The sequence below is a fragment of the Furipterus horrens genome, unplaced genomic scaffold, assembly GCF_987537825.1.
Source record: "Furipterus horrens unplaced genomic scaffold, mFurHor1.1.pri manual_scaffold_4, whole genome shotgun sequence".
NCBI lineage: Eukaryota > Metazoa > Chordata > Mammalia > Chiroptera > Furipteridae > Furipterus > Furipterus horrens.
This window is the reverse complement of record NW_028327174.1, coordinates 113,959,175-114,247,532: the sequence shown is the minus strand read 5'-3', so window position 1 is coordinate 114,247,532 and position 288,358 is coordinate 113,959,175. Positions and strand designations below refer to the sequence as shown.

Below are 288,358 nucleotides of genomic sequence, written 5' to 3'. Positions count from 1 at the left end.
CCAGATGCTGATGCTCAGTGGTCATTAGCACTAAGATGTCTCCCATTCTCGGCGTGGGTCCACCCCCATTCTCAGGGTGTGTCCATCCACATGAAGGCTCGTGGCCTGGTGCGTTTTCTGTGACTTCACAGAGTTACAGGTGTTGTGTTTGAACGGGTCCCTTTGAAATCAGAGCGTCCATGCTCATCAAAGTGCACTTACAGGAAATTCACATCCCCAAGGGGCGACGTGCGAGCCGACGTCACAATATTGAGGGTTCGCATCCAAGGAGTCTACGAATGGACGGTACACGTTTAGAGGGTCCAGACGAAGAAGTTTGCAAACAGGTACGTCGGTACTCAGCAGGTTCTTGGTCGGGTGCCACAGGGCGAGGCGGTAAACGCGATCGACTGGGTAGATAAAGGGGAGCCATCTCACGTAGTTTAACACCTCACCGGTACCGTTGCAGGAAGGGGTCACAGCTTGGGAGTTCCAGGCTCTGGAAGATGCATAAACGGGGCTTACCTCTTACAGAGGTGGCACATAGGCCACAGGGGCACTGATTAGGGAGGATATTATAGGGCCATCCATGGTCAGGACATTCCAGGCTTCTTGAATGGATCTTCAAAGTCTTGAGGCCCTGAGAGTCCATGTTCAGAGGGAGCTATGCTAAGGAGGTCTGAGGACACTGAAATGCCATGGCAGCAGGTTTCTTCACCCAAACCATTTCTTGGTCAGAATACTTTTGTATTCTGTAAGATCCATGACTAAGGGCTTCTCTGTCGCGAGCGGGGTCTATGATTCAGTGATCATAGCCCCCTAGGCCGCACTCAGGGCCTGTGTGCTCAGAAGTGTACACATACGGTTTCTTACATCATCTGTGCAACACAGGTCCAAGAGGGCCATAGTCAGGGTCACTTCTTTATTTTTTTTTAATTGGGCCTCGATTGCTTTGGGGGGGGTGGTCGATTAAATGGGAGCTGTTCAACTTTAAAAGTTTGCACTGAGGCTTCCTGGCTCAGCACTGAACTTTCGCAGGGATTACACAAGATCTCAGGGTCAGATACTCAAAACGGGCCAGGGAAAAGGGACATGAGGTTGGGAGCATTTGAAGATTCAAAATTTCGATGCTTATTAGATTCACATTTACTAGCGATGACCCAGAGAGGTCAGGTTCGGGAGGCTCACAGGCACGACTTTTGCTCGGAATGGGCCACATCCAGATGTTGATGCTCAGTGGCATTAGCACTAAGATGTGTCCCATTCTCGGCGTGGGTCTACCCCCATTCTCAGGGTGGGTCCATCCACATGAAGGCTCGTGGCCTGGCGCGTCTTCTGTGACTTCACAGAGTTACAGGGGTTGTGTTTGAACGGGTCCCTTTGAAATCAGAGCGTCCATGCTCATCAAAGTGCACTTACAGGAAATTCACATCGCCAAGGGGCGACGTGCGAGCCGACGTCACAATATTGAGGGTTCGCATCCAAGGAGTCTACGAATGGACGGTACACGTTTAGAGGGCCCAGAAGAAGAAGTCTGCAAATAGGTACGTCGGTACTCAGCAGGTTCTTGGTCGGGTGCCACAGGGCGAGGCGGTAAACGCGATCGACTGGGTAGATAAAGGGGAGCCATCTCACGTAGTTTAACACCTCACCGGTACCGTTGCAGGAAGGGGTCACAGCTTGGGAGTTCCAGGCTCTGGAAGATGCATAAACGGGGCTTACCTCTTACAGAGGTGGCACATAGGCCACAGGGGCACTGATTAGGGAGGATATTATAGGGCCATCCATGGTCAGGACATTCCAGGCTTCTTGAATGGATCTTCAAAGTCTTGAGGCCCTGAGAGTCCATGTTCAGAGGGAGCTATGCTAAGGAGGTCTGAGGACACTGAAATTCCATGCCAGCATGTTTCTTCACCCAAACCATTTCTTGGTCAGAATACTTTTGTATTCTGTAAGATCCATGGCTAAGGGCTTCTCTGTCGCGAGCGGGGTCTATGATTCAGCGATCATAGCCCCCTAGGCCGCACTCAGGGCCTGTGTGCTCAGAAGTGTACACATACGGTTTCTTACATCATCTGTGCAACACAGGTCCAAGAGGGGCATAGTCAGGGTCACTTCTTTATTTTTGTTTAATTGGGCCTCGATTGCTTTGGGGGGGGGTGGTCGTTTAAATGGGAGCTGTTCAACTTTAAAAGTTTGCACTGAGGCTTCCTGGCTCAGCACTGAACTTTCGCAGGGATTACACAAGATCTCAGTGTCAGATACTCAAAACGGGCCAGGGAAAAGGGACATTAGGTTGGGAGCACTTGAAGATTCAAAATTTCGACGCTTATTAGATTCACATTTACTAGCGATGACCCAGAGAGGTCAGTTTCGGGAGGCTCACAGGCACGACTTTTGCTCGGAATGGGCCACATCCAGATGCTGATGCTCAGTGGTCATTAGCACTAAGATGTCTCCCATTCTCGGCGTGGGTCCACCCCCATTCTCAGGGTGGGTCCATCCACATGAAGGCTCGTGGCCTGGCGCGTTTTCTGTGACTTCACAGAGTTACAGGGGTTGTGTTTGAACGGGTCCCTTTGAAATCAGAGCGTCCATGCTCATCAAAGTGCACTTACAGGAAATTCACATCGCCAAGGGGCGACGTGCGAGCCGACGTCACAATATTGAGGGTTCGCATCCAAGGAGTCTACGAATGGACGGTACACGTTTAGAGGGTCCAGACGAAGAAGTTTGCAAACAGGTACGTCGGTACTCAGCAGGTTCTTGGTCGGGTGCCACAGGGCGAGGCGGTAAACGCGATCGACTGGGTAGATAAAGGGGAGCCATCTCACGTAGTTTAACACCTCACCGGTACCGTTGCAGGAAGGGGTCACAGCTTGGGAGTTCCAGGCTCTGGAAGATGCATAAACGGGGCTTACCTCTTACAGAGGTGGCACATAGGCCACAGGGGCACTGATTAGGGAGGATATTATAGGGCCATCCATGGTCAGGACATTCCAGGCTTCTTGAATGGATCTTCAAAGTCTTGAGGCCCTGAGAGTCCATGTTCAGAGGGAGCTATGCTAAGGAGGTCTGAGGACACTGAAATGCCATGCCAGCAGGTTTCTTCACCCAAACCATTTCTTGGTCAGAATACTTTTGTATTCTGTAAGATCCATGGCTAAGGGCTTCTCGGTCGCGAGCGGGGTCTACGATTCAGCGATCATAGCCCCCTAGGCCGCACTCAGGGCCTGTGTGCTCAGAAGTGTACACATACGGTTTCTTACATCATCTGTGCAACATAGGTCCAAGAGGGGCATATTCAGGGTCATTTATTTATTTTTTTAAATTGGGCCTTGATTCCTTTTCGGGGTCGTTTAAATGAGAGCTGTTCAAATTTAAAGTTTACTCTGAGTGTTCCTTGCTCAGCATTGAACTTTCGCAGGAATTACACAAGATCTCAGGGTTAGATACTCAAAATGGTCTAGGAGAAGAGAAATGATGTTTCGGGCATTTTACAACACAAAATTTCATGTTTATTAGATCAACGGCTACGAGTTATTACCCAAAAATTTCAGGTCAGGAGTCTCTCGTCCATTTGATTTTAGCGCACAATGCTACACATACACAGGATTGATCCCCAGCGGCATTAGTACAAGCTTTTCCATTCTCAGCCTAGGTACATGCAGATAAAATCAGCGTTCTGGCGCATTTCTTTGTTTGACATAGGATTCAGCGTATTTGTACAGATTCGTTTGTTATCAGAGTATATATGCTCATACAAATACACTTACGGGGTATTTATATCATCCTGGGGGTATAAGAATGTCTAGGGTACTTCCAGCGAAGATAGAGACATGGACAGACTTTGTTTGTATTCCTCCACAACCAAGAAGGAATACAACTACCTTAAAACTATATAATCAGAAGTTCCAGGAAATCAAACTGCATCGAAGTTTAGCAAACAAAGATATCAAGAAGAAATACTCTCCAGACAGGCAGGAGGGGCGATATGGTGGTTGGCAGCATCAGCGGCAGTGGCAAGCTGTCAGAAAGCGCAGTCACGTATTTTAAAACATCAGGAAGGACGCTTGCGGAGCATTCCAGCTCCTCACCTGACCTAGCAGCTCACGGTCCAAGCACCATGGAAAATCAAGGCTCATTGCTTCTGACTGTGCAGACCGGTGGGGGTTGGTGTCCAGGAACAAACTGCTGGCCTCTCAGCAGAATCCCCTTGTTTAAACATCCTACACAGTCCTAGAACGTCCGCAGACCAACATACTCTGCGAATGACAGCCAGAACAGCAGCTTGAAGGGCCCCGGTATGGTGCACAAGTGGCAGAGGTGCCTAGAAAAGGGGCGAGAGCTCTGCAGGCGGCATTGTTCCCTCTCGGACCCCTCCCCTACATACAGCACCAGAACGTGGTGAAACAGGTCGCCCTTAACTGATGAATTCCTAAGGCTCGGCCATTTACAACGTAACAGTAGCAAAAGCTCTTCCTGGGATGTGAAGGCAAACAAACACAAGCGCCTTTCAGAATGAGGAGTCAGAAAAGTATGGCCCAAAAGGGGGAATGGATCAAGGTTCCAGCGGGAGAATTAAGTGACAAGGAGATAGCCAACCTAACAAATGAGGAGATAAGACACCCTAACAGACGCAGAATTCAAAACACTGGTTATAAAGATGTTCACAGGCTTGACAGATACGCTTGAGTATGGCAGACGCATAGGAGAAGAAGTGAAGGCAATGCTAAGTGAAACGAAGGATAAACTACACAAAACCAACGGTGAAGGGCAGGAAACCGGGGCTCCAATCAACGCTTTGGAACATAAGGAAAAAAAAAACAGTCAACTAGTGCAGACTGAGAAAGCAAGAATTGATAAAAATGAGGAAAACTTCCCAAATTCTGTGAAGGGATGGACATACAAGTCTGGGAAGCATGGAGGGTCCTGGCCGAGATGGACCCAGAGGGGAACACACCAGGATGCATCATGATTGAGATGCCAAAGGTGAAAGATAAAGACAGAGTCCTGGGGGCAGCAAGAGAGAGGCAGAGAGCCTGCCTACAGGGGGGGTGCCTATAGCCCTATCAGCTGAGTTCTCAGAGGACACTTTGCACACTGGAAGGGACTGGCAAGCCGTATTCAATGTGATGAAAAGCAAGTACTTACAACCGAGATTACTCTATCCAGCAAAGCTATCCTTTGGAATTGAAGGGCAGATGAAGTGCTTCCCAGAGAAGGTAAAGCTAAAGGAGCTCATCATCACCAAGCCATTATTATATGAAATGTCAAAGCGACTTACTTAAGAAAAAGAAGATCAAAATTATGAACACTAAAATGACAACAAACTCACAACTATCAAGAACTGAATCTAAAAAAAAAAAAAAAAAAAATCCAACTAAGCAAACCAGAATAGGAACAGAATCATAGGTATGGGGATCATTTGGAGGGTTATCAGCTGGGAGGGAGGAGGGGGAGAAATGGGGAAGTCGTGCAGGGACTAAGAAGCACAATTGTTTGGTACAAGATAGGGAGAAGTTAATAATAATAATATAGGAATGGGTGAAGCCAAAGAACTTATATGTACGACACATGGACATGAATTAGGGGGTGCGATTGCTAGAGGTAAGGGGGTACTGGACAGAGGGGAGCAAAGGGGAGAAAAATTGGAACTACTGTAACAACATAATCAATAAAATATACTTAAAAAAAAGTCTAGGCTACCTCGAAGGCAAACTTACCAAGAATGTTCCATTTTGGAATTCTAGGGAAATTTTTAAAATATCAACATCAAGCTCACATTGTTCCAAGAAAATTTTTGTCACTGAATTAGATCTGGGACAGGAGTGGCCATGTGGTACTGTTAGTTTATGTCCTAGTATGTCCACAACTGTCCCTGCCCATGAGGCCCCTCGTGGGGATACGGAGGTCCACAGGGGTCCTTACCAAGCCCGGCAGCCCATTTACATGGAGCTCACCGCCCCTGCCAGGCTCTGCCCCCCCAAAGCACCCCTCAGAGCCCACCTGACCTACCTTCCTTCCAGCGCCGAGGCCCCGTCTCAGGACAGCAGCTTCACCCTCCGACCAGGGCGCAGACCTGCCACTGCAGGCGTGGAAGACACTGCTCTGCCCTCTCCCAGCTGTCGGCCAGTGGCCTCGGTCAGCTGACAGCGCCCCTCACAGTTTACACAAACCGCCCGTCCCCTTAGCGCCCTCCCCTTCCCTGTGTTTGCCAGGCCTCCCCCAGCTCACCGTCGCTGTCAGTCTCTGTGTCTCTGTGTCTGTCTCTCCCTGTCTCTGTGTGCCTCTGTGTGCCTCTCTCTGTCAGTGTTGCTGTGTGTCTTTCTCTGTGTGTGTCTTTCTCTGTGTGTGTCTCTCTCTGTGTCTCTGTCTCTCTGTGTGTCTCTTCATGTGCCTTTCTCTGTGTATCTGTATCACTCTGGCTTTGTGTGTGTGTGTGTCTCTGTGGGTCACTTTCTCTCTCTCTCTGTGTCTCTGTCTCTGAGTCTCTGTGTCTCTGTGTGTCTGTGTCTTTCTTTGTGTCTGTCTACCTCTCTGTGTGTCTGTCTTTGTGTGTTTGTGTGTCTGCTTCTCTCTGTGTGTTTCTGTCTCTCTGTGTCTCTCTGTCTGTTTCTCCCTGTGTGTCTCTCTGAGTCTCTATCTGAGTGTCTGTGTCTCTATGTGTCTGTCTCTTTTTAAGTGTCTCTGTGTCTGTGTGTATGTGTCTGTCTCTATGTATCTCTGTCTCTCTCTGTGTGTCTGTCTACCTCTCTGTGTCTCTGTGCATGTCTCTGTGTTTGTGTGTCTGCTTCTCTCTGTGTCTCTATCTGTATGTCTGCCTCTCTGTGTGTCTCTATCTCTCTCTGTGACTGTCTCCCTCTGTGTCTGTGTGTCTGTCTCTCTCTGTGCCTCTGTGTCTCTATCTGTGTGTCTCTCTGTGTGTCTGTCTCTCTGTATCTGTCTCTGTGTGTGTGCGCTGCTGTCTTCCTCTCTGTTTCTGTCTGTCCAGGGCTCCATCCACAGAAGAGCTCTGTCACCCCTGCTAGGAGGTCTTCTCTGGACGCTGCCCAGGCCTGACCGCAGGTCTGAGCGAGCACCAAGGACCCTGGAAGCTTAACTGAGGTCCACACCTGGTGCTCTATCGTCCCTTTCCCCTAACACCACTGACCTACCTGGCCATGTGCAGGTCATGCCGATGGCTCGCCTCACTGTGAGCCGAGGAAAGAGTCAGATGTGGTTTGGTTGACGTGTCATGCTGTCTTGGACATTCTGAGCATGGGTCCCTGTCTCCTCAGGTGGCGCCTGGTCCTGATCACGCTGACGCTGGGGTCGTGTCCCGGGTCTGCTCTGCCGTCGTGGCTCCTCGCGTGTGAGAGACGATTCGTGCTGATGGGGGGAGCAAACTTCCTGTGGAGACACAGAATGGACATGGAAGTTGGCAGGAAAAGGAAAATCATTCCGGTGGGGCTCTGGGGCAGCGTGGCCGCTCCACACGGCGTCCGGCACAGATGCCGCTGGGCCACTAGCAAAGGCTCGTCCAGGCCCCAGTCACAGAATTGACACTGTCCAAGTGACACGGTGACAGGACGGAGAGAAAGAGACAAATGTCGGATGCTGCTTCCCCACTCCCCTCCCTTTCTCCTTGTGTGGTTACTACGATCGTGAATGAACTCCCAAGCTCCAGGTGAACACATCTCCCGAACTCAAAGTATATTTAAGGTTTACACCCCTCACTCCTTGCCATTTAGCCACATTTAGACAAAGCAATGAAGACAACTCCAAAGATAAGGATGTCTCAAAAGGCCTACATTTGACCTGTGCTGCTGGGAAAGCATCTCAGTGACACATGGGAGGAGGCAGCAGGCACTGAGGGGGAGGTGGGTGGCAGGTGGCCCCTCCCGGCAGAGAGGAAGCTAGGTGTACAGGACAAGAGCCCTCCTTACCTTGATAGGGACCGTGGCTGGGGCCACCTCAGCTCTCGGCTACAGCAGCAGCTCCTCCTCTGAGGCCTCAGATGACACCTGATGTGGTGGGACTAAGGACGATGCCCTGGTGACATCATAAAGCAAAGGTTGTGATGCAATGGCACTGTGGCCCATGATGCCTCCCAGCAATGGGTCAGGGGGTCCATCAAGAGAGATGGCAGCTTAATTTTTCCCTAAAATTTCTGTCCTGAAGGCCCCACAGCCCTCCTTACTAGATGCAAATGTATCCACCTCATCAGCGTTCTTGACAGGGACTCACCCACACACACAGCTCTGAATCCCCTCAGTCCCCAAGGGAGGACCTGACCCACACCCCAACAGGGGTGCTTGGCAGGCAGCTTTCGAACACGGGGTCCCGGGCCAACCGAGGTCAGTGGGGGAAGGTGCAAAGGTCGTGACTGAAGGGAGAGAGCACTGTGCTTCTTTTCTGAACGTATTTGACCTGGTTCAATTTTGCTTTTGGCAACATAACAATATATTGGTTTTATTCCCTCGCTGCCCCCCACCCCACAAAAAAAAGAGTTAAATTTCCTTACATCTTTACACAGAACTCTTGGTACAAAATTGGTAGAGAATGCAGGGTTTTGGCTTCTGAGACCAGTTGTGAACCCAAGAAATTGCATGGAGTTTCTGAGAGAGTATATTCTTGATATACTGATAAGTAGTAAATCTAAGGAAAACAAGTTCAAACATTTTATCATAAGAGGGATTATACTGAAGTTTTGAAAACACATTTCTTCCTAAAATTTACATTTTAATCCTATTTTTACTTCCTTTTCACAATAGAGAGAGCCTGATAAAGTAATGACAGAAGTCCAGGAAATGTGGCATTGCACCTCAAGCTGCCACTGATTGTAGAATAACAGGGTGGCCCGATCCTGGGGGCTGAGCCCCAGCCCCCTTCTTCTTCTACTTCTTGGGGCAGAAGTATGGACTCAGAGAGGTGCCCAGTATGCCCTAAAATGCATGCAGGTTCAAGGAGAAACCCAGATCTTTCACCTGGTCATCTCACGGCGACTGACAGCATAAACAGCACACAGTCCCGATGTGCAGTGAGGCCGCCTCAGGTTCCTCAATGGCTTCCCAGGGGGTACCACTCACAGCTGCCATGGCCACTGTCCCACCTGTGCTTTCCCACAGAGCGTTGCCCCACGGGGTCACAGACAGTCCTACACCAGTAGGATCTTCCTGTGTAGTCATGTCACCAAAGGTCACCGCTTTCTTGTTAGACTCATGTGCCTTACAAAGGCCCCATGAATGGCTACAATGCTCTCGTTAACAACTTCTGGTGGCATGTTCCCAAAACCATGCCACACCGCATGGCAGCTGTGGCGCTGCAATACGTTTGGGCTACAGTGGGTCTGTCGCGCTTGAAACGCATCCGATCCCATGACACCGGGTTGCAGGTTGCTGACAGCTCTGTTTGCAGAACTCACAGCAGTTTCATTTGATCTGATATCTGACAGTACACAACTCTAATTCCTCAAAGGAGGAGCCCCAATACTGAAAGGCCTCCCCTGGAAAGAAAGCCAAGTGTTTATATACTTACGCTGCGTCATAGACTAAAATAACCTAGTCACTAACTAAACCAGGACCCTGGACACATGCTCTGCCTTCACCACCTCGGCCGCCAACAGCCAGGCCTGGGAAACTGCCCGATTCCTGACAGGCCGGCAGCTGCTGCTGGTGCCCGGGACGCCGTGGGGCTCCCAACAATCATCTTAAGCCATAAAACCCCAAATAAAACTCATGTTCCAAACATGACTCCCTGTTTCATTAATGCACAGTGCAAATGATGTCACAGCCCCGTCTCATCACCTACCTTGCTCTGCTCCGCAGGCCAGCTGGGAATTTGTGAATTTCATCCTGATCAGCCTCTTCCAAAGTACAGCCCAGATGAGTCCATCTGTGGGAAATAATGTGAACGGAGTGAACCACACTCTGTATCACCTGTGGGGAACAACTAAAATCCATGCCCAGTCATCATTCCCAGCAGTATTTGTGGTCATCAGCATCACAGTGCACTAGACATGGGATCGGAGCTTCACAGTGGCCCAGAGACTGGGACACGGTGGGGTGACGATGGGGACACTGAATCACAAGGACCCAGACAGCAGAGTCCAAGGCCTGAAAAGACCCCAAACAGAGCTCCATACGAAGAGCAAAGAGCCTTTCCCGTCTCCTGCGCAGTTGCAGACTGGGAAGCAGCCCCCCCTCCCTCCCTACCTCCTGGCCCTGCTCAGGCAGGAAGGCCCCAGGCCCAGTGCTGGCCAGGGCACAGCCCATAGTGCCACCTTCTGTCTGGGCTGCGGAGATGCACAAAGTGTCTGATAGGAAGCCAAGGCCTCCAGGTGAAGTTGGAAGTTTTTGTCCCCACTCGTTGTCATCGGTCCATCAGTCCTGCAGTCAGCGTCCTGCGTGCTGCTGAGGCAGGCTGGGCAGGGGCACACACCCAGTCACTGCCTGCCATCTAGGAGCCCTTCTGCTTGTCCCCTGCAACTGTGAGTGTGTCCCCCTTCTGCAGGTCCCCACACAGAGTTGCTCTGACCATCAGCTCCCCTCTCCTGCCCTTCACCTCCTCGCCTGGCTCTCCATTCAAAGTCGCCATTAAAACTGCATCATCCTCCTGTGGAGAAGAGCCCTTCCAAAAATTGATGACGTCACCCCCACCAGTCATTACCACACAGGCTTCATTAAGAATGAAAGATAGAAAGTATTTCCCAAAGCTTGTTTCCCAGATGCTCTCCAAATTCTTGACTAAAACTGCAGCCACACCCCGAGTATTACTGTGTTTTGGTTTGCAATGTGAGCATGACCGAGTGCAGCTGCTAGGGTCAGAAACTGTGGCCCCCCATGGAAAATGGGGAAGAAAGGGCCAGGCACCGTGTGGAGCTTATTCTGTGCGGACACCTGTGAGCCTCGAGACAAAAGCCATAGTTTGAGCCAAAGGCAGACAAATTCCTCTCAAGCAACACAAAAATAAGGGCAGAATTGGGCTTTGTCGAAACTGGAGGCCCTACAGTTTGGGGGTGAGGGGGCTATGCAAGGAGAAGAGCCCGTGTCTACATTTAGAAAAGGAAAGGAAATCACAGCAAATTACATACTTTAAAAACCTGACCAAAAGAACACACATCACAATATCCAAAAACAATGCTTTAGAAGAACTGCCAGACACTCCTCAAACATCCCTTTTCCCACAGTTTCTCAGCCTGGTGTCTTTGCCTCTTCATGTGACAATTTGTGCACCATTTTTTGTGATGAAACCGGAAAGTATCATAATTCAGCCTTTCCTTCGTCTGCTCTTATAGATTTGTTTTCACTACGAACAATCCTAAATGGGTTCTGGTAGCTTCATATCCAGTTACTGGTCTAAACTCTTAACTATTCCTAGAAGGCATCCGTACCCCAAGAGCGGTACCGTCACCACACACAAGGGCAGCACCCTTGTCTGTGCCCCAACCAGGCCCTTTGCTCTGCCCCTGATTTCACAAGTGCCTGCCGCCTGCTGAGGCCGCCCACCGGGCAGGGGAGTGATGGATGGAAGGTGCTGGCGGCGGAAGCGGTCCCGCCAGGGCTTTGCTGTTCACCCACAGATGTGAGCACTGACATCAGAGCCATGGGCTTCTCGGTGAAGCTGAGCAAGACCTAGGAGGTGGGGGCAGCAGAGAAAGGTGGGGAGTGGCAGCAGGAGCCCAGGAAGCTCGTACGTGGGAGCTTATGAAGGAGAAGCTGGGACGTGCACCTTGTCTATGAAGTGCACAGAGGCACAGGGGAGAAGTTGGGGGGAGGCCCCGGTGCATCAGCAGGGCAGGGCCAGTCGGTGCGGTGAGGAGTGAGGAGGAAGAGAGCAGGTGGAAGGCCCAGCCAGAAGCAGAGGCACCTGGGAGGAGCAGGCACACGGAAGGGGCCTATCAGTTGACCTTTGGCTTCACGGAGAGTGGAGACTACGGCTGTGAATGAGGAAGAAAGAGGAGATGATAGAGGGGGCAATGTGGACTCCAGCAGAGACCCAGCAACAAGGACGAGCAAGAGGACATGAGGATGATGGTGGAGAAAGAAGGAAGTGAGGAGCTCACCGCCCGGGCTCCCCCTCAAGAGAGAGGTGGCTTCGGGCACACGTGCCAGCAGATCAGGCACTTCAGAGGCAGAGCCCTGACAGTGCCCCTTTTAATCACATGCAGCGAACTAGAGGCATGGACGCCACAGCAGATCCTGTCGCCTCTCACACTGACGGCAGGGCGCTGCCGGTCCACGTATGCCGCTGCGCGTTCACCCTCATCACCCCTGTAGAGCAGGCACTGAGGGGTCCACATTGCAGAGAAGGGGTTTGTGCCCTGTGGGCCGTGGTGTCAACACTCTCCCCACTCCTCCTCAAGAGGATACTGGGAACCGGCACTTGGGCCCCAAGGCAAACTTCCCCTCCTTCCTGCCACTGCACCCTTCACGGAGCCTGTTGTCTGCACAGCAGGGTCAGTCCACAGCCAGGAAAAAGGTGGTCTGGCTCTGATGTGGTCCCCCTCCAGGTGCTGATGGGTGAAGCTCTTTGATTCCGCCTCTGACCGTACTCATAGAACCGAGCTCCTCCCAGGGGACAAAGGTAGATTCTGCCCCTTTGACCCTGGGCCTTTCCATGATCCAGTGAGTAAATCATAGCAGGACCTGCAGTCCCAGGATTAGCTCCCAGCAGGAAATGCTCCTCATCCCCTCCTGGCCCAGGCCTGTCCCTGAGCGAACAGCTCCACCAGAGTTGGGATCCCATGGATCGTGGCCAGTGTGCCCTGAAGGGAAGGTCAAAATGAGAGGGTGAGATGGTCGGCCAGGTTCACAACTGACTCGTGGGACCAGGAAAGCAGAGAATGAACCTTGTGTCAACCGTGTTCCAGACCCCAGCCTGGGTGTGACGGTGGTCGCCACTCAGCATCTGACACAAACTCCTGCTGCGGGCACAGGTGACAGCTGCTCAGACGACAAACATCTGCTCCTGCTGCCAGAGTCCTGCAGCCATCGCTCACTGACTAATAAACCTCCAGACCGCGAATACCCAGCCCATGGTCAGTTAACGTCCTTGTCTGCCTTAAAGAAAGCTCTTCCGCTTGGGCCTCCGTGATTTGGCCTCAGAACTGGGGCTGAGAGCAGTCACTGAAAGATGCTGTTCGGCCCGCTTGCTCCCAGGCCCTCCCTCTCCCCGTAGTCCCGGCTGCTGGGGCAGGATGGGCTCAGCCGTGGCAGCTCCGTGCCCTGGCTCCCCGCCGGCCACACTCCGGGCAACGCCCCCACCGTGTCTCATTTGCTATGGGTCTAAGTTCAGATCTTCAGGCTGCAGGCTCCACTGGTCCCATTCATGCCTCCAGGTCCATCCACAGAACGACCCGTCTGCCACTGGGTCCTGCCCATGGTGACTTCTTGGAGTAGCCCGTTTGGGACACAGGTGGGCAGGGCTTGCAGGTCTGAGGGCACGGTACTCCAGGAGAGGGTGCAGGTGGGCGGCACCCATGAGGAGCAGAGTGACAGAGCACGCGATAAGCTACAGCTAAGCCCCAAAGACGACAAGTGAAAACCTGCAAATAATAAATCTTTAGTATGGTATTAGGGCATGAAGTTAATATAGAAAAAAAACATAGTTTTAGAAGTTATAATGGAAGAAACTAGCCCTCTTTAATTTGCCTAAAACAATGATGAGGTAATACCTAGGAAGAAACTGAACATCTGTAGAAGAAACATTTATAAATATCCTCAAAAGCTCATATCAGAAAAATAATATCAGGGCAAAAACTTACAATAAAATTCATTAGGAAGGGTCAACATCTGGAATGTCAATTTCCCCAACTTATTGTATAATTTAATGCAACTTCAATAAAAATAAAAATCCATATCCATGTTTTTCTGGATCTTTGTGTTTTAATTCTTTTATTGTGGGGCAAGGACTAGACAATCTGACTCTAAAGTTCAAATAGAAAAAGAAACAAACAAGAATAGACAACGTCCTCTAAAGAAAGAGTTCAGAGAGGGAGGCAGCCCCACTGGTTCCTAAATGACATCATGGTCCTAGTACAAACTGTGCTGTGCTGGCTCATGAATAGACATGAGGAACAACAGACAAACACAGAAAGAACAGGAAACAAAATATGGGGGAAATTAATATATAATAAAGGTGACACATCAAATAAGTAGTAAAAAAATGACTGTGATAAATGACATTTAGGACAACTGAGTCAGTATCTAGCAAAATAAATTTTAAAAAGTTGCACCCATATCTCACTCTGTTCATCAAAATAAATTCCAAATAAGTCATTTTTAAGTGTTAAAAGTAAAATCATCAAAGTACTGAGAGTAACCACGAGCACATTCCTTTACGGCATTGTAGTCAATGAAAGACTTTTAATTAAAACTGAAAACCCAAATGCAGTAAAAGAATTCATAGATTAAACTGCATAACAATAAAACTTCTACATGAAAAACCTGCCACCAGCATATTTATAAATCAAGATAGACAACAAAGAAATATATATACTTCTACAGACAGACAACAGTCTGGTGATTAACAGAGAGAAATGGGGTGGGAGTGAAGGGGGATAAATGCTCAGGGAGGGAGACCCAGCTTGTCTTGATGAACACAGAATGCTGTATTCAGATGACGCATTATAGCATGATATCCCTGAAACATGTATAATTTTATTAACAAACGTCACTCCAAGAAATTCAATAAAATTATATTTTATCACCTATTACGACCTGTACCCTTAATATGTACAGAGCTCCTAGAAATCAATAAAAACGACAAACCTCAGCAGCCCAACAGATAACTGGGCTACCCCTTTCACGAGCTAGTCCATTGAAGAGAAAATACATAACGATGCTCAGCCTTGACACGCGGGTCTCGGGCCCAGCACTGGCAGGAGAGAGACCAACTCCTGAGCACAGCGCGGCAGGCCTGAGGCGAGCCCCCCGGCCACCTTGGGAAACTCCCGAGCGCTGCGCGACAGGCCTGAGGCGGGCTCTCGGGCCACCTTACCCGCTCACAGGCGTGCCTGCAAAGACACCCTGGCTGGCTCCGACAGGCACCGAAGGAACGCGCCGTGCGGGGGCCCGCTGCTGCAGGGAACGGGAGCCTCTGCCCCACCCCATTAGACCAGCTGTGGATACGGAAAAACAAGACAACACACAGAGGCTGAACTGACATCTCCACAAAAGAATTCAAGATAAAGTGGGTAGAGTGACTCTCAATCAACTAGCCAGAAGGAAGATCCTAACAAAAAGCATCTGAAATAGAACCAGACAGCATAAACGAACGATATAAAAGGTACCCCAAGGACATCAGGCTCAGGAGATCAAAGAGACTGCACCACTGAAAGCCCCAGATCTCCCATAAAGAATCTCATACCACAAAGGTGGGAAGGCAAAGCAGACAAATCCAAACAACAAAAACAAACAAGAAGAATCCAACATGGTAAGACGCAGAAACAACCTCTCGATGAAAAGAAAAGAGGAATCCCCAGAAAGAGAGGGAGATGGAATAGACATAGCCCAAATGTCAGACACGGAATTCAAAACTATGGTGGTGAAGAAGCTCAATAGGCTCGAAAACCGCAAAAACAACTATGACAGCCTCCCAAGGACGTTACCAACAGCTCCAAGAAAATTACAGGCAACTTGCAGAGAACGACACCAGCATAAAAAAGGACAGAGAAACTATCAACAAGAACCAGGAAGAAATGAAGAATGCAATCTCTGAACTGAAAAGCACAGCAGAATCAGTCAAAAACAGACTAAACGAAGCAGAGGATCGTATTAGTGAGTTAGAGGATAACGTAGGAAATAATTCTCAAATGATACAGCAAAATGAAAAAAGATTGAGAAAAATATGAACAAGATATAAGGGAATTACAGGATAGCATGATAAGAAATAATATCAGGATCATCGGAATAAGAGAGGGAGAAGAAAAGGAGCATGGAATTGAAAAACTGATAGGAGAAATAGTGACAGAAAATTTTCCAAACCTGATGAGAGAAAAAGTTATGCAAGTCCAAGAAGCACTGAGAGTTCCAATAAAGTGGAACCCCCCAAAACCCACTCCAAGGTCGTCGGCAGCCATCCGTCTCGAGAGACGATGGTGTAGCTTCTCAAGAGTCCATCTGCACCGCCGAGAATGGCCGTGCAGTCCGACTTGGGAGTGGCACGGTATCTGTCTCCTCCCGTGTCGAATCGACATCTTGCGATGACGCTGGAGCGTCCTCTCCAGTGAAGCCGAAGCTACAGAGCCTGGGCAGGGTGATATGGAGGGTCTGCTGTTGCCCATGCAGCAGACCCCCCCTCTCTTCGCAGCTGAAGGATCCAAGGGAAAGACGGAGTCAATACAGCTTGGCTTCAGGTGCGCCGCAGGAGTTGCCGGTGTTGACCGCAACGTCAAACCGCCTTAGGGACTCCGGCTCCGGATTTTCTGTCGGGGTTTACTCCCTTAGCCTTTCCCCTGAAGAGGTATGCCGCAAGGCAGCGGAGGTTTTTTGGAGTCAGAGTTTTCCTTCTCTGACACTCCAAGGTACATCATAGTTAAAATGGCAACATTCCAAGACAAAGAGAGAACCCTAAAAGCAGCAAGAGAAAAACAGCAAATAACTTACAAGGGAGCTCCAATAAGGCTATCGACCGATTTCTCAACAGAAACATTACAAGCCAGAAGGGAATGGTCAAAACTATTTCAAGCAATGAAAACCAAAGGCCTACAGCCAAGAATACTCTACCCAGCAAGGCTCTCATTCAAAAGAGAAGGTGAAATAAGGAGTTTCTCAGACAAAGGAAGACTGAAAGAATACATCTCCACCAAACCAGCATTGCAAGAGATGCTAAAGGGAATGTTCTAAGAAAAAGGAAGAGAAAAAACAAAAAAAGAGTAGAAGAACAGAGATACAAAGGGAAATGAATAAATACATGTCAATAATAACCTTAAATGTAAATGGATTAAATGCTCCCATTAAAAGACATAGGGTAATGGAATGGATAGGAAAACAGGACCCACATATTTGCTGTCTACAAGAAACACACCTCAAAACAAAAGATTTACATAGACTGAAAGTAAAGGGATATAAAAAAATATTCCAAGCAAACAGACCTGAAAAAGAAAGCTGGGGTAGCAGTCCTCATATCAGACAGAACGGATTTCAAAGCAAGGGCAATAAAAAGAGACAAAGAAGGACATTTCATAATACTTAAAGGAACAATCCATCAAGAAGATATAACACTGATAAACATATATGCACCCAACACAGGAGCACCCAAATACATAAAGCAAATACTAGAAGACCACAAGAAGGATATTAACAACAACACACTCATAGTAGGTGACTTCAACACTCCAGTATCAACAATAGACAGATCATCCAAGCAAAGAAACACCAAAGATATACAGGCGTTGAACAACACACTAAACCCCATGGACTTGACTGATACATATATAGAACTTTTCACCCCAAAGAAGCAAAATATACATTCTTTTCAAAGGCACATGGGACATTTTCAAAGATAGACCACATAATAGGACACAAAACAAGCCTCAACAAATTCAAGAAAATTGAAATCATATCAAGCATCTTTTCAGACCACAATGCCTTGAAACTAAAAATCAACCTCAGGGAAAAAAAATCAAAGACGCCCAAACTCATGGAGAATGAATAACACGCTCTTAAATAATGAATGGGTTAACAATGACATCAAAGGGGATATCAAGAAATTTCTAGAAACTAATGACAATGAACACACAACAGCCCAAAACCTATGGGACACAGCAAAAGCAGTCCTAAGAGGGAAGTTCATAGCAATACAGGCATATCTGAAAAGACTAGAAGAATCTCAAATAAAAAATCTAACCCTAAAGCTACAAGAACTAGAACAACAACAACAAACAAAGCCTAGGACAAAAAGAAGAAAGGAAATCATCAAGATCAAAGCAGAATTAAATGACATAGAAACTAAACGAACAATCCAAAAAATCAACAAAAAACTAGGAGCTGGTTCTTTGAAAAAATAAACAAAATCGACAAGCCTCTAGCCAGGCTCATCAAGAACAAAAGAGAGAAGACCCAAATAAACAAAACCAGAAATGAAAGAGGAGAAATCACGACTGATACCTCAGAAATACAAACAATTATAAGAAATTACTACAAACAGCTATATGGCAACAAATTTGACAACCTAGTAGTAATGGACAGATTTCTAGAAACATATAACCTTCCAAAACTGAATCAAGAAGAAGTAGAAAGTCTCAACAGACCGATAACAAAGAAGGAAATTGAAACAGTAATCAAAAATCTCCCTGCACACAAAAGCCCTGGACCGGATGGCTTCACAGGTGAATTTTACAAAACATTTAGGGAAGGACTAACTCCCTCCCTGCTCAAACTGTTCCAAAAAATCCAAGAAGAGGGAAAAATCCCAAACTCTTTCAATGAAGCCAGGATTACCCTAATCCCAAAACCAGGTCAAGACACAGCAAAGAAAGAAAACTACAGGCCAATATCACTGATGAACATAGGTGCTAAAATCCTCAATAAAATTTTGGCAAACCGGATCCAGCAATACATTAAAAAGATCATACACCATGATCAAGTGGGATTCATCCCAGGGATGCAAGGATGGTTTAATATTCGCAAATCAATAAATATAATACATCACCTAAACAAAATGAAGGACAAAAATCATATGATCATATCTATAGATGCAGGAAAAGCATTTGATAAAGTACAACACCCATTTATGATGAAAACACTCAGCAAAATGGGAATAGAGGGAGCATACCTTAACATAATTAAGGCTATATATGAGAAGCCTAAAGCCAACATCATACTCAATGGACAAAAACTGAAAGCATTCCCCCTGAAATCAGGAACTAGACAAGGCTGTCCACTCTCCCCACTTCTATTCAACATAGTGCTGGAAGTCCTAGCCACAGCAATCAGACAAGACAAAGAAATAAAAGGCATCCAAATTGGGAAAGAAGAAGTAAAACTATCACTATTTGCAGACGACATGATAGTATACCTAGAAAACCCTATGAACTCCACTAAAAGACTACTCAATATAATAAGTGAATTTGGCAAAATAGCAGGGTACAGAATAAATATACAGAAATCTAAGGCATTTCTGTACACCAACAATAAAATATCAGAGACAGAGGCAAAAAAGAAAATACCATTTACTATAGCAACAAGAAAAATAAAGTACCTAGCAATAAACTTAACCAAAGAGATAAAAGACCTGTACACTGAAAATTATGCAACATTGAAGAAAGAAATTAAGGAAGATACAAATAAATGGAAGCAAATACCATGTTCTCGGATGGGAAGAATCAACATCATCAAAATGGCCATCAGGGAGATGCAAATAAAAACCACAATGAGATACCACCTCACACCAGTCAGAATGGCCATCATCAACAAATCAACAAACAAGTGCTGGCGAGGATGCGGAGAAACGGGAACCCTACTGCACTGTTGGTGGGAATGCAGACTGGTGCAGCCACTGTGGAAAACAGTGTGGAATTACCTCACAAAACTAAAAATGGAACTGACTTTTGAACCAGCAATTCCACTGCTAGGATTATACCCGAAAAACCCTAAAACCCTAATTAAAAAAAAACCTATGCACCCCTAAGTTCATAGCAGCCCTGTTTACAATAGCCAAGTGCTGGGAACAGCCTAAGTGCCCATCTGTAGATGAGGGGATCAAAACACTGTGGTACATTTACACAATGGAGTACTATGCAGCAGACAGAAAAAAGGAACTCCTGCCATTTGCGACAACATGGATGGAACTAGAGAGAATTGTGCTTAGTGAAATAAGCCAGGCAAAGAAAGCAAAATACCATATGATATCACCTAATACAGGAAACTAAAGAGCAACACAAACAAACGAACTAAATAGGCAAAGACTAGAATACTAGTCAGTAGGGGGGAGGGGGAGGGAAAGAAGAAGGATAAGTAAGGGAAGGTCTAGTCAAGGAACGTGTATGAAGGACTCATGGACATGGACAACGGGGAGGGATATGATTGTGGGAGAAGGGATGGGCTGGGTGGGGGGAGCAATGGGGGAAAATGGGACAACTGTAATTGAATAACCAAAAAATAAAAATAAATGATACTCAGCCTTATTAATAACAGAAAAACTTTTAGATTGGCAAAAGTCAAACATTTTTATAACAGTTAATGAGACTGGAGATAGAGACATTTTTACATTAATACATTAGATGAGTAAATTTTGTAATGCATTTGGAGACTAATTTGAAAAAAGCTATAAAATTACAAGGGCACATATCTTTGAACAATTTTACTCCTAGGAATTGATACTAAATATATGTGCTAAATGACACAGATCAAGGCTTTTAGTGCAGCATCATTTGTTATAACCAAGGATTTGAAACGCTAAGTGTTCGTCAGTAGAAAACATTCATACAATGAAATGCTATGTACCTCTGAAAAATGGAAAAGTATTCCACGTACTACTATGGAGGACTTTCCTATATATACACCATTAAACAAAAGAGCCAGGTAGAGTACAGTACATACAATATCCTATTACTAGTGTAAAAACAGAGAGGGTGCAAGAGAGCCCCCCCAGTTCTATTTCTTTATATATACACACATTGGGAAACTCAGAGTACACAAGAAACTAATCACATTCCTATCCTTAACACATAAAGAGCTCCAAGAAATCAACCAGATAGAATTTCTTACACAGAGGAATATAGACAAACTGAGCAGAGGAGGAGAGATGGAAGGCAGACTTTATAACGAATGCATTTTCAGGTTTTTATTTCTGAGTCATGTGAATTATTGCACATTCAACAATTTGACGCGTTAAGCACTCAGCCTGTTTTGTCTCCCTTTCCGTTTAGCCCCCACATCCGATTTCACCGATAGCTGGCGGCCGGAGATCTGTGTAAGTTTGCCGTAAGACTGCATGTATAACTTCAGATATATTTCTTGTATGTATTTATTTCAATCTGTACTCTGTATTCTTTCAGAAATGCTTTCTAAATACTTTAGAAAAGTATACCGTCAGTCACCAGTGACTGATGCGGTCTGATCGGAAAGCACAGTGCCAGTCACCGGTGACAGACACGGCGCTTAATGTCTTAAACTTAATTTTTTAGAAGGTAAATTTGTATTTTTAATTTAAATGACATTTTCTTTTACCTTTGGGTCTCCAAAAAATATTACTATTTTCCAACTACACAGATTGCCATTCATCTCCGGTTATTTTAGAATTATAGATAAAAAGGTAATACAAATATGTGGTTTTGTATTTACTAAGAGGTCAAGCCAACCGAGAACAGCCTTTTCAAACACTACAGAGTAGATTTCCCTACAATGTGATTTCGTTTTCTCTTTTTCTCTCTACCTCACTCATTATGGACTCAGCCAAAGCACTTTACCAGCTAGTGCCTTGGGACCCAGCGTTTGATCACATCCTGCAGAGCCTAGACAACTTCATCCATCATCGCTGTAAGACCCAAGGCCCGTTCAGCAGGCGAAAGGAGCTGGGCATCTCCGGTCACTACTTCCAGCTCCCAGCCCAGGCGCGGTTCACTGAGAACGCACAGGGACGCACAGACTCAGTGCGTGGACTCTGACAAACCGACCCTCTGCCGTGGACAAGGTGGGGGACAGCAGGCAGACGTCTGCCCGGTGGGAGAGTTTACGCCCTCTGCCTGCTGTCCCTTTGGCCTCAGCAGAGTTGCTCTGACCCAGACATTAGCAGCCCACCCGGTCCTTTCTGGGGGCCAGTGAGTGGCCAGCCAGTAAAAGATCAGAGCTACTCAGGAAACAGCAGGTGTGGGAACTCTGTGCTCATCTCAGCAATCTGACACTCCAACCCTGCAGGGCTGAGCAAAGCTACTCACCGGCCTGCCACACTCTGCCTGTGTCCCTGTCGCTCAGACTTCTCCATCCTCACGTTCACCTTCAGGCCTCAGCACCCAGGTCAGGAGCCTTGCCGACCATACAGCCAACGTGACCACCTGGTCTCTCGGACCAGAGGCAAGTCCCTGCTGAAAATCCTACCTGCCCAGCTCGAGCTCTGACCTGTGCTGAGTCCTGATGGCCGTGAAGGACAGCCACATGTGAAGTTGGAGGGAGGAACAGTTGTGATAAGTCAAGTCACTTACATAAGGCATCGGTGCACACAGGAACCCCCTGCTCTGGTCACGACGGCCACGCTGCTTCTTTCGCTCCCTAGGCCTGTTTCCGTGTCTTGGCTTCAGTCTGCGTGGGTTCTGCTGGAACCTGCAGGGTCTGCTGCCTTGTTCTTTAATGTAGGGACACCCCTGGCTTTGGAAGCCAGCCTGGCCCTGGGCTGCCCGCTAACCTCTCCAGGTACTCTGCTCCTAAACCCATTGATGCCCCCCAGCTCGGCCTCCTGTTCCCTGGGCCCCTCTGAAAAATCTTGTGGTCCCATCACCCCCCCCAACACACAGACACAGGGAATAACTCCCAACTGTCCCTCTCCCCTCTTTCAGCAACACCTGGACAACCCACACGGACCTGGGCCTGGAGACGCTGCTGTCCTGGGTTCATGATGAGAACAACAGCGGACTCCAAGGCGCTCTCCGACGGCCCCCACTCAGCACAAGAAACACCGGACGGCACACACGCGTCCGTGACGGCAACCACCGCGCACGGAGCCTGAGGCCCGAACGCCCGCGCACCCAGCCGAGACCGTGCGCCCGAGCCAGCACGCGAGGGACTCACCCGAGCCGGCACGCGAGGACACGCACCCGGGCCGGCACGCGAGGGACTCACCCGAGCCGGCACGCGAGGGACTCACCCGAGCCGGCACGCGAGGACACGCACCCGGGCCGGCACGCGAGGGACTCACCCGAGCCGGCACGCGAGGACACGCACCCGAGCCGGCACACCAGGACACGGCACTGAGCCCGCACCGCCCTGGGGCCCCATGAAGACCGGTCTGCACCTGCGTCCCACGGCCGCGCCCCGCCCCCGTGTGGCCCTCACGGGAGCCCTCACACCGGGACCCCACGAAGACAGGGCAGGACACGCCCGGGACAGACCGGGGCTGCGGTTCCGGGCCCAGGGCCGCCGCCCACACTCACTGCGCTGGCCGACGAGGGGCGGGCGCGGCCTGTCTTCCTCCACCGCCGCGGCTCCAGGGGGCGGGGTCCGGCCCCGGCGACGGGGGGTGGGGGCGCAGGGAACTGTGTCGCGCGACCAGCAGAGGCTGCTGCGCCGGAACACGCGCCGCGCGGCAGGTGAGCGCACGAGCGCCCGACGGCCCCATTTTCAAAGATAGACCACATAATAGGACACAAAACAAGCCTCAACAAATTCAAGAAAATTGAAATCATATCAAGCATCTTTTCAGACCACAATGCCTTGAAACTAAAAATCAACCTCAGGGAAAAAAAATCAAAGACGCCCAAACTCATGGAGAATGAATAACACGCTCTTAAATAATGAATGGGTTAACAATGACATCAAAGAGGAAATCAAGAAATTTCTAGAAACTAATGACAATGAACACACAACAGCCCAAAACCTATGGGACACAGCAAAAGCAGTCCAGCAGTCCTAAGAGGGAAGTTCATAGCAATACAGGCATATCTGAAAAGACTAGAAGAATCTCAAATAAAAAATCTAACCCTAAAGCTACAAGAACTAGAACAACAACAATAAACAAAGCCTAGGACAAAAAGAAGAAAGGAAATCATCAAGATCAAAGCAGAATTAAATGACATAGAAACTAAATGAACAATCCAAAAAATCAACAAAAAACTAGGAGCTGGTTCTTTGAAAAAATAAACAAAATCGACAAGCCTCTAGCCAGGCTCATCAAGAACAAAAGAGAGAAGACCCAAATAAACAAAATCAGAAATGAAAGAGGAGAAATCACGACTGATACCTCAGAAATACAAACAATTATAAGAAATTACTACAAACAACTGTATGGCAACAAATTTGACAACCTAGTAGTAATGGACAAGGACAACGGGGAGGGATATGATTGTGGGAGAAGGGATGGGCTGGGTGGGGGGAGCAATGGGGGAAAATGGGACAACTGTAATTGAATAACCAAAAAATAAAAATAAATGATACTCAGCCTTATTAATAACAGAAAAACTTTTAGATTGGCAAAAGTCAAACATTTTTATAACAGTTAATGAGACTGGAGATAGAGACATTTTTACATTAATACATTAGATGAGTAAATTTTGTAATGCATTTGGAGACTAATTTGAAAAAAGCTATAAAATTACAAGGGCACATATCTTTGAACAATTTTACTCCTAGGAATTGATACTAAATATATGTGCTAAATGACACAGATCAAGGCTTTTAGTGCAGCATCATTTGTTATAACCAAGGATTTGAAACGCTAAGTGTTCGTCAGTAGAAAACATTCATACAATGAAATGCTATGTACCTCTGAAAAATGGAAAAGTATTCCACGTACTACTATGGAGGACTTTCCTATATATACACCATTAAACAAAAGAGCCAGGTAGAGTACAGTACATACAATATCCTATTACTAGTGTAAAAACAGAGAGGGTGCAAGAGAGCCCCCCCAGTTCTATTTCTTTATATATACACACATTGGGAAACTCAGAGTACACAAGAAACTAATCACATTCCTATCCTTAACACATAAAGAGCTCCAAGAAATCAACCAGATAGAATTTCTTACACAGAGGAATATAGACAAACTGAGCAGAGGAGGAGAGATGGAAGGCAGACTTTATAACGAATGCATTTTCAGGTTTTTATTTCTGAGTCATGTGAATTATTGCACATTCAACAATTTGACGCGTTAAGCACTCAGCCTGTTTTGTCTCCCTTTCCGTTTAGCCCCCACATCCGATTTCACCGATAGCTGGCGGCCGGAGATCTGTGTAAGTTTGCCGTAAGACTGCATGTATAACTTCAGATATATTTCTTGTATGTATTTATTTCAATCTGTACTCTGTATTCTTTCAGAAATGCTTTCTAAATACTTTAGAAAAGTATACCGTCAGTCACCAGTGACTGATGCGGTCTGATCGGAAAGCACAGTGCCAGTCACCGGTGACAGACACGGCGCTTAATGTCTTAAACTTAATTTTTTAGAAGGTAAATTTGTATTTTTAATTTAAATGACATTTTCTTTTACCTTTGGGTCTCCAAAAAATATTACTATTTTCCAACTACACAGATTGCCATTCATCTCCGGTTATTTTAGAATTATAGATAAAAAGGTAATACAAATATGTGGTTTTGTATTTACTAAGAGGTCAAGCCAACCGAGAACAGCCTTTTCAAACACTACAGAGTAGATTTCCCTACAATGTGATTTCGTTTTCTCTTTTTCTCTCTACCTCACTCATTATGGACTCAGCCAAAGCACTTTACCAGCTAGTGCCTTGGGACCCAGCGTTTGATCACATCCTGCAGAGCCTAGACAACTTCATCCATCATCGCTGTAAGACCCAAGGCCCGTTCAGCAGGCGAAAGGAGCTGGGCATCTCCGGTCACTACTTCCAGCTCCCAGCCCAGGCGCGGTTCACTGAGAACGCACAGGGACGCACAGACTCAGTGCGTGGACTCTGACAAACCGACCCTCTGCCGTGGACAAGGTGGGGGACAGCAGGCAGACGTCTGCCCGGTGGGAGAGTTTACGCCCTCTGCCTGCTGTCCCTTTGGCCTCAGCAGAGTTGCTCTGACCCAGACATTAGCAGCCCACCCGGTCCTTTCTGGGGGCCAGTGAGTGGCCAGCCAGTAAAAGATCAGAGCTACTCAGGAAACAGCAGGTGTGGGAACTCTGTGCTCATCTCAGCAATCTGACACTCCAACCCTGCAGGGCTGAGCAAAGCTACTCACCGGCCTGCCACACTCTGCCTGTGTCCCTGTCGCTCAGACTTCTCCATCCTCACGTTCACCTTCAGGCCTCAGCACCCAGGTCAGGAGCCTTGCCGACCATACAGCCAACGTGACCACCTGGTCTCTCGGACCAGAGGCAAGTCCCTGCTGAAAATCCTACCTGCCCAGCTCGAGCTCTGACCTGTGCTGAGTCCTGATGGCCGTGAAGGACAGCCACATGTGAAGTTGGAGGGAGGAACAGTTGTGATAAGTCAAGTCACTTACATAAGGCATCGGTGCACACAGGAACCCCCTGCTCTGGTCACGACGGCCACGCTGCTTCTTTCGCTCCCTAGGCCTGTTTCCGTGTCTTGGCTTCAGTCTGCGTGGGTTCTGCTGGAACCTGCAGGGTCTGCTGCCTTGTTCTTTAATGTAGGGACACCCCTGGCTTTGGAAGCCAGCCTGGCCCTGGGCTGCCCGCTAACCTCTCCAGGTACTCTGCTCCTAAACCCATTGATGCCCCCCAGCTCGGCCTCCTGTTCCCTGGGCCCCTCTGAAAAATCTTGTGGTCCCATCACCCCCCCCAACACACAGACACAGGGAATAACTCCCAACTGTCCCTCTCCCCTCTTTCAGCAACACCTGGACAACCCACACGGACCTGGGCCTGGAGACGCTGCTGTCCTGGGTTCATGATGAGAACAACAGCGGACTCCAAGGCGCTCTCCGACGGCCCCCACTCAGCACAAGAAACACCGGACGGCACACACGCGTCCGTGACGGCAACCACCGCGCACGGAGCCTGAGGCCCGAACGCCCGCGCACCCAGCCGAGACCGTGCGCCCGAGCCAGCACGCGAGGGACTCACCCGAGCCGGCACGCGAGGACACGCACCCGGGCCGGCACGCGAGGGACTCACCCGAGCCGGCACGCGAGGGACTCACCCGAGCCGGCACGCGAGGACACGCACCCGGGCCGGCACGCGAGGGACTCACCCGAGCCGGCACGCGAGGACACGCACCCGAGCCGGCACACCAGGACACGGCACTGAGCCCGCACCGCCCTGGGGCCCCATGAAGACCGGTCTGCACCTGCGTCCCACGGCCGCGCCCCGCCCCCGTGTGGCCCTCACGGGAGCCCTCACACCGGGACCCCACGAAGACAGGGCAGGACACGCCCGGGACAGACCGGGGCTGCGGTTCCGGGCCCAGGGCCGCCGCCCACACTCACTGCGCTGGCCGACGAGGGGCGGGCGCGGCCTGTCTTCCTCCACCGCCGCGGCTCCAGGGGGCGGGGTCCGGCCCCGGCGACGGGGGGTGGGGGCGCAGGGAACTGTGTCGCGCGACCAGCAGAGGCTGCTGCGCCGGAACACGCGCCGCGCGGCAGGTGAGCGCACGAGCGCCCGACGGCCCCATTTTCAAAGATAGACCACATAATAGGACACAAAACAAGCCTCAACAAATTCAAGAAAATTGAAATCATATCAAGCATCTTTTCAGACCACAATGCCTTGAAACTAAAAATCAACCTCAGGGAAAAAAAATCAAAGACGCCCAAACTCATGGAGAATGAATAACACGCTCTTAAATAATGAATGGGTTAACAATGACATCAAAGAGGAAATCAAGAAATTTCTAGAAACTAATGACAATGAACACACAACAGCCCAAAACCTATGGGACACAGCAAAAGCAGTCCAGCAGTCCTAAGAGGGAAGTTCATAGCAATACAGGCATATCTGAAAAGACTAGAAGAATCTCAAATAAAAAATCTAACCCTAAAGCTACAAGAACTAGAACAACAACAATAAACAAAGCCTAGGACAAAAAGAAGAAAGGAAATCATCAAGATCAAAGCAGAATTAAATGACATAGAAACTAAATGAACAATCCAAAAAATCAACAAAAAACTAGGAGCTGGTTCTTTGAAAAAATAAACAAAATCGACAAGCCTCTAGCCAGGCTCATCAAGAACAAAAGAGAGAAGACCCAAATAAACAAAATCAGAAATGAAAGAGGAGAAATCACGACTGATACCTCAGAAATACAAACAATTATAAGAAATTACTACAAACAACTGTATGGCAACAAATTTGACAACCTAGTAGTAATGGACAAGGACAACGGGGAGGGATATGATTGTGGGAGAAGGGATGGGCTGGGTGGGGGGAGCAATGGGGGAAAATGGGACAACTGTAATTGAATAACCAAAAAATAAAAATAAATGATACTCAGCCTTATTAATAACAGAAAAACTTTTAGATTGGCAAAAGTCAAACATTTTTATAACAGTTAATGAGACTGGAGATAGAGACATTTTTACATTAATACATTAGATGAGTAAATTTTGTAATGCATTTGGAGACTAATTTGAAAAAAGCTATAAAATTACAAGGGCACATATCTTTGAACAATTTTACTCCTAGGAATTGATACTAAATATATGTGCTAAATGACACAGATCAAGGCTTTTAGTGCAGCATCATTTGTTATAACCAAGGATTTGAAACGCTAAGTGTTCGTCAGTAGAAAACATTCATACAATGAAATGCTATGTACCTCTGAAAAATGGAAAAGTATTCCACGTACTACTATGGAGGACTTTCCTATATATACACCATTAAACAAAAGAGCCAGGTAGAGTACAGTACATACAATATCCTATTACTAGTGTAAAAACAGAGAGGGTGCAAGAGAGCCCCCCCAGTTCTATTTCTTTATATATACACACATTGGGAAACTCAGAGTACACAAGAAACTAATCACATTCCTATCCTTAACACATAAAGAGCTCCAAGAAATCAACCAGATAGAATTTCTTACACAGAGGAATATAGACAAACTGAGCAGAGGAGGAGAGATGGAAGGCAGACTTTATAACGAATGCATTTTCAGGTTTTTATTTCTGAGTCATGTGAATTATTGCACATTCAACAATTTGACGCGTTAAGCACTCAGCCTGTTTTGTCTCCCTTTCCGTTTAGCCCCCACATCCGATTTCACCGATAGCTGGCGGCCGGAGATCTGTGTAAGTTTGCCGTAAGACTGCATGTATAACTTCAGATATATTTCTTGTATGTATTTATTTCAATCTGTACTCTGTATTCTTTCAGAAATGCTTTCTAAATACTTTAGAAAAGTATACCGTCAGTCACCAGTGACTGATGCGGTCTGATCGGAAAGCACAGTGCCAGTCACCGGTGACAGACACGGCGCTTAATGTCTTAAACTTAATTTTTTAGAAGGTAAATTTGTATTTTTAATTTAAATGACATTTTCTTTTACCTTTGGGTCTCCAAAAAATATTACTATTTTCCAACTACACAGATTGCCATTCATCTCCGGTTATTTTAGAATTATAGATAAAAAGGTAATACAAATATGTGGTTTTGTATTTACTAAGAGGTCAAGCCAACCGAGAACAGCCTTTTCAAACACTACAGAGTAGATTTCCCTACAATGTGATTTCGTTTTCTCTTTTTCTCTCTACCTCACTCATTATGGACTCAGCCAAAGCACTTTACCAGCTAGTGCCTTGGGACCCAGCGTTTGATCACATCCTGCAGAGCCTAGACAACTTCATCCATCATCGCTGTAAGACCCAAGGCCCGTTCAGCAGGCGAAAGGAGCTGGGCATCTCCGGTCACTACTTCCAGCTCCCAGCCCAGGCGCGGTTCACTGAGAACGCACAGGGACGCACAGACTCAGTGCGTGGACTCTGACAAACCGACCCTCTGCCGTGGACAAGGTGGGGGACAGCAGGCAGACGTCTGCCCGGTGGGAGAGTTTACGCCCTCTGCCTGCTGTCCCTTTGGCCTCAGCAGAGTTGCTCTGACCCAGACATTAGCAGCCCACCCGGTCCTTTCTGGGGGCCAGTGAGTGGCCAGCCAGTAAAAGATCAGAGCTACTCAGGAAACAGCAGGTGTGGGAACTCTGTGCTCATCTCAGCAATCTGACACTCCAACCCTGCAGGGCTGAGCAAAGCTACTCACCGGCCTGCCACACTCTGCCTGTGTCCCTGTCGCTCAGACTTCTCCATCCTCACGTTCACCTTCAGGCCTCAGCACCCAGGTCAGGAGCCTTGCCGACCATACAGCCAACGTGACCACCTGGTCTCTCGGACCAGAGGCAAGTCCCTGCTGAAAATCCTACCTGCCCAGCTCGAGCTCTGACCTGTGCTGAGTCCTGATGGCCGTGAAGGACAGCCACATGTGAAGTTGGAGGGAGGAACAGTTGTGATAAGTCAAGTCACTTACATAAGGCATCGGTGCACACAGGAACCCCCTGCTCTGGTCACGACGGCCACGCTGCTTCTTTCGCTCCCTAGGCCTGTTTCCGTGTCTTGGCTTCAGTCTGCGTGGGTTCTGCTGGAACCTGCAGGGTCTGCTGCCTTGTCCTTAAATGTAGGGACACCCCTGGCTTTGGAAGCCAGCCTGAGGGACACCCCTGGCTTTGGAAGCCAGCCTGGCCCTGGGCTGCCAGCTAACCTCTCCAGGTACTCTGCTCCTACCCCATTGATGCCCCCCAGCTCGGCCTCCTGTTCCCTGGGCCCCTCTGAAAAATCTTGCGGTCCCATCACCCCCCCCCCAACACACAGACACAGGGAATAACTCCCAACTGTCCCTCTCCCCTCTTTCAAGCAACACCTGGACAACCCACACGGACCTGGGCCTGGAGACGCTGCTGTCCTGGGTTCATGATGAGAACAACAGCGGACTCCAAGGCGCTCTCCGACGGCCCCCACTCAGCACAAGAAACACCGGACGGCACACACGCGTCCGTGACGGCAACCGCCGCGCACGGAGCCTGAGGCCCGAACGCCCGCGCACCCAGCCGAGACCGTGCGCCCGAGCCAGCACGCGAGGGACTCACCCGAGCCGGCACGCGAGGACACGCACCCGGGCCGGCACGCGAGGGACTCACCCGAGCCGGCACGCGAGGGACTCACCCGAGCCGGCACGCGAGGACACGCACCCGGGCCGGCACGCGAGGGACTCACCCGAGCCGGCACGCGACGATACGCACCCGAGCCGGCACACCAGGACAGGGCACTGAGCCCGCACCGCCCTGGGGCCCCATGAAGACTGGTCTGCACCTGCGTCCCACGGCCGTGCCCCGCCCCCGTGTGGCCCTCACGGGAGCCCTCACACCGGGACCCCACGAAGACAGGGCAGGACACGCCCGGGACAGACCGGGGCTGCGGTTCCGGGCCCAGGGCCGCCGCCCACACTCACTGCGCTGGCCCACGAGGGGCGGGCGCGGCCAGTCTTCCTCCACCGCTGCGGCTCCAGGGGGCGGGGTCTGGCCCCGGCGACGGGGGAGCAGGGAACTGCGTCGCGCGACCCGAACAGGCTGCTGCGCCGGAACAGGCACCGCGCGGCAGGTGAGCGCACGAGCGCCCGACGGCCCCGGCGCGTCACTGCCGGTCCCGGCCCCGGCCACATGGGCGCAGGCAACTGCGTAGCGCAACCCGAAGAGGCTGCTGCGCCGGAACACGCGCCGCGCGGCAGGTGAGCGCAGGAGCGCCCGACGGCCCCGGCGCTTCATTGCCTGTCCCGGCCCCGAGGGCCGCGACGGGGCGCCCCGCCCCCCGCCCCCCGCCCCCCGCCGGCGCCCCCCCGGACGCTGAGAGAGGCTTCCGCGGGCGCTCGCTGGGCGTCCTGGGGCCGCGCTGACGGGCGTCTCTGAGGCGCAGGCAACGATGGGCCGCCTGTGCGTGAGCGCGGGAAAGTGGGGACGCGCCATTTAATCAGTATGGGCGTCTTTCCTTTTGTGCTCGCTACAGTGTTTTACAAAGTTGTACCTCAGCCTCACCTGCACCATGAACTGATCCCCACAGGAGAGCCTTCTGGTGGGACTCGGTCACTCTCCTGAACGTCGTTGTCAAGACGCTGCCGACACTGGGTCAGTCTGATGAGCCGCTCCCGGAACAGCTCAGGACAGTGGGAGCGACCAGTTCCTAGTGAGGAGGGCGTGCGTCAGTGCCCCTTGGGTCTCTGCTCCTTCAGCTTTCTCCTCAAGTATGTGGCATTTCTTCTGCGTGTTAAGTACAATTTGCTTCACAAGAAACCAATCCCTGTGGCTTGCAACCAAATATCCCAAATCTTAGATTACCAAAAATTCTAAATGTGATGAATCACACTTGTGTACATATATTTGAAAATCTTAAAAACTATAAACAGCATTAACTGATACATTCAGATGAAGGCATCTCACGACTAAACTTGGTCCCAGGATTATAATAAGGCTCCGGGTAAGAAAATGGCATGTTAGTAGGTAAATAATTAAACTTAGGTTGTTTTAGTGGAGGCAAAATGTTGATTATAATTAAGAACTATTTCTAACATTTAGAAGTAAGTACAAAGATTACTCCTTTGATCATATTGTATATAAGAAGGAAATAGTAGAAATGTGAGAGTTTTGCATATTAGAATCTCTTAAAGGCCATTTTTAAACCATACCATCCTGCCCTATTGGAAGGGAATCATTACAATCAGAAACCCCTGTTAATGATAATGTAATTGTATCTCTAAAGTATACTGTGGTGCAAAAGGAGGTAACTGCCCTAGAGGGAAGCATTCTAATAATAATAATAATAATAATAATAATAACTAGTCTTGTTTTAAAATGTAAACATAAAGCACTCTGACAGATGATGAATGCAGCAGGTTTATTTCTGATGAAGAACTTCTACTAGCAGCCAACATGGAATAACCAACTCCTACAAAAAAGCTACTGAAAGTCAAACAAAATGGATGAAGCAATTGCTTCCATTGGTTGGATGCAGACAAGACAGGCTAGTTATAACTGAGGGAGGAGAAACAGGGAAGGTGAGCCCCAAGGTTCCCCCTGACCGACTGAAGGATTCCAGCCCGCATCTTATGCTGAGGTCGCCCTTAGTTGAGCCATAGTTGAGATCCAGGGCAGGCCAAGGTGACGTGGGTACGCAGGGCACAATCTGAGAGAGGAGAGAGCTGTCCAAATGGCTGCAGATACCTGCAGAGGATTTTCCTCAAGTCTCCAGTATAGTGCATGAGTGAGTATGGAAAGGAAACTACCTGTGGCCCAAAGAAAGAACCCCCTAAAAGGAGTATAAAATTTTTTGACTCATAGACACTCACGTGTGTTCCCACCAGAAAGAGTGGAAGACCACGTAAGTCATAGGGCTGAGTGCTAAGGTGTGCACTCAGTAGCAGGGATAAAAATATAGCCCTAGAGTTAAGGTTTCTGTAGTCTGGCTCATCAAAGCTTAAAAGCAAGCCTCAGGAAGGTGAAACTGTTTCCAAGTTACCGCATCCTTGAGGAACAATCAAGAATACTCACAGGAATACAAAAACAGATGGCAAATAAGAAGGTGAAATTCAGTGTCTCATGTCTAACTAAATATTAGCAGACCTACAAAAAAGCAAGAAAATGCAACCCAAAATGGGGACAAGATTCGATCAGTATATGCATCTCGAAATGATACAAAGATAGAATTCCTATCAATGGACATTGAAGCAGTTATTATAAAACAACTGTTGTATACATTAGTTCTTATTAAATTAAAGCATCTATATAATGATAAAACATTAAGACAACCTTTATGTTCAAGCATGTAGGGAAAAGACTGAGAATGTTAAATTAAAATCAAACTGCTGCAGATGAAAAATATGATGCTAGAGCTGTAAAATAATCAAATGGAATTAACAGATTTGACGCTGCAGAACAAAGAATTAGTGACTTTTGAAACATCAACTGTAAGAAAACCAGAAAAATATTAGGAGACATCAATGAGCTATTGAAAATTTTTATTCTTATTTTTTGAGTGCCCAAGTGAAGAGAGGAGAAGAGGACTTCTAATTTGAAGAATTAATAGGTGAGAAATTTCCAAATGTGATGAAAACTATAAACTGGCATATCCAAGAAGCTCAATGAAATTCAAGCAAAAGAAACAAATTTATGCTGAGACATATATTAGTGAAAATGTCTGAAATCAGTGATTTAAAACTTTAAAAGCAACAAGTAAAAAACCTTAAGTACAGAACACAAATGAAATGACAACAGACTTCTCATCAGAAAAAATATATGCAAGCCAGAAGACAGTAAGGCGTCATCTTTATTTTTGAAAGATACTTTAAAGTATATTTAAAGGTAGAAGAGCCACTAACCTAGAAATCTATACCAAGTGAAAATATTTTTCAAAAACAAAGGCAAAATAATGAGTTTGGCAGATATATGAAAGATAAAAGAATTCATCATCAACAGGCCTATACTATCAGAAATGTTGAAGGAGGTCCTTCATACAAAGGGAAATGATACAAGATGTAAATATGGACAAAGAAATAGAAAGCACTGGGAGTGGTGCGTATGTTGATAAATTATAAGTTTTTCTTATCTTTAAGTTTATTTCTATATAAATGACTGCATCCACCAAAGTAATGATATATTGTTGATTTTATAGCACAAAGGCCAGAGATGTGGGAGGAGGAGGAGGGAGTACATTGTTGTAGCTCTCTTATGGTTTATGTGAGGTGGTATAATATGACTTGAAGGTAGACTGTGATAAGCTATAGATAGGCACTATATATTCAAAACCCTCCACGGGAAAAGAATAAAGCCAATGGATAACAAATGACATAAATGGAATCATTAAGAATAGTTAATTGAAAAGAAAGCATAAAAATATACAAGGATCAAAGAACAGATGAGATGAATAGGAAACAAAAAATATGAATCTAAACAAATCGTGTTAACCGCATTAAACGTTACAAACAACTGAATTAAAATTTAGAAATCGTTGGATTGGTGACAAAAGCAAGATGGAAAAATATACTGTCTTCAAGGAACAGGTTAAAATGAAAAGGATGGGAAAGGTATGCCAGGGGAACACTAATCAAAAGAAAAATGAAGTGACTATAGTAATATTAGAAACAGCACATTTCTCAATAAAGAATATTATGAGAGAAAAAGGGGGTGATTTCCTGATGTTAGGACGTCAGTTCATCAGAAAGACAAAACAACCCTAAATGTTGATGCACCTAAAATCAGAGCTTTGAAATACAGAAAGCAAAAGTTCTTATATTCCTTGCTTAAACAGACATCCGTAACTAAAGCTGTAAAGTTCAACACACATCTCTTATCTCAATAATTAACAGAACAAGCAGACAAATAAAAACTAGTAAAAATTTAAAAGACAAACAATACTATACTTCAACTTGAACTACTGGATATGTATAGAATACTCCCTGCAGCTGCAGTCAAATAAATGTTTTTTAGAAGTGCACATCAAACATTACTACGATACAGCATGTTGGGACATAAAACAAGTTCACACGAATTTAAATAGATTCACATTATACAACATATATTCTTTTGTCACAATGGAATAAATTAGAAGTCAATATAAGAAAAATATATGGAACGTTGCAAATTGCCTGAAAATGGCACACTTCCAAATAACCTGTGGTTAAGAGAAGAAAACCAAAAGAATATTTAAACTGAACAAAAATGAAAATACTTTTCAAATTGCAGGATGTAACTAAAGCAATATATAGGAAAATTTACACTCTGAGTACCTATGTTAGAAAAATTTTAAATCAATATTTCAACCTTCAGCTGAAATTAGGAAAAAAAGAAAATTTGAACAGTGACCCCAATAAAGGCTGACAATGTTTCTTTTCTTTTATTCATGTGCTTGTAAAGCTAGGAACTTTTAGCTGGCAGATACTGAGTTTGAGTATGGTCCTTCCCAATGTGGAAAAGTACAAGAATTGAAAGTGAGTTGTGGCAAAAAATAAATCAAATTAAACTCAAAGTAAGCAAAAGAAGGGGGGTATTGAAAGCAAGAGTGGAAATTAGGGAAATAGTAAACTGAAAAAGATTAGAGAAAATTAATGAAACCAAAGATGATATTTTGGAAGGAATAATATTGATAATCGTCCAGCCCAGAGGTTGGCAAACACATCCTGTGGGTCATATCTGGCTCATACTCTGATTTTGTACAGCTTGTGAGCTAAGAATAGTGTGTGTCATTTTTAAGGGTTATTTTAAAAGGATGGTTGGAGATAAATGAAGAGAAAGAAAGGGGCGAGGAAGAGGAGGAGAGATGACAAAGACCGCATTGAGCCAAAATGCTTAAAATATTCAAAAATTAGAAAAAGTTTGCCACCCTTTGCTCAAGCCAGGCTAATCATGAAGAAAGGACAAATTATTACTATCAATATTAATACCAGGAATGAAAAGCGGGTATCATTACAGGTCCAATAAATTCTAAAAGAATCAGAAGAAAATACTAGAAACAATGATAATCATATATTCATCAACTTGGATAAAATGCACAAATGTCTTGAAAGTCACTTATGGGCTGAATTGTGGGCCCCTAGAATTTGTGTGTTAAAACCCTAACCCTCAGCACCTCGGATTGTGAGTGTAATGTGGGTGGAGACAACGAGGTAGTCTGTCAGGGTGTGCCCTAATCCAATCTGCCTTAAGTCCTAACAAGAAGAGAGGATTAGGACACAGATACACAAGGGTCAAACCTGCACAACAGGATTCTTTTCCTCAACTTCTATGCAAAGAGGCAGCAGTAGGGTGGCCAACTGCAAGAGAGGGGCCTCCAAAGAAACCAACCCTGTTAGCATCTTTATCTTAGACTTCCAGTCTCCAGAATCAGAGAAAATTTTCTGTTGTTGAAGGCAAATGGTCTGTGGTATTTTGTTAGGGTTGCTCTAGCAAACTAATATACAGACAGAAACTATCCTAGGAATAATAAATACTTTGAATGGTCCCTATACTTATTAAAGAAAATGAATCTATAAGTTAAATCCATCCCAGAGAGAAAACTCCAGGCTGAGATGGCTTTTCTGCTGAGTTTCTAACAAAGGTGTTCTGGGAAATTGAAAAGGAGGGAATTCTTCCATATTCATCTTATGAAGCCAGCATTACCTTCATATTAAACCCAAGGTAATAGTCCAATAAAAACCAGTAGTTTTTATGAACACAGATGCAAATTTTTTAACAAAATTATAGCGAGTTAAATCCTGCCATATATAAGAATAAAATATAGGTGCACCTCAGCATAGGGGCATCTAAATATACATAACCAAAGATTAACAGACCTAAAGGGAAGAATAGTCAGCAACACAATAATAGTAGGGGATTTTAATACCGGTACTTACAACAATGGATAGATCATCCAAGCACAAAATCAATCAGGAAACATCAGCCTCAAATGACACAGTACAGTATTGGGGTTTAAGAGCTATGTACAACCCCATCCCCCAAAGAGCAGGATACACAATTCCTCTCAAATGCACCTGGAACATTCACTAGGATAGGTCATATGTTAAGCCCCAAAACAAGTCTTAAAAATTTAAGAAAATTGAAATCATATAAAGCATCATTCATAATACAATGTTATGAAACTAGAAATCAATGACAAAAAGACAAATATTCATAAATATGTTGAGATTAAGGAACATTGTACTGTACAGCCAATGTGTGAACAAAGAAATCAAAGGAGAAATAAAAAAGTTCTTGACACAAAGGAAGATAGAAATACAACACACGAAAACTTATGGGATGCAGACAGAACAGTCTGAGAGGGAACTGCCTAGCGATAAATGCCTGCCTCAAGAAACAGGAAAAATCTCAACCTAACTTTGTAAGGAACTAGAAAAAAAGAAAAACAAGTGAAGCTCAACAGAAGGAAGAAAATAATGAAGATCTGAGCAGAAAAAATGAAATAGATACAAAAAAAGAAAAAAAAAAACAATAGAAAGGATCAATGAATCTAAGAGTTGGTTCTTGGAAAAGATAACCAAAATTGATTAATTTTTCACTAGATTCACCAAGAAAAGAGAGAGGTTTCAAATAAAATTAGAAATGAAAGATGAGACATTACAACTGATACTACAGAAATATAAAGGATCATATGAACAATTAATACACCAACATTTTGGACAACCTAGAAGAAGTGAGTAAATTCTTACAAGCTTACAGCTTTCTAAGACTGAATCATGGAGATATAGAAAATCTGAAAAGACCAACTATTAGTAAGAAAATTGAACAGTTATCAAAAACCCTCCAACAAAGTAAAGTTTGGAGCAAGAGAGCTTCACAGGTGAATTCCACCAAACATTTAAAGAATTCATACCTATCCTTGTCAAACTCTTCCGAGAAAATACAAGAGAAAGGAAGACTTCCAAACTCATTTTCCGAGGCAACATTACCCTGATACCAAAACCGGACAAGGACACCACAAGAAAAGAAAATGACAGGCCAATATCCCCAATGAATACAAAAGTGCTCAAAAAATATTAGCAGACTCGATTCAACAGTACATGAAAGGATCACACATCATGATGGGGTGGGGTTTATGCCATAACAGACAGACATGCTTGCAGATACTGAATATGACCTTGGCGTGTAAAATAGGGAAGAACTGTAGGCGTGGAGGAGATGTCACTGAGTCTTGCAGCCAGAATAATGATATGGAAAGGGAGCACATGAGAAGTTTACAGTCTCCAAATCCGATGACTGGCAAAGAAGAGGAAGGGGTCGGTAAGGGGCCAGTTAGGGCAGAACAGTTAGCCACAGGGGCAGCCGTGGGCCGTCAACAAGAAATGAAGCACCAGGAGGAGAATTGGAGCTTGGGTTAAAGGGGACCATTTACGGAGAGGCAAGGTTTGCAGTTCTAAATGATGAAAAGTCCAGAGACAACCAGCTGGCAGGTGGACTGGAGTTTGAAACAGAGGTTGGAGCTAGAGAGGGATTCTGCAGTCCTCTGGATTTTGGTGATGGTGGAGGATGCTGAATGATTCAGGCAACGTATGTAAAGGAAAGAAATCTTTCTAGAAAATAGTGAGAAGGGCCAGAGAGGTTGTTGCAAAAAGGAGGAACGACTCATTGGGTAAAGAACCCACGGGCTATTCAGTTTTTAGGGGTCCAATTGCCCGCCGCCAGAGGCATAACTCTCAATACCAGAGTTTAGCGAAAAGAAAAAGAATTGTTTATATAATAGTTATATAGATTTAGATTATTTGCGGATTTCTGCTGTTAAGTCTTGTTTTCTTTAAACACCCACAATTCTTTAAAACACCCACAAACACGTAGTTCTGCCTCCCCTTTCCAAACCAGGCTAGTTTTAGAAAAGTCACAGATACAGTCTTTCTACTTTCCAGACACGGTTCAGCTTTACCGGCAGCTCCCAATCATTCGATCCCGATTGGAGAGCTTTTTCCTGTCTTGTGGTGCCCTCCAGCTTTTAATGCAGAACCACATGGGGTTCCCAGTCTCCTTGTAAACCGCATGAAGTTCTCCCTTTCCTTTCAAAGCCGCATAGAGATCTCTCTTTCCTAAAATGTCTGCCACTTTTTAAAAAATCCCTGACTGCGTCCTGTGATGCAGTGGGCATCATAACCAGTTATGACCATTCACAGACTCTTACGCAAGCTCTGTGTGCTCTTTCTGGACCATCCCATGGTCCAAAACCCCTCCCATCTTTTTGGGGCCTTGGAAGAACGAAAGTCATTTGCGTAACAAAGACACTAGCCACTAGCCACAGGCATGTGAAGGCAACTTAAAAGCTGTTTCCTTTCCCGCAGGCTCTGGGGATTTTTGGAGACCCGAATTCTGTAGCAGAATGACCCAGAGAGGAGGAAGCAGGGGAAGACCACATCCCACTGTCTCAATCACCTTCCCTGATCCATAGCGATCCTATCTGAGCATTACTCCATTCCCTGGAGCCATGAACATGGTTTCCCTCCTAACTGGAAGTGGATGCTCATGAGTTTTATTAAAGGAAGCAGCCCTGTTGAGTTCTGTTTTCCTACAAAATCCCAAGGGGGTCATTATGATGTCAAAAGTTCAGGCAAGTTCCACAGCACATGGTCAATTGTTACCATTCCTCTCTGTTCTTCTCTACAGTGTAAAGAAACAGCACAATCATACAAACTATATATAAAAGCCCCCCAGTTGTAACACTATAGGATAGGGACCTAATATTCAATTTCACCATTATCTGATCTCTGACACACTGATTAATTTTGGTGTCCCCAGAGGCCATCTTGTCTCTTGCCACTCCCTACAGTGGCCGCTGGCTCTGAGTCAGGGATGGAGTTTTCCTCCTGGTGCTAGTCCAGTCCAGCTCTGTCTGTTTACTGGCAGAAACCGCCCACTCCCCCCAGCACACATCTGCAGATACCGCCCAAATGGACAGCTGACAAAGACCTAGGGGGTATGGATGTTTTCAACCAGGGTATCAAAAGTCAGAACACATTCTAATGTAGTCTCTCCAAAATGTTTTAACTTAGTCTATTAAGCAATGTTACCCATGAAAAATAAATATCTAATTTTACTCCAAAAGTCTGTAGAAGATATATCATTTATTTTAAAAAGAGTCTTCTACAAGAAGGTTTGATCATGTGAGTTACAGTGACTCATGATTAAAAGCTCTACGTAAAAACTAGAAAAATCTCTTTTATTGTTTAGTAAGTACTGAATTTTTCAGTAAGTCTCGTCTTTTCTCCTGGAACAGGTAGTTATTTATACAGGTGCAGACATGATTCAATCAATACATTGAATAATAATTGTTCCTCAGATCTCTTTACGGCCCAAACTCAACATCGCCAGTTTCAGGAATTGAAGAAACCTGTTAGAATCGCTTGCATTGGACTCTTTGCTCTCTGAACACTAGATGGCACTATACGACTGTTAGTTCAAAGACAAGTAAACAACAGCAGTGGGTTGTTTGAAGAAATGCAGCCAAAGGCATACCCTTAGAAGAAAAAGGGAAAAGAATAGATGTGGTTTGGGAAGGTATTGAAAATACGAAGGGAGTAAATGAAAGCATTTTCCGTGACAGTTACACAGAAACAAGAAGATGATCTTTATAAAATCATCTTTTTCATCCATTTCTTCCAAATCAGGGCACAAGGAAGGAGTGTTATAGATGCTTGATAGGTCCAATCCCCAAATGTCTATAGCAACCTGACCACAATTGAATCAAAATATCTCAAGCAGTAAGGGTCCCACCATCATCATTAGATACTTTCTGGAAATAGTATTCTCCTTTTCTACTCAACAACCCATTTAAAAATGTATGCTTAAGAAATGTACCCTACTATTCTCTTAATAAATATAAATAGACCACATTCTGTGTTCTATACTGATTCTGTGGGAGCACACAACACTTACACACTTACACACATAACATTCACAAGAGAAAACACATCCACATTTACACCTAAAACAAAGGGTAGGTACAGGAGGGATGCCCTAGACTTGCCTGGATAGATCTCTGGTCACCGTCTTATCCTTATACACTCTGGAAAAGACCATTATAAAACATTTTTCTTATTAACAGAGAAGTGGCAAAGATAAAGACTCCATGAATACGTTTTATAGTTTAAAGACTCTAATTTCTTCTATGCATCATAACAATATATAGGAGATCACTGTAGAAATCTCTGTCAATTTGCTTCTGTCACATCCCTGTGTTTACAATTCCCTGGTGGATTTAATTACTGAAAATTAGCCTGAAAGGCTCTGCGAGTGTGTGCTCCCTTTCTCTCTGTAGGTTATGACAAGGCCTATTAAACTTGGTGCCCAAGGATGCGTCTGAATTGGTGCCACCGCTGTGTTTTATGCCAACACCCCGTGTCCTGTTGATGTCACTCTAACAGTGTGTCAGTTTTTTTGAGGACATCACATGTCCTGCAGAATTTCACCACTATTAAAAGTAAAGCAGAGCAATATATTATGTCTTCTAAGGTAAGGAGAAGTATTGGCTGTACAGCTGTGACGTTAACTACATCTTGGGAAATCCCTCTCCTGTGAGGGATATAACATATTAAAGATCTCTGACCAGAAAGACATTTTATCCACACTGCTCCACATTATTAACAACCCCTAGAAAGAAGATACTTACCAAGAGGGGATCCTGGTGGTTAACTGGCCTCAATTTAAAACCAGGGCCTAGAAGCTCTTTCTAAGCAGGGGCCTCTCACACAAACCATGCTTCGGGAAGAAGACGGCACTAAGCTGTCTGCCTCCTGCTCTGCACTCAGTGCCTCCCACCCTGAACCAACTGCCTGCCTGCACCGCGTCTCTGTCTGTTGAGCCAACCCTTATAAAGGAGTTCCTAGAATTGTATTTCAGCCAATAGGACGGAGACTTTCCCCGCCCAATGAGAGCTGTGCAGCTACGTCCCCTCCCAATTAGCATCTTCACTGACCAATCAGGGTGGCTCCACTCCAACCAATCAGGACACTGCTTTTTGGACCAATCAAACTGTGAGGATTTGCAGTCCTCATTTGCTTGAGGATGGATCAATCAGGGATTAGGGGCAGGGGCATCTCCCTATATAAGTCAGCTCCCCGCTGGCTTGGGAATGCGCTTCTGCTTTGCATCCCAGATGGAAGACTGAGGATATCTCACCTGAGCAGAGCAGGCAGAGCAGACTGCAGCCTGTTTTGTCCGTGCTCAGAAGTGATTGTGGACAGGTCTCGTTTGTGTCTTGAGCCATCATGTTACAAGAAGGGCCTTGTCTGATGTTGATGTTCCAGGAAGTTGTCCATGTTTAACTGAGACAGAGTGGAGAGTGTGGGCCAGCTCCTCACGTCAGGTGATGCTTTTCTCATTCTTACCATAGGAAAGTGATGTGAAAATTTTTCTCTAAGCCGTGCAGACCCTTCAAGGCTCCATCGGAATACACCTCAAACCATGCTGAACTGTTGTTGCGTGCTCTCTAGACTGTCATGTGCACTGCGCAGACTCCTGACTGCTGCTTCTAACAGTGGCTTCTGCATCCCCGGTGCCCCTCAAATTGCATGGTAGTGATCAATAGCTTTCTTTTATAAATACACACGGTGGCAAATTCATTCTTGGCCTGGCTTTTGTCTATATCGTAACTTCTGATGGTCTTTGAAGACCAAAATCTATGTAATTTAGTTTCTCAGTCCCTTGAGGGGAAATACTATTTTCTGGGATGTAATTTACATTCTCATTACGGAACGTATCTTTGGTAGTTAATGCAGTAAGTAATATCCTGCTAAATAACTAAATGCCTACAGAGAAGCCTAATGACAACCAGAACATTATTCTCTGAGTGCTTTGATTTTGACTAGTTGTTAGCATTCTCATTCTTTAGATGAAGTGTTTGAAATCTGCCCACTGTCATTTATGGGATCATGTTCTTTCCACATTTTTCTTCATGAAGAATCCAGGGTCTTTAACATTCTCTTCACTTCCTTTGGAAAGAAAACATTTTTTTGGTAATTGGAAATATGTTTTAGAAATTACAATTATGTGAGGTTAAAGATGTGCCGAGTAATCTCACTATGGTAAACATTTTACAATATATATGTGTATCAGATCATCACATTGTACAGCTTAACCTCACTCAATGATGTTAGTTAGCTCTCACTAAAGGTGGAAAGAAAAGAAGGATAAATAATTCATAAATAATATGAGTTCAGTTAAATTTTATTCCCATAACCTGCTCTAAAGGGTATGAGTTGGTACAGCCTTCCTCACAATCAAGTTTAAAGCATACATCAAAAATAATATAAGTGTTTATATTCATTAATAATTCCATTTATAATCATCTGTCCAATGTATATATCTGGAGAAATGAATAAAAAAGTAAATATACACACAAAACAAAAAATAAATCTAACTATAAGACTTATAATGGTAAAACTCTTAGAAGAAATATTACAACCTCCGTGATCTTGGGTTTGTCAATGTTTCCTTAGAAAAGCACAAGAATTGCTCTTTCTTCTTGCCTGAATTTCCATCTTGATGACTCAGGAATTAAGACAAGAGATTGTGAATAAACAGTCAACCATGAGAGCCAGGAGCAACATGTGTACAAGTGGGCTCCCCAGGAATCCTGTTTTATAACATACAAGCGTCAAAAGTAACACCACCACGAAACCAAGGAAATCGGGGGGGGGGGGGAGCAGAGCTGTTCACGAGTTCCCCTCTGTAGATACTTGTTTTTCTTCTTTTGGTCAGCCCTTTCTTGTTTAGAGCAAGTATCTTCATGTAAAAACCCATTTTATAGCCCTCAGTGGCATCCTTTGCAAACATGCTTCTCTTTATTTAGAGTGCACCCCTAGGAAACCAAACCCGTGAGGATTGAAATCTTGCCCTCACCCTGCATACATCTGTCTCCCCTTTCATCTCTTTTTGTTTTAATCTTTAACGGCTCTGGTGCTTTTTTTTTTTTTTTTTTTTTTTTTTTAACATAATGTGAGTATAATCTGTGTCTTGTGTCTCAGATCCTGACACAAGCAGTCACTTGCTTGTTCATTGATCCTGATGACAGACGCCAACTCTGTGTGTGTTTTCTGGTTTTGTTTTTAATAGTGTGTGTGCTCCACAGAGTGATATGAAAATACCTGTATAGCTTCCATCTCTTACTTTTTCCCATTCACTCTTAATATATTACTTTTTAAAATATTTTTTGTAGAATATAAGAATAGCTTATGAACTACTCTTACTTGTCCTCCAAAGGTTTTTTTCTAAAAGTAATTCCAATCTATAGGTCCATTTGTTATTGAGCATGTTGCTGATCATTTTGAAATAATCCTTTTTGTTAGTTAGTAATTGGGTTGAGTAGCCCAGAAAATTTTTAGCACTGATAACTTTTTGGCTGTTTACTCTCTGACTCCAATGTCTTTTAACCAGTTTGTTGGCCCCTCTTCTCAGTATCATCACAATCTCTGGTAGGAAGTTGAATTATGTTCATCGTAGGAGTAAAAAGTAAAAACAAATATTTTCCAGTTCTCTGTTAGCATCTTCCACTTTTTCTCAATGTTTTCTCCGAGTTTCTCACTGTCAGCTTTTATATTTGTTGCTTGGTCCTCTTTTGACTCATTTTCCCAGGTTCCAGAACTCTAGCTTTAGAATCCACCGGAACAGTCCCCTGAACCTTACTCTCCCCCTTCCTACCTGACAAAAGCCCTGCCCCCATCCAGGTGAGTCTGCTCCTGCGGCTTTGGAGGCTGACCTCAGGCCGACACCATGAACGCCAGTCTTGTGGCTCAGCCCTTGAGTTTGGAAGTCAGTGCGATGGAGGGACACTCAATGGTAGGTGACATGTTCCTGGAGGTGCTGCTGTATCAGGGTGAAGTTTTAGCACCCAAGAGAAATAGCGCAGCCCTTTAGCTGCAGAACTGGGCATGACCCAGGAAACCCAGGAAGGCCATGGCAGGTTTAAAGGTCCCCTCACAGAAAGGACAGTAAAACTGTCCTCTTTCAGTCATTAGCTCCCATTCATGCAGAGGCACAGACTTGTGACCCAGGGGAGACCCATCAGCCCAGTCACAGCTGACAGTCAGAAAGTGTGGTTCAAGGCCCAGTGATGGCCAGTCACAAATACCTCCTGTTTATAACTTTGACTGGGAAGTGTGCAAATGTAGGTGGTGCACAGTGCCTGCAGTAGGAAACCCAGAAGCTAGATTTAGCTCAGTCTGTAGTTATAGACGTTTGTCAGAATGACAGTAGTACTTAATATATTATACTGTGTACATAAATCAGTCCCTCTCCTCCCCATTCACTCCCAACACACACACACACACACACACACACATGCATGCACACATGCACACGCGCACACACGGTTACTGATTTGTTTATTAGTGGCCGCAGGCTGCTATGACAATCAGGGCACCAGATTCCCTTCACGGTTTTATCCTGACCCCATGAGTGGTTACAGATCTAAGCACAACTTAGACCCAGGAAAGTTTGGCTCCTGCCCAGGTCTTGGGCTGTAGGACCCCTCCGCCCCCAACACAGTGCTGTGCCTTCCTGGACAGTCCCTCTCTGGGCCTGGGCCTGGCCAGGGCATCCTGGCAGCACGCTCGCTCCTGTGCAGGTCCAGGCCACTGGAAGTACTTTCTTTGAAATTGACTAAGAACCCTCCAGTGCCTGGGACCCGTGTGTGCCCCTGTCCCTGTTCTCCTTTTTTGGGGTGCTCTCCAGTCCTGTACACCACCCTGCCCCTCCACTCCCCAAGCACTTTTGTGGGAGTGTGTGGGACTAGATGGAAAGAAGAGAGCTGATCTGGGGTAAGTCACTGAAACTGTCACAGGGGGGCGCAGGTTACCAAACACACAGAGAGTTTATAGCAAGCAGGAAGAGCAAGAGCAGATTTATTAAGCAATAGTACATGCCACAGAACAGCGGAGTGGGTCAACTCTGAGCAGAGATTGATCCTCTGTGGCCGCAGGGAGTCCATCCTTACAGGACAGATACTTCCTGACTAGTTTTGGCAGGCCTTTATTTTGCAAATACAGGTACTTATATTACTTTGAAGCTACTGCACATGTGGTCTTCCATGATTTTCCTTGATTGCCCACTGGGGGAGACACGGACAACAATGCTAATTTATGATAATGCTATTATGATGAACCAGGGGTCATGTAGCCTCTTCTGTGCAGGTGCAGTCATGACTCACCAGGATTCAGCACTTTTCCAGAAAGGAGGACAACCAGTCTTAGAACAGCGTCTCTGTTCCTTATCGATGTCCATTGTCCACGCTCTGGGGCACTCCCAGAGTTCCCTCGCTCCTGACTGTCTCCTGCCTCAGAACCGTGAGCGGGTGGGTCAGGGCTTGGGGATCCCAACAATCCACTGCCTACCTTTGGATTGAGACATATGTCTGGGCCCATAACTCTTGCCTGTCGGTTTGTCTTGACCACAGGGCCCTTCTCTTCCACAGCACCAAGTGCAACAGGGGTGCCAGTAGGTATCCTTTGCCCTAACCCCTCCCCCATAACTCCTGTTGGCACCTGGGACAGTCACCCCATGAGCTCTGCAGGCTCCACACCATGTCTTCTGGGGATGACTTTATTTATCTCCTGTGAAGGCTTTCAACACTGTTACCCTATAAGCCTGCAGTGCCCGACCACTGATGTCCTCTCTTGTCTCTGATTGGTATGGTGACAGCACCTTGTCCCTGGCCTGTCATAAGCCATTCCCACCTCCCACTTCTTTCTTCACAGGCACACGTCTCCTAACTCTAAGGCAGTGGGCATCTGGCGGCTTGTCCCAGGCTGTTCCCCTGAACCTGTCCCCAAAACCCCTTTTTTTCTGACTTCCCAGTGAGCTAAGGCAGCCCAGCCTAGGCTCTCCTGTTGCTTCTTCTATGTTAAGCCCTTCCTTGTTTTGCTTTAATAACTGTATTCTCACGGTCACCGGGACTCCTGTTGTAAAATCTTTCCTACATGAAGTCAAGAACTCTTGATATGAATCCTCAATATATGACCTATTTCCATCTCTTGAGAAATGACTTGGCACAATGAGAGCTGAAACCCCTGTCTGGGCCGGGGCTGCCTCTGACCGAGCTTCCTGGGTAGAGCAGGGTGCTGGGGATCGTTGGGGAAGAGCTCAAGTCTCCTGGGCTTGGCCTGGGAGACCTGGAGATGTGATTCCAGGGAATTCCAGAAGGCTGAGAGCAGCCCCGATATGTAACTCAACGCCTGGTCATCTTCTCGTATTATTTATTAAAAGCTCATCATTTATATAAAGCGAAGGCATCACACCCACCTCCAGAGCCTCCAGGTCATGAGAACCAGGGGGACTGGGCTTGGCATGGCCTGGGGCCCAGACAAAAGAGCTATAGAGGCCACATGCACCCTTGTACCCAGCTCTGGGTGGGATGCCCAGTTTTTCTCCCAAATAGGTGGAATCGGGTCTCCTGATGACCCCAGTGTCCAGAGAAGTGATCTGGCCACGTTGTTTTAAAGGAACTTCTCAGACTTAAACTTGCTGCAGGAGAGTAAATAAAGAAAAGCCCCAGAGAAGCCAAGGCCGTGTGAGTAACAGCACACGCACTCCATCTGCAGCATCTGTTTCCTTTGCTCACCTCCCCTTGCTGGCTCCCCCGTAAGGGCCGGGGCGAGCTCTCCCTACAGTTCCAGATGTTGCTGTGAGCTGCAGGCCATGCGGCCACCACCCCTGAGGGGTGTGGAGGGTGCAAACAGCTCAGTGACCTGAAGCAAGGCCACACTAATCGAATGAGGCCATCCAGGCAGGAGCAGCGTGCCCATCACAGGCGTGGGAGGTAACGCTGCATCTGGTCAGAGGTGCATTGTCCTGCCCGGGCCATATGCACCTGTGACTGCAGCCTCTTAGAGAAGTGGGGGAGGGCACGCAGCATGCAAAGCAGCGGTGGCTTAGCCCAGACACCTGCTGGGAAACCTCATGACTCTAGGGCCTCTGACAGATGGGCGGCAGTCCAAAAGGCTCTGGCCGTGAGCACAGGGAGCCCGCGGACAGAGCTGGCCCTGATCGGCAGCCCAGATGCCTGTCCTGCTCTTACCTGGGTCTGGAGCTCGTGGCTGGAGGCCTGGGGCCAGCTGTGCCCCCTGAACCAGCGTCATTCAGATGAGAGAGATGCGTCCCACCCAGACCAGCAACTCCTGAGCGCAGAGGGCGCGCACGCTTGCAGAGCTCCGGTCTTTCTTCACGTCAGCTACGTGGACAGTGGTGCTGAGATGTTAACACAGTGGCCTGGTGCTCGCTCCACACAGCAGGTAGCAGCCCCGCTCCTGCCCACACTCCCTCCCACCTTTGGGACCTACAGCCACACTCCCCTTTGCTGTGTCACAGCTGAAGTCCATCATAGTCTGCGTCTCACTTCCCCCTCCCTGCTCAGGTCCCCATGTCACCAGACTCACCTTCCTGCACTCCTGTGTGCATCACATGTCCTGATCTGCCCTGTAAACACAACACAGACAAGAGCCTTTCCTTTGATCACTTTGCCTTCTTCTTTCTTCCCCTTCACAGGAAACAACACACAAACATGTTGGGGGGTCTGTGCTTCCCCATCTCTCTGGTTCTCTCCACACTCACAGCATCCCCTAAAATATCCAACACCTTCTCCTTCTCGACCCACACGCTCCTATTCAGTGGTAAGAACATGAGGGCTCTCAACACCTTCTTTCAAATACTCTCTTCCCTTGTGTAACCACCAGGAACCATAAATCACATTGGATAGTTAAGGAAAATGCTTCATGGAGGGAATTACTTAGAGTCTTAGGAACCAGTGAAGAAGACCGTGTGGCCTGGAGGTGACTGATGGAGCCCTACTGCCCTTGGGGATCCAGAAGCTCATCCACAGGGGCCACCTCCAGGGACTTATTCCCAGGAAACCAAACCCAGGACCCACCCCCCCGTGCCCACCCTTAAGGGCTCCACCTCAGGAGTCCACCCCTGGTCAGCTCCTCACACATGCCCCTCTATCTTTTCAGTCACTGGGAGGCCAATTTGTCCTGTGGAGATGGACGGTTACAGGAGAAGAAACCTGGGCTTCTGAGACAGACCACCTGTGACGTAAATAACCTTGTGTCACAAGTAACTAAACACTTGGGACTGAGAGGCAACAACTACCAGACTAGGCTGTTGGGAGGATTCCAGAAGATTCCGGGGTCAGGTCTGACCCTTGAAGATCACAAGCTCCTTCATGTTGGCGCAGACCCTCACGCCTGCATCTATCAGACATGAAGTTATAACAAGCACTTAGACAGGCATCATGGACTCAGATGAAAATCCTCGCCTCTGTCCTGAGCAGAGCAGCCAACCACAGTGACAGCCACGTGCCACAGTGATAGGCCTGTATCATGAGCCTTCAGAGTCCGTGGGGGTCACACTCCACATGGAATTCATGAGGGGGTCACGTGCACTCAGATATCTGAAGACGAAGTGGAGTTAGCCCGAGAAATGTTGCGGGCCGGAGAAGGTTCTAGACAGATGGTGTGTGCGCGTGAAGACCGGGCGGACAAGAGGGAAACTGCATGGCAGTCAATAAAGGAGTGTGTGCACGTGTGTCCACATGCACATATATCTCTGTAGTCTATATGTAAGGGCTATTTTCACTTTCCTTCTGTGGCGTGCTGAGCGCATCAGGGCTGTTGAGCTTGTGTTCCTACATCCGTATAACGTGCATGTTTGGTGGCAACCTGGGGTCCTCTCTCAGTGGGATGCTTCTGAAAATAAAATTATTTTTCTCAACACGTGTTGTCTCATGGACTCTGCCTCTGAAAGGGTCAGGGACAGCGGCCAGCTGAGGGTGGCACCTCTGGCCCAGGACCACGTGGCTGCTTCCCTGTGGCTGTCACAGCTCGGCCAGGGAAGTTATTTGAACTCCTTCTCTCCTCCTTTTAAACTCCAGGCTTGTCATGTCAGGCCTGTCCTCCTCACCCTCTTCTTCCCACAGCAGCGGTGCCCAGACAGCACAGCAAACTCACTGTGTCGTTTTGAACAGAATTGCACCACTTCTTGGCTTAAGGAGAGAATGAACTTGGTATTTAAAAAGAATAAGTTTGGCTTGGGCAAGTAAGCATGCATGCATGTGTGCACGTTAGAGCAGGTGCATGTGTGTGCACTGCGGGGCAGTGTGCGCTGAGGGGCAGTGTACACTAAACAGAGAGACGGAGGGAGGCATGGTTGCAGATCGGGGCCAGCTGAGAAAGATTGTCCCCAAAAGGAAACTGCAGCTGCTGAGCTGGCTTATCTCCCCGCTGGGTACAGGATCATTCCCCATCTCAGGCCACAAGCATTTTATAGTGGATGGATTTCTAATAGATGCTCAGTTAAGTCCTGGATGCGGACTCCATCTTCCCTTCCTTCTCCACACCCTGTCCCCACCTTATCCTCACGCTCAGTTGATGAAAGGTGACGAAAGAGAGTTCAAGTAACACGCAGAGCGAGGCCGTGCCCTGCAGTGTCACCGCATCCCTGAGCAGACCTGCTGGGTCAGTGAGGAGCCCTGGCTCTCTGCCACCAGTGTTCCCGCCTGGCCTGAGCATGCCTGGCCCTCAGTGCCAAGGTTTCCCTGGAGCTTCAGCTTCTTCAGGCTCTCTCAGCATGAGAAGGAATTTACCTCTATTGGGAGAGCCATGCTCAGGCTGCTGGGAACCACCCACTTTGCACGGGTCACAAGCCCAGACTAGGCCGAGTCATTAATGGGAAGCAGGTCACGTCATTAAAGAATGAAACACAATTGGCAGCAATGCCTGGGGGGCTGTGTGTGAAGGTGCCTTTCAGGAAATAAGGGGCTTTCAGGCCCCGGGGTGTTCAGGTGACCCCATTATACCTTAGTCTAATAAAATCCAGGTAAAACTATGGGTCACTACCTGTCGCTTCCAGGCGGAGAGACTGTTGGGCTCTGTTCATGGGCTGCGAGCACTCTGATGAACAGAAATATGAGTGTAGTACTTGACAGTGGCAGGTACACAAACTTGGAAACACCCCCAACAGGTCTACTGTCACTGGTGATGGGAGGTGCTGTCACAGTAGGTGAACAGCTGCTCTGATTGTCTGGGATTGTCCAGGAAAGTTGGGATGGTGGTTTGCCCAGAAAGACACAGCCATTCTAGAGCACAGTGCCCTGACTGGAAGTCTATATTATGTATAAGTGACACTATAACCTTTTTTGGGGGGGTAATTTATTAAGGATGCTGTGTTTGTTACTGATCAATCTTTATAGTTGCAAACAGAAGGGAAATTATTCTTAAAATAATCAATGGGATTGAAAATGGTACAATTTCTCTGGAAAGCTAGTTTGTCAGCTTCACTAAAAGTCAAACAGAATTACCATTTGACCCATCGATTCTACTTGTATCTACTTGAGAGAACTGAAAACATGTGGCCACACAAAAATGTGTGTACAAATTTTCATGGCAGTATTACACATAAGACCCCAAATGTGGAAGCAGTCCAAACATCTATCAATGGACAACTGCATAAATACAGTAGGCTGTATCCATGCCATGGAATAGTATTCACCATAAAAAGAAGTAATACTGATCCATGCTGTGGCATAGATGAACTCTGAAAACATGATGCTCAGTGTGGGAAGCAAGACACAAAAGTCCGGTGTGTTTCCATTCACAGAAATGTCCAGAGCAGGCAAGTCTACACAGATAGAGAGCAGGTTAGTGGCCACTGGGGACTGGTGGGAGGAAGGTATGGGGAGCTAAGGAGTTAAGGGTTTCTTCGTGGGCGAATAAAAACATTCTAAAACTAAAGAGTTGTTGTGGTTGTACAACCTTGTGAATATACTAAATGCCATTGAACTATACACCTTAAATAGTGACTTTATGGTATGTGAATATCTCAATTTAAAAATCAGGAGTGTTTCCCATAAATGAGGTTTATGAGTTTCCAGATTAAAAAGATATATTGAGTTCCCCCCAAAATGAAGTTCAAATGAGTTTCATACTAAATGACATTATTGTGAAATTTAAGGACACTGGGGACAAATATTTGAAACTGTCCCCGTGAGGCAGAAGGAGAAGGTCTCTTACAAGGAATGGAGGCACCGATGTGGCAGAATATCCATGTTTACCAGCCGTGGCGAGCGTGACTCATTCTGCTGCCGAACACATCTGCCCTCACTTTGTCTCAGTCCCCTTAGTCCTTAGACGCTTTCGCCTGCAGAAAGGAATCACAAGGACACCTGTCATCTGAGCTCTGAAGAGTTAAAGGTGTTTTCCTAGAAAGGGGAGGAGAGAATGAACGTAGAGCAGCTTTGCCTGAGGTCATGACTCTCAGGAGACTCTCATTGCCGGATGTAGCAGGAGATAGTGGGCAGACATGGAAGGAATCCCTGCTGTAAGTACCCTTCTTTCCTGATCAGTTACATAAGGGCATCTGCATAGATCTTCAGACGTGAATGAAAAACATGACACCTTAGTGCCCCAGGAATACAAGCAAGTTAGAGTTTGCCCCTCAGCACTCACTTCCTGAGAGCCATGACCTGAAATACACACCTGAAAAGCTCACCAGGCTTCCGGACCTAATATACTGCATTTGTACAAGGAGACCTTTCCCCGCTTTGCCATTTCCATTCGCTCCAACAAACACACACACAGCGCGGCAAGTCGGGAAAGACTGCCCTGTGAGATCGCAGAGGTAGCCTTCCCTTGGTTTAGCCGCCCTGGGATGGCACAGTGACCTGAGGCTACACACTGCTGCGGACTGCAGGCATTAGAGGGAGACCCAGAGCCACCGTGTGTGAGGAGCGAAGCAGATTTATCGTGGGCCTTCCACAAGTCACAGCTTACAAAGGATGGGGACAGCTGCAGAACACCTTGCTCTTTCAGCTCTCTGAAGTCACGAGAGCTAGATAAGAGGCCATCTCTAGAAAGTGCGTGACTGGCTTCTAGAGTCCTTACCTTTTGTTGTTGTTGTTGTTGTTTGTTCTTTCACAAAAGTCTGAGGTCATTTTTTCAAGGTTCCATTATCTGGGCCTTTCCTTTCATCAGACTCACCTCTATAACCCACACAGCCGTTAACTGCTCACCATGACAGCTCCATGAATACAGTGCAATATCCAACACAGGCCACTCCACAACTCTGTGGTAATATAAGTAGGGTTTTTGCATTTAGGAGAGAAAGCTGTGTGCATGCCTCTGTTTTTCTGACCAGTTTAGTGTCCCGGAAATGCCTCTGTGTCTCACTGGGCAACAACAGTGACTGTACCTACTTGGCGTAGATGACAGAAAAAGACTACTTTCTAGAGACATCATCAGGTTTGGTATAACTTGAAATGTAGAAAACCGGTAAGCTGGTGGTGCAGAAAATCAGAGATCTCAAAATTACAAGAAGGTATGGAATTAAGTCGATATAACACTTAAAAGAAGCCTGGGTTTCAGCAATGTGAACTTAAGAAATTCATCTTATTCTGGCCCCACATTTGTAGACCTATAATTTAAAGCTTATAAATTAAACAAATTAAGATATCATCTATGGCACAGAATATTCTATGGTGTCCTGTTATACTAAGAAATACACCTTGTGGCTCATACGGGCCTATGTGTGAAGAAGCCTCCCAATGTCTCAGTGGAACTTGCCTGTTGATAGGTACATTGTTCTCTCACCACTAAGTGACACAAAACCAAAATAGAGCCAATGTAATGCGAAGTCACATAAAATTTTACTAACTGATTTACTTAAAAAAATTTAGATCCTAGCGTTTTCTCCCTTTTTCTCTACCTGTGTTTCACCTTTCTCTTATTCTCTTTCATTCTCTCTTTTCATTTCATATCTCTTTGTGTGGTAGAGTTCCTGCAGGCGTCTATTGTATAGGTGCCGATGTGCTGCCAAATGTCCTATGATGCCAAAAGAAGCCAACTCCCCCAAATTATTTGGCCTAAAGTGTCAATAATTTACACACAACTCTGTGATTATTGTGTGTTAGCCTTCAGAAATATTTATAGGCAGTGTGGGGTTTGAGGAACTGTAGGGTGTGGATGTGACCTCTGTTATGTATCAAAGGTGTGTTCTTAATGAAGAATTCAGTGAAACTTCTTTGATTTGCTACACTTTGTCATTTTGTATAAATGTTGAATAGGAGACGTGAGGAACAGACAATTAGGAATGTTCAGCAGAAGGTCTTGAGGCCTATAAACTGAGTAACAGTGGCTATTCCAGGTGGAATGGTGAATAGAGCTGAAGTTAAAAACTAGATCCACATATTGGCTTGAAACTAGAAATAAGCCTTAAGGAAAAAACTCAAAAACATTCAAATATATGGAGACCGAATAACATGCTAGTACATAATGAATGGGTTACCTATGAGATCAAGGGACAAATCAGAAAGTTTCTGGAAACAAATAAAAATGAACACACAAAAGCCCTCAAATCAATGGGACACAGCAATGACAGTCTGGAGAGGGAATTTCATAGCAACACAGGTCTACCTTAAAAGAAAAAGAAAGGAGAAAGAAAGAAAAAGAGAAAGAAAGAAAGAAAGAAAGAGAGAGAGAGAGAAAGAAAGAAAGAAAGAGAGAGAGAGAGAGAAAGAGAGAGAGAAAGAAAGAAAAAAAGAAAGAAAGAAAGAAAGAAAGAAAGAAAGAAAGAAAGAAAGAAAGAAAGAGAGAAGGGAAGAAAGAAAAGAAGAAAGGAAGAAAAAAGATCTCAAATGAGCTACAAGAGCTAAACGAACAACAACAAACAAAGCCCAAAACTAGTAGAAGGAAGGAAATAAAACAGGGCAGGGCAGAACTAAATGACATAGAGACTAAAAGAACAATTCAAATGATCAATAAGTCCAGAAGTTGGGTCTTTGAAAAGATTAACAAAATCAATAAGCCTTTAACCAGACTCATCAAGAAAAAAAGTGAAAAAGACCAAATCAATAAAGTCAGAAACAAAAGAGGAAACATTAAACTGGATAACAGAGAAACAAAGAATAAAAAAATTATGAGAAACAACCATATGCCAAGAAACTGGAAACCTGGGCAAATAGAAAATTTTCTAGAAACATATAATCTTCCAAAATGAATCAAGAAGAAGCAGAAAGCTTAAATAGAACAATAATTACTAGTAAAATTAAATCAGTAATCAAAAAACTTCCAAATAGCAAAAGCCCTTCACTGGATGGCTTTAGAGGCTAATTTTACCAAACATTTAGGGAAAAGCTAACTCCTATCCTCCTTAAACTATTCCAAAAAATTCAAGAAGAATGAAGACTGCCAAACTATTTTTATGAGGTCAGTATTCCCTCAGTATTTATATGACTCTCCTTTTTTAGCTTTAGATAATGGCTCAAATTCTACTCCCTCAGGAAAGGCTTTCTCCCAAAACCCACTACGGAACAACTTCAGTTATTTACATTGAATAAGCTAATGTGTTGAATAGAAAGAGCCTGTCATTTTAGTAACAGCTTTGCAGCTAACTCCCATGTTGGTAGGATTAATGGTCTCTCTGCAGCTCAGGGATGAAGATGTCATGGAGTCAGGACACCTGTCTGTCCTGTCTACTGCAGGGCCCTGGTGTTTGAGGCGGGAATTGTCACACTGCTGTTGTAGGGTAAATATTGTCAAATTGCATCTGACAGAGAACGAAGGACCATGTTTCTGAGCCGAGAAAGACTAGGAAGAAGGACAGTTTCCCATGGAAACTTCATTTCTTTATCATTCATTTCTACATTGATTTACAAGCTTCTGGAGGGAAGGAAATGGGTTCCGTTCCCTTCTGGTTCTGTGCTCTTGAAAAGGAGATGGATAACCACCAGCTGGACAAACGGAAGGGCAGAATTATGTCAGATGCTGCTGGGTGCAGTAAGCTGACGAGGAGGAGGCCGGGACTTCGGGGATGTGGGTGGGGAGGGAAGGTCCCACGGGGGAAGTGACACTGAACTGAGACATGACAAAACATGAGTGAATGAAAGAAGTCAACCATAAAAGACTGCAATTATTTTATTCTTCTTCTATGAACTACTCAGAATACACAAATTCATAGCAGCAGAAAGCAAGTCCATGGTTACATGGAGTGAGTAGAAGGGGGCGGTGATTGCTTAATGCAGCTCAGGATTGATTTGGGGTGAAACGTTCTTGCAGCATCTAGAAGTGGTGGTTGCACAGCCTTGTGAATGCCTGACATGCACCAAACTATTTGCTTTGGAAGGTTAATCATATTTCATGTGAATTTCACATCATTAAAGAATTTCAGTGAGCCTGCTGCACACAGAGGACAGGTGGGCACCTGAGAGACATAAGGGAAGAGAGAGAATAGGCCTGGGTGCAGGGTGCCCAGGGGATGAAAAATGAGAGGGCCCCTGTCAGGTCACGGCCTAGACGCATAGCTCTCAGGGGTTGGGGTGAAGAAACCCCGACCAGCTTGGCTTTGTGGGTGTGAGTGGGGACCTGGGGATCAAGTGTCCGGGCCTGCCTTTGTGGGGTTGCCACAAGTGCAAACACATACTCTTGTCCACATGTGCAGGTGTGATGCCACACATGGACATATATGTGGTAGGTATTTGAGTGAGGACATAATGCATGCACACACACATGTGAGTATGCTAGGGATTGGGTTTGCAGGGGGTACCCTTCATGCCTTTCCATATGAGGCGCCCTGACCCTTTCCTGGGGGCTGGAAAGAGGATGGCAGCGTCCCTCACCACAAGCCCGCAGGGTGGAGCTGAGGTCCGAGCCTGTGTCCGCGTCGCCCTCTCTCTTTGCTGCTGTGCAGGCCGTAGGGGCAGCCCAGCCCCTGTCCTCATCATGTGGCCTATTGTGGAAAATCTGTCTGTGGCTCGGTCAGGCTTCTTACTGCCCATGTGGGGAAACTCACTTAGAGGTGCACTATGGTTCCAGCAGCAAAGGTGTCTGGGAAATGCTGGACTCTCAGTTTAACCCTCTGTGGTTGTTTAACTCCCCGTAGCCCAGGCTTGGATGACTACGGAGAGCCAGAATGCCCCCCAGAGATAAACACCATGCCCCCAGGAAGGAGGTTAATGTATGTACAGGGTATGATGCCTGATGTTATCTGTTACCTTAGGGAGGCATCGTTCTTTCCGGTGGTCCAAGTGACGCCCCACCCTGTGGTTTTACTAGGAAGCCCCTTTAAAAAGGGGCTGCCTTAAAACTAGGAAGCCCCTTTAAAAAGGGGCTGCCTTGCCCGGGTATGTAAGTTTCTCCTATTAAAACTCTTAGAGTTTGAATAAGGCTACATGTCAGTTCCTTGAATTGAGCTTGAGTTTAGACTTCTGGGGCTTTCCCCCAACAGCCTTTCACCAGGGGTGTCCTGGCCACTGTCTTCCTGTCTGGGGTGTGTGTGGAGTCCAGGACTCGCCCACTTCCAGACGCATCAACAGAACGAGAAAGAAGAGTCTGCATTGCTTATGCGGCCTTTGCACTGCCTCTGTGGGCCTCAGTCTCCCCTCTGCAGTACAGAGGTAATAATCCTTCCTGTGGCAGGGCAGTTAGGTCAGCACCTGGCAGGTAGGAAGGGCTCGGTCCCTGCTTGGGCCAGAGGGCAGTGCCCTGGGGCTAGCAGTCACCTTGGGGCACCAGGAGAGGTGCCCAAAGTTTCAAAGGTTCCATTCTGCTCAGATTCCTGCCCTGGATCTTGCCTGGAGAAAAAAGAGACACACAAACACCCTTGTTCTGTGCAGTGCACACGCACGTGTGTGTTTGTATGTGGGTAGGCGTGTGTTTCTGTGCTGGAGTTCCAGCGTGTGGGCAGCCCCACACTGGTGCGACCCTACCTCTCTCTTTGCTGGTTTGCTTCGGCCCTTTTCCTCTCTGAGGATACAAGGAGAATGGGTGCCTTCAGGGTAGTATGGCCATCGATGCTGGAGGCAGTGCCTGTGATCCCAAGAGCCCAGGCCTGGTCTCCACGAGCTCCAGGCCACCTCAGCTGCCAGCCCAGTCCCCTTTGTCCCAATCTACGTGCTGGGCCCTCCACCCTCCCCACCCCCAGCCTCCTCAGGCCTGAAGGTGGGGGCAAGGTACTTCTATGCAACATAGGATTCTTTTCATAGCCTCGGGGGCCCTTCCTCAATGAAGGGTTGCAGAGGCCCTTTCCAGATTGCAGGGTTCCCTCCATAGCTCAAGTGACCCCTCCCTGGTGTGGGGGCATGGGCTCCTCCTCCAGGCTTTCCTGAACTAACATGAGGAGCTCTTTCCCTAGTTGGGGGTCTCTTAAGTGCTGGGTTTCTTCATAGCACGGGGGGGGGGGGGGGGGCTTCTCGCCACTGTGAGGGTACAGGCCTTATTGCAGGATGCTTAGTACACGGGAAAGCACGGGTGGGTTCTTCCACTGTGTGGGGAGAGGGTGCTGCTCTTCTGATAGCGTGATGCCTTCTGCAGTGTGGGGGTCCCCCTCCCCAGCATGAACTGGAGGCCCATGACCAACATGAAAAGGGGGTGTGGGTAAAGTCCCTCCTTCGCAGCTCTGGGTCCACAAAGTTGCCCAGGAGTTCTTTCCCCATTGTGAGGAGGTGAAGGACACCCAACTAGATCACAAGTTCCTTCCATATCCAGCGGGGTCCACCCCAGTTTGGTGGGTGGGGAGGCCCCATTCTGGAGCACTGGTCTCAAAGGAGCACGGAGAACTCCTTGCTCAGGGTGGAGGTTTGGGGCCATGCCTTCCAGGCCCAAGGTTCCCAAAGGAGCGTGGTGGTTCCCCTCCCTAGATCCTGGGAGCTGGGCCCAACCTGAAGGGCTTGAGATTTCCAAAGCAGAAGCCGGGAGGTGTGAGAGGGCTCCCTGCCTAGCAGGTGGGGGCAGGGAAGCCCCCTGACACAAGGCATTCCTTCTGTATTGTGGGAACTCCTTCAGCATACAGGTTGGGGGCCCATTCTTTGGGAAGGATTCTCTAAGTAGAGCAATGGTTACCCTCCACAGTGTGGGGGCGTGCGGCCCAGCCCTCCAATCCTGGGGTCTCCTCCAGAGTGCAAGCGTCCCCCGTAAGGAGCATGGGGGGTCCTAGGCAGTAGCGTTACAGAAACAGGGGTGTTCCAAAAAAAACCCCAGAGTTTGCGGCTGGGGGATGGGGAGAAGGAAGCAGCTTTTAGAATGCCTCCACATGCCTGAGGCTGGTGGCTAGTGTCTTTTTTTATGCAAAACGGCTTTAATGCATCCAAAGCCTCAGGTAGAGGGGAGGGGGCTTGAACCAGGGGACGGTATGGAGAAAGCACACAGAGCCTGCGTGAGGTTCTGTGAATGGTCAGAACTGGTTACCACACCCACTGCATCAGAGGACGTAGTCAGGGATTTAAAAACAAGCGGCAGACATTTTAGCCAGGCGGGCTGTGTGGATTTGACTGAGGCTGAGGCTGACCGTGCGGATTTGACTGAGACTGAGGCTGACCGCGCGGATTTGACTGAGGCTGAGGCTGACTATGTGCATTTAACTGGGACTGACGATGCAGTGTTAAGGAAGGGACATACTTGCTGCTTTGAAAAGGAACAGACTGACCATGTGGATTACAAAAGGACTAACTATGCAGTTTACAAGGAGGCTGAGAATCCACGAGGTTCTGGATTAAAAGCTGGTGGACCCCATAACACAGACAAGATCTCCCCAATCAGGATTTAATGACTGGCAGCTACTGGTAAAGCTGAACTGTGTTTGGAAAGTAGGGAAAGGGTTTCTCTAACTTTCCTAAAACTAGCCTGGTTTGGTAGCGGGGAGGCAAGAATATGTGTTTATGGGTGTTTTAAAGAACATAAGACTTAACAACAGAAATCCGCAAATAACTAAATCTATATAACTGTAAAATAAACAACTCTTTTTCTTTTCCCTAAACTCTGGTATTGAGAGTTATAATTCTGGCGGCGGGCAATCGGGCCCCTGAGTAAAGAGCCCGTGCGTTTGTTTGCAATTGGAGCCGCCCAGGGGTTCTGTAACAGTAGCACCTGCAGGTTTTCCATGGTAGTGCGGGCAGCCCTTTCCCCAGTGCAGGAGAGTGGGGCACCCCTAGGGGCTCAGTGTTTCCGAAACTGCACAGGGGGCTTTGTGTCCAGTGGAGGGAAGGGGGTGGGGGCCCTGGAAGGCCCAGGTGGCCAGAGCATGGAGCAGAGGGTGAGGAGCCTGGTGAGACTGGGGACCGCTGCATCACAGGGACAGAGGAACCCCCGTGCAGCAGTGCAGGGGACTGGCAGCACTGAGCAGACGTGAGAGATGACAGACACCCAAGAGCCAGGCAGACCCAGGGTGACCACGACCGACGACAGTAACGAGGGCCGGAAAATGGTCACAGGTGGACAGAAAGGACGGTGAGGGGGCGCGACGAGGCCTGGGCCTCACTGGAGACGGGACGAGCTGGAGGCAAATGAAGGGCTGGGGTGGCGACAGCGAGTGGACAGCTGGTGGCTGAGCAAAGCGGGGTGAAGACCCCCGGAAGCGGGCCTCTGTCTCCTGGCCTGAAGGAGTGACGGGAAGGAGGCGGCGGGAGGGGGGGGGGCCGGGCAGGAGGACAGGCGCTCAGCCTTGCGAGGGCACGGGCTGCAAAGAGCAAAACTCGGGCCCCGGGGGACGAAGGCGGCCGTGGACTGAGGACACAGAAGACGGCGGGACAGGGGATGCAGACAGAGACATGGGGTCCGGGCGCTGAGCTGCTGCCGCCCGTGGTGCTGGCTGCGCGTGGCCTGTGGGCTGGGATGTCGCTGCTCTCCTGGGCCCCCCGCGCCTGCCCCGGGCACCCAGAGCCTCAGTGCGCCCACGGGCGAGCTCTCTGAGCCGGAGTGCCGCCCCGGCCCGGCCCGGACAAGAAACCGTCTTCCGGGGCGAAGCCGATGGGTGCCGCCCCGCGCCTTCTGACGGCCCCCTGACCGCAGCAGCGCAGAGCCGCGGCCGCCCCCCCTGCAAGGGCTGCCCCTGGAGCGGAGTTCCCAGGGCCGTCCACCCCGGGCCTGGGCGAGGGGTCCCCAGCACAGCCTGCCTCCCCACTCTCCCCGGAGCCCCGTCTGGCTGGTGCAGGCCTGTCTGCAGTCTTTTCGTGCCCGGACTCCGCACTCGGACCTGCACTGCTTTTGGTCTAGTCCTCTGGGGCTGCCTTGCTCACGAGGACAATAAATGTCTGTTTTTCACCCCACTGTCCCCCGAGGTGGCGACTTCTAACATGCTGTTAGATCAAACACTGCGACTGGGGGCTGTAAGAAGCCAGTCGGGGAGGCTGGCATGCGGCACGCATCGGTAGGAGCCAGGTGTCACCTCCAGGACTCCAGGTGCCGGTGGGCAGCTTCCAGGGCACAGACGACCGCCCCTGGGCCCCACCCGGCGTCTGACACCGTCTTCATCGGCTCGGAAGCCCTTAGGGATTTTCCGAACTCCCACTCTGGTGTTATTCCAAACACGCACACTAGATGGCAGCAGAAGAGCGTTTTCCTGCTTTCAGTCCGCTGGGCATTAAAATGAGAATCCAGTCCCAGGATACCAAGCTCACTTGGAGGTAAGTCCTGTTTTAGGCCTTTCACATGTCTTATCTCCCCTACTGCTCCCATTTGCCATATGGAGCAGGAATAATCATATCAACTCTACAGGTATTTATACCGAAGACAGATTCTAATGAAGTTCAAAGTCCAGAACTGAAGTCTAAACGAGCCATCACGAGCCAAAGAGCACGCGCGCACAGTATCTGGACAAACAGAATCACACAAGTCATCCTCGCAGGTTTGGGCTCAATCGTGGTTATTCCGTTTGAAGAAAATGTGCACATAACCCAATGCCCCGGCTCGCCACGCACTCAGCCAAGCTGGTTTTGCAGTGGGACTGGGACAGGCTGTTGGGGACGGGGGACAGGTGGGGAGGGAGGAGGTGGCCTGGCCCTTCACCGGAGCACATCCAGTGCCAGGTACTTGTAACAGTGACTCCCCCTCTCCCATATCCTGCTGACCATCTGGCGCTTTATTTAAAGTCTGTTCCTCAGTCAGGAGCACTGGTCTGCTTCTGCCTCTATGTCCTTTTCCTGAGGTCTCATCTGAAAAGAGATTCCTGCCTGCTCTCAAGGCAGTATACGGTGACAAGTTCCTTACTGGGGAGTGCCTGAGCCCCAGGCCGGTGCCGAGCTGACTTCTGGCCCCACCGCCTAGTGGCTGCATGATTCAGGCAAATACATGGGAACTCAGTCTCCTCTGTCGGACCGGGATAGCCTCTCCCTCTCAGGGGGGCTGTGAGGATCCGTGAGGTGGCGCATGTTAACTCCTGCCCAGCGTGTGACTGGCACCCACGCTCCCTTTCTCTTCCCTCCTTAGTCCACTCTTTACCTTCCATGGGTTGGGTAAATGGAACCTTAAACCACACAGCAGGTGTAAACCAGTGTGAGGAAGGGTTAGCTACCCACACAGGCTCCTGAACCTCAGATCAGAACCTGTTCTGTACCATTTGGACTGCCACTGCCCACACCTCTCCACATGCACAGGCGGGAGCTGCCCGAGAGGCGGTGCACACAGCCAGGGGCCTGGTACGATGTTTGCTTTCCTTTGGTGGCCTGTTGCTGACATTGTGAAGTGCTGGAGGGGATCACCTTTCACCATGGCTCCCTGTTTTAAATAAACAAGTCACGTCATAGCCTGTCAAAGACTTTTCAATGCGAGTTCAGCACGTAGTCTCCTCCTAGCAGATTGAGCTCTCCTATGGGTGTCCAAATAGCCGCGTTCCTCCGAAGCAGTGACTCCTGCACCTGCACTGGCCTCGCTCTTGGGTTAGTATCAACTGCAGCCTCTCTGGTCCTCATAGCCCTGCTCCCCGGCAAACACACGGTCCCTGCCTTGGCTCAGGCCAGCCCCGCCTCCTGTGTGCCGACCTTCCCAGCTGGAAGGTGGGAGAGGCCTTTAGCAGGGGGAGGCGCCAGCACGGAGACTGAGCCTGAAGGCAGGAGCCCGCATAAAATAGTTAATAATAATGTGGCAATATTTGTTCAATTGCAACAATTCTGCAAAAAAACTAGAAAGACAGGAAAAATTAAAAGTGAACTAAGAGAAACCTAGTGCACCAAACTGGAAACCTAGAGGAAATAGGTGATTTCCTGGTAAAAATAAACATAAATACAACGGGCCTGCAAAAAAGGAAAATCAGAACAGATAAATTAGCCACTCAGGGACCTCTTCCCCCACTGGTTCTCTCATTGTCCCGGGGTCTCCCTCTCCGGAGACAGGGAAGGCGCAGGGACAGTGCTGTTCCGCAGCTTCCCTGAGATCTGGCCCCGTGTCTCCATCCCCCCACGCCCCCCGCCGGCCGATCATGGCCCACCCAATGAGGGCGCAGTGCAGAGGAAGTTTCGGGGGTCATTGATTCTCATGTGTCAGCCAGGACAATTTTGTTTTTAGGAACTGAACACACTTATTGAAATATTAATTAATAACTGTTACAATAGAAATAAATTAGTACTTGCAAATGGCAAGTTAAGAGTGGGCTTGGACCTGGCAGGTCCACATTCCCACTCTCTCGCAGTGGGACCTGGTCCCTCTCACCCTCGTCCTGCTCAGCGCCCTCGGGGGGCCCCATTCACAGGCACCGACTCTCTCCTGCATCAGGGTCTCCAGAAGCTCCAGGCTGATACCCCATCATTATCCGTTGTACGGGGGAGCATTTCTCCTCCCCTTGTGTTCCAAGAAGTCACGGATTTAAATGCCTTCAGCCCGGCTTGAATCACACTCTCCTCCTTGAGCCCATTGGAGCACCCAGAAGACAGAACGGATGGTTGGTTACACGTGGGGTCAGCTCTCGGGAACTGCTTGGATGGGGACAGGTGGGAGGAGTCCCCAGGGAAAGCTGAGAGGCTGGACTCGGGCTCGAACAGACGCTGCTGGGAAACCGGAAGATTCCACGCGGCTGACGGCCCACGGCACGTCCGTGGCATCTGAAGCCACGGAAGGGAGGGTTCACAGGGTCGGGGCTGCAGCCATCGCCGAGTGCCCTTGCCGTCCCCGCACAGTGGCCAGTAGCTCGTCCACTTGCTGGAAAAGCAGCGCTGCTGTGGGTGGGAAACTCAAGTCTCCCGCCTCGGGCGTCAGGTCCTCGCATCTCAGAGCCCGGCCCAGAGCAGCCTCGGCGCTGGGGGGCACCCCGACCTCCTCCAGCAGGTCCCCGGGAGGCGGGGCCCAGCAGCGGTACCTGTCCCCGGACGCATGGATCCGCCGCCCCCAGATAACACATGGGCCCGTTTCCCAGTTTCTTTGCGCCCCTCTACAAAGAGCAGAGGCAAGGTCAGGGTGCGGGTGGTCTTGCTCCGTGCAGCGTGGGAGGCTCGGGGACTATTCCGCGGCGCGGAACCCACGGCTGGGTGGCTTTCCCGAGGCTGCAGGGGCTGACCCAGCGGCGCGCCGGGCCCACGGGCCTCAGTGTGCAGCTGCCCCTTGGGAGACGGAGCCGCTCCTGTCTCCGCGATTCCCACCGGGCGCGAAGGCCGCAGGTTTGTTGCAGCGGCGAGAACTGAGGGTCGCAGGGCCCCAGTCCCCTGTGCGGCGGGTGTGCCCAGGGCCGCATTCCACGGGCGGGGGTCATGGCCCCTCTGGCAGGCCCGGGCTGTGAGGGAGGAGGTGCTGGCCTGAACCCCGCGATCGTTGGGAACCGAATCATCCCAAGGCGCCGTCCGCGCTGCTCGGGGATCTGTTCATCCTCCCGCCTGCTCAGTCCGCTCAGGGGTCGGCCGCGGGGCGTGGCGGGGCCCGGCCGGCCTGGGCTGTGGACCGCAGACGCCTGCCTGCGTGGTCAGAGGCCGGGGGCTGTCCTGCCTGGGGCCTGGCTCTCCCCGGCTGCTCCCTCGGGTGGGAAGGAAGATCCAAGCAGCCTCAGACGCGCCCACCAGCCCTCGGAGGAGCGGCACCCGGGGCTGGCAGGTCACTGCCCCAAGTCCTGCCTTGCTCCTCACAGGTCTCCCGAGTGCCCGCGTGTGTGGGAGCCGTGCTGGTACCTGGGGATGCCCAGGCACTGTGGGGCCGGTCCCCCCATGCGGGAGGGGGGAGAACACCCCTCGTGACCTGTGAGGCCCTCCACCCCCTAGACTGAGGTCCAGTTGATTTTGAAACAGTGACCAAAGCAGACATTTCATTCTATAGTCAGAATCCAAGATCGAGGGACAGAAAAGCAATGGTCCAGCTCAACCCCTGACTGGTGTGTGTCCCTGGGCAACTGCTACTTAACCCTAACCCTAAGCATAACCTTAACCCCATCCCTAACCACTAACCTCAAACCCTAAACCCTAACAACCCTAACCGAGGATTTCAAAACGGTAGCCCCAACCCTTAAACTCTCAACTCCGACCCTGACCCATGAGGAATACTACCATGATAGTATTCCTCACACCCTGACCCTGACATGAACCCTAACCTGACCTTCACCCTGATCCTATTCATCTCCTCTGACCCTTGACCCCTCACTCCTGCCCCTGAGAGGTAATGCTCCTGCCCCCCATGACTCACCTTTGGAGTTGCATTTTTTCCTGTTCTTCTTTGCACTCCACTCTTACACCTTTGCCAGTGGTTTCTTTATCAATAATTTTCCATCCGCACTTTGGAACTCACTGTTAGCACAATTTCTTAACTTGACAAATACTAAAGCTGAGGTAAGAAAACTTGAAGGAACTCCAGAGAGCTCACCGGCGGGTGTGTGCCCAGAGCCAAGCACCCCACCTGTCTCGCGCGGCACTGCTGTGCTGACTCTGACACCTGCCCGTGGGGGTGCTACACACTGGAACACGCCCTGAGCCCACGGATGCTGGTAAGCAATCCTCAACACTCACAGGACAGAGCTCTCGGGGGGCTGGTGCGGCACTGAGGGTGTGGCGGTCATTAGCGCTGTCCTGCTGATACTGCCAGGGCCTCGTCTGGGGCTGCTTGCCCACGGCCTCACCATTAGGCACAGCCACACGACTTTCTGTGGCCACTGCAGCTGAGGAGAAATGCATGGGGCCCCGTGACCCTTCCGGCAGTCTCCAAATGCCAACGTGGGACCCATCATCCACTGCAGAGCCATCAGTGGGACACGGCGGTCCCCTCCTCTGCCGAGGGCTCTCAGTCTGGGTGGCACAGGATGGGGCTTCTCCTACTTCCCCCCGCAGGACCACATATGCATGTGAAGGGTTTGGGGCTGTTTGTTCACACGGTGTCATCGCTGTGACCTGACTGGTCTGGGCTGGAGGTGGGCGGAGACTGGATCTGGAGGACAGATGGGAGGTGCATCCAGGTGGAGTGAACATATGAGTCTGCTTTATGAGGTAACAGTGAGTGAGCCTGGTCTGCTGGGTGGGGGGCAGCTGGGGCTGTGGAACCAATAAGGAATGTTTTGTTTGAATCACGAGACCCTAGATTTGACGACCACTTTGGATCATGGGGTTGACTCACACACTGGGCTGAGCAGTTGGGGCTGTGATAGCTGAACTAAGACACGAAAAGGTCCTACCCACATGTGAGGGTATCGACAGGCCAGGTTTTAATTCAAGGACAGTGGAGCCCTGGACCTAGGGGACCCCGTTCTAGGACTTCGGGAGGAAAACCCAGTCATTTCCTGCAACACCTGGAAATGAGTCTCCTGACAGTTGTGACCGTGGGGCAACGCTGCCCTACTTTCATTCTCCCCTCCATGTTTTAGGAAAATACGTTTAAGTCTATAGATTTCCATTTACAAGTGCCCTCGTGATTCCCTTCTGCAGTTGAAAGCGTCTAAGCACCAAGGGCGCTGAGACAGAGTGCGGACAGATGTGCTCAGCAGCAGAATGAGTCACGCTCACCACAGCTGGGGAACACAGACATTCAGCCACATCGGTGTCTCCGCTCCTTGGAAGAGACCTTCTCCTTCTGCCTCACGGGGACAGTTTCAAATTCTTGTCCTCGGTGTCCTTAGAGTTAACAGTAATGTAATTTAGTATGAAACTCCTTTGAACTTCATTTTGAGGGGCACCCAATAGATGTTTTTAATCTGGAAACTCATAAACCTCATTTATGGGAAATGCTCCTAATTTTTAAATTGAGAAATAATCACTCATTTAAGGTGTACAATTTAGTGGCATTTAGCACATTCACAAGGTTGTCTAACCATAACAACTCTTGAATTCTAGAAAGTCTTTATTAACCCATAGAGAAACCGCTAACTCCTTAGCAGTCACCCCTTCTTTCCACCAGTCCTCGGTGGTCACCAACCTGCTTTCTGTCTGTGTAGACTTGCCTGCTCCGGACATTTCTATGAATGGAAACACACTGGCCTTTTGAGTCTGGCTACTTGCGCTGTGCATGATGTTTTCAGAGTTCATCTGTGTTATGTGGGGTCAGTAGTACTTGATTTTTTTTATGGTGAATACTATTCCATGACATGGATACAGCATATTGCACTTATCCATTCATCTATTGATAGACATTTCGACCATTTCTATGTTTTGGCTCTTATGAGTAATAATGCCATGAGCATTTGTGCACATGTTTTTGTGGGGACATGTGTTTTTAGTTCTCTCAAGTAGATACTTACAAGTAGGACTGATGTGTCAAATAGTAGTTCTATGTTCGACTTTTAGAGAATCTGACAGACTAGTTTCCAGAGAAATTGTACCATTTTCTATTCCATTGATAATTTTAAGAATCATTTTACTTCTGTTTATAACTATGAAGATGGATCAGCAACCAACACAGCATCTTTAATAAATTACCCCAAAAAGGAGACATAGTGTAACTTATAAATTACATAGACTTCAAGTCAGGGCACTGTGCTCTAGAATGGCTGTGTCCTTATAGGCAAACCACCACCCCAAATTTCCTGGACAATCCTGGACAAACCAGAGAAGTTGTCCACCTACTGTGACAGCACCTCCCATCAGCAGTGAGAACTGACCGGTTCCAAGTGTTTTCCCAGTTTGGTGCCCGGCACCGTGAAGTACTACACTCGTATTTCTGTTTATCACAGTGCTCATGGCCCACACAGCAGAGCCTAACAAAGCCTCCACCTGGAAGCGGGAGGCTGTGACCCATAGTTTTACCTGGATTTTACTAGACTAAGGTATAATGGGGTCACCTGAACCCCCCGGGGCCTAAAGCCCCTTATTTCCTGAATGCACCTTCACACACAGCCCCCCAGGCATTGCTGCCAATTGTGTTTCATTCTTTAATGACGTGACCTGCTTCCCATTAATGACTCAGCCTACTCTGAGCTTGTGACCCGTGCAAAGTGGGTGGTTCCCAGCAGCCTGAGCATGGCTCTCCCAATAGAGGTAAATTCCTTCTCATGCTGAGAGAGCCTGAAGAAGCTGAAGCTCCAGGAAAACCTTGGCACTGAGGGCCAGGCATGCTCAGGCCGGGCGGGAACACTGGTGGCAGAGAGCCAGGGCTCCTCACTGACCCAGCAGGTCTGCTCAGGGATGCGGTGACACTGCAGGGCACGGCCTCGCTCTGCGTGTTACTTGAACTCTCTTTCGTCACCTTTCATCAACTGAGCGTGAGGATAAGGTGGGGACAGGGTGTGTAGAGAAGAAGGGAAGATGGAGTCTGAATTCAGTACTAACTGAGCATCCACCAGAAAGGATCCATCATAAAATGTTTACGGCCCACGACAGTGAAACATCTTGCTAGTGCCCAGTGGGAGAAATTAAGCCAGCTCAGCCCCTGGAGTCACCTGTTGGGGACAATCTTCCTCAACTGGCCCTGATCTGCACCCATGCCACCCTCTGTCTCTCTTTTCAATGCACAGAGACATGCCTTCTCACATGTGCACATATGCACACCTGCTGCATTACCCAAGCCAAACTTACACTTTTTAAATCCCAAGTTCATTCTCTTTTTAAACCAGGAAGTGGTGCAATTCTGTTCAAAACGACACAGTGAGTTTGAGGGTAAGGAGGACAGGCCTGACATGACAAGCCTGGAGTTTAAAAGGAGGAGAGAAGGAGTTCAAATAACTGCCCTGGCTGAGCTGTGACAGCACAAGGAAGCAGCCACGTGGTCCTGAGCCAGAGGTGTCACCCTCAGCTGGCCGCTGTCCCCGAGCCTTTCAGAGGCAGAGTCCATGAGACAACATGTGTTGAGAAAAATAATTTTATTTAGAAGCATACGACTTAGAGAGGACCCTGTGTTGCCTCTGAACATACACAGTGTGCACGGGTACAAACACACACTCAACAGCCATGATGTGCTCAGCACGCCACAGAAGAAATGTACAAATAGCCCTGCTAGACTATAGAGGTACATGTGTATGTGGACACATGCACACGTGCCTTTATAGAATGCCATGCGCTGTCCTCTTATGCTCCCGGTCTTCACGCGCACACACCGTTTGTCTAGAACCTTCTCCGGCCCTCAACATTTCTCTGGCTGTGAAGGCTCATGATGCAGGCCTATCACTGTGATATTTGGCTGTCACTGTGGTTGGCTGCTCTGTCCAGGACGGAGGTGAGATTTTTCATCTGAGTCCATGATGCCTGTCTTAGTGCTTGTTATAATTTAATGTCCAATATATACAGGTGTGAGAGTCTGCGCCAACATGAAGGGGCTTGTGATCTTCAAGGGTCAGACCTGACCACGGAATCTTCTGGAATCCTCCCAACAGCCCGGAATGGTAGCTGTCGCCTCTCAGTCCCGAGAGTTAGTTACCTGTGACGTGAGGTGACTTACAGCACAGGTGGTTCCTTCAGAAGCGCAGGTGACTGCCCGTAACCACCCGTCTCCACTCGGCCTCACAGAGACTGAAAAGATAAAGGGGACACGTGTGAGCAGCTGCCCAGAGGTGGGGTCCTGGGGATAGGTCCCTAATGGTGAGTCCCAATGGGGGAGCCCTTCCAGATGGGCTCCTTGGGGTGGGTCCTGGGTTTGGGCTCTGGCGGGTGAGTCCCTGGGGTGGCCCCCTGGGGGTGAGCATTCTGGATCCCCATTGACAATCCCCATTGTCACTCACCTCTGGGCCACACGTTCTTCTGCACTGGCTCCTAAGACTAAGTAGTTCCCTACATGAGGAATTCTCCTTAAATATCCAACGGAATTTTAGTTTCCCTGGTGGTGACAGAAAGGAAGAGAGTATTTAAAAGAAGGTGTTGACAGGAATCATGTTCTCACCACTGAATAGGATCCAGTGGATTGAGTGGGAGAAGGTGCTGATTATTTTAGGGGGGCCGTGGGGGTGGAGAGAACCAGAGAGATGGGGAAGCACAGGAACCCCCAGCACATTTGTGTGTTGTTCCCTGTGAAGGGGAGAAAAGAGGAAGGCAAAGTGGTCAAAGGAAAGGCTCTTGTTTGTGTTGTTTACAGGGCAGATCGCAGCCTGTGGAAGCACAAGGTGGGGGAGGGCTGTGAAGGTGAGTCTGGTGACATGAGGACCTGAGCAGGGAGGGGGAAGCACAACGCAGACCGTGACGGACTTCCACCGTTTCCCAGCAAAGGGGTGTGGGGCGGCAGGTGCCCAAAGGCGGGGGTGACTGTGGAAGGGAGCGGGGCTGCTACCTGCTGTGTGGAGCGAGCACCAGGCCACCGTGTTAACATCTCAGCACCACTGTCCACATGGCTGACGTGCAGAAAGACCGGAGCTCTGCAAGCGTGCGCCCTCTGCACTCAGGAGTTGCCGGTCTGGGTGGGACGCATCTCTCTCGTCTGAATGACACTGGTTCAGGGGAAGAGCTCGCCCCAGGCCTCCAGCCACGAGCTCCAGACCCAGGTCAGAGCAGGACAGGCATCTGGGCTGCCGATCAGGGCCAGCTCTGTCTGTGAGGTTCCTGTGCTCATGGCTGGAGCCTTTTGGACTGCCGCCCATCTGTCAGGGCCCCCAAAGTCTTGGGGCTCCCTGGCAGGTGACTGGGCTAAGTCACCGCTGCTCTGCAAGCTGCATCTCCCTCACCAGCTTCTCTAAGAGGCTCCTGACACAGCTGCAAATGGCCCAGGCAGGACAGGACATCCCTGATGGGACTCAGTGTCATTTCCCAGGCCAGGGACGGACAAGATGCTCATGCCTGGCTGGCCTCGCTGGACTAGTGTGGCCTTGCTCCAGGTCGCTGAACTGTTTGCACCCTCCACACCCCTCAGGGGTGGTGGCCGCATGGCCTGCAGCTCACAGCAACATCTGGAACTGTGGGGAGGGCTGGCCCCAGCCCCCAGGGGGGAGCCAGCAAGGGGAGGGGGAGCAAAGGAAACAGATGATGCAGATGGAGTGTGTGTGCTTTTACTCACACGGACTGGGCTTCTCCAGGGCTTTTCTTTATCTATTTACTCACCTGCAGCAAGTTCAAGTCTGAGAAGTCCCTTTAAAACAAGGTGCCTGGGTCGCCTGTGTTGACACTGAGGTCGTCAGGAGACCCGCTTCCATCTATTTGGGAGAAAAACTGGGCATCCTGCCCGGAGCTGGGTACAAGGGTGCATGTGGCCTCTATGGCTCTTTTGTCTGGGCCCCAGGCCGTGCCAAGCCCAGTCCCCCTGGTTCTCATGACCTGGGAGTCTCTGGGGGTGGGTGTGATGCCTTCGCTTTATATAAATGATGAGCTTTTAATAAATAATACGAAAAGATGACCGGGCTGAGAGTTGCATATCGGGGCTGCTCTCAGCCTTCTGGAATTCCCTGGAATCACATCTCCAAGTCTCCCGGGCCAAGCCGGAGACTTGAGCTCTTCCCCAATGATCCCCAGCACCCTGCTCTACCCAGGAAACTAGGTCAGAGGCACCCCCGGCCCAGAAAGGGGTTTCAGCTCTCATTGTGCCAAGTCATTTCTCAAGCAACGGGAAGTAGGTCACGACACAGTTCTACCTCTAGTCTCAGCTTAATTCCTTGGGGTCACAGGAAGTGAGCCTGATTCCCTGTCTATATGAGCTGTCGTCAACTGACAAATACCTATGACTTTTTTTGGATGGTTAGCGTATGCCCAGGGATCCATGATCAGTAGGGTCCACGTTCATGTTGTTTATGCTCTGGATGACCCACACTCAGGGCCACCACATGCCATGGGGTCCATTCTCAGAGTGGGTCCATACTCACAAAGGCCCATCTTCTGGAGGGTTTATCCTCAAGAGAGGCCTATGATTCAGGAGTACAGAGTCCAGACAATACACATTCAGGGTGTCTAGGCTGCAGAAGGTATATTTTCATGGTTTATACATTATCAATGGGGAACGTACTCAGAAATAATTGTGACCATGGTAGTTTATAACCAAGGAGGTCCATAATTAGGAGAATTCACACACAGAAGGTCAAGGCAAAAAGAGTTATTGTACAGGGTCTCCATATTCAGAAGAAGCCATGTTCAGGCAGGTACATATTCAGGTGTTATACATGATCAACAGGATACATGCTTAGGTGGGGCTATGATCAGGGAAGTCGATAATCAAAGCAGTACAGGATCAGGAGGGTCCATGTAAGGGGTTCCATGCTCAGAAACATACATGTACTGGGGTTATAAATAATCAAGGCGGTACATGCTCAAGAAAATTGTGATCAGGGAAGTTGATTATTCTGGCGGTCAAAGATCAGACTGTTCCACACTGATGGGGTCCATGCTCACAAGTGATCACTTCCCAGGATTCCACATTCAGGAGGGTCCACAGTGAGGGAGTCGATGCTAAAGGGGATTAGTCCTGAGAATGGTTTTATTCTCACAATGAGTCCATATTCAGAATGATCTATGCTCAGGAGCTCCAAGCTCATAGAGATTCAGCTCAAAATGTTCCACAAGCAGACAGCTCATGCACATGGTGGCTCCTCTCACAGACAGAAATCATCAGAAGGGTCTTTTCTCAGGAGTGACCATGCTCAGGATGAAGGGCAATTTATGGTCTGAGGATGTAGTCAGCTAGGTTCATACTCAGTCCTTCTACCCTCAGAAAAGTACACAGTCAGGGGTTATACATATTCAGTAGGGTAAATGCTCAGATATGGCTAACACTAAAGCAATTTCTAATCGAAGCAGTCCATGATCAAGAAGGTCCACAATGCTCAGGGAGTAAATGTTCAGGAAGCTAGTTCCATGTACAGGGGTTTAAAAAAACCAACGGGTTACATAATCAACATGAGCTATAATCACACAAATTGATTACTAGGGTATTCAAAGATAAGGATTCATGCATATTAGGTCTATACTAAGAGGGGATTATCACCAAAAATGCCACACTCAGGAGAGTGCATGCATAGATCAATATTATTCAAAACTTCCACCGTTTAGGCTTACTGGGGAATGACTCAGAAAGACTTCATTCCCAGGTGTGTCCTACTGAAAATGGTCTGTGCTAAAGAGTGCCTATCGTCATTGGGCTCTAACACACAAGGTGGGTTATGTAGTCAGGTCGGTCCATGCATAGGAATCCATGACTGATGAAATCCATGTTCAGGGTATATGTCATTAAGGGGGTACCTTGCAAAGAAAGGCCTGATTGTGGGAATAAAAACATAATAAAGTCCAATTCCTGGAAGGTGTACGATTAAAGAGTCAATGAGAGAAGTGTTTAAAACAAGACAGGTCCTTACTGAGAATATAACAAAGTGAGTTTTGTGTCGATGTGCTGTATATGAGCAAGAGCATACATTCTCAGCAGGGTTAAAAATATATACAATAATCAGATCTTCAATGATTGGAATTCCATGAGGAGCAAGTTACATGCACAAGGTCACACATAATTGAAGGTATACACACTCCATAGGGACAAAGGTTAGGAAAGGTGTTAAAAGAACAATCTCTTATTTGAAATATACACAATTATCAGGAAGATCCTTATAAGAGCTAAGGGTCAGAGATCCCATGATCAGCCGAATCCATTCTCATGTATTATATGATGGATATCTGAAAAAAGAATTTCCACGCCAAGCAGATTTCTTCTGCCAATGGAGTTCTTTCTTAGAATAGTTCTGTGTACTTTAAGGTCCACAAATAGAGGTTTACCTAAAGGTAGCGTAGTCTATAATTCAGGGATCATTGCCATCAAGAAACACACTCAGACCCTGTGTGCACAGAAAACTAGGTTATCAAATTTTTAAATAATCTTTTTTGGTACATGTCCAAGTGGGACAAACTCAGGGTGCTTTATATAAAGGCAGTTCATAATAAAAAATTTACATTTAGGGTTATCTGTCAAGAACTGTACTTCTGAAAAAATTAAACATGGGTTCAGGGTTAGATACCCAAAATGTGCCAGAAAAACAGAAATGAGGGTGGGGGAGCTTTATTTTTTAAAATTTCCATGCTTATTAGATCCATGTTAACAAGGGATTACCCAGACAGGTCAGGAACAAAGGCTGATATTCCAGAGTTTTGCTCAGGATGGTCGAAATCCAGATGCATATTCTAGTGGAATTAATCCTAAGATGTTTAAAATTTTCAGTTTGGGTCCACGAAGATAATATTCATGGTCTGGACCACTTTCACTGATATCACAATTACAGTGGTCATATTTGAATGAGTTCATTTGAATACAGAGCACCTATGTTCGTAAAAGTGAACTTACAAGAAATTCATATCCCCAAGAGGCGACGTACGAGCCAACGTTCCAATAGTGAGAGTTCAAATCTAAAGAGTTTACGAAAGGACGGTACACGTTTAGAGGGCCCAGACGAAGAAGTCTGCAAACAGGTATGTCGGTACTCAGAAGATTCTTTGTCGGGTGCCACAGGGCAAGGCGGTAAACGAGATCGACTGGGTAGATAAAGGGGAGCCATCTCACGTAGTTTAACACCTCACCGGTACCGTTGCAGGAAGGGGTCACAGCTTGGGAGTTCCAAGCTCTGGAAGATGCATAAACGGGGCTTACCTCTAACAGAGGTGGCACATAGGCCACAGGGGCACTGATTAGAGAGGATATTATAGGGCGATCCACGGTCAGGACATTCCAGGCTTCTTGAATGGATCTTCAAAGTCTTGAGGCCCTGAGAGTCCATGTTCGGAGGGAGCTATGCTAAGGAGGTCTGAGGACACTGAAATTCCATGCCAGCAGGTTTCTTCACCCAAACCATTTCTTGGTCAGAATACTTTTGTATTCTGTAAGATCCATGGCTAAGGGCTGCTCTGTCGCGAGCGGGGTCTATGATTCAGCGATCATAGCCCCCTAGGCCGCACTCGGGGCCTGTGTGCTCAGAAGTGTACACATACGGTTTCTAACATCATCTGTGCAACACAGGTCCAAGAGGGGCATAGTCAGGGTCACTTCTTTATTTTTGTTTAATTGGGCCTCGATTGATTTTGGGGGGGGTGGTCGTTTAAATGGGAGCTGTTCAACTTTAAAAGTTTGCGCTGAGGCTTCCTGGCTCAGCACTGAACTTTTGCAGGGATGACACAAGATCTCAGGGTCAGACACTCAAAACGGGCCAGGGAAAAGGGACATGAGGTTGGGAGCATTTGAAGATTCAAAATTTCGACGCTTATTAGATTCACATTTACTAGCGATGACCCAGAGAGGTCAGGTTCGGGAGGCTCACAGGCACGAGTTTTGCTCGGAATGGGCCACATCCAGATGCTGATGCTCAGTGGCATTAGCACTAAGATGTCTCCCATTCTCGGCGTGGGTCCACCCCCATTCTCAGGGTGGGTCCATCCACATGAAGGCTCGTGGCCTGGCGCGTCTTCTGTGACTTCACAGAGTTACAGGGGTTGTGTTTGAACGGGTCCCTTTGAAATCAGAGCGTCCATGCTCATCAAAGTGCACTTACGGGAAATTCACATCGCCAAGGGGCGACGTGCGAGCCGACGTCACAATACTGAGGGTTCGCATCCAAAGAGTCTACGAATGGACGGTACACGTTTAGAGGGCCCAGACGAAGAAGTCTGCAAACAGGTACGTCGGTACTCAGCAGATTCTCGGTCGGGTGCCACAGGGCGAGGCGGTAAACGCGATCGACTGGGTAGATAAAGGGGAGCCATCTCACGTAGTTTAACACCTCACCGGTACCGTTGCAGGAAGGGGTCACAGCTTGGGAGTTCCAGGCTCTGGAAGATTCATAAACAAGGCTTACCTCTTACAGAGGTGGCACATAGGCCACAGGGGCACTGATTAGGGAGGATATTATAGGGCCATCCATGGTCAGGACATTCCAGGCTTCTTGAATGGATTTTCAAAGTCTTGAGGCCCTGAGAGTCCATGTTCGGAGGGAGCTATGCTAAGGAGGTCTGAGGACACTGAAATTCCATGCCAGCAGGTTTCTTCACCCAAACCATTTCTTGGTCAGAATACTTTTGTATTCTGTAAGATCCATGGCTAAGGGCTTCTCTGTCGCGAGCGGGGTCTATGATTCAGCGATCATAGCCCCCTAGGCCGCACTCGGGGCCTGTGTGCTCAGAAGTGTACACATACGGTTTCTTACATCATCTGTGCAACACAGGTCCAAGAGGGGCATAGTCAGGGTCACTTCTTTATTTTTGTTTAATTGGGCCTCGATTGCTTTTGGGGGGGATGGTCGTTTAAATGGGAGCTGTTCAACTTTAAAAGTGCGCTGAGGCTTCCTGGCTCAGCACTGAACTTTTGCAGGGATGACACTAGATCTCCGGGTTAGATACTCAAAACGGGCCAGGGAAAAGGGACATGAGGTTGGGAGCATTTGAAGATTCAAAATTTCGACGCTTATTAGATTCACATTTACTAGCGATGACCCAGAGAGGTCAGGTTCGGGAGGCTCACAGGCACGAGTTTTGCTCGGAATGGGCCACATCCAGATGCTGATGCTCAGTGGCATTAGCACTAAGATGTCTCCCATTCTCGGCGTGGGTCCACCCCCATTCTCAGGGTGGGTCCATCCACATGAAGGCTCGTGGCCTGGCGCATTTTCTGTGACTTCACAGAGTTACAGGAGTTTTGTTTGAAAGGGTCGCTTTGAAATCAGAGCGTCCATGCTCATCAAAGTGCACTTACAGGAAATTCACATCGCCAAGGGGCGACGTGCAAGCCGACGTCACAATATTGAGTGTTCGCATCCAAGGAGTCTACGAATGGACGGTACACGTTTAGAAGGCCCAGACGAAGAAGTCTGCAAACAGGTACGTCGGTACTCAGCAGGTTCTCGGTCGGGTGCCACAGGGCGAGGCGGTAAACGCGATCGACTGGGTAGATAAAGGGGAGCCATCTCACGTAGTTTAACACCTCACCGGTACCGTTGCAGGAAGGGGTCACAGCTTGGGAGTTCCAGGCTCTGGAAGATGCATAAACGGGGCTTACCTCTTACAGAGGTGGCACATAGGCCACAGGGGCACTGATTAGGGAGGATATTATAGGGCCATTCATGGTCAGGATATTCCAGGCTTCTTGAATGGATCTTCAAAGTCTTGAGGCACTGAGAGTCCATGTTCAGAGGGAGCTATGCTAAGGAGGTCTGAGGACACTGAAATTCCATGCCAGCAGGTTTCTTCACCCAAACCATTTCTTGGTCAGAATACTTTTGTATTCTGTAAGATCCATGGCTAAGGGCTTCTCTGTCGCGAGCGGGGTCTATGATTCAGCGATCATAGCCCCCTAGGCCGCACTCGGGGCCTATGTGCTCAGAAGTGTACACATACGGTTTCTTACATCATCTGTGCAACACAGGTCCAAGAGGGGCATAGTCAGGGTCACTTCTTTATTTTTGTTTAATTGGGCCTCGATTGCTTTTGGGGGGGGTTGGTCGTTTAAATGGGAGCTGTTCAAATTTAAAAGTTTGCGCTGAGGCTTCCTGGCTCAGCACTGAACTTTCGCAGGGATGACACAAGATCTCAGGGTCAGATACTCAAAACGGGCCAGGGAAAAGGGACATGAGGTTGGGAGCATTTGAAGATTCAAAATTTCGACGCTTATTAGATTCACATTTACTAGCGATGACCCAGAGAGGTCAGGTTCGGGAGGCTCACAGGCATGACTTTTGCTCGGAATGGGCCACATCCAGATGCTGATGCTCAGTGGCATTAGCACTAAGATGTCTCCCATTCTCGGCGTGGGTCCACCCCCATTCTCAGGGTGGGTCCATCCACATCAAGGCTCGTGGCCTGGCGCGTTTTCTGTGACTTCACAGAGTTACAGGGGTTGTGTTTGAACGGGTCCCTTTGAAATCAGAGCGTCCATGCTCATCAAAGTGCACTTACAGGAAATTCACATCGCCAAGGGGCGACGTGCGAGCCGACGTCACAATATTGAGGGTTCGCATCCAAGGAGTCTACGAATGGACGGTACACGTTTAGAGGGCCCAGACGAAGAAGTCTGCAAACAGGTACGTTGGTACTCAGCAGGTTTTCGGTCGGGTGCCACAGGGCGAGGCGGTAAACGCGATCGACTGGGTAGATAAAGGGGAGCCATCTCACGTAGTTTAACACCTCACCGGTACCGTTGCAGGAAGGGGTCACAGCTTGGGAGTTCCAGGCTCTGGAAGATGCATAAACGGGGCTTACCTCTTACAGAGGTGGCACATAGGCCACAGGGGCACTGATTAGGGAGGATATTATAGGGCCATCCATGGTCAGGACATTCCAGGCTTCTTGAATGGATCTTCAAAGTCTTGAGGCCCTGAGAGTCCATGTTCAGAGGGAGCTATGCTAAGGAGGTCTGAGGACACTGAAATTCCATGCCAGCAGGTTTCTTCAACCAAACCATTTCTTGGTCAGAATACTTTTGTATTCTGTAAGATCCATGGCTAAGGGCTTCTCTGTCGCGAGCGTGGTCTATGATTCAGCGATCATAGCCCGCTAGGCCGCACTCAGGGCCTGTGTGCTCAGAAGTGTACACATACGGTTTCTTACATCATCTGTGCAACACAGGTCCAAGAGGGGCATAGTCAGGGTCACTACTTTATTTTTGTTTAATTGGGCCTCGATTGCTTTCGGGGAGGGGGGGTGGTCGTTTAAATGGGAGCTGTTCAACATTAACAGTTTGCACTGAGGCTTCCTGGCTCAGCACTGAACTTTCGCAGGGAGGATTACACAAGATCTCAGGGTCAGATACTCAAAACGGGCCAGGCAAAAGGGACATGAGGTTGGGAGCACTTGAAGATTCAAAATTTCGACGCTTATTAGATTCACATTTACTAGCGCTGACCCAGAGAGGTCAGGTTCGGGAGGCTCACAGGCACGACTTTTGCTCGGAATGGGCCACATCCAGATGCTGATGCTCAGTGGCATTAGCACTAAGATGTCTCCCATTCTCGGCGTGGGTCCACCCCCATTCTCAGGGTGGGTCCATCCACATGAAGGCTCGTGGCCTGGCGCCTTTACTGTGACTTCACAGAGTTACAGGGGTTGTATTTGAACGGGTACCTTGAAATCAGAGCGTCCATGCTCATCAAAGTGCACTTACAGGAAATTCACATCGCCAAGGGGCGACGTGCGAGCCGACGTCACAATATTGAGGGTTCGCATCCAAGGAGTCTACGAATGGACGGTACACGTTTAGAGGGCCCAGACGAAGAAGTCTGCAAACAGGTACGTCGGTACTCAGCAGGTTCTCGGTCGGATGCCTCAGGGCGAGGCGATAAACGCGATCGACTGGGTAGATAAAGGGGAGCCATCTCACGTAGTTTAACACCTCACCGGTACCGTTGCAGGAAGGGGTCACAGCTTGGGAGTTCCAGGCTCTGGAAGATGCATAAACGGGGCTTACCTCTTACAGAGGTGGCACATAGGCCACAGGGGCACTGATTAGGGAGGATATTATAGGGCCATCCATGGTCAGGACATTCCAGGCTTCTTGAATGGATCTTCAAAGTCTTGAGGCCCTGAGAGTCCATGTTCAGAGGGAGCTATGCTAAGGAGGTCTGAGGACACTGAAATTCCATGCCAGCAGGTTTCTTCACCCAAACCATTTCTTGGTCAGAATACTTTTGTATTCTGTAAGATCCATGGCTAAGGGCTTCTCTGTCGCGAGCGGGGTCTATGATTCAGCGATCATAGCCCCCTAGGCCGCACTCAGGGCCTGTGTGCTCAGAAGTGTACACATATGGTTTCTTACATCATCTGTGCAACACAGGTCCAAGAGGGGCATAGTCAGGGTCACTTCTTTATTTTTGTTTAATTGGGCCTCGATTGCTTTGGGGGGGGGGGTGGTCGTTTAAATGGGAGCTGTTCAACTTTAAAAGTTTGCACTGAGGCTTCCTGGCTCAGCACTGAACTTTCGCAGGGAGGATTACACAAGATCTCAGGGTCAGATACTCAAAACGGGCCAGGGAAAAGGGACATGATATTGGGAGCATTTGAAGATTCAAAATTTCGACGCTTATTAGATTCACATTTACTAGCGATGACCCAGAGAGGTCAGGTTCGGGAGGCTCACAGGCATTACTTTTGCTCGGAATGGGCCACATCCAGATGCTGATGCTCAGTGGCATTAGCACTAAGATGTCTCCCATTCTCGGCGTGGGTCCACCCCCATTCTCAGGGTGGGTCCATCCACATCAAGGCTCGTGGCCTGGCGCGTTTTCTGTGACTTCACAGAGTTACAGGGGTTGTGTTTGAACGGGTCCCTTTGAAATCAGAGCGTCCATGCTCATCAAAGTGCACTTACAGGAAATTCACATCGCCAAGGGGCGACGTGCGAGCCGACGTCACAATATTGAGGGTTCGCATCCAAGGAGTCTACGAATGGACGGTACACGTTTAGAGGGCCCAGACGAAGAAGTCTGCAAACAGGTACGTTGGTACTCAGCAGGTTTTCGGTCGGGTGCCACAGGGCGAGGCGGTAAACGCGATCGACTGGGTAGATAAAGGGGAGCCATCTCACGTAGTTTAACACCTCACCGGTACCGTTGCAGGAAGGGGTCACAGCTTGGGAGTTCCAGGCTCTGGAAGATGCATAAACGGGGCTTACCTCTTACAGAGGTGGCACAGAGGCCACAGGGGCACTGATTAGGGAGGATATTATAGGGCCATCCATGGTCAGGACATTCCAGGCTTCTTGAATGGATCTTCAAAGTCTTGAGGCCCTGAGAGTCCATGTTCAGAGGGAGCTATGCTAAGGAGGTCTGAGGACACTGAAATTCCATGCCAGCAGGTTTCTTCAACCAAACCATTTCTTGGTCAGAATACTTTTGTATTCTGTAAGATCCATGGCTAAGGGCTTCTCTGTCGCGAGCGTGGTCTATGATTCAGCGATCATAGCCCCCTAGGCCGCACTCAGGGCCTGTGTGCTCAGAAGTGTACACATACGGTTTCTTACATCATCTGTGCAACACAGGTCCAAGAGGGGCATAGTCAGGGTCACTACTTTATTTTTGTTTAATTGGGCCTCGATTGCTTTCGGGGAGGGGGGGTGGTCGTTTAAATGGGAGCTGTTCAACATTAACAGTTTGCACTGAGGCTTCCTGGCTCAGCACTGAACTTTCGCAGGGAGGATTACACAAGATCTCAGGGTCAGATACTCAAAACGGGCCAGGCAAAAGGGACATGAGGTTGGGAGCACTTGAAGATTCAAAATTTCGACGCTTATTAGATTCACATTTACTAGCGCTGACCCAGAGAGGTCAGGTTCGGGAGGCTCACAGGCACGACTTTTGCTCGGAATGGGCCACATCCAGATGCTGATGCTCAGTGGCATTAGCACTAAGATGTCTCCCATTCTCGGCGTGGGTCCACCCCCATTCTCAGGGTGGGTCCATCCACATGAAGGCTCGTGGCCTGGCGCCTTTACTGTGACTTCACAGAGTTACAGGGGTTGTATTTGAACGGGTACCTTGAAATCAGAGCGTCCATGCTCATCAAAGTGCACTTACAGGAAATTCACATCGCCAAGGGGCGACGTGCGAGCCGACGTCACAATATTGAGGGTTCGCATCCAAGGAGTCTACGAATGGACGGTACACGTTTAGAGGGCCCAGACGAAGAAGTCTGCAAACAGGTACGTCGGTACTCAGCAGGTTCTCGGTCGGATGCCTCAGGGCGAGGCGATAAACGCGATCGACTGGGTAGATAAAGGGGAGCCATCTCACGTAGTTTAACACCTCACCGGTACCGTTGCAGGAAGGGGTCACAGCTTGGGAGTTCCAGGCTCTGGAAGATGCATAAACGGGGCTTACCTCTTACAGAGGTGGCACATAGGCCATAGGGGCACTGATTAGGGAGGATATTATAGGGCCATCCATGGTCAGGACATTCCAGGCTTCTTGAATGGATCTTCAAAGTCTTGAGGCCCTGAGAGTCCATGTTCAGAGGGAGCTATGCTAAGGAGGTCTGAGGACACTGAAATTCCATGCCAGCAGGTTTCTTCACCCAAACCATTTCTTGGTCAGAATACTTTTGTATTCTGTAAGATCCATGGCTAAGGGCTTCTCTGTCGCGAGCGGGGTCTATGATTCAGCGATCATAGCCCCCTAGGCCGCACTCAGGGCCTGTGTGCTCAGAAGTGTACACATATGGTTTCTTACATCATCTGTGCAACACAGGTCCAAGAGGGGCATAGTCAGGGTCACTTCTTTATTTTTGTTTAATTGGGCCTCGATTGCTTTGGGGGGGGGTGGTCGTTTAAATGGGAGCTGTTCAACTTTAAAAGTTTGCACTGAGGCTTCCTGGCTCAGCACTGAACTTTCGCAGGGATTACACAAGATCTCAGGGTCAGATACTCAAAACGGGCCAGGGAAAAGGGACATGATGTTGGGAGCATTTGAAGATTCAAAATTTCGACGCTTATTAGATTCACATTTACTAGCGATGACCCAGAGAGGTCAGGTTCGGGAGGCTCACAGGCACGACTTTTGCTCGGAATGGGCCACATCCAGATGCTGATGCTCAGTGGCATTAGCACTAAGATGTCTCCCATTCTCGGCGTGGGTCCACCCCCATTCTCAGGGTGGGTCCATCCACATGAAGGCTCGTGGCCTGGCGCGTTTTCTGTGACTTCACAGAGTTACAGGTGTTGTGTTTGAACGGGTCCCTTTGAAATCAGAGCGTCCATGCTCATCAAAGTGCACTTAGAGTAAATTCACATCGCCAAGGGGCGACGTGCGAGCCGACGTCACAATATTGAGGGTTCGCATCCAAGGAGTCTACGAATGGACGGTACACGTTTAGAGGGCCCAGACGAAGAAGTCTGCAAACAGGTACGTCGGTACTCAGCAGGTTCTCGGTCGGGTGCCACAGGGCGAGGCGGTAAACGCGATCGACTGGGTAGATAAAGGGGAGCCATCTCACGTAGTTTAACACCTCACCGGTACCGTTGCAGGAAGGGGTCACAGCTTGGGAGTTCCAGGCTCTGGAAGATGCATAAACGGGGCTTACCTCTTACAGAGGTGGCACATAGGCCACAGGGGCACTGATTAGGGAGGATATTATAGGGCCATCCATAGTCAGGACATTCCAGGCTTCTTGAATGGATCTTCAAAGTCTTGAGGCCCTGAGAGTCCATGTTCAGAGGGAGCTATGCTAAGGAGGTCTGAGGACACTGAAATTCCATGCCACCAGGTTTCTTCACCCAAACCATTTCTTGGTCAGAATACTTTTGTGTTCTGTAAGATCCATGGCTAAGGGCTTCTCTGTCGCGAGCGGGGTCTATGATTCAGCGATCATAGCCCCCTAGGCCGCACTCAGGGCCTGTGTGCTCAGAAGTGTACACATACGGTTTCTTACATCATCTGTGCAACACAGGTCCAAGAGGGGCATAGTCAGGGTCACTTCTTTATTTTTGTTTAATTGGGCCTCGATTGCTTTGGGGGGGGGGTGGTCGTTTAAATGGGAGCTGTTCAACTTTAAAAGTTTGCACTGAGGCTTCCTGGCTCAGCACTGAACTTTCGCAGGGAGGATTACACAAGATCTCAGGGTCAGATACTCAAAACGGGCCAGGGAAAAGGGACATGATGTTGGGAGCATTTGAAGATTCAAAATTTCGACGCTTATTAGATTCACATTTACTAGCGATGACCCAGAGAGGTCAGGTTCGGGAGGCTCACAGGCACGACTTTTGCTCGGAATGGGCCACATCCAGATGCTGATGCTCAGTGGCATTAGCACTAAGATGTCTCCCATTCTCGGCGTGGGTCCACCCCCATTCTCAGGGTGGGTCCATCCACATCAAGGCTCGTGGCCTGGCGCGTTTTCTGTGACTTCACAGAGTTACAGGGGTTGTGTTTGAACGGGTCCCTTTGAAATCAGAGCGTCCATGCTCATCAAAGTGCACTTACAGGAAATTCACATCGCCAAGGGGCGACGTGCGAGCCGACGTCACAATATTGAGGGTTCGCATCCAAGGAGTCTACGAATGGACGGTACACGTTTAGAGGGCCCAGACGAAGAAGTCTGCAAACAGGTACGTCGGTACTCAGCAGGTTCTCGGTCGGGTGCCACAGGGCGAGGCGGTAAACGCGATCGACTGGGTAGATAAAGGGGAGCCATCTCACGTAGTTTAACACCTCACCGGTACCGTTGCAGGAAGGGGTCACAGCTTGGGAGTTCCAGGCTCTGGAAGATGCATAAACGGGGCTTACCTCTTACAGAGGTGGCACATAGGCCACAGGGGCACTGATTAGGGAGGATATTATAGGGCCATCCATAGTCAGGACATTCCAGGCTTCTTGAATGGATCTTCAAAGTCTTGAGGCCCTGAGAGTCCATGTTCAGAGGGAGCTATGCTAAGGAGGTCTGAGGACACTGAAATTCCATGCCACCAGGTTTCTTCACCCAAACCATTTCTTGGTCAGAATACTTTTGTGTTCTGTAAGATCCATGGCTAAGGGCTTCTCTGTCGCGAGCGGGGTCTATGATTCAGCGATCATAGCCCCCTAGGCCGCACTCAGGGCCTGTGTGCTCAGAAGTGTACACATACGGTTTCTTACATCATCTGTGCAACACAGGTCCAAGAGGGGCATAGTCAGGGTCACTTCTTTATTTTTGTTTAATTGGGCCTCGATTGCTTTGGGGGGGGGGTGGTCGTTTAAATGGGAGCTGTTCAACTTTAAAAGTTTGCACTGAGGCTTCCTGGCTCAGCACTGAACTTTCGCAGGGAGGATTACACAAGATCTCAGGGTCAGATACTCAAAACGGGCCAGGGAAAAGGGACATGATGTTGGGAGCATTTGAAGATTCAAAATTTCGACGCTTATTAGATTCACATTTACTAGCGATGACCCAGAGAGGTCAGGTTCGGGAGGCTCACAGGCACGACTTTTGCTCGGAATGGGCCACATCCAGATGCTGATGCTCAGTGGCATTAGCACTAAGATGTCTCCCATTCTCGGCGTGGGTCCACCCCCATTCTCAGGGTGGGTCCATCCACATCAAGGCTCGTGGCCTGGCGCGTTTTCTGTGACTTCACAGAGTTACAGGGGTTGTGTTTGAACGGGTCCCTTTGAAATCAGAGCGTCCATGCTCATCAAAGTGCACTTACAGGAAATTCACATCGCCAAGGGGCGACGTGCGAGCCGACGTCACAATATTGAGGGTTCGCATCCAAGGAGTCTACGAATGGACGGTACACGTTTAGAGGGCCCAGACGAAGAAGTCTGCAAACAGGTACGTTGGTACTCAGCAGGTTCTCGGTCGGGTGCCACAGGGCGAGGCGGTAAACGCGATCGACTGGGTAGATAAAGGGGAGCCATCTCACGTAGTTTAACACCTCACCGGTACCGTTGCAGGAAGGGGTCACAGCTTGGGAGTTCCAGGCTCTGGAAGATGCATAAACGGGGCTTACCTCTTACAGAGGTGGCACAGAGGCCACAGGGGCACTGATTAGGGAGGATATTATAGGGCCATCCATGGTCAGGACATTCCAGGCTTCTTGAATGGATCTTCAAAGTCTTGAGGCCCTGAGAGTCCATGTTCAGAGGGAGCTATGCTAAGGAGGTCTGAGGACACTGAAATTCCATGCCAGCAGGTTTCTTCAACCAAACCATTTCTTGGTCAGAATACTTTTGTATTCTGTAAGATCCATGGCTAAGGGCTTCTCTGTCGCGAGCGTGGTCTATGATTCAGCGATCATAGCCCCCTAGGCCGCACTCAGGGCCTGTGTGCTCAGAAGTGTACACATACGGTTTCTTACATCATCTGTGCAACACAGGTCCAAGAGGGGCATAGTCAGGGTCACTACTTTATTTTTGTTTAATTGGGCCTCGATTGCTTTCGGGGAGGGGGGGTGGTCGTTTAAATGGGAGCTGTTCAACTTTAAAAGTTTGCACTGAGGCTTCCTGGCTCAGCACTGAACTTTCGCAGGGAGGATTACACAAGATCTCAGGGTCAGATACTCAAAACGGGCCAGGCAAAAGGGACATGAGGTTGGGAGCACTTGAAGATTCAAAATTTCGACGCTTATTAGATTCACATTTACTAGCGCTGACCCAGAGAGGTCAGGTTGGGGAGGCTCACAGGCACGACTTTTGCTCGGAATGGGCCACATCCAGATGCTGATGCTCAGTGGCATTAGCACTAAGATGTCTCCCATTCTCGGCGTGGGTCCACCCCCATTCTCAGGGTGGGTCCATCCACATGAAGGCTCGTGGCCTGGCGCCTTTACTGTGACTTCACAGAATTACAGGGGTTGTATTTGAACGGGTACCTTGAAATCAGAGCGTCCATGCTCATCAAAGTGCACTTACAGGAAATTCACATCGCCAAGGGGCGACGTGCGAGACGACGTCACAATATTGAGGGTTCGCATCCAAGGAGTCTACGAATGGACGGTACACGTTTAGAGGGCCCAGACGAAGAAGTCTGCAAACAGGTACGTCGGTACTCAGCAGGTTCTCGGTCGGGTGCCTCAGGGCGAGGCGGTAAACGCGATCGACTGGGTAGATAAAGGGGAGCCATCTCACGTAGTTTAACACCTCACCGGTACCGTTGCAGGAAGGGGTCACAGCTTGGGAGTTCCAGGCTCTGGAAGATGCATAAACGGGGCTTACCTCTTACAGAGGTGGCACATAGGCCATAGGGGCACTGATTAGGGAGGATATTATAGGGCCATCCATGGTCAGGACATTCCAGGCTTCTTGAATGGATCTTCAAAGTCTTGAGGCCCTGAGAGTCCATGTTCAGAGGGAGCTATGCTAAGGAGGTCTGAGGACACTGAAATTCCATGCCAGCAGGTTTCTTCACCCAAACCATTTCTTGGTCAGAATACTTTTGTATTCTGTAAGATCCATGGCTAAGGGCTTCTCTGTCGCGAGCGGGGTCTCTGATTCAGCGATCATAGCCCCCTAGGCCGCACTCAGGGCCTGTGTGCTCAGAAGTGTACACATATGGTTTCTTACATCATCTGTGCAACACAGGTCCAAGAGGGGCATAGTCAGGGTCACTTCTTTATTTTTGTTTAATTGGGCCTCGATTGCTTTGGAGGGGGGTGGTCGTTTAAATGGGAGCTGTTCAACTTTAAAAGTTTGCACTGAGGCTTCCTGGCTCAGCACTGAACTTTCGCAGGGATTACACAAGATCTCAGGGTCAGATACTCAAAACGGGCCAGAGAAAAGGGACATTAGGTTGGGAGCATTTGAAGATTCAAAATTTCGACGCTTATTAGATTCACATTTACTAGCGATGACCCAGAGAGGTCAGGTTCGGGAGGCTCACAGGCACGACTTTTGCTCGGAATGGGCCACATCCAGATGCTGATGCTCAGTGGCATTAGCACTAAGATGTCTCCCATTCTCCGCATGGGTCCACCCCCATTCTCAGGGTGGGTCCATCCACATGAAGGCTCGTGGCCTGGCGCGTTTTCTGTGACTTCACAGAGTTACAGGGGTTGTGTTTGAACGGGTCCCTTTGAAATCAGAGCGTCCATGCTCATCAAAGTGCACTTAGAGGAAATTCACATCGCCAAGGGGCGACGTGCGAGCCGACGTCACAATATTGAGGGTTCGCATCCAAGGAGTCTACGAATGGACGGTACACGTTTAGAGGGCCCAGACGAAGAAGTCTGCAAACAGGTACGTCGGTACTCAGCAGGTTCTCGGTCGGGTGCCACAGGGCGAGGCGGTAAACGCGATCGACTGGGTAGATAAAGGGGAGCCATCTCACGTAGTTTAACACCTCACCGGTACCGTTGCAGGAAGGGGTCACAGCTTGGGAGTTCCAGGCTCTGGAAGATGCATAAACGGGGCTTACCTCTTACAGAGGTGGCACATAGGCCACAGGGGCACTGATTAGGGAGGATATTATAGGGCCATCCATAGTCAGGACATTCCAGGCTTCTTGAATGGATCTTCAAAGTCTTGAGGCCCTGAGAGTCCATGTTCAGAGGGAGCTATGCTAAGGAGGTCTGAGGACACTGAAATTCCATGCCAGCAGGTTTCTTCACCCAAACCATTTCTTGGTCAGAATACTTTTGTGTTCTGTAAGATCCATGGCTAAGGGCTTCTCTGTCGCGAGCGGGGTCTATGATTCAGCGATCATAGCCCCCTAGGCCGCACTCAGGGCCTGTGTGCTCAGAAGTGTACACATACGGTTTCTTACATCATCTGTGCAACACAGGTCCAAGAGGGGCATAGTCAGGGTCACTTCTTTATTTTTGTTTAATTGGGCCTCGATTGCTTTGGGGGGGGGGTGGTCGTTTAAATGGGAGCTGTTCAACTTTAAAAGTTTGCACTGAGGCTTCCTGGCTCAGCACTGAACTTTCGCAGGGAGGATTACACAAGATCTCAGGGTCAGATACTCAAAACGGGCCAGGGAAAAGGGACATGATGTTGGGAGCATTTGAAGATTCAAAATTTCGACGCTTATTAGATTCACATTTACTAGCGATGACCCAGAGAGGTCAGGTTCGGGAGGCTCACAGGCACGACTTTTGCTCGGAATGGGCCACATCCAGATGCTGATGCTCAGTGGCATTAGCACTAAGATGTCTCCCATTCTCGGCGTGGGTCCACCCCCATTCTCAGGGTGGGTCCATCCACATCAAGGCTCGTGGCCTGGCGCGTTTTCTGTGACTTCACAGAGTTACAGGGGTTGTGTTTGAACGGGTCCCTTTGAAATCAGAGCGTCCATGCTCATCAAAGTGCACTTACAGGAAATTCACATCGCCAAGGGGCGACGTGCGAGCCGACGTCACAATATTGAGGGTTCGCATCCAAGGAGTCTACGAATGGACGGTACACGTTTAGAGGGCCCAGACGAAGAAGTCTGCAAACAGGTACGTTGGTACTCAGCAGGTTCTCGGTCGGGTGCCACAGGGCGAGGCGGTAAACGCGATCGACTGGGTAGATAAAGGGGAGCCATCTCACGTAGTTTAACACCTCACCGGTACCGTTGCAGGAAGGGGTCACAGCTTGGGAGTTCCAGGCTCTGGAAGATGCATAAACGGGGCTTACCTCTTACAGAGGTGGCACATAGGCCACAGGGGCACTGATTAGGGAGGATATTATAGGGCCATCCATGGTCAGGACATTCCAGGCTTCTTGAATGGATCTTCAAAGTCTTGAGGCCCTGAGAGTCCATGTTCAGAGGGAGCTATGCTAAGGAGGTCTGAGGACACTGAAATTCCATGCCAGCAGGTTTCTTCAACCAAACCATTTCTTGGTCAGAATACTTTTGTATTCTGTAAGATCCATGGCTAAGGGCTTCTCTGTCGCGAGCGTGGTCTATGATTCAGCGATCATAGCCCCCTAGGCCGCACTCAGGGCCTGTGTGCTCAGAAGTGTACACATACGGTTTCTTACATCATCTGTGCAACACAGGTCCAAGAGGGGCATAGTCAGGGTCACTACTTTATTTTTGCTTAATTGGGCCTCGATTGCTTTCGGGGAGGGGGGGTGGTCGTTTAAATGGGAGCTGTTCAACATTAACAGTTTGCACTGAGGCTTCCTGGCTCAGCACTGAACTTTCGCAGGGAGGATTACACAAGATCTCAGGGTCAGATACTCAAAACGGGCCAGGCAAAAGGGACATGAGGTTGGGAGCACTTGAAGATTCAAAATTTCGACGCTTATTAGATTCACATTTACTAGCGATGACCCAGAGAGGTCAGGTTCGGGAGGCTCACAGGCACGACTTTTGCTCGGAATGGGCCACATCCAGATGCTGATGTTCAGTGGCATTAGCACTAAGATGTCTCCCATTCTCGGCGTGGGTCCACCCCCATTCTCAGGGTGGGTCCATCCACATGAAGGCTCGTGGCCTGGCGCCTTTACTGTGACTTCACAGAGTTACAGGGGTTGTATTTGAACGGGTACCTTGAAATCAGAGCGTCCATGCTCATCAAAGTGCACTTACAGGAAATTCACATCGCCAAGGGGCGACGTGCGAGCCGACGTCACAATATTGAGGGTTCGCATCCAAGGAGTCTACGAATGGACGGTACACGTTTAGAGGGCCCAGACGAAGAAGTCTGCAAACAGGTACGTCGGTACTCAGCAGGTTCTCGGTCGGGTGCCTCAGGGCGAGTCGATAAACGCGATCGACTGGGTAGATAAAGGGGAGCCATCTCACGTAGTTTAACACCTCACCGGTACCGTTGCAGGAAGGGGTCACAGCTTGGGAGTTCCAGGCTCTGGAAGATGCATAAACGGGGCTTACCTCTTACAGAGGTGGCACATAGGCCATAGGGGCACTGATTAGGGAGGATATTATAGGGCCATCCATGGTCAGGACATTCCAGGCTTCTTGAATGGATCTTCAAAGTCTTGAGGCCCTGAGAGTCCATGTTCAGAGGGAGCTATGCTAAGGAGGTCTGAGGACACTGAAATTCCATGCCACCAGGTTTCTTCACCCAAACCATTTCTTGGTCAGAATACTTTTGTATTCTGTAAGATCCATGGCTAAGGGCTTCTCTGTCGCGAGCGGGGTCTCTGATTCAGCGATCATAGCCCCCTAGGCCGCACTCAGGGCCTGTGTGCTCAGAAGTGTACACATATGGTTTCTTACATCATCTGTGCAACACAGGTCCAAGAGGGGCATAGTCAGGGTCACTTCTTTATTTTTGTTTAATTGGGCCTCGATTGCTTTGGGGGGGGTGGTCGTTTAAATGGGAGCTGTTCAACTTTAAAAGTTTGCACTGAGGCTTCCTGGCTCAGCACTGAACTTTCGCAGGGATTACACAAGATCTCAGGGTCAGATACTCAAAACGGGCCAGGGAAAAGGGACATGATGTTGGGAGCATTTGAAGATTCAAAATTTCGACGCTTATTAGATTCACATTTACTAGCGATGACCCAGAGAGGTCAGGTTCAGGAGGCTCACAGGCACGACTTTTGCTCGGAATGGGCCACATCCAGATGCTGATGCTCAGTGGCATTAGCACTAAGATGTCTCCCATTCTCGGCGTGGGTCCACCCCCATTCTCAGGGTGGGTCCATCCACATGAAGGCTCGTGGCCTGGCGCGTTTTCTGTGACTTCACAGAGTTACAGGGGTTGTGTTTGAACGGGTCCCTTTGAAATCAGAGCGTCCACGCTCATCAAAGTGCACTTACAGGAAATTCACATCGCCAAGGGGCGACGTGCGAGCCGACGTCACAAAATTGAGGGTTCGCATCCAAGGAGTCTACGAATGGACGGTACACGTTTAGAGGGCCCAGACGAAGAAGTCTGCAAACAGGTACGTCGGTACTCAGCAGGTTCTCGGTCGGGTGCCACAGGGCGAGGCGGTAAACGCGATCGACTGGGTAGATAAAGGGGAGCCATCTCACGTAGTTTAACACCTCACCGGTACCGTTGCAGGAAGGGGTCACAGCTTGGGAGTTCCAGGCTCTGGAAGATGCATAAACGGGGCTTACCTCTTACAGAGGTGGCACATAGGCCACAGGGGCACTGATTAGGGAGGATATTATAGGGCCATCCATGGTCAGGACATTCCAGGCTTCTTGAATGGATCTTCAAAGTCTTGAGGCCCTGAGAGTCCATGTTCAGAGGGAGCTATGCTAAGGAGGTCTGAGGACACTGAAATTCCATGGCAGCAGGTTTCTTCACCCAAACCATTTCTTGGTCAGAATACTTTTGTATTCTGTAAGATCCATGGCTAAGGGCTTCTCTGTCGCGAGCGGGGTCTCTGATTCAGCGATCATAGCCCCCTAGGCCGCACTCAGGGCCTGTGTGCTCAGAAGTGTACACATACGGTTTCTTACATCATCTGTGCAACACAGGTCCAAGAGGGGCATAGTCAGGGTCACTTCTTTATTTTTGTTTAATTGGGCCTCGATTGCTTTGGGAGGGGGGGGTGGTCGTTTAAATGGGAGCTGTTCAACTTTAAAAGTTTGCACTGAGGCTTCCTGGCTCAGCACTGAACTTTCGCAGGGAGGATTACACAAGATCTCAGGGTCAGATACTCAAAACGGGCCAGGGAAAAGGGACATGATGTTGGGAGCATTTGAAGATTCAAAATTTCGACGCTTATTAGATTCACATTTACTAGCGATGACCCAGAGAGGTCAGGTTCGGGAGGCTCACAGGCACGACTTTTGCTCGGAATGGGCCACATCCAGATGCTGATGCTCAGTGGCATTAGCACTAAGATGTCTCCCATTCTCGGCGTGGGTCCACCCCCATTCTCAGGGTGGGTCCATCCACATGAAGGCTCGTGGCCTGGCGCGTCTTCTGTGACTTCACAGAGTTACGGCTGTTGTGTCGGAACGGGTCCCTCTGAAATGAGAGCGTCCACGCTCATCAAAGTGCACTTACAGGAAATTCACATCGCCAAGGGGCGACGTGCGAGCCGACGTCACAATATTGAGGGTTCGCATCCAAGGAGTCTACGAATGGACGGTACACGTTTAGAGGGCCCAGACGAAGAAGTCTGCAAACAGGTACGTCGGTACTCAGCAGGTTCTCGGTCGGGTGCCACAGGGCGAGGCGGTAAACGCGATCGACTGGGTAGATAAAGGGGAGCCATCTCACGTAGTTTAACACCTCACCGGTACCGTTGCAGGAAGGGGTCACAGCTTGGGAGTTCCAGGCTCTGGAAGATGCATAAACGGGGCTTACCTCTTACAGAGGTGGCACATAGGCCACAGGGGCACTGATTAGGGAGGATATTATAGGGCCATCCATGGTCAGGACATTCCAGGCTTCTTGAATGGATCTTCAAAGTCTTGAGGCCCTGAGAGTCCATGTTCAGAGGGAGCTATGCTAAGGAGGTCTGAGGACACTGAAATTCCATGCCAGCAGGTTTCTTCACCCAAACCATTTCTTGGTCAGAATACTTTTGTATTCTGTAAGATCCATGGCTAAAGGCTTCTCTGTCGCGAGCGGGGTCTCTGATTCAGCGATCATAGCCCCCTAGGCCGCACTCAGGGCCTGTGTGCTCAGAAGTGTACACATACGGTTTCTTACATCATCTGTACAACACAGGTCCAAGAGGGGCATAGTCAGGGTCACTTCTTTATTTTTGTTTAATTGGGCCTCGATTGCTTTGGGGGGGGGGTGGTCGTTTAAATGGGAGCTGTTCAACTTTAAAAGTTTACACTGAGGCTTCCTGGCTCAGCACTGAACTTTCGCAGGGATTACACAAGATCTCAGGGTCAGATACTCAAAACGGGCCAGGGAAAAGGGACATGAGGTTGGGAGCATTTGAAGATTCAAAATTTCGACGCTTATTAGATTCACATTTGCTAGCGATGACCCAGAAAGGTCAGGTTCGGGAGGCTCACAGGCACGACTTTTGCTCGGAATGGGCCACATCCAGATGCTGATGCTCAGTGGCATTAGCACTAAGATGTCTCCCATTCTCGGCGTGGGTCCACCCCCATTCTCAGGGTGGGTCCATCCACATGAAGGCTCGTGGCCTGGCGCGTCTTCTGTGACTTCACAGAGTTACGGCTGTTGTGTCGGAACGGGTCCCTCTGAAATGAGAGCGTCCACGCTCATCAAAGTGCACTTACAGGAAATTCACATCGCCAAGGGGCGACGTGCGAGCCGACGTCACAATATTGAGGGTTCGCATCCAAGGAGTCTACGAATGGACGGTACACGTTTAGAGGGCCCAGACGAAGAAGTCTGCAAACAGGTACGTCGGTACTCAGCAGGTTCTCGGTCGGGTGCCACAGGGCGAGGCGGTAAACGCGATCGACTGGGTAGATAAAGGGGAGCCATCTCACGTAGTTTAACACCTCACCGGTACCGTTGCAGGAAGGGGTCACAGCTTGGGAGTTCCAGGCTCTGGAAGATGCATAAACGGGGCTTACCTCTTACAGAGGTGGCACATAGGCCACAGGGGCACTGATTAGGGAGGATATTATAGGGCCATCCATGGTCAGGACATTCCAGGCTTCTTGAATGGATCTTCAAAGTCTTGAGGCCCTGAGAGTCCATGTTCAGAGGGAGCTATGCTAAGGAGGTCTGAGGACACTGAAATTCCATGCCAGCAGGTTTCTTCACCCAAACCATTTCTTGGTCAGAATACTTTTGTATTCTGTAAGATCCATGGCTAAAGGCTTCTCTGTCGCGAGCGGGGTCTCTGATTCAGCGATCATAGCCCCCTAGGCCGCACTCAGGGCCTGTGTGCTCAGAAGTGTACACATACGGTTTCTTACATCATCTGTACAACACAGGTCCAAGAGGGGCATAGTCAGGGTCACTTCTTTATTTTTGTTTAATTGGGCCTCGATTGCTTTGGGGGGGGGGGTGGTCGTTTAAATGGGAGCTGTTCAACTTTAAAAGTTTACACTGAGGCTTCCTGGCTCAGCACTGAACTTTCGCAGGGATTACACAAGATCTCAGGGTCAGATACTCAAAACGGGCCAGGGAAAAGGGACATGAGGTTGGGAGCATTTGAAGATTCAAAATTTCGACGCTTATTAGATTCACATTTGCTAGCGATGACCCAGAGAGGTCAGGTTCGGGAGGCTCACAGGCACGACTTTTGCTCGGAATGGGCCACATCCAGATGCTGATGCTCAGTGGCATTAGCACTAAGATGTCTCCCATTCTCGGCGTGGGTCCACCCCCATTCTCAGGGTGGGTCCATCCACATCAAGGCTCGTGGCCTGGCGCGTTTTCTGTGACTTCACAGAGTTATACGTGTTGTGTTTGAACGGGTCCCTTTGAAATCAGAGCGTCCATGCTCATCAAAGTGCACTTACAGGAAATTCACATCGCCAAGGGGCGACGTGCGAGCCGACGTCACAATATTGAGGGTTCGCATCCAAGGAGTCTACGAATGGACGGTACACGTTTAGAGGGCCCAGACGAAGAAGTCTGCAAACAGGTACGTCGGTACTCAGCAGGTTCTCGGTCGGGTGCCACAGGGCGAGGCGGTAAACGCGATCGACTGGGTAGATAAAGGGGAGCCATCTCACGTAGTTTAACACCTCACCGGTACCGTTGCAGGAAGGGGTCACAGCTTGGGAGTTCCAGGCTCTGGAAGATGCATAAACGGGGCTTACCTCTTACAGAGGTGGCACATAGGCCACAGGGGCACTGATTAGGGAGGATATTATAGGGCCATCCATGGTCAGGACATTCCAGGCTTCTTGAATGGATCTTCAAAGTCTTGAGGCCCTGAGAGTCCATGTTCAGAGGGAGCTATGCTAAGGAGGTCTGAGGACACTGAAATTCCATGCCAGCAGTTTTCTTCACCCAAACCATTTCTTGGTCAGAATACTTTTGTATTCTGTAAGATCCATGGCTAAAGGCTTCTCTGTCGCGAGCGGGGTCTCTGATTCAGCGATCATAGCCCCCTAGGCCGCACTCAGGGCCTGTGTGCTCAGAAGTGTACACATACGGTTTCTTACATCATCTGTACAACACAGGTCCAAGAGGGGCATAGTCAGGGTCACTTCTTTATTTTTGTTTAATTGGGCCTCGATTGCTTTGGGGGGGGGTGGTCGTTTAAATGGGAGCTGTTCAACTTTAAAAGTTTACACTGAGGCTTCCTGGCTCAGCACTGAAATTTCGCAGGGATTACACATGATCTCAGGGTCAGATACTCAAAATGGGCCAGGGAAAAGGGACATGAGGTTGGGAGCACTTGAAGATTCAAAATTTCGACGCTTATTAGATTCACATTTACTAGCGATGACCCAGAGAGGTCAGGTTCGGGAGGCTCACAGGCACGACTTTTGCTCGGAATGGGCCACATCCAGATGCTGATGCTCAGTGGCATTAGCACTAAGATGTCTCCCATTCTCGGCGTGGGTCCACCCCCATTCTCAGGGTGGGTCCATCCACATGAAGGCTCGTGGCCTGGCGCGTTTTCTGTGACTTCACAGAGTTACAGGGGTTGTGTTTGAACGGGTCCCTTTGAAATCAGAGCGTCCATGCTCATCAAAGTGCACTTACAGGAAATTCACATCGCCAAGGGGCGACGTGCGAGCCGACGTCACAAAATTGAGGGTTCGCATCCAAGGAGTCTACGAATGGACGGTACACGTTTAGAGGGCCCAGACGAAGAAGTCTGCAAACAGGTACGTCGGTACTCAGCAGGTTCTCGGTCGGGTGCCACAGGGCGAGGCGGTAAACGCGATCGACTGGGTAGATAAAGGGGAGCCATCTCACGTAGTTTAACACCTCACCGGTACCGTTGCAGGAAGGGGTCACAGCTTGGGAGTTCCAGGCTCTGGAAGATGCATAAACGGGGCTTACCTCTTACAGAGGTGGCACATAGGCCACAGGGGCACTGATTAGGGAGGATATTATAGGGCCATCCATGGTCAGGACATTCCAGGCTTCTTGAATGGATCTTCAAAGTCTTGAGGCCCTGAGAGTCCATGTTCAGAGGGAGTTATGCTAAGGAGGTCTGAGGACACTGAAATTCCATGCCAGCAGGTTTCTTCAACCAAACCATTTCTTGGTCAGAATACTTTTGTATTCTGTAAGATCCATGGCTAAGGGCTTCTCTGTCGCGAGCGGGGTCTATGATTCAGCGATCATAGCCCCCTAGGCCGCACTCAGGGCCTGTGTGCTCAGAAGTGTACACATACGGTTTCTTACATCATCTGTGCAACACAGGTCCAAGAGGGGCATAGTCAGGGTCACTTCTTTATTTTTGTTTAATTGGGCCTCGATTGCTTTCGGGGGTGGTGGTCATTTAAATGGGAGCTGTTCAACTTTAAAAGTTTGCACTGAGGCTTCCTGTCTCAGCACTGAACTTTCGCAGGGAGGATTACACAAGATCTCAGGGTCAGATACTCAAAACGGGCCAGGCAAAAGGGACATGAGGTTGGGAGCACTTGAAGATTCAAAATTTCGACGCTTATTAGATTCACATTTACTAGCGATGACCCAGAGAGGTCAGGTTCGGGAGGCTCACAGGCACGAGTTTTGCTCGGAATGGGCCACATCCAGATGCTGATGTTCAGTGGCATTAGCACTAAGATGTCTCCCATTCTCGGCGTGGGTCCACCCCCATTCTCAGGGTGGGTCCATCCACATCAAGGCTCGTGGCCTGGCGCGTTTTCTGTCACTTCACAGAGTTACAGGGGTTGTGTTTGAACGGGTCCCTTTGAAATCAGAGCGTCCATGCTCATCAAAGTGCACTTAGAGGAAATTCACATCGCCAAGGGGCGACGTGCGAGCCGACGTCACAATATTGAGGGTTCGCATCCAAGGAGTCTACGAATGGACGGTACACGTTTAGAGGGCCCAGACGAAGAAGTCTGCAAACAGGTACGTCGGTACTCAGCAGGTTCTCGGTCGGGTGCCACAGGGCGAGGCGGTAAACGCGATCGACTGGGTAGATAAAGGGGAGCCATCTCACGTAGTTTAACACCTCACCGGTACCGTTGCAGGAAGGGGTCACAGCTTGGGAGTTCCAGGCTCTGGAAGATGCAAAAACGGGGCTTACCTCTTACAGAGGTGGCACATAGGCCACAGGGGCACTGATTAGGGAGGATATTATAGGGCCATCCATGGTCAGGACATTCCAGGCTTCTTGAATGGATCTTCAAAGTCTTGAGGCCCTGAGAGTCCATGTTCAGAGGGAGTTATGCTAAGGAGGTCTGAGGACACTGAAATTCCATGCCAGCAGGTTTCTTCAACCAAACCATTTCTTGGTCAGAATACTTTTGTATTCTGTAAGATCCATGGCTAAGGGCTTCTCTGTCGCGAGCGGGGTCTATGATTCAGCGATCATAGCCCCCTAGGCCGCACTCAGGGCCTGTGTGCTCAGAAGTGTACACATACGGTTTCTTACATCATCTGTGCAACACAGGTCCAAAAGGGGCATAGTCAGGGTCACTACTTTATTTTTGTTTAATTGGGCCTCGATTGCTTTCGGGGGGGGGGGGGTGGTCGTTTAAATGGGAGCTGTTCAACTTTAAAAGTTTGCACTGAGGCTTCCTGTCTCAGCACTGAACTTTCGCAGGGAGGATTACACAAGATCTCAGGGTCAGATACTCAAAACGGGCCAGGCAAAAGGGACATGAGGTTGGGAGCACTTGAAGATTCAAAATTTCGACGCTTATTAGATTCACATTTACTAGCGATGACCCAGAGAGGTCAGGTTCGGGAGGCTCACAGGCACGACTTTTGCTCGGAATGGGCCACATCCAGATGCTGATGCTCAGTGGCATTAGCACTAAGATGTCTCCCATTCTCGGCGTGGGTCCACCCCCATTCTCAGGGTGGGTCCATCCACATGAAGGCTCGTGGCCTTGCGCGTTTTCTGTGACTTCACAGAGTTACAGGGGTTGTATTTGAACGGGTACCTTGAAATCAGAGCGTCCATGCTCATCAAAGTGCACTTACAGGAAATTCACATCGCCAAGGGGCGACGTGCAAGCCGACGTCACAATATTGAGGGTTCGCATCCAAGGAGTCTACGAATGGACGGTACACGTTTAGAGAGCCCAGACGAAGAAGTCTGCAAACAGGTACGTCGGTACTCAGCTGGTTCTCGGTCGGGTGCCTCAGGGCGAGGAGGTAAACGCGATCGACTGGGTAGATAAAGGGGAGCCATCTCACGTAGTTTAACACCTCACCGGTACCGTTGCAGGAAGGGGTCACAGCTTGGGAGTTCCAGGCTCTGGAAGATGCATAAACGGGGCTTACCTCTTACAGAGGTGGCACATAGGCCACAGGGGCACTGATTAGGGAGGATATTATAGGGCCATCCATGGTCAGGACATTCCAGGCTTCTTGAATGGATCTTCAAAGTCTTGAGGCCCTGAGAGTCCATGTTCAGAGGGAGCTATGCTAAGGAGGTCTGAGGACACTGAAATTCCATGCCAGCAGGTTTCTTCACCCAAACCATTTCTTGGTCAGAATACTTTTGTATTCTGTAAGATCCATGGCTAAGGGCTTCTCTGTCGCGAGCGGGGTCTCTGATTCAGCGATCATAGCCCCCTAGGCCGCACTCAGGGCCTGTGTGCTCAGAAGTGTACACATACGGTTTCTTACATCATCTGTGCAACACAGGTCCAAGAGGGGCATAGTCAGGGTCACTTCTTTATTTTTGTTTAATTGGGCCTCGATTGCTTTCGGGGGTGGTGGTCATTTAAATGGGAGCTGTTCAACTTTAAAAGTTTGCACTGAGGCTTCCTGTCTCAGCACTGAACTTTCGCAGGGAGGATTACACAAGATCTCAGGGTCAGATACTCAAAACGGGCCAGGCAAAAGGGACATGAGGTTGGGAGCACTTGAAGATTCAAAATTTCGACGCTTATTAGATTCACATTTACTAGCGATGACCCAGAGAGGTCAGGTTCGGGAGGCTCACAGGCACGAGTTTTGCTCGGAATGGGCCACATCCAGATGCTGATGTTCAGTGGCATTAGCACTAAGATGTCTCCCATTCTCGGCGTGGGTCCACCCCCATTCTCAGGGTGGGTCCATCCACATGAAGGCTCGTGGCCTGGCGCGTTTTCTGTCACTTCACAGAGTTACAGGGGTTGTGTTTGAACGGGTCCCTTTGAAATCAGAGCGTCCATGCTCATCAAAGTGCACTTACAGGAAATTCACATCGCCAAGGGGCGACGTGCGAGCCGACGTCACAATATTGAGGGTTCGCATCCAAGGAGTCTACGAATGGACGGTACACGTTTAGAGGGCCCAGACGAAGAAGTCTGCAAACAGGTACGTCGGTACTCAGCAGGTTCTCGGTCGGGTGCCACAGGGCGAGGCGGTAAACGCGATCGACTGGGTAGATAAAGGGGAGCCATCTCACGTAGTTTAACACCTCACCGGTACCGTTGCAGGAAGGGGTCACAGCTTGGGAGTTCCAGGCTCTGGAAGATGCATAAACGGGGCTTACCTCTTACAGAGGTGGCACATAGGCCACAGGGGCACTGATTAGGGAGGATATTATAGGGCCATCCATGGTCAGGACATTCCAGGCTTCTTGAATGGATCTTCAAAGTCTTGAGGCCCTGAGAGTCCATGTTCAGAGGGAGCTATGCTAAGGAGGTCTGAGGACACTGAAATTCCATGGCAGCAGGTTTCTTCACCCCAACCATTTCTTGGTCAGAATACTTTTGTATTCTGTAAGATCCATGGCTAAGGGCTTCTCTGTCGCGAGCGGGGTCTCTGATTCAGCGATCATAGCCCCCTAGGCCGCACTCAGGGCCTGTGTGCTCAGAAGTGTACACATACGGTTTCTTACATCATCTGTGCAACACAGGTCCAAGAGGGGCATAGTCAGGGTCACTTCTTTATTTTTGTTTAATTGGGCCTCGATTGCTTTCGGGGGTGGTGGTCATTTAAATGGGAGCTGTTCAACTTTAAAAGTTTGCACTGAGGCTTCCTGGCTCAGCACTGAACTTTCGCAGGGAGGATTACACAAGATCTCAGGGTCAGATACTCAAAACGGGCCAGGGAAAAGGGACATGAGTTTGGGAGCACTTGAAGATTCAAAATTTCGACGCTTATTAGATTCACATTTACTAGCGATGACCCAGAGAGGTCAGGTTCGGGAGGCTCACAGGCACGAGTTTTGCTCGGAATGGGCCACATCCAGATGCTGATGCTCAGTGGCATTAGCACTAAGATGTCTCCCATTCTCGGCGTGGGTCCACCCCCATTCTCAGGGTGGGTCCATCCACATGAAGGCTCGTGGCCTGGCGCGTTTTCTGTGACTTCACAGAGTTACAGGGGTTGTGTTTGAACGGGTCCCTTTGAAATCAGAGCGTCCATGCTCATCAAAGTGCACTTACAGGAAATTCACATCGCCAAGGGGCGACGTGCGAGCCGACGTCACAATACTGAGGGTTCGCATCCAAGGAGTCTACGAATGGACGGTACACGTTTAGAGGGCCCAGACGAAGAAGTCTGCAAACAGGTACGTCGGTACTCAGCAGGTTACCGGTCGGGTGCCACAGGGCGAGGCGGTAAACGCGATCGACTGGGTAGATAAAGGGGAGCCATCTCACGTAGTTTAACACCTCACCGGTACCGTTGCAGGAAGGGGTCACAGCTTGGGAGTTCCAGGCTCTGGAAGATGCAAAAACGGGGCTTACCTCTTACAGAGGTGGCACATAGGCCACAGGGGCACTGATTAGGGAGGATATTATAGGGCCATCCATGGTCAGGACATTCCAGGCTTCTTGAATGGATCTTCAAAGTCTTGAGGCCCTGAGAGTCCATGTTCAGAGGGAGCTATGCTAAGGAGGTCTGAGGACACTGAAATTCCATGCCAGCAGGTTTCTTCACCCAAACCATTTCTTGGTCAGAATACTTTTGTATTCTGTAAGATCCATGGCTAAGGGCTTCTCTGTCGCGAGCGGGGTCTCTGATTCAGCGATCATAGCCCCCTAGGCCGCACTCAGGGCCTGTGTGCTCAGAAGTGTACACATACGGTTTCTTACATCATCTGTGCAACACAGGTCCAAGAGGGGCATAGTCAGGGTCACTTCTTTATTTTTGTTTAATTGGGCCTCGATTGCTTTCGGGGGGGGTGGTCGTTTAAATGGGAGCTGTTCAACTTTAAAAGTTTGCACTGAGGCTTCCTGGCTCAGCACTGAACTTTCGCAGGGAGGATTACACAAGATCTCAGGGTCAGATACTCAAAACGGGCCAGGGAAAAGGGACATGAGGTTGGGAGCACTTGAAGATTCAAAATTTCGACGCTTATTAGATTCACATTTACTAGCGATGACCCAGAGAGGTCAGGTTCGGGAGGCTCACAGGCACGACTTTTGCTCGGAATGGGCCACATCCAGATGCTGATGCTCAGTGGCATTAGCACTAAGATGTCTCCCATTCTCGGCGTGGATCCACCCCCATTCTCAGGGTGGGTCCATCCACATCAAGGCTCGTGGCCTGGCGCGTTTTCTGTGACTTCACAGAGTTACAGGTGTTGTGTTTGAACGGGTCCCTTTGAAATCAGAGCGTCCATGCTCATCAAAGTGCACTTACAGGAAATTCACATCGCCAAGGGGCGACGTGCGAGCCGACGTCACAATACTGAGGGTTCGCATCCAAAGAGTCTACGAATGGACGGTACACGTTTAGAGGGCCCAGACGAAGAAGTCTGCAAACAGGTACGTCGGTACTCAGCAGGTTCTCGGTCGGGTGCCACAGGGCGAGGCGGTAAACGCGATCGACTGGGTAGATAAAGGGGAGCCATCTCACGTAGTTTAACACCTCACCGGTACCGTTGCAGGAAGGGGTCACAGCTTGGGAGTTCCAGGCTCTGGAAGATGCATAAACGGGGCTTACCTCTTACAGAGGTGGCACATAGGCCACAGGGGCACTGATTAGGGAGGATATTATAGGGCCATCCATGGTCAGGACATTCCAGGCTTCTTGAATGGATCTTCAAAGTCTTGAGGCCCTGAGAGTCCATGTTCAGAGGGAGTTATGCTAAGGAGGTCTGAGGACACTGAAATTCCATGCCAGCAGGTTTCTTCAACCAAACCATTTCTTGGTCAGAATACTTTTGTATTCTGTAAGATCCATGGCTAAGGGCTTCTCTGTCGCGAGCGGGGTCTATGATTCAGCGATCATAGCCCCCTAGGCCGCACTCGGGGCCTGTGTGCTCAGAAGTGTACACATACGGTTTCTTACATCATCTGTGCAACACAGGTCCAAGAGGGGCATAGTCAGGGCCACTTCTTTATTTTTGTTTAATTGGGCCTCGATTGCTTTGGGGGGGGTGTGGTCGTTTAAATGGGAGCTGTTCAACTTTAAAAGTTTGCACTGAGGCTTCCTGGCTCAGCACTGAACTTTCGCAGGGAGGATTACACAAGATCTCAGGGTCAGATACTCAAAACGGGCCAGGCAAAAGGGACATGAGGTTGGGAGCACTTGAAGATTCAAAATTTCGACGCTTATTAGATTCACATTTACTAGCGATGACCCAGAGAGGTCAGGTTCGGGAGGCTCACAGGCACGACTTTTGCTCGGAATGGGCCACATCCAGATGCTGATGCTCAGTGGCATTAGCACTAAGATGTCTCCCATTCTCAGCGTGGGTCCACCCCCATTTTCAGGGTGGGTCCATCCACATGAAGGCTCGTGGCCTGGCGCATTTACTGTGACTTCACAGAGTTATACGTGTTGTGTTCGAACGGGTCCCTTTGAAATCAGAGCGTCCATGCTCATCAAAGTGCACTTACAGGAAATTCACATCGCCAAGGGGCGACGTGCGAGCCGACGTCACAATATTGAGGGTTCGCATCCAGGGAGTCTACGAATGGACAGTACACGTTTAGAGGGCCCAGACGAAGAAGTCTGCAAACAGGTACGTCGGTACTCAGCAGGTTCTCGGTCGGGTGCCACAGGGCGAGGCGGTAAACGCGATCGACTGGGTAGATAAAGGGGAGCCATCTCACGTAGTTTAACACCTCACCGGTACCGTTGCAGGAAGGGGTCACAGCTTGGGAGTTCCAGGCTCTGGAAGATGCATAAACGGGGCTTACCTCTTACAGAGGTGGCACATAGGCCACAGGGGCACTGATTAGGGAGGATATTATAGGGCCATCCATGGTCAGGACATTCCAGGCTTCTTGAATGGATCTTCAAAGTCTTGAGGCCCTGAGAGTCCATGTTCAGAGGGAGTTATGCTAAGGAGGTCTGAGGACACTGAAATTCCATGCCAGCAGGTTTCTTCACCCAAACCATTTCTTGGTCAGAATACTTTTGTATTCTGTAAGATCCATGGCTAAGGGCTTCTCTGTCGCGAGCGGGGTCTATGATTCAGCGATCATAGCCCCCTAGGCCGCACTCAGGGCCTGTGTGCTCAGAAGTGTACACATACGGTTTCTTACATCATCTGTGCAACACAGGTCCAAGAGGGGCATAGTCAGGGTCACTACTTTATTTTTGTTTAATTGGGCCTCAATTGCTTTCGGGGAGGGAGGGTGGTCGTTTAAATGGGAGCTGTTCAACTTTAAAAGTTTGCACTGAGGCTTCCTGTCTCAGCACTGAACTTTCGCAGGGAGGATTACACAAGATCTCAGGGTCAGATACTCAAAACGGGCCAGGCAAAAGGGACATGAGGTTGGGAGCACTTGAAGATTCAAAATTTCGACGCTTATTAGATTCACATTTACTAGCGATGACCCAGAGAGGTCAGGTTCGGGAGGCTCGCAGGCACGACTTTTGCTCGGAATGGGCCACATCCAGATGCTGATGCTCAGTGGCATTAGCACTAAGATGTCTCCCATTCTCGGCGTGGGTCTACCCCCATTCTCAGGGTGGGTCCATCCACATCAAGGCTCGTGGCCTGGCGCGTTTTCTGTGACTTCACAGAGTTACAGGTGTTGTGTTTGAACGGGTCCCTTTGAAATCAGAGCGTCCATGCTCATCAAAGTGCACTTACAGGAAATTCACATCGCCAAGGGGCGACGTGCGAGCCGACGTCACAATATTGAGGGTTCGCATCCAAGGAGTCTACGAATGGACGGTACACGTTTAGAGGGCCCAGACGAAGAAGTCTGCAAACAGGTACGTCGGTACTCAGCAGGTTCTCGGTCGGGTGCCACAGGGCGAGGCGGTAAACGCGATCGACTGGGTAGATAAAGGGGAGCCATCTCACGTAGTTTAACACCTCACCGGTACCGTTGCAGGAAGGGGTCACAGCTTGGGAGTTCCAGGCTCTGGAAGATGCATAAACGGGGCTTACCTCTTACAGAGGTGGCACATAGGCCACAGGGGCACTGATTAGGGAGGATATTATAGGGCCATCCATGGTCAGGACATTCCAGGCTTCTTGAATGGATCTTCAAAGTCTTGAGGCCCTGAGAGTCCATGTTCAGAGGGAGCTATGCTAAGGAGGTCTGAGGACACTGAAATTCCATGCCAGCAGGTTTCTTCAACCAAACCATTTCTTGGTCAGAATACTTTTGTATTCTGTAAGATCCATGGCTAAGGGCTTCTCTGTCGCGAGCGGGGTCTCTGATTCAGCGATCATAGCCCCCTAGGCCGCACTCAGGGCCTGTGTGCTCAGAAGTGTACACATACGGTTTCTTACATCATCTGTGCAACACAGGTCCAAGAGGGGCATAGTCAGGGTCACTTCTTTATTTTTGTTTAATTGGGCCTCGATTGCTTTCGGGGGTGGTGGTCATTTAAATGGGAGCTGTTCAACTTTAAAAGTTTGCACTGAGGCTTCCTGGCTCAGCACTGAACTTTCGCAGGGAGGATTACACAAGATCTCAGGGTCAGATACTCAAAACGGGCCAGGGAAAAGGGACATGAGGTTGGGAGCACTTGAAGATTCAAAATTTCGACGCTTATTAGGTTCACATTTACTAGCGATGACCCAGAGAGGTCAGGTTCGGGAGGCTCACAGGCACGAGTTTTGCTCGGAATGGGCCACATCCAGATGCTGATGCTCAGTGGCATTAGCACTAAGATGTCTCCCATTCTCGGCGTGGGTCCACCCCCATTCTCAGGGTGGGTCCATCCACATGAAGGCTCGTGGCCTGGCGCGTTTTCTGTGACTTCACAGAGTTACAGGTGTTGTGTTTGAACGGGTCCCTTTGAAATCAGAGCGTCCATGCTCATCAAAGTGCACTTACAGGAAATTCACATCGCCAAGGGGCGACGTGCGAGCCGACGTCACAATATTGAGGGTTCGCATCCAAGGAGTCTACGAATGGACGGTACACGTTTAGAGGGCCCAGACGAAGAAGTCTGCAAACAAGTACGTCGGTACTCAGCAGGTTCTCGGTCGGGTGCCACAGGGCGAGGCGGTAAACGCGATCGACTGGGTAGATAAAGGGGAGCCATCTCATGTAGTTTAACACCTCACCGGTACCGTTGCAGGAAGGGGTCACAGCTTGGGAGTTCCAGGCTCTGGAAGATGCAAAAACGGGGCTTACCTCTTACAGAGGTGGCACATAGGCCACAGGGGCACTGATTAGGGAGGATATTATAGGGCCATCCATGGTCAGGACATTCCAGGCTTCTTGAATGGATCTTCAAAGTCTTGAGGCCCTGAGAGTCCATGTTCAGAGGGAGCTATGCTAAGGAGGTCTGAGGACACTGAAATTCCATGCCAGCAGGTTTCTTCACCCAAACCATTTCCTGGTCAGAATACTTTTGTATTCTGTAAGATCCATGGCTAAGGGCTTCTCTGTCGCGAGCGGGGTCTCTGATTCAGCGATCATAGCCCCCTAGGCCGCACTCAGGGCCTGTGTGCTCAGAAGTGTACACATACGGTTTCTTACATCATCTGTGCAACACAGGTCCAAGAGGGGCATAGTCAGGGTCACTACTTTATTTTTGTTTAATTGGGCCTCGATTGCTTTCGGGGAGGGCGGGTGGTCGTTTAAATGGGAGCTGTTCAACTTTAAAAGTTTGCACTGAGGCTTCCTGGCTCAGCACTGAACTTTCGCAGGGAGGATTACACAAGATCTCAGGGTCAGATACTCAAAACGGGCCAGGGAAAAGGGACATGAGGTTGGGAGCACTTGAAGATTCAAAATTTCGACGTTTATTAGATTCACATTTACTAGCGCTGACCCAGAGAGGTCAGGTTCAGGAGGCTCACAGGCACGACTTTTGCTCGGAATGGGCCACATCCAGATGCTGATGCTCAGTGGCATTAGCACTAAGATGTCTCCCATTCTCGGCGTGGGTCCACCCCCATTCTCAGGGTGGGTCCATCCACATGAAGGCTCGTGGCCTGGCGCATTTACTGTGACTTCACAGAGTTATACGTGTTGTGTTCGAACGGGTCCCTTTGAAATAAGAGCGTCCATGCTCATCAAAGTGCACTTACAGGAAATTCACATCGCCAAGGGGCGACGTGCGAGCCGACGTCACAATATTGAGGGTTCGCATCCAGGGAGTCTACGAATGGACGGTACACGTTTAGAGGGCCCAGACGAAGAAGTCTGCAAACAGGTACGTCGGTACTCAGCAGGTTCTTGGTCGGGTGCCACAGGGCGAGGCGGTAAACGCGATCGACTGGGTAGATAAAGGGGAGCCATCTCACGTAGTTTAACACCTCACCGGTACCGTTGCAGGAAGGGGTCACAGCTTGGGAGTTCCAGGCTCTGGAAGATGCATAAACGGGGCTTACCTCTTACAGAGGTGGCACATAGGCCACAGGGGCACTGATTAGGGAGGATATTATAGGGCCATCCATGGTCAGGACATTCCAGGCTTCTTGAATGGATCTTCAAAGTCTTGAGGCCCTGAGAGTCCATGTTCAGAGGGAGTTATGCTAAGGAGGTCTGAGGACACTGAAATTCCATGGCAGCAGGTTTCTTCACCCAAACCATTTCTTGGTCAGAATACTTTTGTATTCTGTAAGATCCATGGCTAAGGGCTTCTCTGTCGCGAGCGGGGTCTCTGATTCAGCGATCATAGCCCCCTAGGCCGCACTCAGGGCCTGTGTGCTCAGAAGTGTACACATACGGTTTCTTACATCATCTGTGCAACACAGGTCCAAGAGGGGCATAGTCAGGGTCACTTCTTTATTTTTGTTTAATTGGGCCTCGATTGCTTTCGGGGGTGGTGGTCATTTAAATGGGAGCTGTTCAACTTTAAAAGTTTGCACTGAGGCTTCCTGGCTCAGCACTGAACTTTCGCAGGGAGGATTACACAAGATCTCAGGGTCAGATACTCAAAACGGGCCAGGCAAAAGGGACATGAGGTTGGGAGCACTTGAAGATTCAAAATTTCGACGCTTATTAGATTCACATTTACTAGCGATGACCCAGAGAGGTCAGGTTCGGGAGGCTCACAGGCACGACTTTTGCTCGGAATGGGCCACATCCAGATGCTGATGCTCAGTGGCATTAGCACTAAGATGTCTCCCATTCTCGGCGTGGGTCCACCCCCATTCTCAGGGTGGGTCCATCCACATCAAGGCTCGTGGCCTGGCGCGTTTTCTGTGACTTCACAGAGTTACAGGTGTTGTGTTTGAACGGGTCCCTTTGAAATCAGAGCGTCCATGCTCATCAAAGTGCACTTACAGGAAATTCACATCGCCAAGGGGCGACGTGCGAGCCGACGTCACAATATTGAGGGTTCGCATCCAAGGAGTCTACGAATGGACGGTACACGTTTAGAGGGCCCAGACGAAGAAGTCTGCAAACAGGTACGTCGGTACTCAGCAGGTTCTCGGTCGGGTGCCACAGGGCGAGGCGGTAAACGCGATCGACTGGGTAGATAAAGGGGAGCCATCTCACGTAGTTTAACACCTCACCGGTACCGTTGCAGGAAGGGGTCACAGCTTGGGAGTTCCAGGCTCTGGAAGATGCATAAACGGGGCTTACCTCTTACAGAGGTGGCACATAGGCCACAGGGGCACTGATTAGGGAGGATATTATAGGGCCATCCATGGTCAGGACATTCCAGGCTTCTTGAATGGATCTTCAAAGTCTTGAGGCCCGGAGAGTCCATGTTCAGAGGGAGCTATGCTAAGGAGGTCTGAGGACACTGAAATTCCATGGCAGCAGGTTTCTTCACCCAAACCATTTCTTGGTCAGAATACTTTTGTATTCTGTAAGATCCATGGCTAAGGGCTTCTCTGTCGCGAGCGGGGTCTCTGATTCAGCGATCATAGCCCCCTAGGCCGCACTCAGGGCCTGTGTGCTCAGAAGTGTACACATACGGTTTCTTACATCATCTGTGCAACACAGGTCCAAGAGGAGCATAGTCAGGGTCACTTCTTTATTTTTGTTTAATTGGGCCTCGATTGCTTTCGGGGGTGGTGGTCATTTAAATGGGAGCTGTTCAACTTTAAAAGTTTGCACTGAGGCTTCCTGGCTCAGCACTGAACTTTCGCAGGGAGGATTACACAAGATCTCAGGGTCAGATACTCAAAACGGGACAGGGAAAAGGGACATGAGGTTGGGAGCACTTGAAGATTCAAAATTTCGACGCTTATTAGGTTCACATTTACTAGCGCTGACCCAGAGAGGTCAGGTTCGGGAGGCTCACAGGCACGAGTTTTGCTCGGAATGGGCCACATCCAGATGCTGATGCTCAGTGGCATTAGCACTAAGATGTCTCCCATTCTCGGCGTGGGTCCACCCCCATTCTCAGGGTGGGTCCATCCACATGAAGGCTCGTGGCCTGGCGCGTTTTCTGTGACTTCACAGAGTTACAGGGGTTGTGTTTGAACGGGTCCCTTTGAAATCAGAGCGTCCATGCTCATCAAAGTGCACTTACAGGAAATTCACATCGCCAAGGGGCGACGTGCGAGCCGACGTCACAATATTGAGGGTTCGCATCCAAGGAGTCTACGAATGGACGGTACACGTTTAGAGGGCCCAGACGAAGAAGTCTGCAAACAGGTACGTCGGTACTCAGCAGGTTCTCGGTCGGGTGCCACAGGGCGAGGCGGTAAACGCGATCGACTGGGTAGATAAAGGGGAGCCATCTCATGTAGTTTAACACCTCACCGGTACCGTTGCAGGAAGGGGTCACAGCTTGGGAGTTCCAGGCTCTGGAAGATGCAAAAACGGGGCTTACCTCTTACAGAGGTGGCACATAGGCCACAGGGGCACTGATTAGGGAGGATATTATAGGGCCATCCATGGTCAGGACATTCCAGGCTTCTTGAATGGATCTTCAAAGTCTTGAGGCCCTGAGAGTCCATGTTCAGAGGGAGCTATGCTAAGGAGGTCTGAGGACACTGAAATTCCATGCCAGCAGGTTTCTTCACCCAAACCATTTCCTGGTCAGAATACTTTTGTATACTGTAAGATCCATGGCTAAGGGCTTCTCTGTCGCGAGCGGGGTCTATGATTCAGCGATCATAGCACCCTAGGCCGCACTCAGGGCCTGTGTGCTCAGAAGTGTACAGATACGGTTTCTTACATCATCTGTGCAACACAGGTCCAAGAGGGGCATAGTCAGGGTCACTACTTTATTTTTGTTTAATTGGGCCTCGATTGCTTTCGGGGAGGGCGGGTGGTCGTTTAAATGGGAGCTGTTCAACTTTAAAAGTTTGCACTGAGGCTTCCTGGCTCAGCACTGAACTTTCGCAGGGAGGATTACACAAGATCTCAGGGTCAGATACTCAAAACGGGCCAGGGAAAAGGGACATGAGGTTGGGAGCACTTGAAGATTCAAAATTTCGACGCTTATTAGATTCACATTTACTAGCGCTGACCCAGAGAGGTCAGGTTCAGGAGGCTCACAGGCACGACTTTTGCTCGGAATGGGCCACATCCAGATGCTGATGCTCAGTGGCATTAGCACTAAGATGTCTCCCATTCTCGGCGTGGGTCCACCCCCATTCTCAGGGTGGGTCCATCCACATGAAGGCTCGTGGCCTGGCGCCTTTACTGTGACTTCACAGAGTTACAGGGGTTGTATTTGAACGGGTACCTTGAAATCAGAGCGTCAATGCTCATCAAGGTGCACTTACAGGAAATTCACATCGCCAAGGGGCGACGTGCGAGCCGCCGTCACAATATTGAGGGTTCGCATCCAAGGAGTCTACGAATGGACGGTACACGTTTAGAGGGCCCAGACGAAGAAGTCTGCAAACAGGTATGTCGGTACTCAGCAGGTTCTCGGTAGGGTGCCTCAGGGCGAGGCGGTAAACGCGATCGACTGGGTAGATAAAGGGGAGCCATCTCACGTAGTTTAACACCTCACCGGTACCGTTGCAGGAAGGGGTCACAGCTTGGGAGTTCCAGGCTCTGGAAGATGCATAAACGGGGCTTACCTCTTACAGAGGTGGCACATAGGCCACAGGGGCACTGATTAGGGAGGATATTATAGGGCCATCCATGGTCAGGACATTCCAGGCTTCTTGAATGGATCTTCAAAGTCTTGAGGCCCTGAGAGTCCATGTTCAGAGGGAGCTATGCTAAGGAGGTCTGAGGACACTGAAATTCCATGCCAGCAGGTTTCTTCACCCAAACCATTTCTTGGTCAGAATACTTTTGTATTCTGTAAGATCCATGGCTAAGGGCTTCTCTGTCGCGAGCGGGGTCTATGATTCAGCGATCATAGCCCCCTAGGCCGCACTCAGGGCCTGTGTGCTCAGAAGTGTACACATATGGTTTCTTACATCATCTGTGCAACACAGGTCCAAGAGGGGCATAGTCAGGGTCACTTCTTTATTTTTGTTTAATTGGGCCTCGATTGCTTTGGGGGGGGGGTGGTCGTTTAAATGGGAGCTGTTCAACTTTAAAAGTTTGCACTGAGGCTTCCTGGCTCAGCACTGAACTTTCGCAGGGATTACACAAGATCTCAGGGTCAGATACTCAAAACGGGCCAGCGAAAAGGGACATTAGGTTGGGAGGATTTGAAGATTCAAAATTTCGACGCTTATTAGATTCACATTTACTAGCGATGACCCAGAGAGGTCAGATTCGGGAGGCTCACAGGCACGACTTTTGCTCGGAATGGGCCACATCCAGAGGCTGATGCTCAGTGGCATTAGCACTAAGATGTCTCCCATTCTCCGCATGGGTCCACCCCCATTCTCAGGGTGGGTCCATCCACATGAAGGCTCGTGGCCTGGCGCGTTTTCTGTGACTTCACAGAGTTACAGGTGTTGTGTTTGAACGGGTCCCTTTGAAATCAGAGCGTCCATGCTCATCAAAGTGCACTTACAGGAAATTCACATCGCCAAGGGGCGACGTGCGAGCCGACGTCACAATATTGAGGGTTCGCATCCAAGGAGTCTACGAATGGACGGTACACGTTTAGAGGGCCCAGACGAAGAAGTCTGCAAACAGGTACGTCGGTACTCAGCAGGTTCTCGGTCGGGTGCCACAGGGCGAGGCGGTAAACGCGATCGACTGAGTAGATAAAGGGGAGCCATCTCACGTAGTTTAACACCTCACCGGTACCGTTGCAGGAAGGGGTCACAGCTTGGGAGTTCCAGGCTCTGGAAGATGCATAAACGGGGCTTACCTCTTAGAGAGGTGGCACATAGGCCACAGGGGCACTGATTAGGGAGGATATTATAGGGCCATCCATAGTCAGGACATTCCAGGCTTCTTGAATGGATCTTCAAAGTCTTGAGGCCCTGAGAGTCCATGTTCAGAGGGAGCTATGCTAAGGAGTTCTGAGGACACTGAAATTCCATGCCAGCAGGTTTCTTCACCCAAACCATTTCTTGGTCAGAATACTTTTGTGTTCTGTAAGATCCATGGCTAAGGGCTTCTCTGTCGCGAGCGGGGTCTATGATTCAGCGATCATAGCCCCCTAGGCCGCACTCAGGGCCTGTGTGCTCAGAAGTGTACACATACGGTTTCTTACATCATCTGTGCAACACAGGTCCAAGAGGGGCATAGTCAGGGTCACTTCTTTATTTTTGTTTAATTGGGCCTCGATTGCTTTGGGGGGGGGGTGGTCGTTTAAATGGGAGCTGTTCAACTTTAAAACTTTGCACTGAGGCTTCCTGGCTCAGCACTGAACTTTCGCAGGGAGGATTACACAAGATCTCAGGGTCAGATACTCAAAACGGGCCAGGGAAAAGGGACATGATGTTGGGAGCATTTGAAGATTCAAAATTTCGACGCTTATTAGATTCACATTTACTAGCGATGACCCAGAGAGGTCAGGTTCGGGAGGCTCACAGGCACGACTTTTGCTCGGAATGGGCCACATCCAGATGCTGATGCTCAGTGGCATTAGCACTAAGATGTGTCCCATTCTCGGCGTGGGTCCACCCCCATTCTCAGGGTGGGTCCATCCACATGAAGGCTCGTGGCCTGGCGCGTTTTCTGTGACTTCACAGAGTTACAGGGGTTGTGTTTGAACGGGTCCCTTTGAAATCAGAGCGTCCATGCTCATCAAAGTGCACTTACAGGAAATTCACATCGCCAAGGGGCGACGTGCGAGCCGACGTCACAATATTGAGGGTTCGCATCCAAGGAGTCTACGAATGGACGGTACACGTTTAGAGGGCCCAGACGAAGAAGTCTGCAAACAGGTACGTCGGTACTCAGCAGGTTCTCGGTCGGGTGCCACAGGGCGAGGCGGTAAACGCGATCGACTGGGTAGATAAAGGGGAGCCATCTCACGTAGTTTAACACCTCACCGGTACCGTTGCAGGAAGGGGTCACAGCTTGGGAGTTCCAGGCTCTGGAAGATGCAAAAACGGGGCTTACCTCTTACAGAGGTGGCACATAGGCTACAGGGGCACTGATTAGGGAGGATATTATAGGGCCATCCATGGTCAGGACATTCCAGGCTTCTTGAATGGATCTTCAAAGTCTTGAGGCCCTGAGAGTCCATGTTCAGAGGGAGCTATGCTAAGGAGGTCTGAGGACACTGAAATTCCATGCCAGCAGGTTTCTTCACCCAAACCATTTCTTGGTCAGAATACTTTTGTATTCTGTAAGATCCATGGCTAAGGGCTTCTCTGTCGCGAGCGGGGTCTCTGATTCAGCGATCATAGCCCCCTAGGCCGCACTCAGGGCCTGTGTGCTCAGAAGTGTACACATACGGTTTCTTACATCATCTGTGCAACACAGGTCCAAGAGGGGCATAGTCAGGGTCACTTCTTTATTTTTGTTTAATTGGGCCTCGATTGCTTTGGGGGGGGGGTGGTCGTTTAAATGGGAGCTGTTCAACTTTAAAAGTTTGCACTGAGGCTTCCTGGCTCAGCACTGAACTTTCGCAGGGATTACACAAGATCTCAGGGTCAGATACTCAAAACGGGCCAGGGAAAAGGGACATGAGGTTGGGAGCATTTGAAGATTCAAAATTTCGACGCTTATTAGATTCACATTTGCTAGCGATGACCCAGAGAGGTCAGGTTCGGGAGGCTCAGAGGCACGACTTTTGCTCGGAATGGGCCACATCCAGATGCTGATGCTCAGTGGCATTAGCACTAAGATGTCTCCCATTCTCGGCGTGGGTCCACCACCATTCTCAGGGTGGGTCCATCCACATGAAGGCTCGTGGCCTGGCGCGTTTTCTGTGACTTCACAGAGTTACAGGTGTTGTGTTTGAACGGGTCCCTTTGAAATCAGAGCGTCCATGCTCATCAAAGTGCACTTACAGGAAATTCACATCGCCAAGGGGCGACGTGCGAGCCGACGTCACAAAATTGAGGGTTGGCATCCAAGGAGTCTACGAATGGACGGTACACGTTTAGAGGGCCCAGACGAAGAAGTCTGCAAACAGGTACGTCGGTACTCAGCAGGTTCTCGGTCGGGTGCCACAGGGCGAGGCGGTAAACGCGATCGACTGGGTAGATAAAGGGGAGCCATCTCACGTAGTTTAACACCTCACCGGTACCGTTGCAGGAAGGGGTCACAGCTTGGGAGTTCCAGGCTCTGGAAGATGCAAAAACGGGGCTTACCTCTTACAGAGGTGGCACATAGGCTACAGGGGCACTGATTAGGGAGGATATTATAGGGCCATCCATGGTCAGGACATTCCAGGCTTCTTGAATGGATCTTCAAAGTCTTGAGGCCCTGAGAGTCCATGTTCAGAGGGAGCTATGCTAAGGAGGTCTGAGGACACTGAAATTCCATGCCAGCAGGTTTCTTCACCCAAACCATTTCTTGGTCAGAATACTTTTGTATTCTGTAAGATCCATGGCTAAGGGCTTCTCTGTCGCGAGCGGGGTCTCTGATTCAGCGATCATAGTCCCCTAGGCCGCACTCAGGGCCTGTGTGCTCAGAAGTGTACACATACGGTTTCTTATATCATCTGTGCAACACAGGTCCAAGAGGGGCATAGTCAGGGTCACTTCTTTATTTTTGTTTAATTGGGCCTCGATTGCTTTGGGGGGGGGGGTGGTCGTTTAAATGGGAGCTGTTCAACTTTAAAAGTTTGCACTGAGGCTTCCTGGCTCAGCACTGAACTTTCGCAGGGATTACACAAGATCTCAGGGTCAGATACTCAAAACGGGCCAGGGAAAAGGGACATGAGGTTGGGAGCATTTGAAGATTCAAAATTTCGACGCTTATTAGATTCACATTTACTAGCGATGACCCAGAGAGGTCAGGTTCGGGAGGCTCACAGGCACGACTTTTGCTCGGAATGGGCCACATCCAGATGCTGATGCTCAGTGGCATTAGCACTAAGATGTCTCCCATTCTCGGCGTGGGTCCACCCCCATTCTCAGGGTGGGTCCATCCACATGAAGGCTCGTGGCCTGGCGCGTTTTCTGTGACTTCACAGAGTTACAGGTGTTGTGTTTGAACGGGTCCCTTTGAAATCAGAGCGTCCATGCTCATCAAAGTGCACTTACAGGAAATTCACATCGCCAAGGGGCGACGTGCGAGCCGACGTCACAAAATTGAGGGTTCGCATCCAAGGAGTCTACGAATGGACGGTACACGTTTAGAGGGCCCAGACGAAGAAGTCTGCAAACAGGTACGTCGGTACTCAGCAGGTTCTCGGTCGGGTGCCACAGGGCGAGGCGGTAAACGCGATCGACTGGGTAGATAAAGGGGAGCCATCTCACGTAGTTTAACACCTCACCGGTACCGTTGCAGGAAGGGGTCACAGCTTGGGAGTTCCAGGCTCTGGAAGATGCAAAAACGGGGCTTACCTCTTACAGAGGTAGCACATAGGCCACAGGGGCACTGATTAGGGAGGGTATTATAGGGCCATCCATGGTCAGGACATTCCAGGCTTCTTGAATGGATCTTCAAAGTCTTGAGGCCCTGAGAGTCCATGTTCAGAGGGAGCTATGCTAAGGAGGTCTGAGGACACTGAAATTCCATGCCAGCAGGTTTCTTCACCCAAACCATTTCTTGGTCAGAATACTTTTGTATTCTGTAAGATCCATGGCTAAGGGCTTCTCTGTCGCGAGCGGGGTCTCTGATTCAGCGATCATAGCCCCCTAGGCCGCACTCAGGGCCTGTGTGCTCAGAAGTGTACACATACGGTTTCTTACATCATCTGTGCAACACAGGTCCAAGAGGGGCATAGTCAGGGTCACTTCTTTATTTTTGTTTAATTGGGCCTCGATTGCTTTGGGGGGGGGGTGGTCGTTTAAATGGGAGCTGTTCAACTTTAAAAGTTTGCACTGAGGCTTCCTGGCTCAGCACTGAACTTTCGCAGGGATTACACAAGATCTCAGGGTCAGATACTCAAAACGGGCCAGGGAAAAGGGACATGATGTTGGGAGCATTTGAAGATTCAAAATTTCGACGCTTATTAGATTCACATTTACTAGCGATGACCCAGAGAGGTCAGGTTCGGGAGGCTCACAGGCACGACTTTTGCTCGGAATGGGCCATATCCAGATGCTGATGCTCAGTGGCATTAGCACTAAGATGTCTCCCATTCTCGGCGTGGGTCCACCCCCATTCTCAGGGTGGGTCCATCCACATGAAGGCTCGTGGCCTGGCGCGTTTTCTGTGACTTCACAGAGTTACAGGGGTTGTGTTTGAACGGGTCCCTTTGAAATCAGAGCGTCCATGCTCATCAAAGTGCACTTACAGGAAATTCACATCGCCAAGGGGCGACGTGCGAGCCGACGTCACAATATTGAGGGTTCGCATCCAAGGAGTCTACGAATGGACGGTACACGTTTAGAGGGCCCAGACGAAGAAGTCTGCAAACAGGTACGTCGGTACTCAGCAGGTTCTCGGTCGGGTGCCACAGGGCGAGGCGGTAAACGCGATCGACTGGGTAGATAAAGGGGAGCCATCTCACGTAGTTTAACACCTCACCGGTACCGTTGCAGGAAGGGGTCACAGCTTGGGAGTTCCAGGCTCTGGAAGATGCATAAACGGGGCTTACCTCTTACAGAGGTGGCACATAGGCCACAGGGGCACTGATTAGGGAGGATATTATAGGGCCATCCATGGTCAGGACATTCCAGGCTTCTTGAATGGATCTTCAAAGTCTTGAGGCCCTGAGAGTCCATGTTCAGAGGGAGCTATGCTAAGGAGGTCTGAGGACACTGAAATTCCATGCCAGCAGGTTTCTTCACCCAAACCATTTCTTGGTCAGAATACTTTTGTATTCTGTAAGATCCATGGCTAAGGGCTTCTCTGTCGCGAGCGGGGTCTCTGATTCAGCGATCATAGCCCCCTAGGCCGCACTCAGGGCCTGTGTGCTCAGAAGTGTACACATACGGTTTCTTACATCATCTGTGCAACACAGGTCCAAGAGGGGCATAGTCAGGGTCACTTCTTTATTTTTGTTTAATTGGGCCTCGATTGCTTTGGGGGGGGGGTGGTCGTTTAAATGGGAGCTGTTCAACTTTAAAAGTTTGCACTGAGGCTTCCTGGCTCAGCACTGAACTTTCGCAGGGATTACACAAGATCTCAGGGTCAGATACTCAAAACGGGCCAGGGAAAAGGGACATGAGGTTGGGAGCATTTGAAGATTCAAAATTTCGACGCTTATTAGATTCACATTTGCTAGCGATGACCCAGAGAGGTCAGGTTCGGGAGGCTCAGAGGCACGACTTTTGCTCGGAATGGGCCACATCCAGATGCTGATGCTCAGTGGCATTAGCACTAAGATGTCTCCCATTCTCGGCGTGGGTCCACCACCATTCTCAGGGTGGGTCCATCCACATGAAGGCTCGTGGCCTGGCGCGTTTTCTGTGACTTCACAGAGTTACAGGTGTTGTGTTTGAACGGGTCCCTTTGAAATCAGAGCGTCCATGCTCATCAAAGTGCACTTACAGGAAATTCACATCGCCAAGGGGCGACGTGCGAGCCGACGTCACAAAATTGAGGGTTGGCATCCAAGGAGTCTACGAATGGACGGTACACGTTTAGAGGGCCCAGACGAAGAAGTCTGCAAACAGGTACGTCGGTACTCAGCAGGTTCTCGGTCGGGTGCCACAGGGCGAGGCGGTAAACGCGATCGACTGGGTAGATAAAGGGGAGCCATCTCACGTAGTTTAACACCTCACCGGTACCGTTGCAGGAAGGGGTCACAGCTTGGGAGTTCCAGGCTCTGGAAGATGCATAAACGGGGCTTACCTCTTACAGAGGTGGCACATAGGCCACAGGGGCACTGATTAGGGAGGATATTATAGGGCCATCCATGGTCAGGACATTCCAGGCTTCTTGAATGGATCTTCAAAGTCTTGAGGCCCTGAGAGTCCATGTTCAGAGGGAGCTATGCTAAGGAGGTCTGAGGACACTGAAATTCCATGCCAGCAGGTTTCTTCACCCAAACCATTTCTTGGTCAGAATACTTTTGTATTCTGTAAGATCCATGGCTAAGGGCTTCTCTGTCGCGAGCGGGGTCTCTGATTCAGCGATCATAGCCCCCTAGGCCGCACTCAGGGCCTGTGTGCTCAGAAGTGTACACATACGGTTTCTTACATCATCTGTGCAACACAGGTCCAAGAGGGGCATAGTCAGGGTCACTTCTTTATTTTTGTTTAATTGGGCCTCGATTGCTTTGGGGGGGGGGGTGGTCGTTTAAATGGGAGCTGTTCAACTTTAAAAGTTTGCACTGAGGCTTCCTGGCTCAGCACTGAACTTTCGCAGGGATTACACAAGATCTCAGGGTCAGATACTCAAAACGGGCCAGGGAAAAGGGACATGAGGTTGGGAGCATTTGAAGATTCAAAATTTCGACGCTTATTAGATTCACATTTGCTAGCGATGACCCAGAGAGGTCAGGTTCGGGAGGCTCAGAGGCACGACTTTTGCTCGGAATGGGCCACATCCAGATGCTGATGCTCAGTGGCATTAGCACTAAGATGTCTCCCATTCTCGGCGTGGGTCCACCACCATTCTCAGGGTGGGTCCATCCACATGAAGGCTCGTGGCCTGGCGCGTTTTCTGTGACTTCACAGAGTTACAGGTGTTGTGTTTGAACGGGTCCCTTTGAAATCAGAGCGTCCATGCTCATCAAAGTGCACTTACAGGAAATTCACATCGCCAAGGGGCGACGTGCGAGCCGACGTCACAAAATTGAGGGTTGGCATCCAAGGAGTCTACGAATGGACGGTACACGTTTAGAGGGCCCAGACGAAGAAGTCTGCAAACAGGTACGTCGGTACTCAGCAGGTTCTCGGTCGGGTGCCACAGGGCGAGGCGGTAAACGCGATCGACTGGGTAGATAAAGGGGAGCCATCTCACGTAGTTTAACACCTCACCGGTACCGTTGCAGGAAGGGGTCACAGCTTGGGAGTTCCAGGCTCTGGAAGATGCAAAAACGGGGCTTACCTCTTACAGAGGTGGCACATAGGCTACAGGGGCACTGATTAGGGAGGATATTATAGGGCGATCCATGGTCAGGACATTCCAGGCTTCTTGAATGGATCTTCAAAGTCTTGAGGCCCTGAGAGTCCATGTTCAGAGGGAGCTATGCTAAGGAGGTCTGAGGACACTGAAATTCCATGCCAGCAGGTTTCTTCACCCAAACCATTTCTTGGTCAGAATACTTTTGTATTCTGTAAGATCCATGGCTAAGGGCTTCTCTGTCGCGAGCGGGGTCTCTGATTCAGCGATCATAGTCCCCTAGGCCGCACTCAGGGCCTGTGTGCTCAGAAGTGTACACATACGGTTTCTTATATCATCTGTGCAACACAGGTCCAAGAGGGGCATAGTCAGGGTCACTTCTTTATTTTTGTTTAATTGGGCCTCGATTGCTTTGGGGGGGGGGGTGGTCGTTTAAATGGGAGCTGTTCAACTTTAAAAGTTTGCACTGAGGCTTCCTGGCTCAGCACTGAACTTTCGCAGGGATTACACAAGATCTCAGGGTCAGATACTCAAAACGGGCCAGGGAAAAGGGACATGAGGTTGGGAGCATTTGAAGATTCAAAATTTCGACGCTTATTAGATTCACATTTACTAGCGATGACCCAGAGAGGTCAGGTTCGGGAGGCTCACAGGCACGACTTTTGCTCGGAATGGGCCACATCCAGATGCTGATGCTCAGTGGCATTAGCACTAAGATGTCTCCCATTCTCGGCGTGGGTCCACCCCCATTCTCAGGGTGGGTCCATCCACATGAAGGCTCGTGGCCTGGCGCGTTTTCTGTGACTTCACAGAGTTACAGGTGTTGTGTTTGAACGGGTCCCTTTGAAATCAGAGCGTCCATGCTCATCAAAGTGCACTTACAGGAAATTCACATCGCCAAGGGGCGACGTGCGAGCCGACGTCACAAAATTGAGGGTTCGCATCCAAGGAGTCTACGAATGGACGGTACACGTTTAGAGGGCCCAGACGAAGAAGTCTGCAAACAGGTACGTCGGTACTCAGCAGGTTCTCGGTCGGGTGCCACAGGGCGAGGCGGTAAACGCGATCGACTGGGTAGATAAAGGGGAGCCATCTCACGTAGTTTAACACCTCACCGGTACCGTTGCAGGAAGGGGTCACAGCTTGGGAGTTCCAGGCTCTGGAAGATGCAAAAACGGGGCTTACCTCTTACAGAGGTAGCACATAGGCCACAGGGGCACTGATTAGGGAGGGTATTATAGGGCCATCCATGGTCAGGACATTCCAGGCTTCTTGAATGGATCTTCAAAGTCTTGAGGCCCTGAGAGTCCATGTTCAGAGGGAGCTATGCTAAGGAGGTCTGAGGACACTGAAATTCCATGCCAGCAGGTTTCTTCACCCAAACCATTTCTTGGTCAGAATACTTTTGTATTCTGTAAGATCCATGGCTAAGGGCTTCTCTGTCGCGAGCGGGGTCTCTGATTCAGCGATCATAGCCCCCTAGGCCGCACTCAGGGCCTGTGTGCTCAGAAGTGTACACATACGGTTTCTTACATCATCTGTGCAACACAGGTCCAAGAGGGGCATAGTCAGGGTCACTTCTTTATTTTTGTTTAATTGGGCCTCGATTGCTTTGGGGGGGGGGTGGTCGTTTAAATGGGAGCTGTTCAACTTTAAAAGTTTGCACTGAGGCTTCCTGGCTCAGCACTGAACTTTCGCAGGGATTACACAAGATCTCAGGGTCAGATACTCAAAACGGGCCAGGGAAAAGGGACATGATGTTGGGAGCATTTGAAGATTCAAAATTTCGACGCTTATTAGATTCACATTTACTAGCGATGACCCAGAGAGGTCAGGTTCGGGAGGCTCACAGGCACGACTTTTGCTCGGAATGGGCCATATCCAGATGCTGATGCTCAGTGGCATTAGCACTAAGATGTCTCCCATTCTCGGCGTGGGTCCACCCCCATTCTCAGGGTGGGTCCATCCACATGAAGGCTCGTGGCCTGGCGCGTTTTCTGTGACTTCACAGAGTTACAGGGGTTGTGTTTGAACGGGTCCCTTTGAAATCAGAGCGTCCATGCTCATCAAAGTGCACTTACAGGAAATTCACATCGCCAAGGGGCGACGTGCGAGCCGACGTCACAATATTGAGGGTTCGCATCCAAGGAGTCTACGAATGGACGGTACACGTTTAGAGGGCCCAGACGAAGAAGTCTGCAAACAGGTACGTCGGTACTCAGCAGGTTCTCGGTCGGGTGCCACAGGGCGAGGCGGTAAACGCGATCGACTGGGTAGATAAAGGGGAGCCATCTCACGTAGTTTAACACCTCACCGGTACCGTTGCAGGAAGGGGTCACAGCTTGGGAGTTCCAGGCTCTGGAAGATGCATAAACGGGGCTTACCTCTTACAGAGGTGGCACATAGGCCACAGGGGCACTGATTAGGGAGGATATTATAGGGCCATCCATGGTCAGGACATTCCAGGCTTCTTGAATGGATCTTCAAAGTCTTGAGGCCCTGAGAGTCCATGTTCAGAGGGAGCTATGCTAAGGAGGTCTGAGGACACTGAAATTCCATGCCAGCAGGTTTCTTCACCCAAACCATTTCTTGGTCAGAATACTTTTGTATTCTGTAAGATCCATGGCTAAGGGCTTCTCTGTCGCGAGCGGGGTCTCTGATTCAGCGATCATAGTCCCCTAGGCCGCACTCAGGGCCTGTGTGCTCAGAAGTGTACACATACGGTTTCTTATATCATCTGTGCAACACAGGTCCAAGAGGGGCATAGTCAGGGTCACTTCTTTATTTTTGTTTAATTGGGCCTCGATTGCTTTGGGGGGGGGGTGGTCGTTTAAATGGGAGCTGTTCAACTTTAAAAGTTTGCACTGAGGCTTCCTGGCTCAGCACTGAACTTTCGCAGGGATTACACAAGATCTCAGGGTCAGATACTCAAAACGGGCCAGGGAAAAGGGACATGAGGTTGGGAGCATTTGAAGATTCAAAATTTCGACGCTTATTAGATTCACATTTACTAGCGATGACCCAGAGAGGTCAGGTTCGGGAGGCTCACAGGCACGACTTTTGCTCGGAATGGGCCACATCCAGATGCTGATGCTCAGTGGCATTAGCACTAAGATGTCTCCCATTCTCGGCGTGGGTCCACCCCCATTCTCAGGGTGGGTCCATCCACATGAAGGCTCGTGGCCTGGCGCGTTTTCTGTGACTTCACAGAGTTACAGGTGTTGTGTTTGAACGGGTCCCTTTGAAATCAGAGCGTCCATGCTCATCAAAGTGCACTTACAGGAAATTCACATCGCCAAGGGGCGACGTGCGAGCCGACGTCACAAAATTGAGGGTTCGCATCCAAGGAGTCTACGAATGGACGGTACACGTTTAGAGGGCCCAGACGAAGAAGTCTGCAAACAGGTACGTCGGTACTCAGCAGGTTCTCGGTCGGGTGCCACAGGGCGAGGCGGTAAACGCGATCGACTGGGTAGATAAAGGGGAGCCATCTCACGTAGTTTAACACCTCACCGGTACCGTTGCAGGAAGGGGTCACAGCTTGGGAGTTCCAGGCTCTGGAAGATGCAAAAACGGGGCTTACCTCTTACAGAGGTAGCACATAGGCCACAGGGGCACTGATTAGGGAGGGTATTATAGGGCCATCCATGGTCAGGACATTCCAGGCTTCTTGAATGGATCTTCAAAGTCTTGAGGCCCTGAGAGTCCATGTTCAGAGGGAGCTATGCTAAGGAGGTCTGAGGACACTGAAATTCCATGCCAGCAGGTTTCTTCACCCAAACCATTTCTTGGTCAGAATACTTTTGTATTCTGTAAGATCCATGGCTAAGGGCTTCTCTGTCGCGAGCGGGGTCTCTGATTCAGCGATCATAGCCCCCTAGGCCGCACTCAGGGCCTGTGTGCTCAGAAGTGTACACATACGGTTTCTTACATCATCTGTGCAACACAGGTCCAAGAGGGGCATAGTCAGGGTCACTTCTTTATTTTTGTTTAATTGGGCCTCGATTGCTTTGGGGGGGGGGGTGGTCGTTTAAATGGGAGCTGTTCAACTTTAAAAGTTTGCACTGAGGCTTCCTGGCTCAGCACTGAACTTTCGCAGGGATTACACAAGATCTCAGGGTCAGATACTCAAAACGGGCCAGGGAAAAGGGACATGATGTTGGGAGCATTTGAAGATTCAAAATTTCGACGCTTATTAGATTCACATTTACTAGCGATGACCCAGAGAGGTCAGGTTCGGGAGGCTCACAGGCACGACTTTTGCTCGGAATGGGCCATATCCAGATGCTGATGCTCAGTGGCATTAGCACTAAGATGTCTCCCATTCTCGGCGTGGGTCCACCCCCATTCTCAGGGTGGGTCCATCCACATGAAGGCTCGTGGCCTGGCGCGTTTTCTGTGACTTCACAGAGTTACAGGGGTTGTGTTTGAACGGGTCCCTTTGAAATCAGAGCGTCCATGCTCATCAAAGTGCACTTACAGGAAATTCACATCGCCAAGGGGCGACGTGCGAGCCGACGTCACAATATTGAGGGTTCGCATCCAAGGAGTCTACGAATGGACGGTACACGTTTAGAGGGCCCAGACGAAGAAGTCTGCAAACAGGTACGTCGGTACTCAGCAGGTTCTCGGTCGGGTGCCACAGGGCGAGGCGGTAAACGCGATCGACTGGGTAGATAAAGGGGAGCCATCTCACGTAGTTTAACACCTCACCGGTACCGTTGCAGGAAGGGGTCACAGCTTGGGAGTTCCAGGCTCTGGAAGATGCATAAACGGGGCTTACCTCTTACAGAGGTGGCACATAGGCCACAGGGGCACTGATTAGGGAGGATATTATAGGGCCATCCATGGTCAGGACATTCCAGGCTTCTTGAATGGATCTTCAAAGTCTTGAGGCCCTGAGAGTCCATGTTCAGAGGGAGCTATGCTAAGGAGGTCTGAGGACACTGAAATTCCATGCCAGCAGGTTTCTTCACCCAAACCATTTCTTGGTCAGAATACTTTTGTATTCTGTAAGATCCATGGCTAAGGGCTTCTCTGTCGCGAGCGGGGTCTCTGATTCAGCGATCATAGTCCCCTAGGCCGCACTCAGGGCCTGTGTGCTCAGAAGTGTACACATACGGTTTCTTATATCATCTGTGCAACACAGGTCCAAGAGGGGCATAGTCAGGGTCACTTCTTTATTTTTGTTTAATTGGGCCTCGATTGCTTTGGGGGGGGGGTGGTCGTTTAAATGGGAGCTGTTCAACTTTAAAAGTTTGCACTGAGGCTTCCTGGCTCAGCACTGAACTTTCGCAGGGATTACACAAGATCTCAGGGTCAGATACTCAAAACGGGCCAGGGAAAAGGGACATGAGGTTGGGAGCATTTGAAGATTCAAAATTTCGACGCTTATTAGATTCACATTTGCTAGCGATGACCCAGAGAGGTCAGGTTCGGGAGGCTCACAGGCACGACTTTTGCTCGGAATGGGCCACATCCAGATGCTGATGCTCAGTGGCATTAGCACTAAGATGTCTCCCATTCTCGGCGTGGGTCCACCCCCATTCTCAGGGTGGGTCCATCCACATGAAGGCTCGTGGCCTGGCGCGTTTTCTGTGACTTCACAGAGTTACAGGTGTTGTGTTTGAACGGGTCCCTTTGAAATCAGAGCGTCCATGCTCATCAAAGTGCACTTACAGGAAATTCACATCGCCAAGGGGCGACGTGCGAGCCGACGTCACAATATTGAGGGTTCGCATCCAAGGAGTCTACGAATGGACGGTACACGTTTAGAGGGCCCAGACGAAGAAGTCTGCAAACAGGTACGTCGGTACTCAGCAGGTTCTCGGTAGGGTGCCTCAGGGCGAGGCGGTAAACGCGATCGACTGGGTAGATAAAGGGGAGCCATCTCACGTAGTTTAACACCTCACCGGTACCGTTGCAGGAAGGGGTCACAGCTTGGGAGTTCCAGGCTCTGGAAGATGCATAAACGGGGCTTACCTCTTACAGAGGTGGCACATAGGCCACAGGGGCACTGATTAGGGAGGATATTATAGGGCCATCCATGGTCAGGACATTCCAGGCTTCTTGAATGGATCTTCAAAGTCTTGAGGCCCTGAGAGTCCATGTTCAGAGGGAGCTATGCTAAGGAGGTCTGAGGACACTGAAATTCCATGCCAGCAGGTTTCTTCACCCAAACCATTTCTTGGTCAGAATACTTTTGTATTCTGTAAGATCCATGGCTAAGGGCTTCTCTGTCGCGAGCGGGGTCTCTGATTCAGCGATCATAGTCCCCTAGGCCGCACTCAGGGCCTGTGTGCTCAGAAGTGTACACATACGGTTTCTTACATCATCTGTGCAACACAGGTCCAAGAGGGGCATAGTCAGGGTCACTTCTTTATTTTTGTTTAATTGGGCCTCGATTGCTTTGGGGGGGGGGTGGTCGTTTAAATGGGAGCTGTTCAACTTTAAAAGTTTGCACTGAGGCTTCCTGGCTCAGCACTGAACTTTCGCAGGGATTACACAAGATCTCAGGGTCAGATACTCAAAACGGGCCAGGGAAAAGGGACATGAGGTTGGGAGCATTTGAAGATTCAAAATTTCGACGCTTATTAGATTCACATTTGCCAGCGATGACCCAGAGAGGTCAGGTTCGGGAGGCTCACAGGCACGACTTTTGCTCGGAATGGGCCACATCCAGATGCTGATGCTCAGTGGCATTAGCACTAAGATGTCTCCCATTCTCGGCGTGGGTCCACCCCCATTCTCAGGGTGGGTCCATCCACATGAAGGCTCGTGGCCTGGCGCGTTTTCTGTGACTTCACAGAGTTACAGGTGTTGTGTTTGAACGGGTCCCTTTGAAATCAGAGCGTCCATGCTCATCAAAGTGCACTTACAGGAAATTCACATCGCCAAGGGGCGACGTGCGAGCCGACGTCACAAAATTGAGGGTTCGCATCCAAGGAGTCTACGAATGGACGGTACACGTTTAGAGGGCCCAGACGAAGAAGTCTACAAACAGGTACGTCGGTACTCAGCAGGTTCTCGGTCGGGTGCCACAGGGCGAGGCGGTTAACGCGATCGACTGGGTAGATAAAGGGGAGCCATCTCACGTAGTTTAACACCTCACCGGTACCGTTGCAGGAAGGGGTCACAGCTTGGGAGTTCCAGGCTCTGGAAGATGCAAAAACGGGGCTTACCTCTTACAGAGGTGGCACATAGGCCACAGGGGCACTGATTAGGGAGGATATTATAGGGCCATCCATGGTCAGGACATTCCAGGCTTCTTGAATGGATCTTCAAAGTCTTGAGGCCCTGAGAGTCCATGTTCAGAGGGAGCTATGCTAAGGAGGTCTGAGGACACTGAAATTCCATGCCAGCAGGTTTCTTCACCCAAACCATTTCTTGGTCAGAATACTTTTGTATTCTGTAAGATCCATGGCTAAGGGCTTCTCTGTCGCGAGCGGGGTCTCTGATTCAGCGATCATAGTCCCCTAGGCCGCACTCAGGGCCTGTGTGCTCAGAAGTGTACACATACGGTTTCTTACATCATCTGTGCAACACAGGTCCAAGAGGGGCATAGTCAGGGTCACTTCTTTATTTTTGTTTAATTGGGCCTCGATTGCTTTGGGGGGGGGGTGGTCGTTTAAATGGGAGCTGTTCAACTTTAAAAGTTTGCACTGAGGCTTCCTGGCTCAGCACTGAACTTTCGCAGGGAGGATTACACAAGATCTCAGGGTCAGATACTCAAAACGGGCCAGGGAAAAGGGACATGAGGTTGGGAGCACTTGAAGATTCAAAATTTCGACGCTTATTAGATTCACATTTACTAGCGATGACCCAGAGAGGTCAGGTTCGGGAGGCTCACAGGCACGACTTTTGCTCGGAATGGGCCACATCCAGATGCTGATGCTCAGTGGCATTAGCACTAAGATGTCTCCCATTCTCGGCGTGGATCCACCCCCATTCTCAGGGTGGGTCCATCCACATCAAGGCTCGTGGCCTGGCGCGTTTTCTGTGACTTCATAGAGTTACAGGTGTTGTGTTTGAACGGGTCCCTTTGAAATCAGAGCGTCCATGCTCATCAAAGTACACTTACAGGAAATTCACATCGCCAAGGGGCGACGTGCGAGCCGACGTCACAATATTGAGGGTTCGCATCCAAGGAGTCTACGAATGGACGGTACACGTTTAGAGGGCCCAGACGAAGAAGTCTGCAAACAGGTACGTCGGTACTCAGCAGGTTCTCGGTCGGGTGCCACAGGGCGAGGCGGTAAACGCGATCGACTGGGTAGAGAAAGGGGAGCCATCTCACGTAGTTTAACACCTCACCGGTACCGTTGCAGGAAGGGGTCACAGCTTGGGAGTTCCAGGCTCTGGAAGATGCATAAACGGGGCTTACCTCTTACAGAGGTGGCACATAGGCCACAGGGGCACTGATTAGGGAGGATATTATAGGGCCATCCATGGTCAGGACATTCCAGGCTTCTTGAATGGATCTTCAAAGTCTTGAGGCCCTGAGAGTCCATGTTCAGAGGGAGCTATGCTAAGGAGGTCTGAGGACACTGAAATTCCATGCCAGCAGGTTTCTTCACCCAAACCATTTCTTGGTCAGAATACTTTTGTATTCTGTAAGATCCATGGCTAAGGGCTTCTCTGTCGCGAGCGGGGTCTCTGATTCAGCGATCATAGCCCCCTAGGCCGCACTCAGGGCCTGTGTGCTCAGAAGTGTACACATACGGTTTCTTACATCATCTGTGCAACACAGGTCCAAGAGGGGCATAGTCAGGGTCACTTCTTTATTTTTGTTTAATTGGGCCTCGATTGCTTTGGGGGGGGGGGTGGTCGTTTAAATGGGAGCTGTTCAACTTTAAAAGTTTGCACTGAGGCTTCCTGGCTCAGCACTGAACTTTCGCAGGGATTACACAAGATCTCAGGGTCAGATACTCAAAACGGGCCAGGGAAAAGGGACATGAGGTTGGGAGCATTTGAAGATTCAAAATTTCGACGCTTATTAGATTCACATTTGCTAGCGATGACCCAGAGAGGTCAGGTTCGGGAGGCTCACAGGCACGACTTTTGCTCGGAATGGGCCACATCCAGATGCTGATGCTCAGTGGCATTAGCACTAAGATGTCTCCCATTCTCGGCGTGGGTCCACCCCCATTCTCAGGGTGGGTCCATCCACATGAAGGCTCGTGGCCTGGCGCGTTTTCTGTGACTTCACAGAGTTATAGGTGTTGTGTTTGAACGGGTCCCTTTGAAATCAGAGCGTCCATGCTCATCAAAGTGCACTTACAGGAAATTCACATCGCCAAGGGGCGACGTGCGAGCCGACGTCACAAAATTGAGGGTTCGCATCCAAGGAGTCTACGAATGGACGGTACACGTTTAGAGGGCCCAGACGAAGAAGTCTGCAAACAGGTACGTCGGTACTCAGCAGGTTCTCGGTCGGGTGCCACAGGGCGAGGCGGTAAACGCGATCGACTGGGTAGATAAAGGGGAGCCATCTCACGTAGTTTAACACCTCACCGGTACCGTTGCAGGAAGGGGTCACAGCTTGGGAGTTCCAGGCTCTGGAAGATGCAAAAACGGGGCTTACCTCTTACAGAGGTGGCACATAGGCCACAGGGGCACTGATTAGGGAGGATATTATAGGGCCATCCATGGTCAGGACATTCCAGGCTTCTTGAATGGATCTTCAAAGTCTTGAGGCCCTGAGAGTCCATGTTCAGAGGGAGCTATGCTAAGGAGGTCTGAGGACACTGAAATTCCATGCCAGCAGGTTTCTTCACCCAAACCATTTCTTGGTCAGAATACTTTTGTATTCTGTAAGATCCATGGCTAAGGGCTTCTCTGTCGCGAGCGGGGTCTCTGATTCAGCGATCATAGCCCCCTAGGCCGCACTCAGGGCCTGTGTGCTCAGAAGTGTACACATACGGTTTCTTACATCATCTGTGCAACACAGGTCCAAGAGGGGCATAGTCAGGGTCACTTCTTTATTTTTGTTTAATTGGGCCTCGATTGCTTTCGGGGGGGGGTGGTCATTTAAATGGGAGCTGTTCAACTTTAAAAGTTTGCACTGAGGCTTCCTGGCTCAGCACTGAACTTTCGCAGGGAGGATTACACAAGATCTCAGGGTCAGATACTCAAAACGGGCCAGGGAAAAGGGACATGAGGTTGGGAGCACTTGAAGATTCAAAATTTCGACGCTTATTAGATTCACATTTGCTAGCGATGACCCAGAGAGGTCAGGTTCGGGAGGCTCACAGGCACGACTTTTGCTCGGAATGGGCCACATCCAGATGCTGATGCTCAGTGGCATTAGCACTAAGATGTCTCCCATTCTCGGCGTGGGTCCACCCCCATTCTCAGGGTGGGTCCATCCACATGAAGGCTCGTGGCCTGGCGCGTCTTCTGTGACTTCACAGAGTTACAGGTGTTGTGTTTGAACGGGTCCCTTTGAAATCAGAGCGTCCATGCTCATCAAAGTGCACTTACAGAAATTCACATCGCCAAGGGGCGACGTGCGAGCCGACGTCACAAAATTGAGGGTTCGCATCCAAGGAGTCTACGAATGGACGGTACACGTTTAGAGGGCCCAGACGAAGAAGTCTGCAAACAGGTACGTCGGTACTCAGCAGGTTCTCGGTCGGGTGCCACAGGGCAAGGCGGTAAACGCGATCGACTGGGTAGATAAAGGGGAGCCATCTCACGTAGTTTAACACCTCACCGGTACCGTTGCAGGAAGGGGTCACAGCTTGGGAGTTCCAGGCTCTGGAAGATGCAAAAACGGGGCTGACCTCTTACAGAGGTGGCACATAGGCCACAGGGGCACTGATTAGGGAGGGTATTATAGGGTCATCCATGGTCAGGACATTCCAGGCTTCTTGAATGGATCTTCAAAGTCTTGAGGCCCTGAGAGTCCATGTTCAGAGGGAGCTATGCTAAGGAGGTCTGAGGACACTGAAATTCCATGCCAGCAGGTTTCTTCACCCAAACCATTTCTTGGTCAGAATACTTTTGTATTCTGTAAGATCCATGGCTAAGGGCTTCTCTGTCGCGAGCGGGGTCTCTGATTCAGCGATCATAGCCCCCTAGGCCGCACTCAGGGCCTGTGTGCTCAGAAGTGTACACATACGGTTTCTTACATCATCTGTGCAACACAGGTCCAAGAGGGGCATAGTCAGGGTCACTTCTTTATTTTTGTTTAATTGGGCCTCGATTGCTTTCGGGGGGGGGTGGTCGTTTAAATGGGAGCTGTTCAACTTTAAAAGTTTGCACTGAGGCTTCCTGGCTCAGCACTGAACTTTCGCAGGGAGGATTACACAAGATCTCAGGGTCAGATACTCAAAACGGGCCAGGGAAAAGGGACATGAGGTTGGGAGCACTTGAAGATTCAAAATTTCGACGCTTATTAGATTCACATTTGCTAGCGATGACCCAGAGAGGTCAGGTTCAGGAGGCTCACAGGCACGACTTTTGCTCGGAATGGGCCACATCCAGATGCTGATGCTCAGTGGCATTAGCACTAAGATGTCTCCCATTCTCGGCGTGGGTCCACCCCCATTCTCAGGGTGGGTCCATCCACATGAAGGCTCGTGGCCTGGCGCGTTTTCTGTGACTTCACAGAGTTACAGGTGTTGTGTTTGAACGGGTCCCTTTGAAATCAGAGCGTCCATGCTCATCAAAGTGCACTTACAGGAAATTCACATCGCCAAGGGGCGACGTGCGAGCCGACGTCACAAAATTGAGGGTTCGCATCCAAGGAGTCTACGAATGGACGGTACACGTTTAGAGGGCCCAGACGAAGAAGTCTGCAAACAGGTACGTCGGTACTCAGCAGGTTCTCGGTCGGGTGCCACAGGGCGAGGCGGTAAACGCGATCGACTGGGTAGATAAAGGGGAGCCATCTCACGTAGTTTAACACCTCACCGGTACCGTTGCAGGAAGGGGTCACAGCTTGGGAGTTCCAGGCTCTGGAAGATGCAAAAACGGGGCTTACCTCTTACAGAGGTGGCACATAGGCCACAGGGGCACTGATTAGGGAGGATATTATAGGGCCATCCATGGTCAGGACATTCCAGGCTTCTTGAATGGATCTTCAAAGTCTTGAGGCCCTGAGAGTCCATGTTCAGAGGGAGCTATGCTAAGGAGGTCTGAGGACACTGAAATTCCATGCCAGCAGGTTTCTTCACCCAAACCATTTCTTGGTCAGAATACTTTTGTATTCTGTAAGATCCATGGCTAAGGGCTTCTCTGTCGCGAGCGGGGTCTCTGATTCAGCGATCATAGTCCCCTAGGCCGCACTCAGGGCCTGTGTGCTCAGAAGTGTACACATACGGTTTCTTACATCATCTGTGCAACACAGGTCCAAGAGGGGCATAGTCAGGGTCACTTCTTTATTTTTGTTTAATTGGGCCTCGATTGCTTTGGGGGGGGGGTGGTCGTTTAAATGGGAGCTGTTCAACTTTAAAAGTTTGCACTGAGGCTTCCTGGCTCAGCACTGAACTTTCGCAGGGATTACACAAGATCTCAGGGTCAGATACTCAAAACGGGCCAGGGAAAAGGGACATGAGGTTGGGAGCATTTGAACATTCAAAATTTCGACGCTTATTAGATTCACATTTGCTAGCGATGACCCAGAGAGGTCAGGTTCGGGAGGCTCACAGGCACGACTTTTGCTCGGAATGGGCCACATCCAGATGCTGATGCTCAGTGGCATTAGCACTAAGATGTCTCCCATTCTCGGCGTGGGTCCACCCCCATTCTCAGGGTGGGTCCATCCACATGAAGGCTCATGGCCTGGCGCGTCTTCTGTGACTTCACAGAGTTACAGGTGTTGTGTTTGAACGGGTCCCTTTGAAATCAGAGCGTCCATGCTCATCAAAGTGCACTTACAGGAAATTCACATCGCCAAGGGGCGACGTGCGAGCCGACGTCAGAAAATTGAGGGTTCGCATCCAAGGAGTCTACGAATGGACGGTACACGTTTAGAGGGCCCAGACGAAGAAGTCTGCAAACAGGTACGTCGGTACTCAGCAGGTTCTCGGTCGGGTGCCACAGGGCAAGGCGGTAAACGCGATCGACTGGGTAGATAAAGGGGAGCCATCTCACGTAGTTTAACACCTCACCGGTACCGTTGCAGGAAGGGGTCACAGCTTGGGAGTTCCAGGCTCTGGAAGATGCAAAAACGGGGCTTACCTCTTACAGAGGTGGCACATAGGCCACAGGGGCACTGATTAGGGAGGGTATTATAGGGCCATCCATGGTCAGGACATTCCAGGCTTCTTGAATGGATCTTCAAAGTCTTGAGGCCCTGAGAGTCCATGTTCAGAGGGAGCTATGCTAAGGAGGTCTGAGGACACTGAAATTCCATGCCAGCAGGTTTCTTCACCCAAACCATTTCTTGGTCAGAATACTTTTGTATTCTGTAAGATCCATGGCTAAGGGCTTCTCTGTCGCGAGCGGGGTCTCTGATTCAGCGATCATAGCCCCCTAGGCCGCACTCAGGGCCTGTGTGCTCAGAAGTGTACACATACGGTTTCTTACATCATCTGTGCAACACAGGTCCAAGAGGGGCATAGTCAGGGTCACTTCTTTATTTTTGTTTAATTGGGCCTCGATTGCTTTCGGGGGGGGGTGGTCATTTAAATGGGAGCTGTTCAACTTTAAAAGTTTGCACTGAGGCTTCCTGGCTCAGCACTGAACTTTCGCAGGGAGGATTACACAAGATCTCAGGGTCAGATACTCAAAACGGGCCAGGGAAAAGGGACATGAGGTTGGGAGCACTTGAAGATTCAAAATTTCGACGCTTATTAGATTCACATTTGCTAGCGATGACCCAGAGAGGTCAGGTTCGGGAGGCTCACAGGCACGACTTTTGCTCGGAATGGGCCACATCCAGATGCTGATGCTCAGTGGCATTAGCACTAAGATGTCTCCCATTCTCGGCGTGGGTCCACCCCCATTCTCAGGGTGGGTCCATCCACATGAAGGCTCGTGGCCTGGCGCGTTTTCTGTGACTTCACAGAGTTACAGGTGTTGTGTTTGAACGGGTCCCTTTGAAATCAGAGCGTCCATGCTCATCAAAGTGCACTTACAGGAAATTCACATCGCCAAGGGGCGACGTGCGAGCCGACGTCACAAAATTGAGGGTTCGCATCCAAGGAGTCTACGAATGGACGGTACACGTTTAGAGGGCCCAGACGAAGAAGTCTACAAACAGGTACGTCGGTACTCAGCAGGTTCTTGGTCGGGTGCCACAGGGCGAGGCGGTAAACGCGATCGACTGGGTAGATAAAGGGGAGCCATATCACGTAGTTTAACACCTCACCGGTACCGTTGTAGGAAGGATTCACAGCTTGGGAGTTCAAGGCTCTGGAAGATGCATAAACGGGGCTTACCTCTTACAGAGGTGGCACATAGGCCACAGGGGCACTGATTAGGGAGGATATTATAGGGCCATCCATAGTCAGGATATTCCAGACTTCTTGAATGGATCTTCAAAGTCTTGAGGCCCTGAGAGTCCATGTTCAGAGTGAGTTATGCTAAGGAGTTCTGAGGACACTGAAATTCCATGCCAGCAGGTTTCTTCACCCAAACCATTTCTTGGTCAGAATACTTTTGTATTCTGTAAGATCCATGGCTAAGGGCTTCTCTGTCGCGAGCGGGGTCTATGATTCAGCGATCATAGCCCCCTAGGCCGCACTCAGGGCCTGTGTGCTCAGAAGTGTACACATACGGTTTCTTACATCATCTGTGCAACACAGGTCCAAGAGGGGCATAGTCAGGGTCACTTCTTTATTTTTGTTTAATTGGGCCTCGATTGCTTTGGGGGGGGGTGGTCGTTTAAATGGGAGCTGTTCAACTTTAAAAGTTTGCACTGAGGCTTCCTGGCTCAGCACTGAACTTTCGCAGGGATTACACAAGATCTCAGGATCAGATACTCAAAACGGGCCAGCGAAAAGGGACATTAGGTTGGGAGCATTTGAAGATTCAAAATTTCGACGCTTATTAGATTCACATTTACTAGCGATGACCCAGAGAGGTCAGGTTCGGGAGGCTCACAGGCACGACTTTTGCTCGGAATGGGCCACATCCAGATGCTGATGCTCAGTGGCATTAGCACTAAGATGTCTCCCATTCTCGGCGTGGGTCCATCCCCATTCTCAGGGTGGGTCCATCCACATGAAGGCTCGAGGCTTGGCGCGTTTTCTGTGACTTCACAGAGTTACAGGGGTTGTGTTTGTACGGGTCCCTTTGAAATCAGAGCGTCCATGATCATCAAAGTGCACTTACAGGAAATTCACATCGCCAAGGGGCGACGTGCGAGCCGACGTCACAATATTGAGGGTTCGCATCCAAGGAGTCTACGAATGGACGGTACACGTTTAGAGGGCCCAGACGAAGAAGTCTGCAAACAGGTACGTCGGTACTCAGCAGGTTCTCGGTCGGGTGCCACAGGGCGAGGCGGTAAACGCAATCGACTGGCTAGATAAAGGGGAGCCATCTCACGTAGTTTAACACCTCACCGGTACCGTTGCAGGAAGGGGTCACAGCTTGGGAGTTCCAGGCTCTGGAAGATGCATAAACGGGGCTTACCTCTTACAGAGGTGGCACATAGGCCACAGGGGCACTGATTAGGGAGGATATTATAGGGCCATCCATGGTCAGGATATTCCAGGCTTCTTGAATGGATCTTCAAAGTCTTGAGGCACTGAGAGTCCATGTTCAGAGGGAGCTATGCTAAGGAGGTCTGAGGACACTGAAATTCCATGCCAGCAGGTTTCTTCACCCAAACCATTTCTTGGTCAGAATACTTTTGTATTCTGTAAGATCCATGGCTAAGGGCTTCTCTGTCGCGAGCGGGGTCTATGATTCAGCGATCATAGCCCCCTAGGCCGCACTCGGGGCCTGTGTGCTCAGAAGTGTACACATACGGTTTCTTACATCATCTGTGCAACACAGGTCCAAGAGGGGCATAGTCAGGGTCACTTCTTTATTTTTGTTTAATTGGGCCTCGATTGCTTTGGGGGGGGTGTGGTCGTTTAAATGGGAGCTGTTCAACTTTAAAAGTTTGCACTGAGGCTTCCTGGCTCAGCACTGAACTTTCACAGGGAGGATTACACAAGATCTCAGGGTCAGATACTCAAAACGGGCCAGGGAAAAGGGACATGATGTTGGGAGCATTTGAAGATTCAAAATTTCGACGCTTATTAGATTCACATTTACTAGCGATGACCCAGAGAGGTCAGGTTCGGGAGGCTCACAGGCACGACTTTTGCTCGGAATGGGCCACATCCAGATGCTGATGCTCAGTGGCATTAGCACTAAGATGTCTCCCATTCTCGGCGTGGGTCCACCCCCATTCTCAGGGTGGGTCCATCCACATGAAGGCTCGTGGCCTGGCGCATTTACTGTGACTTCACAGAGTTACAGGTGTTGTGTTTGAACGGGTCCCTTTGAAATCAGAGCGTCCATGCTCATCAAAGTGCGCTTACAGGAAATTCACATCGCCAAGGGGCGACGTGCGAGCCGACATCACAATATTGAGAGTTCGCGTCCAAGGAGTCTACGAATGGACGGTACACGTTTAGAGGGCCCAGACGAAGAAGTCTGCAAACAGGTACGTCGGTACTCAGCAGGTTCTCGGTCGGGTGCCACAGGGCGAGGCGGTAAACGCGATCGACTGGGTAGATAAAGGGGAGCCATCTCACGTAGTTTAACACCTCACCGGTACCGTTGCAGGAAGGGGTCACAGCTTGGGAGTTCCAGGCTCTGGAAGATGCATAAACGGGGCTTACCTCTTACAGAGGTGGCACATAGGCCACAGGGGCACTGATTAGGGAGGATATTATAGGGCCATCCATGGTCAGGATATTCCAGGCTTCTTGAATGGATCTTCAAAGTCTTGAGGCCCTGAGAGTCCATGTTCAGAGGGAGCTATGCTAAGGAGGTCTGAGGACACTGAAATTCCATGCCAGCAGGTTTCTTCACCCAAACCATTTCTTGGTCAGAATACTTTTGTATTCTGTAAGATCCATGGCTAAGGGCTTCTCTGTCGCGAGCGGGGTCTATGATTCAGCGATCATAGCCCCCTAGGCCGCACTCAGGGCCTGTGTGCTCAGAAGTGTACACATACGGTTTCTTACATCATCTGTGCAACACAGGTCCAAGAGGGGCATAGTCAGGGTCACTTCTTTATTTTTGTTTAATTGGGCCTCGATTGCTTTGGGGGGGGTGTGGTCGTTTAAATGGGAGCTGTTCAACTTTAAAAGTTTGCACTGAGGCTTCCTGGCTCAGCACTGAACTTTCGCAGGGATTACACAAGATCTCAGGGTCAGACACTCAAAACGGGCCAGGGAAAAGGGACATGAGGTTGGGAGCATTTGAAGATTCAAAATTTCGACGCTTATTAGATTCACATTTACTAGCGATGACCCAGAGAGGTCAGGTTCGGGAGGCTCACAGGCACGACTTTTGCTCGGAATGGGCCACATCCAGATGCTGATGCTCAGTGGCATTAGCACTAAGATGTCTCCCATTCTCGGCGTGGGTCCACCCCCATTCTCAGGGTGGGTCCATCCACATGAAGGCTCGTGGCCTGGCGCGTTTTCTGTGACTTCACAGAGTTACAGGGGTTGTGTTTGTACGGGTCCCTTTGAAATCAGAGCGTCCATGCTCATCAAAGTGCACTTACAGGAAATTCACATCGCCAAGGGGCGACGTGCGAGCCGACGTCACAATATTGAGGGTTCGCATCCAAGGAGTCTACGAATGGACGGTACACGTTTAGAGGGCCCAGACGAAGAAGTCTGCAAACAGGTACGTCGGTACTCAGCAGGTTCTCGGTCGGGTGCCACAGGGCGAGGCGGTAAACGCGATCGACTGGGTAGATAAAGGGGAGCCATCTCACGTAGTTTAACACCTCACCGGTACCGTTGCAGGAAGGGGTCACAGCTTGGGAGTTCCAGGCTCTGGAAGATGCATAAACGGGGCTTACCTCTTACAGAGGTGGCACATAGGCCACAGGGGCACTGATTAGGGAGGATATTATAGGGCCATCCATGGTCAGGACATTCCAGGCTTCTTGAATGGATCTTCAAAGTCTTGAGGCCCTGAGAGTCCATGTTCAGAGGGAGCTATGCTAAGGAGGTCTGAGGACACTGAAATTCCATGCCAGCAGGTTTCTTCACCCAAACCATTTCTTGGTCAGAATACTTTTGTATTCTGTAAGATCCATGGCTAAGGGCTTCTCTGTCGCGAGCGGGGTCTCTGATTCAGCGATCATAGCCCCCTAGGACTCACTCAGGGCCTGTGTGCTCAGAAGTGTACACATACGGTTTCTTACATCATCTGTGCAACACAGGTCGAAGAGGGCCATAGTCAGGGTCACTTCTTTATTTTTGTTTAATTGGGCCTCGATTGCTTTGGGGGGGGGGTGGTCGTTTAAATGGGAGCTGTTCAACTTTAAAAGTTTGCACTGAGGCTTCCTGGCTCAGCACTGAACTTTCGCAGGGATTACACAAGATCTCAGGGTCAGATACTCAAAACGGGCCAGGGAAAAGGGACATGAGGTTGGGAGCATTTGAAGATTCAAAATTTCGACGCTTATTAGATTCACATTTACTACCGATGACCCAGAGAGGTCAGGTTCGGGAGGCTCACAGGCACGACTTTTGCTCGGAATGGGCCACATCCAGATGCTGATGCTCAGTGGCATTAGCACTAAGATGTCTCCCATTCTCGGCGTGGGTCCACCCCCATTCTCAGGGTGGGTCCATCCACATGAAGGCTCGTGGCCTGGCGCGTTTTCTGTGACTTCACAGAGTTACAGGGGTTGTGTTTGAACGGGTCCCTTTGAAATCAGAGCGTCCATGCTCATCAAAGTGCACTTACAGGAAATTCACATCGCCAAGGGGCGACGTGCGAGCCGACGTCCCAATATTGAGGGTTCGCATCCAAGGAGTCTACGAATGGACGGTACACGTTTAGAGGGCCCAGACGAAGAAGTCTGCAAACAGGTACGTCGGTACTCAGCAGGTTCTCGGTCGGGTGCCACAGGGCGAGGCGGTAAACGCGATCGACTGGGTAGATAAAGGGGAGCCATCTCACGTAGTTTAACACCTCACCGGTACCGTTGCAGGAAGGGGTCACAGCTTGGGAGTTCCAGGCTCTGGAAGATGCATAAACGGGGCTTACCTCTTACAGAGGTGGCACATAGGCCACAGGGGCACTGATTAGGGAGGATATTATAGGGCCATCCATGGTCAGGACATTCCAGGCTTCTTGAATGGATCTTCAAAGTCTTGAGGCCCTGAGAGTCCATGTTCAGAGGGAGCTATGCTAAGGAGGTCTGAGGACACTGAAATTCCATGCCAGCAGGTTTCTTCACCCAAACCATTTCTTGGTCAGAATACTTTTGTATTCTGTAAGATCCATGGCTAAGGGCTTCTCTGTCGCGAGCGGGGTCTATGATTCAGCGATCATAGCCCCCTAGGCCGCACTCGGGGCCTGTGTGCTCAGAAGTGTACACATACGGTTTCTTACATCATCTGTGCAACACAGGTCCGAGAGGGGCATAGTCAGGGTCACTTCTTTATTTTTGTTTAATTGGGCCTCGATTGCTTTGGGGGGGGTGGTGGTCGTTTAAATGGGAGCTGTTCAACTTTAAAAGTTTGCACTGAGGCTTCCTGGCTCAGCACTGAACTTTCGCAGGGATTACACAAGATCTCAGGGTCAGATACTCAAAACGGGCCAGGGAAAAGGGACATGAGGTTGGGAGCATTTGAAGATTCAAAATTTCGACGCTTATTAGATTCACATTTACTAGCGATGACCCAGAGAGGTCAGGTTCGGGAGGCTCACAGGCACGACTTTTGCTCGGAATGGGCCACATCCAGATGCTGATGCTCAGTGGCATTAGCACTAAGATGTCTCCCATTCTCGGCGTGGGTCCACCCCCATTCTCAGGGTGGGTCCATCCACATGAAGGCTCGTGGCCTGGCGCGTTTTCTGTGACTTCACAGAGTTACAGGGGTTGTGTTTGAACGGGTCCCTTTGAAATCAGAGCGTCCATGCTCATCAAAGTGCACTTACAGGAAATTCACATCGCCAAGGGGCGACGTGCGAGCCGACGTCACAATATTGAGGGTTCGCGTCCAAGGAGTCTACGAATGGACGGTACACGTTTAGAGGGCCCAGACGAAGAAGTCTGCAAACAGGTACGTCGGTACTCAGCAGGTTCTCGGTCGGGTGCCACAGGGCGAGGCGGTAAACGCGATCGACTGGGTAGATAAAGGGGAGCCATCTCACGTAGTTTAACACCTCACCGGTACCGTTGCAGGAAGGGGTCACAGCTTGGGAGTTCCAGGCTCTGGAAGATGCATAAACGGGGCTTACCTCTTACAGAGGTGGCACATAGGCCACAGGGGCACTGATTAGGGAGGATATTATAGGGCCATCCATGGTCAGGACATTCCAGGCTTCTTGAATGGATCTTCAAAGTCTTGAGGCCCTGAGAGTCCATGTTCAGAGGGAGCTATGCTAAGGAGGTCTGAGGACACTGAAATTCCATGCCAGCAGGTTTCTTCACCCAAACCATTTCTTGGTCAGAATACTTTTGTATTCTGTAAGATCCATGGCTAAGGGCTTCTCTGTCGCGAGCGGGGTCTATGATTCAGCGATCATAGCCCCCTAGGCCGCACTCGGGGCCTGTGTGCTAAGAAGTGTACACATACGGTTTCTTACATCATCTGTGCAACACAGGTCCAAGAGGGGCATAGTCAGGGTCACTTCTTTATTTTTGTTTAATTGGGCCCCGATTACTTTGGGGGGGGTGGTGGTCGTTTAAATGGGAGCTGTTCAACTTTAAAAGTTTGCACTGAGGCTTCCTGGCTCAGCACTGAACTTTCGCAGGGATTACACAATATCTCAGGGTCAGATACTCAAAACGGGCCAGGGAAAAGGGACATGAGGTTGGGAGCATTTGAAGATTCAAAATTTCGACGCTTATTAGATTCACATTTACTAGCGCTGACCCAGAGAGGTCAGGTTCGGGAGGCTCACAGGCACGACTTTTGCTCGGAATGGGCCACATCCAGATTCTGATGCTCAGTGGCATTAGCACTAAGATGTCTCCCATTCTCGGCGTGGGTCCACCCCCATTCTCAGGGTGGGTCCATCCACATGAAGGCTCGTGGCCTGGCGCGTTTTCTGTGACTTCACAGAGTTACAGGGGTTGTGTTTGAACGGGTCCCTTTGAAATCAGAGCGTCCATGCTCATCAAAGTGCACTTACAGGAAATTCACATCGCCAAGGGGCGACGTGCGAGCCGACGTCACAATATTGAGGGTTCGCATCCAAGGAGTCTACGAATGGACGGTACACGTTTAGAGGGCCCAGACGAAGAAGTCTGCAAACAGGTACGTCGGTACTCAGCAGGTTCTCGGTCGGGTGCCACAGGGCGAGGCGGTAAACGCGATCGACTGGGTAGATAAAGGGGAGCCATCTCACGTAGTTTAACACCTCACCGGTACCGTTGCAGGAAGGGGTCACAGCTTGGGAGTTCCAGGCTCTGGAAGATGCATAAACGGGGCTTACTTCTTACAGAGGTGGCACATAGGCCACAGGGGCACTGATTAGGGAGGATATTATAGGGCCATCCATGGTCAGGATATTCCAGGCTTCTTGAATGGATCTTCAAAGTCTTGAGGCTCTGAGAGTCCATGTTCAGAGGGAGCTATGCTAAGGAGGTCTGAGGACACTGAAATTCCATGCCAGCAGGTTTCTTCACCCAAACCATTTCTTGGTCAGAATACTTTTGTATTCTGTAAGATCCATGGCTAAGGGCTTCTCTGTCGCGAGCGGGGTCTATGATTCAGCGATCATAGCCCCCTAGGCCGCACTCGGGGCCTGTGTGCTCAGAAGTGTACACATACGGTTTCTTACATCATCTGTGCAACACAGGTCCAAGAGGGGCATAGTCAGGGTCACTTCTTTATTTTTGTTTAATTGGGCCTCGATTGCTTTGGGGGGGGTGTGGTCGTTTAAATGGGAGCTGTTCAACTTTAAAAGTTTGCACTGAGGCTTCCTGGCTCAGCACTGAACTTTCGCAGGGATTACACAAGATCTCAGGGTCAGACACTCAAAACGGGCCAGGGAAAAGGGACATGAGGTTGGGAGCATTTGAAGATTCAAAATTTCGACGCTTATTAGATTCACATTTACTAGCGATGACCCAGAGAGGTCAGGTTCGGGAGGCTCACAGGCACGACTTTTGCTCGGAATGGGCCACATCCAGATGCTGATGCTCAGTGGCATTAGCACTAAGATGTCTCCCATTCTCGGCGTGGGTCCACCCCCATTCTCAGGGTGGGTCCATCCACATGAAGGCTCGTGGCCTGGCGCATTTACTGTGACTTCACAGAGTTACAGGTGTTGTGTTTGAACGGGTCCCTTTGAAATCAGAGCGTCCATGCTCATCAAAGTGCGCTTACAGGAAATTCACATCGCCAAGGGGCGACGTGCGAGCCGACGTCACAATATTGAGGGTTCGCATCCAAGGAGTCTACGAATGGACGGTACACGTTTAGAGGGCCCAGACGAAGAAGTCTGCAAACAGGTACGTCGGTACTCAGCAGGTTCTCGGTCGGGTGCCACAGGGCGAGGCGGTAAACGCGATCGACTGGGTAGATAAAGGGGAGCCATCTCACGTAGTTTAACACCTCACCGGTACCGTTGCAGGAAGGGGTCACAGCTTGGGAGTTCCAGGCTCTGGAAGATGCATAAACGGGGCTTACCTCTTACAGAGGTGGCACATAGGCCACAGGGGCACTGATTAGGGAGGATATTATAGGGCCATCCATGGTCAGGACATTCCAGGCTTCTTGAATGGATCTTCAAAGTCTTGAGGCCCTGAGAGTCCATGTTCAGAGGGAGCTATGCTAAGGAGGTCTGAGGACACTGAAATTCCATGCCAGCAGGTTTCTTCACCCAAACCATTTCTTGGTCAGAATACTTTTGTATTCTGTAAGATCCATGGCTAAGGGCTTCTCTGTCGCGAGCGGGGTCTCTGATTCAGCGATCATAGCCCCCTAGGCCGCACTCGGGGCCTGTGTGCTCAGAAGTGTACACATACGGTTTCTTACATCATCTGTGCAACACAGGTCCAAGAGGGGCATAGTCAGGGTCACTTCTTTATTTTTGTTTAATTGGGCCTCGATTGCTTTGGGGGGGGGTGTGGTCGTTTAAATGGGAGCTGTTCAACTTTAAAAGTTTGCACTGAGGCTTCCTGGCTCAGCACTGAACTTTCGCAGGGATTACACAAGATCTCAGGGTCAGACACTCAAAACGGGCCAGGGAAAAGGGACATGAGGTTGGGAGCATTTGAAGATTCAAAATTTCGACGCTTATTAGATTCACATTTACTAGCGATGACCCAGAGAGGTCAGGTTCGGGAGGCTCACAGGCACGACTTTTGCTCGGAATGGGCCACATCCAGATGCTGATGCTCAGTGGCATTAGCACTAAGATGTCTCCCATTCTCGGCGTGGGTCCACCCCCATTCTCAGGGTGGGTCCATCCACATGAAGGCTCGTGGCCTGGCGCGTTTTCTGTGACTTCACAGAGTTACAGGTGTTGTGTTTGAACGGGTCCCTTTGAAATCAGAGCGTCCATGTTCATCAAAGTGCACTTACAGGAAATTCACATCGCCAAGGGGCGACGTGCGAGCCGACGTCACAATATTGAGGGTTCGCATCCAAGGAGTCTACGAATGGACGGTACACGTTTAGAGGGCCCAGACGAAGAAGTCTGCAAACAGGTACGTCGGTACTAAGAAGGTTCTCGGTCGGGTGCCACAGGGCGAGGCGGTAAACGCGATCGACTGGGTAGATAAAGGGGAGCCATCTCACGTAGTTTAACACCTCACCGGTACCGTTGCAGGAAGGGGTCACAGCTTGGGAGTTCCAGGCTCTGGAAGATGCATAAACGGGGCTTACCTCTTACAGAGGTGGCACATAGGCCACAGGGGCACTGATTAGGGAGGATATTATAGGGCCATCCATGGTCAGGACATTCCAGGCTTCTTGAATGGATCTTCAAAGTCTTGAGGCCCTGAGAGTCCATGTTCAGAGGGAGCTATGCTAAGGAGGTCTGAGGACACTGAAATTCCATGCCAGCAGGTTTCTTCACCCAAACCATTTCTTGGTCAGAATACTTTTGTATTCTGTAAGATCCATGGCTAAGGGCTTCTCTGTCGCGAGCGGGGTCTATGATTCAGCGATCATAGCCCCCTAGGCCGCACTCGGGGCCTGTGTGCTCAGAAGTGTACACATACGGTTTCTTACATCATCTGTGCAACACAGGTCCAAGAGGGGCATAGTCAGGGTCACTTCTTTATTTTTGTTTAATTGGGCCTCGATTGCTTTGGGGGGGGGGGTGTGGTCGTTTAAATGGGAGCTGTTCAACTTTAAAAGTTTGCACTGAGGCTTCCTGGCTCAGCACTGAACTTTCGCAGGTAGGATTACACAAGATCTCAGGGTCAGATACTCAAAACGGGCCAGGGAAAAGGGACATGAGGTTGGGAGCATTTGAAGATTCAAAATTTCGACGCTTATTAGATTCACATTTACTAGCGATGACCCAGAGAGGTCAGGTTCGGGAGGCTCACAGGCACGACTTTTGCTCGGAATGGGCCACATCCAGATGCTGATGCTCAGTGGCATTAGCACTAAGATGTCTCCCATTCTCGGCGTGGGTCCACCCCCATTCTCAGGGTGGGTCCATCCACATGAGGGCTCGTGGCCTGGCGCATTTACTGTGACTTCACAGAGTTACAGGTGTTGTGTTTGAACGGGTCCCTTTGAAATCAGAGCGTCCATGCTCATCAAAGTGCGCTTACAGGAAATTCACATCGCCAAGGGGCGACGTGCGAGCCGACGTCACAATATTGAGGGTTCGCATCCAAAGAGTCTACGAATGGACGGTACACGTTTAGAGGGCCCAGACGAAGAAGTCTGCAAACAGGTACGTCGGTACTCAGCAGGTTCTCGGTCGGGTGCCACAGGGCGAGGCGGTAAACGCGATCGACTGGGTAGATAAAGGGGAGCCATCTCACGTAGTTTAACACCTCACCGGTACCGTTGCAGGAAGGGGTCACAGCTTGGGAGTTCCAGGCTCTGGAAGATGCATAAACGGGGCTTACCTCTTACAGAGGTGGCACATAGGCCACAGGGGCACTGATTAGGGAGGATATTATAGGGCCATCCATGGTCAGGACATTCCAGGCTTCTTGAATGGATCTTCAAAGTCTTGAGGCCCTGAGAGTCCATGTTCAGAGGGAGCTATGCTAAGGAGGTCTGAGGACACTGAAATTCCATGCCAGCAGGTTTCTTCACCCAAACCATTTCTTGGTCAGAATACTTTTGTATTCTGTAAGATCCATGGCTAAGGGCTTCTCTGTCGCGAGCGGGGTCTATGATTCAGCGATCATAGCCCCCTAGGCCGCACTCGGGGCCTGTGTGCTCAGAAGTGTACACATACGGTTTCTTACATCATCTGTGCAACACAGGTCCAAGAGGGGCATAGTCAGGGTCACTTCTTTATTTTTGTTTAATTGGGCCTCGATTGCTTTGGGGGGGGTGTGGTCGTTTAAATGGGAGCTGTTCAACTTTAAAAGTTTGCACTGAGGCTTCCTGGCTCAGCACTGAACTTTCGCAGGGATTACACAAGATCTCAGGGTCAGACACTCAAAACGGGCCAGGGAAAAGGGACATGAGGTTGGGAGCATTTGAAGATTCAAAATTTCGACGCTTATTAGATTCACATTTACTAGCGATGACCCAGAGAGGTCAGGTTCGGGAGGCTCACAGGCACGACTTTTGCTCGGAATGGGCCACATCCAGATGCTGATGCTCAGTGGCATTAGCACTAAGATGTCTCCCATTCTCGGCGTGGGTCCACCCCCATTCTCAGGGTGGGTCCATCCACATGAAGGCTCGTGGCCTGGCGCGTTTTCTGTGACTTCACAGAGTTACAGGTGTTGTGTTTGAACGGGTCCCTTTGAAATCAGAGCGTCCATGCTCATCAAAGTGGACTTACAGGAAATTCACATCGCCAAGGGGCGACATGCGAGCCGACGTCACAATATTGAGGGTTCGCATCCAAGGAGTCTACGAATGGACGGTACACGTTTAGAGGGCCCAGACGAAGAAGTCTGCAAACAGGTACGTCGGTACTCAGCAGGTTCTCGGTCGGGTGCCACAGGGCGAGGCGGTAAACGCGATCGACTGGGTAGATAAAGGGGAGCCATCTCACGTAGTTTAACACCTCACCGGTACCGTTGCAGGAAGGGGTCACAGCTTGGGAGTTCCAGGCTCTGGAAGATGCATAAACGGGGCTTACCTCTTACAGAGGTGGCACATAGGCCACAGGGGCACTGATTAGGGAGGATATTATAGGGCCATCCATGGTCAGGACATTCCAGGCTTCTTGAATGGATCTTCAAAGTCTTGAGGCCCTGAGAGTCCATGTTCAGAGGGAGCTATGCTAAGGAGGTCTGAGGACACTGAAATTCCATGCCAGCAGGTTTCTTCACCCAAACCATTTCTTGGTCAGAATACTTTTGTATTCTGTAAGATCCATGGCTAAGGGCTTCTCTGTCGCGAGCGGGGTCTCTGATTCAGCGATCATAGCCCCCTAGGCCGCACTCGGGGCCTGTGTGCTCAGAAGTGTACACATACGGTTTCTTACATCATCTGTGCAACACAGGTCCAAGAGGGGCATAGTCAGGGTCACTTCTTTATTTTTGTTTAATTGGGCCTCGATTGCTTTGGGGGGGGGGTGGTCGTTTAAATGGGAGCTGTTCAACTTTAAAAGTTTGCACTGAGGCTTCCTGGCTCAGCACTGAACTTTCGCAGGGATTACACAAGATCTCAGGGTCAGACACTCAAAACGGGCCAGGGAAAAGGGACATGAGGTTGGGAGCATTTGAAGATTCAAAATTTCGACGCTTATTAGATTCACATTTACTAGCGATGACCCAGAGAGGTCAGGTTCGGGAGGCTCACAGGCACGACTTTTGCTCGGAATGGGCCACATCCAGATGCTGATGCTCAGTGGCATTAGCACTAAGATGTCTCCCATTCTCGGCGTGGGTCCACCCCCATTCTCAGGGTGGGTCCATCCACATGAAGGCTCGTGGCCTGGCGCGTTTTCTGTGACTTCACAGAGTTACAGGTGTTGTGTTTGAACGGGTCCCTTTGAAATCAGAGCGTCCATGCTCATCAAAGTGCACTTACAGGAAATTCACATCGCCAAGGGGCGACGTGCGAGCCGACGTCACAATATTGAGGGTTCGCATCCAAGGAGTCTACGAATGGACGGTACACGTTTAGAGGGCCCAGACGAAGAAGTCTGCAAACAGGTACGTCGGTACTCAGCAGGTTCTCGGTCGGGTGCCACAGGGCGAGGCGGTAAACGCGATCGACTGGGTAGATAAAGGGGAGCCATCTCACGTAGTTTAACACCTCACCGGTACCGTTGCAGGAAGGGGTCACAGCTTGGGAGTTCCAGGCTCTGGAAGATGCATAAACGGGGCTTACCTCTTACAGAGGTGGCACATAGGCCACAGGGGCACTGATTAGGGAGGATATTATAGGGCCATCCATGGTCAGGACATTCCAGGCTTCTTGAATGGATCTTCAAAGTCTTGAGGCCCTGAGAGTCCATGTTCAGAGGGAGCTATGCTAAGGAGGTCTGAGGACACTGAAATTCCATGCCAGCAGGTTTCTTCACCCAAACCATTTCTTGGTCAGAATACTTTTGTATTCTGTAAGATCCATGGCTAAGGGCTTCTCTGTCGCGAGCGGGGTCTATGATTCAGCGATCATAGCCCCCTAGGCCGCACTCGGGGCCTGTGTGCTCAGAAGTGTACACATACGGTTTCTTACATCATCTGTGCAACACAGGTCCAAGAGGGGCATAGTCAGGGTCACTTCTTTATTTTTGTTTAATTGGGCCTCGATTGCTTTGGGGGGGGGGTGGTCGTTTAAATGGGAGCTGTTCAACTTTAAAAGTTTGCACTGAGGCTTCCTGGCTCAGCACTGAACTTTCGCAGGGATTACACAAGATCTCAGGGTCAGACACTCAAAACGGGCCAGGGAAAAGGGACATGAGGTTGGGAGCATTTGAAGATTCAAAATTTCGACGCTTATTAGATTCACATTTACTAGCGATGACCCAGAGAGGTCAGGTTCGGGAGGCTCACAGGCACGACTTTTGCTCGGAATGGGCCACATCCAGATGCTGATGCTCAGTGGCATTAGCACTAAGATGTCTCCCATTCTCGGCGTGGGTCCACCCCCATTCTCAGGGTGGGTCCATCCACATGAAGGCTCGTGGCCTGGCGCGTTTTCTGTGACTTCACAGAGTTACAGGTGTTGTGTTTGAACGGGTCCCTTTGAAATCAGAGCGTCCATGCTCATCAAAGTGCACTTACAGGAAATTCACATCGCCAAGGGGCGACGTGCGAGCCGACGTCACAATATTGAGGGTTCGCATCCAAGGAGTCTACGAATGGACGGTACACGTTTAGAGGGCCCAGACGAAGAAGTCTGCAAACAGGTACGTCGGTACTCAGCAGGTTCTCGGTCGGGTGCCACAGGGCGAGGCGGTAAACGCGATCGACTGGGTAGATAAAGGGGAGCCATCTCACGTCGTTTAACACCTCACCGGTACCGTTGCAGGAAGGGGTCACAGCTTGGGAGTTCCAGGCTCTGGAAGATGCATAAACGGGGCTTACCTCTTACAGAGGTGGCACATAGGCCACAGGGGCACTGATTAGGGAGGATATTATAGGGCCATCCATGGTCAGGACATTCTAGGCTTCTTGAATGGATCTTCAAAGTCTTGAGGCCCTGAGAGTCCATGTTCAGAGGGAGCTATGCTAAGGAGGTCTGAGGACACTGAAATTCCATGCCAGCAGGTTTCTTCACCCAAACCATTTCTTGGTCAGAATACTTTTGTATTCTGTAAGATCCATGGCTAAGGGCTTCTCTGTCGCGAGCGGGGTCTATGATTCAGCGATCATAGCCCCCTAGGCCGCACTCGGGGCCTGTGTGCTCAGAAGTGTACACATACGGTTTCTTACATCATCTGTGCAACACAGGTCCAAGAGGGGCATAGTCAGGGCCACTTCTTTATTTTTGTTTAATTGGGCCTCGATTGCTTTCGGGGGTTGTGGTCGTTTAAATGGGAGCTGTTCAACTTTAAAAGTTTGCACTGAGGCTTCCTGGCTCAGCACTGAACTTTCGCAGGGATTACACAAGATCTCAGGGTCAGACACTCAAAACGGGCCAGGGAAAAGGGACATGAGGTTGGGAGCATTTGAAGATTCAAAATTTCGACGCTTATTAGATTCACATTTACTAGCGATGACCCAGAGAGGTCAGGTTCGGGAGGCTCACAGGCACGACTTTTGCTCGGAATGGGCCACATCCAGATGCTGATGCTCAGTGGCATTAGCACTAAGATGTCTCCCATTCTCGGCGTGGGTCCACCCCCATTCTCTGGGTGGGTCCATCCACATGAAGGCTCGTGGCCTGGCGCGTTTTCTGTGACTTCACAGAGTTACAGGGGTTGTGTTTGAACGGGTCCCTTTGAAATCAGAGCGTCCATGCTCATCAAAGTGCGCTTACAGGAAATTCACATCGCCAAGGGGCGACGTGCGAGACGACATCACAATATTGAGGGTTCGCATCCAAGGAGTCTACGAATGGACGGTACACGTTTAGAGGGCCCAGACGAAGAAGTCTGCAAACAGGTACGTCGGTACTCAGCAGGTTCTCGGTCGGGTGCCACAGGGCGAGGCGGTAAACGCGATCGACTGGGTAGATAAAGGGGAGCCATCTCACGTAGTTTAACACCTCACCGGTACCGTTGCAGGAAGGGGTCACAGCTTGGGAGTTCCAGGCTCTGGAAGATGCATAAACGGGGCTTACCTCTTACAGAGGTGGCACATAGGCCACAGGGGCACTGATTAGGGAGGATATTATAGGGCCATCCATGGTCAGGACATTCCAGGCTTCTTGAATGGATCTTCAAAGTCTTGAGGCCCTGAGAGTCCATGTTCAGAGGGAGCTATGCTAAGGAGGTCTGAGGACACTGAAATTCCATGCCAGCAGGTTTCTTCACCCAAACCATTTCTTGGTCAGAATACTTTTGTATTCTGTAAGATCCATGGCTAAGGGCTTCTCTGTCGCGAGCGGGGTCTATGATTCAGCGATCATAGCCCCCTAGGCCGCACTCGGGGCCTGTGTGCTCAGAAGTGTACACATACGGTTTCTTACATCATCTGTGCAACACAGGTCCAAGAGGGGCATAGTCAGGGTCACTTCTTTATTTTTGTTTAATTGGGCCTCGATTGCTTTGGGGGGGGGTGTGGTCGTTTAAATGGGAGCTGTTCAACTTTAAAAGTTTGCACTGAGGCTTCCTGGCTCAGCACTGAACTTTCGCAGGTAGGATTACACAAGATCTCAGGGTCAGATACTCAAAACGGGCCAGGGAAAAGGGACATGAGGTTGGGAGCATTTGAAGATTCAAAATTTCGACGCTTATTAGATTCACATTTACTAGCGATGACCCAGAGAGGTCAGGTTCGGGAGGCTCACAGGCACGACTTTTGCTCGGAATGGGCCACATCCAGATGCTGATGCTCAGTGGCATTAGCACTAAGATGTCTCCCATTCTCGGCGTGGGTCCACCCCCATTCTCAGGGTGGGTCCATCCACATGAAGGCTCGTGGCCTGGCGCGTTTTCTGTGACTTCACAGAGTTACAGGGGTTGTGTTTGAACGGGTCCCTTTGAAATCAGAGCGTCCATGCTCATCAAAGTGCGCTTACAGGAAATTCACATCGCCAAGGGGCGACGTGCGAGACGACATCACAATATTGAGGGTTCGCATCCAAGGAGTCTACGAATGGACGGTACACGTTTAGAGGGCCCAGACGAAGAAGTCTGCAAACAGGTACGTCGGTACTCAGCAGGTTCTCGGTCGGGTGCCACAGGGCGAGGCGGTAAACGCGATCGACTGGGTAGATAAAGGGGAGCCATCTCACGTAGTTTAACACCTCACCGGTACCGTTGCAGGAAGGGGTCACAGCTTGGGAGTTCCAGGCTCTGGAAGATGCATAAACGGGGCTTACCTCTTACAGAGGTGGCACATAGGCCACAGGGGCACTGATTAGGGAGGATATTATAGGGCCATCCATGGTCAGGACATTCCAGGCTTCTTGAATGGATCTTCAAAGTCTTGAGGCCCTGAGAGTCCATGTTCAGAGGGAGCTATGCTAAGGAGGTCTGAGGACACTGAAATTCCATGCCAGCAGGTTTCTTCACCCAAACCATTTCTTGGTCAGAATACTTTTGTATTCTGTAAGATCCATGGCTAAGGGCTTCTCTGTCGCGAGCGGGGTCTATGATTCAGCGATCATAGCCCCCTAGGCCGCACTCGGGGCCTGTGTGCTCAGAAGTGTACACATACGGTTTCTTACATCATCTGTGCAACACAGGTCCAAGAGGGGCATAGTCAGGGTCACTTCTTTATTTTTGTTTAATTGGGCCTCGATTGCTTTGGGGGGGGTGTGGTCGTTTAAATGGGAGCTGTTCAACTTTAAAAGTTTGCACTGAGGCTTCCTGGCTCAGCACTGAACTTTCGCAGGGATTACACAAGATCTCAGGGTCAGACACTCAAAACGGGCCAGGGAAAAGGGACATGAGGTTGGGAGCATTTGAAGATTCAAAATTTCGACGCTTATTAGATTCACATTTACTAGCGATGACCCAGAGAGGTCAGGTTCGGGAGGCTCACAGGCACGACTTTTGCTCGGAATGGGCCACATCCAGATGCTGATGCTCAGTGGCATTAGCACTAAGATGTCTCCCATTCTCGGCGTGGGTCCACCCCCATTCTCAGGGTGGGTCCATCCACATGAAGGCTCGTGGCCTGGCGCGTTTTCTGTGACTTCACAGAGTTACAGGTGTTGTGTTTGAACGGGTCCCTTTGAAATCAGAGCGTCCATGCTCATCAAAGTGGACTTACAGGAAATTCACATCGCCAAGGGGCGACGTGCGAGCCGACGTCACAATATTGAGGGTTCGCATCCAAGGAGTCTACGAATGGACGGTACACGTTTAGAGGGCCCAGACGAAGAAGTCTGCAAACAGGTACGTCGGTACTCAGCAGGTTCTCGGTCGGGTGCCACAGGGCGAGGCGGTAAACGCGATCGACTGGGTAGATAAAGGGGAGCCATCTCACGTAGTTTAACACCTCACCGGTACCGTTGCAGGAAGGGGTCACAGCTTGGGAGTTCCAGGCTCTGGAAGATGCATAAACGGGGCTTACCTCTTACAGAGGTGGCACATAGGCCACAGGGGCACTGATTAGGGAGGATATTATAGGGTCATCCATGGTCAGGACATTCCAGGCTTCTTGAATGGATCTTCAAAGTCTTGAGGCCCTGAGAGTCCATGTTCAGAGGGAGCTATGCTAAGGAGGTCTGAGGACACTGAAATTCCATGCCAGCAGGTTTCTTCACCCAAACCATTTCTTGGTCAGAATACTTTTGTATTCTGTAAGATCCATTGCTAAGGGCTTCTCTGTCGCGAGCGGGGTCTATGATTCAGCGATCATAGCCCCCTAGGCCGCACTCGGGGCCTGTGTGCTCAGAAGTGTACACATACGGTTTCTTACATCATCTGTGCAACACAGGTCCAAGAGGGGCATAGTCAGGGTCACTTCTTTATTTTTGTTTAATTGGGCCTCGATTGCTTTGGGGGGGGTGTGGTCGTTTAAATGGGAGCTGTTCAACTTTAAAAGTTTGCACTGAGGCTTCCTGGCTCAGCACTGAACTTTCGCAGGGATTACACAAGATCTCAGGGTCAGACACTCAAAACGGGCCAGGGAAAAGGGACATGAGGTTGGGAGCATTTGAAGATTCAAAATTTCGACGCTTATTAGATTCACATTTACTAGCGATGACCCAGAGAGGTCAGGTTCGGGAGGCTCACAGGCACGACTTTTGCTCGGAATGGGCCACATCCAGATGCTGATGCTCAGTGGCATTAGCACTAAGATGTCTCCCATTCTCGGCGTGGGTCCACCCCCATTCTCAGGGTGGGTCCATCCACATGAAGGCTCGTGGCCTGGCGCGTTTTCTGTGACTTCACAGAGTTACAGGTGTTGTGTTTGAACGGGTCCCTTTGAAATCAGAGCGTCCATGCTCATCAAAGTGCACTTACAGGAAATTCACATCGCCAAGGGGCGACGTGCGAGCCGACGTCACAATATTGAGGGTTCGCATCCAAGGAGTCTACGAATGGACGGTACACGTTTAGAGGGCCCAGACGAAGAAGTCTGCAAACAGGTACGTCGGTACTCAGCAGGTTCTCGGTCGGGTGCCACAGGGCGAGGCGGTAAACGCGATCGACTGGGTAGATAAAGGGGAGCCATCTCACGTAGTTTAACACCTCACCGGTACCGTTGCAGGAAGGGGTCACAGCTTGGGAGTTCCAGGCTCTGGAAGATGCATAAACGGGGCTTACCTCTTACAGAGGTGGCACATAGGCCACAGGGGCACTGATTAGGGAGGATATTATAGGGCCATCCATGGTCAGGACATTCCAGGCTTCTTGAATGGATCTTCAAAGTCTTGAGGCCCTGAGAGTCCATGTTCAGAGGGAGCTATGCTAAGGAGGTCTGAGGACACTGAAATTCCATGCCAGCAGGTTTCTTCACCCAAACCATTTCTTGGTCAGAATACTTTTGTATTCTGTAAGATCCATGGCTAAGGGCTTCTCTGTCGCGAGCGGGGTCTATGATTCAGCGATCATAGCCCCCTAGGCCGCACTCGGGGCCTGTGTGCTCAGAAGTGTACACATACGGTTTCTTACATCATCTGTGCAACACAGGTCCAAGAGGGGCATAGTCAGGGTCACTTCTTTATTTTTGTTTAATTGGGCCTCGATTGCTTTGGGGGGGGGGTGGTCGTTTAAATGGGAGCTGTTCAACTTTAAAAGTTTGCACTGAGGCTTCCTGGCTCAGCACTGAACTTTCGCAGGGATTACACAATATCTCAGGGTCAGATACTCAAAACGGGCCAGGGAAAAGGGACATGAGGTTGGGAGCATTTGAAGATTCAAAATTTCGACGCTTATTACATTCACATTTACTAGCGATGACCCAGAGAGGTCAGGTTCAGGAGGCTCACAGGCACGACTTTTGCTCGGAATGGGCCACATCCAGATGCTGATGCTCAGTGGCATTAGCACTAAGATGTCTCCTATTCTCAGCGTGGGTCCACCCCCATTCTCAGGGTGGGTCCATCCACATGAAGGCTCGTGGCCTGGCGCGTTTTCTGTGACTTCACAGAGTTACAGGGGTTGTGTTTGAACGGGTCCCTTTGAAATCAGAGCGTCCATGCTCATCAAAGTGCACTTACAGGAAATTCACATCGCCAAGGGGCGACGTGCGAGCCGACGTCACAATATTGAGGGTTCGCATCCAAGGAGTCTACGAATGGACGGTACACGTTTAGAGGGCCCAGACGAAGAAGTCTGCAAACAGGTACGTCGGTACTCAGCAGGTTCTCGGTCGGGTGCCACAGGGCGAGGCGGTAAACGCGATCGACTGGGTAGATAAAGGGGAGCCATCTCACGTAGTTTAACACCTCACCGGTACCGTTGCAGGAAGGGGTCACAGCTTGGGAGTTCCAGGCTCTGGAAGATGCATAAACGGGGCTTACCTCTTACAGAGGTGGCACATAGGCCACAGGGGCACTGATTAGGGAGGATATTATAGGGCCATCCATGGTCAGGACATTCCAGGCTTCTTGAATGGATCTTCAAAGTCTTGAGGCCCTGAGAGTCCATGTTCAGAGGGAGCTATGCTAAGGAGGTCTGAGGACACTGAAATTCCATGCCAGCAGGTTTCTTCACCCAAACCATTTCTTGGTCAGAATACTTTTGTATTCTGTAAGATCCATGGCTAAGGGCTTCTCTGTCGCGAGCGGGGTCTATGATTCAGCGATCATAGCCCCCTAGGCCGCACTCGGGGCCTGTGTGCTCAGAAGTGTACACATACGGTTTCTTACATCATCTGTGCAACACAGGTCCAAGAGGGGCATAGTCAGGGTCACTTCTTTATTTTTGTTTAATTGGGCCTCGATTGCTTTGGGGGGGGGGTGGTCGTTTAAATGGGAGCTGTTCAACTTTAAAAGTTTGCACTGAGGCTTCCTGGCTCAGCACTGAACTTTCGCAGGGATTACACAAGATCTCAGGGTCAGACACTCAAAACGGGCCAGGGAAAAGGGACATGAGGTTGGGAGCATTTGAAGATTCAAAATTTCGACGCTTATTAGATTCACATTTACTAGCGATGACCCAGAGAGGTCAGGTTCGGGAGGCTCACAGGCACGACTTTTGCTCGGAATGGGCCACATCCAGATGCTGATGCTCAGTGGCATTAGCACTAAGATGTCTCCCATTCTCGGGGTGGGTCCACCCCCATTCTCAGGGTGGGTCCATCCACATGAAGGCTCGTGGCCTGGCGCGTTTTCTGTGACTTCACAGAGTTACAGGGGTTGTGTTTGAACGGGTCCCTTTGAAATCAGAGCGTCCATGCTCATCAAAGTGCACTTACAGGAAATTCACATCGCCAAGGGGCGACGTGCGAGCCGACGTCACAATATTGAGGGTTCGCATCCAAGGAGTCTACGAATGGACGGTACACGTTTAGAGGGCCCAGACGAAGAAGTCTGCAAACAGGTACGTCGGTACTCAGCAGGTTCTCGGTCGGGTGCCACAGGGCGAGGCGGTAAACGCGATCGACTGGGTAGATAAAGGGGAGCCATCTCACGTCGTTTAACACCTCACCGGTACCGTTGCAGGAAGGGGTCACAGCTTGGGAGTTCCAGGCTCTGGAAGATGCATAAACGGGGCTTACCTCTTACAGAGGTGGCACATAGGCCACAGGGGCACTGATTAGGGAGGATATTATAGGGCCATCCATGGTCAGGACATTCCAGGCTTCTTGAATGGATCTTCAAAGTCTTGAGGCCCTGAGAGTCCATGTTCAGAGGGAGCTATGCTAAGGAGGTCTGAGGACACTGAAATTCCATGCCAGCAGGTTTCTTCACCCAAACCATTTCTTGGTCAGAATACTTTTGTATTCTGTAAGATCCATGGCTAAGGGCTTCTCTGTCGCGAGCGGGGTCTATGATTCAGCGATCATAGCCCCCTAGGCCGCACTCGGGGCCTGTGTGCTCAGAAGTGTACACATACGGTTTCTTACATCATCTGTGCAACACAGGTCCAAGAGGGGCATAGTCAGGGCCACTTCTTTATTTTTGTTTAATTGGGCCTCGATTGCTTTGGGGGGGGTGTGGTCGTTTAAATGGGAGCTGTTCAACTTTAAAAGTTTGCACTGAGGCTTCCTGGCTCAGCACTGAACTTTCGCAGGGATTACACAAGATCTCAGGGTCAGACACTCAAAACGGGCCAGGGAAAAGGGACATGAGGTTGGGAGCATTTGAAGATTCAAAATTTCGACGCTTATTAGATTCACATTTACTAGCGATGACCCAGAGAGGTCAGGTTCGGGAGGCTCACAGGCACGACTTTTGCTCGGAATGGGCCACATCCAGATGCTGATGCTCAGTGGCATTAGCACTAAGATGTCTCCCATTCTCGGCGTGGGTCCACCCCCATTCTCTGGGTGGGTCCATCCACATGAAGGCTCGTGGCCTGGCGCGTTTTCTGTGACTTCACAGAGTTACAGGGGTTGTGTTTGAACGGGTCCCTTTGAAATCAGAGCGTCCATGCTCATCAAAGTGCGCTTACAGGAAATTCACATCGCCAAGGGGCGACGTGCGAGACGACATCACAATATTGAGGGTTCGCATCCAAGGAGTCTACGAATGGACGGTACACGTTTAGAGGGCCCAGACGAAGAAGTCTGCAAACAGGTACGTCGGTACTCAGCAGGTTCTCGGTCGGGTGCCACAGGGCGAGGCGGTAAACGCGATCGACTGGGTAGATAAAGGGGAGCCATCTCACGTAGTTTAACACCTCACCGGTACCGTTGCAGGAAGGGGTCACAGCTTGGGAGTTCCAGGCTCTGGAAGATGCATAAACGGGGCTTACCTCTTACAGAGGTGGCACATAGGCCACAGGGGCACTGATTAGGGAGGATATTATAGGGCCATCCATGGTCAGGACATTCCAGGCTTCTTGAATGGATCTTCAAAGTCTTGAGGCCCTGAGAGTCCATGTTCAGAGGGAGCTATGCTAAGGAGGTCTGAGGACACTGAAATTCCATGCCAGCAGGTTTCTTCACCCAAACCATTTCTTGGTCAGAATACTTTTGTATTCTGTAAGATCCATGGCTAAGGGCTTCTCTGTCGCGAGCGGGGTCTATGATTCAGCGATCATAGCCCCCTAGGCCGCACTCGGGGCCTGTGTGCTCAGAAGTGTACACATACGGTTTCTTACATCATCTGTGCAACACAGGTCCAAGAGGGGCATAGTCAGGGTCACTTCTTTATTTTTGTTTAATTGGGCCTCGATTGCTTTAGGGGGGGGTGTGGTCGTTTAAATGGGAGCTGTTCAACTTTAAAAGTTTGCACTGAGGCTTCCTGGCTCAGCACTGAACTTTCGCAGGTAGGATTACACAAGATCTCAGGGTCAGATACTCAAAACGGGCCAGGGAAAAGGGACATGAGGTTGGGAGCATTTGAAGATTCAAAATTTCGACGCTTATTAGATTCACATTTACTAGCGATGACCCAGAGAGGTCAGGTTCGGGAGGCTCACAGGCACGACTTTTGCTCGGAATGGGCCACATCCAGATGCTGATGCTCAGTGGCATTAGCACTAAGATGTCTCCCATTCTCGGCGTGGGTCCACCCCCATTCTCAGGGTGGGTCCATCCACATGAAGGCTCGTGGCCTGGCGCGTTTTCTGTGACTTCACAGAGTTACAGGGGTTGTGTTTGAACGGGTCCCTTTGAAATCAGAGCGTCCATGCTCATCAAAGTGCGCTTACAGGAAATTCACATCGCCAAGGGGCGACGTGCGAGACGACATCACAATATTGAGGGTTCGCATCCAAGGAGTCTACGAATGGACGGTACACGTTTAGAGGGCCCAGACGAAGAAGTCTGCAAACAGGTACGTCGGTACTCAGCAGGTTCTCGGTCGGGTGCCACAGGGCGAGGCGGTAAACGCGATCGACTGGGTAGATAAAGGGGAGCCATCTCACGTAGTTTAACACCTCACCGGTACCGTTGCAGGAAGGGGTCACAGCTTGGGAGTTCCAGGCTCTGGAAGATGCATAAACGGGGCTTACCTCTTACAGAGGTGGCACATAGGCCACAGGGGCACTGATTAGGGAGGATATTATAGGGCCATCCATGGTCAGGACATTCCAGGCTTCTTGAATGGATCTTCAAAGTCTTGAGGCCCTGAGAGTCCATGTTCAGAGGGAGCTATGCTAAGGAGGTCTGAGGACACTGAAATTCCATGCCAGCAGGTTTCTTCACCCAAACCATTTCTTGGTCAGAATACTTTTGTATTCTGTAAGATCCATGGCTAAGGGCTTCTCTGTCGCAAGCGGGGTCTATGATTCAGCGATCATAGCCCCCTAGGCCGCACTCGGGGCCTGTGTGCTCAGAAGTGTACACATACGGTTTCTTACATCATCTGTGCAACACAGGACAAGAGGGGCATAGTCAGGGTCACTTCTTTATTTTTGTTTAATTGGGCCTCGATTGCTTTGGGGGGGGGGTGTGGTCGTTTAAATGGGAGCTGTTCAACTTTAAAAGTTTGCACTGAGGCTTCCTGGCTCAGCACTGAACTTTCGCAGGTAGGATTACACAAGATCTCAGGGTCAGATACTCAAAACGGGCCAGGGAAAAGGGACATGAGGTTGGGAGCATTTGAAGATTCAAAATTTCGACGCTTATTAGATTCACATTTACTAGCGATGACCCAGAGAGGTCAGGTTCGGGAGGCTCACAGGCACGACTTTTGCTCGGAATGGGCCACATCCAGATGCTGATGCTCAGTGGCATTAGCACTAAGATGTCTCCCATTCTCGGCGTGGGTCCACCCCCATTCTCAGGGTGGGTCCATCCACATGAAGGCTCGTGGCCTGGCGCATTTACTGTGACTTCACAGAGTTACAGGTGTTGTGTTTGAACGGGTCCCTTTGAAATCAGAGCGTCCATGCTCATCAAAGTGCACTTACAGGAAATTCACATCGCCAAGGGGCGACGTGCGAGCCGACGTCACAATATTGAGGGTTCGCATCCAAGGAGTCTACGAATGGACGGTACACGTTTAGAGGGCCCAGACGAAGAAGTCTGCAAACAGGTACGTCGGTACTCAGCAGGTTCTCGGTCGGGTGCCACAGGGCGAGGCGGTAAACGCGATCGACTGGGTAGATAAAGGGGAGCCATCTCACGTAGTTTAACACCTCACCGGTACCGTTGCAGGAAGGGGTCACAGCTTGGGAGTTCCAGGCTCTGGAAGATGCATAAACGGGGCTTACCTCTTACAGAGGTGGCACATAGGCCACAGGGGCACTGATTAGGGAGGATATTATAGGGCCATCCATGGTCAGGACATTCCAGGCTTCTTGAATGGATCTTCAAAGTCTTGAGGCCCTGAGAGTCCATGTTCAGAGGGAGCTATGCTAAGGAGGTCTGAGGACACTGAAATTCCATGCCAGCAGGTTTCTTCACCCAAACCATTTCTTGGTCAGAATACTTTTGTATTCTGTAAGATCCATGGCTAAGGGCTTCTCTGTCGCGAGCGGGGTCTATGATTCAGCGATCATAGCCCCCTAGGCCGCACTCAGGGCCTGTGTGCTCAGAAGTGTACACATACGGTTTCTTACATCATCTGTGCAACACAGGTCCAAGAGGGGCATAGTCAGGGTCACTTCTTTATTTTTGTTTAATTGGGCCTCGATTGATTTCGGGGGGGGGTGGTCGTTTAAATGGGAGCTGTTCAACTTTAAAAGTTTGCACTGAGGCTTCCTGGCTCAGCACTGAACTTTCGCAGGGATTACACAATATCTCAGGGTCAGATACTCAAAACGGGCCAGGGAAAAGGGACATGAGGTTGGGAGCATTTGAAGATTCAAAATTTCGACGCTTATTAGATTCACATTTACTAGCGATGACCCAGAGAGGTCAGGTTCAGGAGGCTCACAGGCACGACTTTTGCTCGGAATGGGCCACATCCAGATGCTGATGCTCAGTGGCATTAGCACTAAGATGTCTCCTATTCTCAGCGTGGGTCCACCCCCATTCTCGGGGTGGGTCCATCCACATGAAGGCTCGTGGCCTGGCGCGTTTTCTGTGACTTCACAGAGTTACAGGGGTTGTGTTTGAACGGGTCCCTTTGAAATCAGAGCGTCCATGCTAATCAAAGTGCACTTACAGGAAATTCACATCGCCAAGGGGCGACGTGCGAGCCGACGTCACAATATTGAGGGTTCGCATCCAAGGAGTCTACGAATGGACGGTACACGTTTAGAGGGCCCAGACGAAGAAGTCTGCAAACAGGTACGTCGGTACTCAGCAGGTTCTCGGTCGGGTGCCACAGGGCGAGGCGGTAAACGCGATCGACTGGGTAGATAAAGGGGAGCCATCTCACGTAGTTTAACACCTCACCGGTACCGTTGCAGGAAGGGGTCACAGCTTGGGAGTTCCAGGCTCTGGAAGATGCATAAACGGGGCTTACCTCTTACAGAGGTGGCACATAGGCCACAGGGGCACTGATTAGGGAGGATATTATAGGGCCATCCATGGTCAGGACATTCCAGGCTTCTTGAATGGATCTTCAAAGTCTTGAGGCCCTGAGAGTCCATGTTCAGAGGGAGCTATGCTAAGGAGGTCTGAGGACACTGAAATTCCATGCCAGCAGGTTTCTTCACCCAAACCATTTCTTGGTCAGAATACTTTTGTATTCTGTAAGATCCATGGCTAAGGGCTTCTCTGTCGCGAGCGGGGTCTATGATTCAGCGATCATAGCCCCCTAGGCCGCACTCGGGGCCTGTGTGCTCAGAAGTGTACACATACGGTTTCTTACATCATCTGTGCAACACAGGTCCAAGAGGGGCATAGTCAGGGTCACTTCTTTATTTTTGTTTAATTGGGCCTCGATTGCTTTGGGGGGGGGGGTGGTCGTTTAAATGGGAGCTGTTCAACTTTAAAAGTTTGCACTGAGGCTTCCTGGCTCAGCACTGAACTTTCGCAGGGATTACACAAGATCTCAGGGTCAGACACTCAAAACGGGCCAGGGAAAAGGGACATGAGGTTGGGAGCATTTGAAGATTCAAAATTTCGACGCTTATTAGATTCACATTTACTAGCGATGACCCAGAGAGGTCAGGTTCGGGAGGCTCACAGGCACGACTTTTGCTCGGAATGGGCCACATCCAGATGCTGATGCTCAGTGGCATTAGCACTAAGATGTCTCCCATTCTCGGCGTGGGTCCACCCCCATTCTCAGGGTGGGTCCATCCACATGAAGGCTCGTGGCCTGGCGCGTTTTCTGTGACTTCACAGAGTTACAGGGGTTGTGTTTGAACGGGTCCCTTTGAAATCAGAGCGTCCATGCTCATCAAAGTGCACTTACAGGAAATTCACATCGCCAAGGGGCGACGTGCGAGCCGACGTCACAATATTGAGGGTTCGCATCCAAGGAGTCTACGAATGGACGGTACACGTTTAGAGGGCCCAGACGAAGAAGTCTGCAAACAGGTACGTCGGTACTCAGCAGGTTCTCGGTCGGGTGCCACAGGGCGAGGCGGTAAACGCGATCGACTGGGTAGATAAAGGGGAGCCATCTCACGTAGTTTAACACCTCACCGGTACCGTTGCAGGAAGGGGTCACAGCTTGGGAGTTCCAGGCTCTGGAAGATGCATAAACGGGGCTTACCTCTTACAGAGGTGGCACATAGGCCACAGGGGCACTGATTAGGGAGGATATTATAGGGTCATCCATGGTCAGGACATTCCAGGCTTCTTGAATGGATCTTCAAAGTCTTGAGGCCCTGAGAGTCCATGTTCAGAGGGAGCTATGCTAAGGAGGTCTGAGGACACTGAAATTTCATGCCAGCAGGTTTCTTCACCCAAACCATTTCTTGGTCAGAATACTTTTGTATTCTGTAAGATCCATGGCTAAGGGCTTCTCTGTCGCGAGCGGGGTCTATGATTCAGCGATCATAGCCCCCTAGGCCGCACTCGGGGCCTGTGTGCTCAGAAGTGTACACATACGGTTTCTTACATCATCTGTGCAACACAGGTCCAAGAGGGGCATAGTCAGGGTCACTTCTTTATTTTTGTTTAATTGGGCCTCGATTGCTTTGGGGGGGGGGTGGTCGTTTAAATGGGAGCTGTTCAACTTTAAAAGTTTGCACTGAGGCTTCCTGGCTCAGCACTGAACTTTCGCAGGGATTACACAAGATCTCAGGGTCAGACACTCAAAACGGGCCAGGGAAAAGGGACATGAGGTTGGGAGCATTTGAAGATTCAAAATTTCGACGCTTATTAGATTCACATTTACTAGCGATGACCCAGAGAGTTCAGGTTCGGGAGGCTCACAGGCACGACTTTTGCTCGGAATGGGCCACATCCAGATGCTGATGCTCAGTGGCATTAGCACTAAGATGTCTCCCATTCTCGGCGTGGGTCCACCCCCATTCTCAGGGTGGGTCCATCCACATGAAGGCTCGTGGCCTGGCGCGTTTTCTGTGACTTCACAGAGTTACAGGTGTTGTGTTTGAACGGGTCCCTTTGAAATCAGAGCGTCCATGCTCATCAAAGTGCACTTACAGGAAATTCACATCGCCAAGGGGCGACGTGCGAGCCGACGTCACAATATTGAGGGTTCGCATCCAAGGAGTCTACGAATGGACGGTACACGTTTAGAGGGCCCAGACGAAGAAGTCTGCAAACAGGTACGTCGGTACTCAGCAGGTTCTCGGTCGGGTGCCACAGGGCGAGGCGGTAAACGCGATCGACTGGGTAGATAAAGGGGAGCCATCTCACGTAGTTTAACACCTCACCGGTACCGTTGCAGGAAGGGGTCACAGCTTGGGAGTTCCAGGCTCTGGAAGATGCATAAACGGGGCTTACCTCTTACAGAGGTGGCACATAGGCCACAGGGGCACTGATTAGGGAGGATATTATAGGGCCATCCATGGTCAGGACATTCCAGGCTTCTTGAATGGATCTTCAAAGTCTTGAGGCCCTGAGAGTCCATGTTCAGAGGGAGCTATGCTAAGGAGGTCTGAGGACACTGAAATTCCATGCCAGCAGGTTTCTTCACCCAAACCATTTCTTGGTCAGAATACTTTTGTATTCTGTAAGATCCATGGCTAAGGGCTTCTCTGTCGCGAGCGGGGTCTATGATTCAGCGATCATAGCCCCCTAGGCCGCACTCGGGGCCTGTGTGCTCAGAAGTGTACACATACGGTTTCTTACATCATCTGTGCAACACAGGTCCAAGAGGGGCATAGTCAGGGTCACTTCTTTATTTTTGTTTAATTGGGCCTCGATTGATTTCGGGGGGGGGTGGTCGTTTAAATGGGAGCTGTTCAACTTTAAAAGTTTGCACTGAGGCTTCCTGGCTCAGCACTGAACTTTCGCAGGGATTACACAATATCTCAGGGTCAGATACTCAAAACGGGCCAGGGAAAAGGGACATGAGGTTGGGAGCATTTGAAGATTCAAAATTTCGACGCTTATTAGATTCACATTTACTAGCGATGACCCAGAGAGGTCAGGTTCAGGAGGCTCACAGGCACGACTTTTGCTCGGAATGGGCCACATCCAGATGCTGATGCTCAGTGGCATTAGCACTAAGATGTCTCCTATTCTCAGCGTGGGTCCACCCCCATTCTCAGGGTGGGTCCATCCACATGAAGGCTCGTGGCCTGGCGCGTTTTCTGTGACTTCACAGAGTTACAGGGGTTGTGTTTGAACGGGTCCCTTTGAAATCAGAGCGTCCATGCTCATCAAAGTGCACTTACAGGAAATTCACATCGCCAAGGGGCGACGTGCGAGCCGACGTCACAATATTGAGGGTTCGCATCCAAGGAGTCTACGAATGGACGGTACACGTTTAGAGGGCCCAGACGAAGAAGTCTGCAAACAGGTACGTCGGTACTCAGCAGGTTCTCGGTCGGGTGCCACAGGGCGAGGCGATAAACGCGATCGACTGGGTAGATAAAGGGGAGCCATCTCACGTAGTTTAACACCTCACCGGTACCGTTGCAGGAAGGGGTCACAGCTTGGGAGTTCCAGGCTCTGGAAGATGCATAAACGGGGCTTACCTCTTACAGAGGTGGCACATAGGCCACAGGGGCACTGATTAGGGAGGATATTATAGGGCCATCCATGGTCAGGACATTCCAGGCTTCTTGAATGGATCTTCAAAGTCTTGAGGCCCTGAGAGTCCATGTTCAGAGGGAGCTATGCTAAGGAGGTCTGAGGACACTGAAATTCCATGCCAGCAGGTTTCTTCACCCAAACCATTTCTTGGTCAGAATACTTTTGTATTCTGTAAGATCCATGGCTAAGGGCTTCTCTGTCGCGAGCGGGGTCTATGATTCAGCGATCATAGCCCCCTAGGCCGCACTCGGGGCCTGTGTGCTCAGAAGTGTACACATACGGTTTCTTACATCATCTGTGCAACACAGGTCCAAGAGGGGCATAGTCAGGGTCACTTCTTTATTTTTGTTTAATTGGGCCTCGATTGCTTTGGGGGGGGTGGTGGTCGTTTAAATGGGAGCTGTTCAACTTTAAAAGTTTGCACTGAGGCTTCCTGGCTCAGCACTGAACTTTCGCAGGGATTACACAAGATCTCAGGGTCAGACACTCAAAACGGGCCAGGGAAAAGGGACATGAGGTTGGGAGCATTTGAAGATTCAAAATTTCGACGCTTATTAGATTCACATTTACTAGCGATGACCCAGAGAGGTCAGGTTCGGGAGGCTCACAGGCACGACTTTTGCTCGGAATGGGCCACATCCAGATGCTGATGCTCAGTGGCATTAGCACTAAGATGTCTCCCATTCTCGGCGTGGGTCCACCCCCATTCTCAGGGTGGGTCCATCCACATGAAGGCTCGTGGCCTGGCGCGTTTTCTGTGACTTCACAGAGTTACAGGTGTTGTGTTTGAACGGGTCCCTTTGAAATCAGAGCGTCCATGCTCATCAAAGTGCACTTACAGGAAATTCACATCGCCAAGGGGCGACGTGCGAGCCGACGTCACAATATTGAGGGTTCGCATCCAAGGAGTCTACGAATGGACGGTACACGTTTAGAGGGCCCAGACGAAGAAGTCTGCAAACAGGTACGTCGGTACTCAGCAGGTTCTCGGTCGGGTGCCACAGGGCGAGGCGGTAAACGCGATCGACTGGGTAGATAAAGGGGAGCCATCTCACGTAGTTTAACACCTCACCGGTACCGTTGCAGGAAGGGGTCACAGCTTGGGAGTTCCAGGCTCTGGAAGATGCATAAACGGGGCTTACCTCTTACAGAGGTGGCACATAGGCCACAGGGGCACTGATTAGGGAGGATATTATAGGGCCATCCATGGTCAGGACATTCCAGGCTTCTTGAATGGATCTTCAAAGTCTTGAGGCCCTGAGAGTCCATGTTCAGAGGGAGCTATGCTAAGGAGGTCTGAGGACACTGAAATTCCATGCCAGCAGGTTTCTTCACCCAAACCATTTCTTGGTCAGAATACTTTTGTATTCTGTAAGATCCATGGCTAAGGGCTTCTCTGTCGCGAGCGGGGTCTATGATTCAGCGATCATAGCCCCCTAGGCCGCACTCAGGGCCTGTGTGCTCAGAAGTGTACACATACGGTTTCTTACATCATCTGTGCAACACAGGTCCAAGAGGGGCATAGTCAGGGTCACTTCTTTATTTTTGTTTAATTGGGCCTCGATTGATTTCGGGGGGGGGGTGGTCGTTTAAATGGGAGCTGTTCAACTTTAAAAGTTTGCACTGAGGCTTCCTGGCTCAGCACTGAACTTTCGCAGGGATTACACAATATCTCAGGGTCAGATACTCAAAACGGGCCAGGGAAAAGGGACATGAGGTTGGGAGCATTTGAAGATTCAAAATTTCGACGCTTATTAGATTCACATTTACTAGCGATGACCCAGAGAGGTCAGGTTCGGGAGGCTCACAGGCACGACTTTTGCTCGGAATGGGCCACATCCAGATGCTGATGCTCAGTGGCATTAGCACTAAGATGTCTCCTATTCTCAGCGTGGGTCCACCCCCATTCTCAGGGTGGGTCCATCCACATGAAGGCTCGTGGCCTGGCGCGTTTTCTGTGACTTCACAGAGTTACAGGGGTTGTGTTTGAACGGGTCCCTTTGAAATCAGAGCGTCCATGCTCATCAAAGTGCACTTACAGGAAATTCACATCGCCAAGGGGCGACGTGCGAGCCGACGTCACAATATTGAGGGTTCGCATCCAAGGAGTCTACGAATGGACGGTACACGTTTAGAGGGCCCAGACGAAGAAGTCTGCAAACAGGTACGTCGGTACTCAGCAGGTTCTCGGTCGGGTGCCACAGGGCGAGGCGGTAAACGCGATCGACTGGGTAGATAAAGGGGAGCCATCTCACGTAGTTTAACACCTCACCGGTACCGTTGCAGGAAGGGGTCACAGCTTGGGAGTTCCAGGCTCTGGAAGATGCATAAACGGGGCTTACCTCTTACAGAGGTGGCACATAGGCCACAGGGGCACTGATTAGGGAGGATATTATAGGGCCATCCATGGTCAGGACATTCCAGGCTTCTTGAATGGATCTTCAAAGTCTTGAGGCCCTGAGAGTCCATGTTCAGAGGGAGCTATGCTAAGGAGGTCTGAGGACACTGAAATTCCATGCCAGCAGGTTTCTTCACCCAAACCATTTCTTGGTCAGAATACTTTTGTATTCTGTAAGATCCATGGCTAAGGGCTTCTCTGTCGCGAGCGGGGTCTATGATTCAGCGATCATAGCCCCCTAGGCCGCACTCGGGGCCTGTGTGCTCAGAAGTGTACACATACGGTTTCTTACATCATCTGTGCAACACAGGTCCAAGAGGGGCATAGTCAGGGTCACTTCTTTATTTTTGTTTAATTGGGCCTCGATTGCTTTGGGGGGGGGGTGGTCGTTTAAATGGGAGCTGTTCAACTTTAAAAGTTTGCACTGAGGCTTCCTGGCTCAGCACTGAACTTTCGCAGGGATTACACAAGATCTCAGGGTCAGACACTCAAAACGGGCCAGGGAAAAGGGACATGAGGTTGGGAGCATTTGAAGATTCAAAATTTCGACGCTTATTAGATTCACATTTACTAGCGATGACCCAGAGAGGTCAGGTTCGGGAGGCTCACAGGCACGACTTTTGCTCGGAATGGGCCACATCCAGATGCTGATGCTCAGTGGCATTAGCACTAAGTTGTCTCCCATTCTCGGCGTGGGTCCACCCCCATTCTCAGGGTGGGTCCATCCACATGAAGGCTCGTGGCCTGGCGCATTTACTGTGACTTCACAGAGTTACAGGTGTTGTGTTTGAACGGGTCCCTTTGAAATCAGAGCGTCCATGCTCATCAAAGTGCACTTACAGGAAATTCACATCGCCAAGGGGCGACGTGCGAGCCGACGTCACAATATTGAGGGTTCGCATCCAAGGAGTCTACGAATGGACGGTACACGTTTAGAGGGCCCAGACGAAGAAGTCTGCAAACAGGTACGTCGGTACTCAGCAGGTACTCGGTCGGGTGCCACAGGGCGAGGCGGTAAACGCGATCGACTGGGTAGATAAAGGGGAGCCATCTCACGTAGTTTAACACCTCACCGGTACCGTTGCAGGAAGGGGTCACAGCTTGGGAGTTCCAGGCTCTGGAAGATGCATAAACGGGGCTTACCTCTTACAGAGGTGGCACATAGGCCACAGGGGCACTGATTAGGGAGGATATTATAGAGCCATCCATGGTCAGGACATTCCAGGCTTCTTGAATGGATCTTCAAAGTCTTGAGGCCCTGAGAGTCCATGTTCAGAGGGAGCTATGCTAAGGAGGTCTGAGGACACTGAAATTCCATGCCAGCAGGTTTCTTCACCCAAACCATTTCTTGGTCAGTATACTTTTGTATTCTGTAAGATCCATGGCTAAGGGCTTCTCTGTCGCGAGCGGGGTCTATGATTCAGCGATCATAGCCCCCTAGGCCGCACTCGGGGCCTGTGTGCTCAGAAGTGTACACATACGGTTTCTTACATCATCTGTGCAACACAGGTCCAAGAGGGGCATAGTCAGGGTCACTTCTTTATTTTTGTTTAATTGGGCCTCGATTGCTTTGGGGGGGGTGTGGTCGTTTAAATGGGAGCTGTTCAACTTTAAAAGTTTGCACTGAGGCTTCCTGGCTCAGCACTGAACTTTCGCAGGGATTACACAAGATCTCAGGGTCAGACACTCAAAACGGGCCAGGGAAAAGGGACATGAGGTTGGGAGCATTTGAAGATTCAAAATTTCGACGCTTATTAGATTCACATTTACTAGCGATGACCCAGAGAGGTCAGGTTCGGGAGGCTCACAGGCACGACTTTTGCTCGGAATGGGCCACATCCAGATGCTGATGCTCAGTGGCATTAGCACTAAGATGTCTCCCATTCTCGGCGTGGGTCCACCCCCATTCTCAGGGTGGGTCCATCCACATGAAGGCTCGTGGCCTGGCGCGTTTTCTGTGACTTCACAGAGTTACAGGTGTTGTGTTTGAACGGGTCCCTTTGAAATCAGAGCGTCCATGCTCATCAAAGTGCACTTACAGGAAATTCACATCGCCAAGGGGCGACGTGCGAGCCGACGTCACAATATTGAGGGTTCGCATCCAAGGAGTCTACGAATGGACGGTACACGTTTAGAGGGCCCAGACGAAGAAGTCTGCAAACAGGTACGTCGGTACTCAGCAGGTTCTCGGTCGGGTGCCACAGGGCGAGGCGGTAAACGCGATCGACTGGGTAGATAAAGGGGAGCCATCTCACGTAGTTTAACACCTCACCGGTACCGTTGCAGGAAGGGGTCACAGCTTGGGAGTTCCAGGCTCTGGAAGATGCATAAACGGGGCTTACCTCTTACAGAGGTGGCACATAGGCCACAGGGGCACTGATTAGGGAGGATATTATAGGGCCATCCATGGTCAGGACATTCCAGGCTTCTTGAATGGATCTTCAAAGTCTTGAGGCCCTGAGAGTCCATGTTCAGAGGGAGCTATGCTAAGGAGGTCTGAGGACACTGAAATTCCATGCCAGCAGGTTTCTTCACCCAAACCATTTCTTGGTCAGAATACTTTTGTATTCTGTAAGATCCATGGCTAAGGGCTTCTCTGTCGCGAGCGGGGTCTATGATTCAGCGATCATAGCCCCCTAGGCCGCACTCGGGGCCTGTGTGCTCAGAAGTGTACACATACGGTTTCTTACATCATCTGTGCAACACAGGTCCAAGAGGGGCATAGTCAGGGTCACTTCTTTATTTTTGTTTAATTGGGCCTCGATTGCTTTGGGGGGGGGGGTGGTCGTTTAAATGGGAGCTGTTCAACTTTAAAAGTTTGCACTGAGGCTTCCTGGCTCAGCACTGAACTTTCGCAGGGATTACACAAGATCTCAGGGTCAGACACTCAAAACGGGCCAGGGAAAAGGGACATGAGGTTGGGAGCATTTGAAGATTCAAAATTTCGACGCTTATTAGATTCACATTTACTAGCGATGACCCAGAGAGGTCAGGTTCGGGAGGCTCACAGGCACGACTTTTGCTCGGAATGGGCCACATCCAGATGCTGATGCTCAGTGGCATTAGCACTAAGATGTCTCCCATTCTCAGCGTGGGTCCACCCCCATTCTCAGGGTGGGTCCATCCACATGAAGGCTCGTGGCCTGGCGCGTTTTCTGTGACTTCACAGAGTTACAGGGGTTGTGTTTGAACGGGTCCCTTTGAAATCAGAGCGTCCATGCTCATCAAAGTGCACTTACAGGAAATTCACATCGCCAAGGGGCGACGTGCGAGCCGACGTCACAATATTGAGGGTTCGCATCCAAGGAGTCTACGAATGGACGGTACACGTTTAGAGGGCCCAGACGAAGAAGTCTGCAAACAGGTACGTCGGTACTCAGCAGGTTCTCGGTCGGGTGCCACAGGGCGAGGCGGTAAACGCGATCGACTGGGTAGATAAAGGGGAGCCATCTCACGTAGTTTAACACCTCACCGGTACCGTTGCAGGAAGGGGTCACAGCTTGGGAGTTCCAGGCTCTGGAAGATGCATAAACGGGGCTTACCTCTTACAGAGGTGGCACATAGGCCACAGGGGCACTGATTAGGGAGGATATTATAGGGCCATCCATGGTCAGGACATTCCAGGCTTCTTGAATGGATCTTCAAAGTCTTGAGGCCCTGAGAGTCCATGTTCAGAGGGAGCTATGCTAAGGAGGTCTGAGGACACTGAAATTCCATGCCAGCAGGTTTCTTCACCCAAACCATTTCTTGGTCAGAATACTTTTGTATTCTGTAAGATCCATGGCTAAGGGCTTCTCTGTCGCGAGCGGGGTCTATGATTCAGCGATCATAGCCCCCTAGGCCGCACTCGGGGCCTGTGTGCTCAGAAGTGTACACATACGGTTTCTTACATCATCTGTGCAACACAGGTCCAAGAGGGGCATAGTCAGGGTCACTTCTTTATTTTTGTTTAATTGGGCCTCGATTGCTTTGGGGGGGGGGGTGGTCGTTTAAATGGGAGCTGTTCAACTTTAAAAGTTTGCACTGAGGCTTCCTGGCTCAGCACTGAACTTTCGCAGGGATTACACAAGATCTCAGGGTCAGACACTCAAAACGGGCCAGGGAAAAGGGACATGAGGTTGGGAGCATTTGAAGATTCAAAATTTCGACGCTTATTAGATTCACATTTACTAGCGATGACCCAGAGAGGTCAGGTTCGGGAGGCTCACAGGCACGACTTTTGCTCGGAATGGGCCACATCCAGATGCTGATGCTCAGTGGCATTAGCACTAAGTTGTCTCCCATTCTCGGCGTGGGTCCACCCCCATTCTCAGGGTGGGTCCATCCACATGAAGGCTCGTGGCCTGGCGCATTTACTGTGACTTCACAGAGTTACAGGTGTTGTGTTTGAACGGGTCCCTTTGAAATCAGAGCGTCCATGCTCATCAAAGTGCACTTACAGGAAATTCACATCGCCAAGGGGCGACGTGCGAGCCGACGTCACAATATTGAGGGTTCGCATCCAAGGAGTCTACGAATGGACGGTACACGTTTAGAGGGCCCAGACGAAGAAGTCTGCAAACAGGTACGTCGGTACTCAGCAGGTACTCGGTCGGGTGCCACAGGGCGAGGCGGTAAACGCGATCGACTGGGTAGATAAAGGGGAGCCATCTCACGTAGTTTAACACCTCACCGGTACCGTTGCAGGAAGGGGTCACAGCTTGGGAGTTCCAGGCTCTGGAAGATGCATAAACGGGGCTTACCTCTTACAGAGGTGGCACATAGGCCACAGGGGCACTGATTAGGGAGGATATTATAGAGCCATCCATGGTCAGGACATTCCAGGCTTCTTGAATGGATCTTCAAAGTCTTGAGGCCCTGAGAGTCCATGTTCAGAGGGAGCTATGCTAAGGAGGTCTGAGGACACTGAAATTCCATGCCAGCAGGTTTCTTCACCCAAACCATTTCTTGGTCAGTATACTTTTGTATTCTGTAAGATCCATGGCTAAGGGCTTCTCTGTCGCGAGCGGGGTCTATGATTCAGCGATCATAGCCCCCTAGGCCGCACTCGGGGCCTGTGTGCTCAGAAGTGTACACATACGGTTTCTTACATCATCTGTGCAACACAGGTCCAAGAGGGGCATAGTCAGGGTCACTTCTTTATTTTTGTTTAATTGGGCCTCGATTGCTTTGGGGGGGGTGTGGTCGTTTAAATGGGAGCTGTTCAACTTTAAAAGTTTGCACTGAGGCTTCCTGGCTCAGCACTGAACTTTCGCAGGGATTACACAAGATCTCAGGGTCAGACACTCAAAACGGGCCAGGGAAAAGGGACATGAGGTTGGGAGCATTTGAAGATTCAAAATTTCGACGCTTATTAGATTCACATTTACTAGCGATGACCCAGAGAGGTCAGGTTCGGGAGGCTCACAGGCACGACTTTTGCTCGGAATGGGCCACATCCAGATGCTGATGCTCAGTGGCATTAGCACTAAGATGTCTCCCATTCTCGGCGTGGGTCCACCCCCATTCTCAGGGTGGGTCCATCCACATGAAGGCTCGTGGCCTGGCGCGTTTTCTGTGACTTCACAGAGTTACAGGTGTTGTGTTTGAACGGGTCCCTTTGAAATCAGAGCGTCCATGCTCATCAAAGTGCACTTACAGGAAATTCACATCGCCAAGGGGCGACGTGCGAGCCGACGTCACAATATTGAGGGTTCGCATCCAAGGAGTCTACGAATGGACGGTACACGTTTAGAGGGCCCAGACGAAGAAGTCTGCAAACAGGTACGTCGGTACTCAGCAGGTTCTCGGTCGGGTGCCACAGGGCGAGGCGGTAAACGCGATCGACTGGGTAGATAAAGGGGAGCCATCTCACGTAGTTTAACACCTCACCGGTACCGTTGCAGGAAGGGGTCACAGCTTGGGAGTTCCAGGCTCTGGAAGATGCATAAACGGGGCTTACCTCTTACAGAGGTGGCACATAGGCCACAGGGGCACTGATTAGGGAGGATATTATAGGGCCATCCATGGTCAGGACATTCCAGGCTTCTTGAATGGATCTTCAAAGTCTTGAGGCCCTGAGAGTCCATGTTCAGAGGGAGCTATGCTAAGGAGGTCTGAGGACACTGAAATTCCATGCCAGCAGGTTTCTTCACCCAAACCATTTCTTGGTCAGAATACTTTTGTATTCTGTAAGATCCATGGCTAAGGGCTTCTCTGTCGCGAGCGGGGTCTATGATTCAGCGATCATAGCCCCCTAGGCCGCACTCGGGGCCTGTGTGCTCAGAAGTGTACACATACGGTTTCTTACATCATCTGTGCAACACAGGTCCAAGAGGGGCATAGTCAGGGTCACTTCTTTATTTTTGTTTAATTGGGCCTCGATTGCTTTGGGGGGGGGGGTGGTCGTTTAAATGGGAGCTGTTCAACTTTAAAAGTTTGCACTGAGGCTTCCTGGCTCAGCACTGAACTTTCGCAGGGATTACACAAGATCTCAGGGTCAGACACTCAAAACGGGCCAGGGAAAAGGGACATGAGGTTGGGAGCATTTGAAGATTCAAAATTTCGACGCTTATTAGATTCACATTTACTAGCGATGACCCAGAGAGGTCAGGTTCGGGAGGCTCACAGGCACGACTTTTGCTCGGAATGGGCCACATCCAGATGCTGATGCTCAGTGGCATTAGCACTAAGATGTCTCCCATTCTCGGCGTGGGTCCACCCCCATTCTCAGGGTGGGTCCATCCACATGAAGGCTCGTGGCCTGGCGCATTTACTGTGACTTCACAGAGTTACAGGTGTTGTGTTTGAACGGGTCCCTTTGAAATCAGAGCGTCCATGCTCATCAAAGTGCACTTACAGGAAATTCACATCGCCAAGGGGCGACGTGCGAGCCGACGTCACAATATTGAGGGTTCGCATCCAAGGAGTCTACGAATGGACGGTACACGTTTAGAGGGCCCAGACGAAGAAGTCTGCAAACAGGTACGTCGGTACTCAGCAGGTACTCGGTCGGGTGCCACAGGGCGAGGCGGTAAACGCGATCGACTGGGTAGATAAAGGGGAGCCATCTCACGTAGTTTAACACCTCACCGGTACCGTTGCAGGAAGGGGTCACAGCTTGGGAGTTCCAGGCTCTGGAAGATGCATAAACGGGGCTTACCTCTTACAGAGGTGGCACATAGGCCACAGGGGCACTGATTAGGGAGGATATTATAGAGCCATCCATGGTCAGGACATTCCAGGCTTCTTGAATGGATCTTCAAAGTCTTGAGGCCCTGAGAGTCCATGTTCAGAGGGAGCTATGCTAAGGAGGTCTGAGGACACTGAAATTCCATGCCAGCAGGTTTCTTCACCCAAACCATTTCTTGGTCAGAATACTTTTGTATTCTGTAAGATCCATGGCTAAGGGCTTCTCTGTCGCGAGCGGGGTCTATGATTCAGCGATCATAGCCCCCTAGGCCGCACTCGGGGCCTGTGTGCTCAGAAGTGTACACATACGGTTTCTTACATCATCTGTGCAACACAGGTCCAAGAGGGGCATAGTCAGGGTCACTTCTTTATTTTTGTTTAATTGGGCCTCGATTGCTTTGGGGGGGGGGTGGTCGTTTAAATGGGAGCTGTTCAACTTTAAAAGTTTGCACTGAGGCTTCCTGGCTCAGCACTGAACTTTCGCAGGGATTACACAAGATCTCAGGGTCAGACACTCAAAACGGGCCAGGGAAAAGGGACATGAGGTTGGGAGCATTTGAAGATTCAAAATTTCGACGCTTATTAGATTCACATTTACTAGCGATGACCCAGAGAGGTCAGGTTCGGGAGGCTCACAGGCACGACTTTTGCTCGGAATGGGCCACATCCAGATGCTGATGCTCAGTGGCATTAGCACTAAGTTGTCTCCCATTCTCGGCGTGGGTCCACCCCCATTCTCAGGGTGGGTCCATCCACATGAAGGCTCGTGGCCTGGCGCATTTACTGTGACTTCACAGAGTTACAGGTGTTGTGTTTGAACGGGTCCCTTTGAAATCAGAGCGTCCATGCTCATCAAAGTGCACTTACAGGAAATTCACATCGCCAAGGGGCGACGTGCGAGCCGACGTCACAATATTGAGGGTTCGCATCCAAGGAGTCTACGAATGGACGGTACACGTTTAGAGGGCCCAGACGAAGAAGTCTGCAAACAGGTACGTCGGTACTCAGCAGGTACTCGGTCGGGTGCCACAGGGCGAGGCGGTAAACGCGATCGACTGGGTAGATAAAGGGGAGCCATCTCACGTAGTTTAACACCTCACCGGTACCGTTGCAGGAAGGGGTCACAGCTTGGGAGTTCCAGGCTCTGGAAGATGCATAAACGGGGCTTACCTCTTACAGAGGTGGCACATAGGCCACAGGGGCACTGATTAGGGAGGATATTATAGAGCCATCCATGGTCAGGACATTCCAGGCTTCTTGAATGGATCTTCAAAGTCTTGAGGCCCTGAGAGTCCATGTTCAGAGGGAGCTATGCTAAGGAGGTCTGAGGACACTGAAATTCCATGCCAGCAGGTTTCTTCACCCAAACCATTTCTTGGTCAGTATACTTTTGTATTCTGTAAGATCCATGGCTAAGGGCTTCTCTGTCGCGAGCGGGGTCTATGATTCAGCGATCATAGCCCCCTAGGCCGCACTCGGGGCCTGTGTGCTCAGAAGTGTACACATACGGTTTCTTACATCATCTGTGCAACACAGGTCCAAGAGGGGCATAGTCAGGGTCACTTCTTTATTTTTGTTTAATTGGGCCTCGATTGCTTTGGGGGGGGTGTGGTCGTTTAAATGGGAGCTGTTCAACTTTAAAAGTTTGCACTGAGGCTTCCTGGCTCAGCACTGAACTTTCGCAGGGATTACACAAGATCTCAGGGTCAGACACTCAAAACGGGCCAGGGAAAAGGGACATGAGGTTGGGAGCATTTGAAGATTCAAAATTTCGACGCTTATTAGATTCACATTTACTAGCGATGACCCAGAGAGGTCAGGTTCGGGAGGCTCACAGGCACGACTTTTGCTCGGAATGGGCCACATCCAGATGCTGATGCTCAGTGGCATTAGCACTAAGATGTCTCCCATTCTCGGCGTGGGTCCACCCCCATTCTCAGGGTGGGTCCATCCACATGAAGGCTCGTGGCCTGGCGCGTTTTCTGTGACTTCACAGAGTTACAGGTGTTGTGTTTGAACGGGTCCCTTTGAAATCAGAGCGTCCATGCTCATCAAAGTGCACTTACAGGAAATTCACATCGCCAAGGGGCGACGTGCGAGCCGACGTCACAATATTGAGGGTTCGCATCCAAGGAGTCTACGAATGGACGGTACACGTTTAGAGGGCCCAGACGAAGAAGTCTGCAAACAGGTACGTCGGTACTCAGCAGGTTCTCGGTCGGGTGCCACAGGGCGAGGCGGTAAACGCGATCGACTGGGTAGATAAAGGGGAGCCATCTCACGTAGTTTAACACCTCACCGGTACCGTTGCAGGAAGGGGTCACAGCTTGGGAGTTCCAGGCTCTGGAAGATGCATAAACGGGGCTTACCTCTTACAGAGGTGGCACATAGGCCACAGGGGCACTGATTAGGGAGGATATTATAGGGCCATCCATGGTCAGGACATTCCAGGCTTCTTGAATGGATCTTCAAAGTCTTGAGGCCCTGAGAGTCCATGTTCAGAGGGAGCTATGCTAAGGAGGTCTGAGGACACTGAAATTCCATGCCAGCAGGTTTCTTCACCCAAACCATTTCTTGGTCAGAATACTTTTGTATTCTGTAAGATCCATGGCTAAGGGCTTCTCTGTCGCGAGCGGGGTCTATGATTCAGCGATCATAGCCCCCTAGGCCGCACTCGGGGCCTGTGTGCTCAGAAGTGTACACATACGGTTTCTTACATCATCTGTGCAACACAGGTCCAAGAGGGGCATAGTCAGGGTCACTTCTTTATTTTTGTTTAATTGGGCCTCGATTGCTTTGGGGGGGGGGGTGGTCGTTTAAATGGGAGCTGTTCAACTTTAAAAGTTTGCACTGAGGCTTCCTGGCTCAGCACTGAACTTTCGCAGGGATTACACAAGATCTCAGGGTCAGACACTCAAAACGGGCCAGGGAAAAGGGACATGAGGTTGGGAGCATTTGAAGATTCAAAATTTCGACGCTTATTAGATTCACATTTACTAGCGATGACCCAGAGAGGTCAGGTTCGGGAGGCTCACAGGCACGACTTTTGCTCGGAATGGGCCACATCCAGATGCTGATGCTCAGTGGCATTAGCACTAAGATGTCTCCCATTCTCGGCGTGGGTCCACCCCCATTCTCAGGGTGGGTCCATCCACATGAAGGCTCGTGGCCTGGCGCATTTACTGTGACTTCACAGAGTTACAGGTGTTGTGTTTGAACGGGTCCCTTTGAAATCAGAGCGTCCATGCTCATCAAAGTGCACTTACAGGAAATTCACATCGCCAAGGGGCGACGTGCGAGCCGACGTCACAATATTGAGGGTTCGCATCCAAGGAGTCTACGAATGGACGGTACACGTTTAGAGGGCCCAGACGAAGAAGTCTGCAAACAGGTACGTCGGTACTCAGCAGGTACTCGGTCGGGTGCCACAGGGCGAGGCGGTAAACGCGATCGACTGGGTAGATAAAGGGGAGCCATCTCACGTAGTTTAACACCTCACCGGTACCGTTGCAGGAAGGGGTCACAGCTTGGGAGTTCCAGGCTCTGGAAGATGCATAAACGGGGCTTACCTCTTACAGAGGTGGCACATAGGCCACAGGGGCACTGATTAGGGAGGATATTATAGAGCCATCCATGGTCAGGACATTCCAGGCTTCTTGAATGGATCTTCAAAGTCTTGAGGCCCTGAGAGTCCATGTTCAGAGGGAGCTATGCTAAGGAGGTCTGAGGACACTGAAATTCCATGCCAGCAGGTTTCTTCACCCAAACCATTTCTTGGTCAGTATACTTTTGTATTCTGTAAGATCCATGGCTAAGGGCTTCTCTGTCGCGAGCGGGGTCTATGATTCAGCGATCATAGCCCCCTAGGCCGCACTCGGGGCCTGTGTGCTCAGAAGTGTACACATACGGTTTCTTACATCATCTGTGCAACACAGGTCCAAGAGGGGCATAGTCAGGGTCACTTCTTTATTTTTGTTTAATTGGGCCTCGATTGCTTTGGGGGGGGGTGTGGTCGTTTAAATGGGAGCTGTTCAACTTTAAAAGTTTGCACTGAGGCTTCCTGGCTCAGCACTGAACTTTCGCAGGGATTACACAAGATCTCAGGGTCAGACACTCAAAACGGGCCAGGGAAAAGGGACATGAGGTTGGGAGCATTTGAAGATTCAAAATTTCGACGCTTATTAGATTCACATTTACTAGCGATGACCCAGAGAGGTCAGGTTCGGGAGGCTCACAGGCACGACTTTTGCTCGGAATGGGCCACATCCAGATGCTGATGCTCAGTGGCATTAGCACTAAGATGTCTCCCATTCTCGGCGTGGGTCCACCCCCATTCTCAGGGTGGGTCCATCCACATGAAGGCTCGTGGCCTGGCGCGTTTTCTGTGACTTCACAGAGTTACAGGTGTTGTGTTTGAACGGGTCCCTTTGAAATCAGAGCGTCCATGCTCATCAAAGTGCACTTACAGGAAATTCACATCGCCAAGGGGCGACGTGCGAGCCGACGTCACAATATTGAGGGTTCGCATCCAAGGAGTCTACGAATGGACGGTACACGTTTAGAGGGCCCAGACGAAGAAGTCTGCAAACAGGTACGTCGGTACTCAGCAGGTTCTCGGTCGGGTGCCACAGGGCGAGGCGGTAAACGCGATCGACTGGGTAGATAAAGGGGAGCCATCTCACGTAGTTTAACACCTCACCGGTACCGTTGCAGGAAGGGGTCACAGCTTGGGAGTTCCAGGCTCTGGAAGATGCATAAACGGGGCTTACCTCTTACAGAGGTGGCACATAGGCCACAGGGGCACTGATTAGGGAGGATATTATAGGGCCATCCATGGTCAGGACATTCCAGGCTTCTTGAATGGATCTTCAAAGTCTTGAGGCCCTGAGAGTCCATGTTCAGAGGGAGCTATGCTAAGGAGGTCTGAGGACACTGAAATTCCATGCCAGCAGGTTTCTTCACCCAAACCATTTCTTGGTCAGAATACTTTTGTATTCTGTAAGATCCATGGCTAAGGGCTTCTCTGTCGCGAGCGGGGTCTATGATTCAGCGATCATAGCCCCCTAGGCCGCACTCGGGGCCTGTGTGCTCAGAAGTGTACACATACGGTTTCTTACATCATCTGTGCAACACAGGTCCAAGAGGGGCATAGTCAGGGTCACTTCTTTATTTTTGTTTAATTGGGCCTCGATTGCTTTGGGGGGGGGGGTGGTCGTTTAAATGGGAGCTGTTCAACTTTAAAAGTTTGCACTGAGGCTTCCTGGCTCAGCACTGAACTTTCGCAGGGATTACACAAGATCTCAGGGTCAGACACTCAAAACGGGCCAGGGAAAAGGGACATGAGGTTGGGAGCATTTGAAGATTCAAAATTTCGACGCTTATTAGATTCACATTTACTAGCGATGACCCAGAGAGGTCAGGTTCGGGAGGCTCACAGGCACGACTTTTGCTCGGAATGGGCCACATCCAGATGCTGATGCTCAGTGGCATTAGCACTAAGATGTCTCCCATTCTCGGCGTGGGTCCACCCCCATTCTCAGGGTGGGTCCATCCACATGAAGGCTCGTGGCCTGGCGCATTTACTGTGACTTCACAGAGTTACAGGTGTTGTGTTTGAACGGGTCCCTTTGAAATCAGAGCGTCCATGCTCATCAAAGTGCACTTACAGGAAATTCACATCGCCAAGGGGCGACGTGCGAGCCGACGTCACAATATTGAGGGTTCGCATCCAAGGAGTCTACGAATGGACGGTACACGTTTAGAGGGCCCAGACGAAGAAGTCTGCAAACAGGTACGTCGGTACTCAGCAGGTACTCGGTCGGGTGCCACAGGGCGAGGCGGTAAACGCGATCGACTGGGTAGATAAAGGGGAGCCATCTCACGTAGTTTAACACCTCACCGGTACCGTTGCAGGAAGGGGTCACAGCTTGGGAGTTCCAGGCTCTGGAAGATGCATAAACGGGGCTTACCTCTTACAGAGGTGGCACATAGGCCACAGGGGCACTGATTAGGGAGGATATTATAGAGCCATCCATGGTCAGGACATTCCAGGCTTCTTGAATGGATCTTCAAAGTCTTGAGGCCCTGAGAGTCCATGTTCAGAGGGAGCTATGCTAAGGAGGTCTGAGGACACTGAAATTCCATGCCAGCAGGTTTCTTCACCCAAACCATTTCTTGGTCAGAATACTTTTGTATTCTGTAAGATCCATGGCTAAGGGCTTCTCTGTCGCGAGCGGGGTCTATGATTCAGCGATCATAGCCCCCTAGGCCGCACTCGGGGCCTGTGTGCTCAGAAGTGTACACATACGGTTTCTTACATCATCTGTGCAACACAGGTCCAAGAGGGGCATAGTCAGGGTCACTTCTTTATTTTTGTTTAATTGGGCCTCGATTGCTTTGGGGGGGGGGGTGGTCGTTTAAATGGGAGCTGTTCAACTTTAAAAGTTTGCACTGAGGCTTCCTGGCTCAGCACTGAACTTTCGCAGGGATTACACAAGATCTCAGGGTCAGACACTCAAAACGGGCCAGGGAAAAGGGACATGAGGTTGGGAGCATTTGAAGATTCAAAATTTCGACGCTTATTAGATTCACATTTACTAGCGATGACCCAGAGAGGTCAGGTTCGGGAGGCTCACAGGCACGACTTTTGCTCGGAATGGGCCACATCCAGATGCTGATGCTCAGTGGCATTAGCACTAAGATGTCTCCCATTCTCGGCGTGGGTCCACCCCCATTCTCAGGGTGGGTCCATCCACATGAAGGCTCGTGGCCTGGCGCATTTACTGTGACTTCACAGAGTTACAGGTGTTGTGTTTGAACGGGTCCCTTTGAAATCAGAGCGTCCATGCTCATCAAAGTGCACTTACAGGAAATTCACATCGCCAAGGGGCGACGTGCGAGCCGACGTCACAATATTGAGGGTTCGCATCCAAGGAGTCTACGAATGGACGGTACACGTTTAGAGGGCCCAGACGAAGAAGTCTGCAAACAGGTACGTCGGTACTCAGCAGGTACTCGGTCGGGTGCCACAGGGCGAGGCGGTAAACGCGATCGACTGGGTAGATAAAGGGGAGCCATCTCACGTAGTTTAACACCTCACCGGTACCGTTGCAGGAAGGGGTCACAGCTTGGGAGTTCCAGGCTCTGGAAGATGCATAAACGGGGCTTACCTCTTACAGAGGTGGCACATAGGCCACAGGGGCACTGATTAGGGAGGATATTATAGAGCCATCCATGGTCAGGACATTCCAGGCTTCTTGAATGGATCTTCAAAGTCTTGAGGCCCTGAGAGTCCATGTTCAGAGGGAGCTATGCTAAGGAGGTCTGAGGACACTGAAATTCCATGCCAGCAGGTTTCTTCACCCAAACCATTTCTTGGTCAGTATACTTTTGTATTCTGTAAGATCCATGGCTAAGGGCTTCTCTGTCGCGAGCGGGGTCTATGATTCAGCGATCATAGCCCCCTAGGCCGCACTCGGGGCCTGTGTGCTCAGAAGTGTACACCTACGGTTTCTTACATCATCTGTGCAACACAGGTCCAAGAGGGGCATAGTCAGGGTCACTTCTTTATTTTTGTTTAATTGGGCCTCGATTGCTTTGGGGGGGGTGTGGTCGTTTAAATGGGAGCTGTTCAACTTTAAAAGTTTGCACTGAGGCTTCCTGGCTCAGCACTGAACTTTCGCAGGGATTACACAAGATCTCAGGGTCAGACACTCAAAACGGGCCAGGGAAAAGGGACATGAGGTTGGGAGCATTTGAAGATTCAAAATTTCGACGCTTATTAGATTCACATTTACTAGCGATGACCCAGAGAGGTCAGGTTCGGGAGGCTCACAGGCACGACTTTTGCTCGGAATGGGCCACATCCAGATGCTGATGCTCAGTGGCATTAGCACTAAGATGTCTCCCATTCTCGGCGTGGGTCCACCCCCATTCTCAGGGTGGGTCCATCCACATGAAGGCTCGTGGCCTGGCGCGTTTTCTGTGACTTCACAGAGTTACAGGTGTTGTGTTTGAACGGGTCCCTTTGAAATCAGAGCGTCCATGCTCATCAAAGTGCACTTACAGGAAATTCACATCGCCAAGGGGCGACGTGCGAGCCGACGTCACAATATTGAGGGTTCGCATCCAAGGAGTCTACGAATGGACGGTACACGTTTAGAGGGCCCAGACGAAGAAGTCTGCAAACAGGTACGTCGGTACTCAGCAGGTTCTCGGTCGGGTGCCACAGGGCGAGGCGGTAAACGCGATCGACTGGGTAGATAAAGGGGAGCCATCTCACGTAGTTTAACACCTCACCGGTACCGTTGCAGGAAGGGGTCACAGCTTGGGAGTTCCAGGCTCTGGAAGATGCATAAACGGGGCTTACCTCTTACAGAGGTGGCACATAGGCCACAGGGGCACTGATTAGGGAGGATATTATAGGGCCATCCATGGTCAGGACATTCCAGGCTTCTTGAATGGATCTTCAAAGTCTTGAGGCCCTGAGAGTCCATGTTCAGAGGGAGCTATGCTAAGGAGGTCTGAGGACACTGAAATTCCATGCCAGCAGGTTTCTTCACCCAAACCATTTCTTGGTCAGAATACTTTTGTATTCTGTAAGATCCATGGCTAAGGGCTTCTCTGTCGCGAGCGGGGTCTATGATTCAGCGATCATAGCCCCCTAGGCCGCACTCGGGGCCTGTGTGCTCAGAAGTGTACACATACGGTTTCTTACATCATCTGTGCAACACAGGTCCAAGAGGGGCATAGTCAGGGTCACTTCTTTATTTTTGTTTAATTGGGCCTCGATTGCTTTGGGGGGGGGGTGGTCGTTTAAATGGGAGCTGTTCAACTTTAAAAGTTTGCACTGAGGCTTCCTGGCTCAGCACTGAACTTTCGCAGGGATTACACAAGATCTCAGGGTCAGACACTCAAAACGGGCCAGGGAAAAGGGACATGAGGTTGGGAGCATTTGAAGATTCAAAATTTCGACGCTTATTAGATTCACATTTACTAGCGATGACCCAGAGAGGTCAGGTTCGGGAGGCTCACAGGCACGACTTTTGCTCGGAATGGGCCACATCCAGATGCTGATGCTCAGTGGCATTAGCACTAAGATGTCTCCCATTCTCGGCGTGGGTCCACCCCCATTCTCAGGGTGGGTCCATCCACATGAAGGCTCGTGGCCTGGCGCATTTACTGTGACTTCACAGAGTTACAGGTGTTGTGTTTGAACGGGTCCCTTTGAAATCAGAGCGTCCATGCTCATCAAAGTGCACTTACAGGAAATTCACATCGCCAAGGGGCGACGTGCGAGCTGACGTCACAATATTGAGGGTTCGCATCCAAGGAGTCTACGAATGGACGGTACACGTTTAGAGGGCCCAGACGAAGAAGTCTGCAAACAGGTACGTCGGTACTCAGCAGGTACTCGGTCGGGTGCCACAGGGCGAGGCGGTAAACGCGATCGACTGGGTAGATAAAGGGGAGCCATCTCACGTAGTTTAACACCTCACCGGTACCGTTGCAGGAAGGGGTCACAGCTTGGGAGTTCCAGGCTCTGGAAGATGCATAAACGGGGCTTACCTCTTACAGAGGTGGCACATAGGCCACAGGGGCACTGATTAGGGAGGATATTATAGAGCCATCCATGGTCAGGACATTCCAGGCTTCTTGAATGGATCTTCAAAGTCTTGAGGGCCTGAGAGTCCATGTTCAGAGGGAGCTATGCTAAGGAGGTCTGAGGACACTGAAATTCCATGCCAGCAGGTTTCTTCACCCAAACCATTTCTTGGTCAGTATACTTTTGTATTCTGTAAGATCCATGGCTAAGGGCTTCTCTGTCGCGAGCGGGGTCTATGATTCAGCGATCATAGCCCCCTAGGCCGCACTCGGGGCCTGTGTGCTCAGAAGTGTACACATACGGTTTCTTACATCATCTGTGCAACACAGGTCCAAGAGGGGCATAGTCAGGGTCACTTCTTTATTTTTGTTTAATTGGGCCTCGATTGCTTTGGGGGGGGTGTGGTCGTTTAAATGGGAGCTGTTCAACTTTAAAAGTTTGCACTGAGGCTTCCTGGCTCAGCACTGAACTTTCGCAGGGATTACACAAGATCTCAGGGTCAGACACTCAAAACGGGCCAGGGAAAAGGGACATGAGGTTGGGAGCATTTGAAGATTCAAAATTTCGACGCTTATTAGATTCACATTTACTAGCGATGACCCAGAGAGGTCAGGTTCGGGAGGCTCACAGGCACGACTTTTGCTCGGAATGGGCCACATCCAGATGCTGATGCTCAGTGGCATTAGCACTAAGATGTCTCCCATTCTCGGCGTGGGTCCACCCCCATTCTCAGGGTGGGTCCATCCACATGAAGGCTCGTGGCCTGGCGCGTTTTCTGTGACTTCACAGAGTTACAGGTGTTGTGTTTGAACGGGTCCCTTTGAAATCAGAGCGTCCATGCTCATCAAAGTGCACTTACAGGAAATTCACATCGCCAAGGGGCGACGTGCGAGCCGACGTCACAATATTGAGGGTTCGCATCCAAGGAGTCTACGAATGGACGGTACACGTTTAGAGGGCCCAGACGAAGAAGTCTGCAAACAGGTACGTCGGTACTCAGCAGGTTCTCGGTCGGGTGCCACAGGGCGAGGCGGTAAACGCGATCGACTGGGTAGATAAAGGGGAGCCATCTCACGTAGTTTAACACCTCACCGGTACCGTTGCAGGAAGGGGTCACAGCTTGGGAGTTCCAGGCTCTGGAAGATGCATAAACGGGGCTTACCTCTTACAGAGGTGGCACATAGGCCACAGGGGCACTGATTAGGGAGGATATTATAGGGCCATCCATGGTCAGGACATTCCAGGCTTCTTGAATGGATCTTCAAAGTCTTGAGGCCCTGAGAGTCCATGTTCAGAGGGAGCTATGCTAAGGAGGTCTGAGGACACTGAAATTCCATGCCAGCAGGTTTCTTCACCCAAACCATTTCTTGGTCAGAATACTTTTGTATTCTGTAAGATCCATGGCTAAGGGCTTCTCTGTCGCGAGCGGGGTCTATGATTCAGCGATCATAGCCCCCTAGGCCGCACTCAGGGCCTGTGTGCTCAGAAGTGTACACATACGGTTTCTTACATCATCTGTGCAACACAGGTCCAAGAGGGGCATAGTCAGGGTCACTTCTTTATTTTTGTTTAATTGGGCCTCGATTGATTTCGGGGGGGGGTGGTCGTTTAAATGGGAGCTGTTCAACTTTAAAAGTTTGCACTGAGGCTTCCTGGCTCAGCACTGAACTTTCGCAGGGATTACACAATATCTCAGGGTCAGATACTCAAAACGGGCCAGGGAAAAGGGACATGAGGTTGGGAGCATTTGAAGATTCAAAATTTCGACGCTTATTAGATTCACATTTACTAGCGATGACCCAGAGAGGTCAGGTTCAGGAGGCTCACAGGCACGACTTTTGCTCGGAATGGGCCACATCCAGATGCTGATGCTCAGTGGCATTAGCACTAAGATGTCTCCTATTCTCAGCGTGGGTCCACCCCCATTCTCAGGGTGGGTACATCCACATGAAGGCTCGTGGCCTGGCGCGTTTTCTGTGACTTCACAGAGTTACAGGGGTTGTGTTTGAACGGTTCCCTTTGAAATCAGAGCGTCCATGCTCATCAAAGTGCACTTACAGGAAATTCACATCGCCAAGGGGCGACGTGCGAGCCGACGTCACAATATTGAGGGTTCGCATCCAAGGAGTCTACGAATGGACGGTACACGTTTAGAGGGCCCAGACGAAGAAGTCTGCAAACAGGTACGTCGGTACTCAGCAGGTTCTCGGTCGGGTGCCACAGGGCGAGGCGGTAAACGCGATCGACTGGGTAGATAAAGGGGAGCCATCTCACGTAGTTTAACACCTCACCGGTACCGTTGCAGGAAGGGGTCACAGCTTGGGAGTTCCAGGCTCTGGAAGATGCATAAACGGGGCTTACCTCTTACAGAGGTGGCACATAGGCCACAGGGGCACTGATTAGGGAGGATATTATAGGGCCATCCATGGTCAGGACATTCCAGGCTTCTTGAATGGATCTTCAAAGTCTTGAGGCCCTGAGAGTCCATGTTCAGAGGGAGCTATGCTAAGGAGGTCTGAGGACACTGAAATTCCATGCCAGCAGGTTTCTTCACCCAAACCATTTCTTGGTCAGAATACTTTTGTATTCTGTAAGATCCATGGCTAAGGGCTTCTCTGTCGCGAGCGGGGTCTATGATTCAGCGATCATAGCCCCCTAGGCCGCACTCGGGGCCTGTGTGCTCAGAAGTGTACACATACGGTTTCTTACATCATCTGTGCAACACAGGTCCAAGAGGGGCATAGTCAGGGTCACTTCTTTATTTTTGTTTAATTGGGCCTCGATTGCTTTGGGGGGGGGGTGGTCGTTTAAATGGGAGCTGTTCAACTTTAAAAGTTTGCACTGAGGCTTCCTGGCTCAGCACTGAACTTTCGCAGGGATTACACAAGATCTCAGGGTCAGACACTCAAAACGGGCCAGGGAAAAGGGACATGAGGTTGGGAGCATTTGAAGATTCAAAATTTCGACGCTTATTAGATTCACATTTACTAGCGATGACCCAGAGAGGTCAGGTTCGGGAGGCTCACAGGCACGACTTTTGCTCGGAATGGGCCACATCCAGATGCTGATGCTCAGTGGCATTAGCACTAAGATGTCTCCCATTCTCGGCGTGGGTCCACCCCCATTCTCAGGGTGGGTCCATCCACATGAAGGCTCGTGGCCTGGCGCGTTTTCTGTGACTTCACAGAGTTACAGGTGTTGTGTTTGAACGGGTCCCTTTGAAATCAGAGCGTCCATGCTCATCAAAGTGCACTTACAGGAAATTCACATCGCCAAGGGGCGACGTGCGAGCCGACGTCACAATATTGAGGGTTCGCATCCAAGGAGTCTACGAATGGACGGTACACGTTTAGAGGGCCCAGACGAAGAAGTCTGCAAACAGGTACGTCGGTACTCAGCAGGTTCTCGGTCGGGTGCCACAGGGCAAGGCGGTAAACGCGATCGACTGGGTAGATAAAGGGGAGCCATCTCACGTAGTTTAACACCTCACCGGTACCGTTGCAGGAAGGGGTCACAGCTTGGGAGTTCCAGGCTCTGGAAGATGCATAAACGGGGCTTACCTCTTACAGAGGTGGCACATAGGCCACAGGGGCACTGATTAGGGAGGATATTATAGGGCCATCCATGGTCAGGACATTCCAGGCTTCTTGAATGGATCTTCAAAGTCTTGAGGCCCTGAGAGTCCATGTTCAGAGGGAGCTATGCTAAGGAGGTCTGAGGACACTGAAATTCCATGCCAGCAGGTTTCTTCACCCAAACCATTTCTTGGTCAGAATACTTTTGTATTCTGTAAGATCCATGGCTAAGGGCTTCTCTGTCGCGAGCGGGGTCTATGATTCAGCGATCATAGCCCCCTAGGCCGCACTCGGGGCCTGTGTGCTCAGAAGTGTACACATACGGTTTCTTACATCATCTGTGCAACACAGGTCCAAGAGGGGCATAGTCAGGGTCACTTCTTTATTTTTGTTTAATTGGGCCTCGATTGCTTTGGGGGGGGTGGTGGTCGTTTAAATGGGAGCTGTTCAACTTTAAAAGTTTGCACTGAGGCTTCCTGGCTCAGCACTGAACTTTCGCAGGGATTACACAAGATCTCAGGGTCAGATACTCAAAACGGGCCAGGGAAAAGGGACATGAGGTTGGGAGCATTTGAAGATTCAAAATTTCGACGCTTATTAGATTCACATTTACTAGCGATGACCCAGAGAGGTCAGGTTCGGGAGGCTCACAGGCACGACTTTTGCTCGGAATGGGCCACATCCAGATGCTGATGCTCAGTGGCATTAGCACTAAGATGTCTCCCATTCTCGGCGTGGGTCCACCCCCATTCTCAGGGTGGGTCCATCCACATGAAGGCTCGTGGCCTGGCGCATTTACTGTGACTTCACAGAGTTACAGGTGTTGTGTTTGAACGGGTCCCTTTGAAATCAGAGCGTCCATGCTCATCAAAGTGCACTTACAGGAAATTCACATCGCCAAGGGGCGACGTGCGAGCCGACGTCACAATATTGAGGGTTCGCATCCAAGGAGTCTACGAATGGACGGTACACGTTTAGAGGGCCCAGACGAAGAAGTCTGCAAACAGGTACGTCGGTACTCAGCAGGTACTCGGTCGGGTGCCACAGGGCGAGGCGGTAAACGCGATCGACTGGGTAGATAAAGGGGAGCCATCTCACGTAGTTTAACACCTCACCGGTACCGTTGCAGGAAGGGGTCACAGCTTGGGAGTTCCAGGCTCTGGAAGATGCATAAACGGGGCTTACCTCTTACAGAGGTGGCACATAGGCCACAGGGGCACTGATTAGGGAGGATATTATAGAGCCATCCATGGTCAGGACATTCCAGGCTTCTTGAATGGATCTTCAAAGTCTTGAGGCCCTGAGAGTCCATGTTCAGAGGGAGCTATGCTAAGGAGGTCTGAGGACACTGAAATTCCATGCCAGCAGGTTTCTTCACCCAAACCATTTCTTGGTCAGAATACTTTTGTATTCTGTAAGATCCATGGCTAAGGGCTTCTCTGTCGCGAGCGGGGTCTATGATTCAGCGATCATAGCCCCCTAGGCCGCACTCGGGGCCTGTGTGCTCAGAAGTGTACACATACGGTTTCTTACATCATCTGTGCAACACAGGTCCAAGAGGGGCATAGTCAGGGTCACTTCTTTATTTTTGTTTAATTGGGCCTCGATTGCTTTGGGGGGGGGGGTGGTCGTTTAAATGGGAGCTGTTCAACTTTAAAAGTTTGCACTGAGGCTTCCTGGCTCAGCACTGAACTTTCGCAGGGATTACACAAGATCTCAGGGTCAGACACTCAAAACGGGCCAGGGAAAAGGGACATGAGGTTGGGAGCATTTGAAGATTCAAAATTTCGACGCTTATTAGATTCACATTTACTAGCGATGACCCAGAGAGGTCAGGTTCGGGAGGCTCACAGGCACGACTTTTGCTCGGAATGGGCCACATCCAGATGCTGATGCTCAGTGGCATTAGCACTAAGATGTCTCCCATTCTCGGCGTGGGTCCACCCCCATTCTCAGGGTGGGTCCATCCACATGAAGGCTCGTGGCCTGGCGCATTTACTGTGACTTCACAGAGTTACAGGTGTTGTGTTTGAACGGGTCCCTTTGAAATCAGAGCGTCCATGCTCATCAAAGTGCACTTACAGGAAATTCACATCGCCAAGGGGCGACGTGCGAGCCGACGTCACAATATTGAGGGTTCGCATCCAAGGAGTCTACGAATGGACGGTACACGTTTAGAGGGCCCAGACGAAGAAGTCTGCAAACAGGTACGTCGGTACTCAGCAGGTACTCGGTCGGGTGCCACAGGGCGAGGCGGTAAACGCGATCGACTGGGTAGATAAAGGGGAGCCATCTCACGTAGTTTAACACCTCACCGGTACCGTTGCAGGAAGGGGTCACAGCTTGGGAGTTCCAGGCTCTGGAAGATGCATAAACGGGGCTTACCTCTTACAGAGGTGGCACATAGGCCACAGGGGCACTGATTAGGGAGGATATTATAGAGCCATCCATGGTCAGGACATTCCAGGCTTCTTGAATGGATCTTCAAAGTCTTGAGGCCCTGAGAGTCCATGTTCAGAGGGAGCTATGCTAAGGAGGTCTGAGGACACTGAAATTCCATGCCAGCAGGTTTCTTCACCCAAACCATTTCTTGGTCAGTATACTTTTGTATTCTGTAAGATCCATGGCTAAGGGCTTCTCTGTCGCGAGCGGGGTCTATGATTCAGCGATCATAGCCCCCTAGGCCGCACTCGGGGCCTGTGTGCTCAGAAGTGTACACCTACGGTTTCTTACATCATCTGTGCAACACAGGTCCAAGAGGGGCATAGTCAGGGTCACTTCTTTATTTTTGTTTAATTGGGCCTCGATTGCTTTGGGGGGGGTGTGGTCGTTTAAATGGGAGCTGTTCAACTTTAAAAGTTTGCACTGAGGCTTCCTGGCTCAGCACTGAACTTTCGCAGGGATTACACAAGATCTCAGGGTCAGACACTCAAAACGGGCCAGGGAAAAGGGACATGAGGTTGGGAGCATTTGAAGATTCAAAATTTCGACGCTTATTAGATTCACATTTACTAGCGATGACCCAGAGAGGTCAGGTTCGGGAGGCTCACAGGCACGACTTTTGCTCGGAATGGGCCACATCCAGATGCTGATGCTCAGTGGCATTAGCACTAAGATGTCTCCCATTCTCGGCGTGGGTCCACCCCCATTCTCAGGGTGGGTCCATCCACATGAAGGCTCGTGGCCTGGCGCGTTTTCTGTGACTTCACAGAGTTACAGGTGTTGTGTTTGAACGGGTCCCTTTGAAATCAGAGCGTCCATGCTCATCAAAGTGCACTTACAGGAAATTCACATCGCCAAGGGGCGACGTGCGAGCCGACGTCACAATATTGAGGGTTCGCATCCAAGGAGTCTACGAATGGACGGTACACGTTTAGAGGGCCCAGACGAAGAAGTCTGCAAACAGGTACGTCGGTACTCAGCAGGTTCTCGGTCGGGTGCCACAGGGCGAGGCGGTAAACGCGATCGACTGGGTAGATAAAGGGGAGCCATCTCACGTAGTTTAACACCTCACCGGTACCGTTGCAGGAAGGGGTCACAGCTTGGGAGTTCCAGGCTCTGGAAGATGCATAAACGGGGCTTACCTCTTACAGAGGTGGCACATAGGCCACAGGGGCACTGATTAGGGAGGATATTATAGGGCCATCCATGGTCAGGACATTCCAGGCTTCTTGAATGGATCTTCAAAGTCTTGAGGCCCTGAGAGTCCATGTTCAGAGGGAGCTATGCTAAGGAGGTCTGAGGACACTGAAATTCCATGCCAGCAGGTTTCTTCACCCAAACCATTTCTTGGTCAGAATACTTTTGTATTCTGTAAGATCCATGGCTAAGGGCTTCTCTGTCGCGAGCGGGGTCTATGATTCAGCGATCATAGCCCCCTAGGCCGCACTCGGGGCCTGTGTGCTCAGAAGTGTACACATACGGTTTCTTACATCATCTGTGCAACACAGGTCCAAGAGGGGCATAGTCAGGGTCACTTCTTTATTTTTGTTTAATTGGGCCTCGATTGCTTTGGGGGGGGGGTGGTCGTTTAAATGGGAGCTGTTCAACTTTAAAAGTTTGCACTGAGGCTTCCTGGCTCAGCACTGAACTTTCGCAGGGATTACACAAGATCTCAGGGTCAGACACTCAAAACGGGCCAGGGAAAAGGGACATGAGGTTGGGAGCATTTGAAGATTCAAAATTTCGACGCTTATTAGATTCACATTTACTAGCGATGACCCAGAGAGGTCAGGTTCGGGAGGCTCACAGGCACGACTTTTGCTCGGAATGGGCCACATCCAGATGCTGATGCTCAGTGGCATTAGCACTAAGATGTCTCCCATTCTCGGCGTGGGTCCACCCCCATTCTCAGGGTGGGTCCATCCACATGAAGGCTCGTGGCCTGGCGCATTTACTGTGACTTCACAGAGTTACAGGTGTTGTGTTTGAACGGGTCCCTTTGAAATCAGAGCGTCCATGCTCATCAAAGTGCACTTACAGGAAATTCACATCGCCAAGGGGCGACGTGCGAGCTGACGTCACAATATTGAGGGTTCGCATCCAAGGAGTCTACGAATGGACGGTACACGTTTAGAGGGCCCAGACGAAGAAGTCTGCAAACAGGTACGTCGGTACTCAGCAGGTACTCGGTCGGGTGCCACAGGGCGAGGCGGTAAACGCGATCGACTGGGTAGATAAAGGGGAGCCATCTCACGTAGTTTAACACCTCACCGGTACCGTTGCAGGAAGGGGTCACAGCTTGGGAGTTCCAGGCTCTGGAAGATGCATAAACGGGGCTTACCTCTTACAGAGGTGGCACATAGGCCACAGGGGCACTGATTAGGGAGGATATTATAGAGCCATCCATGGTCAGGACATTCCAGGCTTCTTGAATGGATCTTCAAAGTCTTGAGGGCCTGAGAGTCCATGTTCAGAGGGAGCTATGCTAAGGAGGTCTGAGGACACTGAAATTCCATGCCAGCAGGTTTCTTCACCCAAACCATTTCTTGGTCAGTATACTTTTGTATTCTGTAAGATCCATGGCTAAGGGCTTCTCTGTCGCGAGCGGGGTCTATGATTCAGCGATCATAGCCCCCTAGGCCGCACTCGGGGCCTGTGTGCTCAGAAGTGTACACATACGGTTTCTTACATCATCTGTGCAACACAGGTCCAAGAGGGGCATAGTCAGGGTCACTTCTTTATTTTTGTTTAATTGGGCCTCGATTGCTTTGGGGGGGGTGTGGTCGTTTAAATGGGAGCTGTTCAACTTTAAAAGTTTGCACTGAGGCTTCCTGGCTCAGCACTGAACTTTCGCAGGGATTACACAAGATCTCAGGGTCAGACACTCAAAACGGGCCAGGGAAAAGGGACATGAGGTTGGGAGCATTTGAAGATTCAAAATTTCGACGCTTATTAGATTCACATTTACTAGCGATGACCCAGAGAGGTCAGGTTCGGGAGGCTCACAGGCACGACTTTTGCTCGGAATGGGCCACATCCAGATGCTGATGCTCAGTGGCATTAGCACTAAGATGTCTCCCATTCTCGGCGTGGGTCCACCCCCATTCTCAGGGTGGGTCCATCCACATGAAGGCTCGTGGCCTGGCGCGTTTTCTGTGACTTCACAGAGTTACAGGTGTTGTGTTTGAACGGGTCCCTTTGAAATCAGAGCGTCCATGCTCATCAAAGTGCACTTACAGGAAATTCACATCGCCAAGGGGCGACGTGCGAGCCGACGTCACAATATTGAGGGTTCGCATCCAAGGAGTCTACGAATGGACGGTACACGTTTAGAGGGCCCAGACGAAGAAGTCTGCAAACAGGTACGTCGGTACTCAGCAGGTTCTCGGTCGGGTGCCACAGGGCGAGGCGGTAAACGCGATCGACTGGGTAGATAAAGGGGAGCCATCTCACGTAGTTTAACACCTCACCGGTACCGTTGCAGGAAGGGGTCACAGCTTGGGAGTTCCAGGCTCTGGAAGATGCATAAACGGGGCTTACCTCTTACAGAGGTGGCACATAGGCCACAGGGGCACTGATTAGGGAGGATATTATAGGGCCATCCATGGTCAGGACATTCCAGGCTTCTTGAATGGATCTTCAAAGTCTTGAGGCCCTGAGAGTCCATGTTCAGAGGGAGCTATGCTAAGGAGGTCTGAGGACACTGAAATTCCATGCCAGCAGGTTTCTTCACCCAAACCATTTCTTGGTCAGAATACTTTTGTATTCTGTAAGATCCATGGCTAAGGGCTTCTCTGTCGCGAGCGGGGTCTATGATTCAGCGATCATAGCCCCCTAGGCCGCACTCAGGGCCTGTGTGCTCAGAAGTGTACACATACGGTTTCTTACATCATCTGTGCAACACAGGTCCAAGAGGGGCATAGTCAGGGTCACTTCTTTATTTTTGTTTAATTGGGCCTCGATTGATTTCGGGGGGGGGTGGTCGTTTAAATGGGAGCTGTTCAACTTTAAAAGTTTGCACTGAGGCTTCCTGGCTCAGCACTGAACTTTCGCAGGGATTACACAATATCTCAGGGTCAGATACTCAAAACGGGCCAGGGAAAAGGGACATGAGGTTGGGAGCATTTGAAGATTCAAAATTTCGACGCTTATTAGATTCACATTTACTAGCGATGACCCAGAGAGGTCAGGTTCAGGAGGCTCACAGGCACGACTTTTGCTCGGAATGGGCCACATCCAGATGCTGATGCTCAGTGGCATTAGCACTAAGATGTCTCCTATTCTCAGCGTGGGTCCACCCCCATTCTCAGGGTGGGTACATCCACATGAAGGCTCGTGGCCTGGCGCGTTTTCTGTGACTTCACAGAGTTACAGGGGTTGTGTTTGAACGGTTCCCTTTGAAATCAGAGCGTCCATGCTCATCAAAGTGCACTTACAGGAAATTCACATCGCCAAGGGGCGACGTGCGAGCCGACGTCACAATATTGAGGGTTCGCATCCAAGGAGTCTACGAATGGACGGTACACGTTTAGAGGGCCCAGACGAAGAAGTCTGCAAACAGGTACGTCGGTACTCAGCAGGTTCTCGGTCGGGTGCCACAGGGCGAGGCGGTAAACGCGATCGACTGGGTAGATAAAGGGGAGCCATCTCACGTAGTTTAACACCTCACCGGTACCGTTGCAGGAAGGGGTCACAGCTTGGGAGTTCCAGGCTCTGGAAGATGCATAAACGGGGCTTACCTCTTACAGAGGTGGCACATAGGCCACAGGGGCACTGATTAGGGAGGATATTATAGGGCCATCCATGGTCAGGACATTCCAGGCTTCTTGAATGGATCTTCAAAGTCTTGAGGCCCTGAGAGTCCATGTTCAGAGGGAGCTATGCTAAGGAGGTCTGAGGACACTGAAATTCCATGCCAGCAGGTTTCTTCACCCAAACCATTTCTTGGTCAGAATACTTTTGTATTCTGTAAGATCCATGGCTAAGGGCTTCTCTGTCGCGAGCGGGGTCTATGATTCAGCGATCATAGCCCCCTAGGCCGCACTCGGGGCCTGTGTGCTCAGAAGTGTACACATACGGTTTCTTACATCATCTGTGCAACACAGGTCCAAGAGGGGCATAGTCAGGGTCACTTCTTTATTTTTGTTTAATTGGGCCTCGATTGCTTTGGGGGGGGGGTGGTCGTTTAAATGGGAGCTGTTCAACTTTAAAAGTTTGCACTGAGGCTTCCTGGCTCAGCACTGAACTTTCGCAGGGATTACACAAGATCTCAGGGTCAGACACTCAAAACGGGCCAGGGAAAAGGGACATGAGGTTGGGAGCATTTGAAGATTCAAAATTTCGACGCTTATTAGATTCACATTTACTAGCGATGACCCAGAGAGGTCAGGTTCGGGAGGCTCACAGGCACGACTTTTGCTCGGAATGGGCCACATCCAGATGCTGATGCTCAGTGGCATTAGCACTAAGATGTCTCCCATTCTCGGCGTGGGTCCACCCCCATTCTCAGGGTGGGTCCATCCACATGAAGGCTCGTGGCCTGGCGCGTTTTCTGTGACTTCACAGAGTTACAGGTGTTGTGTTTGAACGGGTCCCTTTGAAATCAGAGCGTCCATGCTCATCAAAGTGCACTTACAGGAAATTCACATCGCCAAGGGGCGACGTGCGAGCCGACGTCACAATATTGAGGGTTCGCATCCAAGGAGTCTACGAATGGACGGTACACGTTTAGAGGGCCCAGACGAAGAAGTCTGCAAACAGGTACGTCGGTACTCAGCAGGTTCTCGGTCGGGTGCCACAGGGCAAGGCGGTAAACGCGATCGACTGGGTAGATAAAGGGGAGCCATCTCACGTAGTTTAACACCTCACCGGTACCGTTGCAGGAAGGGGTCACAGCTTGGGAGTTCCAGGCTCTGGAAGATGCATAAACGGGGCTTACCTCTTACAGAGGTGGCACATAGGCCACAGGGGCACTGATTAGGGAGGATATTATAGGGCCATCCATGGTCAGGACATTCCAGGCTTCTTGAATGGATCTTCAAAGTCTTGAGGCCCTGAGAGTCCATGTTCAGAGGGAGCTATGCTAAGGAGGTCTGAGGACACTGAAATTCCATGCCAGCAGGTTTCTTCACCCAAACCATTTCTTGGTCAGAATACTTTTGTATTCTGTAAGATCCATGGCTAAGGGCTTCTCTGTCGCGAGCGGGGTCTATGATTCAGCGATCATAGCCCCCTAGGCCGCACTCGGGGCCTGTGTGCTCAGAAGTGTACACATACGGTTTCTTACATCATCTGTGCAACACAGGTCCAAGAGGGGCATAGTCAGGGTCACTTCTTTATTTTTGTTTAATTGGGCCTCGATTGCTTTGGGGGGGGTGGTGGTCGTTTAAATGGGAGCTGTTCAACTTTAAAAGTTTGCACTGAGGCTTCCTGGCTCAGCACTGAACTTTCGCAGGGATTACACAAGATCTCAGGGTCAGATACTCAAAACGGGCCAGGGAAAAGGGACATGAGGTTGGGAGCATTTGAAGATTCAAAATTTCGACGCTTATTAGATTCACATTTACTAGCGATGACCCAGAGAGGTCAGGTTCGGGAGGCTCACAGGCACGACTTTTGCTCGGAATGGGCCACATCCAGATGCTGATGCTCAGTGGCATTAGCACTAAGATGTCTCCCATTCTCGGCGTGGGTCCACCCCCATTCTCAGGGTGGGTCCATCCACATGAAGGCTCGTGGCCTGGCGCGTTTTCTGTGACTTCACAGAGTTACAGGTGTTGTGTTTGAATGGGTCCCTTTGAAATCAGAGCGTCCATGCTCATCAAAGTGCACTTACAGGAAATTCACATCGCCAAGGGGCGACGTGCGAGCCGACGTCACAATATTGAGGGTTCGCATCCAAGGAGTCTACGAATGGAAGGTACACGTTTAGAGGGCCCAGACGAAGAAGTCTGCAAACAGGTACGTCGGTACTCAGCAGGTTCTCGGTCGGGTGCCACAGGGCGAGGCGGTAAACGCGATCGACTGGGTAGATAAAGGGGAGCCATCTCACGTAGTTTAACACCTCACCGGTACCGTTGCAGGAAGGGGTCACAGCTTGGGAGTTCCAGGCTCTGGAAGATGCATAAACGGGGCTTACCTCTTACAGAGGTGGCACATAGGCCACAGGGGCACTGATTAGGGAGGATATTATAGGGCCATCCATGGTCAGGACATTCCAGGCTTCTTGAATGGATCTTCAAAGTCTTGAGGCCCTGAGAGTCCATGTTCAGAGGGAGCTATGCTAAGGAGGTCTGAGGACACTGAAATTCCATGCCAGCAGGTTTCTTCACCCAAACCATTTCTTGGTCAGAATACTTTTGTATTCTGTAAGATCCATGGCTAAGGGCTTCTCTGTCGCGAGCGGGGTCTATGATTCAGCGATCATAGCCCCCTAGGCCGCACTCGGGGCCTGTGTGCTCAGAAGTGTACACATACGGTTTCTTACATCATCTGTGCAACACAGGTCCAAGAGGGGCATAGTCAGGGTCACTTCTTTATTTTTGTTTAATTGGGCCTCGATTGCTTTGGGGGGGGGGTGGTCGTTTAAATGGGAGCTGTTCAACTTTAAAAGTTTGCACTGAGGCTTCCTGGCTCAGCACTGAACTTTCGCAGGGATTACACAAGATCTCAGGGTCAGACACTCAAAACGGGCCAGGGAAAAGGGACATGAGGTTGGGAGCATTTGAAGATTCAAAATTTCGACGCTTATTAGATTCACATTTACTAGCGATGACCCAGAGAGGTCAGGTTCGGGAGGCTCACAGGCACGACTTTTGCTCGGAATGGGCCACATCCAGATGCTGATGCTCAGTGGCATTAGCACTAAGATGTCTCCCATTCTCGGCGTGGGTCCACCCCCATTCTCAGGGTGGGTCCATCCACATGAAGGCTCGTGGCCTGGCGCGTTTTCTGTGACTTCACAGAGTTACAGGTGTTGTGTTTGAACGGGTCCCTTTGAAATCAGAGCGTCCATGCTCATCAAAGTGCACTTACAGGAAATTCACATCGCCAAGGGGCGACGTGCGAGCCGACGTCACAATATTGAGGGTTCGCATCCAAGGAGTCTACGAATGGACGGTACACGTTTAGAGGGCCCAGACGAAGAAGTCTGCAAACAGGTACGTCGGTACTCAGCAGGTTCTCGGTCGGGTGCCACAGGGCGAGGCGGTAAACGCGATCGACTGGGTAGATAAAGGGGAGCCATCTCACGTAGTTTAACACCTCACCGGTACCGTTGCAGGAAGGGGTCACAGCTTGGGAGTTCCAGGCTCTGGAAGATGCATAAACGGGGCTTACCTCTTACAGAGGTGGCACATAGGCCACAGGGGCACTGATTAGGGAGGATATTATAGGGCCATCCATGGTCAGGACATTCCAGGCTTCTTGAATGGATCTTCAAAGTCTTGAGGCCCTGAGAGTCCATGTTCAGAGGGAGCTATGCTAAGGAGGTCTGAGGACACTGAAATTCCATGCCAGCAGGTTTCTTCACCCAAACCATTTCTTGGTCAGAATACTTTTGTATTCTGTAAGATCCATGGCTAAGGGCTTCTCTGTCGCGAGCGGGGTCTATGATTCAGCGATCATAGCCCCCTAGGCCGCACTCGGGGCCTGTGTGCTCAGAAGTGTACACATACGGTTTCTTACATCATCTGTGCAACACAGGTCCAAGAGGGGCATAGTCAGGGTCACTTCTTTATTTTTGTTTAATTGGGCCTCGATTGCTTTGGGGGGGGTGGTGGTCGTTTAAATGGGAGCTGTTCAACTTTAAAAGTTTGCACTGAGGCTTCCTGGCTCAGCACTGAACTTTCGCAGGGATTACACAAGATCTCAGGGTCAGATACTCAAAACGGGCCAGGGAAAAGGGACATGAGGTTGGGAGCATTTGAAGATTCAAAATTTCGACGCTTATTAGATTCACATTTACTAGCGATGACCCAGAGAGGTCAGGTTCGGGAGGCTCACAGGCACGACTTTTGCTCGGAATGGGCCACATCCAGATGCTGATGCTCAGTGGCATTAGCACTAAGATGTCTCCCATTCTCGGCGTGGGTCCACCCCCATTCTCAGGGTGGGTCCATCCACATGAAGGCTCGTGGCCTGGCGCGTTTTCTGTGACTTCACAGAGTTACAGGTGTTGTGTTTGAATGGGTCCCTTTGAAATCAGAGCGTCCATGCTCATCAAAGTGCACTTACAGGAAATTCACATCGCCAAGGGGCGACGTGCGAGCCGACGTCACAATATTGAGGGTTCGCATCCAAGGAGTCTACGAATGGACGGTACACGTTTAGAGGGCCCAGACGAAGAAGTCTGCAAACAGGTACGTCGGTACTCAGCAGGTTCTCGGTCGGGTGCCACAGGGCGAGGCGGTAAACGCGATCGACTGGGTAGATAAAGGGGAGCCATCTCACGTAGTTTAACACCTCACCGGTACCGTTGCAGGAAGGGGTCACAGCTTGGGAGTTCCAGGCTCTGGAAGATGCATAAACGGGGCTTACCTCTTACAGAGGTGGCACATAGGCCACAGGGGCACTGATTAGGGAGGATATTATAGGGCCATCCATGGTCAGGACATTCCAGGCTTCTTGAATGGATCTTCAAATTCTTGAGGCCCTGAGAGTCCATGTTCAGAGGGAGCTATGCTAAGGAGGTCTGAGGACACTGAAATTCCATGCCAGCAGGTTTCTTCACCCAAACCATTTCTTGGTCAGAATACTTTTGTATTCTGTAAGATCCATGGCTAAGGGCTTCTCTGTCGCGAGCGGGGCCTATGATTCAGCGATCATAGCCCCCTAGGACGCACTCAGGGCCTGTGTGCTCAGAAGTGTACACATACGGTTTCTTACATCATCTGTGCAACACAGGTCCAAGAGGGGCATAGTCAGGGTCACTTCTTTATTTTTGTTTAATTGGGCCTCGATTGCTTTGGGGGGGGTGTGGTCGTTTAAATGGGAGCTGTTCAACTTTAAAAGTTTGCACTGAGGCTTCCTGGCTCAGCACTGAACTTTCGCAGGGATTACACAAGATCTCAGGGTCAGACACTCAAAACGGGCCAGGGAAAAGGGACATGAGGTTGGGAGCATTTGAAGATTCAAAATTTCGACGCTTATTAGATTCACATTTACTAGCGATGACCCAGAGAGGTCAGGTTCGGGAGGCTCACAGGCACGACTTTTGCTCGGAATGGGCCACATCCAGATGCTGATGCTCAGTGGCATTAGCACTAAGATGTCTCCCATTCTCGGCGTGGGTCCACCCCCATTCTCAGGGTGGGTCCATCCACATGAAGGCTCGTGGCCTGGCGCGTTTTCTGTGACTTCACAGAGTTACAGGTGTTGTGTTTGAACGGGTCCCTTTGAAATCAGAGCGTCCATGCTCATCAAAGTGCACTTACAGGAAATTCACATCGCCAAGGGGCGACGTGCGAGCCGACGTCACAATATTGAGGGTTCGCATCCAAGGAGTCTACGAATGGACGGTACACGTTTAGAGGGCCCAGACGAAGAAGTCTGCAAACAGGTACGTCGGTACTCAGCAGGTTCTCGGTCGGGTGCCACAGGGCGAGGCGGTAAACGCGATCGACTGGGTAGATAAAGGGGAGCCATCTCACGTAGTTTAACACCTCACCGGTACCGTTGCAGGAAGGGGTCACAGCTTGGGAGTTCCAGGCTCTGGAAGATGCATAAACGGGGCTTACCTCTTACAGAGGTGGCACATAGGCCACAGGGGCACTGATTAGGGAGGATATTATAGGGCCATCCATGGTCAGGACATTCCAGGCTTCTTGAATGGATCTTCAAAGTCTTGAGGCCCTGAGAGTCCATGTTCAGAGGGAGCTATGCTAAGGAGGTCTGAGGACACTGAAATTCCATGCCAGCAGGTTTCTTCACCCAAACCATTTCTTGGTCAGAATACTTTTGTATTCTGTAAGATCCATGGCTAAGGGCTTCTCTGTCGCGAGCGGGGTCTATGATTCAGCGATCATAGCCCCCTAGGCCGCACTCGGGGCCTGTGTGCTCAGAAGTGTACACATACGGTTTCTTACATCATCTGTGCAACACAGGTCCAAGAGGGGCATAGTCAGGGTCACTTCTTTATTTTTGTTTAATTGGGCCTCGATTGCTTTGGGGGGGGTGGTGGTCGTTTAAATGGGAGCTGTTCAACTTTAAAAGTTTGCACTGAGGCTTCCTGGCTCAGCACTGAACTTTCGCAGGGATTACACAAGATCTCAGGGTCAGATACTCAAAACGGGCCAGGGAAAAGGGACATGAGGTTGGGAGCATTTGAAGATTCAAAATTTCGACGCTTATTAGATTCACATTTACTAGCGATGACCCAGAGAGGTCAGGTTCGGGAGGCTCACAGGCACGACTTTTGCTCGGAATGGGCCACATCCAGATGCTGATGCTCAGTGGCATTAGCACTAAGATGTCTCCCATTCTCGGCGTGGGTCCACCCCCATTCTCAGGGTGGGTCCATCCACATGAAGGCTCGTGGCCTGGCGCGTTTTCTGTGACTTCACAGAGTTACAGGTGTTGTGTTTGAATGGGTCCCTTTGAAATCAGAGCGTCCATGCTCATCAAAGTGCACTTACAGGAAATTCACATCGCCAAGGGGCGACGTGCGAGCCGACGTCACAATATTGAGGGTTCGCATCCAAGGAGTCTACGAATGGACGGTACACGTTTAGAGGGCCCAGACGAAGAAGTCTGCAAACAGGTACGTCGGTACTCAGCAGGTTCTCGGTCGGGTGCCACAGGGCGAGGCGGTAAACGCGATCGACTGGGTAGATAAAGGGGAGCCATCTCACGTAGTTTAACACCTCACCGGTACCGTTGCAGGAAGGGGTCACAGCTTGGGAGTTCCAGGCTCTGGAAGATGCATAAACGGGGCTTACCTCTTACAGAGGTGGCACATAGGCCACAGGGGCACTGATTAGGGAGGATATTATAGGGCCATCCATGGTCAGGACATTCCAGGCTTCTTGAATGGATCTTCAAATTCTTGAGGCCCTGAGAGTCCATGTTCAGAGGGAGCTATGCTAAGGAGGTCTGAGGACACTGAAATTCCATGCCAGCAGGTTTCTTCACCCAAACCATTTCTTGGTCAGAATACTTTTGTATTCTGTAAGATCCATGGCTAAGGGCTTCTCTGTCGCGAGCGGGGTCTATGATTCAGCGATCATAGCCCCATGGCCGCACTCGGGGCCTGTGTGCTCAGAAGTGTACACATACGGTTTCTTACATCATCTGTGCAACACAGGTCCAAGAGGGGCATAGTCAGGGTCACTTCTTTATTTTTGTTTAATTGGGCCTCGATTGCTTTGGGGGGGGTGTGGTCGTTTAAATGGGAGCTGTTCAACTTTAAAAGTTTGCACTGAGGCTTCCTGGCTCAGCACTGAACTTTCGCAGGGATTACACAAGATCTCAGGGTAAGACACTCAAAACGGGCCAGGGAAAAGGGACATGAGGTTGGGAGCATTTGAAGATTCAAAATTTCGACGCTTATTAGATTCACATTTACTAGCGATGACCCAGAGAGGTCAGGTTCGGGAGGCTCACAGGCACGACTTTTGCTCGGAATGGGCCACATCCAGATGCTGATGCTCAGTGGCATTAGCACTAAGATGTCTCCCATTCTCGGCGTGGGTCCACCCCCATTCTCAGGGTGGGTCCATCCACATGAAGGCTCGTGGCCTGGCGCGTTTTCTGTGACTTCACAGAGTTACAGGTGTTGTGTTTGAACGGGTCCCTTTGAAATCAGAGCGTCCATGCTCATCAAAGTGCACTTACAGGAAATTCACATCGCCAAGGGGCGACGTGCGAGCCGACGTCACAATATTGAGGGTTCGCATCCAAGGAGTCTACGAATGGACGGTACACGTTTAGAGGGCCCAGACGAAGAAGTCTGCAAACAGGTACTTCGGTACTCAGCAGGTTCTCGGTCGGGTGCCACAGGGCGAGGCGGTAAACGCGATCGACTGGGTAGATAAAGGGGAGCCATCTCACGTAGTTTAACACCTCACCGGTACCGTTGCAGGAAGGGGTCACAGCTTGGGAGTTCCAGGCTCTGGAAGATGCATAAACGGGGCTTACCTCTTACAGAGGTGGCACATAGGCCACAGGGGCACTGATTAGGGAGGATATTATAGGGCCATCCATGGTCAGGACATTCCAGGCTTCTTGAATGGATCTTCAAAGTCTTGAGGCCCTGAGAGTCCATGTTCAGAGGGAGCTATGCTAAGGAGGTCTGAGGACACTGAAATTCCATGCCAGCAGGTTTCTTCACCCAAACCATTTCTTGGTCAGAATACTTTTGTATTCTGTAAGATCCATGGCTAAGGGCTTCTCTGTCGCGAGCGGGGCCTATGATTCAGCGATCATAGCCCCCTAGGACGCACTCAGGGCCTGTGTGCTCAGAAGTGTACACATACGGTTTCTTACATCATCTGTGCAACACAGGTCCAAGAGGGGCATAGTCAGGGTCACTTCTTTATTTTTGTTTAATTGGGCCTCGATTGCTTTGGGGGGGGTGTGGTCGTTTAAATGGGAGCTGTTCAACTTTAAAAGTTTGCACTGAGGCTTCCTGGCTCAGCACTGAACTTTCGCAGGGATTACACAAGATCTCAGGGTCAGACACTCAAAACGGGCCAGGGAAAAGGGACATGAGGTTGGGAGCATTTGAAGATTCAAAATTTCGACGCTTATTAGATTCACATTTACTAGCGATGACCCAGAGAGGTCAGGTTCGGGAGGCTCACAGGCACGACTTTTGCTCGGAATGGGCCACATCCAGATGCTGATGCTCAGTGGCATTAGCACTAAGATGTCTCCCATTCTCGGCGTGGGTCCACCCCCATTCTCAGGGTGGGTCCATCCACATGAAGGCTCGTGGCCTGGCGCGTTTTCTGTGACTTCACAGAGTTACAGGTGTTGTGTTTGAACGGGTCCCTTTGAAATCAGAGCGTCCATGCTCATCAAAGTGCACTTACAGGAAATTCACATCGCCAAGGGGCGACGTGCGAGCCGACGTCACAATATTGAGGGTTCGCATCCAAGGAGTCTACGAATGGACGGTACACGTTTAGAGGGCCCAGACGAAGAAGTCTGCAAACAGGTACGTCGGTACTCAGCAGGTTCTCGGTCGGGTGCCACAGGGCGAGGCGGTAAACGCGATCGACTGGGTAGATAAAGGGGAGCCATCTCACGTAGTTTAACACCTCACCGGTACCGTTGCAGGAAGGGGTCACAGCTTGGGAGTTCCAGGCTCTGGAAGATGCATAAACGGGGCTTACCTCTTACAGAGGTGGCACATAGGCCACAGGGGCACTGATTAGGGAGGATATTATAGGGCCATCCATGGTCAGGACATTCCAGGCTTCTTGAATGGATCTTCAAAGTCTTGAGGCCCTGAGAGTCCATGTTCAGAGGGAGCTATGCTAAGGAGGTCTGAGGACACTGAAATTCCATGCCAGCAGGTTTCTTCACCCAAACCATTTCTTGGTCAGAATACTTTTGTATTCTGTAAGATCCATGGCTAAGGGCTTCTCTGTCGCGAGCGGGGCCTATGATTCAGCGATCATAGCCCCCTAGGACGCACTCAGGGCCTGTGTGCTCAGAAGTGTACACATACGGTTTCTTACATCATCTGTGCAACACAGGTCCAAGAGGGGCATAGTCAGGGTCACTTCTTTATTTTTGTTTAATTGGGCCTCGATTGCTTTGGGGGGGGGGTGGTCGTTTAAATGGGAGCTGTTCAACTTTAAAAGTTTGCACTGAGGCTTCCTGGCTCAGCACTGAACTTTCGCAGGGATTACACAAGATCTCAGGGTCAGACACTCAAAACGGGCCAGGGAAAAGGGACATGAGGTTGGGAGCATTTGAAGATTCAAAATTTCGACGCTTATTAGATTCACATTTACTAGCGATGACCCAGAGAGGTCAGGTTCGGGAGGCTCACAGGCACGACTTTTGCTCGGAATGGGCCACATCCAGATGCTGATGCTCAGTGGCATTAGCACTAAGATGTCTCCCATTCTCGGCGTGGGTCCACCCCCATTCTCAGGGTGGGTCCATCCACATGAAGGCTCGTGGCCTGGCGCGTTTTCTGTGACTTCACAGAGTTACAGGGGTTGTGTTTGAACGGGTCCCTTTGAAATCAGAGCGTCCATGCTCATCAAAGTGCACTTACAGGAAATTCACATCGCCAAGGGGCGACGTGCGAGCCGACGTCACAATATTGAGGGTTCGCATCCAAGGAGTCTACGAATGGACGGTACACGTTTAGAGGGCCCAGACGAAGAAGTCTGCAAACAGGTACGTCGGTACTCAGCAGGTTCTCGGTCGGGTGCCACAGGGCGAGGCGGTAAACGCGATCGACTGGGTAGATAAAGGGGAGCCATCTCACGTAGTTTAACACCTCACCGGTACCGTTGCAGGAAGGGGTCACAGCTTGGGAGTTCCAGGCTCTGGAAGATGCATAAACGGGGCTTACCTCTTACAGAGGTGGCACATAGGCCACAGGGGCACTGATTAGGGAGGATATTATAGGGCCATCCATGGTCAGGACATTCCAGGCTTCTTGAATGGATCTTCAAAGTCTTGAGGCCCTGAGAGTCCATGTTCAGAGGGAGCTATGCTAAGGAGGTCTGAGGACACTGAAATTCCATGCCAGCAGGTTTCTTCACCCAAACCATTTCTTGGTCAGAATACTTTTGTATTCTGTAAGATCCATGGCTAAGGGCTTCTCTGTCGCGAGCGGGGCCTATGATTCAGCGATCATAGCCCCCTAGGACGCACTCAGGGCCTGTGTGCTCAGAAGTGTACACATACGGTTTCTTACATCATCTGTGCAACACAGGTCCAAGAGGGGCATAGTCAGGGTCACTTCTTTATTTTTGTTTAATTGGGCCTCGATTGCTTTGGGGGGGGGTGTGGTCGTTTAAATGGGAGCTGTTCAACTTTAAAAGTTTGCACTGAGGCTTCCTGGCTCAGCACTGAACTTTCGCAGGGATTACACAAGATCTCAGGGTCAGACACTCAAAACGGGCCAGGGAAAAGGGACATGAGGTTGGGAGCATTTGAAGATTCAAAATTTCGACGCTTATTAGATTCACATTTACTAGCGATGACCCAGAGAGGTCAGGTTCGGGAGGCTCACAGGCACGACTTTTGCTCGGAATGGGCCACATCCAGATGCTGATGCTCAGTGGCATTAGCACTAAGATGTCTCCCATTCTCGGCGTGGGTCCACCCCCATTCTCAGGGTGGGTCCATCCACATGAAGGCTCGTGGCCTGGCGCGTTTTCTGTGACTTCACAGAGTTACAGGTGTTGTGTTTGAACGGGTCCCTTTGAAATCAGAGCGTCCATGCTCATCAAAGTGCACTTACAGGAAATTCACATCGCCAAGGGGCGACGTGCGAGCCGACGTCACAATATTGAGGGTTCGCATCCAAGGAGTCTACGAATGGACGGTACACGTTTAGAGGGCCCAGACGAAGAAGTCTGCAAACAGGTACGTCGGTACTCAGCAGGTTCTCGGTCGGGTGCCACAGGGCGAGGCGGTAAACGCGATCGACTGGGTAGATAAAGGGGAGCCATCTCACGTAGTTTAACACCTCACCGGTACCGTTGCAGGAAGGGGTCACAGCTTGGGAGTTCCAGGCTCTGGAAGATGCATAAACGGGGCTTACCTCTTACAGAGGTGGCACATAGGCCACAGGGGCACTGATTAGGGAGGATATTATAGGGCCATCCATGGTCAGGACATTCCAGGCTTCTTGAATGGATCTTCAAAGTCTTGAGGCCCTGAGAGTCCATGTTCAGAGGGAGCTATGCTAAGGAGGTCTGAGGACACTGAAATTCCATGCCAGCAGGTTTCTTCACCCAAACCATTTCTTGGTCAGAATACTTTTGTATTCTGTAAGATCCATGGCTAAGGGCTTCTCTGTCGCGAGCGGGGCCTATGATTCAGCGATCATAGCCCCCTAGGACGCACTCAGGGCCTGTGTGCTCAGAAGTGTACACATACGGTTTCTTACATCATCTGTGCAACACAGGTCCAAGAGGGGCATAGTCAGGGTCACTTCTTTATTTTTGTTTAATTGGGCCTCGATTGCTTTGGGGGGGGGGTGGTCGTTTAAATGGGAGCTGTTCAACTTTAAAAGTTTGCACTGAGGCTTCCTGGCTCAGCACTGAACTTTCGCAGGGATTACACAAGATCTCAGGGTCAGACACTCAAAACGGGCCAGGGAAAAGGGACATGAGGTTGGGAGCATTTGAAGATTCAAAATTTCGACGCTTATTAGATTCACATTTACTAGCGATGACCCAGAGAGGTCAGGTTCGGGAGGCTCACAGGCACGACTTTTGCTCGGAATGGGCCACATCCAGATGCTGATGCTCAGTGGCATTAGCACTAAGATGTCTCCCATTCTCGGCGTGGGTCCACCCCCATTCTCAGGGTGGGTCCATCCACATGAAGGCTCGTGGCCTGGCGCGTTTTCTGTGACTTCACAGAGTTACAGGGGTTGTGTTTGAACGGGTCCCTTTGAAATCAGAGCGTCCATGCTCATCAAAGTGCACTTACAGGAAATTCACATCGCCAAGGGGCGACGTGCGAGCCGACGTCACAATATTGAGGGTTCGCATCCAAGGAGTCTACGAATGGACGGTACACGTTTAGAGGGCCCAGACGAAGAAGTCTGCAAACAGGTACGTCGGTACTCAGCAGGTTCTCGGTCGGGTGCCACAGGGCGAGGCGGTAAACGCGATCGACTGGGTAGATAAAGGGGAGCCATCTCACGTAGTTTAACACCTCACCGGTACCGTTGCAGGAAGGGGTCACAGCTTGGGAGTTCCAGGCTCTGGAAGATGCATAAACGGGGCTTACCTCTTACAGAGGTGGCACATAGGCCACAGGGGCACTGATTAGGGAGGATATTATAGGGCCATCCATGGTCAGGACATTCCAGGCTTCTTGAATGGATCTTCAAAGTCTTGAGGCCCTGAGAGTCCATGTTCAGAGGGAGCTATGCTAAGGAGGTCTGAGGACACTGAAATTCCATGCCAGCAGGTTTCTTCACCCAAACCATTTCTTGGTCAGAATACTTTTGTATTCTGTAAGATCCATGGCTAAGGGCTTCTCTGTCGCGAGCGGGGCCTATGATTCAGCGATCATAGCCCCCTAGGACGCACTCAGGGCCTGTGTGCTCAGAAGTGTACACATACGGTTTCTTACATCATCTGTGCAACACAGGTCCAAGAGGGGCATAGTCAGGGTCACTTCTTTATTTTTGTTTAATTGGGCCTCGATTGCTTTGGGGGGGGGTGTGGTCGTTTAAATGGGAGCTGTTCAACTTTAAAAGTTTGCACTGAGGCTTCCTGGCTCAGCACTGAACTTTCGCAGGGATTACACAAGATCTCAGGGTCAGACACTCAAAACGGGCCAGGGAAAAGGGACATGAGGTTGGGAGCATTTGAAGATTCAAAATTTCGACGCTTATTAGATTCACATTTACTAGCGATGACCCAGAGAGGTCAGGTTCGGGAGGCTCACAGGCACGACTTTTGCTCGGAATGGGCCACATCCAGATGCTGATGCTCAGTGGCATTAGCACTAAGATGTCTCCCATTCTCGGCGTGGGTCCACCCCCATTCTCAGGGTGGGTCCATCCACATGAAGGCTCGTGGCCTGGCGCGTTTTCTGTGACTTCACAGAGTTACAGGTGTTGTGTTTGAACGGGTCCCTTTGAAATCAGAGCGTCCATGCTCATCAAAGTGCACTTACAGGAAATTCACATCGCCAAGGGGCGACGTGCGAGCCGACGTCACAATATTGAGGGTTCGCATCCAAGGAGTCTACGAATGGACGGTACACGTTTAGAGGGCCCAGACGAAGAAGTCTGCAAACAGGTACGTCGGTACTCAGCAGGTTCTCGGTCGGGTGCCACAGGGCGAGGCGGTAAACGCGATCGACTGGGTAGATAAAGGGGAGCCATCTCACGTAGTTTAACACCTCACCGGTACCGTTGCAGGAAGGGGTCACAGCTTGGGAGTTCCAGGCTCTGGAAGATGCATAAACGGGGCTTACCTCTTACAGAGGTGGCACATAGGCCACAGGGGCACTGATTAGGGAGGATATTATAGGGCCATCCATGGTCAGGACATTCCAGGCTTCTTGAATGGATCTTCAAAGTCTTGAGGCCCTGAGAGTCCATGTTCAGAGGGAGCTATGCTAAGGAGGTCTGAGGACACTGAAATTCCATGCCAGCAGGTTTCTTCACCCAAACCATTTCTTGGTCAGAATACTTTTGTATTCTGTAAGATCCATGGCTAAGGGCTTCTCTGTCGCGAGCGGGGCCTATGATTCAGCGATCATAGCCCCCTAGGACGCACTCAGGGCCTGTGTGCTCAGAAGTGTACACATACGGTTTCTTACATCATCTGTGCAACACAGGTCCAAGAGGGGCATAGTCAGGGTCACTTCTTTATTTTTGTTTAATTGGGCCTCGATTGCTTTGGGGGGTGTGTGGTCGTTTAAATGGGAGCTGTTCAACTTTAAAAGTTTGCACTGAGGCTTCCTGGCTCAGCACTGAACTTTCGCAGGGATTACACAAGATCTCAGGGTCAGACACTCAAAACGGGCCAGGGAAAAGGGACATGAGGTTGGGAGCATTTGAAGATTCAAAATTTCGACGCTTATTAGATTCACATTTACTAGCGATGACCCAGAGAGGTCAGGTTCGGGAGGCTCACAGGCACGACTTTTGCTCGGAATGGGCCACATCCAGATGCTGATGCTCAGTGGCATTAGCACTAAGATGTCTCCCATTCTCGGCGTGGGTCCACCCCCATTCTCAGGGTGGGTCCATCCACATGAAGGCTCGTGGCCTGGCGCGTTTTCTGTGACTTCACAGAGTTACAGGTGTTGTGTTTGAACGGGTCCCTTTGAAATCAGAGCGTCCATGCTCATCAAAGTACACTTACAGGAAATTCACATCGCCAAGGGGCGACGTGCGAGCCGACGTCACAATATTGAGGGTTCGCATCCAAGGAGTCTACGAATGGACGGTACACGTTTAGAGGGCCCAGACGAAGAAGTCTGCAAACAGGTACGTCGGTACTCAGCAGGTTCTCGGTCGGGTGCCACAGGGCGAGGCGGTAAACGCGATCGACTGGGTAGATAAAGGGGAGCCATCTCACGTAGTTTAACACCTCACCGGTACCGTTGCAGGAAGGGGTCACAGCTTGGGAGTTCCAGGCTCTGGAAGATGCATAAACGGGGCTTACCTCTTACAGAGGTGGCACATAGGCCACAGGGGCACTGATTAGGGAGGATATTATAGGGCCATCCATGGTCAGGACATTCCAGGCTTCTTGAATGGATCTTCAAAGTCTTGAGGCCCTGAGAGTCCATGTTCAGAGGGAGCTATGCTAAGGAGGTCTGAGGACACTGAAATTCCATGCCAGCAGGTTTCTTCACCCAAACCATTTCTTGGTCAGAATACTTTTGTATTCTGTAAGATCCATGGCTAAGGGCTTCTCTGTCGCGAGCGGGGTCTATGATTCAGCGATCATAGCCCCCTAGGCCGCACTCGGGGCCTGTGTGCTCAGAAGTGTACACATACGGTTTCTTACATCATCTGTGCAACACAGGTCCAAGAGGGGCATAGTCAGTGTCACTTCTTTATTTTTGTTTAATTGGGCCTCGATTGCTTTTGGGGGGGTGTGGTCGTTTAAATGGGAGCTGTTCAACTTTAAAAGTTTGCACTGAGGCTTCCTGGCTCAGCACTGAACTTTCGCAGGGATTACACAAGATCTCAGGGTCAGACACTCAAAACGGGCCAGGGAAAAGGGACATGAGGTTGGGAGCATTTGAAGATTCAAAATTTCGACGCTTATTAGATTCACATTTACTAGCGATGACCCAGAGAGGTCAGGTTCGGGAGGCTCACAGGCACGACTTTTGCTCGGAATGGGCCACATCCAGATGCTGATGCTCAGTGGCATTAGCACTAAGATGTCTCCCATTCTCGGCGTGGGTCCACCCCCATTCTCAGGGTGGGTCCATCCACATGAAGGCTCGTGGCCTGGCGCGTTTTCTGTGACTTCACAGAGTTACAGGGGTTGTGTTTGAACGGGTCCCTTTGAAATCAGAGCGTCCATGCTCATCAAAGTGCACTTACAGGAAATTCACATCGCCAAGGGGCGACGTGCGAGCCGACGTCACAATATTGAGGGTTCGCATCCAAGGAGTCTACGAATGGACGGTACACGTTTAGAGGGCCCAGACGAAGAAGTCTGCAAACAGGTACGTCGGTACTCAGCAGGTTCTCGGTCGGGTGCCACAGGGCGAGGCGGTAAACGCGATCGACTGGGTAGATAAAGGGGAGCCATCTCACGTAGTTTAACACCTCACCGGTACCGTTGCAGGAAGGGGTCACAGCTTGGGAGTTCCAGGCTCTGGAAGATGCATAAACGGGGCTTACCTCTTACAGAGGTGGCACATAGGCCACAGGGGCACTGATTAGGGAGGATATTATAGGGCCATCCATGGTCAGGACATTCCAGGCTTCTTGAATGGATCTTCAAAGTCTTGAGGCCCTGAGAGTCCATGTTCAGAGGGAGCTATGCTAAGGAGGTCTGAGGACACTGAAATTCCATGCCAGCAGGTTTCTTCACCCAAACCATTTCTTGGTCAGAATACTTTTGTATTCTGTAAGATCCATGGCTAAGGGCTTCTCTGTCGCGAGCGGGGTCTATGATTCAGCGATCATAGCCCCCTAGGCCGCACTCGGGGCCTGTGTGCTCAGAAGTGTACACATACGGTTTCTTACATCATCTGTGCAACACAGGTCCAAGAGGGGCATAGTCAGGGTCACTTCTTTATTTTTGTTTAATTGGGCCTCGATTGCTTTGGGGGGGGGGTGGTCGTTTAAATGGGAGCTGTTCAACTTTAAAAGTTTGCACTGAGGCTTCCTGGCTCAGCACTGAACTTTCGCAGGGATTACACAAGATCTCAGGGTAAGACACTCAAAACGGGCCAGGGAAAAGGGACATGAGGTTGGGAGCATTTGAAGATTCAAAATTTCGACGCTTATTAGATTCACATTTACTAGCGATGACCCAGAGAGGTCAGGTTCGGGAGGCTCACAGGCACGACTTTTGCTCGGAATGGGCCACATCCAGATGCTGATGCTCAGTGGCATTAGCACTAAGATGTCTCCCATTCTCGGCGTGGGTCCACCCCCATTCTCAGGGTGGGTCCATCCACATGAAGGCTCGTGGCCTGGCGCGTTTTCTGTGACTTCACAGAGTTACAGGTGTTGTGTTTGAACGGGTCCCTTTGAAATCAGAGCGTCCATGCTCATCAAAGTGCACTTACAGGAAATTCACATCGCCAAGGGGCGACGTGCGAGCCGACGTCACAATATTGAGGGTTCGCATCCAAGGAGTCTACGAATGGACGGTACACGTTTAGAGGGCCCAGACGAAGAAGTCTGCAAACAGGTACGTCGGTACTCAGCAGGTTCTCGGTCGGGTGCCACAGGGCGAGGCGGTAAACGCGATCGACTGGGTAGATAAAGGGGAGCCATCTCACGTAGATTAACACCTCACCGGTACCGTTGGAGGAAGGGGTCACAGCTTGGGAGTTCCAGGCTCTGGAAGATGCATAAACGGGGCTTACCTCTTACAGAGGTGGCACATAGGCCACAGGGGCACTGATTAGGGAGGATATTATAGGGCCATCCATGGTCAGGACATTCCAGGCTTCTTGAATGGATCTTCAAAGTCTTGAGGCCCTGAGAGTCCATGTTCAGAGGGAGCTATGCTAAGGAGGTCTGAGGACACTGAAATTCCATGCCAGCAGGTTTCTTCACCCAAACCATTTCTTGGTCAGAATACTTTTGTATTCTGTAAGATCCATGGCTAAGGGCTTCTCTGTCGCGAGCGGGGCCTATGATTCAGCGATCATAGCCCCCTAGGACGCACTCAGGGCCTGTGTGCTCAGAAGTGTACACATACGGTTTCTTACATCATCTGTGCAACACAGGTCCAAGAGGGGCATAGTCAGGGTCACTTCTTTATTTTTGTTTAATTGGGCCTCGATTGCTTTGGGGGGGGTGTGGTCGTTTAAATGGGAGCTGTTCAACTTTAAAAGTTTGCACTGAGGCTTCCTGGCTCAGCACTGAACTTTCGCAGGGATTACACAAGATCTCAGGGTCAGACACTCAAAACGGGCCAGGGAAAAGGGACATGAGGTTGGGAGCATTTGAAGATTCAAAATTTCGACGCTTATTAGATTCACATTTACTAGCGATGACCCAGAGAGGTCAGGTTCGGGAGGCTCACAGGCACGACTTTTGCTCGGAATGGGCCAAATCCAGATGCTGATGCTCAGTGGCATTAGCACTAAGATGTCTCCCATTCTCGGCGTGGGTCCACCCCCATTCTCAGGGTGGGTCCATCCACATGAAGGCTCGTGGCCTGGCGCGTTTTCTGTGACTTCACAGAGTTACAGGGGTTGTGTTTGAACGGGTCCCTTTGAAATCAGAGCGTCCATGCTCATCAAAGTGCACTTACAGGAAATTCACATCGCCAAGGGGCGACGTGCGAGCCGACGTCACAATATTGAGGGTTCGCATCCAAGGAGTCTACGAATGGACGGTACACGTTTAGAGGGCCCAGACGAAGAAGTCTGCAAACAGGTACGTCGGTACTCAGCAGGTTCTCGGTCGGGTGCCACAGGGCGAGGCGGTAAACGCGATCGACTGGGTAGGTAAAGGGGAGCCATCTCACGTAGTTTAACACCTCACCGGTACCGTTGCAGGAAGGGGTCACAGCTTGGGAGTTCCAGGCTCTGGAAGATGCATAAACGGGGCTTACCTCTTACAGAGGTGGCACATAGGCCACAGGGGCACTGATTAGGGAGGATATTATAGGGCCATCCATGGTCAGGACATTGTAGGCTTCTTGAATGGATCTTCAAAGTCTTGAGGCCCTGAGAGTCCATGTTCAGAGGGAGCTATGCTAAGGAGGTCTGAGGACACTGAAATTCCATGCCAGCAGGTTTCTTCACCCAAACCATTTCTTGGTCAGAATACTTTTGTATTCTGTAAGATCCATGGCTAAGGGCTTCTCTGTCGCGAGCGGGGCCTATGATTCAGCGATCATAGCCCCCTAGGCCGCACTCAGGGCCTGTGTGCTCAGAAGTGTACACATACGGTTTCTTACATCATCTGTGCAACACAGGTCCAAGAGGGGCATAGTCAGGGCCACTTCTTTATTTTTGTTTAATTGGGCCTCGATTGCTTTGGGGGGGGTGTGGTCGTTTAAATGGGAGCTGTTCAACTTTAAAAGTTTGCACTGAGGCTTCCTGGCTCAGCACTGAACTTTCGCAGGGATTACACAAGATCTCAGGGTCAGATACTCAAAACGGGCCAGGGAAAAGGGACATGAGGTTGGGAGCATTTGAAGATTCAAAATTTCGACGCTTATTAGATTCACATTTACTAGCGATGACCCAGAGAGGTCAGGTTCGGGAGGCTCACAGGCACGACTTTTGCTCGGAATGGGCCACATCCAGATGCTGATGCTCAGTGGCATTAGCACTAAGATGTCTCCCATTCTCGGCGTGGGTCCACCCCCATTCTCAGGGTGGGTCCATCCACATGAAGGCTCGTGGCCTGGCGCGTTTTCTGTGACTTCACAGAGTTACAGGGGTTGTGTTTGAACGGGTCCCTTTGAAATCAGAGCGTCCATGCTCATCAAAGTGCACTTACAGGAAATTCACATCGCCAAGGGGCGACGTGCGAGCCGACGTCACAATATTGAGGGTTCGCATCCAAGGAGTCTACGAATGGACGGTACACGTTTAGAGGGCCCAGACGAAGAAGTCTGCAAACAGGTACGTCGGTACTCAGCAGGTTCTCGGTCGGGTGCCACAGGGCGAGGCGGTAAACGCGATCGACTGGGTAGATAAAGGGGAGCCATCTCACGTAGTTTAACACCTCACCGGTACCGTTGCAGGAAGGGGTCACAGCTTGGGAGTTCCAGGCTCTGGAAGATGCATAAACGGGGCTTACCTCTTACAGAGGTGGCACATAGGCCACAGGGGCACTGATTAGGGAGGATATTATAGGGCCATCCATGGTCAGGACATTCCAGGCTTCTTGAATGGATCTTCAAAGTCTTGAGGCCCTGAGAGTCCATGTTCAGAGGGAGCTATGCTAAGGAGGTCTGAGGACACTGAAATTCCATGCCAGCAGGTTTCTTCACCCAAACCATTTCTTGGTCAGAATACTTTTGTATTCTGTAAGATCCATGGCTAAGGGCTTCTCTGTCGCGAGCGGGGTCTATGATTCAGCGATCATAGCCCCCTAGGCCGCACTCGGGGCCTGTGTGCTCAGAAGTGTACACATACGGTTTCTTACATCATCTGTGCAACACAGGTCCAAGAGGGGCATAGTCAGGGTCACTTCTTTATTTTTGTTTAATTGGGCCTCGATTGCTTTGGGGGGGCTGTGGTCGTTTAAATGGGAGCTGTTCAACTTTAAAAGTTTGCACTGAGGCTTCCTGGCTCAGCACTGAACTTTCGCAGGGATTACACAAGATCTCAGGGTCAGACACTCAAAACGGGCCAGGGAAAAGGGACATGAGGTTGGGAGCATTTGAAGATTCAAAATTTCGACGCTTATTAGATTCACATTTACTAGCGATGACCCAGAGAGGTCAGGTTCGGGAGGCTCACAGGCACGACTTTTGCTCGGAATGGGCCACATCCAGATGCTGATGCTCAGTGGCATTAGCACTAAGATGTCTCCCATTCTCGGCGTGGGTCCACCCCCATTCTCAGGGTGGGTCCATCCACATGAAGGCTCGTGGCCTGGCGCGTTTTCTGTGACTTCACAGAGTTACAGGTGTTGTGTTTGAACGGGTCCCTTTGAAATCAGAGCGTCCATGCTCATCAAAGTGCACTTACAGGAAATTCACATCGCCAAGGGGCGACGTGCGAGCCGACGTCACAATATTGAGGGTTCGCATCCAAGGAGTCTACGAATGGACGGTACACGTTTAGAGGGCCCAGACGAAGAAGTCTGCAAACAGGTACGTCGGTACTCAGCAGGTTCTCGGTCGGGTGCCACAGGGCGAGGCGGTAAACGCGATCGACTGGGTAGATAAAGGGGAGCCATCTCACGTAGTTTAACACCTCACCGGTACCGTTGCAGGAAGGGGTCACAGCTTGGGAGTTCCAGGCTCTGGAAGATGCATAAACGGGGCTTACCTCTTACAGAGGTGGCACATAGGCCACAGGGGCACTGATTAGGGAGGATATTATAGGGCCATCCATGGTCAGGACATTCCAGGCTTCTTGAATGGATCTTCAAAGTCTTGAGGCCCTGAGAGTCCATGTTCAGAGGGAGCTATGCTAAGGAGGTCTGAGGACACTGAAATTCCATGCCAGCAGGTTTCTTCACCCAAACCATTTCTTGGTCAGAATACTTTTGTATTCTGTAAGATCCATGGCTAAGGGCTTCTCTGTCGCGAGCGGGGCCTATGATTCAGCGATCATAGCCCCCTAGGACGCACTCAGGGCCTGTGTGCTCAGAAGTGTACACATACGGTTTCTTACATCATCTGTGCAACACAGGTCCAAGAGGGGCATAGTCAGGGTCACTCCTTTATTTTTGTTTAATTGGGCCTCGATTGCTTTGGGGGGTGTGTGGTCGTTTAAATGGGAGCTGTTCAAATTTGAAAGTTTGCACTGATGCTTCCTGGCTCAGCACTGAACTTTCGCAGGGATTACACAAGATCTCAGGGTCAGACACTCAAAACGGGCCAGGGAAAAGGGACATGAGGTTGGGAGCATTTGAAGATTCAAAATTTCGACGCTTATTAGATTCACATTTACTAGCGATGACCCAGAGAGGTCAGGTTCGGGAGGCTCACAGGCACGACTTTTGCTCGGAATGGGCCACATCCAGATGCTGATGCTCAGTGGCATTAGCACTAAGATGTCTCCCATTCTCGGCGTGGGTCCACCCCCATTCTCAGGGTGGGTCCATCCACATGAAGGCTCGTGGCCTGGCGCATTTACTGTGATTTCACAGAGTTACAGGGGTTGTGTTTGAACGGGTCCCTTTGAAATCAGAGCGTCCATGCTCATCAAAGTGCACTTACAGGAAATTCACATCGCCAAGGGGCGACGTGCGAGCCGACGTCACAATATTGAGGGTTCGCATCCAAGGAGTCTACGAATGGACGGTACACGTTTAGAGGGCCCAGACGAAGAAGTCTGCAAACAGGTACGTCGGTACTCAGCAGGTTCTCGGTCGGGTGCCACAGGGCGAGGCGGTAAACGCGATCGACTGGGTAGATAAAGGGGAGCCATCTCACGTAGTTTAACACCTCACCGGTACCGTTGCAGGAAGGGGTCACAGCTTGGGAGTTCCAGGCTCTGGAAGATGCATAAACGGGGCTTACCTCTTACAGAGGCGGCACATAGGCCACAGGGGCACTGATTAGGGAGGATATTATAGGGCCATCCATGGTCAGGACATTCCAGGCTTCTTGAATGGATCTTCAAAGTCTTGAGGCCCTGAGAGTCCATGTTCAGAGGGAGCTATGCTAAGGAGGTCTGAGGACACTGAAATTCCATGCCAGCAGGTTTCTTCACCCAAACCATTTCTTGGTCAGAATACTTTTGTATTCTGTAAGATCCATGGCTAAGGGCTTCTCTGTCGCGAGCGGGGTCTCTGATTCAGCGATCATAGCCCCCTAGGCCGCACTCAGGGCCTGTGTGCTCAGAAGTGTACACATACGGTTTCTTACATCATCTGTGCAACACAGGTCCAAGAGGGGCATAGTCAGGGTCACTTCTTTATTTTTGTTTAATTGGGCCTCGATTGATTTCGGGGGGGGGGGGTGGTCGTTTAAATGGGAGCTGTTCAACTTTAAAAGTTTCCACTGAGGCTTCCTGGCTCAGCACTGAACTTTCGCAGGGATTACACAAGATCTCAGGGTCAGATACTCAAAACGGGCCAGGGAAAAGGGACATGAGGTTGGGAGCATTTGAAGATTCAAAATTTCGACGCTTATTAGATTCACATTTACTAGCGATGACCCAGAGAGGTCAGGTTCGGGAGGCTCACAGGCACGACTTTTGCTCGGAATGGGCCACATCCAGATGCTGATGCTCAGTGGCATTAGCACTAAGATGTCTCCCATTCTCGGCGTGGGTCCACCCCCATTCTCAGGGTGGGTCCATCCACATGAAGGCTCGTGGCCTGGCGCGTTTTCTGTGACTTCACAGAGCTACAGGGGTTGTGTTTGAACGGGTCCCTTTGAAATCAGAGCGTCCATGCTCATCAAAGTGCACTTACAGGAAATTCACATCGCCAAGGGGCGACGTGCGAGCCGACGTCACAATATTGAGGGTTCGCATCCAAGGAGTCTACGAATGGACGGTACACGTTTAGAGGGCCCAGACGAAGAAGTCTGCAAACAGGTACGTCGGTACTCAGCAGGTTCTCGGTCGGGTGCCACAGGGCGAGGCGGTAAACGCGATCGACTGGGTAGATAAAGGGGAGCCATCTCACGTAGTTTAACACCTCACCGGTACCGTTGCAGGAAGGGGTCACAGCTTGGGAGTTCCAGGCTCTGGAAGATGCATAAACGGGGCTTACCTCTTACAGAGGTGGCACATAGGCCACAGGGGCACTGATTAGGGAGGATATTATAGGGCCATCCATGGTCAGGACATTCCAGGCTTCTTGAATGGATCTTCAAAGTCTTGAGGCCCTGAGAGTCCATGTTCAGAGGGAGCTATGCTAAGGAGGTCTGAGGACACTGAAATTCCATGCCAGCAGGTTTCTTCACCCAAACCATTTCTTGGTCAGAATACTTTTGTATTCTGTAAGATCCATGGACAAGGGCTTCTCTTTCGCGAGCGTGGTCTATGATTCAGCGATCATAACCCCCTAGGCCGCACTCAGGGCCTGTGTGCTCAGAAGTGTACACATACGATTTCTTACATCATCTGTGCAACACAGGTCCAAGAGGGGCATAGTCAGGGTCACTTCTTTATTTTTGTTTAATTGGGCCTCGATTGATTTCGGGGGGGGGTGGTCGTTTAAATGGGAGCTGTTCAACTTTAAAAGTTTGCACTGAGGCTTCCTGGCTCAGCACTGAACTTTCGCAGGGATTACACAAGATCTCAGGGTCAGATACTCAAAACGGGCCAGGGAAAAGGGACATGAGGTTGGGAGCATTTGAAGATTCAAAATTTCGACGCTTATTAGATTCACATTTACTAGCGATGACCCAGAGAGGTCAGGTTCAGGAGGCTCACAGGCACGACTTTTGCTCGGAATGGGCCACATCCAGATGCTGATGCTCAGTGGCATTAGCACTAAGATGTCTCCCATTCTCGGCGTGGGTCCACCCCCATTCTCAGGGTGGGTCCATCCACATGAAGGCTCGTGGCCTGGCGCATTTACTGTGACTTCACAGACTTACAGGGGTTGTGTTTGAACGGGTCCCTTTGAAATCAGAGCGTCCATGCTCATCAAAGTGCACTTACAGGAAATTCACATCGCCAAGGGGCGACGTGCGAGCCGACGTCACAATATTGAGGGTTCGCATCCAAGGAGTCTACGAATGGACGGTACACGTTTAGAGGGCCCAGACGAAGAAGTCTGCAAACAGGTACGTCGGTACTCAGCAGGTTCTCGGTCGGGTGCCACAGGGCGAGGCGGTAAACGCGATCGACTGGGTAGATAAAGGGGAGCCATCTCACGTAGTTTAACACCTCACCGGTACCGTTGCAGGAAGGGGTCACAGCTTGGGAGTTCCAGGCTCTGGAAGATGCATAAACGGGGCTTACGTCTTACAGAGGTGGCACAGAGGCCACAGGGGCACTGATTAGGGAGGATATTATGGAGCCATCCATGGTCAGGACATTCCAGGCTTCTTGAATGGATCTTCAAAGTCCTGAGGCCCTGAGAGTCCATGTTCAGAGGGAGCTATGCTAAGGAGGTCTGAGGACACTGAAATTCCATGCCAGCAGATTTCTTCACCCAAACCATTTCTTGGTCAGAATACTTTTGTATTCTGTAAGATCCATGGCTAAGGGCTTCTCTGTCGCGAGCGGGGTCTATGATTCAGCGATCATAGCCCCCTAGGCCGCACTCGGGGCCTGTGTGCTCAGAAGTGTACACATACGGTTTCTTACATCATCTATGCAACACAGGTCCAAGAGGGGCATAGTCAGGGTCACTTCTTTATTTTTGTTTAATTGGGCCTCGATTGCTTTGGGGGGGGTGTGGTCGTTTAAATGAGAGCTGTTCAACTTTAAAAGTTTGCACTGAGGCTTCCTGGCTCAGCACTGAACTTTCGCAGGGATTACACAAGATCTCAGGGTGAGACACTCAAAACGGGCCAGGGAAAAGGGACATGAGGTTGGGAGCATTTGAAGATTCAAAATTTCGACGCTTATTAGATTCACATTTACTAGCGATGACCCAGAGAGGTCAGGTTCGGGAGGCTCACAGGCACGAGTTTTGCTCGGAATGGGCCACATCCAGATGCTGATGCTCAGTGGCATTAGCACTAAGATGTCTCCCATTCTCGGCGTGGGTCCACCCCCATTCTCAGGGTGGGTCCATCCACATGAAGGCTCGTGGCCTGGCGCGTTTTCTGTGACTTCACAGAGCTACAGGGGTTGTGTTTGAACGGGTCCCTTTGAAATCAGAGCGTCCATGCTCATCAAAGTGCACTTACAGGAAATTCACATCGCCAAGGGGCGACGTGCGAGCCGACGTCACAATATTGAGGGTTCGCATCCAAGGAGTCTACGAATGGACGGTACACGTTTAGAGGGCCCAGACGAAGAAGTCTGCAAACAGGTACGTCGGTACTCAGCAGGTTCTCGGTCGGGTGCCACAGGGCGAGGCGGTAAACGCGATCGACTGGGTAGATAAAGGGGAGCCATCTCACGTAGTTTAACACCTCACCGGTACCGTTGCAGGAAGGGGTCACAGCTTGGGAGTTCCAGGCTCTGGAAGATGCATAAACGGGGCTTACCTCTTACAGAGGTGGCACATAGGCCACAGGGGCACTGATTAGGGAGGATATTATAGGGCCATCCATGGTCAGGACATTCCAGGCTTCTTGAATGGATCTTCAAAGTCTTGAGGCCCTGAGAGTCCATGTTCAGAGGGAGCTATGCTAAGGAGGTCTGAGGACACTGAAATTCCATGCCAGCAGGTTTCTTCACCCAAACCATTTCTTGGTCAGAATACTTTTGTATTCTGTAAGATCCATGGCTAAGGGCTTCTCTGTCGCGAGCGGGGTCTATGATTCAGCGATCATAGCCCCCTAGGCCGCACTCGGGGCCTGTGTGCTCAGAAGTGTACACATACGGTTTCTTACATCATCTGTGCAACACAGGTCCAAGAGGGGCATAGTCAGGGTCACTTCTTTATTTTTGTTTAATTGGGCCTCGATTGATTTCGGGGGGGGGTGGTCGTTTAAATGGGAGCTGTTCAACTTTAAAAGTTTGCACTGAGGCTTCCTGGCTCAGCACTGAACTTTCGCAGGGATTACACAAGATCTCAGGGTCAGATACTCAAAACGGGCCAGGGAAAAGGGACATGAGGTTGGGAGCATTTGAAGATTCAAAATTTCGACGCTTATTAGATTCACATTTACTAGCGATGACCCAGAGAGGTCAGGTTCAGGAGGCTCACAGGCACGACTTTTGCTCGGAATGGGCCACATCCAGATGCTGATGCTCAGTGGCATTAGCACTAAGATGTCTCCCATTCTCGGCGTGGGTCCACCCCCATTCTCAGGGTGGGTCCATCCACATGAAGGCTCGTGGCCTGGCGCATTTACTGTGACTTCACAGAGTTACAGGGGTTGTGTTTGAACGGGTCCCTTTGAAATCAGAGCGTCCATGCTCATCAAAGTGCACTTACAGGAAATTCACATCGCCAAGGGGCGACGTGCGAGCCGACGTCACAATATTGAGGGTTCGCATCCAAGGAGTCTACGAATGGACGGTACACGTTTAGAGGGCCCAGACGAAGAAGTCTGCAAACAGGTACGTCGGTACTCAGCAGGTTCTCGGTCGGGTGCCACAGGGCGAGGCGGTAAACGCGATCGACTGGGTAGATAAAGGGGAGCCATCTCACGTAGTTTAACACCTCACCGGTACCGTTGCAGGAAGGGGTCACAGCTTGGGAGTTCCAGGCTCTGGAAGATGCATAAACGGGGCTTACCTCTTACAGAGGTGGCACATAGGCCACAGGGGCACTGATTAGGGAGGATATTATAGGGCCATCCATGGTCAGGACATTCCAGGCTTCTTGAATGGATCTTCAAAGTCTTGAGGCCCTGAGAGTCCATGTTCAGAGGGAGCTATGCTAAGGAGGTCTGAGGACACTGAAATTCCATGCCAGCAGGTTTCTTCACCCAAACCATTTCTTGGTCAGAATACTTTTGTATTCTGTAAGATCCATGGACAAGGGCTTCTCTTTCGCGAGCGTGGTCTATGATTCAGCGATCATAACCCCCTAGGCCGCACTCAGGGCCTGTGTGCTCAGAAGTGTACACATACGATTTCTTACATCATCTGTGCAACACAGGTCCAAGAGGGGCATAGTCAGGGTCACTTCTTTATTTTTGTTTAATTGGGCCTCGATTGATTTCGGGGGGGGGTGGTCGTTTAAATGGGAGCTGTTCAACTTTAAAAGTTTGCACTGAGGCTTCCTGGCTCAGCACTGAACTTTCGCAGGGATTACACAAGATCTCAGGGTCAGATACTCAAAACGGGCCAGGGAAAAGGGACATGAGGTTGGGAGCATTTGAAGATTCAAAATTTCGACGCTTATTAGATTCACATTTACTAGCGATGACCCAGAGAGGTCAGGTTCAGGAGGCTCACAGGCACGACTTTTGCTCGGAATGGGCCACATCCAGATGCTGATGCTCAGTGGCATTAGCACTAAGATGTCTCCCATTCTCGGCGTGGGTCCACCCCCATTCTCAGGGTGGGTCCATCCACATGAAGGCTCGTGGCCTGGCGCATTTACTGTGACTTCACAGACTTACAGGGGTTGTGTTTGAACGGGTCCCTTTGAAATCAGAGCGTCCATGCTCATCAAAGTGCACTTACAGGAAATTCACATCGCCAAGGGGCGACGTGCGAGCCGACGTCACAATATTGAGGGTTCGCATCCAAGGAGTCTACGAATGGACGGTACACGTTTAGAGGGCCCAGACGAAGAAGTCTGCAAACAGGTACGTCGGTACTCAGCAGGTTCTCGGTCGGGTGCCACAGGGCGAGGCGGTAAACGCGATCGACTGGGTAGATAAAGGGGAGCCATCTCACGTAGTTTAACACCTCACCGGTACCGTTGCAGGAAGGGGTCACAGCTTGGGAGTTCCAGGCTCTGGAAGATGCATAAACGGGGCTTACGTCTTACAGAGGTGGCACAGAGGCCACAGGGGCACTGATTAGGGAGGATATTATGGAGCCATCCATGGTCAGGACATTCCAGGCTTCTTGAATGGATCTTCAAAGTCCTGAGGCCCTGAGAGTCCATGTTCAGAGGGAGCTATGCTAAGGAGGTCTGAGGACACTGAAATTCCATGCCAGCAGATTTCTTCACCCAAACCATTTCTTGGTCAGAATACTTTTGTATTCTGTAAGATCCATGGCTAAGGGCTTCTCTGTCGCGAGCGGGGTCTATGATTCAGCGATCATAGCCCCCTAGGCCGCACTCGGGGCCTGTGTGCTCAGAAGTGTACACATACGGTTTCTTACATCATCTATGCAACACAGGTCCAAGAGGGGCATAGTCAGGGTCACTTCTTTATTTTTGTTTAATTGGGCCTCGATTGCTTTGGGGGGGGTGTGGTCGTTTAAATGAGAGCTGTTCAACTTTAAAAGTTTGCACTGAGGCTTCCTGGCTCAGCACTGAACTTTCGCAGGGATTACACAAGATCTCAGGGTGAGACACTCAAAACGGGCCAGGGAAAAGGGACATGAGGTTGGGAGCATTTGAAGATTCAAAATTTCGACGCTTATTAGATTCACATTTACTAGCGATGACCCAGAGAGGTCAGGTTCGGGAGGCTCACAGGCACGAGTTTTGCTCGGAATGGGCCACATCCAGATGCTGATGCTCAGTGGCATTAGCACTAAGATGTCTCCCATTCTCGGCGTGGGTCCACCCCCATTCTCAGGGTGGGTCCATCCACATGAAGGCTCGTGGCCTGGCGCGTTTTCTGTGACTTCACAGAGCTACAGGGGTTGTGTTTGAACGGGTCCCTTTGAAATCAGAGCGTCCATGCTCATCAAAGTGCACTTACAGGAAATTCACATCGCCAAGGGGCGACGTGCGAGCCGACGTCACAATATTGAGGGTTCGCATCCAAGGAGTCTACGAATGGACGGTACACGTTTAGAGGGCCCAGACGAAGAAGTCTGCAAACAGGTACGTCGGTACTCAGCAGGTTCTCGGTCGGGTGCCACAGGGCGAGGCGGTAAACGCGATCGACTGGGTAGATAAAGGGGAGCCATCTCACGTAGTTTAACACCTCACCGGTACCGTTGCAGGAAGGGGTCACAGCTTGGGAGTTCCAGGCTCTGGAAGATGCATAAACGGGGCTTACCTCTTACAGAGGTGGCACATAGGCCACAGGGGCACTGATTAGGGAGGATATTATAGGGCCATCCATGGTCAGGACATTCCAGGCTTCTTGAATGGATCTTCAAAGTCTTGAGGCCCTGAGAGTCCATGTTCAGAGGGAGCTATGCTAAGGAGGTCTGAGGACACTGAAATTCCATGCCAGCAGGTTTCTTCACCCAAACCATTTCTTGGTCAGAATACTTTTGTATTCTGTAAGATCCATGGCTAAGGGCTTCTCTGTCGCGAGCGGGGTCTATGATTCAGCGATCATAGCCCCCTAGGCCGCACTCGGGGCCTGTGTGCTCAGAAGTGTACACATACGGTTTCTTACATCATCTGTGCAACACAGGTCCAAGAGGGGCATAGTCAGGGTCACTTCTTTATTTTTGTTTAATTGGGCCTCGATTGATTTCGGGGGGGGGTGGTCGTTTAAATGGGAGCTGTTCAACTTTAAAAGTTTGCACTGAGGCTTCCTGGCTCAGCACTGAACTTTCGCAGGGATTACACAAGATCTCAGGGTCAGATACTCAAAACGGGCCAGGGAAAAGGGACATGAGGTTGGGAGCATTTGAAGATTCAAAATTTCGACGCTTATTAGATTCACATTTACTAGCGATGACCCAGAGAGGTCAGGTTCAGGAGGCTCACAGGCACGACTTTTGCTCGGAATGGGCCACATCCAGATGCTGATGCTCAGTGGCATTAGCACTAAGATGTCTCCCATTCTCGGCGTGGGTCCACCCCCATTCTCAGGGTGGGTCCATCCACATGAAGGCTCGTGGCCTGGCGCATTTACTGTGACTTCACAGAGTTACAGGGGTTGTGTTTGAACGGGTCCCTTTGAAATCAGAGCGTCCATGCTCATCAAAGTGCACTTACAGGAAATTCACATCGCCAAGGGGCGACGTGCGAGCCGACGTCACAATATTGAGGGTTCGCATCCAAGGAGTCTACGAATGGACGGTACACGTTTAGAGGGCCCAGACGAAGAAGTCTGCAAACAGGTACGTCGGTACTCAGCAGGTTCTCGGTCGGGTGCCACAGGGCGAGGCGGTAAACGCGATCGACTGGGTAGATAAAGGGGAGCCATCTCACGTAGTTTAACACCTCACCGGTACCGTTGCAGGAAGGGGTCACAGCTTGGGAGTTCCAGGCTCTGGAAGATGCATAAACGGGGCTTACGTCTTACAGAGGTGGCACAGAGGCCACAGGGGCACTGATTAGGGAGGATATTATAGGGCCATCCATGGTCAGGACATTCCAGGCTTCTTGAATGGATCTTCAAAGTCTTGAGGCCCTGAGAGTCCATGTTCAGAGGGAGCTATGCTAAGGAGGTCTGAGGACACTGAAATTCCATGCCAGCAGGTTTCTTCACCCAAACCATTTCTTGGTCAGAATACTTTTGTATTCTGTAAGATCCATGGATAAGGGCTTCTCTGTCGCGAGCGGGGTCTATGATTCAGCGATCATAGCCCCCTAGGCCGCACTCGGGGCCTGTGTGCTCAGAAGTGTACACATACGGTTTCTTACATCATCTGTGCAACACAGGTCCAAGAGGGGCATAGTCAGGGTCACTTCTTTATTTTTGTTTAATTGGGCCTCGATTGCTTTCGGGGGGGGGGGTCGTTTAAATGGGAGCTGTTCAACTTTAAAAGTTTGCACTGAGGCTTCCTGGCTCAGCACTGAACTTTCGCAGGTAGGATTACACAAGATCTCAGGGTCAGATACTCAAAACGGGCCAGGGAAAAGGGACATGAGGTTGGGAGCATTTGAAGATTCAAAATTTCGACGCTTATTAGATTCACATTTACTAGCGATGACCCAGAGAGGTCAGGTTCGGGAGGCTCACAGGCACGACTTTTGCTCGGAATGGGCCACATCCAGATGCTGATGCTCAGTGGCATTAGCACTAAGATGTGTCCCATTCTCGGCGTGGGTCCACCCCCATTCTCAGGGTGGGTCCATCCACATGAAGGCTCGTGGCCTGGCGCGTCTTCTGTGACTTCACAGAGTTACAGGGGTTGTGTTTGAACGGGTCCCTTTGAAATCAGAGCGTCCATGCTCATCAAAGTGCACTTACAGGAAATTCACATCGCCAAGGGGCGACGTGCGAGCCGACGTCACAATACTGAGGGTTCGCATCCAAAGAGTCTACGAATGGACGGTACACGTTTAGAGGGCCCAGACGAAGAAGTCTGCAAACAGGTACGTCGGTACTCAGCAGGTTCTCGGTCGGGTGCCACAGGGCGAGGCGGTAAACGCGATCGACTGGGTAGATAAAGGGGAGCCATCTCACGTAGTTTAACACCTCACTGGTACCGTTGCAGGAAGGGGTCACAGCTTGGGAGTTCCAGGCTCTGGAAGATGCATAAATGGGGCTTACCTCTTACAGAGGTGGCACATAGGCCACAGGGGCACTGATTAGGGAGGATATTATAGGGCCATCCATGGTCAGGACATTCCAGGCTTCTTGAATGGATCTTCAAAGTCTTGAGGCCCTGAGAGTCCATGTTCAGAGGGAGCTATGCTAAGGAGGTCTGAGGACACTGAAATTCCATGCCAGCAGGTTTCTTCACCCAAACCATTTCTTGGTCAGAATACTTTTGTATTCTGTAAGATCCATGGCTAAGGGCTTCTCTGTCGCGAGCGGGGTCTATGATTCAGCGATCATAGCCCCCTAGGCCGCACTCGGGGCCTGTGTGCTCAGAAGTGTACACATACGGTTTCTTACATCATCTGTGCAACACAGGTCCAAGAGGGGCATAGTCAGGGTCACTTCTTTATTTTTGTTTAATTGGGCCTCGATTGCTTTGGAGGGGGGGGTGTTCGTTTAAATGGGAGCTGTTCAACTTTAAAAGTTTGCACTGAGGCCTCCTGGCTCAGCACTGAACTTTCGCAGGGATTACACAAGATCTCAGGGTCAGATACTCAAAACGGGCCAGGGAAAAGGGACATGAGGTTGGGAGCATTTGAAGATTCAAAATTTCGACGCTTATTAGATTCACATTTACTAGCGATGACCCAGAGAGGTCAGGTTCGGGAGGCTCACAGGCACGAGTTTTGCTCGGAATGGGCCACATCCAGATGCTGATGCTCAGTGGCATTAGCACTAAGATGTGTCCCATTCTCGGCGTGGGTCCACCCCCATTCTCAGGGTGGGTCCATCCACATGAAGGCTCGTGGCCTGGCGCGTCTTCTGTGACTTCACAGAGTTACAGGGGTTGTGTTTGAACGGGTCCCTTTGAAATCAGAGCGTCCATGCTCATCAAATTGCACTTACAGGAAATTCACATCGCCAAGGGGCGACGTGCGAGCCGACGTCACAATACTGAGGGTTAGCATCCAAAGAGTCTACGAATGGACGGTAGATGTTTAAAGGGCCCAGAGGAAGAAGTCTGCAAACAGGTACGTCGATACTCAGCAGATTCTTGGTCGGGTGCCACAGGGCGAGGGGGTAAACGCGATCGACTGGGTAGATAAAGGGGTGCCATCTCACGTAGTTTAACACCTCACCGGTACCGTTGCAGGAAGGGGTCACAGCTTGGGAGTTCCAGGCTCTGGAAGATGCATAAACGGGGCTTACCTCTTACAGAGGTGGCACATAGGCCACAGGGGCACTGATTAGGGAGGATATTATAGGGCCATCCATGGTCAGCACATTCCAGGCTTCCTGAATGGATCTTCAAAGTCTTGAGACCCTGAGAGTCCACGTTCAGAGGGAGCTATGCTAAGGAGGTCTGAGGACACTGAAATTCCATGCCAGCAGGTTTCTTCACCCAAACCATTTCTTGGTCAGAATACTTTTGTATTCTGTAAGATCCATGGCTAAGGGCTTCTCTGTCATGAGAGGGGTCTATGATTCAGCGATCATAGCCCCCTAGGCCGCACTCGGGGCCTGTGTGCTCAGAAGTGTACACATACGGTTTCTTACATAAGAGGGGCATAGTCAGGGACACTTCTTTATTTTTGTTTAATTGGGCCTCGATTGCTTTTCCGGGGGGTGGTCGTTTAAATGGGAGCTGTTCAACTTTAAAAGTTTGCACTGAGGCTTCCTAGCTCAGCACTGAACTTTCGCAGGGATTACACAAGATCTCAGGGTCAGATACTCAAAACGGGCCAGGGAAAAGGGACATGAGGTTGGGAGCATTTGAAGATTCAAAATTTCGACGCTAATTAGATTCACATTTACTAGCGATGACCCAGAGAGGTCAGGTTCGGGAGGCTCACAGGCACGACTTTTGCTCGGAATGGGCCACATCCAGATGCTGATGCTCAGTGGCATTAGCACTAAGATGTCTCCCATTCTCGGCGTGGATCCACCCCCATTCTCAGGGTGGGTCCATCCACATGAAGGCTCGTGGCCTGGTGCATTTACTGTGACTTCACAGAGTTACAGGGGTTGTGTTTGAACGGGTCCCTTTGAAATCAGAGCGTCCATGCTCATCAAAGTGCACTTACAGGAAATTCACATCGCCAAGGGGCGACGTGCGAGCCGACGTCACAATATTGAGGGTTCGCATCCAAGGAGTCTACGAATGGACGGTACATGTTTAGAGGGCCTAGACGAAGAAGTCTGCAAACAGGTACGTCGGTACTCAGCAGGTTCTCGGTCGGGTGCCACAGGGCGAGGCGGTAAACGCGATCGACTGGGTAGATAAAGGGGAGCCATCTCACGTAGTTTAACACCTCACCGGTACCGTTGCAGGAAGGGGTCACAGCTTGGGAGTTCCAGGCTCTGGAAGATGCATAAACGGGGCTTACCTCTTACAGAGGTGGCACATAGGCCACAGGGGCACTGATTAGGGAGGATATTATAGGGCCATCCATGGTCAGGACATTCCAGGCTTCTTGAATGGATCTTCAAAGTCTTGAGGCCCTGAGAGTCCATGTTCAGAGGGAGCTATGCTAAGGAGGTCTGAGGACACTGAAATTCCATGCCAGCAGGTTTCTTCACCCCAACCATTTCTTGGTCAGAATACTTTTGTATTCTGTAAGATCCATGGCTAAGGGCTTCTCTGTCGCGAGCGGGGTCTATGATTCAGCGATCATAGTCCCCTAGGCCGCACTCAGGGCCTGTGTGCTCAGAAGTGTACACATACGGTTTCTTACATCATCTGTGCAACACAGGTCCAAGAGGGGCATAGTCAGGGTCACTTCTTTATTTTTGTTTAATTGGGCCTCGATTGCTTTGGGGGGGGGGTGTGGTCGTTTAAATGGGAGCTGTTCAACTTTAAAACTTTACACTGAGGCTTCCTGGCTCAGCACTGAACTTTCGCAGGGATTACACAAGATCTCAGGGTCAGATACTCAAAACGGGCCAGGGAAAAGGGACATGAGGTTGGGAGCATTTGAAGATTCAAAATTTGAACGCTTATTAGATTCACATTTACTAGCGATGACCCAGAGAGGTCAGGTTCGGGAGGCTCACAGGCACGACTTTTGCTCGGAATGGGCCACATCCAGATGCTGATGCTCAGTGGCATTAGCACTAAGATGTCTCCCATTCTCGGCGTGGGTCCACCCCCATTCTCAGGGTGGGTCCATCCACATGAAGGCTCGTGGCCTGGCGCGTCTTCTGTGACTTCACAGAGTTACAGGGGTTGTGTTTGAACGGGTCCCTTTGAAATCAGAGCGTCCATGCTCATCAAAGTGCACTTACAGGAAATTCACATCGCCAAGGGGCGACGTGCGAGCCGACGTCACAATATTGAGGGTTCGCATCCAAGGAGTCTACGAATGGACGGTACATGTTTAGAGGGCCCAGACGAAGAAGTCTGCAAACAGGTACGTCGGTACTCAGCAGGTTCTCGGTCGGGTGCCACAGGGCGAGGCGGTAAACGCGATCGACTGGGTAGATAAAGGAGAGCCATCTCACGTAGTTTAACACCTCACCGGTACCGTTGCAGGAAGGGGTCACAGCTTGGGAGTTCCAGGCTCTGGAAGATGCATAAACGGGGCTTACCTCTTACAGAGGTGGCACATAGGCCACAGGGGCACTGATTAGGGAGGATATTATAGGGCCATCCATGGTCAGGACATTCCAGGCTTCTTGAATGGATCTTCAAAGTCTTGAGGCCCTGAGAGTCCATGTTCAGAGGGAGCTATGCTAAGGAGGTCTGAGGACACTGAAATTCCATGCCAGCAGGTTTCTTCACCCAAACCATTTCTTGGTCAGAATACTTTTGTATTCTGTAAGATACATGGCTAAGGGCTTCTCTGTCGCGAGCGGGGTCTATGATTCAGCGATCATAGCCCCCTAGGCCGCACTCAGGGCCTGTGTGCTCAGAAGTGTACACATACAGTTTCTTACATCATCTGTGCAACACAGGTCCAAGAGGGGCATAGTCAGGGTCACTTCTTTATTTTTGTTTAATTGGGCCTCGATTGCTTTGGGGGGGGTGTGGTCGTTTAAATGGGAGCTGTTCAACTTTAAAACTTTACACTGATGCTTCCTGGCTCAGCACTGAACTTTCGCAGGGATTACACAAGATCTCAGGGTCAGATACTCAAAACGGGCCAGGGAAAAGGGACATGAGGTTGGGAGCATTTGAAGATTCAAAATTTCGACGCTTATTAGATTCACATTTACTAGCGATGACCCAGAGAGGTCAGGTTCGGGAGGCTCACAGGCACGACTTTTGCTCGGAATGGGCCACATCCAGATGCTGATGCTCAGTGGCATTAGCACTAAGATGTGTCCCATTCTCGGCGTGGGTCCACCCCCATTCTCAGGGTGGGTCCATCCACATGAAGGCTCGTGGCCTGGCGCGTCTTCTGTGACTTCACAGAGTTACAGGGGTTGTGTTTGAACGGGTCCCTTTGAAATCAGAGCGTCCATGCTCATCAAAGTGCACTTACAGGAAATTCACATCGCCAAGGGGCGACGTGCGAGCCGACGTCACAATACTGAGGGTTCGCATCCAAAGAGTCTACGAATGGACGGTACACGTTTAGAGGGCCCAGACGAAGAAGTCTGCAAACAGGTACGTCGGTACTCAGCAGGTTCTCGGTCGGGTGCCACAGGGCGAGGCGGTAAACGCGATCGACTGGGTAGATAAAGGGGAGCCATCTCACGTAGTTTAACACCTCACCGGTACCGTTGCAGGAAGGGGTCACAGCTTGGGAGTTCCAGGCTCTGGAAGATGCATAAATGGGGCTTACCTCTTACAGAGGTGGCACATAGGCCACAGGGGCACTGATTAGGGAGGATATTATAGGGCCATCCATGGTCAGGACATTCCAGGCTTCTTGAATGGATCTTCAAAGTCTTGAGGCCCTGAGAGTCCATGTTCAGAGGGAGCTATGCTAAGGAGGTCTGAGGACACTGAAATTCCATGCCAGCAGGTTTCTTCACCCAAACCATTTCTTGGTCAGAATACTTTTGTATTCTGTAAGATCCATGGCTAAGGGCTTCTCTGTCGCGAGCGGGGTCTATGATTCAGCGATCATAGCCCCCTAGGCCGCACTCGGGGCCTGTGTGCTCAGAAGTGTACACATACGGTTTCTTACATCATCTGTGCAACACAGGTCCAAGAGGGGCATAGTCAGGGTCACTTCTTTATTTTTGTTTAATTGGGCCTCGATTGCTTTGGAGGGGGGGGTGTTCGTTTAAATGGGAGCTGTTCAACTTTAAAAGTTTGCACTGAGGCCTCCTGGCTCAGCACTGAACTTTCGCAGGGATTACACAAGATCTCAGGGTCAGATACTCAAAACGGGCCAGGGAAAAGGGACATGAGGTTGGGAGCATTTGAAGATTCAAAATTTCGACGCTTATTAGATTCACATTTACTAGCGATGACCCAGAGAGGTCAGGTTCGGGAGGCTCACAGGCACGAGTTTTGCTCGGAATGGGCCACATCCAGATGCTGATGCTCAGTGGCATTAGCACTAAGATGTGTCCCATTCTCGGCGTGGGTCCACCCCCATTCTCAGGGTGGGTCCATCCACATGAAGGCTCGTGGCCTGGCGCGTCTTCTGTGACTTCACAGAGTTACAGGGGTTGTGTTTGAACGGGTCCCTTTGAAATCAGAGCGTCCATGCTCATCAAATTGCACTTACAGGAAATTCACATCGCCAAGGGGCGACGTGCGAGCCGACGTCACAATACTGAGGGTTAGCATCCAAAGAGTCTACGAATGGACGGTAGATGTTTAAAGGGCCCAGAGGAAGAAGTCTGCAAACAGGTACGTCGATACTCAGCAGATTCTTGGTCGGGTGCCACAGGGCGAGGGGGTAAACGCGATCGACTGGGTAGATAAAGGGGTGCCATCTCACGTAGTTTAACACCTCACCGGTACCGTTGCAGGAAGGGGTCACAGCTTGGGAGTTCCAGGCTCTGGAAGATGCATAAACGGGGCTTACCTCTTACAGAGGTGGCACATAGGCCACAGGGGCACTGATTAGGGAGGATATTATAGGGCCATCCATGGTCAGCACATTCCAGGCTTCCTGAATGGATCTTCAAAGTCTTGAGACCCTGAGAGTCCACGTTCAGAGGGAGCTATGCTAAGGAGGTCTGAGGACACTGAAATTCCATGCCAGCAGGTTTCTTCACCCAAACCATTTCTTGGTCAGAATACTTTTGTATTCTGTAAGATCCATGGCTAAGGGCTTCTCTGTCATGAGAGGGGTCTATGATTCAGCGATCATAGCCCCCTAGGCCGCACTCGGGGCCTGTGTGCTCAGAAGTGTACACATACGGTTTCTTACATAAGAGGGGCATAGTCAGGGACACTTCTTTATTTTTGTTTAATTGGGCCTCGATTGCTTTTCCGGGGGGTGGTCGTTTAAATGGGAGCTGTTCAACTTTAAAAGTTTGCACTGAGGCTTCCTAGCTCAGCACTGAACTTTCGCAGGGATTACACAAGATCTCAGGGTCAGATACTCAAAACGGGCCAGGGAAAAGGGACATGAGGTTGGGAGCATTTGAAGATTCAAAATTTCGACGCTAATTAGATTCACATTTACTAGCGATGACCCAGAGAGGTCAGGTTCGGGAGGCTCACAGGCACGACTTTTGCTCGGAATGGGCCACATCCAGATGCTGATGCTCAGTGGCATTAGCACTAAGATGTCTCCCATTCTCGGCGTGGATCCACCCCCATTCTCAGGGTGGGTCCATCCACATGAAGGCTCGTGGCCTGGTGCATTTACTGTGACTTCACAGAGTTACAGGGGTTGTGTTTGAACGGGTCCCTTTGAAATCAGAGCGTCCATGCTCATCAAAGTGCACTTACAGGAAATTCACATCGCCAAGGGGCGACGTGCGAGCCGACGTCACAATATTGAGGGTTCGCATCCAAGGAGTCTACGAAAGGACGGTACATGTTTAGAGGGCCTAGACGAAGAAGTCTGCAAACAGGTACGTCGGTACTCAGCAGGTTCTCGGTCGGGTGCCACAGGGCGAGGCGGTAAACGCGATCGACTGGGTAGATAAAGGGGAGCCATCTCACGTAGTTTAACACCTCACCGGTACCGTTGCAGGAAGGGGTCACAGCTTGGGAGTTCCAGGCTCTGGAAGATGCATAAACGGGGCTTACCTCTTACAGAGGTGGCACATAGGCCACAGGGGCACTGATTAGGGAGGATATTATAGGGCCATCCATGGTCAGGACATTCCAGGCTTCTTGAATGGATCTTCAAAGTCTTGAGGCCCTGAGAGTCCATGTTCAGAGGGAGCTATGCTAAGGAGGTCTGAGGACACTGAAATTCCATGCCAGCAGGTTTCTTCACCCCAACCATTTCTTGGTCAGAATACTTTTGTATTCTGTAAGATCCATGGCTAAGGGCTTCTCTGTCGCGAGCGGGGTCTATGATTCAGCGATCATAGTCCCCTAGGCCGCACTCAGGGCCTGTGTGCTCAGAAGTGTACACATACGGTTTCTTACATCATCTGTGCAACACAGGTCCAAGAGAGGCATAGTCAGGGTCACTTCTTTATTTTTGTTTAATTGGGCCTCGATTGCTTTGGAGGGGGGGGTGTTCGTTTAAATGGGAGCTGTTCAACTTTAAAAGTTTGCACTGAGGCTTCCTGGCTCAGCACTGAACTTTCGCAGGGATGACACAAGATCTCAGGGTCAGATACTCAAAACGGGCCAGGGAAAAGGGACATGAGGTTGGGAGCATTTGAAGATTCAAAATTTCGACGCTTATTAGATTCACATTTACTAGCGATGACCCAGAGAGGTCAGGTTCGGGAGGCTCACAGGCACGACTTTTGCTCGGAATGGGCCACATCCAGATGCTGATGCTCAGTGGCATTAGCACTAAGATGTCTCCCATTCTCGGCGTGGGTCCACCCCCATTCTCAGGGTGGGTCCATCCACATGAAGGCTCGTGGCCTGGCGCATTTACTGTGACTTCACAGAGTTACAGGTGTTGTGTTTGAACGGGTCCCTTTGAAATCAGAGCGTCCATGCTCATCAAAGTGCGCTTACAGGAAATTCACATCGCCAAGGGGCGACGTGCGAGCCGACGTCACAATATTGAGGGTTCGCATCCAAGGAGTCTACGAATGGACGGTACACGTTTAGAGGGCCCAGACGAAGAAGTCTGCAAACAGGTACGTCGGTACTCAGCAGGTTCTCGGTCGGGTGCCACAGGGCGAGGCGGTAAACGCGATCGACTGGGTAGATAAAGGGGAGCCATCTCACGTAGTTTAACACCTCACCGGTACCGTTGCAGGAAGGGGTCACAGCTTGGGAGTTCCAGGCTCTGGAAGATGCATAAACGGGGCTTACCTCTTACAGAGGTGGCACATAGGCCACAGGGGCACTGATTAGGGAGGATATTATAGGGCCATCCATGGTCAGGACATTCCAGGCTTCTTGAATGGATCTTCAAAGTCTTGAGGCCCTGAGAGTCCATGTTCAGAGGGAGCTATGCTAAGGAGGTCTGAGGACACTGAAATTCCATGCCAGCAGGTTTCTTCACCCAAACCATTTCTTGGTCAGAATACTTTTGTATTCTGTAAGATCCATGGCTAAGGGCTTCTCTGTCGCGAGCGGGGTCTATGATTCAGCGATCATAGCCCCCTAGGCCGCACTCGGGGCCTGTGTGCTCAGAAGTGTACACATACGGTTTCTTACATCATCTGTGCAACACAGGTCCAAGAGGGGCATAGTCAGGGTCACTTCTTTATTTTTGTTTAATTGGGCCTCGATTGCTTTGGGGGGGGTGGTCGTTTAAATGGGAGCTGTTCAACTTTAAAAGTTTGCACTGATGCTTCCTGGCTCAGCACTGAACTTTTGCAGGGATGACACAAGATCTCAGGGTTAGATACTCAAAACGGGCCAGGGAAAAGGGATATGAGGTTGGGAGCATTTGAAGATTCAAAATTTCGACGCTTATTAGATTCACATTTACTAGCGATGACCCAGAGAGGTCAGGTTCGGGAGGCTCACAGGCACGAGTTTTGCTCGGAATGGGCCACATCCAGATGCTGATGCTCAGTGGCATTAGCACTAAGATGTGTCCCATTCTCGGCGTGGGTCCACCCCCATTCTCAGGGTGGGTCCATCCACATGAAGGCCCGTGGCCTGGCGCGTCTTCTGTGACTTCACAGAGTTACACGGGTTGTGTTTGAACGGGTCCCTTTGAAATCAGAGCGTCCATGCTCATCAAAGTGCACTTACAGGAAATTCACATCGCCAAGGGGCGACGTGCGAGCCGACGTCACAATACTGAGGGTTCGCATCCAAAGAGTCTACGAATGGACGGTAGATGTTTAAAGGGCCCAGAGGAAGAAGTCTGCAAACAGGTACGTCGGTACTCAGCAGATTGTTGGTCGGGTGCCACAGGGCGAGGCGGTAAACGCGATCGACTGGGTAGATAAAGGGGAGCCATCTCACGTAGTTTAACACCTCACCGGTACCGTTGCAGGAAGGGGTCACAGCTTGGGAGTTCCAGGCTCTGGAAGATGCATAAACGGGGCTTACCTCTTACAGAGGTGGCACATAGGCCACAGGGGCACTGATTAGGGAGGATATTATAGGGCCATCCATGGTCAGCACATTCCAGGCTTCCTGAATGGATCTTCAAAGTCTTGAGACCCTGAGAGTCCACGTTCAGAGGGAGCTATGCTAAGGAGGTCTGAGGACACTGAAATTCCATGCCAGCAGGTTTCTTCACCCAAACCATTTCTTGGTCAGAATACTTTTGTATTCTGTAAGATCCATGGCTAAGGGCTTCTCTGTCGCGAGCGGGGTCTATGATTCAGCGATCATAACCCCCTAGGCCGCACTCGGGGCCTGTGTGCTCAGAAGTGTACACATACGGTTTCTTACATCATCTGTGCAACACAGGTCCAAGAGAGGCATAGTCAGGGTCACTTCTTTATTTTTGTTTAATTGGGCCTCGATTGCTTTGGAGGGGGGGGTGTTCGTTTAAATGGGAGCTGTTCAACTTTAAAAGTTTGCACTGAGGCTTCCTGGCTCAGCACTGAACTTTCGCAGGGATGACACAAGATCTCAGGGTCAGATACTCAAAACGGGCCAGGGAAAAGGGACATGAGGTTGGGAGCATTTGAAGATTCAAAATTTCGACGCTTATTAGATTCACATTTACTAGCGATGACCCAGAAAGGTCAGGTTCGGGAGGCTCACAGGCACGACTTTTGCTCGGAATGGGCCACATCCAGATGCTGATGCTCAGTGGCATTAGCACTAAGATGTCTCCCATTCTCGGCGTGGGTCCACCCCCATTCTCAGGGTGGGTCCATCCACATGAAGGCTCGTGGCCTGGCGCATTTACTGTGACTTCACAGAGTTACAGGTGTTGTGTTTGAACGGGTCCCTTTGAAATCAGAGCGTCCATGCTCATCAAAGTGCGCTTACAGGAAATTCACATCGCCAAGGGGCGACGTGCGAGCCGACGTCACAATATTGAGGGTTCGCATCCAAGGAGTCTACGAATGGACGGTACACGTTTAGAGGGCCCAGACGAAGAAGTCTGCAAACAGGTACGTCGGTACTCAGCAGGTTCTCGGTCGGGTGCCACAGGGCGAGGCGGTAAACGCGATCGACTGGGTAGATAAAGGGGAGCCATCTCACGTAGTTTAACACCTCACCGGTACCGTTGCAGGAAGGGGTCACAGCTTGGGAGTTCCAGGCTCTGGAAGATGCATAAACGGGGCTTACCTCTTACAGAGGTGGCACATAGGCCACAGGGGCACTGATTAGGGAGGATATTATAGGGCCATCCATGGTCAGGACATTCCAGGCTTCTTGAATGGATCTTCAAAGTCTTGAGGCCCTGAGAGTCCATGTTCAGAGGGAGCTATGCTAAGGAGGTCTGAGGACACTGAAATTCCATGCCAGCAGGTTTCTTCACCCAAACCATTTCTTGGTCAGAATACTTTTGTATTCTGTAAGATCCATGGCTAAGGGCTTCTCTGTCGCGAGCGGGGTCTATGATTCAGCGATCATAGCCCCCTAGGCCGCACTCGGGGCCTGTGTGCTCAGAAGTGTACACATACGGTTTCTTACATCATCTGTGCAACACAGGTCCAAGAGGGGCATAGTCAGGGTCACTTCTTTATTTTTGTTTAATTGGGCCTCGATTGCTTTGGGGGGGGTGGTCGTTTAAATGGGAGCTGTTCAACTTTAAAAGTTTGCACTGAGGCTTCCTGGCTCAGCACTGAACTTTCGCAGGGATTACACAAGATCTCAGGGTCAGATACTCAAAACGGGCCAGGGAAAAGGGACATGAGGTTGGGAGCATTTGAAGATTCAAAATTTCGACGCTTATTAGATTCACATTTACTAGCGATGACCCAGAGAGGTCAGGTTCGGGAGGCTCACAGGCACGACTTTTGCTCGGAATGGGCCACATCCAGATGCTGATGCTCAGTGGCATTAGCACTAAGATGTCTCCCATTCTCGGCGTGGGTCCACCCCCATTCTCAGGGTGGGTCCATCCACATGAAGGCTCGTGGCCTGGCGCGTCTTCTGTGACTTCACAGAGTTACAGGGGTTGTGTTTGAACGGGTCCCTTTGAAATCAGAGCGTCCATGCTCATCAAAGTGCACTTACAGGAAATTCACATCGCCAAGGGGCGACGTGCGAGCCGACGTCACAATACTGAGGGTTCGCATCCAAAGAGTCTACGAATGGACGGTACACGTTTAGAGGGCCCAGACGAAGAAGTCTGCAAACAGGTACGTCGGTACTCAGCAGGTTCTCGGTCGGGTGCCACAGGGCGAGGCGGTAAACGCGATCGACTGGGTAGATAAAGGGGAGCCATCTCACGTAGTTTAACACCTCACCGGTACCGTTGCAGGAAGGGGTCACAGCTTGGGAGTTCCAGGCTCTGGAAGATGCATAAACGGGGCTTACCTCTTACAGAGGTGGCACATAGGCCACAGGGGCACTGATTAGGGAGGATATTATAGGGCCATCCATGGTCAGGACATTCCAGGCTTCTTGAATGGATCTTCAAAGTCTTGAGGCCCTGAGAGTCCATGTTCAGAGGGAGCTATGCTAAGGAGGTCTGAGGACACTGAAATTCCATGCCAGCAGGTTTCTTCACCCCAACCATTTCTCGGTCAGAATACTTTTGTATTCTGTAAGATCCATGGCTAAGGGCTTCTCTGTCGCGAGCGGGGTCTATGATTCAGCGATCATAGCCCCCTAGGCCGCACTCGGGGCCTGTGTGCTCAGAAGTGTACACATACGGTTTCTTACATAAGAGGGGCATAGTCAGGGTCACTTCTTTATTTTTGTTTAATTGGTCCTCGATTGCTTTTCGGGGGGGTGGTCGTTTAAATGGGAGCTGTTCAACTTTAAAAGTTTGCACTGAGGCTTCCTGGCTCAGCACTGACCTCTCGCAGGGATTACACAAGATCTCAGGGTCAGACACTCAAAACGGGCCAGGGAAAAGGGACATGAGGTTGGGAGCATTTGAAGATTCAAAATTTCGACGCTTATTAGATTCACATTTACTAGTGATGACCCAGAGAGGTCAGGTTCGTGAGGCTCACAGGCACGAATTTTGCTCGGAATGGGCAACATCCAGATGCTGATGCTCAGTGGCATTAGCACAAAGATGTGTCCCATTCTCGGCGTGGGTCCACCCCCATTCTCAGGGTGGGTCCATCCACATGAAGGCTCGTGGCCTGGCGCATTTACTGTGACTTCACAGAGTTACAGGTGTTGTGTTTGAACGGGTCCCTTTGAAATCAGAGCGTCCATGCTCATCAAAGTGCACTTACAGGAAATTCACATCGCCAAGGGGCGACGTGCGAGCCGACGTCACAATATTGAGGGTTCGCATCCAAGGAGTGTACGAATGGACGGTACACGTTTAGAGGGCCCAGACGAAGAAGTCTGCAAACAGGTACGTCGGTACTCGGCAGGTTCTCGGTCGGGTGCCACAGGGCGAGGCGGTAAACGCGATCGACTGGGTAGATAAAGGGGAGCCATCTCATGTAGTTTAACACCTCACCGGTACCGTTGCTGGAAGGGTTTACAGCTTGGGAGTTCCAGGCTCTGGAAGATGCATAAACGGGGCTTACCTCTTACAGAGGTGGCACAGAGGCCACAGGGGCACTGATTAGGGAGGATATTATAGGGCCATCCATGGTCAGGACATTCCAGGCTTCTTGAATGGATCTTCAAAGTCTTGAGGCCCTGAGAGTCCATGTTCAGAGGGAGCTATGCTAAGGAGGTCTGAGGACACTGAAATTCCATGCCAGCAGGTTTCTTCACCCAAACCATTTCTTGGTCAGAATACTTTTGTATTCTGTAAGATCCATGGCTAAGGGCTTCTCTGTCGCGAGCGGGGTCTATGATTCAGCGATCATAGCCCCCTAGGCCGCACTCAGGGCCTGTGTGCTCAGAAGTGTACACATACGGTTTCTTACATCATCTGTGCAACACAGGTCCAAGAGGGGCATAGTCAGGGTCACTTCTTTATTTTTGTTTAATTGGGCCTCGATTGCTTTGGGGGGGGGTGGTCGTTTAAATGGGAGCTGTTCAACTTTAAAAGTTTGCACTGAGGCTTCCTGGCTCAGCACTGAACTTTCGCAGGGATTACACAAGATCTCAGGGTCAGATACTCAAAATGGGCCAGGGAAAAGGGACATGAGGTTGGGAGCATTTGAAGATTCAAAATTTCGACGCTTATTAGATTCACATTTACTAGCGATGACCCAGAGAGGTCAGGTTCGGGAGGCTCACAGGCACGACTTTTGCTCGGAATGGGCAACATCCAGATGCTGATGCTCAGTGTCATTAGCACTAAGATGTCTCCCATTCTCGGCGTGGGTCCACCCCCATTCTCAGGGTGGGTCCATCCACATGAAGGCTCGTGGCCTGGCGCATTTACTGTGACTTCACAGAGTTACTGGTGTTGTGTTTGAACGGGACCCTTTGAAATGAGAGCGTCCATGCTCATCAAAGTGCACTTACAGGAAATTCACATCGCCAAGGGGCGACGTGCGAGCCGATGTCACAATATTGAGGGTTCGCATCCAAGGAGTCTACGAATGGACGGTACACGTTTAGAGGGCCCAGACGAAGAAGTCTGCAAACAGGTACGTCGGTACTCAGCAGGTTCTCGGTCGGGTGCCACAGGGCGAGGCGGTAAACGCGATCGACTGGGTAGATAAAGGGGAGCCATCTCACGTAGTTTAACACCTCACCGGTACCGTTGCAGGAAGGGGTCACAGCTTGGGAGTTCCAGGCTCTGGAAGATGCATAAACGGGGCTTACCTCTTACAGAGGTGGCACATAGGCCACAGGGGCACTGATTAGGGAGGATATTATAGGGCCATCCATGGTCAGCACATTCCAGGCTTCCTGAATGGATCTTCAAAGTCTTGAGACCCTGAGAGTCCACGTTCAGAGGGAGCTATGCTAAGGAGGTCTGAGGACACTGAAATTCCATGCCAGCAGGTTTCTTCACCCAAACCATTTCTCGGTCAGAATACTTTTGTATTCTGTAAGATCCATGGCTAAGGGCTTCTCTGTCATGAGAGGGGTCTATGATTCAGCGATCATAGCCCCCTAGGCCGCACTCGGGGCCTGTGTGCTCAGAAGTGTACACATACGGTTTCTTACATAAGAGGGGCATAGTCAGGGTCACTTCTTTATTTTTGTTTAATTGGGCCTCGATTGCTTTTCGGGGGGGTGGTCGTTTAAATGGGAGCTGTTCAACTTTAAAAGTTTGCACTGAGGCTTCCTGGCTCAGCACTGAACTTTCGCAGGGATTACACAAGATCTCAGGGTCAGATATTCAAAACGGGCCAGGGAAAAGGGACATGAGGTTGGGAGCATTTGAAGATTCAAAATTTCGACGCTTATTAGATTCACATTTACTAGCGATGACCCAGAGAGGTCAGGTTCGGGAGGCTCACAGGCACGAATTTTGCTCGGAATGGGCAACATCCAGATGCTGATGCTCAGTGGCATTAGCACTAAGATGTGTCCCATTCTCGGCGTGGGTCAACCCCATTCTCAGGGTGGGTCCATCCACATGAAGGCTCGTGGCCTGGCGCATTTACTGTGACTTCACAGAGTTACAGGTGTTGTGTTTGAACGGGTCCCTTTGAAATCAGAGCGTCCATGCTCATCAAAGTGCACTTACAGGAAATTCACATCGCCAAGGGGCGACGTGCGAGCCGACGTCACAATATTGAGGGTTCGCATCCAAGGAGTCTACGAATGGACGGTACACGTTTAGAGGGCCCAGACGAAGAAGTCTGCAAACAGGTACGTCGGTACTCAGCAGGTTCTCGGTCGGGTGCCACAGGGCGAGGCGGTAAACGCGATCGACTGGGTAGATAAAGGGGAGCCATCTCACGTAGTTTAACACCTCACCGGTACCGTTGCAGGAAGGGGTCACAGCTTGGGAGTTCCAGGCTCTGGAAGATGCATAAACGGGGCTTACCTCTTACAGAGGTGGCACATAGGCCACAGGGGCACTGATTAGGGAGGATATTATAGGGCCATCCATGGTCAGGACATTCCAGGCTTCTTGAATGGATCTTCAAAGTCTTGAGGCCCTGAGAGTCCATGTTCAGAGGGAGCTATGCTAAGGAGGTCTGAGGACACTGAAATTCCATGCCAGCAGGTTTCTTCACCCAAACCATTTCTTGGTCAGAATACTTTTGTATTCTGTAAGATCCATGGCTAAGGGCTTCTCTGTCGCGAGCGGGGTCTATGATTCAGCGATCATAGCCCCCTAGGCCGAACTCAGGGCCTGTGTGCTCAGAAGTGTACACATACAGTTTCTTACATCATCTGTGCAACACAGGTCCAAGAGGGGCATAGTCAGGGTCACTTCTTTATTTTTGTTTAATTGATCCTCGATTGCTTTGGGGGGGGGTGGTCGTTTAAATGGGAGCTGTTCAACTTTAAAAGTTTGCACTGAGGCTTCCTGGCTCAGCACTGAACTTTCGCAGGGATTACACAAGATCTCAGGGTCAGATACTCAAAACGGGCCAGGGAAAAGGGACATGAGGTTGGGAGCATTTGAAGATTCAAAATTTCGACGCTTATTAGATTCACATTTACTAGCGATGACCCAGAGAGGTCAGGTTCGGGAGGCTCACAGGCACGACTTTTGCTCGGAATGGGCCACATCCAGATGCTGATGCTCAGTGGCATTAGCACTAAGATGTCTCCCATTCTCGGCGTGGGTCCACCCCCATTCTCAGGGTGGGTCCATCCACATGAAGGCTCGTGGCCTGGCGCGTCTTCTGTGACTTCACAGAGTTACAGGGGTTGTGTTTGAACGGGTCCCTTTGAAATCAGAGCGTCCATGCTCATCAAAGTGCACTTACAGGAAATTCACATCGCCAAGGGGCGACGTGCGAGCCGACGTCACAATACTGAGGGTTCGCATCCAAAGAGTCTACGAATGGACGGTACACGTTTAGAGGGCCCAGACGAAGAAGTCTGCAAACAGGTACGTCGGTACTCAGCAGGTTCTCGGTCGGGTGCCACAGGGCGAGGCGGTAAACGCGATCGACTGGGTAGATAAAGGGGAGCCATCTCACGTAGTTTAACACCTCACCGGTACCGTTGCAGGAAGGGGTCACAGCTTGGGAGTTCCAGGCTCTGGAAGATGCATAAACGGGGCTTACCTCTTACAGAGGTGGCACATAGGCCACAGGGGCACTGATTAGGGAGGATATTATAGGGCCATCCATGGTCAGGACATTCCAGGCTTCTTGAATGGATCTTCAAAGTCTTGAGGCCCTGAGAGTCCATGTTCAGAGGGAGCTATGCTAAGGAGGTCTGAGGACACTGAAATTCCATGCCAGCAGGTTTCTTCACCCCAACCATTTCTCGGTCAGAATACTTTTGTATTCTGTAAGATCCATGGCTAAGGGCTTCTCTGTCGCGAGCGGGGTCTATGATTCAGCGATCATAGCCCCCTAGGCCGCACTCGGGGCCTGTGTGCTCAGAAGTGTACACATACGGTTTCTTACATAAGAGGGGCATAGTCAGGGTCACTTCTTTATTTTTGTTTAATTGGTCCTCGATTGCTTTTCGGGGGGGTGGTCGTTTAAATGGGAGCTGTTCAACTTTAAAAGTTTGCACTGAGGCTTCCTGGCTCAGCACTGACCTCTCGCAGGGATTACACAAGATCTCAGGGTCAGACACTCAAAACGGGCCAGGGAAAAGGGACATGAGGTTGGGAGCATTTGAAGATTCAAAATTTCGACGCTTATTAGATTCACATTTACTAGTGATGACCCAGAGAGGTCAGGTTCGTGAGGCTCACAGGCACGAATTTTGCTCGGAATGGGCAACATCCAGATGCTGATGCTCAGTGGCATTAGCACAAAGATGTGTCCCATTCTCGGCGTGGGTCCACCCCCATTCTCAGGGTGGGTCCATCCACATGAAGGCTCGTGGCCTGGCGCATTTACTGTGACTTCACAGAGTTACAGGTGTTGTGTTTGAACGGGTCCCTTTGAAATCAGAGCGTCCATGCTCATCAAAGTGCACTTACAGGAAATTCACATCGCCAAGGGGCGACGTGCGAGCCGACGTCACAATATTGAGGGTTCGCATCCAAGGAGTGTACGAATGGACGGTACACGTTTAGAGGGCCCAGACGAAGAAGTCTGCAAACAGGTACGTCGGTACTCGGCAGGTTCTCGGTCGGGTGCCACAGGGCGAGGCGGTAAACGCGATCGACTGGGTAGATAAAGGGGAGCCATCTCATGTAGTTTAACACCTCACCGGTACCGTTGCTGGAAGGGTTTACAGCTTGGGAGTTCCAGGCTCTGGAAGATGCATAAACGGGGCTTACCTCTTACAGAGGTGGCACAGAGGCCACAGGGGCACTGATTAGGGAGGATATTATAGGGCCATCCATGGTCAGGACATTCCAGGCTTCTTGAATGGATCTTCAAAGTCTTGAGGCCCTGAGAGTCCATGTTCAGAGGGAGCTATGCTAAGGAGGTCTGAGGACACTGAAATTCCATGCCAGCAGGTTTCTTCACCCAAACCATTTCTTGGTCAGAATACTTTTGTATTCTGTAAGATCCATGGCTAAGGGCTTCTCTGTCGCGAGCGGGGTCTATGATTCAGCGATCATAGCCCCCTAGGCCGCACTCAGGGCCTGTGTGCTCAGAAGTGTACACATACGGTTTCTTACATCATCTGTGCAACACAGGTCCAAGAGGGGCATAGTCAGGGTCACTTCTTTATTTTTGTTTAATTGGGCCTCGATTGCTTTGGGGGGGGGTGGTCGTTTAAATGGGAGCTGTTCAACTTTAAAAGTTTGCACTGAGGCTTCCTGGCTCAGCACTGAACTTTCGCAGGGATTACACAAGATCTCAGGGTCAGATACTCAAAATGGGCCAGGGAAAAGGGACATGAGGTTGGGAGCATTTGAAGATTCAAAATTTCGACGCTTATTAGATTCACATTTACTAGCGATGACCCAGAGAGGTCAGGTTCGGGAGGCTCACAGGCACGACTTTTGCTCGGAATGGGCAACATCCAGATGCTGATGCTCAGTGTCATTAGCACTAAGATGTCTCCCATTCTCGGCGTGGGTCCACCCCCATTCTCAGGGTGGGTCCATCCACATGAAGGCTCGTGGCCTGGCGCATTTACTGTGACTTCACAGAGTTACTGGTGTTGTGTTTGAACGGGACCCTTTGAAATGAGAGCGTCCATGCTCATCAAAGTGCACTTACAGGAAATTCACATCGCCAAGGGGCGACGTGCGAGCCGATGTCACAATATTGAGGGTTCGCATCCAAGGAGTCTACGAATGGACGGTACACGTTTAGAGGGCCCAGACGAAGAAGTCTGCAAACAGGTACGTCGGTACTCAGCAGGTTCTCGGTCGGGTGCCACAGGGCGAGGCGGTAAACGCGATCGACTGGGTAGATAAAGGGGAGCCATCTCACGTAGTTTAACACCTCACCGGTACCGTTGCAGGAAGGGGTCACAGCTTGGGAGTTCCAGGCTCTGGAAGATGCATAAACGGGGCTTACCTCTTACAGAGGTGGCACATAGGCCACAGGGGCACTGATTAGGGAGGATATTATAGGGCCATCCATGGTCAGCACATTCCAGGCTTCCTGAATGGATCTTCAAAGTCTTGAGACCCTGAGAGTCCACGTTCAGAGGGAGCTATGCTAAGGAGGTCTGAGGACACTGAAATTCCATGCCAGCAGGTTTCTTCACCCAAACCATTTCTCGGTCAGAATACTTTTGTATTCTGTAAGATCCATGGCTAAGGGCTTCTCTGTCGCGAGCGGGGTCTATGATTCAGCGATCATAGCCCCCTAGGCCGCACTCGGGGCCTGTGTGCTCAGAAGTGTACACATACGGTTTCTTACATAAGAGGGGCATAGTCAGGGTCACTTCTTTATTTTTGTTTAATTGGTCCTCGATTGCTTTTCGGGGGGGTGGTCGTTTAAATGGGAGCTGTTCAACTTTAAAAGTTTGCACTGAGGCTTCCTGGCTCAGCACTGACCTCTCGCAGGGATTACACAAGATCTCAGGGTCAGACACTCAAAACGGGCCAGGGAAAAGGGACATGAGGTTGGGAGCATTTGAAGATTCAAAATTTCGACGCTTATTAGATTCACATTTACTAGTGATGACCCAGAGAGGTCAGGTTCGTGAGGCTCACAGGCACGAATTTTGCTCGGAATGGGCAACATCCAGATGCTGATGCTCAGTGGCATTAGCACAAAGATGTGTCCCATTCTCGGCGTGGGTCCACCCCCATTCTCAGGGTGGGTCCATCCACATGAAGGCTCGTGGCCTGGCGCATTTACTGTGACTTCACAGAGTTACAGGTGTTGTGTTTGAACGGGTCCCTTTGAAATCAGAGCGTCCATGCTCATCAAAGTGCACTTACAGGAAATTCACATCGCCAAGGGGCGACGTGCGAGCCGACGTCACAATATTGAGGGTTCGCATCCAAGGAGTGTACGAATGGACGGTACACGTTTAGAGGGCCCAGACGAAGAAGTCTGCAAACAGGTACGTCGGTACTCGGCAGGTTCTCGGTCGGGTGCCACAGGGCGAGGCGGTAAACGCGATCGACTGGGTAGATAAAGGGGAGCCATCTCATGTAGTTTAACACCTCACCGGTACCGTTGCTGGAAGGGTTTACAGCTTGGGAGTTCCAGGCTCTGGAAGATGCATAAACGGGGCTTACCTCTTACAGAGGTGGCACAGAGGCCACAGGGGCACTGATTAGGGAGGATATTATAGGGCCATCCATGGTCAGGACATTCCAGGCTTCTTGAATGGATCTTCAAAGTCTTGAGGCCCTGAGAGTCCATGTTCAGAGGGAGCTATGCTAAGGAGGTCTGAGGACACTGAAATTCCATGCCAGCAGGTTTCTTCACCCAAACCATTTCTTGGTCAGAATACTTTTGTATTCTGTAAGATCCATGGCTAAGGGCTTCTCTGTCGCGAGCGGGGTCTATGATTCAGCGATCATAGCCCCCTAGGCCGCACTCAGGGCCTGTGTGCTCAGAAGTGTACACATACGGTTTCTTACATCATCTGTGCAACACAGGTCCAAGAGGGGCATAGTCAGGGTCACTTCTTTATTTTTGTTTAATTGGGCCTCGATTGCTTTGGGGGGGGGTGGTCGTTTAAATGGGAGCTGTTCAACTTTAAAAGTTTGCACTGAGGCTTCCTGGCTCAGCACTGAACTTTCGCAGGGATTACACAAGATCTCAGGGTCAGATACTCAAAATGGGCCAGGGAAAAGGGACATGAGGTTGGGAGCATTTGAAGATTCAAAATTTCGACGCTTATTAGATTCACATTTACTAGCGATGACCCAGAGAGGTCAGGTTCGGGAGGCTCACAGGCACGACTTTTGCTCGGAATGGGCAACATCCAGATGCTGATGCTCAGTGTCATTAGCACTAAGATGTCTCCCATTCTCGGCGTGGGTCCACCCCCATTCTCAGGGTGGGTCCATCCACATGAAGGCTCGTGGCCTGGCGCATTTACTGTGACTTCACAGAGTTACTGGTGTTGTGTTTGAACGGGACCCTTTGAAATGAGAGCGTCCATGCTCATCAAAGTGCACTTACAGGAAATTCACATCGCCAAGGGGCGACGTGCGAGCCGATGTCACAATATTGAGGGTTCGCATCCAAGGAGTCTACGAATGGACGGTACACGTTTAGAGGGCCCAGACGAAGAAGTCTGCAAACAGGTACGTCGGTACTCAGCAGGTTCTCGGTCGGGTGCCACAGGGCGAGGCGGTAAACGCGATCGACTGGGTAGATAAAGGGGAGCCATCTCACGTAGTTTAACACCTCACCGGTACCGTTGCAGGAAGGGGTCACAGCTTGGGAGTTCCAGGCTCTGGAAGATGCATAAACGGGGCTTACCTCTTACAGAGGTGGCACATAGGCCACAGGGGCACTGATTAGGGAGGATATTATAGGGCCATCCATGGTCAGCACATTCCAGGCTTCCTGAATGGATCTTCAAAGTCTTGAGACCCTGAGAGTCCACGTTCAGAGGGAGCTATGCTAAGGAGGTCTGAGGACACTGAAATTCCATGCCAGCAGGTTTCTTCACCCAAACCATTTCTCGGTCAGAATACTTTTGTATTCTGTAAGATCCATGGCTAAGGGCTTCTCTGTCATGAGAGGGGTCTATGATTCAGCGATCATAGCCCCCTAGGCCGCACTCGGGGCCTGTGTGCTCAGAAGTGTACACATACGGTTTCTTACATAAGAGGGGCATAGTCAGGGTCACTTCTTTATTTTTGTTTAATTGGGCCTCGATTGCTTTTCGGGGGGGTGGTCGTTTAAATGGGAGCTGTTCAACTTTAAAAGTTTGCACTGAGGCTTCCTGGCTCAGCACTGAACTTTCGCAGGGATTACACAAGATCTCAGGGTCAGATATTCAAAACGGGCCAGGGAAAAGGGACATGAGGTTGGGAGCATTTGAAGATTCAAAATTTCGACGCTTATTAGATTCACATTTACTAGCGATGACCCAGAGAGGTCAGGTTCGGGAGGCTCACAGGCACGAATTTTGCTCGGAATGGGCAACATCCAGATGCTGATGCTCAGTGGCATTAGCACTAAGATGTGTCCCATTCTCGGCGTGGGTCCACCCCCATTCTCAGGGTGGGTCCATCCACATGAAGGCTCGTGGCCTGGCGCATTTACTGTGACTTCACAGAGTTACAGGTGTTGTGTTTGAACGGGTCCCTTTGAAATCAGAGCGTCCATGCTCATCAAAGTGCACTTACAGGAAATTCACATCGCCAAGGGGCGACGTGCGAGCCGACGTCACAATATTGAGGGTTCGCATCCAAGGAGTCTACGAATGGACGGTACACGTTTAGAGGGCCCAGACGAAGAAGTCTGCAAACAGGTACGTCGGTACTCAGCAGGTTCTCGGTCGGGTGCCACAGGGCGAGGCGGTAAACGCGATCGACTGGGTAGATAAAGGGGAGCCATCTCACGTAGTTTAACACCTCACCGGTACCGTTGCAGGAAGGGGTCACAGCTTGGGAGTTCCAGGCTCTGGAAGATGCATAAACGGGGCTTATCTCTTACAGAGGTGGCACATAGGCCACAGGGGCACTGATTAGGGAGGATATTATAGGGCCATCCATGGTCAGGACATTCCAGGCTTCTTGAATGGATCTTCAAAGTCTTGAGGCCCTGAGAGTCCATGTTCAGAGGGAGCTATGCTAAGGAGGTCTGAGGACACTGAAATTCCATGCCAGCAGGTTTCTTCACCCAAACCATTTCTTGGTCAGAATACTTTTGTATTCTGTAAGATCCATGGCTAAGGGCTTCTCTGTCGCGAGCGGGGTCTATGATTCAGCGACCATAGCCCCCTAGGCCGCACTCAGGGCCTGTGTGCTCAGAAGTGTACACATACGGTTTCTTACATCATCTGTGCAACACAGGTCCAAGAGGGGCATAGTCAGGGTCACTTCTTTATTTTTGTTTAATTGGGCCTCGATTGCTTTTCGGGGGGGTGGTCGTTTAAATGGGAGCTGTTCAACTTTAAAAGTTTGCACTGAGGCTTCCTGGCTCAGCACTGAACTTTCGCAGGGATTACACAAGATCTCAGGGTCAGATACTCAAAACGGGCCAGGGAAAAGGGACATGAGGTTGGGAGCATTTGAAGATTCAAAATTTCGACGCTTATTAGATTCACATTTACTAGCGATGACCCAGAGAGGTCAGGTTCGGGAGGCTCACAGGCACGACTTTTGCTCGGAATGGGCAACATCCAGATGCTGATGCTCAGTGGCATTAGCACTAAGATGTGTCCCATTCTCGGCGTGGGTCCACCCCCATTCTCAGGGTGGGTCCATCCACATGAAGGCTCGTGGCCTGGCGCATTTACTGTGACTTCACAGAGTTACAGGTGTTGTGTTTGAACGGGTCCCTTTGAAATCAGAGCGTCCATGCTCATCAAAGTGCACTTACAGGAAATTCACATCGCCAAGGGGCGACGTGCGAGCCGACGTCACAATATTGAGGGTTCGCATCCAAGGAGTGTACGAATGGACGGTACACGTTTAGAGGGCCCAGACGAAGAAGTCTGCAAACAGGTACGTCGGTACTCGGCAGGTTCTCGGTCGGGTGCCACAGGGCGAGGCGGTAAACGCGATCGACTGGGTAGATAAAGGGGAGCCATCTCATGTAGTTTAACACCTCACCGGTACCGTTGCTGGAAGGGTTTACAGCTTGGGAGTTCCAGGCTCTGGAAGATGCATAAACGGGGCTTACCTCTTACAGAGGTGGCACAGAGGCCACAGGGGCACTGATTAGGGAGGATATTATAGGGCCATCCATGGTCAGGACATTCCAGGCTTCTTGAATGGATCTTCAAAGTCTTGAGGCCCTGAGAGTCCATGTTCAGAGGGAGCTATGCTAAGGAGGTCTGAGGACACTGAAATTCCATGCCAGCAGGTTTCTTCACCCAAACCATTTCTTGGTCAGAATACTTTTGTATTCTGTAAGATCCATGGCTAAGGGCTTCTCTGTCGCGAGCGGGGTCTATGATTCAGCGATCATAGCCCCCTAGGCCGCACTCAGGGCCTGTGTGCTCAGAAGTGTACACATACGGTTTCTTACATCATCTGTGCAACACAGGTCCAAGAGGGGCATAGTCAGGGTCACTTCTTTATTTTTGTTTAATTGGGCCTCGATTGCTTTGGGGGGGGGTGGTCGTTTAAATGGGAGCTGTTCAACTTTAAAAGTTTGCACTGAGGCTTCCTGGCTCAGCACTGAACTTTCGCAGGGATTACACAAGATCTCAGGGTCAGATACTCAAAACGGGCCAGGGAAAAGGGACATGAGGTTGGGAGCATTTGAAGATTCAAAATTTCGACGCTTATTAGATTCACATTTACTAGCGATGACCCAGAGAGGTCAGGTTCGGGAGGCTCACAGGCACGACTTTTGCTCGGAATGGGCAACATCCAGATGCTGATGCTCAGTGTCATTAGCACTAAGATGTCTCCCATTCTCGGCGTGGGTCCACCCCCATTCTCAGGGTGGGTCCATCCACATGAAGGCTCGTGGCCTGGCGCATTTACTGTGACTTCACAGAGTTACTGGTGTTGTGTTTGAACGGGACCCTTTGAAATCAGAGCGTCCGTGCTCATCAAAGTGCACTTACAGGAAATTCACATCGCCAAGGGGCGACGTGCGAGCCGACGTCACAATATTGAGGGTTCGCATCCAAGGAGTCTACGAATGGACGGTACACGTTTAGAGGGCCCAGACGAAGAAGTCTGCAAACAGGTACGTCGGTACTCAGCAGGTTCTCGGTCGGGTGCCACAGGGCGAGGCGGTAAACGCGATCGACTGGGTAGATAAAGGGGAGCCATCTCACGTAGTTTAACACCTCACCGGTACCGTTGCAGGAAGGGGTCACAGCTTGGGAGTTCCAGGCTCTGGAAGATGCATAAACGGGGCTTACCTCTTACAGAGGTGGCACATAGGCCACAGGGGCACTGATTAGGGAGGATATTATAGGGCCATCCATGGTCAGGACATTCCAGGCTTCTTGAATGGATCTTCAAAGTCTTGAGGCCCTGAGAGTCCATGTTCAGAGGGAGCTATGCTAAGGAGGTCTGAGGACACTGAAATTCCATGCCAGCAGGTTTCTTCACCCAAACCATTTCTTGGTCAGAATACTTTTGTATTCTGTAAGATCCATGGCTAAGGGCTTCTCTGTCGCGAGCGGGGTCTATGATTCAGCGATCATAGCCCCCTAGGCCGCACTCAGGGCCTGTGTGCTCAGAAGTGTACACATACGGTTTCTTACATCATCTGTGCAACACAGGTCCAAGAGGGGCATAGTCAGGGTCACTTCTTTATTTTTGTTTAATTGGGCCTCGATTGCTTTGGGGGGGGTGGTCGTTTAAATGGGAGCTGTTCAACTTTAAAAGTTTGCACTGATGCTTCCTGGCTCAGCACTGAACTTTTGCAGGGATGACACAAGATCTCAGGGTCAGATACTCAAAACGGGCCAGGGAAAAGGGACATGAGGTTGGGAGCATTTGAAGATTCAAAATTTCGACGCTTATTAGATTCACATTTACTAGCGATGACCCAGAGAGGTCAGGTTCAGGAGGCTCACAGGCACGAGTTTTGCTCGGAATGGGCAACATCCAGATGCTGATGCTCAGTGGCATTAGCACTAAGATGTGTCCCATTCTCGGCGTGGGTCCACCCCCATTCTCAGGGTGGGTCCATCCACATGAAGGCTCGTGGCCTGGCGCATTTACTGTGACTTCACAGAGTTACAGGTGTTGTGTTTGAACGGGTCCCTTTGAAATCAGAGCGTCCATGCTCATCAAAGTGCACTTACAGGAAATTCACATCGCCAAGGGGCGACGTGCGAGCCGACGTCACAATATTGAGGGTTCGCATCCAAGGAGTGTACGAATGGACGGTACACGTTTAGAGGGCCCAGACGAAGAAGTCTGCAAACAGGTACGTCGGTACTCGGCAGGTTCTCGGTCGGGTGCCACAGGGCGAGGCGGTAAACGCGATCGACTGGGTAGATAAAGGGGAGCCATCTCATGTAGTTTAACACCTCACCGGTACCGTTGCTGGAAGGGTTTACAGCTTGGGAGTTCCAGGCTCTGGAAGATGCATAAACGGGGCTTACCTCTTACAGAGGTGGCACAGAGGCCACAGGGGCACTGATTAGGGAGGATATTATAGGGCCATCCATGGTCAGGACATTCCAGGCTTCTTGAATGGATCTTCAAAGTCTTGAGGCCCTGAGAGTCCATGTTCAGAGGGAGCTATGCTAAGGAGGTCTGAGGACACTGAAATTCCATGCCAGCAGGTTTCTTCACCCAAACCATTTCTTGGTCAGAATACTTTTGTATTCTGTAAGATCCATGGCTAAGGGCTTCTCTGTCGCGAGCGGGGTCTATGATTCAGCGATCATAGCCCCCTAGGCCGCACTCAGGGCCTGTGTGCTCAGAAGTGTACACATACGGTTTCTTACATCATCTGTGCAACACAGGTCCAAGAGGGGCATAGTCAGGGTCACTTCTTTATTTTTGTTTAATTGATCCTCGATTGCTTTGGGGGGGGGTGGTCGTTTAAATGGGAGCTGTTCAACTTTAAAAGTTTGCACTGAGGCTTCCTGGCTCAGCACTGAACTTTCGCAGGGATTACACAAGATCTCAGGGTCAGATACTCAAAACGGGCCAGGGAAAAGGGACATGAGGTTGGGAGCATTTGAAGATTCAAAATTTCGACGCTTATTAGATTCACATTTACTAGCGATGACCCAGAGAGGTCAGGTTCGGGAGGCTCACAGGCACGACTTTTGCTCGGAATGGGCAACATCCAGATGCTGATGCTCAGTGTCATTAGCACTAAGATGTCTCCCATTCTCGGCGTGGGTCCACCCCCATTCTCAGGGTGGGTCCATCCACATGAAGGCTCGTGGCCTGGCGCATTTACTGTGACTTCACAGAGTTACTGGTGTTGTGTTTGAACGGGACCCTTTGAAATCAGAGCGTCCATGCTCATCAAAGTGCACTTACAGGAAATTCACATCGCCAGGGGGCGACGTGCGAGCCGACGTCACAATATTGAGGGTTCGCATCCAAGGAGTCTACGAATGGACGGTACACGTTTAGAGGGCCCAGACGAAGAAGTCTGCAAACAGGTACGTCGGTACTCAGCAGGTTCTCGGTCGGGTGCCACAGGGCGAGGCGGTAAACGCGATCGACTGGGTAGATAAAGGGGAGCCATCTCACGTAGTTTAACACCTCACCGGTACCGTTGCAGGAAGGGGTCACAGCTTGGGAGTTCCAGGCTCTGGAAGATGCATAAACGGGGCTTACCTCTTACAGAGGTGGCACATAGGCCACAGGGGCACTGATTAGGGAGGATATTATAGGGCCATCCATGGTCAGGACATTCCAGGCTTCTTGAATGGATCTTCAAAGTCTTGAGGCCCTGAGAGTCCATGTTCAGAGGGAGCTATGCTAAGGAGGTCTGAGGACACTGAAATTCCAAGCCAGCAGGTTTCTTCACCCAAACCATTTCTTGGTCAGAATACTTTTGTATTCTGTAAGATCCATGGCTAAGGGCTTCTCTGTCGCGAGCGGGGTCTATGATTCAGCGATCATAGCCCCCTAGGCCGCACTCAGGGCCTGTGTGCTCAGAAGTGTACACATATGGTTTCTTACATCATCTGTGCAACACAGGTCCAAGAGGGGCATAGTCAGGGTCACTTCTTTATTTTTGTTTAATTGGGCCTCGATTGCTTTGGGGGGGGGTTCGTCGTTTAAATGGGAGCTGTTTAACTTTAAAAGTTTGCACTGAGGCTTCCTGGCTCAGCACTGAACTTTCGCAGGGATTACACAAGATCTCAGGGTCAGATACTCAAAACGGGCCAGGGAAAAGGGACATGAGGTTGGGAGCATTTGAAGATTCAAAATTTTGACGCTAATTAGATTCACATTTACTAGCGATGACCCAGAGAGGTCAGGTTCGGGAGGCTCACAGTCACGAATTTGCTCGGAATGGGCCACATCTAGATGCTGATGCTCAGTGGCATTAGCACTAAGATGTCTCCCATTCTCGGCGTGGGTCCACCCCCATTCTCAGGGTGGGTCCATCCACATGAAGGCTCGTGGCCTGGCGCATTTACTGTGACTTCACAGAGTTACAGGGGTTGTGTTTGAACGGGTCCCTTTGAAATCAGAGCGTCCATGCTCATCAAAGTGCACTTACAGGAAATTCACATCGCCAAGGGGCGACGTGCGAGCCGACGTCACAATATTGAGGGTTCGCATCCAAGGAGTCTACGAATGGACGGTACACGTTTAGAGGGCCCAGACGAAGAAGTCTGCAAACAGGTACGTCGGTACTCAGCAGGTTCTCGGTCGGGTGCCACAGGGCGAGGCGGTAAACGCGATCGACTGGGTAGATAAAGGGGAGCCATCTCACGTAGTTTAACACCTCACCGGTACCGTTGCAGGAAGGGGTCACAGCTTGGGAGTTCCAGGCTCTGGAAGATGCATAAACGGGGCTTACCTCTTACAGAGGTGGCACATAGGCCACAGGGGCACTGATTAGGGAGGATATTATAGGGCCATCCATGGTCAGGACATTCCAGGCTTCTTGAATGGATCTTCAAAGTCTTGAGGCCCTGAGAGTCCATGTTCAGAGGGAGCTATGCTAAGGAGGTCTGAGGACACTGAAATTCCATGCCAGCAGGTTTCTTCACCCAAACCATTTCTTGGTCAGAATACTTTTGTATTCTGTAAGATCCATGGCTAAGGGCTTCTCTGTCGCGAGCGGGGTCTATGATTCAGCGATCATAGCCCCCTAGGCCGCACTCAGGGCCTGTGTGCTCAGAAGTGTACACATACGGTTTCTTACATCATCTGTGCAACACAGGTCCAAGAGGGGCATAGTCAGGGTCACTTCTTTATTTTTGTTTAATTGGGCCTCGATTGCTTTGGGGGGGGGTGGTCGTTTAAATGGGAGCTGTTCAACTTTTAAAGTTTGCACTGAGGCTTCCTGGCTCAGCACTGAACTTTCGCAGGGATTACACAAGATCTCAGGGTCAGATACTCAAAACGGGCCAGGGAAAAGGGACATGAGGTTGGGAGCATTTGAAGATTCAAAATTTCGACGCTAATTAGATTCACATTTACTAGCGATGACCCAGAGAGGTCAGGTTCGGGAGGCTCACAGGCACGAGTTTTGCTCGGAATGGGCCACATCCAGATGCTGATGCTCAGTGGCATTAGCACTAAGATGTGTCCCATTCTCGGCGTGGGTCCACCCCCTTTCTCAGGGTGGGTCCATCCACATGAAGGCTCGTGGCCTGGTGCATTTACTGTGACTTCACAGAGTTACAGGGGTTGTGTTTGAACGGGTCCCTTTGAAATCAGAGCGTCCATGCTCATCAAAGTGCACTTACAGGAAATTCACATCGCCAAGGGGCGACGTGCGAGCCGACGTCACAATATTGAGGGTTCGCATCCAAGGAGTCTACGAATGGACGGTACACGTTTAGAGGGCCCAGACGAAGAAGTCTGCAAACAGGTACGTCGGTACTCAGCAGGTTCTCGGTCGGGTGCCACAGGGCGAGGCGGTAAACGCGATCGACTGGGTAGATAAAGGGGAGCCATCTCACGTAGTTTAACACCTCACCGGTACCGTTGCAGGAAGGGGTCACAGCTTGGGAGTTCCAGGCTCTGGAAGATGCATAAACGGGGCTTACCTCTTACAGAGGTGGCACATAGGCCACAGGGGCACTGATTCGGGAGGATATTATAGGGCCATCCATGGTCAGGACATTCCAGGCTTCTTGAATGGATCTTCAAAGTCGTGAGGCCCTGAGAGTCCATGTTCAGAGGGAGCTATGCTAAGGAGGTCTGAGGACACTGAAATTCCATGCCAGCAGGTTTCTTCACCCAAACCATTTCTTGGTCAGAATACTTTTGTATTCTGTAAGATCCATGGCTAAGGGCTTCTCTGTCGCGAGCGGGGTCTATGATTCAGCGATCATAGCCCCCTAGGCCGCACTCAGGGCCTGTGTGCTCAGAAGTGTACACATATGGTTTCTTACATCATCTGTGCAACACAGGTCCAAGAGGGGCATAGTCAGGGTCACTTCTTTATTTTTGTTTAATTGGGCCTCGATTGCTTTGGGGGGGGGTTCGTCGTTTAAATGGGAGCTGTTTAACTTTAAAAGTTTGCACTGAGGCTTCCAGGCTCAGCACTGAACTTTCGCAGGGATTACACAAGATCTCAGGGTCAGATACTCAAAACGGGCCAGGGAAAAGGGACATGAGGTTGGGAGCATTTGAAGATTCAAAATTTTGACGCTAATTAGATTCACATTTACTAGCGATGACCCAGAGAGGTCAGGTTCGGGAGGCTCACAGTCACGAATTTGCTCGGAATGGGCCACATCTAGATGCTGATGCTCAGTGGCATTAGCACTAAGATGTCTCCCATTCTCGGCGTGGGTCCACCCCCATTCTCAGGGTGGGTCCATCCACATGAAGGCTCGTGGCCTGGCGCATTTACTGTGACTTCACAGAGTTACAGGGGTTGTGTTTGAACGGGTCCCTTTGAAATCAGAGCGTCCATGCTCATCAAAGTGCACTTACAGGAAATTCACATCGCCAAGGGGCGACGTGCGAGCCGACGTCACAATATTGAGGGTTCGCATCCAAGGAGTCTACGAATGGACGGTACACGTTTAGAGGGCCCAGACGAAGAAGTCTGCAAACAGGTACGTCGGTACTCAGCAGGTTCTCGGTCGGGTGCCACAGGGCGAGGCGGTAAACGCGATCGACTGGGTAGATAAAGGGGAGCCATCTCACGTAGTTTAACACCTCACCGGTACCGTTGCAGGAAGGGGTCACAGCTTGGGAGTTCCAGGCTCTGGAAGATGCATAAACGGGGCTTACCTCTTACAGAGGTGGCACATAGGCCACAGGGGCACTGATTAGGGAGGATATTATAGGGCCATCCATGGTCAGGACATTCCAGGCTTCTTGAATGGATCTTCAAAGTCTTGAGGCCCTGAGAGTCCATGTTCAGAGGGAGCTATGCTAAGGAGGTCTGAGGACACTGAAATTCCATGCCAGCAGGTTTCTTCACCCAAACCATTTCTTGGTCAGAATACTTTTGTATTCTGTAAGATCCATGGCTAAGGGCTTCTCTGTCGCGAGCGGGGTCTATGATTCAGCGATCATAGCCCCCTAGGCCGCACTCAGGGCCTGTGTGCTCAGAAGTGTACACATACGGTTTCTTACATCATCTGTGCAACACAGGTCCAAGAGGGGCATAGTCAGGGTCACTTCTTTATTTTTGTTTAATTGGGCCTCGATTGCTTTGGGGGGGGGTGGTCGTTTAAATGGGAGCTGTTCAACTTTTAAAGTTTGCACTGAGGCTTCCTGGCTCAGCACTGAACTTTCGCAGGGATTACACAAGATCTCAGGGTCAGATACTCAAAACGGGCCAGGGAAAAGGGACATGAGGTTGGGAGCATTTGAAGATTCAAAATTTCGACGCTAATTAGATTCACATTTACTAGCGATGACCCAGAGAGGTCAGGTTCGGGAGGCTCACAGGCACGAGTTTTGCTCGGAATGGGCCACATCCAGATGCTGATGCTCAGTGGCATTAGCACTAAGATGTGTCCCATTCTCGGCGTGGGTCCACCCCCATTCTCAGGGTGGGTCCATCCACATGAAGGCTCGTGGCCTGGTGCATTTACTGTGACTTCACAGAGTTACAGGGGTTGTGTTTGAACGGGTCCCTTTGAAATCAGAGCGTCCATGCTCATCAAAGTGCACTTACAGGAAATTCACATCGCCAAGGGGCGACGTGCGAGCCGACGTCACAATATTGAGGGTTCGCATCCAAGGAGTCTACGAATGGACGGTACACGTTTAGAGGGCCCAGACGAAGAAGTCTGCAAACAGGTACGTCGGTACTCAGCAGGTTCTCGGTCGGGTGCCACAGGGCGAGGCGGTAAACGCGATCGACTGGGTAGATAAAGGGGAGCCATCTCACGTAGTTTAACACCTCACCGGTACCGTTGCAGGAAGGGGTCACAGCTTGGGAGTTCCAGGCTCTGGAAGATGCATAAACGGGGCTTACCTCTTACAGAGGTGGCACATAGGCCACAGGGGCACTGATTCGGGAGGATATTATAGGGCCATCCATGGTCAGGACATTCCAGGCTTCTTGAATGGATCTTCAAAGTCGTGAGGCCCTGAGAGTCCATGTTCAGAGGGAGCTATGCTAAGGAGGTCTGAGGACACTGAAATTCCATGCCAGCAGGTTTCTTCACCCAAACCATTTCTTGGTCAGAATACTTTTGTATTCTGTAAGATCCATGGCTAAGGGCTTCTCTGTCGCGAGCGGGGTCTATGATTCAGCGATCATAGCCCCCTAGGCCGCACTCAGGGCCTGTGTGCTCAGAAGTGTACACATACGGTTTCTTACATCATCTGTGCAACACAGGTCCAAGAGGGGCATAGTCAGGGTCACTTCTTTATTTTTGTTTAATTGGGCCTCGATTGCTTTGGGGGGGGGGTGGTCGTTTAAATGGGAGCTGTTCAACTTTAAAAGTTTGCACTGAGGCTTCCTGGCTCAGCACTGAACTTTCGCAGGGATTACACAAGATCTCAGGGTCAGATACTCAAAACGGGCCAGGGAAAAGGGACATGAGGTTGGGAGCATTTGAAGATTCAAAATTTCGACGCTTATTAGATTCACATTTACTAGCGATGACCCAGAGAGGTCAGGTTCGGGAGGCTCACAGGCACGAATTTTGCTCGGAATGGGCCACATCCAGATGCTGATGCTCAGTGGCATTAGCACTAAGATGTGTCCCATTCTCGGCGTGGGTCCACCCCCATTCTCAGGGTGGGTCCATCCACATGAAGGCTCGTGGCCTGGCGCGTCTTCTGTGACTTCACAGAGTTACAGGGGTTGTGTTTGAACGGGTCCCTTTGAAATCAGAGCGTCCATGCTCATCAAAGTGCACTTACAGGAAATTCACATCGCCAAGGGGCGACGTGCGAGCCGACGTCACAATACTGAGGGTTCGCATCCAAAGAGTCTACGAATGGACGGTACACGTTTAGAGGGCCCAGACGAAGAAGTCTGCAAACAGGTACGTCGGTACTCAGCAGATTCTTGGTCGGGTGCCACAGGGCGAGGCGGTAAACGCGATCGACTGGGTAGATAAAGGGGAGCCATCTCACGTAGTTTAACACCTCACCGGTACCGTTGCAGGAAGGGGTCACAGCTTGGGAGTTCCAGGCTCTGGAAGATGCATAAACGGGGCTTACCTCTTACAGAGGTGGCACATAGGCCACAGGGGCACTGATTCGGAAGGATATTATAGGGCCATCCATGGTCAGGACATTCCAGGCTTCTTGAATGGATCTTCAAAGTCTTGAGGCCCTGAGAGTCCATGTTCAGAGGGAGCTATGCTAAGGAGGTCTGAGGACACTGAAATTCCATGCCAGCAGGTTTCTTCACCCAAACCATTTCTTGGTCAGAATACTTTTGTATTCTGTAAGATCCATGGCTAAGGGCTTCTCTGTCGCGAGCGGGGTCTATGATTCAGCGATCATAGCCCCCTAGGCCGCACTCAGGGCCTGTGTGCTCAGAAGTGTACACATACGGTTTCTTACATCATCTGTGCAACACAGGTCCAAGAGGGGCATAGTCAGGGTCACTTCTTTATTTTTGTTTAATTGGGCCTCGATTGCTTTGAGGGGGGGGTGGTCGTTTAAATGGGAGCTGTTCAACTTTAAAAGTTTGCACTGAGGCTTCCTGGCTCAGCACTGAACTTTCGCAGGGATTACACAAGATCTCAGGGTCAGATACTCAAAACGGGCCAGGGAAAAGGGACATGAGGTTGGGAGCATTTGAAGATTCAAAATTTCGACGCTTATTAGATTCACATTTACTAGCGATGACCCAGAGAGGTCAGGTTCGGGAGGCTCACAGGCACGACTTTTGCTCGGAATGGGCCACATCCAGATGCTGATGCTCAGTGGCATTAGCACTAAGATGTCTCCCAGTCTCGGCGTGGGTCCACCCCCATTCTCAGGGTGGGTCCATCCACATGAAGGCTCGTGGCCTGGCGCATTTACTGTGACTACACAGAGTTACAGCGGTTGTGTTTGAATGGGTCCCTATGAAATCAGAGCGTCCATGCTCATCAAAGTGCACTTACAGGAAATTCACATCGCCAAGGGGCGACTTGCGAGCCGACGTCACAATATTGAGGGTTCGCATCCAAGGAGTCTACGAATGGACGGTACACGTTTAGAGAGCCCAGACGAAGAAGTCTGCAAACAGGTACGTCGGTACTCAGCAGGTTCTCGGTCGGGTGCCACAGGGCGAGGCGGTAAACGCGATCGACTGGGTAGATAAAGGGGAGCCATCTCACGTAGTTTAACACCTCACCGGTACCGTTGCAGGAAGGGGTCACAGCTTGGGAGTTCCAGGCTCTGGAAGATGCATAAACGGGGCTTACCTCTTACAGAGGTGGCACATAGGCCACAGGGGCACTGATTAGGGAGGATATTATAGGGCCATCCATGGTCAGGACATTCCAGGCTTCTTGAATGGATCTTCAAAGTCTTGAGGCCCTGAGAGTCCATGTTCAGAGGGAGCTATGCTAAGGAGGTCTGAGGACACTGAAATTCCATGCCAGCAGGTTTCTTCACCCAAACCATTTCTTGGTCAGAATACTTTTGTATTCTGTAAGATCCATGGCTAAGGGCTTCTCTGTCGCGAGCGGGGTCTATGATTCAGCGATCATAGCCCCCTAGGCCGCACTCGGGGCCTGTGTGCTCAGAAGTGTACACATACGGTTTCTTACATCATCTGTGCAACACAGGTCCAAGAGGGGCATAGTCAGGGTCACTTCTTTATTTTTGTTTAATTGGGCCTCGATTGCTTTGGGGGGGGTGGTCGTTTAAATGGGAGCTGTTCAACTTTAAAACTTTACACTGAGGCTTCCTGGCTCAGCACTGAACTTTCGCAGGGATTACACAAGATCTCAGGGTCAGATACTCAAAACGGGCCAGGGAAAAGGGACATGAGGTTGGGAGCATTTGAAGATTCAAAATTTCGACGCTTATTAGATTCACATTTACTAGCGATGACCCAGAGAGGTCAGGTTCGGGAGGCTCACAGGCACGACTTTTGCTCGGAATGGGCCACATCCAGATGCTGATGCTCAGTGGCATTAGCACTAAGATGTCTCCCATTCTCGGCGTGGGTCCACCCCCATTCTCAGGGTGGTTCCATCCACATGAAGGCTCGTGGCCTGGCGCGTCTTCTGTGACTTCACAGAGTTACAGGGGTTGTGTTTGAACGGGTCCCTTTGAAATCAGAGCGTCCATGCTCATCAAAGTGCACTTACAGGAAATTCACATCGCCAAGGGGCGACGTGCGAGCCGACGTCACAATACTGAGGGTTCGCATCCAAAGAGTCTACGAATGGACGGTACACGTTTAGAGGGCCCAGACGAAGAAGTCTGCAAACAGGTACGTCGGTACTCAGCAGGTTCTCGGTCGGGTGCCACAGGGCGAGGCGGTAAACGCGATCGACTGGGTACATAAAGGGGAGCCATCTCACGTAGTTTAACACCTCACCGGTACCGTTGCAGGAAGGGGTCACAGCTTGGGAGTTCCAGGCTCTGGAAGATGCATAAATGGGGCTTACCTCTTACAGAGGTGGCACATAGGCCACAGGGGCACTGATTAGGGAGGATATTATAGGGCCATCCATGGTCAGGACATTCCAGGCTTCTTGAATGGATCTTCAAAGTCTTGAGGCCCTGAGAGTCCATGTTCAGAGGGAGCTATGCTAAGGAGGTCTGAGGACACTGAAATTCCATGCCAGCAGGTTTCTTCACCCAAACCATTTCTTGGTCAGAATACTTTTGTATTCTGTAAGATCCATGGCTAAGGGCTTCTCTGTCGCGAGCGGGGTCTATGATTCAGCGATCATAGCCCCCTAGGCCGCACTCGGGGCCTGTGTGCTCAGAAGTGTACACATACGGTTTCTTACATCATCTGTGCAACACAGGTCCAAGAGGGGCATAGTCAGGGTCACTTCTTTATTTTTGTTTAATTGGGCCTCGATTGCTTTGGAGGGGGGGGTGTTCGTTTAAATGGGAGCTGTTCAACTTTAAAAGTTTGCACTGAGGCTTCCTGGCTCAGCACTGAACTTTCGCAGGGATTACACAAGATCTCAGGGTCAGATACTCAAAACGGGCCAGGGAAAAGGGACATGAGGTTGGGAGCATTTGAAGATTCAAAATTTCGACGCTTATTAGATTCACATTTACTAGCGATGACCCAGAGAGGTCAGGTTCGGGAGGCTCACAGGCACGACTTTTGCTCGGAATGGGCCACATCCAGATGCTGATGCTCAGTGGCATTAGCACTAAGATGTCTCCCATTCTCGGCGTGGGTCCACCCCCATTCTCAGGGTGGTTCCATCCACATGAAGGCTCGTGGCCTGGCGCGTCTTCTCTGACTTCACAGAGTTACAGGGGTTGTGTTTGAACGGGTCCCTTTGAAATCAGAGCGTCCATGCTCATCAAAGTGCACTTACAGGAAATTCACATCGCCAAGGGGCGAGGTGCGAGCCGACGTCACAATACTGAGGGTTCGCATCCAAAGAGTCTACGAATGGACGGTACACGTTTAGAGGGCCCAGACGAAGAAGTCTGCAAACAGGTACGTCGGTACTCAGCAGGTTCTCGGTCGGGTGCCACAGGGCGAGGCGGTAAACGCGATCGACTGGGTAGATAAAGGGGAGCCATCTCACGTAGTTTAACACCTCACCGGTACCGTTGCAGGAAGGGGTCATAGCTTGGGAGTTCCAGGCTCTGGAAGATGCATAAATGGGGCTTACCTCTTACAGAGGTGGCACATAGGCCACAGGGGCACTGATTAGGGAGGATATTATAGGGCCATCCATGGTCAGGACATTCCAGGCTTCTTGAATGGATCTTCAAAGTCTTGAGGCCCTGAGAGTCCATGTTCAGAGGGAGCTATGCTAAGGAGGTCTGAGGACACTGAAATTCCATGCCAGCAGGTTTCTTCACCCAAACCATTTCTTGGTCAGAATACTTTTGTATTCTGTAAGATCCATGGCTAAGGGCTTCTCTGTCGCGAGCGGGGTCTATGATTCAGCGATCATAGCCCCCTAGGCCGCACTCGGGGCCTGTGTGCTCAGAAGTGTACACATACGGTTTCTTACATCATCTGTGCAACACAGGTCCAAGAGGGGCATAGTCAGGGTCACTTCTTTATTTTTGTTTAATTGGGCCTCGATTGCTTTGGGGGGGGTGGTCGTTTAAATGGGAGCTGTTCAACTTTAAAACTTTACACTGAGGCTTCCTGGCTCAGCACTGAACTTTCGCAGGGATTACACAAGATCTCAGGGTCAGATACTCAAAACGGGCCAGGGAAAAGGGACATGAGGTTGGGAGCATTTGAAGATTCAAAATTTCGACGCTTATTAGATTCACATTTACTAGCGATGACCCAGAGAGGTCAGGTTCGGGAGGCTCACAGGCACGACTTTTGCTCGGAATGGGCCACATCCAGATGCTGATGCTCAGTGGCATTAGCACTAAGATGTCTCCCATTCTCGGCGTGGGTCCACCCCCATTCTCAGGGTGGGTCCATCCACATGAAGGCTCGTGGCCTGGCGCGTCTTCTGTGACTTCACAGAGTTACAGGGGTTGTGTTTGAACGGGTCCCTTTGAAATCAGAGCGTCCATGCTCATCAAAGTGCACTTACAGGAAATTCACATCGCCAAGGGGCGACGTGCGAGCCGACGTCACAATACTGAGGGTTCGCATCCAAAGAGTCTACGAATGGACGGTAGATGTTTAAAGGGCCCAGAGGAAGAAGTCTGCAAACAGGTACGTCGGTACTCAGCAGATTCTTGGTCGGGTGCCACAGGGCGAGGCGGTAAACGCGATCGACTGGGTAGATAAAGGGGAGCCATCTCACGTAGTTTAACACCTCACCGGTACCGTTGCAGGAAGGGGTCACAGCTTGGGAGTTCCAGGCTCTGGAAGATGCATAAACAGGGCTTACCTCTTACAGAGGTGGCACATAGGCCACAGGGGCACTGATTAGGGAGGATATTATAGGGCCATCCATGGTCAGCACATTCCAGGCTTCCTGAATGGATCTTCAAAGTCTTGAGACCCTGAGAGTCCACGTTCAGAGGGAGCTATGCTAAGGAGGTCTGAGGACACTGAAATTCCATGCCAGCAGGTTTCTTCACCCAAACCATTTCTCGGTCAGAATACTTTTGTATTCTGTAAGATCCATGGCTAAGGGCTTCTCTGTCATGAGAGGGGTCTATGATTCAGCGATCATAGCCCCCTAGGCCGCACTCGGGGCCTGTGTGCTCAGAAGTGTACACATACGGTTTCTTACATAAGAGGGGCATAGTCAGGGTCACTTCTTTATTTTTGTTTAATTGGGCCTCGATTGCTTTTCGGGGGGGTGGTCGTTTAAATGGGAGCTGTTCAACTTTAAAAGTTTGCACTGAGGCTTCCTGGCTCAGCACTGAACTTTTGCAGGGATGACACAAGATCTCAGAGTTAGATACTCAAAACGGGCCAGGGAAAAGGGACATGAGGTTGGGAGCATTTGAACATTCAAAATTTCGACGCTTATTAGATTCACATTTACTAGTGATGACCCAGAGAGGTCAGGTTCGGGAGGCTCACAGGCACGAGTTTTGCTCGGAATGAGCCACATCCAGATGCTGATGCTCAGTGGCATTAGCACTAGATGTGTCCCATTCTCGGCGTGGGTCCACCCCCATTCTCAGGGTGGGTCCATCCACATGAAGGCTCGTGGCCTGGCGCGTCTTCTGTGACTTCACAGAGTTACAGGGGTTGTGTTTGAACGGGTCCCTTTGAAATCAGAGCGTCCATGCTCATCAAAGTGCACTTACAGGAAATTCACATCGCCAAGGGGCGACGTGCGAGCCGACGTCACAATACTGAGGGTTCGCATCCAAGGAGTCTACGAATGGACGGTACACGTTTAGAGGGCCCAGACGAAGAAGTCTGCAAACAGGTACGTCGGTACTCAGCAGGTTCTCGGTCGGGTGCCACAGGGCGAGGCGGTAAACGCGATCGACTGGGTAGATAAAGGGGAGCCATCTCACGTAGTTTAACACCTCACCGGTACCGTTGCAGGAAGGGGTCACAGCTTGGGAGTTCCAGGCTCTGGAAGATGCATAAACGGGGCTTACCTCTTACAGAGGTGGCACATAGGCCACAGGGGCACTGATTAGGGAGGATATTATAGGGCCATCCATGGTCAGGACATTCCAGGCTTCTTGAATGGATCTTCAAAGTCTTGAGGCCCTGAGAGTCCATGTTCAGAGGGAGCTATGCTAAGGAGGTCTGAGGACACTGAAATTCCATGCCAGCAGGTTTCTTCACCCAAACCATTTCTTGGTCAGAATACTTTTGTATTCTGTAAGATCCATGGCTAAGGGCTTCTCTGTCGCGAGCGGGGTCTATGATTCAGCGATCATAGCCCCCTAGGCCGCACTCAGGGCCTGTGTGCTCAGAAGTGTACACATACGGTTTCTTACATCATCTGTGCAACACAGGTCCAAGAGGGGCATAGTCAGGGTCACTTCTTTATTTTTGTTTAATTGGGCCTCGATTGCTTTGGGGGGGGGTGTGGTCGTTTAAATGGGAGCTGTTCAACTTTAAAACTTTACACTGAGGCTTCCTGGCTCAGCACTGAACTTTCGCAGGGATTACACAAGATCTCAGGGTCAGATACTCAAAACGGGCCAGGGAAAAGGGACATGAGGTTGGGAGCATTTGAAGATTCAAAATTTCGACGCTTATTAGATTCACATTTACTAGCGATGACCCAGACAGGTCAGGTTCGGGAGGCTCACAGGCACGAGTTTTGCTCGGAATGGGCCACATCCAGATGCTGATGCTCAGTGGCATTAGCACTAAGATGTGTCCCATTCTCGGCGTGGGTCCACCCCCATTCTCAGGGTGGGTCCATCCACATGAAGGCTCGTGGCCTGGCGCGTCTTCTGTGACTTCACAGAGTTACAGGGGTTGTGTTTGAACGGGTCCCTATGAAATCAGAGCGTCCATGCTCATCAAAGTGCACTTACAGGAAATTCACATCGCCAAGGGGCGACTTGCGAGCCGACGTCACAATATTGAGGGTTCGCATCCAAGGAGTCTACGAATGGACGGTACACGTTTAGAGAGCCCAGACGAAGAAGTCTGCAAACAGGTACGTCGGTACTCAGCAGGTTCTCGGTCGGGTGCCACAGGGCGAGGCGGTAAACGCGATCGACTGGGTAGATAAAGGGGAGCCATCTCACGTAGTTTAACACCTCACCGGTACCGTTGCAGGAAGGGGTCACAGCTTGGGAGTTCCAGGCTCTGGAAGATGCATAAACGGGGCTTACCTCTTACAGAGGTGGCACATAGGCCACAGGGGCACTGATTAGGGAGGATATTATAGGGCCATCCATGGTCAGGACATTCCAGGCTTCTTGAATGGATCTTCAAAGTCTTGAGGCCCTGAGAGTCCATGTTCAGAGGGAGCTATGCTAAGGAGGTCTGAGGACACTGAAATTCCATGCCAGCAGGTTTCTTCACCCAAACCATTTCTTGGTCAGAATACTTTTGTATTCTGTAAGATCCATGGCTAAGGGCTTCTCTGTCGCGAGCGGGGTCTATGATTCAGCGATCATAGCCCCCTAGGCCGCACTCGGGGCCTGTGTGCTCAGAAGTGTACACATACGGTTTCTTACATCATCTGTGCAACACAGGTCCAAGAGGGGCATAGTCAGGGTCACTTCTTTATTTTTGTTTAATTGGGCCTCGATTGCTTTGGGGGGGGTGGTCGTTTAAATGGGAGCTGTTCAACTTTAAAAGTTTGCACTGAGGCTTCCTGGCTCAGCACTGAACTTTCGCAGGGATTACACAAGATCTCAGGGTCAGATACTCAAAACGGGCCAGGGAAAAGGGACATGAGGTTGGGAGCATTTGAAGATTCAAAATTTCGACGCTTATTAGATTCACATTTACTAGCGATGACCCAGAGAGGTCAGGTTCGGGAGGCTCACAGGCACGACTTTTGCTCGGAATGGGCCACATCCAGATGCTGATGCTCAGTGGCATTAGCACTAAGATGTCTCCCATTCTCGGCGTGGGTCCACCCCCATTCTCAGGGTGGTTCCATCCACATGAAGGCTCGTGGCCTGGCGCGTCTTCTGTGACTTCACAGAGTTACAGGGGTTGTGTTTGAACGGGTCCCTTTGAAATCAGAGCGTCCATGCTCATCAAAGTGCACTTACAGGAAATTCACATCGCCAAGGGGCGACGTGCGAGCCGACGTCACAATACTGAGGGTTCGCATCCAAAGAGTCTACGAATGGACGGTACACGTTTAGAGGGCCCAGACGAAGAAGTCTGCAAACAGGTACGTCGGTACTCAGCAGGTTCTCGGTCGGGTGCCACAGGGCGAGGCGGTAAACGCGATCGACTGGGTAGATAAAGGGGAGCCATCTCACGTAGTTTAACACCTCACCGGTACCGTTGCAGGAAGGGGTCACAGCTTGGGAGTTCCAGGCTCTGGAAGATGCATAAACGGGGCTTACCTCTTACAGAGGTGGCACATAGGCCACAGGGGCACTGATTAGGGAGGATATTATAGGGCCATCCATGGTCAGGACATTCCAGGCTTCTTGAATGGATCTTCAAAGTCTTGAGGCCCTGAGAGTCCATGTTCAGAGGGAGCTATGCTAAGGAGGTCTGAGGACACTGAAATTCCATGCCAGCAGGTTTCTTCACCCAAACCATTTCTTGGTCAGAATACTTTTGTATTCTGTAAGATCCATGGCTAAGGGCTTCTCTGTCGCGAGCGGGGTCTATGATTCAGCGATCATAGCCCCCTAGGCCGCACTCAGGGCCTGTGTGCTCAGAAGTGTACACATACGGTTTCTTACATCATCTGTGCAACACAGGTCCAAGAGGGGCATAGTCAGGGTCACTTCTTTATTTTTGTTTAATTGGGCCTCGATTGCTTTGGGGGGGGGTGTGGTCGTTTAAATGGGAGCTGTTCAACTTTAAAACTTTACACTGAGGCTTCCTGGCTCAGCACTGAACTTTCGCAGGGATTACACAAGATCTCAGGGTCAGATACTCAAAACGGGCCAGGGAAAAGGGACATGAGGTTGGGAGCATTTGAAGATTCAAAATTTCGACGCTTATTAGATTCACATTTACTAGCGATGACCCAGAGAGGTCAGGTTCGGGAGGCTCACAGGCACGAGTTTTGCTCGGAATGGGCCACATCCAGATGCTGATGCTCAGTGGCATTAGCACTAAGATGTGTCCCATTCTCGGCGTGGGTCCACCCCCATTCTCAGGGTGGGTCCATCCACATGAAGGCTCGTGGCCTGGTGCATTTACTGTGACTTCACAGAGTTACAGGGGTTGTGTTTGAACGGGTCCCTTTGAAATGAGAGCGTCCATGCTCATCAAAGTGCACTTACAGGAAATTCACATCGCCAAGGGGCGACTTGCGAGCCGACGTCACAATATTGAGGGTTCGCATCCAAGGAGTCTACGAATGGACGGTACAGTTTAGAGAGCCCAGACGAAGAAGTCTGCAAACAGGTACGTCGGTACTCAGCAGGTTCTCGGTCGGGTGCCACAGGGCGAGGCGGTAAACGCGATCGACTGGGTAGATAAAGGGGAGCCATCTCACGTAGTTTAACACCTCACCGGTACCGTTGCAGGAAGGGGTCACAGCTTGGGAGTTCCAGGCTCTGGAAGATGCATAAACGGGGCTTACCTCTTACAGAGGTGGCACATAGGCCACAGGGGCACTGATTAGGGAGGATATTATAGGGCCATCCATGGTCAGGACATTCCAGGCTTCTTGAATGGATCTTCAAAGTCTTGAGGCCCTGAGAGTCCATGTTCAGAGGGAGCTATGCTAAGGAGGTCTGAGGACACTGAAATTCCATGCCAGCAGGTTTCTTCACCCAAACCATTTCTTGGTCAGAATACTTTTGTATTCTGTAAGATCCATGGCTAAGGGCTTCTCTGTCGCGAGCGGGGTCTATGATTCAACGATCATAGCCCCCTAGGCCGCACTCAGGGCCTGTGTGCTCAGAAGTGTACACATACGGTTTCTTACATCATCTGTGCAACACAGGTCCAAGAGGGGCATAGTCAGGGTCACTTCTTTATTTTTGTTTAATTGGGCCTCGATTGCTTTGGGGGGGGGTGGTCGTTTAAATGGGAGCTGTTCAACTTTTAAAGTTTGCACTGAGGCTTCCTGGCTCAGCACTGAACTTTCGCAGGGATTACACAAGATCTCAGGGTCAGATACTCAAAACGGGCCAGGGAAAAGGGACATGAGGTTGGGAGCATTTGAAGATTCAAAATTTCGACGCTAATTAGATTCACATTTACTAGCGATGACCCAGAGAGGTCAGGTTCGGGAGGCTCACAGGCACGAATTTTGCTCGGAATGGGCCACATCCAGATGCTGATGCTCAGTGGCATTAGCACTAAGATGTGTCCCATTCTCGGCGTGGGTCCACCCCCATTCTCAGGGTGGGTCCATCCACATGAAGGCTCGTGGCCTGGTGCATTTACTGTGACTTCACAGAGTTACAGGGGTTGTGTTTGAACGGGTCCCTTTGAAATCAGAGCGTCCATGCTCATCAAAGTGCACTTACAGGAAATTCACATCGCCAAGGGGCGACGTGCGAGCCGACGTCACAATACTGAGGGTTCGCATCCAAAGAGTCTACGAATGGACGGTACACGTTTAGAGGGCCCAGACGAAGAAGTCTGAAAACAGGTACGTCGGTACTCTGCAGATTCTTAGTCGGGTGCCACAGGGCGAGGCGGTAAACGCGATCGACTGGGTAGATAAAGGGGAGCCATCTCACGTAGTTTAACACCTCACCGGTACCGTTGCAGGAAGGGGTCACAGCTTGGGAGTTCCAGGCTCTGGAAGATGCATAAACGGGGCTTACCTCTTACAGAGGTGGCACATAGGCCACAGGGGCACTGATTAGGGAGGATATTATAGGGCCATCCATGGTCAGGACATTCCAGGCTTCTTGAATGGATCTTCAAAGTCTTGAGGCCCTGAGAGTCCATGTTCAGAGGGAGCTATGCTAAGGAGGTCTGAGGACACTGAAATTCCAAGCCAGCAGGTTTCTTCACCCAAACCATTTCTTGGTCAGAATACTTTTGTATTCTGTAAGATCCATGGCTAAGGGCTTCTCTGTCGCGAGCGGGGTCTATGATTCAGCGATCATAGCCCCCTAGGCCGCACTCGGGGCCTGTGTGCTCAGAAGTGTACACATATGGTTTCTTACATCATCTGTGCAACACAGGTCCAAGAGGGGCATAGTCAGGGTCACTTCTTTATTTTTGTTTAATTGGGCCTCGATTGCTTTGGGGGGGATTGGTCGTTTAAATGGGAGCTGTTTAACTTTAAAAGTTTGCACTGAGGCTTCCTGGCTCAGCACTGAACTTTCGCAGGGATTACACAAGATCTCAGGGTCAGATACTCAAAACGGGCCAGGGAAAAGGGACATGAGGTTGGGAGCATTTGAAGATTCAAAATTTTGACGCTAATTAGATTCACATTTACTAGCGATGACCCAGAGAGGTCAGGTTCGGGAGGCTCACAGGCACGAATTTGTTCGGAATGGGGCACATCTAGATGCTGATGCTCAGTGGCATTAGCACTAAGATGTCTCCCATTCTCGGCGTGGGTCCACCCCCATTCTCAGGGTGGGTCCATCCACATGAAGGCTCGTGGCCTGGCGCATTTACTGTGACTTCACAGAGTTACAGGGGTTGTGTTTGAACGGGTCCCTTTGAAATGAGAGCGTCCATGCTCATCAAAGTGCACTTACAGGAAATTCACATCGCCAAGGGGCGACGTGCGAGCCGACGTCACAATATTGAGGGTTCGCATCCAAGGAGTCTACGAATGGACGGTACACGTTTAGAGGGCCCAGACGAAGAAGTCTGCAAACAGGTACGTCGGTACTCAGCAGGTTCTCGGTCGGGTGCCACAGGGCGAGGCGGTAAACGCGATCGACTGGGTAGATAAAGGGGAGCCATCTCACGTAGTTTAACACCTCACCGGTACCGTTGCAGGAAGGGGTCACAGCTTGGGAGTTCCAGGCTCTGGAAGATGCATAAACGGGGCTTACCTCTTACAGAGGTGGCACATAGGCCACAGGGGCACTGATTAGGGAGGATATTATAGGGCCATCCATGGTCAGGACATTCCAGGCTTCTTGAATGGATCTTCAAAGTCTTGAGGCCCTGAGAGTCCATGTTCAGAGGGAGCTATGCTAAGGAGGTCTGAGGACACTGAAATTCCATGCCAGCAGGTTTCTTCACCCAAACCATTTCTTGGTCAGAATACTTTTGTATTCTGTAAGATCCATGGCTAAGGGCTTCTCTGTCGCGAGCGGGGTCTATGATTCAGCGATCATAGCCCCCTAGGCCGCACTCAGGGCCTGTGTGCTCAGAAGTGTACACATACGGTTTCTTACATCATCTGTGCAACACAGGTCCAAGAGGGGCATAGTCAGGGTCACTTCTTTATTTTTGTTTAATTGGGCCTCGATTGCTTTGGGGGGGGGTGGTCGTTTAAATGGGAGCTGTTCAACTTTTAAAGTTTGCACTGAGGCTTCCTGGCTCAGCACTGAACTTTCGCAGGGATTACACAAGATCTCAGGGTCAGATACTCAAAACGGGCCAGGGAAAAGGGACATGAGGTTGGGAGCATTTGAAGATTCAAAATTTTGACGCTAATTAGATTCACATTTACTAGCGATGACCCAGAGAGGTCAGGTTCGGGAGGCTCACAGGCACGAATTTGCTCGGAATGGGCCACATCTAGATGCTGATGCTCAGTGTCATTAGCACTAAGATGTCTCCCATTCTCGGCGTGGGTCCACCCCCATTCTCAGGGTGGGTCCATCCACATGAAGGCTCGTGGCCTGGCGCATTTACTGTGACTTCACAGAGTTACAGGGGTTGTGTTTGAACGGGTCCCTTTGAAATGAGAGCGTCCATGCTCATCAAAGTGCACTTACAGGAAATTCACATCGCCAAGGGGCGACGTGCGAGCCGACGTCACAATATTGAGGGTTCGCATCCAAGGAGTCTACGAATGGACGGTACACGTTTAGAGGGCCCAGACGAAGAAGTCTGCAAACAGGTACGTCGGTACTCAGCAGGTTCTCGGTCGGGTGCCACAGGGCGAGGCGGTAAACGCGATCGACTGGGTAGATAAAGGGGAGCCATCTCACGTAGTTTAACACCTCACCGGTACCGTTGCAGGAAGGGGTCACAGCTTGGGAGTTCCAGGCTCTGGAAGATGCATAAACGGGGCTTACCTCTTACAGAGGTGGCACATAGGCCACAGGGGCACTGATTAGGGAGGATATTATAGGGCCATCCATGGTCAGGACATTCCAGGCTTCTTGAATGGATCTTCAAAGTCTTGAGGCCCTGAGAGTCCATGTTCAGAGGGAGCTATGCTAAGGAGGTCTGAGGACACTGAAATTCCATGCCAGCAGGTTTCTTCACCCAAACCATTTCTTGGTCAGAATACTTTTGTATTCTGTAAGATCCATGGCTAAGGGCTTCTCTGTCGCGAGCGGGGTCTATGATTCAGCGATCATAGCCCCCTAGGCCGCACTCAGGGCCTGTGTGCTCAGAAGTGTACACATACGGTTTCTTACATCATCTGTGCAACACAGGTCCAAGAGGGGCATAGTCAGGGTCACTTCTTTATTTTTGTTTAATTGGGCCTCGATTGCTTTGGGGGGGGGGTGGTCGTTTAAATGGGAGCTGTTCAACTTTTAAAGTTTGCACTGAGGCTTCCTGGCTCAGCACTGAACTTTCGCAGGGATTACACAAGATCTCAGGGTCAGATACTCAAAACGGGCCAGGGAAAAGGGACATGAGGTTGGGAGCATTTGAAGATTCAAAATTTCGACGCTAATTAGATTCACATTTACTAGCGATGACCCAGAGAGGTCAGGTTCGGGAGGCTCACAGGCACGAATTTTGCTCGGAATGGGCCACATCCAGATGCTGATGCTCAGTGGCATTAGCACTAAGATGTGTCCCATTCTCGGCGTGGGTCCACCCCCATTCTCAGGGTGGGTCCATCCACATGAAGGCTCGTGGCCTGGTGCATTTACTGTGACTTCACAGAGTTACAGGGGTTGTGTTTGAACGGGTCCCTTTGAAATCAGAGCGTCCATGCTCATCAAAGTGCACTTACAGGAAATTCACATCGCCAAGGGGCGACGTGCGAGCCGACGTCACAATATTGAGGGTTCGCATCCAAGGAGTCTACGAATGGACGGTACACGTTTAGAGGGCCCAGACGAAGAAGTCTGCAAACAGGTACGTCGGTACTCAGCAGGTTCTCGGTCGGGTGCCACAGGGCGAGGCGGTAAACGCGATCGACTGGGTAGATAAAGGGGAGCCATCTCACGTAGTTTAACACCTCACCGGTACCGTTGCAGGAAGGGGTCACAGCTTGGGAGTTCCAGGCTCTGGAAGATGCATAAACGGGGCTTACCTCTTACAGAGGTGGCACATAGGCCACAGGGGCACTGATTCGGGAGGATATTATAGGGCCATCCATGGTCAGGACATTCCAGGCTTCTTGAATGGATCTTCAAAGTCGTGAGGCCCTGAGAGTCCATGTTCAGAGGGAGCTATGCTAAGGAGGTCTGAGGACACTGAAATTCCATGCCAGCAGGTTTCTTCACCCAAACCATTTCTTGGTCAGAATACTTTTGTATTCTGTAAGATCCATGGCTAAGGGCCTCTCTGTCGCGAGCGGGGTCTATGATTCAGCGATCATAGCCCCCTAGGCCGCACTCGGGGCCTGTGTGCTCAGAAGTGTACACATACGGTTTCTTACATCATCTGTGCAACACAGGTCCAAGAGGGGCATAGTCAGGGTCACTTCTTTATTTTTGTTTAATTGGGCCTCGATTGCTTTGGGGAGGGGTTGGTCGTTTAAATGGGAGCTGTTCAACTTTAAAAGTTTGCACTGAGGCTTCCTGGCTCAGCACTGAACTTTCGCAGGGATTACACAAGATCTCAGGGTCAGACACTCAAAACGGGCCAGGGAAAAGGGACATGAGGTTGGGAGCATTTGAAGATTCAAAATTTCGACGCTAATTAGATTCACATTTACTAGCGATGACCCAGAGAGGTCAGGTTCGGGAGGCTCACAGGCACGAATTTTGCTCGGAATGGGCCACATCCAGATGCTGATGCTCAGTGGCATTAGCACTAAGATGTGTCCCATTCTCGGCGTGGGTCCACCCCCATTCTCAGGGTGGGTCCATCCACATGAAGGCTCGGGGCCTGGTGCATTTACTGTGACTTCACAGAGTTACAGGGGTTGTGTTTGAACGGGTCCCTTTGAAATCAGAGCGTCCATGCTCATCAAAGTGCACTTACAGGAAATTCACATCGCCAAGGGGCGACGTGCGAGCCGACGTCACAATATTGAGGGTTCGCATCCAAGGAGTCTACGAATGGACGGTACACGTTTAGAGGGCCCAGACGAAGAAGTCTGCAAACAGGTACGTCGGTACTCAGCAGGTTCTCGGTCGGGTGCCACAGGGCGAGGCGGTAAACGCGATCGACTGGGTAGATAAAGGGGAGCCATCTCACGTAGTTTAACACCTCACCGGTACCGTTGCAGGAAGGGGTCACAGCTTGGGAGTTCCAGGCTCTGGAAGATGCATAAACGGGGCTTACCTCTTACAGAGGTGGCACATAGGCCACAGGGGCACTGATTAGGGAGGATATTATAGGGCCATCCATGGTCAGGACATTCCAGGCTTCTTGAATGGATCTTCAAAGTCTTGAGGCCCTGAGAGTCCATGTTCAGAGGGAGCTATGCTAAGGAGGTCTGAGGACACTGAAATTCCATGCCAGCAGGTTTCTTCACCCAAACCATTTCTTGGTCAGAATACTTTTGTATTCTGTAAGATCCATGGCTAAGGGCTTCTCTGTCGCGAGCGGGGTCTATGATTCAACGATCATAGCCCCCTAGGCCGCACTCGGGGCCTGTGTGCTCAGAAGTGTACACATACGGTTTCTTACATCATCTGTGCAACACAGGTCCAAGAGGGGCATAGTCAGGGTCACTTCTTTATTTTTGTTTAATTGGGCCTCGATTGCTTTGGGGGGTGTGGTCGTTTAAATGGGAGCTGTTCAACTTTAAAAGTTTGCACTGAGGCTTCCTGGCTCAGCACTGAACTTTTGCAGGGATGACACAAGATCTCAGGGTTAGATACTAAAAACGGGCCAGGGAAAAGGGACATGAGGTTGGGAGCATTTGAAGATTCAAAATTTCGACGCTTATTAGATTCACATTTACTAGCGATGACCCAGAGAGGTCAGGTTCGGGAGGATCACAGGCACGAGTTTTGCTCGGAATGGGCCACATCCAGATGCTGATGCTCAGTGGCATTAGCACTAAGATGTGTCCCATTCTCGGCGTGGGTCCACCCCCATTCTCAGGGTGGGTCCATCCACATGAAGGCTCGTCCCCTGGCGCGTCTTCTGTGACTTCACAGAGTTACAGGGGTTGTGTTTGAATGGGTCCCTTTGAAATCAGAGCATCCATGCTCATCAAAGTGCACTTACAGGAAATTCACATCGCCAAGGGGCGACGTGCGAGCCGACGTCACAATACTGAGGGTTCGCATCCAAAGAGTCTACGAATGGATGGTACACGTTTAGAGGGCCCAGACGAAGAAGTCTGAAAACAGGTACGTCGGTACTCTGCAGATTCTTAGTCGGGTGCCACAGGGCGAGGCGGTAAACGCGATCGACTGGGTAGATAAAGGGGAGCCATCTCACGTAGTTTAACACCTCACCGGTACCGTTGCAGGAAGGGGTCACAGCTTGGGTGTTCCAGGCTCTGGAAGATGCATAAACGGGGCTTACCTCTTACAGAGGTGGCACAGAGGCCACAGGGGCACTGATTAGGGAGGATATTATAGGGCCATCCATGGTCAGGACATTCCAGGCTTCTTGAATGGATCTTCAAAGTCTTGAGGCCCTGAGAGTCCATGTTCAGAGGGAGCTATGCTAAGGAGGTCTGAGGACACTGAAATTCCATGCCAGCAGGTTTCTTCACCCAAACCATTTCTTGGTCAGAATACTTTTGTATTCTGTAAGATCCATGGCTAAGGGCTTCTCTGTCGCGAGCGGGGTCTATGATTCAGCGATCATAGCCCCCTAGGCCGCACTCGGGGCCTGTGTGCTCAGAAGTGTACACATATGGTGTTCTTACATCATCTGTGCAACACAGGTCCAAGAGGGGCATAGTCAGGGTCACTTCTTTATTTTTGTTTAATTGGGCCTCGATTGCTTTTCGGGGGGGTGGTCGTTTAAATGGGAGCTGTTCAACTTTAAAAGTTTGCACTGAGGCTTCCTGGCTCAGCACTGAACTTTTGCAGGGATGACACAAGATCTCAGGGTTAGATACTCAAAACGGGCCAGGGAAAAGGGACATGAGGTTGGGAGCATTTGAAGATTCAAAATTTCGACGCTTATTAGATTCACATTTACTAGCGATGACCCAGAGAGGTCAGGTTCGGGAGGATCACAGGCACGAGTTTTGCTCGGAATGGGCCACATCCAGATGCTGATGCTCAGTGGCATTAGCACTAAGATGTGTCCCATTCTCGGCGTGGGTCCACCCCCATTCTCAGGGTGGGTCCATCCACATGAAGGCTCGTGGCCTGGCGCGTCTTCTGTGACTTCACAGAGTTACAGGGGTTGTGTTTGAACGGGTCCCTTTGAAATCAGAGCGTCCATGCTCATCAAAGTGCACTTACAGGAAATTCACATCGCCAAGGGGCGACGTGCGAGCCGACGTCACAATACTGAGGGTTCGCATCCAAAGAGTCTACGAATGGACGGTACACGTTTAGAGGGCCCAGACGAAGAAGTCTGAAAACAGGTACGTCGGTACTCTGCAGATTCTTAGTCGGGTGCCACAGGGCGAGGCGGTAAACGCGATCGACTGGGTAGATAAAGGGGAGCCATCTCACGTAGTTTAACACCTCACCGGTACCGTTGCAGGAAGGGGTCACAGCTTGGGAGTTCCAGGCTCTGGAAGATGCATAAACGGGGCTTACCTCTTACAGAGGTGGCACATAGGCCACAGGGGCACTGATTAGGGAGGATATTATAGGGCCATCCATGGTCAGCACATTCCAGGCTTCCTGAATGGATCTTCAAAGTCTTGAGACCCTGAGAGACCTCGTTCAGAGTGAGCTATGCTAAGGAGGTCTGAGGACACTGAAATTCCATGCCAGCAGGTTTCTTCACCCAAACCATTTCTTGGTCAGAATACTTTTGTATTCTGTAAGATCCATGGCTAAGGGCTTCTCTGTCGCGAGCGGGGTCTATGATTCAGCGATCATAGCCCCCTAGGCCGCACTCGGGGCCTGTGTGCTCAGAAGTGTACACATACGGTTTCTTACATCATCTGTGCAACACAGGTCCAAGAGGGGCATAGTCAGGGTCACTTCTTTATTTTTGTTTAATTGGGCCTCGATTGCTTTTCGGGGGGGTGGTCGTTTAAATGGGAGCTGTTCAACTTTAAAAGTTTGCACTGAGGCTTCCTGGCTCAGCACTGAACTTTCGCAGGGATTACACAAGATCTCAGGGTCAGACACTCAAAACGGGCCAGGGAAAAGGGACATGAGGTTGGGAGCATTTGAAGATTCAAAATTTCGACGCTTATTAGATTCACATTTACTAGCGATGACCCAGAGAGGTCAGGTTCGGGAGGATCACAGGCACGAGTTTTGCTCGGAATGGGCCACATCCAGATGCTGATGCTCAGTGGCATTAGCACTAAGATGTGTCCCATTCTCGGCGTGGGTCCACCCCCATTCTCAGGGTGGGTCCATCCACATGAAGGCTCGTGGCCTGGCGCGTCTTCTGTGACTTCACAGAGTTACAGGGGTTGTGTTTGAACGGGTCCCTTTGAAATCAGAGCGTCCATGCTCATCAAAGTGCACTTACAGGAAATTCACATCGCCAAGGGGCGACGTGCGAGCCGACGTCACAATACTGAGGGTTCGCATCCAAAGAGTCTACGAATGGACGGTACACGTTTAGAGGGCCCAGACGAAGAAGTCTGAAAACAGGTACGTCGGTACTCTGCAGATTCTTAGTCGGGTGCCACAGGGCGAGGCGGTAAACGCGATCGACTGGGTAGATAAAGGGGAGCCATCTCACGTAGTTTAACACCTCACCGGTACCGTTGCAGGAAGGGGTCACAGCTTGGGAGTTCCAGGCTCTGGAAGATGCATAAACGGGGCTTACCTCTTACAGAGGTGGCACAGAGGCCACAGGGGCACTGATTAGGGAGGATATTATAGGGCCATCCATGGTCAGGACATTCCAGGCTTCTTGAATGGATCTTCAAAGTCTTGAGGCCCTGAGAGTCCATGTTCAGAGGGAGCTATGCTAAGGAGGTCTGAGGACACTGAAATTCCATGCCAGCAGGTTTCTTCACCCAAACCATTTCTTGGTCAGAATACTTTTGTATTCTGTAAGATCCATGGCTAAGGGCTTCTCTGTCGCGAGCGGGGTCTATGATTCAGCGATCATAGCCCCCTAGGCCGCACTCGGGGCCTGTGTGCTCAGAAGTGTACACATATGGTGTTCTTACATCATCTGTGCAACACAGGTCCAAGAGGGGCATAGTCAGGGTCACTTCTTTATTTTTGTTTAATTGGGCCTCGATTGCTTTTCGGGGGGGTGGTCGTTTAAATGGGAGCTGTTCAACTTTAAAAGTTTGCACTGAGGCTTCCTGGCTCAGCACTGAACTTTTGCAGGGATGACACAAGATCTCAGGGTTAGATACTCAAAACGGGCCAGGGAAAAGGGACATGAGGTTGGGAGCATTTGAAGATTCAAAATTTCGACGCTTATTAGATTCACATTTACTAGCGATGACCCAGAGAGGTCAGGTTCGGGAGGATCACAGGCACGAGTTTTGCTCGGAATGGGCCACATCCAGATGCTGATGCTCAGTGGCATTAGCACTAAGATGTCTCCCATTCTCGGCGTGGGTCCACCCCCATTCTCAGGGTGGGTCCATCCACATGAAGGCTCGTGGCCTGGCGCGTCTTCTGTGACTTCACAGAGTTACAGGGGTTGTGTTTGAACGGGTCCCTTTGAAATCAGAGCGTCCATGCTCATCAAAGTGCACTTACAGGAAATTCACATCGCCAAGGGGCGACGTGCGAGCCGACGTCACAATACTGAGGGTTCGCATCCAAAGAGTCTACGAATGGACGGTACACGTTTAGAGGGCCCAGACGAAGAAGTCTGAAAACAGGTACGTCGGTACTCTGCAGATTCTTAGTCGGGTGCCACAGGGCGAGGCGGTAAACGCGATCGACTGGGTAGATAAAGGGGAGCCATCTCACGTAGTTTAACACCTCACCGGTACCGTTGCAGGAAGGGGTCACAGCTTGGGAGTTCCAGGCTCTGGAAGATGCATAAACGGGGCTTACCTCTTACAGAGGTGGCACATAGGCCACAGGGGCACTGATTAGGGAGGATATTATAGGGCCATCCATGGTCAGCACATTCCAGGCTTCCTGAATGGATCTTCAAAGTCTTGAGACCCTGAGAGACCTCGTTCAGAGTGAGCTATGCTAAGGAGGTCTGAGGACACTGAAATTCCATGCCAGCAGGTTTCTTCACCCAAACCATTTCTTGGTCAGAATACTTTTGTATTCTGTAAGATCCATGGCTAAGGGCTTCTCTGTCGCGAGCGGGGTCTATGATTCAGCGATCATAGCCCCCTAGGCCGCACTCGGGGCCTGTGTGCTCAGAAGTGTACACATACGGTTTCTTACATCATCTGTGCAACACAGGTCCAAGAGGGGCATAGTCAGGGTCACTTCTTTATTTTTGTTTAATTGGGCCTCGATTGCTTTTCGGGGGGGTGGTCGTTTAAATGGGAGCTGTTCAACTTTAAAAGTTTGCACTGAGGCTTCCTGGCTCAGCACTGAACTTTTGCAGGGATGACACAAGATCTCAGGGTTAGATACTCAAAACGGGCCAGGGAAAAGGGACATGAGGTTGGGAGCATTTGAAGATTCAAAATTTCGACGCTTATTAGATTCACATTTACTAGCGATGACCCAGAGAGGTCAGGTTCGGGAGGATCACAGGCACGAGTTTTGCTCGGAATGGGCCACATCCAGATGCTGATGCTCAGTGGCATTAGCACTAAGATGTGTCCCATTCTCGGCGTGGGTCCACCCCCATTCTCAGGGTGGGTCCATCCACATGAAGGCTCGTCCCCTGGCGCGTCTTCTGTGACCTCACAGAGTTACAGGGGTTGTGTTTGAATGGGTCCCTTTGAAATCAGAGCGTCCATGCTCATCAAAGTGCACTTACAGGAAATTCACATCGCCAAGGGGCGACGTGCGAGCCGACGTCACAATACTGAGGGTTCGCATCCAAAGAGTCTACGAATGGACGGTACACGTTTAGAGGGCCCAGACGATGGAGTCTGCAAACAGGTACGTCGGTACTCAGCAGATTCTCGGTCGGGTGCCACAGGGCGAGGCGGTAAACGCGATCGACTGGGTAGATATAGGGGAGCCATCTCACGTAGTTTAACACTTCACCGGTACCGTTGCAGGAAGGGGTCACAGCTTGGGAGTTCCAGGCTCTGGAAGATGCATAAACGGGGCTTACCTCTTACAGAGGTGGCATATAGGCCACAGGGGCACTGATTAGGGAGGATATTATAGGGCCATCCATGGTCAGCACATTCCAGGCTTCTTGAATGGATCTTCAAAGTCTTGAGGCCCTGAGAGTCCATGTTCCGAGGGAGCTATGCTAAGGAGTTCTGAGGACACTGAAATTCCATGCCAGCAGGTTTCTTCACCCAAACCATTTCTTGGTCAGAATACTTTTGTATTTTGTAAGATCCACGGCTAAGGGTTTCTCTGTCGCGAGCGGGGTCTATGATTCAGCGATCATAGCACCCTAGGCCGCACTCAGGGCCTGTGTGCTCAGAAGAGTCCACATACGGTTTCTTACATCATCTGTGCAACACAGGTCCAAGAGGGGCATATTCAGGGTCACTTATTTATTTTTTTTTAATTGGGCCTCGATTGCTTTTGGGGGCGATGGTCGTTTAAATGGGAGCTGTTCAAATTTAAAAGTTTACACTGAGTGTTCCTGGCTCAGCATTGAACTTTTGCAGAGATTACACAAGATCTCAAGGTTAGATACTCAAAATGGGCTAGGAGAAGATAAGTGATGTTTGGGGCATTTTACAACTCAAAATTTCATGCTTATTAGATCAACTTCTACGTGTTATTACCCAAAAATTTCAGGTCAGGAGGCTCTCGTCCATTTGATTTTAGCTCACAATGCTACACATACACAGGATTTATCCTCAGCGGCATTAGTACAAACTTTTCCATTCTCAGCCTAGGCACATGCAGATAAAATCAGCGTTCTTGCTCATTTCTTTGTCTGATATAGGATTCAGCGTATTTGTACAGATTCGTTTGTTATCAGAGTATATATGCTCATGCAAATACACTTACGGGGTACTTATATCATCCTTGGGGTATTAGAATGTCTAGGGTACTTCCAGGTAAGATGGAGACATGGAGAGACTTTGTTTGTATTCCTCCACAACCAAGAAGGAATACAACTACCTCAAAACTATATTATCAGAAGTTCCCGGAAATCAAACTGCATCAAAGTTTAGCAAACAAAGATATCAAGAATAAATACTCTCCAGACAGGCAGGAGGGGCGATGTGGTGCTTGGCAGCATCAGCGGCAGTGGCAGGCTGGCAGAAAGCGCAGTCACATATTTTAAAACGTCAGGAAGGACACTTGCCGAGCATTCCAGCTCCTCACCTGACCTAGCAGCTCACGGTCCAAGCACCATGGAAAATCAAGACTCATTGCTTCTGACTGTGCAGACCTCCGAGGGTTGGTGTCAAGGAAGAAACTGCTGGCCTCTCAGCAGAATCCCCTTGTTTAAACGTCCTACACAGTCCTAGAACGTCCGCAGACCCACATACTCTGCGAATGACAGCCAGAACAGCAGCTTGAAGGGCCCCGGTATGGTGCACAAGTGGGAGAGGTGCCTGGAAAAGGGGCGAGAGCTCTGCAGGCGGCATTGTTCCCTCTCGGACTCCTCCCCTACATACAGCACCAGAACGTGGTGAAACAGGTCGCCCTTAACTGATGAATTCCTAAGGCTCTGCCATTTACAACGTAACAGTAGCGAAAGTTCTTCCTGGGATGTGAAGGCAAACAAACACAAGCGCCTTTCAGAATGAGGAGTCAGAAAAGTATGGCCCAAAAGGGGGAATGGATCAAGGTTCCAGCGAGAGAATTAAGTGACAAGGAGATAGCCAACCTAACAGATGAGGAGATAAGACACCCTAACAGATGCAGAATTCAAAACACTGGTTATAAAGATGTTCACAAGCTGGACAGATACGCTTGAGTATGGCAAACGCGTAAGAGAAGAAGTGAAGGCAATGCTAAGTGAAACGAAGGATAAACTACACAAAACCAACGGTGAAGGGAAGGAAACCGGGGCTCCAATCAACGCTTTGGAACATAAGGAAAAAAAAAAAAACAGTCAACTAGTGCAGACTGAGAAAGGAAGAATTGATAAAAATGAGGAAAACTTCCCAAATTCTGTGAAGGGCTGGACATACAAGTCTGGGAAACATGAAGGGTCCCGGCTGAGCTGGACCCGGAGGGGACCACACCATGACGCATCATGATTGAGATGCCAGAGGTGAAAGATAAAGACAGAGTCCTGGGGGCAGCAAGAGAGAGGCGGAGAGCCTGCCTACAGGGGGGGTGCCTATAGCCCTATCAGCTGAGTTCTCAGAGGACACTTTGCACACTGGAAGGGACTGGCAAGCAGTATTCAATGTGAAGAAAAGCAAGTACTTACAACCTAGATTACTCTCTCCAGCAAAGCTATCCTTTGGAATGGAAGGGCAGATGAAGTGCTTCCCAGAGAAGGTAAAGCTAAAGGAGCTCATCATCACCAAGCCATTATTATATGAAATGTCAAAGCGACTTACTTAAGAAAAAGAAGATCAAAACTATGAACACTAAAAGGACAACAAACTCACAACTATCAAGAACTGAATCTAAAAAAAAAATCCAACTAAGCAAACCAGAATAGGAACAGAATCATAGGTATGGGGATCATTTGGAGGGTTATCAGCTGGGAGGGGGAAGGGGGAGAAATGGGGAAATGGTGCAGGGACTAAGAAGCATAATTGGTTGGTACAAAATAGACAGGGGGAAGTTAAGAATAATACAGAAACAGGTGAAGCCAAAGAACTTATATGTACGACACATGGACATGAATTAGGGGGTGCGATTGCTAGAGGTAAGGGGGTACTGGGCAGAGGGGAGGAAAGGGGAGAAAAATTGGAACTACTGTAACAACATAATCAATAAAATATACTTTAAAAAAAGTCTAGGCTACCTCGAAGGCAAACTTACCAAGAATGTTCCATTTTGGAATTCTAGGGAAATTTTTAAAATATCAACATCAAGCTCACATTGTTCCAAGAAAATTTTTGTCACTGAATTAGGTCTGGGACAGGAGTGGCCATGTGGTACTGTTAGTTTATGTCCTAGTATGTCCACAACTGTCCCTGCCCATGAGGCCCCTCGTGGGGGTACGGAGATCCACAGGGGTCCTTACCAAGCCCGGCAGCCCATTTACATGGAGCTCACCGCCCCTGCCAGGCTCTGCCCCCCCAAAGCACCCCTCAGAGCCCACCTGACCTACCTTCCTTCCAGCGCCGAGGCCCCGTCTCAGGACAGCAGCTTCACCCTCCGACCAGGGCGCAGACCTGCCACTGCAGGCGTGGAAGACACTGCTCTTCCCTCTCCCAGCTGTCGGCCAGTGGCCTCGGTCAGCTGACAGCGCCCCTCACAGTTTACACAAACCGCCCGTCCCCTTAGCGCCCTCCCCTTCCCTGTGTTTGCCAGGCCTCCCCCAGCTCACCGTCGCTGTCAGTCTCCATGTCTCTGTGTCTGTCTCTCCCTGTCTGTCTCTGTGTGCCTCTGTGTGCCTCTCTCTCTCAGTGTTGCTGTGTGTCTTTCTCTGTGTGTGTCTCTCTCTGTGTCTGTGTCTCTCTGTGTGTCTCTGCGTGTGCCTTTCTCTGTGTATCTGTATCACTCTGGCTTTGTGTGTGTCTGTGTCTCTGTGGGTCACTTTCTCTCTCTCTCTGTGTCTCTGTCTCTGAGTCTCTGTGTCTCTGTGTGTCTGTGTCTTTCTTTGTGTCTGTCTACCTCTCTGTGTGTCTGTCTTTGTGTGTTTGTGTGTCTGCTTCTCTCTGTGTCTCTATCTGTGTGTCTGCCTCTCTGTGTGTCTCTATCTCTCTCTCTCTGTGTCTGTGTGTCTGTCTCTCTCTGTGCCTCTGTGTCTCTATCTGTGTGTCTCTCTGTGTGTCTGTCTCTCTGTATCTGTCTCTGTGTGTGTGCGTTGCTGTCTTCCTCTCTGTTTCTGTCTGTCCAGGGCTCCATCCACAGAAGAGCTCTGTCACCCCTGCTAGGAGGTCTTCTCTGGACGCTGCCCAGGCCTGACCGCAGGTCTGAGCGAGCACCAAGGACCCTGGAAGCTTAACTGAGGTCCACACCTGGTGCTCTGTCGTCCCTTTCCCCAAACACCACTGACCTACCTGGCCATGTGCAGGTCATGCCGATGGCTCGCCTCACTGTGAGCCGAGGAAAGAGTCAGATGTGGTTTGGCTGACGTGTCATGCTGTCTTGGACATTCTGAGCATGGGTCCCTGTCTCCTCAGGTGGCGCCTGGTCCTGATCACGCTGACGCTGGGGTCGTGTCCCGGGTCTGCTCTGCCGTCGTGGCTCCTCGCGTGTGAGAGACGATTAGTGCTGATGGGGGGAGCAAACTTCCTGTGGAGACACAGAGTGGACATGGAAGTTGGCAGGAAAAGGAAAATCATTCCGGTGGGGCTCTGGGGCAGCGTGGCCGCTCCACACGGCGTCCGGCACAGATGCCGCTGGGCCACTAGCAAAGGCTCGTCCAGGCCCCAGTCACAGAATTGACACTGTCCAAGGGACACGGTGACAGGACGGAGAGAAAGAGACAAATGTCGGATGCTGCTTCCCCACTCCCCTCCCTTTCTCCTTGTGTGGTTACTACGATCGTGAATGAACTCCCAAGCTCCAGGTGAACACATCTCCCGAACTCAAAGTATATTTAAGGTTTACACCCCTCACTCCTTGCCATTTAGCCACATTTAGACAAAGCAATGAAGACAACTCCAAAGACAAGGATGTCTCAAAAGGCCTACGTTTCACCTGTGCTGCTGGGAAAGCATCTCAGTGACACGCGGGAGGAGGCAGCAGGCACTGAGCGGGAGGTGGGTGGCAGGTGGCCCCTCCCGGCAGAGAGGAAGCTAGGTGTACAGGACAAGAGCCCTCCTTACCTTGATAGGGACTGTGGCTGGGGCCACCTCAGCTCTCGGCTACAGCAGCAGCTCCTCCTCTGAGGCCTCAGATGACACCTGATGTGGTGGGACTAAGGACGATGCCCTGGTGACATCATAAAGCAAAGGTTGTGATGCAATGGCACTGTGGCCCATGATGCCTCCCAGCAATGGGTCAGGGGGTCCATCAAGAGAGATGGCAGCTTAATTTTTCCCTAAAATTTCTGTCCTGAAGGTCCAACAGCCCTCCTTAGTACATGCAAATGTGTCCACCTCATCAGCATTCTTGACAGGGACTCACCCACACACACAGCTCTGAATCCCCTCAGTCCCCAAGGGAGGACCTGACCCACCCCCAACAGGGGTGCTTGGCAGGCAGCTTTCGAACACGGGGTCCCGGGCCAACCGAGGTCAGTGGGGGAAGGTGCAAAGGTCGTGACTGAAGGGAGAGAGCACTGTGCTTCTTTTCTGAACGTATTTGACCTGGTTCAATTTTGCTTTTGGCAACATAACAATATATTGGTTTTATTCCCTCGCTGCCCCCCACCCCACAAAAAAAAGAGTTAAATTTCCTTACATCTTTACACAGAACTCTTGGTACAAAATTGGTAGAGAATGCAGGGTTTTGGCTTCTGAGACCAGTTGTGAACCCAAGAAATTGCATGGAGTTTCTGAGAGAGTATGTTCTTGATATACTGATAAGTAGTAAATCTAAGGAAAACAAGTTCAAACATTTTATCATAAGAGGGATTATACTGAAGTTTTGAAAACACATTTCTTCCTAAAATTTACATTTTAATCCTATTTTTACTTCCTTTTCACAGTAGAGAGAGCCTGATAAAGTAATGACAGAAGTCCAGGAAATGTGGCATTGCACCTCAAGCTGCCACTGATTGTAGAATAACAGGGTGGCCCGATCCTGGGGGCTGAGCCCCAGCCCCCTTCTTCTTCTACTTCTTGGGGCAGAAGTATGGACTCAGAGAGGTGCCCAGTGTGCCCTAAAATGCATGCAGGTTCAAGGAGAAACCCAGATCTTTCACCTGGTCATCTCACGGCGACTGACAGCATAAACAACACACAGTCCCGATGTGCAGTGAGGCCGCCTCAGGTTCCTCAATGGCTTCCGAGGGGATACCACTCACAGCTGCCATGGCCACTGTCCCACCTGTGCTTTCCCACAGAGCGTTGCCCCATGGGGTCACAGACAGTCCTACACCAGTAGGATCTTCCTGTGTAGTCATGTCACCAAAGGTCACCGCTTTCTTGTTAGACTCATGTGCCTTATAAAGGCCCCATGAATGGCTACAACGCTCTCGTTAACAACTTCTGGTGGCAGGTTCCCAAAACCATGCCACACCGCATGGCAGCTATGGTGCTGCAATACGTTTGGGCTACAGTGGGTCTGTCGCGCTTGAAACGCATCCGACCCCATGACACCGGCTTGCAGGTTGCTGACAACTCTGTTTGCAGAACTCACAGCAGTTCCATTTGATCTGATATCTGACAGTACACAATTCTACTTCCTCAAAGCAGGAGCCCCAATACTGAAAGGCCTCCCCTGGAAAGAAAGCCAAGTACTTATATACTTACGCTGCGTCATAGACTAAAATAACCTAGTCACTAACTAGACCAGGACCCTGGACACATGCACTGCCTTCACCGCCTCGGCGATATACAGGCATTGAACAACACACTAAACCCCATGGACTGAACTGATATATATATAGAACTTTTCACCCCAAAGAAGCAAAATATACATTCTTTTCAAAGGCACAAGGGACATTTTCAAAGATAGACCACATAATAGGACACAAAACAAGCCTCAACAAATTCAAGAAAATTGAAATCATATCAAGCATCTTTTCAGACCACAATGCCTTGAAACTAAAAATCAACCTCAGGGAAAAAAAATCAAAGACTCCCAAACTCATGGAGAATGAATAACACGCTCTTAAATAATGAATGGGTTAACAATGACATCAAAGAGGAAATCAAGAAATTTCTAGAAACTAATGACAATGAACACACAACAGCCCAAAACCTATGGGACACAGCAAAAGCAGTCCTAAGAGGGAAGTTCATAGCAATACAGGCATATCTGAAAAGACTAGAAGAATCTCAAATAAAAAATCTAACCCTAAAGCTACAAGAACTAGAACAACAACAATAAACAAAGCCTAGGGCAAAAAGAAGAAAGGAAATCATCAAGATCAAAGCAGAATTAAATGACATAGAAACTAAACGAACAATCCAAAAAATCAACAAAAAACTAGGAGCTGGTTCTTTGAAAAAATAAACAAAATCGACAAGCCTCTAGCCAGGCTCATCAAGAACAAAAGAGAGAAGACCCAAATAAACAAAACCAGAAATGAAAGAGGAGAAATCACGACTGATACCTCAGAAATACAAACAATTATAAGAAATTACTACAAACAACTATATGGCAACAAATTTGACAACCTAGTAGTAATGGACAGATTTCTAGAAACATATAACCTTCCAAAACTGAATCAAGAAGAAGTAGAAAGTCTCAACAGACCAATAACAAAGAAGGAAATTGAAACAGTAATCAAAAATCTCCCTGCACACAAAAGCCCTGGACCGGATGGCTTCACAGGTGAAGTTTACAAAACATTTAGGGAAGAACTAACTCCTACCCTCCTCAAACTATTCCAAAAAATCCAAGAAGAGGGAAAAATCCCAAACTCTTTCAATGAAGCC

General features: G+C 50.3%; 1 long non-coding RNA gene across 2 annotated transcripts; it reads right to left on the bottom strand.

Moving 5' to 3' along the window:
• Window positions 1–69,352: 69,352 nt before the first annotated feature.
• Window positions 69,353–284,120, bottom strand: LOC150012705 (uncharacterized). Of its 2 annotated transcripts, none has more exons than XR_016510775.1 (3): window positions 283,972–284,120; window positions 69,887–69,981; window positions 69,353–69,677 (listed from the first exon to the last, which is right to left on the bottom strand). It is a non-coding gene; the product is annotated as an uncharacterized LOC150012705 (long non-coding RNA). The 2 variants fall into 2 exon arrangements; XR_016510774.1 differs by lacking the exon at window positions 283,972–284,120 and adding an exon at window positions 70,429–70,589.
• Window positions 284,121–288,358: the final 4,238 nt, after the last annotated feature.